The 288,358-nt window shown below is 46.4% G+C and overlaps 2 protein-coding genes across 8 annotated transcripts; one reads left to right on the plus strand and one right to left on the minus strand.

Moving 5' to 3' along the window:
- The first annotated feature begins 21,160 nt into the window (after positions 1 to 21,160).
- On the plus strand, positions 21,161 to 36,601 carry LDLRAD2 (low density lipoprotein receptor class A domain containing 2). Its single transcript, XM_040415754.1, has 5 exons — positions 21,161 to 21,373; positions 21,407 to 21,661; positions 21,793 to 21,946; positions 22,979 to 23,134; positions 36,351 to 36,601. The coding sequence occupies exons 1-5, from the start codon at positions 21,161 to 21,163 to the stop codon at positions 36,599 to 36,601; spliced, it is 1,029 nt and encodes a 342-aa protein (XP_040271688.1).
- Positions 36,602 to 36,935: 334 nt separating this feature from the next.
- HSPG2 (heparan sulfate proteoglycan 2) lies at positions 36,936 to 163,289 on the minus strand. 7 transcript variants are annotated; one of them, XM_040423680.1, is made up of 93 exons: positions 163,112 to 163,289; positions 119,786 to 119,921; positions 114,347 to 114,439; positions 112,483 to 112,557; positions 107,669 to 107,778; positions 107,484 to 107,542; positions 101,046 to 101,206; positions 100,733 to 100,771; positions 99,803 to 99,928; positions 99,550 to 99,669; positions 98,877 to 99,149; positions 94,776 to 94,895; positions 94,543 to 94,674; positions 94,121 to 94,265; positions 93,896 to 94,044; positions 93,635 to 93,781; positions 93,352 to 93,509; positions 92,645 to 92,824; positions 91,786 to 91,982; positions 91,498 to 91,645; positions 90,864 to 90,991; positions 90,694 to 90,780; positions 90,220 to 90,278; positions 89,912 to 89,979; positions 89,668 to 89,808; positions 89,386 to 89,568; positions 89,001 to 89,180; positions 88,685 to 88,803; positions 88,491 to 88,602; positions 87,034 to 87,147; positions 86,834 to 86,955; positions 86,663 to 86,749; positions 86,508 to 86,557; positions 86,337 to 86,431; positions 86,117 to 86,257; positions 85,789 to 85,980; positions 81,600 to 81,692; positions 81,298 to 81,378; positions 80,980 to 81,210; positions 80,730 to 80,843; positions 79,676 to 79,803; positions 79,068 to 79,154; positions 78,749 to 78,807; positions 78,501 to 78,668; positions 77,896 to 78,006; positions 76,948 to 77,048; positions 76,600 to 76,780; positions 72,697 to 72,756; positions 71,783 to 71,905; positions 71,546 to 71,698; positions 70,816 to 70,958; positions 69,981 to 70,116; positions 69,572 to 69,723; positions 68,793 to 68,922; positions 67,879 to 68,030; positions 67,626 to 67,758; positions 67,337 to 67,488; positions 66,990 to 67,128; positions 66,765 to 66,913; positions 65,819 to 65,948; positions 65,578 to 65,732; positions 65,262 to 65,391; positions 63,838 to 63,992; positions 62,829 to 62,967; positions 62,598 to 62,741; positions 62,380 to 62,514; positions 58,654 to 58,835; positions 58,340 to 58,535; positions 58,072 to 58,251; positions 57,118 to 57,378; positions 56,673 to 56,835; positions 56,236 to 56,333; positions 55,708 to 55,974; positions 55,504 to 55,616; positions 55,179 to 55,326; positions 54,880 to 54,990; positions 53,833 to 53,917; positions 53,432 to 53,576; positions 53,121 to 53,220; positions 52,928 to 53,037; positions 52,068 to 52,176; positions 51,874 to 51,972; positions 51,515 to 51,736; positions 50,500 to 50,744; positions 50,215 to 50,386; positions 49,726 to 49,848; positions 45,833 to 45,886; positions 45,241 to 45,316; positions 45,072 to 45,150; positions 42,085 to 42,155; positions 41,902 to 41,985; positions 41,087 to 41,190; positions 36,936 to 39,117 (listed from the first exon to the last, which is right to left on the minus strand). In XM_040423680.1, the coding sequence occupies exons 1-93, from the start codon at positions 163,172 to 163,174 to the stop codon at positions 38,945 to 38,947; spliced, it is 12,243 nt and encodes a 4,080-aa protein (XP_040279614.1). In that variant the 5' UTR covers positions 163,175 to 163,289; the 3' UTR covers positions 36,936 to 38,944. The 7 variants fall into 7 exon arrangements, with proteins under 7 accessions (XP_040279614.1, XP_040279607.1, XP_040279649.1 ...); XM_040423673.1 differs by having other exon boundaries at positions 70,816 to 70,961; XM_040423715.1 differs by lacking the exon at positions 112,483 to 112,557 and having other exon boundaries at positions 70,816 to 70,961.
- Between the last annotated feature and the right edge of the window lie 125,069 nt (positions 163,290 to 288,358).

Consider the following 288,358-nt stretch of genomic DNA (forward strand, 5'->3'; position numbering starts at 1 on the left):
ACAAAAAACAAATATATACCCATTTCAATTATTTATTTTTACCAGTGAAACCAATATAACATCTCAACATTCACAAATATACATTTCTGACATTCAAAAACAAAACAAAAACAAATCAGTGACCAATATAGCCACCTTTCTTTGCAAGGACACTCAAAAGCCTGCCATCCATGGATTCTGTCAGTATTTTGATCTGTTCACCATCAACATTGCGTGCAGCAGCAACCACAGCCTCCCAGACACTGTTCAGAGAGGTGTACTGTTTTCCGTCCTTGTAAATCTCACATTTGATGATGGACCACAGGTTCTCAATGGGGTTCAGATCAGGTGAACAAGGAGGCCATGTCATTAGATTTTCTTCTTTTATACCCTTTCTTGCCAGCCACGCTGTGGAGTACTTGGACGCATGTGATGGAGCATTGTCCTGCATGAAAACCATGTTTTTCTTGAAGGATGCAGACTTCTTCCTGTACCACTGCTTGAAGAAGGTGTCTTCCAGAAACTGGCAGTAGGACTGGGAGTTGAGCTTGACTCCATCCTCAACCCGAAAAGGCCCCACAAGCTCATCTTTGATGATACCAGCCCAAACCAGTACTCCACCTCCACCTTGCTGACGTCTGAGTCGGACTGGAGCTCTCTGCCCTTTACCAATCCAGCCACGGGCCTATCCATATGGCCCATCAAGACTCACTCTCATTTCATCAGTCCATAAAACCTTAGAAAAATCAGTCTTGACGTTTCAGCTTGTGTGTCTTGTTCAGTGGTGGTCGTCTTTCAGCCTTTCTTACCTTTGCCATGTCTCTGAGTATTGCACACCTTGTGCTTTTGGGCACTCCAGTGATGTTGCAGCTCTGAAATATGGCCAAACTGGTGGCAAGTGGCATCTTGGCAGCTGCACGCTTGACTTTTCTCAGTTCATGGGCAGTTATTTTGCGCCTTGGTTTTTCCACACGCTTCTTGCGACCCTGTTGACTATTTTGAATGAAACGCTTGATTGTTCGATGATCACGCTTCAGAAGCTTTGCAATTTTAAGAGTGCTGCATCCCTCTGCAAGATATCTCACTATTTTAGACTTTTCTGAGCCTGTCAAGTCCTTCTTTTGACCCATTTTGCCAAAGGAAAGGAAGTTGCCTAATAATTATGCACACCTAATATAGGGTGTTGATGTTATTAGACCACACCCCTTCTCATTACAGAGATGCACATCACCTAATATGCTTAATTGGTAGTAGGCTTTCGAGCCTATACAGCTTGGAGTAAGACAACATGCATCAAGAGGATGATGTGGTCAAAATACTCATTTGCCTAATAATTCTGCACGCAGTGTATAAGTCGACTTGTGAACAGCATGAGTTTTCATTGTCAAGCTGTAATTGATGCTCAAGGCCAAGTGCTAAGTTATTGAGACATTGGAATTTTTTTGTGGGGGTATACCCACCACTACTTTTGTTTCAATAACTTGAGATGAGGAAATCACCATTGCTGCTTCTACTTTAACACCCTACTTTTGTCATATAATATCACTGTAGTGTGAACTTTTTAAGTTTTTTTGTGAGTAGTGTATATCCAAAGGACAGATACCTTCAGAAACTCTGAGGTCCTGTTTCTTCAGCATCAAGGACCCAATAAGGGTCAGAGAGCCAATAGCTCGGTGAATCAAGCGATCTATTATGAAGTGGTACCGGTTTCATCAGTCACTCGACTGCCATGACCTGGGATAAATTGGGGCACATACCACTGCAACAAATCTGCAATGCTGCCGCATGGTCAACGTCGTTCCTCTTGATGAGGAATTACGGTTGGACATTCTCACGACATAGGCCTCTATTTACCATAGTGGTTCCATTGAGAAGTGCTACCTAGTCAACTGCAATGTTCTGGGCTGAACTGGGGGACATATCACTGAAACAAATTTGAAACGCGGTTGCAAGGTTAACATCTTCACCCCTGATGAATATTACAGGCTCGACATTCTCACTGTATAGGCCTCAACATTTACCATATAATATTCATATGTAGTCTTCTGTCCCACCCACTCGCTTTGTAGGTCCGAATTGTGACTGTGTTGCCGTTGGATGCCCTGGCAATTGAAAATGTATTGACCTGAAATTTTCATTTCCTGTTATCTGTAGGCAGCACAACTTTCCCTTCCTTTAATAAATTCAATATTGCTTAATAAAAATATACTGGCTCCTTCCTCCTGCTCACCTTTATAGGGGCCATTGGTGCTTGGTTAATTAATTGATTGATCATTACTGCTTCGTGACCTGTCATTGTCTTGTTGTACATATGGGGCTTTAACCCATTTGTGGCTGTGCTGCTTACAGACTACAGAAAAATAAAATTTCAAATAAATACATTTTTGTTATTCCTGTACATAAGAGCAGTATTATAGTAGTTATATTCTTGTACATAGGAGGCAGTATTATTGTAGTTATATTCTTGTACATAGGAGCAGTATTATGTTAGATATATTCTTGTATATAGGAGAAGTATTATAGTAGTTATATTCTTGAAAATAGGAACAGTATTATAGTAGTTATATTCTTAACCAAATCTCTTTTTATTGAGAAAGCATACAGGGAGTGCAGAATTATTAGGCAAATGAGTATTTTGACCACATCATCCTCTTTATGCATGTTGTCTTACTCCAAGCTGTATAGGCTCGAAAGCCTACTACCAATTAAGCATATTAGGTGATGTGCATCTCTGTAATGAGAAGGGGTGTGGTCTAATGACATCAACACCCTATATTAGGTGTGCATAATTATTAGGCAACTTCCTTTCCTTTGGCAAAATGGGTCAAAAGAAGGACTTGACAGGCTCAGAAAAGTCTAAAATAGTGAGATATCTTGCAGAGGGATGCAGCACTCTTAAAATTGCAAAGCTTTTGAAGCGTGATCATCGAACAATCAAGCGTTTCATTCAAAATAGTCAACAGGGTCGCAAGAAGCGTGTGGAAAAACCAAGGCGCAAAATAACTGCCCATGAACTGAGAAAAGTCAAGCGTGCAGCTGCCAAGATGCCACTTGCCACCAGTTTGGCCATATTTCAGAGCTGCAACATCACTGGAGTGCCCAAAAGCACAAGGTGTGCAATACTCAGAGACATGGCCAAGGTAAGAAAGGCTGAAAGACGACCACCACTGAACAAGACACACAAGCTGAAACGTCAAGACTGGGCCAAGAAATATCTCAAGACTGATTTTTCTAAGGTTTTATGGACTGATGAAATGAGAGTGAGTCTTGATGGGCCAGATGGATGGGCCCGTGGCTGGATTGGTAAAGGGCAGAGAGCTCCAGTCCGACTCAGAGGCCAGCAAGGTGGAGGTGGAGTACTGGTTTGGGCTGGTATCATCAAAGATGAGCTTGTGGGGCCTTTTCGGGTTGAGGATGGAGTCAAGCTCAACTCCCAGTCCTACTGCCAGTTTCTGGAAGACACCTTCTTCAAGCAGTGGTACAGGAAGAAGTCTGCATCCTTCAAGAAAAACATGATTTTCATGCAGGACAATGCTCCATCACACGCTTCCAAGTACTCCACAGCGTGGCTGGCAAGAAAGGGTATAAAAGAAGAAAATCTAATGACATGGCCTCCTTGTTCACCTGATCTGAACCCCATTGAGAACCTGTGGTCCATCATCAAATGTGAGATTTACAAGGAGGGAAAACAGTACACCTCTCTGAACAGTGTCTGGGAGGCTGTGGTTGCTGCTGCACGCAATGTTGATGGTGAACAGATCAAAACACTGACAGAATCCATGGATGGCAGGCTTTTGAGTGTCCTTGCAAAGAAAGGTGGCTATATTGGTCACTGATTTGTTTTTGTTTTGTTTTTGAATGTCAGAAATGTATATTTGTGAATGTTGAGATGTTATATTGGTTTCACTGGTAAAAATAAATAATTGAAATGGGTATATATTTGTTTTTTGTTAAGTTGCCTAATAATTATGCACAGTAATAGTCACCTGCACACACAGATATCCCCCTAAAATAGCTAAAACTAAAAACAAACTAAAAACTACTTCCAAAAATATTCAGCTTTGATATTATTGAGTTTTTTGGGTTCATTGAGAACATGGTTGTTGTTCAATAATAAAATTAATCCTCAAAAATACAACTTGCCTAATAATTCTGCACTCCCTGTATAGTCAAATAGTGCAATGATATGACAAGCGCCATACGCAGATGGCATCTGACAAGTATAGTCAAATACATCAGTATTCAAAACTTATGAGGAGGGGGAACACACAAAAACAAACGAGACTAACAAACAGGGAGGAAGAAATTCCATATGAGAAGAAGGGAGGATGGGAGGGGGGGGGTGTAGGTACAATAATTGAGGTGTCGTTTATTATGTGATGAGGTCACTCAGTTCGCCGGGTGGCGATAAGCTTTCCAGGAACTCCAAATGTCCAGGAAACGAGGGCGAGTGTGAGATTCCCAGTGAGCCAGTTCTTCAAAACGGCATATCTGGTCGACTTTCTCTTGCCACATCAGAAGCGTAGGCACAGAGTTGTTCTTCCACAACACAGGGATCAGCAGGCGGGCCGCAGTAAGAAGTAATGTTGGTAAGTTGTTCTTAGATGGGGTTAGGGACATGTTGGGGCACCAGAGCAGGACTAATTGTGCGTCTAGTCTTATAGGAGAGCCGCAAATTTGGCCGATTAGGCTCTCAATCTGTTTCCAGAAGGGACAGATTAGACTGCAGGACCACCATATGTGAGATAGGGATCCCTTCTCTGTTCCACACGACCAGCACTGATCGGGTATCTCGTGGTTAAGATTGTGTAGGAATTCAGGCGTTTTGTACCAACGAGTCAGCAACTTAAAGGAATTTTCCTGAATTTTGATACAGCGACTGAATCCATGAGAATTGGAGAGAATGAATGCTTTTTCAGGTTCTGAGAGGTGGTACGAGAGTTCCTACTCCCAGGCGGGTATAAAGGATAGTACTGGAGGTGTGGAAGAAAGTAACTCCTTGTAAAGAGTTGACAGGAGCTTCTTCGGGGGGATCGGCATATCTAGTTTCTTTTCCAGCCAGGTGGGTTCTTCAGTGCAGATAGGAGGAAGTTTCAAAATCGCAATATCTTTGCGAAAGGCTGCAAGAGCCAGGAAGGATTGCTTTTGAACCTCAGGTAAGGCCTGAATTGCGTCCCATGCCAAGTCCCCAACCGTGGATATAATCTCCTGTAGGGTGTGGTTAGACCATCTATACCAAACCCCTGAGGGGGCAGAGGTTTCGGGGTGTACTAAGTTTTGTAGGAGGTGTAGAGGGAGGTAGGGGCTAGGGAATCTGAGATCTTTAGATTTGTAGAGTTTAGCCCATTCTACTAGAATGCCTTTCCAAATAGGAGAGACAAAGGAGTGTGAGGGCGTGCAGCTACGAACCCTACATAGGATGAGATTGTCCTTATATGTAATGAGGTCACGCTCCAAAGCTGTGCATAGGTTCGGGGGGCTTCGGGAAAGGAGGGAGAAACACCTATTCAGGTGCGTAGCTGTATAATACAGGTGGACATCGGGAAGGCCGAAGCCTCCAAACCTCTTTTCCCTCGTCAGTGTGGAGTAGGCTATCCTAGATGGTTTGTTCGTCCAGAGGAAAAGGGAGAATCTCCGCCACAGCTCCGTGAAGTATGAGCGTGGGAGCCATATGGGTAGTGTCTGCAGCAGGTATAGGAGTTTGGGGACAATGAAGGTCTTGAGGTAGTTCTTCCTGCCTATCCAAGAGATGAAGGGCAGTTTAACCGACTGTAGGTGGGAATTAATAGAATTAAGTATAGGGGTGTAGTTAAGGCTGAAAAGGTCATTCAGATTTGCAGAAATATGAATTCCCAGAAATGTGATGTCCCGGGTGGCCCAAGCAAAGGGGGTGGAGCGTTTAAGCGATGCAACAAGAGCGGGTTTACAGGTGACATTCAAGGCAAGGGATTTGCTATAGTTGATCTTGAAATTGGATACCCAGCCGAATTCTTCAAATATAGAGTGTAGCCGGGGGAAGGATTTGTCAGGGTTGGTGGTCATGATCAGGAGGTCGTCCGCAAATGCAGCCGTGAGGTGCGTGTGGGAAGCTCTCCGAAGGCCTTCAATATCGGGAATAGTAGTTATATTCTTGTACATAGGGGCAATATTATAGTAGGTATATTGTACATAGGAGGCAGTATTATAGTAGTTAGAATCTTGTACATAGGAAGCAGTATCATAGTAGTTATATTCTTGTACATGGGAAGCAGTATTATAGTAGTTATATTCTTGTACATAGGGGCAGTATTATAGTAGTTATATTCTTGTACATAGGAGCAGTATTATAGCAGTTATATTCTTGTACATAGGAGGCAGTATTATAGTAGTTAGAATCTTGTACATAGGAGCAGTATTATAGTAGTTGCATTCTTGTACATGGGATGCAGTATTATAGTAGTTATATTCTTGTACATAGGAGCAGTATTATAGTAGTTATATTCATGTACATAGGAGCAGTATTATAGTAGTCATATTCTTGTACATAGGGGCAACATTATAGTAGTTATATTCTTGTACATAGGGGCAGTATTATAGTAGTTATATTCTTGTACATAGGAGGCAGTAATATAGTAGTTAGAATCTTGTACATAGGAGCAGTATCATAGTAGTTATGTTCTTATACACAGGGGCAGTATTATAGTAGTTATATTCTTGTACATGGGAAGCAGTATTATAGTAGTTATATTCTTGTACATAGGGGCAATATTATAGTAGTTATATTCTTGTACATAATAGGGGCAATATTATAGTAGTTATATTCTTGTACATAGAAGCAGTAGTATAGTAGTTATATTCTTGTACATAGGAGGCAGTATTATAGTAGTTATATTCTTGTACATAGGAGGCAGTATTATAGTAGTTATATTCTTGTACATAGGAGCAGTATTATAGTAGTTATATTCTTGTACATAGGAGCAGTATTATAGTAGTTATATTTTTGTACATAGGAGCAGTATTATAGGAGTTATATTTTTGTACACAGCAGTATTATAGTAGTTATATTCTTGTACATAGGAGGCAGTATTATAGTAGTTATATTCTTGTACATAGGAGGCAGTATCATAGTAGTTATATTCTTGTACAGAGGAGGCAGTATTATAGTAGTTATATTCTTGTACATAGGAGGCAGTATCATAGTAGTTATATTCTTGTACAGAGGAGGCAGTATTATAGTAGTTATATTCTTGTACATAGGAGCAGTATTATAGTAGTTATATTCCTGTACATAGGAGCAGTATTATAGTAGTTATATTTTTGTACACAGGAGGCAGTATTATAGTAGTTATATTCTTGTACATAGGAAGCAGTATTATAGTAGTTATATTCTTGTACATAGGAGGTAGTATTATAGTAGTTATATTCTTGTACATAGGAGGCAGTATTATAGTAGTTATATTCTTGTACATAGGAGGCAGTATTATAGTAGTTATATTCTTGTACATAGGAGCAGTATTATAGTAGTTATATTTTTGTACATAGGAGCAATATTATAGGAGTTATATTTTTGTACACAGCAGTATTATAATAGTTATATTCTTGTATATGGGAGGCAGTATTATAGTAGTTATATTCTTGTATATAGAAGGCAGTGTGTAAGGTTTTAACTAATAAAGTGCTATTAATACATTGCCAGGAAGGGATTGTTCATAACCACGTTGTGCAATAAATGATAAAACACGAGCGGATGAATAGGGCAGGCCGTTGACCATCACAGCCCTCTCACCCCCTTCTCCATCAAACTATCATAGTCGTCATGGATACGAAAAGACACAAATCCAAAGAACAAAGAGGCTGAGACTTCAGGACAAAAGCGACTGTGAGGGGGCAATTGTAGCAAAAGGAGGAAAGAACTTCACTCAAGTAACTGTCTGGGACTGCGAGAGAGCCTCGCAGCTATTACACGCCAAGTGCAGGTCCGGACCGGTATGACAGGATGAGGACGCACCAGCTGCTGCCGCCATTATTTTTACTGATGATTATACCCCCAGTCTACCTCCTAGAAACAGGTAACCAGGAGCTCTCTCCACCATGTCACCTTCTATAGCCCTATTATTTGTGACCCTATATAAACAGTATGGCAGGGGGATGTTTAGTAACTCGGAGGCTTAGCTTGTTAAGGGTTCTGGCCTATGTGGTTTATTTAAAATTTTATACGGTCCTCACGCGTTTCATAGGCTGCACTAGAATACATATGGGATCCTCTACAGATGCCGTCAGTAACAGCATTGTTGTAAACGGTTGCTTGTGAACTTTGGTGTCTGCACAACAATCACAGCAGAGGTGGACAGAATTGTGCAGGAATCGACCGGTAAAATAAGAGCTTTATATGACATTTGTGACGTTGTCCTTTGGATGCTGAACTATGAAAGCATTGCTTTTAGCGGAGAATGCCACACAAACAGCTTTTATATGTGTATGACACCTTAGGGCCCATAAGTGTAGAAGTGTTACAGGATCGTGAGCATGATGCAGATGTGTAATGAAGGATTATCAGGGCCCTCAGTTCACTTATATTATTCACAGCATGACCTGTTTGTCAGAGGTTAAATACACAGCGGCATCCAGCGCGTGAACACTGCGTAGATGAACCACAGTGTGCGGTGGTTTAGTGTACAAGAACCTACTGACAGGTTCCGTTCGCGCAGTGGAATTACAATCTGTGCCCCATGCATTTGAATGGGGTTCTGCCATCCCATCCACAGTGAAAATAAATGACATGAAATGTGAGGATTGACCCCGTTGACAACAATAGGGCTAATCCTCATGTGGATCCGCTACATTTCTGAGGGTCTCTGAGGGGTCCCCGCACAAGACAATATGTCAGACAGAGGGAGAGTGAACTACTTGGTATAGCGACACAGATTTACAACTAAGGGCGAATTCACATCACCGTTTATTTTTCCGTTCTTCTGATCTGTCGTGCACGCACAATTTTTTTTTTCCCATCTAAAATAACGGATCTCAGACGAAAATGCATATGCATAAAGACTCACTCACACATCCGTGCTTAAATCTGTGAGAAGGTTGTCCGTGATAGATCTGTATGCGGTCCGTGTGTCATCCGTGTTTCACGGACGCTGCACAGCTGAAAAATAATTATTTTCAAAGCATCTCTGCCTGATAATCCGAGAAACGCGGATGGCATCTGTGTTGCATCCGTGGTTTTCACGTACCCCCTAGACTATAAGGGGCGTGATAGATCCGTAAACAAAATAGAGCATGCATCCGTGATAAAAAACACGGACTCACGGACGGCGGTAAAAAACTTCATGTGTGAATACAAACATTAAAATGAATGGGTACGTGTGCTGTCCGTGGAGAACATGTACAGCACACGTACACTGGTGTGTGAATCAGACTGAGCATAAAAGATGCTTAAAATACGGAATCCGTTTCTCTTCATTTTTCTGTTCTTCTGTGACGCGAACTCGCCATTAGTTTATTTTTACCTGCACTGATCCATTGTAACAAACTGCTGTGTTCAGCTCACAGAGAATTATTTAAGGTAAGCAAGAATACTGAAAATAGAGATGCTGAAAATGTCGAACAATCGAAGCACTAAGTCTATGGGTCCCTTTTCCCACTTGTGTTCCTATCTGGTTCCTGATGGGTTGCGATGGTCAGTACAGCGTAACGCTGCTTTTTTCTATCCACCGACAAATATGAAGCCATGACGCGTAGCCCACGGAACTGCAGAACGCCTGATACAAGCCTGATTTACAGCACTCTTTAGCCGTATTGTTGTCAGGATCCATGCTATCTGGACCAAGCACACTTCTCCCTCATTTACCTCATAAAGCCACTCGTCAAGCCTTTTGGTTCCTTGATGGCTTATATGGCGGTGCCTGCGGCTGACAGATAAAGTTTTATATGTGGGAGGAGAGGTCAGATAAACAGTATTTACTCGGAGGCCGCCTCCTCGTATTTGCCTTCAATGATTTATACCTCTTGGATCCATCAGTCCTGTTTGTCTCAAGTGTTTGATTTGCCGTCCCGGACACACTCGCACGCGCCATTTGCATAAATTGTCCTCCTTCGGACTGGGGAAAAATGGCTGGTTGAGAACTGTAAGGGCTGTTTCACACGAGCGGGAATCGCGCTCCGTGTGTGAGTGTGATCCTCCGCTCTGGACTTGCAGGAGCGCACGGCGTTATCATGATTTATAATGCTATGTGTCCCTGCGTGGCCTTTTTTTTCCACAGAATCATAGTGACATAAAGCTGTCGGTATGATTCTGTAGAAATAAGGTCAAGCAGAGACGCATAGCATTATAAATCATGATAATGCCGTGCGCTCCTGCAAGTCCAGAGCAGAGGATCACACTCACACACAGAGCGCGATTCCGGCAATGGACTCGCTCGTGTGAAAGAGGCCTAAAGGTTCTGCACACGGGAGCGGTTGGTTGTGCAGAAGATCCGCGGATTTCTGGGAGTTTCCACACCCAAACTGCATTAAAACCCGCAAGTTTTTGGTGCGTATTAGATGCGGTTTTGCGGCAAATCTCACCCTTCATTTTAAAAAATGGTTAAACACAAAGATAATTGACATGCTGCGGATTTGGAAATCCGTAAATTTCCGCCCAGAAAAAAAAATCTACAAAGGGTACATGAGATTTGTTTATTCGCATACACATTGCTGGTTCTGTACTACACTGCGATTTTTCCACATCCTAGTACCCTAGTATTTGTAAGTCAAAACCAGCAGTGAAACCTACAGGCCCCTTTCACACGGGCGAGATTTCCGCGCGGGTGCAATGCGTGAGGGGAACGCATTGCACCCACACTGAATCCGGACCCATTCATTTCTATGGGGCTGCGCAGATGAGCGGTGATTTTCACGCATCACTTGTGCGTTGTGTGAAAATCCCAGCATGTTCCTCTTAGGCTCCATTCACACATTCGCAATTCCATTCCGCATTTTGCGGAACGGAATTGCAAACCGATACATTTCTATGGGGCTGCACGACGTGCGGCCCGATCCGGAATTCCGATCCTGAAAAAAATAGAACATGTCCTATTCTTGTCCGCAATAGCGGACAAGAGTAGGCATATTCTCTTAGTGCCGGCAATGTGCGGTCCGCAAAATGCAGAACGCACATTGCCGCTGTCCGTGTTTTGCGGATCCGTGGATCTGCAAAACACACACGGGTGTGTGAATGGACCCTTAGTGCGTTTTCCACACAACACAGGCCCCATAGAAGTGAATGGGGCTGCGTGAAAATTGCAAGCATCCGCAAGCAAGTGTGGATGCGGTGCGATTTTCACACACGGTTGCTAGGAGACGATCGGGATGGAGACCCGATCATTATTATTTTTCCTTATAACATGGTTATAAGGGAAAATAATAGCATTCTGAATACAGAATGCATAGTAAAACAGCGCTGGAGGGGTTAAAAAAAAATAAAAAATAATTTAACTCTCCTTAAGGCCTCATGCACACGACAGTATTTTTTTGCGGTCCGCAAAAAGCTGTTCCGTGATCCGTTTCCATTTTTGTTTCCGTGTGTCTTTCCGTTTTTTTTGCGGACCGTATACGGAACCATTAATTTCAATGGGTCCGCAAAAAAACCTGAAGTTTCCGTTTCCGTATTTCCGTTCCGCAAAAAAATAGAACATGTCCTATTATTGTCCGCATTACGGACAAGGATAGGACTGTTCTATTAGGGGCCAGCTGTTCCGTTCCACAAAATGCGGAATGCACAGGGATGTCTTCCGTGGTTTTTTGCGGATCCGTTTTTTGCAGACTGCAAAATACCTACGGTCGTGTGCATGAGGCCAAAAACTGATGCAAAAATACTTACCGCATGAAAGAGGCCTAAGGGCTCATGCGTTCAGTATACTGGCCGTTTTTTTTGTTCAGTATGCGGTACATATACTGAACCATTCTCCGTGTGCATTCCGTTTCAGTATTTCCGTACCGTGAAAAGATAGAACATGTCCTATTCTTGTCCGCAAATCACGGTGCTTGGCTCCATTCAAGTCAATGGGTCAGCAAAAAAAACGGAACACATACGGAAATGCATCCGCATGTCTTCCGTATCTGTTCCCTTTTTGCGGAACCATCTATTGAAAATGTTATGCCCAGCCCAATTTTTTCTATGTAATTACTGTATACTGTATATGGCCTACGGAACAACGGATTCGTAAAAAACGGGCCACAAAACACTGAAGAAGCCATACGGTCGTGTGCACGAGCCCTAAGAATAAATATTCATGGGGCGGAATTTCCACCACCGAGTCTTTTTCATACAGATTTGCTCTATGAATTGCAAAGGGTGAAATCCGCTGCAAATCTGTATTAAATATCCGTTCAAATTTAACTTAAAAATGCTGCAGATTTAAAATGTATGATTATTTTTTTTTTCTTTTACAGCGTGTGGGTATTTCCTGACGCCTCTAAAAAGCCTCCCATTTATTTCAACTTGCTTTTTTTTCATCTTGTAGCAGAATCGATTCAAGCTGGAAAAAAAAAAAACGCGCCAAAAATTGTTCCAAAACTGTGCAGATAATCAGCATCGATTCTGCTCTGATTTTTTTCAGTGTTTCCTGTCATGTGAACTGGACTTTATAGAGGACCTGTCACTACTTGTGACACATCTGCTGTAGTATATAACCAGTAATTGTGTTCCACATGACCTGAGAATTCTTGAGCATCTAATCTTAGAACTCTATGCTGTGCTGTTCCTGTATTATTCCTACTAGAAGTTTATGAACAAATTGCCAAATGGGTCTTACTAGTTGGGGGGGGGGGGGGGGGGGTTCCTGCACAGTACAATCAGTGCTGCCAGTGGAGGACACACCCTAAACCAGTAAGAGCAAGTGGGCCATTCTATTAAGGGAATGGCACAACATAGAGTTAGGGCTCATGAACACGAACGTATTTTCTTTCTGTGTCCGTTCAGGTTTTTTTGTGGACCTTATGCGGTCCGCAAAAACAACGGAAATGACTCAGTTTGCATTCCGTTTCCGTATGTAAAAAAAAACAAAAACGTCCAGCTCCTTATCCTAAAAAACCAATGCTTTATTCTTTCACATATTCAATTAAAAACCATGTGTACAAACGGAGAAACTGTAGCACAATGTGACGCGTTTTGGGCTGCTTGCGTATGGGCCCTTCATCCAGATTGTCTGGATGAGGGGCCCATAAGCAAGTGGCCCGAAACGCGTCACATTGTGCTACAGTTTCTCCGTTTGTACACATGGTTTTTAATTGAATATGTGAAAGAATAAAGCATTGGTTTTTAAGGCCTCATGCACACGACCGTATTTTGTTTCCGTGTCCGTTCCGTTTTTTTTGCGGATAGGATGCGGACCCATTCATTTCAATAGGTCCGCAAAAAACGCGGACAGCACACCGTGTGCTGTCTGCATCAGTATGTCCGTTCCGTTGCTCCGCAAAAAAAATAGTGCATGTCCTATTTTTTTCTAGTTTGCGGACAAGGATAGGCATTATTACAATGGATCCACAAAAAAAACAGATCCGCAAAAAAAACGGTTGCCATACGGAACGTCATCCTTTTTTTTGCGGATCCGCAATTTGCGGACCGCAAACAACATACGGTCGTGTGCATGTAGCCTAAGGATAAGGAGCTGGACTTTTTTTGTTACTATTCCTGGATTGCTCACCTGGCTGCGTCTAGACCAGTACAGTCCGTGACACCTTTAAAAAACTGGAGGTGAGTGCTGCAGTAAATGAATTTTTTTTTTTTTGCGTTTCCGTATGTCGGCTTGGCCGTTCCCCCAAAAAGTAGTGCATGTCCTTTTATTGTCCGCAAATCACGGTCTGTGGCTCCATTAAAATCAATGGGTCCACAAAAAAATACGGAATGCATACAGAACACATCCGTATTTTGCGGATCCATGCCCATTTTCCAGTTTCCGTTTGCATCCGCAAAAAAACGGATTGCATACGGAAACCATACGGATATGTTTTGTTGCATAATGGAACGGATGCGGCCACAAAACAGAAAAAAAACACCTCAGATACGGAACAACGGATCCGTTAAAAACTGACCGCAAAACTACAACGGTCGTGTGCATGAGCCCTTATGTGAACACAATCTCTGGAACTGTTATTACATGGGGAATGTAAGTAGCTACTGAAACAGACATGTCCGGAGACAGCTATTTTATACCCCTTAGGCTACTTTCACACTGCCGTTTCTGGTTTCCATTTGTGAGATCCGTTCAGGTCTCTTACACGCGGTCCAAAACGGATCAGTTTTGCCCTAATGCATTCTGAATTGTTAAGGATCCGCTCAGAATGCATCAGTTTGGCTCCGTATCGCCTCCATTCCACTCTGGAGGCAGACACCAAAACACTGCTTGCAGCGTTTTGGTGTCCGCCTGACGATACGGAGGCAAACGGATCCGTCCTGACACACAATGTAAGTCAATGGGGACGGATCCGTTTTTTCACTATGCAAAACGCAATGCAAAAAGATAGAACATGTCCTATTATTGCCCGCAAATCACGTTCCGTGGCTCCATTCAAGTCAATGGGTCCTCAAAAAAAACGGAACACATACGGAATGTACTCCGTATGTCTTCCGTATCCGTTCCGTTTTTGCGAAACCATCTATTGGAAACTGCCCGCAAAACACTGAAAAAGCCATACGGTTGTGTGCAGGAGCCCTAAGGCTAAGGGCTCTTTCACACTTGCGTTATTGTCTTCCGGCATAGAGTTCCGTCGTCGGGACTCTATGCCGGAAGAATACTGATCAGGATTATCCTAATGCATTCTGAATGGAGAGTAATCCGTTCAGGATGCATCAGGATGTCTTCAGTTCCGGTACGGAACGTTTTTTGGCCGGAGAAAATACCGCAGCATGCTGCGCTTTTTGCTCCGGCCAAAAATCCTGAAGACTTGCCGCAAGGCCGGATCCGGGATCAATGCCCATTGAAAGGCATTGATCCGGATCCGGCCTTAAGCTAAACGTCGTTTCGGCGCATTGCCGGACCCGACGTTTAGCTTTTTCAGAGTGGTTACCATGGCTGCCGGGACGCTAAAGTCCTGACAGCCATGGTAAGTGTAGCGGGGAGCAGGGGAGCAGCATACTTACCGTCCGTGCGGCTCCCCGGGCGCTCCAGAGTGACGTCAGGGCGCCCCAAGCGCATGGATCACGTGATCACATGGATCACGTCATCCATGCGCATGGGGCGCTCTGACGTCATTCTGGAGCGCCCGGGGAGCCGCACGGACTGTAAGTATACCGCTCCCCCGCTCCCCGCTCCTACTATGGCAACCAGGACTTTAATAGCGTCCTGGGTGCCATAGTAACACTGAACGCATTTGGAAGACGGTTCCGTCTTCAAATGCTTTCAGTACACTTGCGTTGTTACGGATCCGGCAGGCACCTCCGGCAACGGAAGTGCATGCCGGATCCCAACAACGCAAGTGTGAAAGAGGCCTAAGTTCACACGAACGCGTGTGATCCGTGGCCGTATTGCGGCCCGCAAATCGCGGGCCGCAATACACGGCCACAGTTCCGTGTGAATTCCGCATCACGGATGCGGACCCATTCACTTTAATGGGTCCGCAAATCCGGAATCGCAGAACGGCCGCACTGGACGGGACTCCTCGGAAGCACTACGAGTGCCTCCGTGGGGTTACGTCCCGTACTTCCGTTCCGCAAAAAGATAGAACAAGTCCTATCTTTTAGCGGAACGGCCGGATCGCGGACCCATTAAAGTGAATGGGTCCGCGATCCGATGCGGCAGACCTACGGCCAGCGATCGTGCATTGCGGCCCGCTATTTGCGGGCTGCAGCACAGGCACGGGTCACACACGTTCGTGTGAACTCGGCCTAAGGCTGTTGTTTTTTTGGTATTGAGATCCAGCAGAGGATCTCAGTACCGGAAAAAAACCTTTCCATTTAGCCCTCATGCATTCTGAATGGACAGAGATCCATTCCGGATACATCAGGACGTCTTCCATCCCAGCATGCAGTTTTGTGGCCGGTCATACAAATGAAAAAAAAAAATGATCTCAATGCATAAGTCAATGGTGACGGATCAGTTTTTTTTTTTTAGGAGCCTAAAAAAACGGATCCGTCACCTATTGACTTTCAATGTATTTAGTGACAAATCCGTTTTTTTTCCTTTTTGATTTCACACAACCGCATCCTAACGGAACAGATGCATCCTGATGTGCAAAATCAAAACGGATCCGTTTAATTCTGGTATTGAGATCATCTGCCAGATCTCAATACCGGAATTAACAACGCAAGTGTGAAAGTAGCCTAAGGCCTCATGCAGACGACCGTTGTTTTGGTCCGCATCCGAGCCGCAGTTTTGGCGCCTCGGATGCGGACCCATTCATTTCAATGGGGCCGCAAAAGATGCGGACAGCACTCCGTGTGCTGTCCGCATCCGTTGCTCCGTTCCGTGGCCCTATTGTCCTATTAGGCAGGACATATTAAAGGCTGCTATATTAAAGGCTGTCTGTGCGGAACGGGCACGGAAGCCATCCGTGTTTTGCGGATTGGTAGCTTCCCATCTAGATCAGATGCTGTAAACTGCTGATTCTGCCCTTGCAGTGTCTGGTAAGCAGCTTTCATCTTGGCTGCACTGCCCGGTGATAAATAGGACCGATCTCTAGCTTAGTTGATATGTGCTATCCTTGAGCGTTATATCATGGGGTGCAGTCTTATTATTATATACTTTAGTCTGAGCAGTGGCATTTTCAGGAATGGGATACCTCCCCCTTTAAATATGACTCTTGCCCCCCTGCTGCGAGATGCCGGTGTAGTGTTGTTCCGCTGCCACCTACTATTTTAGCGTCTATTTTTGCCATATCCGTCCCAATAAGTTTTTTCTCCTTTCACGTGTCTAGCTCATCGTTTCCATTGTGCAAGTCAGAGGTTACATCTCATTATTGTCAGCCTCAGGCCATTCTTCTCCCCAGAAAACAAGCCGGTTCTCACAGAGACGGGGGAGATTCCTGGGGCTGCAGCTGCCGGGAGACAGAGGCAATAAAAGCCTGGGGGCTGTAAATCTTCATTCACAGCAGCCGAGTCCAAGAAAGATGGCTTCCTGCGGGGGCCACCTGCATTAAAGATCATACCTGCCATTGGTTAGAGTTAGTACATCAGGGAGCGAGTGGCACAGATTGTGCCAACATTATCCAAAAGGGCACATGTGGCACCATTCACTTCAATGGGTCCACAAAAAACGGAAATTAACCCGTGTGCATTCCGTTTCCGTATGTCCGTTCCGCAGAAGAATAGAACATGTCCTATTATTGTCTGCATTACAGAGAAGGATAGGACTGTTCTATTAGGGGCCAGCTGTTCCGTTCCGCAAAATACGGAATGCACACGGACGTCATCTGTGTTTTTTGCAGATCTGTAACTACTATGAAAGGAGGGGAAGCAGCTGCTGGGGGGCCCGAGAGGAGGACAAATGGATTTATTTTTAGGGCCCAGGTGGAGGTGAGTATGGTATAGCACTGGTACTACTCACCTCTCCCTGGTGTTCTTCTCCGGGTGCCTGAGCTGGCAACACACAGCTTCCGGGCGGTGGGACGTATTGTGCGTAGGGGCGCACTATGACCTGATGCTGTGCTGCGTCAGGACACAGTGTAGTAGCGTGTGCCTAGGCACAGCGCTGCACGAAGAGTGGAGGAGAAGAGAGGGGCCTGGTCAAAAATGTGCTAGTTATGCCACTGGGCTGGCAAATAGGACTCATCCCAGGAGCTCCCTGAAGCACTTTCAAATATATAGAACAATACTTAGCCTCCTAATTGAGCCAAGGAGAGCAAATCTGACAAAACATGTCTTATGCACGTGTTATGCAAATCTTTCTGCGCGGAACTTCATATGTAAAGTCCACAGCGTAAAACAGTACCAGCAAAGTGAATAAGATTTGACAAATCTGTTCTGTGTGGAAACTGACCTGCCTTGTGGATTCTAAAAACCATAGCATGTCAATTATTGGTGCATTTCTGCACCTTATACATGTATATTTATCGTTTTTATAGAGGTTGTTAAAATACACAGAAAATCTAAAATAAAAATGCACAAAAACCACACCCAAAAAGCGATAAGTAATGCAAATTTTTTTGTACAATTTTTAATATGATTTTGATGTGAATTTCAGGTAGAGTTTCTGTATACAAATCTGTGCCATACCCTGAGACAGAAACCCAATAGTATGAATGGGAGCCTGAAGCCGAGGGCTGTGGAGTCCAGGAGCCATACACCAGCATTACCTTCACAGGCTATTTCCATGCACCAACCCTCTTCTCTTGGCTGATCAACCCTCACAAGAATGCTGTTCTTCACTGCCTGAGATGCTGCCTGGTCTCTTTCCTTGGATGCCCATCAAAGCTGTTACAGCTACATCCGGGTCATCACTCAGGGAAGAGCCAAGGGCAGGGTGTAGGGCCAGTCCCTTCCTGGTTACTATCTCAAGGAAAAAGAAATTAACCCGTAGGATACCAGCACCATACATGTACGGCACTGGGAACAGGGTCACAAATCCCAGCGCCGTACAGCTATGGTGCTCTGATCGGGCGGGCGCAGGAGCTGCGCCCTCCCGATCAGCTGCAGGGGTCCAGCAGTCACTGATAGCCGGACCCCTGCTGTATGTGTCAGCATGGGGGACCCGATGGCTTGGCTGGTCATACACTTACAGCCAATGCATTACAATACAGAAGTAAAGGGGATCAGACCCCCAAAAGTTGAAGTCCCAGAGTGGGACAAAAAATAAAGTTAAAAAAGAAGTCATAAAAATAAAGTTTTACAACAAAAAATTAAAAGTTTCAAGTAAAAAAATAAATAAAGCATCCTTTTCCCAAAATAAAGTTAAAAAAATTGTAAAAAAAAAGAGAAAAGTATACATATTAGGTATCGCCGCGTCTGTATATTCCGGCTCTATAAAAATATCACATGATCCACCCCGTCAGGTGAACGCTGTAAAAAAATTAAATAAATAAAAACAGTGCCAAAACATCCATTTTCTGGTCACCTTCACTCACAAAAAGTGTAATACCAAGCGATCAAAAAGATGTATTTAGCCCAAAATGGTACCAATCAAACTGTCATCTCATCTCGCAAAAAATGAGACCCTACCTATGACAATCGCCCCAAAAAAAATATGGCTCTCAGAAATTGGCAACACAAAAACAAGATTTTATTCTGTTCAAAAATACTTTCACTGTGTAAAACTAAAAAACATATTCAGGAGAAAATGGGTAACAAATTATGGGGTGCTTTTTCTCCTGTTACCCCTTGTGAAAATGAAAAATTTGGGGCTAAAGCAACATTTTATTGGAAGAAATGAAACTTTTAATTTTCACAGCCAATTGTTTCCAAATTCCGTAAAATGCTTAGGGGGTCAAAGTGCTCAGTACCCCCTTAATATATTCTTTAAGGGGTGTAGTTTCCAAAATGGGGTCATTTTTTCAGGGTTTCCACTGTAGGGGTACGTCAGGGTTACTTCAAATACAAAATGGCGCCTAAAAACCATTCTGGCAAAATCTACCTCCAAAATCCATATGGTGCTCCTTTCCTTCTGACCACTACAAGAAAATTTAGACTAACATAATCATGGTCACAGGTGCATATCCATCAAGCAAGCATATAGAGAACTAATAAAAGCATGGCTGCACAACATTTCACATGCAAACTATAGAACTGAGAAATGGGGGTCATTCAAAATTAATGTGGTATTATACCTACTAGAAATGAAAAACTAGAAGCTCTTTGCGCACATTTTTTGATCAAACGTGTGTCGGGCCCATCTACTAGGTGTCTCTGAGCAGAGTACAAATGTACCGTAGCTGGTTCCTACATCACTCTGAATATTGTAGGCTTAGGGGCAGTTCTGTTAGTGTTAGGAACCCATCTGTGGAAGCCACCTTGACGCCTGGTAGATGGGCCCGACACACGTTTGATCAAAAATGTGCGCAAAGAGCTTCTATTTTTTTTATTTCTAGTAGGTATAATACCACATTAAGTTTAAATGAACCCCATTTCTCAGTTCTATTGTTTGCATGTGAATTGTTGTGCAGCCATGCTTTTATTAGTTCCTTCTGACCACTGCCACGTTCCCATAGGGCAGTTTACCGCCACATCTGGGGTATTTCTGTAAACTGCAGAATCAGAGTAATATATATTGAGGTTTATTTTGCTGTTAACCCTTGCAGTGTTGCATAAAAAAAATTATTAACATAAAAACTCTACCAAAAAAGTGAAGAGGGCATCACTACCATGTGGAGGCACTAAGGGACTCTAATTACCGTATTATTTGTTTTATAAGACACCTAGGTTTTAGAGAAGGAAAATATTCATCAGACCCCCAAACTTTATCATACCTCAAATCAGACTACCAATCTTTGTTAGACCTCAGATCAGACCCCCAATCTTCATCAGACTTCAGCTCAGACCCCCAATCTGTATCGTACCCCCAAACTTTATCAGACCTCAGATCAGATCCCCAATCCTCATCATACCTCAGATCAGACCCTCAATCCTCATCAGACCTCAGATCAGACATAAAATAACTAAATGAACTTACCTCTCCTGTTTCGGCCCCTTCACTATGCAGATCTAGCGGCTCTTCCTGCACTCACCACTCCCTGGTCATCTGCCGACCCCCTTTGCGCAGCATCAGATCGTAGAAGCTGTATGCAATCAGGACACAGTGCAGCGTGGCGTCTGGAAGAAGACCAGGGGGCGGTGAGTACAGCCAGCATTAGCAGCACTACACTCACCTGTCTCTGCGCCTCCTATATACTAATGAGTGCTTCCATAATGAAAGCGCTCTTCAGTATTTGCTTTACAAGACGCACTGCAATTTCCCCCCACTTTTGGGGGGAAAAAGTTCATCCTTTAAAGCAAAAATTAAGGTACTGTGGTGGGGGGACTAAGGGGGGCATAACCACTGTGTGGGGCACAAAGGGGACTGGGCCGGATTGGGCGGAGTCATAGGCGTGGCTTAGTGCAAAAAAAAAATTGCCACGACGTGTGCGGCTAATAGTGTCCTACTTTGGCCTTTTCCCCAGATTGTATGGGCACATTCTCTATTTGTGGGCTCAGGGCGACTCCACAAACTCCAGGTCCACCAGGTCTCTATATTGTTTATAACTGTAAATCTTGACTAACTGTGCGGTATTCCTCGTTGTCTCTGCAGTCAGTATGGTGGACTTCTGTGGCCAGACCATCAGGGGCGACGGCATGATCATCAATTCACACAGTGACTCCAGAAAGTATTACTTTGTGTCTATGGACACCGACTGCCGTTTAACCATGCAAGCTGCAGCCCTGAAGGACAAGGTCCAGTTCCAGTTCCGCTTCTTCTTGGTTTACAGCCTTTTGCGTATGTCCAATATTCAGACGCCTCTACCAGGAGTAGATGGTGGTGCACATGCTTCATCCTCTCAGGAAACCACAAGATCCCCAGGAACCCACAGTGATCCCTGCAACGCTGGCTCATATGTCCAGTTCTATGATGGAAAAGACCTTTATTCAGAACCGCTGGGCTTACCACTTTGTGGTAAAACGATCCCAAGACCTGTCCTGTCCACAGGAAACTATCTAACCCTGCGCCTGGTCACCCGAGGACAGCAGCCCCGAGTTGACTTTGTTGGAGATTTCACCTCTTTTCGAATAGGTAAATGTAGTTTCTATCAGAGTATTGTGGCTGATGACGGTTTTATATTCTACATGATTTATTGTACCTCACTTACTTACATGGTTGCCTTTCAACACCAAGCATATGTTGGTCTTTCACATTTCCAGGCTTCAACACATCAGAGTGCAGGTCGGAGCCATACTTCTCTTGCCACAATGGAAAATGTATCCCATCCAGCCTGGTATGTGACGAGCAGAACATTGATAACTGTGGAGATGGCAGTGATCAGGCCACTGGTCCTCCAGCCAACTGTGTCAGCGTCTCTATGGACAGAAGAGGGGGCGACCAGGGTAAGGAATAAGAATCTCTATTGTATGACTTCAAGGGGGTTGTACCACTATGCCAGTTGACATATTGCTGGGATATTCACTTACTCTTAGATGGGGGTCTGCTCTGGAATTCTGTCTATCCTGAGAAAGAAGGGTTGGAGGTCCTTTTAGCTGTTCTCCTACACAAGGATACTTCACGCCAACCCTTCAAATTTCACTTGAATGGGACCATGTTCTTATTCCCAGCAGGGAGTCTCTTGTGCAGGAAAAAGACTTTGGTTCCAGGCCCCACTTATCATAATGTTATGGCATAAGCTAGCAATATATGGGAATACCACTTTAAAGGGCATCTGTCAGCAGATTTGTACCCATGAAACCGGCTGATCTGTTGCATGTGCACTTGGCAGCTGAAGGCATCTGTGTTGGTCCCATGTTCATATGTGCCCGCATTGCTGAGAAAGATGATGTTTTAATATATGCAAATGAGCTTCTAGGAGCAACCGGGGCGTTGCCGTTACACTTAGAGGCTCTGCTCTCTCTGCACCTGCCATGCCCTCTGCACTTTGAGTGATAGGACCAGGCAGTGGAAACATCATCATCATCATCTGTCAATCAAAGTGACAGTTGCAGAGAGAGCAGACCCTCTAGGTGTAAAGGCAACGCCCCCGTTGCTCCTAGAGGCTCATTTGCATATAATAAAACATCATTTTTGCGGGCACATATGAACATGGGACCAACACAGATGTCTTTAGATGCCAAGCGCACATGTAACAGGTCAGCCAGTGTCATAGGTACAAAACTGCTGACAGATGCCCTTTACTGCACCTAAATTATCATCTGCCATTAATGGGTGTCTCTGTGTGACCTTCAAAAAGCGGGGGCCATGGCTGACCAGTGAAGCGCTGTCATGCTGTGTTGCCGATTTTACTTTTTTGGGGAATCGGTAGGAGTCCCCATAACAGATCTGCACCATTATTTCCTGAAACATATACTGTATGTAGCAGAGCAGAACTGGGATAGGCACATTTTATAGGATGTGATCATGTCTGGCAGGCATCACTGGAGCCCAGAGTCCTGCTGAAGATATAAGCCCCAGCACATCTACTGTACCAGATCTACTACCGCCAACGGTAAATCTCACCTGTGGAAATGAAGGAAACCAGAAGGTGCTTGTTCCAGACATTGTCCAACCTCACGGATCAAACACAGGTACCTCACATTTACTGATCATCATATTCTGTGCTGCACGTGTGGGGATTCACTCCTAAAGTGACCCTCTTATTATTATCAGCAGATCCCAATGACAATTGTATCTATAAGTGAACACTTGACAGTCCCCAACCTCTGCAGTCAGAAAGAACAAGGATCATCTTAACATGTCTGACCTTTTTCCGACACGGGCAGATCTACTATTTAGACAATCCGACTTTAGAGTAGACAGTCTAAAGATGCGCCACATATATTAAAGTCACAAGGCTGGATGGTAAGTATGGGACATCTTTAGACACTTTTGTCGTGTAATGCCCATGTTCTCCATAGACAGCACACGTACCCATCGATTTAAATATGTGTATTGACAGATACGTGATTTGCCACTGTCCGGGGCTACACCACGGAAGATGCCCTTTATTTGTCCATATTTTACTAATCCATCGCTCCTATTATGGTCATTGGGTCAGTGAAAAAACACAGACACAACACAGATGGCATCTGTTTTACAGATCGCTGCTAGGAGATGCTCTTGAAATTAATTTTCATATGAGCAGGGTCCGTGGACTATGGATGATACACAGAGGGTAAAAAGCAGACATACGGTCTAAACACGGATGAACCACTGACCATCTTGTGAATTAGGCCTAACTTTACATCTCCTGTTCGTTGGCTTACTTTGAGGAAAAATGTTGGTGTTAGGCCTCATGCACACGGCCGTTGTTTTGGTCCGCATCCGAGCCGCAGTTTTGGCGGCTCAGATGCGGACCCATTCACTTCAATGGGGCCGCAAAAGATGCGGACAGCACTCCGTGTGCTGTCCGCATACGTTGCTCCGTTCCGTGGTCCGCAAAAAAAATATAACCTGTCCTATTCTCGTCCGCGCTTTGCCGACAAGAATAGGCAGTTATATTAAAGGCTGTCCGTGCCGTTCCGCAAATTGCGGAACGCACACAGATGCCATCCGTGTTTTGCGGATCCGCGATTTGCGGACCGCAAAAAAAACACACAACGGTCGTGTGCATGTAGCCTTAGGCTGGAGTCACACAGCCAGAGTAGGGGGAAATATAAGGACAGGGGTGCACATTTACTAATCGACTTGCAACACTTTCAGACGTAAAAAGTGTCTCAAGTCCCTTTTTCTTGGCGCATCTGTGGCAGCCTGTGCACCTGGAGTCAAAACTACGCCAGCCCCTGGCCGGTGTTGTTTTTAGCTTACATTTGCGCCTGTTTCCAGGTGTAAATGTAAGTGAATTTGATGGGGCTGGGACCCTAACACCGTCAAATTTACTTACACTTACTCCTGGAAACAGGGGCTGGCGTTGTTTTTACTCCAGGCGCACAGACTAGCACACGCCTCGTCATAAATTAGACATACCTAAGGGCAACGCATAGAGGGAAAATAAGACTAGCGTAAAAAGCCAGTTTTCGTAAATGTGCCCCAGGATGTATACTTCTTCTTCCTGCTGGATTCCACTTCTGGCTTTTGCTAAAAAAAATGTACAAAAACCTGTGTGTGACACCACTGTAATTGTGGCGCTCATGGGTGCATCTTAAGCCACACCTCTTTTCCTCTAAGTCACACCCCTTCGCTGAGAAAGGTGCAAACAAATTCTAAAACAAAACAATGTTGCACTCAGCATTCACAGTTGCATTTAAAATCCGGTAGCCTGATCCTCAGCTCACCGACTATCCAGCATTGTGTGTACGACTGTACCACCAGATCCCTATTGACCTGTAATGGGATCTGACGAAAATCTGTCCGCTTAACGGCATATATGCTGGGAATCTGCTGAAACGAAAAACCGTTGCATGCATAACATGACATGGGGTGTATATTTTAAATCTGCAGCATGTCAATTTACTTTGTGGATTTCTGCTGTGAATTTCAACCCTTGCAATGCAGAGAGTGAAATCTGCGCAAGCGAGAAGCATTTCTGCAAGGGTTTCCACAACAAAACCTGCATCATTTGGTATTGACTTTGCTGCTAACAAATCTGCAGGGGACCCATCATGTGTGGCCATACTTAGGGATGAGAGAAGCATTCTTCGAATCCAACTTTGCTCCAAACGTTGTTTTTATGCTGTAAGGAGATCCCTCTCCATACTGCATTAAAATTTATGGGCTCCGGCAAGGCGAAGTGAGCCATGACCGAAGTCTCGCGGAATTTGATTAAACTTGAAAAACACTTTAAAACAGGTATCCAAAGTTGGCTTCGGTACCGATTGGTAGCTCGGTACTGAAGCTGACTTCGGAACCAAGTTTTAAAATGGTTTTAAACTTGAAAAAATCAAATCCTGAAGTTATTCACTGAAGTTTCGCAAGACTTCGGTGATGATGAGTTTGCCTCACCGGAGCCCATACATTTTAATGCTGTACGGAGATGGATCTGCATATAGCATTAAAACGAAGTTTGGAGCGAAGTAACTTCGGATCTTGAATCCGAAGCTCACTTCGCTCATCCCTAGCCATACCCTAAGTTTACCTTATATTCTAACCAGCAGCACTGGTATGGGGTAATTCTGCCCCTGTGTACCAGCAGGACAGATTAATCACTAATAGAGACCCATGAGCCTATAAGAGGACATCTAGCCCTTCATACCTTGTGTTTGCTTTTCATATTTGTCGTTTCAAGCTCCTCAGTCCCTAAGATGGTAAAAACATCCTAAGGCTCCATACACACTTCCGTGGTGTGTTGCGGACCCGCAAATTGCGGATCCGCAACACACCCGCCCCGGCACCCTTATAGAAATGCCTATTCTTGTCCGCAAGCTGCGGACAAGAATAGGACATGTTCTATCTTTTGCGGAGCTGCGGACCTGAAGATCGGGGCCGTGCTCCGCAAATGCGGATGCTGACAGCACACTGTGTGCTGTCCGCATCCATTCCGTCCCCATAGAAAATGAATGGGTCCGCACCCGTTCCGCAAAATTGCGGAACGGATGCGGACCCATTTGCGGACGTGTGAATGGAGCCTAAAGTTGAATGTTCCTTGATTCAGCCCCTCTGGGTCCTGAGGACCGATAATGGCTCTCAACTATCTTGAGAATCGCATCTGGAGTATACAGTCTGTGAGCTTTTACAGTTCCTTGAGGGCTTTCTGTCCTCAAAACTCAAACAATTTAAATAAAGCTATATAATATGTTGTATCTCGCTCGGCCTGCAGTTCCAGAGGGAAGTAGTTCGTGTGAGGCCGGAAAAACGGTAATTAAACTTACCAGTAATTGTATTTCCTGGAAGTCTCCACAACAGCACCCTTGAACTTAGCTCCACCCTATCAGGGACAGGAAAAACACGTAGAGAGATTAAATTGCTCCTCCCTACCTATCTCCTCAGTGATTTACCAAGAACTCTTTCGGAGAAAAATTTTTTTTTGGGGGGGAAATATTGATTTCATATTCAAATTTAGAAATCTATATACTTCCCCTTCCCCTGATTCCTTTTTTATTTTTTTAATTTTTTGGGGCCTGGGGGGGAAGGGGGGGGGGGAGGGAGGAAACATGGGGTGCCGTCGTGGAAACTTCCAGGAAATACAATTACCGGTAAGTGTAATTACCGTTTCCCATAGTTGTCTCCATGACGGCACCCTTGAGATATAACAGAGATGAACTGATTAGGGGAGGACCGATGCCTGGAGGACTTTACGTCCATATGCCAGATGTTTTGGGGAAAAAACAACTACCCTATAATGACGAGTGAAAGTGTGAACAGATTTACAGGTATCAGCCTTAGGCCTCATGCACACGACCGTTTTTTTTTACGGTCTGCAAAAACGGGATCCGTAGGTCCGTGATCCGTGACCGTTTTTTCGTCCGTGGGTCTTCCTTGATTTTTGGAGGATCCACGGACATGAAAAAACAGTCGTTTTGGTGTCCGCCTGGCAGTGCGGAGCCAAACGGATCCGTCCTGAATTACAATGCAAGTCAATGGGGACGGATCCGTTTGACGTTGACACAATATGGTGCAATTTCAAACGGATCCGTCCCCCATTGACTTTCAATGTAAAGTCAGGAGTTAATATACCATAGGATCAGAGTTTTCTCCAATCCGATGGTATATTTTAACTTGAAGCGTCCCCATCACCATGGGAACGCCTCTATGTTAGAATATACTGTCGGATATGAGTTACATCGTGAAACTCATATCCGACAGTATATTCTAACACAGAGGCGTTCCCATAGTTATGGGGACGCTTCTAGTTAGAATATACTACAAACTGTGTACATGACTGCCCCCTGCTGCCTGGCAGCACCCAATCTTTTACAGGGGGCTGTGATCAGCACAATTAACCCTTCAGGTGCCGCACCTGAAGGGGTTAATTGTGCGTATCATAGCCCCCTGTAAGAGTTCAGGGGCTGCCAGGCAGCAGGGGGCAGACCCCCCTCCCTCCCCAGTTTGAATATCATTGGTGGCCAGTGTGCGGCCTCCCCCCCCCGGCCCCCCCTCTATTGTAATTTCATTGGTGGCCAGTGTGCGGCCTCCCCTCTCCCCCCCCCCCGATCATTGGTGGCAGCGGAGATTCCGATCGGAGTCCCAGTTTAATCGCTCTGGGGCTCCGATCGGTAACCATGGCAACCAGGACGCTACTGCAGGCCTGGTTGCCATGGTTACTTAGCAATATTACAATATTAGAAGCATCATACTTACCTGCTGGCTGCTGCGATGTCTGTGTCCGGCCGGGAGCTCCTCCTACTGGTAAGTGACAGATCAATGCGCCGCACAGACCTGTCACTTACCAGTAGGAGGAGCTCCCGGCCGGACACAGACATCGCAGCAGCCAGCAGGTAAGTATGCTTCTAATATTGTAATATTGCTAAGTAACCATGGCAACCAGGCCTGCAGCAGCGTCCTGGTTGCCATGGTTACCGATCGGTGCCCCAGAGCGATTAAACTGGGACTCCGATCGGAATCTCCGCTGCCACCAATGATCGGGGAGGGGGGGGAGGGGGGGAGAGGGGAGGCCGCACACTGGCCACCAATGAAATTACAATAGAGGGGGGGCCGACGGAGGGGGGGGAGGGGAGGCCGCACACTGGCCACCAATGATATTAATACAATAGAGGGGGGGCCGGGGGGGGGGGGGGAGGCCGCACACTGGCCACCAATGATATTCAAACTGGGGAGGGGGGTCTGCCCCCTGCTGCCTGGCAACCCCTGATCTCTTATAGGGGGCTATGATATGCACAATTAACCCCTTCAGGTGCAGCACCTGAGGGGTTAATTGTGCGGATCACAGCCCCCTGTAAGAGATCGGGTGCTGCCAGGCAGCAGGGGGCAGTCATGTACACAGTTCTCAGTATATTCTAACTAGAAGCGTCCCCATCACTATGGGAACGCCTCTGTGTTAGAATATACTGTTGGATTTGAGTTTTCACGAAGTGAAAACTCATCTCTGAAAAAGCTTTTATGCAGACGGATCTTCGGATCCGTCTGTATAAAAAGTAACCTACGGCCACGGATCATGGACGCGGATGCCAATCTTGTGTGCATCCGTGTTCTTTCACGGACCCATTGACTTGAATGGGTCCGTGAACCGTTGTCCGTCAAAAAAATAGGACAGGTCGTATTTTTTTGACGGACAGGAAACACGGATCACGGATGCGGCTGCAAAACGGTGCATTTTCCGATTTTTCCACGGACCCAGTGAAAGTCAATGGGTCCGCGAAAAAAAAAGGAAAACGGCACAACGGCCACGGATGCACACAACGGTCGTGTGCATGAGGCCTTACAGATGCTTTCTAAAGAAGCTGAGGCCATTTGAGCCTAGGAGGCAGACATGCTTCGGTTCGAATGAGCTTTAATGCCAATAGGAGAAGGTTTACGCGAAACTCTGTAAGCCTCAGCAATAGTTTGCCTAATCCATCTAGATATGGAACTTGCTGTTGCCCTTTTACCTTTATTAGGACTTGAAAATTGAAGGAAAAGATTCTTATCTTTCCTCCAGGATTCAGTTCTTTGGAGATAAAGATCTTCTGTAAAAATTGTCTTCTTTTCCATTACTGGGTTTATCACAAGAAGAGGGAATAATTATGTCCTGGGGCCTATGGAAAGAGGACACTACTTTTGGTAACAAGGTGGGGTCTAATTTGAAAACAAGCCTGTCTTCAAAAGATTAAAAATATGGGAAAAGAGTGGAAAGTGCCTGTAACTCGGATACCCTTCTGGCAGAAGTAATGGCCACCAAAAATATAGTTTTCAGAGTTAAAAATCTTAACGAAATTTCATTAATGGGCTCAAAAGGATGGGGGGGGGGGGGCATTAAAGCCTTCAGGACTAAATTTAGATTCCATGGAGGTACAAGGTTGCGGATGATAGGACGTAATCATTCAGCGGCTAAAAGGAATCTAGAAATGAATCTGTCTTCAGATAATTTGTAATAATATGTAACACCCGATCTTTATTATTTTCTCTTACAACATGGTTATAAGGGAAAATAATAGCATTCTGAATACATAATGATGACGTCACTACGTTCATCACATGGTCCGTCACATGATCCATCACCATGGTGATGGATCATGTGACGGACCATGTGATGAGCGTAGTGACATCATCAAAGGTCCTATTCCTCACAGAACAAGACAGAAGAGATGCCGGCTGCGCGAACAAGTGGATTAAGGTGAGTTAAATTTTATTTATTTTTTTTAACCCCTCCAGCCCTATTGTACTATGCATTCTGTATTCAGAATGCTATTATTTTCCCTTATAACCATGTTATAAGGGAAAATAATACAATCTACACAACCTTGAACCCAAACCTGAACTTCTATGAAGAAGTTCGTGTCTGGGTACCACATTCAGTTTTTTATCACACGTGTGCAAAACGCATTGCACCCGGGCGATAAAAACTGAACTGCAATTGCGTACCTACCCGCGCGGGTTTGCCGCAACGCATCCGGACCTTATCCGGACACGCTCGTGTGAAAGAGGCCTAAGAGTACTGGGTTTAAGTCCAAGATCTCCAGTCCTTTGTGAAGAAAAGAAAAATCTATATTTTTGTCTGTGCACCAAGAAGAAAATTTCCCCCAAACCTTATTGTAGCTGTTCTTAGTAGTAGTTTTCCTGCTCTGTAGTAAAGTGTCTACCACTCTAGATGAAAACCCTTATTTTCTAGGCTGACCCATTCAACATCCAGGCTCTTAGATCTCAATTTTTTAGTCTTGGGTGCGGAACTGGACCTTGCATCACCAGATTGGGAATATGTGAAAGCTGGAGAGGAGGAAGAGCACTAATTTCCTCTCTTCTTGGCCAAAATAAAGCAACCAGGATAATTTTGACCTTCTCTCTCTTTATTTTGTGAAGTCCTTTGGGCAGAATGTTTATCGGAGATTAGGCATAACAGAGATCTAGAGTCCATTTGATGGAGAACGCATCCACATAAGTCGGGATGTCCTCTGGATGGAGGGAGCAGAACCTCCTTAGCTTTCTGTTGTTCCTCCATGCGAATCCATGGTTGGGTATCCCCAGGTTCTTACGATTAATTTGAATGCTTGGTTTGTAATAGTCCATTCCCCTACAATAATCCGATTTCTGCTTAGAAAATCCGCCCAAACATTTTCTTGACCCCTGAGATTAACGCCTGTAAAGTTCTTACCCCCTTACGTCCTGTTTCTACTTACCTACGGCCCGCCGGAAGACCATACAGCCCGTAACCGGAAGTTCCCACAACCAAAATGGCGCCAGACGCCATCCAACACCTTCCAGCACCATTGGTCCCAATCGGCGGGGAGCAAGTATTGGGGCCTTACACCACGTGTATCGGCCCCAACAGCAGTTGTTTTCCGGCCAGAAAGGTAGGGAGCTACAGGCTTTGCCTTTCTGAACTACTGCCCCCATAAATAGATAAAGCTTCCAAAAGCAGACGATTTCTGCCTGCTTTTCTCTACATGTCTTCTCCCAAACAGGGACAGAAAAAACACTGAGGAGTAAGGTAGGAAGGGGCAATCTAATCAATTTTTCCTAGGGTGGTGCTAAGCTCAAGGATGCTGTCATGGAAACGACTAGGGATAACATGGCATGCTGTATATGAACAAGAAGGGTAGCACCAGATCAGAACCTTTTCTCAAGAAGTGGGAAGGATCATGACATGGACAGAACTGAACCCAAACCATCTGTGGGCTGTACTTACTGAGGTTTCCTTAACATTGTTGTTGACCGACTCAAGGTCTAGCAGTCCCAGGAGAAAGGTCTCTGAATCCAGAGATCTTCAAGCAGATCCTCAGGATGAGGGAAGTGCCAGAGATTGATCTCATACTGACCAGGTTTAATGCCAACATGGAAACAGGAGGACAATCTCTTGGCAACAGACACTCTGTCCATTCCTTTGAGGTTCAGGCCGGCCTACTTTTGCCCTCCAGCTATTATACCATTTTGCGGTCGTGGTTTTTCCCAAGTCATTCAGATGAGTTGAGGGTGTTACTGAGACTTCCCCTAGTGCACATCACGTGTCTGCGGCACTCAACTCAATTGAGCTTGAAGGTTGACCAACCTCTGTTACTATCTAGAGGCCTCCCTGATGCAGTCATAAAGACCAGTCATGCTCTAGGTTTTAATCCACCAGAAGGTGATGCTTCATAGGTCAGGGGTGTAATTGGAGACATCTCCAGTGCAGATTCTGTCTAGAGTACTCAACTTTGCCAAGACCTGTGGAGATTCAACCAGATAGGCCTCTAGATTGTCATAGAGGCTATCTGACATAGTTATAAAGACTCACAATCAATTCACCAAAAAGGCTTACACAAGGGTCAAGCGAACAATGATGGCCAGTTCGCCCGCGAACACATGCGGGCTGCCATCTTGAATCACAAGTCCGGTGATGCACAGGTAAGTCCTTACCTGTGCCTGCACCACGAGCCGGTCTGAAACAAATGCGGTCACCGGGAGCAGGCAGTTCCGAGAATAGCCACCGGGGGCCTTTATCGGGCTGTTCTCGGAACTACCTGCTCCCGGTGACCGCATTTGTTTCAGACCGGCTCGCGGCGCAGGTAAGGACTTACCTGTGCATCGCCGGACTTGTGATTCAAGATGGCGGCCCGCATGTGTTCGCGGGCGAACACGCCATCACTGTTCGCTTGACCCTTGTGTAAGCCTTTTTGGTGAATTGATTGTGAGTCTTTATAACTATGTCAGATATGGGCGAACACGGCGAACTGGCCATCACTACAAGCGAACCTGTTCAGCCTGGTATTCTACTTGGAGAGTTGATAGTATCAAACCACAGAATTTCAACTTCTTAGACTTCCTGCAGAAAGGATTTGGGAAAGCCCTGAGTGTATCAATCTTTAGGGTACGGCTACACAGTGATGTGTTATGCGACAGGAAAGTCGCATTACTTTTCTTGTAATTATAGTCAATGGTGTTGCAATGCTACATGCTGTGAATGCAAAATCCATACTTGTTGCACATATTTTTATGTAGCCTGAAACTTGTTGCAGTATAGCCGTACTGAAAAGGTCTACATTTTGGCCATGTCTTTCCTTTGGGTAGATCTTGGTCACAAAAGCCCTTGGTGAAGTTGTTCCTGAAAAGTTTGCTATAATGTGGGCATCCATACTAAGATTTCTGTAAAAATCGGGCTTATCCTTAGTCCTAAAAGTCCTCTACTCTTGAAGCTCTGGATGAGGTCCCACATAAATATCTAGCCTTAAGAGTAGGGATCGACCAATTATCGGAAGTACCGATATTATCGGCCGATATTCAGGATTTTGTACATTATCGGTATCGGTATCTAACCTTGCCGATATACCGATAATGCGTATAAAGCAAATACTAGTGAGCGCTTACATTATGGAAGCGCGCACTAGTATGCATCGGGTGCCGGGAGCGGGGAAGAAGCGATACTCACTCTACCTGGTCGTCTTTGATGGGGCCCGCGCTGCACTGTCCTGACCCCTTACAGCGTCAGGACGTAGTGCGCGCACTTGACACTGCACGCTGTCAGGTGACAGTGCAGCGCGGGCCGGAGAAAACAGGGGAGCAAGATGCCGGACCCGGAGATGAAGATAAGCCGCGGCGCAGGAGAGGTGAGGAGTTTTTTTATTTTATTCATCTGAGGTCTGATAGGGGTTAATAAAGGTCTGATCTGAGGTCTGATAGGGGTTAATAAAGGTCTGATCTGAGGTCTGAGAGGGATTAATAAAGGGCTGATCTGAGGTCGGATAGGGGTTAATAAAGTCAGTGAGGAGGGGGGGATGGTGGGGAAATTGGCATTTGGCACTAGTACAGTGGCAAGAAAAAGTATGTGAACCCTTTGGAATGATATGGATTTCTGCACAAATTGGTCATAAAATATGATCTGATCTTCATCTAAGTCACAACAATAGACAATCACAGTCTGCTTAAACTAATAACACACAAAGAATTAAATGTTACCATGTTTTTATTGAACACACCATGTAAACATTCACAGTGCGGGTGTAAAAAATATGTGAACCCTTGGATTTAATAACTGGTTGAACCTCCTTTGGCAGCAATAACTTCAACCAAACGTTTCCTGTAGTTGCAGATCAGACGTGCACAACGATCAGGAGTATTACAGAACTATTTCAGTTCAGCAATATTCTTGGGATGTCTGGTGTGAATCGCTTTCTTGAGGTCATGCCACAGCATCTCAATCAGGTTGTGGTCAGGACTCTGACTGGGCCACTCCAGAAGGCGTATTTTCTTCTGTTTAAGCCATTCTGTTGTTGATTTACTTCTATGCTTTGGGTCGTTGTCCTGTTGCAACACCCATCTTCTATTGAGCTTCAGCTGGTAGACAGATGGCCTTAAGTTCTCCTGCAAAATGTCTTGATAAACTTGGGAATTCATTTTTCCTTCGATGATAGCAATCCGTCCAGGCCCTGACGCAGCAAAGCAGCCCCAAACCATGATGCCCCCACCACCATACTTCACAGTTGGGATGAGGTTTTGATGTTGGTGTGCTGTGCCTCTTTTTCTCCACACATAGTGTTGTGTGTTTCTTCCAAACAACTCAACTTTGGTTTCATCTGTCCACAGAATATTTTGCCAGTACTGCTGTGGAACATCCAGGTACTCTTGTGCAAACTGTAAACGTGCATCAATGTTTTTTTTGGACAGCAGTTGCTTCCTCTGTGGTATTCTCCCATGAAATCCATTCTTGTTTAGTGTTTTACGTATCGTAGATTCGCTAACAGGGATGTTATAGCATATGCCAGAGACTTTTGTAAGTCTTTAGCTGACACTCTAGGATTCTACTTCACCTCATTGAGCAGTCTGTGTTGTGCTCTTGCAGTCATCTTTACAGGACGGCCACTCCTAGGGAGAGTAGCGGCAGTGCTGAACTTTCTCCATTTATAGACAATTTGTCTTACCATGGACTGATGAACAGCAAGGCTTTTGGAGATACTTTTATAACCCTTTCCATCTTCATGCAAGTCAACAATTCTTAATCGTAGGTCTTCTGAGAGCTCTTTTGTGCAAGGTATCATTCACATCAGGCAATGCTTCTTGTGAAAAGCAAACCCAGAACTGGTGTGTGTTTTTTATAGGGCAGGGCAGCTGTAACCAACACCTCCAATCTCATCTCATTGATTGGACTCCAGTTGGCTGACACCTCACTCCAATTAGCTCTTGGAGATGTCATTAGTCTAGGGGTTCACATACTTTTTCCACCTGCACTGTGAATGTTTACATGGTGTGTTCAATAAAAACATGGTAACATTTAATTCTTTGTGTGTTATTAGTTTAAGCAGACTGTGATTGTCTATTGTTGTGACTTAGATGAAGAACAGATCACATTTTATGACCAATTTGTGCAGAAATCCATATCATTCCAAAAGGTTCACATACTTTTTCTTGCAACTGTATATTATAAATGTAAATTATAAATTGACTACCAACTAAGGACTTTATTAATTTATAATTTACATTTATAATATACTAGTGCCAAATGCAAATTTTCACCACCTCAGTGACTGCCAACTAATATAATATATATGATGAGATAAAATAAATATCGGTATAAATTATCAGCTATCGGCCTGAAAGTTCACAGATTATCGGTATCGGCTCTAAAAAAATCAATATCGGTCAATCGCTACTTAAAAGGTTATTTACTCCTGGCCATTACCTCTGCCATGAGACGAGTAGAGATCCTAGCTTTGTAATCAGTGGATCTGTACATCAAATTCTTCTCTGACAGAGTCTTTCTGATGTTATTTCCAAACGTTACTCCAAAGAGGTTGTTCTTTTGTAAACTGTAATCCGGTAAATTCCTTCCAGTGTGTCCTGAGCTTTCCTTTGATGTGGAATGTAATCTCCACTCCCTAGTTCTGCCCACATGTTGAAGATCTATTTAGCCTGGAGTAAGAGATCAGGAGAACTTAATTTCTGGGAGAAACAAAGGCTTAAGTGCCACCATACCTACCCTGGGTAATTATGGCAGCCATTAGACTAGCTTACTTGTTCAGAACTCTGTCCACCTAAAATGTGTTAAAGACCCTCTGCTTGAGCATTGTCCACCTCTTGGGTTGATCCTACTGGATCAGACTTCATTTGCAGCTTCGAGTTTGAACCGTATGTTGAATTTCCAGTTCTCAGAGGCGATGGCTCTTGGGCGGACGATTGAGTTCCTCCACGTATGCTTGCTAAATCCCTATTATTGTGCCAGAATTAGAACACAAGGGAAGCAATGATTTCTAAGGTTAATCTGTTTTCCCTTAGTATTAACAGCATCAGCAGTTTCCTGCCCTAAGTAGGTTACCTCTTTATAATAAAGACAACGTATGAGAGGCTAGTTGTCCTTATATAGGCCCAAGGTCTCTATTTAACTAGTGATTACTTAAATATCCAATCTATCCTACTACTACTACACAAGGTCAGAAATACCCCATAATTATGCTGCTGTTAGGGCTAAGGGAAAACAGATTAAGGTTAGAATTCAACGCTTACAGCCACTCAGGACGGATACTCTGTAGTCTTGCTGCAGTGGATATGTGTGTGGCAGATACACAACGTTTCACACTAGCAGTGGATGAAATATAAACAAATCTTATCCACAAGATGGGTAAAAAAATCTGTAGTGTGAATTGACCTGAAAAATTTGCAGCATGTACTGTATATTTGTAGATACAATGCAAGGGCAAATTCGCTTTCGGAAATTCTGCCTGTATGGATGTACCCTACACTGACCGAATTCTTCATGCAAACCTGTCTGGCTGCTAATGTGAATGGTGCGGTGTTTCTGTCTTTCAGAGCGGAGATCCTATGCCTCCTTCCTCTACCTGTATGTTATCCTGGGCTTTGTGGTCAGTGTTGCTCTATTATTCTGGTGTTGCTGGTCACCGGGCTGGTTCATCTGGAGAGTTGGCGCCTGCAGATTCATTCCCTGCTGCAACTCCTTCTGCGCATCCTGTCACCTCTGCACCCGCAGCTGTGTCTTAAAGGACAAAATTCGACCCAGTAAAGTGACCCCTCAGGAAACATCTCATACTGTGCCAGTGTGATCCTCATCTATGTATCTAGGGACATGGCTGCTAAGGGTTGGGGTGGTGTTGTCATAAAGCCCTTGATGGGGGTTCCCCGAGCCGAGTCACATGGACGGTGGCATCATTCTGACGTTGTGGGTACAGTTCTACCTCAACAATCACTAGTAAGTGCGGGCACACCAAACGTCTGTGTACTGGATGCTCTCACCCGGCCGTGTCAAGTATTTATTAGCTCCCTGTACAATATATGAGTGACAATTTTTATGCTTAAAAAAAAAAATTATGCAAAACTTTACATTTGTTCCATTTATTTTTAAGATGCTGTCGAGCTCAGTGACAAGAGGACACTGTCCATGTTCCAAAATCTGGTTTATTAGTTAGTTGGGAAACCCAAGGCACTGGTGGTGACAGGAGGACATGACAGGTTCTGCCCCCTGAGCTGTAGTTCTTATATTTACAGATGTGTAGACCCCCCCGATAGCACCAGCGTTGCGGCACCGATGGAGGATTCCTTGTTGTACAGGTCATGGCACATTTTGAGTTTTTCTGGATTTCTCCTCAGTGGCTTGCTCGTCTGTGGTACAGCTTGTTCTGCTGCTGGGGACTAAAGCTTTTGTTCTTTCGTTTAATAGTGGTGCTAAGAAGAAGACGTCTGCCTCCCTGTGAAATAAGCTAATCCCCTTAAAGGGGCTAGTACAGGAAGGTGTGCTTCCTATGGGGCGTGATGTATGAGCACCGTGCGGTTTACATACTTGGTGCTAATCATGCTTCCAGATTAAGGGACTGCTAGTGCGCTGACGCGAGGAGTGTACACATCCAAGTTATTCCTGAATAGGCTGCGACTTAAAGGGGTTGTCTGACTTCAGCAAATGCCAATTATCCTGTAGAGAAAGTTAATACAAGGCACTTCCTAATGTACTGTGATTGATTCATTTTTCCATCTCATTATACGCTGCTCGTTTCCAGCTCTGCAGCGCACATACAAGGTGGCCAGGACGAGAGCTGCTGCGCATGTGTGCCTACGTGTTCTCCAACGGTTCCGGCCACCAGAGAGGCCGGCGCTTTTTTCATATAGTGTGCAAGCACGACCACCACTCCTGGATTGCAGGGTGGTCGTAACCCCTGGAAACGAGCAGTGTATAATGTGGATGGAAAATTGAATGAAGCCAGCAAAGGAGCCAATATGGACAATCACAATACATTAGTAAGTGCCTCGTATTAACTTTCTGACATTTGCTGAAGTGAGACAACCCCTTTAATACTGATCTGTAGTATTATAACAATCTGCCCCCCACCGGCTGCAGAGCGTCTCTCAGTGCATATTATAATTTACACAAACTCCAGTAGTTTCTATTTCCTTTGGTCTTGTACACCAGAATCCTAAAACTCATCCATTCAGTGAGCAGGGCCCCCGCTTAACACTGTACATAACACAAAGCTTCCACAGCTCGTACAGGACTGGTGCCTGCCACGTCCTGCAGGGCATAACTACTAAAAAAAAAACGCTCCAGGAGCAAGGTGTTATAGGCGGGGAGGTGCATACAGGTCACAGATCGGTGGGTGTGACTGCAAATGATGGGGACAGTGGTCCTGGGAACGTCGAGTGCTGCTCGTAACTGATGACATGGCCTATAGTCTACATCTAGGGAAGAGAGAAAACCCCAGGAAAAAGCAGACAGCAGAGAGGAATGATGAGGATTTAACAGGAAAACGTGGACCTGAGCATCCTGCACCTAAAAGACTAATGACATAAATAATCTGTAACAAGCACAGAGGAGACCCTACAGGGACACAGGAGATGATCCACAGCCCCTCCTTACTAAAATAAATACATTGATCGACTGAAGGGACATTAGTCCGACTGGGACGCAAAAGCCGCCTGTGGACGCTGAATGGGAAGCCTCCGGGCAGCGCTCGCTCTGTGATTTACAGCTCCTGTGACTTGGAAATATACGCAGAACATGTCCGACAACACTGAGCCCCCGCAGTCAGGGTTTGTGCAGGACGTGGTGTCAGAGAGGTGACGTCACACATCAGGTTTTGTTAGTTGTTTTTTTTTTTTTGTTAGGGATTCTTTTTAAAAAACATACATCTGGTTCAATACATACAAATTTCCTTCATCCAGCAGTAAAACACATGGAAATCTGAAGACATTAAAAAAATAATTAAAAAGAAGAGATTCTGTGTAGGTAATACAGAAATGCGCAATCCAAATACTTTCGTTAGCACCACCTCTTGGTTTTTGGTAGCAGCAGAAGCACCTTGAATATTTAGACTCCATTTTGACACTGTCTTTTCTTAGTTTTTTTTCAATAGTCTCTTGCTTGCCCCAGTTTTGGCTGTTGGGAAGCTTGCCCCCACCTAGGAGGGGCACTCTCTGGTGTTGTGCGTCATCTCCGAGTGGTGCTTCAGGTCAATGGGCTGGTGAAGCTGGTGAGATGGTCGGGCATTTAGAAGTACCAAGTTTTTAATGCATCCAGTAATACCAGTGGAGAATTTTCCTCCCGTCATCAGCTTCACATTGGGGACTCCACCTGGAATAAGCACATGTCAAGACATTTGCTGACCTACCACGCAAGTAAGAAACTTTGCATAATATGCCATTGCCACCTCTCTCCCAGGTACAAGAAGCCCTGTAGTCAGCAGGGTGCTCAGTGCTGGTATTAGTTACCGATCAGTGCTGATTTATCACATACACATTTCACATGTAATTTTCTGACAAGGCTCAATAACATTAGTGGGGTCCATCAGCTGGAACCTCCCAGGTATCATCAGAACAAGAAGCCCCCACTGTACTTGTGAGGGCCATGCCCCTTTGGGTTTCATCTTGGAGAGCTCATAGCTAATGAGGACCCTCCCTATGCTTTATCAAAAAAGTCTAGGTAGGAACATGGCAGTCCTATTGCTTCTATGACCAGCCTGTCAGAATTAGATCAGAGATAAGACTACCTAGATAAAACCAGGAAGGGCCATGTGCTAGCAAGGGTTGGGGTCGTCTTGTTGCAATGGATAGAGGTTCCAGATAACAGACCCTCACTGGATGTATACTGCAAAGGGGGTTTCCACCATAGTAACTTAAAGTGGTTGTCTCATCTCAGACAATGGGGGGCATATTGCTAGGATATGCCCCCATTGTCTTATAGGTGCGGGTCCTATTGCTGGGACCCACACCTATATCGGAAACGAAGCCCCGCAACTAGAGGACTCCGGTCCGGCCACCACCAAACGCTCTCCCCATAGAAGTGAATGGGAGCGCACCGCGCATGACCGGCCAACGCTCCCATTCACTTCTATGGGGCCACAGCAAATAGCCGAGTGCACCCTCCACCACTTTCGGGGCTCAGTTCTCGATGTGCCCCATTGTCTGAGATGAGACAACCCCTTTAAAGTAATTGCCAGGATGTATTAAGGTCCCTTTACACTGTCCGAACATCGGGGAGATCACTGCTAACAAGTGTTTGTAGGACACTCGTCCATCGGATCCTTCACACGTTCACCTAAATCATTGCTTGCTGGCAGCAGTCTGTGATGTCTAAACAGCCTCTGCTTCCAGCAAACAATGATTCTGTATGGGGATGAGCGATGGTATTAGTGATCGCTCCTTTCCATACTCTGGAGGAGATCGCTGCATGTGAATGCGTCAGTCTCCTTCACTGACGAGCTGGCGACTGTCAGGAAGAAACGCTTTCTTCGCGACAATCATCTGCTCAGTTGAGCCGTGTAAACAGGCCCTTACAGGTTATTGATTGGTGGAGTCCGGACCCCTGGGAGTCACACAGTCCTAGACTGAAGAGGCCAGGGTAACTAAAGCACAGGAGCCTCTTTACATTTTTATTTTGTCTGCACAGTACCAGATCCAGTGCTGCGCAGCGCTGTACTGTGTGCCAATCCCACTGAAGCACAGCTTGAAACAAAAAAAAGTTCCAGAGAAGTCGGGATCCCCTCTTTTCCTCTCTGATCAATAAGTTACAATATATGCTAGCTCCGTCCAACAATCTAAAGGGTATGGGGAGCTACCAACTCTGCTTCAACAAATGATGTTTGGGGAGAGAAGGATTGGGCACACTGAGACAGGGGCTTTGCTCTCTCCCCCCGAGCGTGTATGTGCATGGATAAGTCGGGCAAAATAGCTGTCGGCCAACAAGTGTCCATCTAAGATGGTAAAACTGCCCTTTGTTACGGATTCAGAAGTGGAAACCTCAAATAAGTGTGAATAAAACACTCAACAGCGACCGATCAGATGACATGACATCTGTAAAGTGATTAGTTGTTATTAGGGACACCACCCCATGTGCACCACTTATTTTCAGGATCTGTTCACACGTCGTTGGTCAAATTACATTTATTTTGCTGTAAAGCTACAATAATAAGTGTGATATGACAGGAGCTGAGGCTATACAACATCTTGTTGCTGAGAGTTTTCAAACATTTGCTTTGGGTGAAAAAAATGCTGAAATATCAATGACAGTGGTATGTCATGTGCAGAGATCTCTGCTAACTTACCCAGATAGACCTTGCCCTTTGTGTCCACCATTATATTTTTGCCAGGGGAACTTCCAGAGATTACTTCTTCTCCATCAATATAAACTGAGCCGGACTTCCCCTCCCTGACAAGAAAAGGGCGTTAATAGAGAACCATCTTAAGCAGTTTCTTTTTTTCTTTCTGATTTTGGAATATCTAAAGACTGGCTGTTTTTGACAGCGTCTTTGCTTCTCCCTGCATCTGCAAGTTCAAGTTCACACCTGGCACATTTGTGGGACTTTGTAAAAGCTACCTTTAAAATGCCAAAAGTGATCCTTAAAGCCTGTATTACACAGGCGGATTGAGCATGCGATTGTTAGGAAGGAAGCGTTCCCTCCCGGCAATCGCCTGCTAGCTAGCGGAGGAGACTGCTGATATTACATGCAGTCATTTCCTCCGCAGCATGGGGAGAAGCGAGCACTATGCCATCGCTCATCCCCATGCTGTCCAGATTATACAGCACAGTTTGCCGCCAGCAGATCGTGATTAGACAGCACGATCTGCCGCCGCCAAACGATGATTTTTAAGCGTGCTTAAAAATCACAATTGCCCGATGAATGAGAATTTGCTAGTTTATCGGGCAATCGGCAGCAGTATTACAATGCAAGATGATCACTAACGAGTGTTCATACAAAAGCTCGTTAGCAATCATCTGCCTAAAAAATCGGCAGGTGTCATACAGCCTTAAGGCACTATGGACATGACTTCCAGTTTTTGGGGACACTGAGGTGGTCCACCAGACAAGGTACATGGAGCATTAATAGTCATGGGACTGAGCAGGAATGCAGCCTCTCACCGGACGGCAGTGATCTTGTGCCATTCCCCGTCATTAATGGGATCCTCAGTCATGATGTTGGCCTCGCCGCTGCCCAGCTGGTAACTGCCAAACACGGAAACAGGGAAGGTTGGGGAGACGTAAGACACAGAAGGTACAGACGGTTCAGGCTATGATACTCTCTGAAGCATCAGCTTCACTCACCTGAAGAGGAGGTGTCCGTCCCGCAACCCCAGGCTGATAAAATCCCTCTCTCTGCCTTGTTCCTTCTCCTCCTGCCAAAGAAAAAGTCAAACTAGTAATGACCTGCAGATCACCTGGTCACACAGGACAAGGATGTTACCAGTTTGAGGGCTTTGTGTTGTATTAATGAGCTGTAGCTGCTAGAATTATGCATCAGTATGTATGTCTGCCACATAGCAGGAGAACGCACTAAACATAAAGCTCGACTTGTGAGTGACATCCAGACATTCATTATTTGTTAGTAAGTCTTTGAATACCTGGTTAATATCATGCAGATCATGCCCGGCCAAGAAGCCTTCCTAATAGGACATGGAAATGGAAGCTTTAATGATGGGAACATGTAAGCAACTTAAATGAGGCCTCTGTAAACCCATATATAGCACTGAGGGATCAGTACAGACCTGTGTACAGATGTGTGGTCTATATACGAGTAGATGTACACCTGAGGGATCGGTACAGACCTGTGTACAGATGTGTGGTCTATATACGAGTAGATGTACACCTGAGGGATCGGTACAGACCTGTGTACAGATGTGTGGTCTATATACAAGTAGTGTACACCTGAGGGTGCAGTACAGACCTGTGTACAGATGTGCGGTCTATATATGAGCAGTGTGTACCTGATAAGTACAGACCTGAGTACAGATGTGTGGTCTATATAAGAGTAGTGTACACCTGAGGGATCAGTACAGACCTGTGTACAGAAATTAGGTCTATATACGAGTAGTGTACACCTGAGGGATCGGTACAGACCTGTGTACCGATGTGCGGTCTATATATGAGCAGTGTATACCTGATCAGTACAGACCTGTGTACAGAAATGAGGTCTATATATGAGTAGTGTATACCTGAGGGATCGGTACAGACCTGTGTACAGATGTGTGGTCTATATACGAGTAGATGTACACCTGAGGGATCGGTACAGACCTGTGTACAGATGTGTGGTCTATATACAAGTAGATGTACACCTGAGGGATCGGTACAGACCTGTGTACAGATGTGTGGTCTATATACAAGTAGTGTACACCTAAGGGTTCAGTACAGACCTTGTGCGGTCTATATATGAGCAGTGTATACCTGATCAGTACAGACCTGTGTACAGATGTGAGGTATATATATATATATATATAAAAGCAGTGTACACCTAAAGGATCAGTACAGACCTGTGTACAGATGTGAGGTCTATATATAAGTGTACACCTGAGGGATCAGTACAGACCTGTGTACAGATAAGAGGTATATATATGAACAGTGTATACCTGATCAGTACAGACCTGTGTACAGATATGTGAGGTGTGTGTGAATATATATATATATATATATTAAAAAAAAAAGCAGTGTACACCTAAAGGATCAGTACAGACCTGTGTACAGATGTGAGGTCTATATATAAGCAGTGTACACCTGAGGGATCAGTACAGACCTGTGTACAGATATGAGGTCTATATATGAGCAGTGTATACCTGATCAGTACAGACCTGTGTACAGATGTAAGGTATATATATATGAGCAGTGTATACCTGATCATTACAGACCTGTGTACAGATGTAAGGTATATATATGAGCAGTGTGTACCTGATCAGTACAGACCTGTGTACAGATGTGAGGTATATATATGAGCAGTGTATACCTGATCAGTACAGACCTGAGTACAGATGTGAGGTCTATATATGAGCAGTGTATTCCTGATCAGTACAGACCTGTGTACAGATGTAAGGTCTATATATGAGCAGTGTATACCTGATCAGTACAGACCTGTGTACAGATGTAAGGTCTATATATGAGCAGTGTGTACCTGATCAGTACAGACCTGTGTACAGATATGAGGTATATATATGAGCAGTGTGTACCTGATCAGTACAGACCTGAGTACAGATGTAAGGTCTATATATGAGCAGTGTATACCTGATCAGTACAGACCTGTGTACAGATGTAAGGTATATATATGAGCAGTGTGTACCTGATCAGTACAGACCTGTGTACAGATGTAAGGTCTATATATGAGCAGTGTATACCTGATCAGTACAGACCTGTGTACAGATATGAGGTCTATATATGAGCAGTGTATACCTGATCAGTACAGACCTGTGTACAGATGTAAGGTCTATATATGAGCAGTGTATACCTGATCAGTACAGACCTGTGTACAGATATGAGGTATATATATGAGCAGTGTGTACCTGATCAGTACAGACCTGTGTACAGATGTAAGGTCTATATATGAGCAGTGTATACCTGATCAGTACAGACCTGTGTACAGATATGAGGTCTATATATGAGCAGTGTATACCTGATCAGTACAGACCTGTGTACAGATATGAGGTATATATATGAGCAGTGTATACCTGATCAGTACAGACCTGTGTACAGATGTAAGGTCTATATATGAGCAGTGTATACCTGATCAGTACAGACCTGAGTACAGATGTAAGGTCTATATATGAGCAGTGTATACCTGATCAGTACAGACCTGTGTACAGATATGAGGTATATATATGAGCAGTGTATACCTGATCAGTACAGACCTGTGTACAGATGTAAGGTCTATATATGAGCAGTGTATACCTGATCGGTACAGACCTTTGTACAGATGTGAGCTCTATATATAAGCAGTGTATGATTCTGCACTAGTATACAGCATGTGATCAGTATAGATCTGTCATTGTACTGCATGTCAGTATAATCACAATATCAATGCTGCACTCGTTATGTGGAACAATCTGATCGGGCGCAGTGTGGTTTGGAATTGTTTTCAGTGCTGTCAAAATAACGGGGAATAATATGTGGCACAGGTCATTGATGCCCCCGTACACAGCGTCACATATCATTTCCAGTGACATCATGTAATTTTGAGACTCTGAAAGAAGAAGTATGAACGACCAATCCTGTATGCACGCTGAGCAGGAAGAAACGGGCTCTGGCCTCAGACATGAAGCTAATAGACGTACCATTCCCTGCCACAGAATCACACCATCGGTAGACGTGGTCCTCAGCTCCAGCTCAATGGTTTCTGGAGAGTCTGGTCGGCTGGAAGAAACATAAGAGCATGAGGTATGTAAGAGTCGTCATCCACTGTCCAATCCATTATTTCAGGGTGAAACGTCTGTACCCTCTTACCTCCTAGGAAACATCTGCCTCGGAAGAACAATGTAAGAGTCACCAGAGAAGGAGGATCCAAAAACTCCCGGAGCATCTGTAAAATAAGCAGAAACCAAAAAATCTCATTGCCTGAAATGGTGGACGGAAATCTTTCTGAACCAATCAGGGGAGTCCACATGACAAGGATTAGAGCCATTCAACGTGGAGAAGGGATGGAAAACCCCAAAATAAAGAATAGCGATAGGAAAATTGTAAAACGACAGTTTGGATCCTATAAAGAATGTGATTTGGGGCATTAAACATTGCAGCACACAGATCATATGACTGCAAACACTCAAGATTTGGATTTTATCAAATTTAAGAGAGTTACTGTGTAGAATCTCTGAAAGACATCACAAACATCGCAGTAACCAGCCAGATCACTGTGTGAATAATGATGGTCACATCAGGTGGAACTTATGGTCCTCAAATAACCATCTGCTACATGAAGCTGCTACATGAAGCTGCTACATGAAGCTGCTGCCAGTGGTAACTAATATCCCAAATCACATTAAATAAGGTGTTGGAAATAGAGGAATAATTAGAATAAAATAAATTGGGGATACAATACCATTCCCCCCACTCCCTTCGTGCACGACGTCATCCAGATTTGTTGATGCTGCTCCTGTACAAGTGCAAATAAGCTCATTAACAAGGTAACACATAATAAGCCAAGCTTGTAACTACAAAGCAAGCTGAGGACACCTGTAGCTGGCCAGCTAAGACCTGTCCTAGGTTGCTAACATAGCTTATATGTTTATACGGCTAGACCTGCCAATAACCTTAATACAGTTCCTATGTTTGTGTGTTAAAGACAAAAGCAGAGTTATTTACAGTGACTTCGTGTTTTGGATGTCATATAACTGTTATATATTATGTTCACAGAAGCAGAAAAGATAATATGCCTTTAAGATTCATTATATAATGTAAGGTAAGCTCAATGACACAGCAGAAACAACAGAAAGCAACTGTTGTTGCTGGGCAGGAGTCTAGACCAATCACAGGCAGCCTCACACACAGCCTGTGTGGGAAATTCCCCTAGCAGGAGCTGCTAGAATCATTACACCAGAGGAGAGGAGTTAAACAGACATTCACTCCATTCACTGTGTTATGGAAGCAGAGAGGCCAAAATAGGTATTTAGAACAGTTATATAATGTTCCTACTGTTAATATACAGGGAGTGCAGAATTATTAGGCAAATGAGTATTTTGACCACATCATCCTCTTTATGCATGTTGTCTTAATCCAAGCTGTATAGGCTCGAAAGCCTACTACCAATTAAGCATATTAGGTGATGTGCATCTCTGTAATGAGAAGGGGTGTGGTCTAATGACATCAACACCCTATATTAGGTGTGCATAATTATTAGGCAACTTCCTTTCCTTTGGCAAAATGGGTCAAAAGAAGGACTTGACAGGCTCAGAAAAGTCAAAAATAGTGAGATATCTTGCAGAGGGATGCAGCACTCTTAAAATTGCAAAGCTTCTGAAGCGTGATCATCGAACAAGCGTTTCATTCAAAATAGTCAACAGGGTCGCAAGAAGCGTGTGGAAAAACCAAGGCGCAAAATAACTGCCCATGAACTGAGAAAAGTCAAGCGTGCAGCTGCCAAGATGCCACTTGCCACCAGTTTGGCCATATTTCAGAGCTGCAACATCACTGGAGTGCCCAAAAGCACAAGGTGTGCAATACTCAGAGACATGGCCAAGGTAAGAAAGGCTGAAAGACGACCACCACTGAACAAGACACACAAGCTGAAACGTCAAGACTGGGCCAAGAAATATCTCAAGACCTGATTTTTCTAAGGTTTTATGGACTGATGAAATGAGAGTGAGTCTTGATGGGCCAGATGGATGGGCCCGTGGCTGGATTGGTAAAGGGCAGAGAGCTCCAGTCCGACTCAGACGCCAGCAAGGTGGAGGTGGAGTACTGGTTTGGGCTGGTATCATCAAAGATGCCAGTTTCTGGAAGGGTATAAAAGAAGAAAATCTAATGACATGGCCTCCTTGTTCACCTGATCTGAACCCCATTGAGAACCTGTGGTCCATCATCAAATGTGAGATTTACAAGGAGGGAAAACAGTACACCTCTCTGAACAGTGTCTGGGAGGCTGTGGTTGCTGCTGCACGCAATGTTGATGGTGAACAGATCAAAACACTGACAGAATCCATGGATGGCAGGCTTTTGAGTGTCCTTGCAAAGAAAGGTGGCTATATTGGTCACTGATTTGTTTTTGTTTTGTTTTTGAATGTCAGAAATGTATATTTGTGAATGTTGAGATGTTATATTGGTTTCACTGGTAAAAATAAATAATTGAAATGGGTATATATTTGTTTTTTGTTAAGTTGCCTAATAATTATGCACAGTAATAGTCACCTGCACACACAGATATCCCCCTAAAATAGCTAAAACTAAAAACAAACTAAAAACTACTTCCAAAAATATTCAGCTTTGATATTAATGAGTTTTTTGGGTTCATTGAGAACATGGTTGTTGTTCAATAATAAAATGAATCCTCAAAAATACAACTTGCCTAATAATTCTGCACTCCCTGTAGTGATTAGAGCTGTATACTGAACTGGTTATATGTATGTTTACTTACAGTTCCACCATACAAACAAACTACTGAGCCATACAATCATACAATCCAAACAAATTGCATACAAATGCGAACTGCTCATATCAGATCATAGGCAACTGCATACTGCAAATTGCGACCAAATTCAGCAAGTAGAACTATTAGTTAGACCTCAGATATACCTCTCAAAGAGATCATAAAGTGCTTAAATAACTTAAAGTGAGAGTACAGATACTGGAGAGAGAGAAATATATCCACCATTTTATGTTGAATTACAAGATTGAACAGTTGAACCACCATCTTAGGCATACCGCCATTTTATGAATCTTTATGCAACACATGTTTAGGACTATCTGCGGCAATGTTATATGAAGAAAAGTTGAAGTTAATAAAGAAGTTATTTCATGCATTTGATGTGCTCTTTAAACCTACTGTTTGCATAGAACGGCGCTAGAGGAATTACACAGTAATAGACAGTCTGGTTAGACTAAAAAGTCAAAGATATCAAAATTCTTCTAATGCCACAGCGCAAAAGGCACTTCATGATGGATAAGAAACTGTGTGTACAGGAAATGCAGACACTATAACAGGCAAGGTACTATGTGTAGAGGACATGAGGAAACCATGACTGATGAGCAACTGTGTGTAAAGATGGATGAAGACACCATGATAGGTGAAGAAGTGTGTGTAGAGGGGACAAGAACACCATGACGTGTGAGGAACTGTGTGTAGAGGTGGATGAAGGCAGTGGTGGGCAAGGATCTGTGTGTAAAGGGAACAAAGACTGTAACTGAGTGTAGGGGCATGAGGACACCATGACTGGTGAGAAACTGTGTTAAAGGGATGAGGACACTATGACCCGTGAGAAACTGTGTGTAAAAGGGATGAGGACACCATGATAGGTGAAGAAGTGTGTGTAGAGGGGACAAGAACACCATGACGTGTGAGGAACTGTGTGTAGACGTGGATAAAGGCAGTGGTGGGCAAGGATCTGTGTGTAAAGGGAACAAAGACTGTAACTGAGTGTAGGGGCATGAGGACACCATGACTGGTGAGAAACTGTGTAAAAGGGATGAGGACACCATGACTGGTGAGGAACTATGTGTTGATGGATGAGAACACCAAGACTGATAAGGAAGAAGATGTGGACACTATGATGGGTGAGAAACGTGATGTAAAAAGGGATGAGGACACTATTATGAGTGAAGAACTCTGTATAGATGGGATGAGGACACCATTACAGTAGAGGAACTGTCTGCAGAGGGGATGAGGACAGCTAACAAATTAGGAAATGTGTGCACAAGGGATTAGGACACCAGGACAGGTGAAGAACTGTGTCTACAGGGGGTGAGGACACAAGAACTCTGTGTACAGGGGATGACACAAATATGGACAAGGAACTGTGTGTTGAGGGGAAGAGGACAATATGACAGAAGAGGGACTGCGTTGAGGAATCAGGACTCCATAGCTGATGAACATCAGTGTGTAGTTGGGATGTGGACACCGTGACTGATGAGGAACTTTGTGCTGAGGGGATGGGGACACCATGACAGGTACAGGTGATTGAGGACACCATGAAGTGTGTTGCGGTCATGGAAACACATGCAAGAAGCACAAAGTATTATCTACCATAGTTAATATGGATTCCTCACGTAGCCCTGCTGTGTGCATCGTCTCTTCTATAATTTATATTGGTACAATTTGCTACCATGTAAGATCTCGCGTTACTGGGCAGCATTATTTGCTGGCACCATGTGGGTAGTGGAAATCTTTCGGACTGAACTGCTGAATTTCTGGACCACAAGACGCTGTGACTAGCCCTCTCGGTGGTGTCACAATTGTGCACGGGTTTCAGTATTTCTCAGGTGACTGATGGATGGCCTCACCTTGCTCACAATACAATCCTGAGAAGCCTTCTGGGCAGTGACATCTGTTCTCCTTGCAGGTACCGCCATTGAGGCAGGGATTGTGGATTAGACAGTGATCCTCGTGTATTTCACAGCGGTCACCTGTAAAATGGAGATGTTGAATAACAGGCTGGATCTGATCGTCCTAGCCATACAGGGGGCACTGTCACTAACAGCTCCCAGTCCTGTGCATCACACTGAACTGGCGGGAGGCAGCACTGCGCAGCATATGATAAAATAACTGGGTGGAGAGGTGATGTCTGTGCAGGACGTGACCAATGGTGTGGTATCAGTACGACACATTATAATATCTAACCAGTGGAGGGTAATAACAGTAAATACAATTTAATGTCTCTCCCCCGAACAGTCCCTGGACTCTAATATGGTCAATGAACATCCTTCAGCAGAAGCACTGGGCGCCTCTGTAAGTTGTGTTCCCCTCCTCTGTAAACCCCCGCATTTTCTCACCTTTAAACCCATCTCGGCAGAGACACTGGTACTCGTACTCTCCAGCTGGCATGCAGCGGCCTCCGTGCATACAGGGCATGCGGTCGCAGGGAGATCTGTCATAGCACTGACTGATACTGTGGCTTTCTACAAAACTGTAGGAAATATCCACTTTCTTGTTATTGATGGAAACCTGTAAAACAAAAAAACATGCTAGAATCCAGAGCTGGGGCCATAAGACATCTCCACGTGTCCCATTACAGAACATCCCTCCCTCGATTATTACAGTGGTCACAATGAACTCACTTCTCCGATGCAGCCTTGATATGGCTGGGTGACGTTGACGGCAGAGGGGAGCTTCATTGAACTGTCCACACCCCCAAGGTACATCAGGGTCTTCAAGTTTAGGCCGAGGCTTTTACCGGGGGAGGACCTCTTAACAGGCGGAGCCCTGTCAACCTGCAGTGTCCCGTCCTTATGGTCTCTCTCTGCAGATGCTTTGTGCCAGTGTCCCAGGGTGACAGGATCAGCGCTTCGTAATATTGCCAGCCCTACAGGAGGAGACTGAAGTCACTTCCAGCTGCCTTTGTAAGGCCCCTTGCAGACGAGCGTGAGCGGATTAGGTCCGGATGCGTTCAGTGAAAAATGCGCGATTTCGCATGCAAGTTCATTCAGTTTTGCCTGCGATCGCATTCAGTTGCTCAGTTTTTATTGCGCGGGTGCAATGCGATTAAGGCGTAAACTGAAGGTATACAAACAACATCTCTTAGCAACCATCCGTGAAAAACGCATCGCATCCACACTTGGCTTGCGGATGCGATGTGATTTTCACGCAGACCCATTCACTTCTATGGGGCCAGCGTTTGCGTGAAAAACGCAGCATATAGAACATGCTGCGATTTGCAAGCAACGCACAGGTGATGCGTGAAAACCAACGCTCATGTACACAGCCCCCATTGAAATGAATGGGTCCGGAATTCAGAGCGTTGCATTGCACCCGGACGGAATACTCGCTCATGTGAAAGGGGCCTAAGCCAATCCTCATAGTAAGAAACTATAGGAAGCTTCAGATTAACACTTTATGTTCTGAGAGGATTCTCATGCTTCTATTCCTGCTAAGTGGATATACATGTATCCTACAAGCTGCAGATAAGATGATAAGCACCTGCTAACTGAAAGCTCAGTGATTACAGGGAGGATACAAGCAGGTGAAGTTATAATCTAATAATCATTAAGACATTCAATATCCTTCAATATCAGATTTGCTTGTGTACACTATCAACGTCATATAAGAAAGAAGCCTCCCTGGAGATATCCTTACCTGATCCCAGTTCATAGCGGAATTCAAGATGTCCTCCAGCCATGGTGAGTGATACAAAGTCTTCCACTGGAGCTTCCTTTCCCCCACTGAAGAATATTATTCCGTCTGGAGACAGGGGTTTGAATTCAAGGTCCACCCGCAGATCATTGTGGATGTTAGTAAGAGATGGGTAGGAGATGTAAGAGGTTTCTCCATTAAACGAGGGAGTGTTCACCATGACACCTGCAGGAGAGAGTGGACTATAATGTAACAGGCTGGATCATGGAGGGAACGTTGGTTGTTTTGACTTGCGAGATTAATTAATATATCCAGTAATTGTGATGATTTCATGGTTGTGTCACTGATTCACTGCTCCATACCATCCATGCATTTGTCTCCAGATTTGCCCAGGTGGCATCGACAGGTGTATCCTGTCCCATCCTCATGACTGATGCAGGTTGCTTCATCTCCACAGGCACCTGAGGAAAAGAAATGAATGAAAGTGATAAGAACACAGCGGGATGCATGTCACCCCTCTTCTTAGGTTCTATTTTCCAGGGCCTCCCTTCAATACCTGGGTGACAGTGAAGGGCTTGGGAATGTTCACAGTTACTGCCAGCAAAACCGGGTGGACAATCGCAGACGTAACTGCTGCTTTCTGAATCCCGACATATTCCTCTGTTCTGAAAGTGACAAAAACATCTCCAGGTTGGACAGAGCTGCACGTTTTAAAGGCAAAATGAGATTTATTGCAGAAATGTCTGGGTCTGTCCTTTTTATCTGAATGGGGATTGCAGGAAAGAAAATGCTTGCTGCAGAAACAGCCCCATGAAGACGAACGGAACCGATTTTCAGTCGTAGAAATTTCTGCAACAAATGTGTTCCGTGTGAATTCTTCTTAAAGCGAACCTGTCATGTGGATATTTGATTATAATCTAACTAATTATATACAATCATTAACTACTAAAAAGTGCCTTAGATGTATTCACTTACTGGTGTGACAGATGGGTACCTCATAATATACACACAAAGATGCCGCATGCTAATGAGCTGATTTGAGTCCAGCGTGATGTCATTGAGTCCAGCGTTTTTTTAATTCAGAGCTATAACCACTCCCCTGCCCACCTGCTGCTGATTCATATGGAAAATAACTGTCAATCAGCAGCCGGTAGGCGGGGAGAGTCAGGAGCTCATGAATATTCAGGACTCATCATTATCAGCTGGAGCTTTTCAATACAAGATGTTGGCAGATTGACTGGGTCAATTAAAGAAAGTGACCCAGCATTTTGCTAAGAGAATCAGTCACTTATTTATGTTGCCCTTAGTTAGGACTCCATAAAACTGGTGACAGGTTCCCTTTAACTGCTGTCTGAATACACAGCTTATAGTAATAATAATCTATGTAGCAGAGTCTCATCCAACAGTAAGGTTTACCCTGCAAGGTCGGTCTCTACAAGTTGGGCAGTTCGAGATGCCATTTGCTCTTAGATCCAAGTCCTTGAAAATGACCTCCTCGTCCTGGATGATCAGTTGACGGACACAGCCTTGGAGAGGAAATGAGAATAGGTACTGTGAGGTGTCAGGTCTGAAGGAGAAAAAAGCAGGGAGCAAAAAACTTTTTACTCACCTACAAACCCTCTGCTCAGATCAGTCTTGGACACAGCATCAAAGTTTGGATAACCTCCGAGATACAGCTCTTCATTGAGGTCCAGACCTTGGAATTTACCCTATATGCGGGAAGAAAATGTGAAGCGTCTGGGCTTTGTACACAGCTGGGTTATATTTGTGTGTATGAGGTGAGAGGATTATGGGCATTAGATCAGAAGACATTTCCAGACTTAGTGTTTGCGACTAGAAGATGTCTACATAGTGACATTGAGAAAGGAAGTCTGAGTAAGGTTATGCATGAAGCATTCAGAATCCACATAGAGAACATACCTGTGAGGTGCCATTTACAGGTGTCTGGTTATCCACGACCAGTGACCCTTGGTTCAGATTCCTATGCAGTGTCACAGTATGGAACTCAGACAGACTAATAGGCATTGGATAACGGATTGTGGCCATCCCGGAACCTGCGTCAAATCTGCAATAACACGTTAGATGCGTCACTGGGTATGAAGCTTCACAGATGGTAAAATAGTCAATAGTGTAAAACCCAGAAAACTAATTTCAGAAATCCAACACTGAAGCAGCAATGCATCATATTCCTGCTGAGGTTGAACCTAAGTATAGCCTTAATATATAAACGTATCGAATGTAAAGAACCTAACCCCCTGGAAATAATTCTAGACAGCCAAGGGAGAGCCTGAAGATGATGGAAACTAAACTGCACACTTTACCTGAATTCTGGTCGTCCTCCTACAAGGCCAAAGGACATGAAATCAGCTCCTTTGGTTTTCTTCTGTCCGCTGTAGATCAGCATTCCTATAAAAATCCAAGCAAAGTTCTTATGAAGATCTGCACATCATAAAAATTGCCCAGGACGCTCAGTAAAAAGAGACACAAAAAGTCACAGCATTAAAAGAGCTCCAGAATTATGGATCATTGGCCATCAATATCAGTATCACACCATTATTATCAGTATCAGCCCATCAATATCAGATCAGTGGGGTCCGACTCTCGGCATCCCCGCAAGTCAGCTGTTTGAAGGGTCTATAGCGCTCATGAATGGGACAAAGCTTCAATACACTGCATTGCCAAATGTCTCTACAAGGTTGTGAAACACAATCTTACTGGGGCACTTAGTATCGCTAGATCATGCACTGACGACGGGCGGCAGAGCACCAGGCCGAAGATTATTCTACATGGACTCATGACATGCTTCATCATTAACACTGCAAATATTGTGGAGTCAGGCTCTAGATAGTTTCTGAACTCAGACATGCAAGGCAGGAGAACTTACCAGAGTACAGAATAAGAGCTGGAGAGAAGAGAAGAGGAGGGAAAGTCAGAAGACAAAGGAGAGAAGCAATCACAAGGGGTCAGAGGGAGAGATCAAGCACCTAATATCATGAACCAGGAAAGGAATCTTCACAGTAAGAGCAGAAACGATGAAGACAAGTGCACGCTGCCTGAATAATAATAAGGATCATCAAGGACTTGAGCGGCACAGCGACACGGAAAATGTGCGAATCATGGAAGTAAAGATTACAAAAGGAGAAGTAACACTGAACTACCATAGGTGACACCTTCCCACTTGCATCTCTACCAGTAATTGCTTTAAGTTCTTTTCTAGAACATGTAGAGGGAAACCTCCGTTATTCCAGATTGTGCCCGTAATATCCCAGAACAAAAGGCCCTAAAGCATCTTCTCCTTTCCTCCACTAAGTTTTCTCTTTCCCTTTGGACAGCTCAGTCCACACAATCACAATGTCTGACTCTCTTACCATCAGCATCGTCTGGTCGGAAGGTAATCTTTATTTCAAATTTCTTGTGGGCATCTTTCATGCTTGGCAGGGCGAGGTGGGAGTGCCCGGTGAAGTAAGGCACCACTCTCTCTGGAAATATATCAAGAAAAGCAAACGACATGAAAACTGGAAGACCGACGACAACTCGACAGAACAAGCCAAGCTACTGGATAATGTTATTTTTTATGAGGTCCTTCATCTTCAGGACCCACAGTCCATAGAATGAAACTGGAGATGACTGTTAATTGTGAGGAGTCTTTGATTCAGAGTCATCTCACCTCGAACCTTTAGCATGGAGAAAGCAGTGACTCTGCCCTGGCGATTGGCTGCAGTGCACACATAGGTCCCAGCATCTTCAGGCTTCACAGATTGTATTGTCAGAACGTTGTTATCAATTCGGGCATCACTGGGGAGGTCTCCTTCGAGCTGGTGACAATGTAAGATATAGTCATACTGAGCCATGGGAGCACAACTTGCAGATCACATCATATATCCTATACATTTATGTACAGGAGGAGGCTGAGGAGTCACACTGACTGGAGAACATGTACACCCTCTATACACGTGATGAGGCATTTAGTAGATGGTTACAGACACAATTACCTTTGTCCATGTGATATCAGGCACTGGAAATCCAGATGCCAGACATGGGAATGCAGCTGTCGATCCAGTGGTGATCTCCTTCATGTCTGGTTGGGCAGCGATCTGCGGCACGGCTATAGGGGAGGGGGGGGGGGCAATGATTTATTTTAGAAATCACAGGAGGGGTAGGAACAAAGAATCCATTAAACAAGTCATTCTACTTACACTGCACATGGAGAATGACATGAGACTGCACCTCTCCCACATCATTGGTGACTGTACAGCGGTACTGCCCGGCATCTGACTGCTTCACCTGCTCAAGCCTCAGTGTACCACCATTTATAATGACATCATTCGGTAACCGACTTCCCACCTTGCTCCAAGTGACTTTGGCACGAGGATCTCCAATGGCCAGACATTCAAACTCCACAGAGTTCCCTGCCAGGACGGTCTGCACCGAGGTGCGGATGTTGATCCTGACTTTCGGCAACACTGAGAAAAGGAAGAAATATTCTTATGTATTGGATGCCGACACAGCACATTTCACACAAAGGCTACTTTCACATTAGCATGGTCCGGCAGACTGTTCCATGTGTCCCGTTGGAAGTCCGCTCCGGCCCCAGCACAGCAAACATGCCGAGAGGCGGCCGGACAAAAACTGCAGCATGCTAATGTAAAGTGGCCTAACAGACCCAATATCTTCTTCTATAGTGGTTACTGGAGACTTGGCTCTCTGTTTCATGGGATACCAACCTTGCACAACTAACTTTACACTGTCTTGGACTTGACCGAATCTGCTGACTGCTCTGCACGTATAGACACCTTCATTACCACGCTCCAGGTTGGAAATCCTGTTGTAAACACAAGGCGTTTGGTTCCAGGTCATGCACATCTCCATAACCAAAATTCCCAAAAAGCAATGGGACGCTGTAGGTCACCTATATCAAACTGGCTGGTCCATGGAGTTTAATTTATCAACTTGATGAAAAGTTAGTACCAAACTACTAACTGCAGGACCGATGGCGGCTCCATGAGAACAGTCATGGGCTCTGATATCAGCACCGTGGAGATGCCGTGATTCCTGCCTAGTCACACTCCATGGGAAGTTACAATTAGTTTTCAATGCTCATGACTAGAGATACATGAAGGACGCTTTACCATCACACAAATGAGAGCAGACCCCTTCTGACCTGAGCACTGTCCCGTCCACTTTGTGATTGGATGGAAGCTCTCCTCCCTCTTTAATCCACTGGATTCTTGCCCTCGGATCTCCGAGAACAGCGCAGGTGAACTCGGCTGTGTCACCTACTGCCTTTGTGTCTATCTGAGGTGAGACCCGAACAGAAAACGGAGCTGGGGATAAACAAATGAACGATAAGCAACTGAACACGAGGTCCATACAGATCCATCTGTGCACAGGAAAATGTGAACTAGACACCAGCATCCCCCAATTCATGGGTGGTCTGGAAGGCCAGAGAAATACCAGGAGGTTTTACAACATGTTGGAAAGTATCCTCATATAATAAAAGCACCAGTACTATAATCATCCTCGACCGCTCGCCCCATCATCAACTCTACATAATGACAGTGAAAGTGACAGATGACAGAATAGTCTAATATACACAGACCACTCACCTAAAACACTGATCTGGGTTAAGGCCACACTTTCTCCAACTTTGTTACTGACCACGCAACGGTAGGTACCGGCGACTGTAACGGATGCCTGATTGATCTCTAAGACGCCGTCACGCACAGCAGCTGAGCTTGGGAGGGAGCCATTAACTTTAGTCCACTGGAATTTGAGCGGCGGAGTACCGTGGGCCAAGCACTGCAACTGAATGGGTTCTCCGACACTAACAGACAGTTCGTCAGGGAGGGTGGTGGCGTATGGCGGATCTAGGATTAAACAGAAGCATCTAATTTATAGAAAGGTTGTGTAACGAAGCTTCATCGCAATGTGTAGACTGACACCAGGAGAGCACAGCTGGCTGGATATAGAATGGCTACAGAGGACATAGCAATGGCTGCACATTACAGCTGCTGCATCTGACGGTCTGAGATGTCCACATCTGAGCTACCAGGTTCTTATGGCTTATGGCTCTATATTCTTATGTTCTTATGGCTCTATGTTGTGCCATTCCTTTATTATTTCTACTAGAAGTTGTGAAGGAATTGCTAGCAGTCTGCAGTAAGGGTACAGGGGGGCGGTAACCAGTTGGGGGGGGTGTACCTGCACAGTCTGAAAATGGTGACACTGATTGGATAGAGTGAGTCTGTGCAGGTACACCCCCCCCCAACCGGTTACCTCCCCTCTGTACCCTTACTGCAGACTGCTAGCAATTCATTCATATCTTCTAGTAGTAATAATAAAGGAACGGCACAACATACAGACATAAGAATAGATGCTCCAGAATTGTTATTACATGGGGAATGCATAGGGCTAATAAAACAGACATGTCAGGAGCGCTGAAAGGTCCTCTTTAAGTCCATCTGAGCTCTCGTGAATGAGCAATGTGCTGCAGATACATCATTCAGTACAATACATTTACAGGGAATCTGCCGAGGACACGGTTGCAGATTGTTTCTTACTTTCCACATCCAGGGTAATGTACACCTCAGAGTGACCATCGACGTTGGAAGCGTTGCAGATGTACTGTCCTGAGTCCTGCTGGGCTACTCTCGGGATGACCAGACTACTGTTCACTATCTGGTGCTGCCATGGTAATGGAGCTCGAAGCTTGGACCACTTGATGGTTGGAGTTGGGTTTCCTGTATAACAGGAAAGGATTTAGTTCATATTTGTAGAAATAGAGAAGAGTCTTTGTGAAGAAAAATTATGGAATCAGGACAATGTCACCTGTAGCAGAACATCTCAACGTGGCCGTCTCTCCAGCCAAAACCACTTGCACGGACTGCTCTGCTATGGCTGTGGGAGTACTCGGCCTCAAGACTCTGTCTTCAACAAGCACGTCCACATGGACTTGGGTAGAACCGGCCGGGTTGTGGCCAACACAGGTGTAAGACCCGGAATCATCTGGCTTGGCTGATGGAATCTACAATAGAAAATCATGAGGAATCAGAATGAACATGTGAAGTAATGTGTAGCACTCACTGACTTATTTGACAACACCAATATCTTGTACTGATTGCGAGACGTCTAATAGCACTGACCTGTAGCACTGCGTGACTGTCCAGGGGAGCATGGTTATGCTGCCGGATAGCCTGTCTTGATCCAGTGCGTCGCCAGCTGACTACAGGCCGAGGGTCTCCCATTCCTGAACACTCCAGGTAAATGGTTTCTCCCACACTGAACTTAACTGGTCCTTGAGGAATCACAGACACTGTGGGACGTCCTACAAAACGATCATGTACACACGTCAATGTAGCGGGACCTCTTTATGTGATCAGTCTAGTCTTGTGATCACTATAGGTGCCCATACACCTTCAATAGCTGCAATTCCACCCAGCTCCCTGTATGCTTGGTCCAGCCGGGCATGAATGTGTTTCCAATGGCAAGCGAAGCGGACCCTATGGCTACTAGACACCTATGGCTTATCTACTGCCAGAATAAAAGGATTGGGTGTTCAAATTCAGCTGGCCTGATCCTCCTTTTCCCTGATATCTTCTGTCAAAGGAGAGTCTGGAGGCCCACGTTAGATAGTCAATGAGTCTGGCCATCGATAATCTAATGTGTATGGAGGCCTAAAAGGGGTTTTCTAAGTGTTTTATACTGATGACCTATCATGAGGATAGGTCATCAGTATCTGATCGGTGGGGGTCCGAACTCCCGGCATCCCCGTTGATCAGCTGTTCGAAGAAGCTGTTGTGCTTCAGTGAGCACTGTGGTCTCTTCCTAGGCCAGTGATGTCATGGTCATTGGTCAAGTGAATGGGGCTGAGCTGCAATACCAAGCATAGCTGCTATTCATGCTTAGTATGATGCGAGTATGCTTCGGCTTCTTCAAAGAGCTGATTGGCAAAGATTCTGGGAGTCGGGCCCTCACCGATCACATAATGAGGATAGAAGTAATCAAAAAAACAGGGGCACATCAAGATTAAAATGAGAGTGCCGGCACACGGTATGAAACATACAATATGATCCAAAAAAGAAAACCGAGATAAGAGCCGCACATCTAAAAAATATAAAATGTATTCAGGACAACAGACACAACAAAAATGGCCTAAAATCATTGTATACAATAAATCATAGCTATGTGGACCAAATGCGTGCCACACGCCACCACGGCTCACCACAAAACCATGAACATTCTCCCACATGAATAAGTAAAATTAAATTTAAAGTGCATGAAATCCATCAACATGAATGATACGAATAAAATACTTATCATTGAGGTAGCATAGTGGGAGTATGCGTGGTGGTGAGGGAAAGAAAAGCCCAAAGCGTATCGACAGGTTCTGCTGGCTTCCTCAGGGGTGCCGGTTTCTGTATCACATATGAGCTCATATATATATATATATATATATATATATATATATATATATATATACATAGTAATGAGGTAATGCTAATCGTCACCTGAGGTATGAACGTACATGTGGTATATTGGAAATCGCCACCCCCCACACTCGGGGGGGGGGGGGGGAGGAGAGAAGGTGCTGGTCTTCAATATGGATTCAGCGCAGAGGCAGATACACGCCAAGGCAGACGGCGGGCGGAAATACAGTCTGCGCATGCGTGCAGCCGAACCAGCGTGTGCAGCGTTCCAAAAGGCGGAAGCGGCAGGTCACGCTGGATCAGGAAGCGCACGCTGCGTACCATAGACCGGAAGCCACGTAACGTAATGAAGGCGCGGCCTGCACGCATAAAGAACCATGTGGGCGAGAGGACAAAACAAGAGAGGAAACAAACTAAAGAAAAATAGGACATATATGTTAGCATAAATAGATATCATATAGCAGGGCAAGTGAAGACGTCAACCCATATATAAGTGCATAATCAATTGTGCTCGTGAAATATAAAAAATAATAATAATAATAATATATATAAAAAGAAAAATTAAAGATGAAGAGTGCATACAATCCACCTAATATATAATGTATAACACAGTGACCATAATTAGTGTATATTAATGACCATGATTAATATATATATATATATATATATATATATATAAAGAAAAAAATCCCTTATATTAACCCTTCACTTTAGATTCACTATCAATTGTGTCCATTATTTAATATTACTCGTATTAACTAATCTATACAGTATTTAATAAGTTACATGATTTATACTTTTTATTTATTTCTTGTGTTGAATTGAATGCATTCCCTTAATTTTATATTTATTATTTTTGATTATTTTGTATATATATATTTTTTTATTGATTTTTTTATATATTTTTTATTTAAAAAAAATATATTTTTTTTAATATATTTTTTTATATATTTCACGAGCACAATTGATTATGCACTTATATATGGGTTCATGTCTTCACTTGCCCTGCTATATGATATCTATTTATGCTAACATACAGTACAGACCAAAAGTTTGGACACACCTTCTCATTCAAAGAGTTTTCTTTATTTTCATGACTATGAAGGCATCAAAACTATGAATTAACACATGTGGAATTATATACATAACAAACAAGTGTGAAACAACTGAAAATATGTCATATTCTAGGTTCTTCAAAGTAGCCACCTTTTGCTTTGATTACTGCTTTGCACACTCTTGGCATTCTCTTGATGAGCTTCAAGAGGTAGTCCCCTGAAATGGTCTTCCAACAGTCTTGAAGGAGTTCCCAGAGATGCTTAGCACTTGTTGGCCCTTTTGCCTTCACTCTGCGGTCCAGCTCACCCCAAACCATCTCGATTGGGTTCAGGTCCGGTGACTGTGGAGGCCAGGTCATCTGGCGCAGCACCCCATCACTCTCCTTCATGGTCAAATAGCCCTTACTTTCAAAGTTTTCCCAATTTTTCGGCTGACTGACTGACCTTTATTTCTTAAAGTAATGATGGCCACTAGTTTTTCTTTACTTAGCTGCTTTTTTCTTGCCATAATACAAATTCTAACAGTCTATTCAGTAGGACTATCAGCTGTGTATCCACCTGACTTCTCCTCAACGCAACTGATGGTCCCAACCCCATTTATAAGGCAAGAAATGCCACTTATTAAACCTGACAGGGCACACCTGTGAAGTGAAAACCATTTCAGGGGACTACCTCTTGAAGCTCATCAAGAGAATGCCAAGAGTGTGCAAAGCAGTAATCAAAGCAAAAGGTGGCTACTTTGAAGAACCTAGAATATGACATATTTTCAGTTGTTTCACACTTGTTTGTTATGTATATAATTCCACATGTGTTAATTCATAGTTTTGATGCCTTCATAGTCATGAAAATAAAGAAAACTCTTTGAATGAGAAGGTGTGTCCAAACTTTTGGTCTGTACTGTATATGTCCTATTTTTCTTTCGTTTGTTTCCTCTCTTGTTTTGTCCTCTCTCCCACATGGTTCTTTATGCGTGCATGCAGCGCCTCCATTACGTTACGCGGCTTCCGGTCTATGGTACGCAGCGTGCGCTTCCTGATCCAGCGTGACCTGCCGCTTCTGCCTTTTGGAACGCAGCACACGCTGGTTCGGCTGCACGCATGCATAAATTTTATATTTTTTAGATGTGCGGCTTTTATCTCAGTATTCTTTTTCTTTTTTGGATTACATAATGAGGATAGGTCATTAGTATAAAACTCTCTGAAAACCCCTTTAATGCACCAGTTATTGGTCAGGATGATCTGCAGGGCTGGAATCAATTTCATTTATTTTGAAAATTCTGATGAGAAGAGTCTTCAGATAAAGAGATCATTGGTTCCCGAGATTATTGTTTCCTTGCGATTTTTTATGACAACCTTAGACCCACTAGCTCCACCATGGAGTCACTCACCTTCCACCACCAGGTTTACAGCGCTGTCCACTGCCCCAAAGGCATTGGAAGCCATGCAGCGGTATGAACCTTGGTTCTTGTGATGAGCCCCCACTATGGTAATAATGGAGCCATTGGAGCTGACGTGGACGTTATCTGCAAAGACAAATACAATGAGAAGATGACCCCGATATCAACACTCAGAGAAACCACAGGACCTCACTATGTGACTGGATTACCTTGTAGGGGCTGATTTTGCCCAATTTTCCACATTACACGTATTGGCTGAGCTCCTCTGTGAACATAGCATTTAAAAGTGGCATTTTCCCCCTGGCGAATGGTGGCACTTGATGGACTGATGGAGATGACTGGGCTTTCCGAACCTATTGATAATAAACATGTAGTGAAGTGAAACTTCTATAGAACAAGGGCCCATGTGGCTTCCGGGCAGCAGAAAGATGGTGACTTACGGTAGGTTTTCTGGACTCCGGAGCTGATATTGATGAGGATGGAGGCTTTTAATATTCCAGATGGAGAACTGTAATGGCAGACGTACTCCCCAGAGTCGGCACTAGTTGCCTGGGAAATGCGGAGACGAGAGCCTGAAATCTACGAGACAAAATCATAAGATCAGACTGAACCAAGGATAGAAGCTGAAATACTCTTCCCCTATCAATTGTTTGGCAATTTAACATCATCAATAGGTGGTACCTGCTGTTCTGTTACATAGGACTGCAAGTAACAGCTTCTACATTGTCTGTACTCAGAGTTATCACTGTGTTATCTATGGTGTTACATAGGACTGCAGGTAACATATACTACATTATCGAGTTATCACTGTCATCTGTGGTGTTACATGGGACTGCAAGTGAAATATACTACATTATCTGTACTCGGATAGTTATCATTGTGTTATCTGTGGTGTTACATAGGACTGCAGGTGACATCTACTACAATATCTGTACTGCGGGAGTTATCACTGTGTTATCTGTGGTGTTACATAGGACTGCAGGTGAAATCTACTACATTATCTGTACTGTGGGAGTTATCACTGTGTTATCTGTGGTGTTACATAGGACTGTAGGTGACATCTACTACATTATCTGTAATCTGGGAGTTCTCACTGTTATCTGTGGTGTTACATAGGACTGCAGGTGACATCTACTGCATTATTTGCACTCAGCTCTATCACTGTTATCTGTGGTGTTGCATAGGACTGCAGGTACCATCTACTAAGTTATATGTACTCAGAGTTATCACTGTGTTATCTATAGTGTTACATAGGACTGCAGGTACCATCTACTACCTCATCTATACTCAGAGAGTTCACAGTGCACAAAAGGGTTAAAATGACAAAATCAGCTCTGCTACGTCTGTTGCTGATTTCTTGTGATAGAGCCCAGAGAGCAGGGTGATTTTGTATCACATAGGATATTTCCAGCGGTTGCCGGGTGTAGCATAAATCAGATGTCTTTCTACCTGGTGATGTGCATAGAAATTTGACCCCGGACGCAACCAGGTAACTGCGGCATCTGGATTTCCAACGACCACACAGTTCAGATCCACAGTCTGACCCTCGACTACTGGACCCGGAGTCTTCTCAATGAGGATCGGTGTGGGGAAGCTTGCAGGCACTTAGGGGTAGAGACAATGAGAGATGGAAGATCGTTTTTTTTAAAGATGCATTATACACATCAAAATATAGCAGCAGACCCAAAATCTTGTGTGCCTGGTCAGGAACACTTTGCCAGCCCCACGATCAGAGGTAAGGATGGGTGTCAAGTAGGGTCGCCACTAGAGATGAGCGAACTTCTGTTTTAAGTTCGGCGTCTAAAGTTCGGCTTCCGGTTAGCGGAGGATCTCGATATGGATTCCGAATTCCGTTGTGGTCCGTGGTAGCGGAATCAATAATGGTCATTATTGATTCCACTACCACGGACCACAACGGAATTCGGAATCCATATCGGGATCCTCCGCTAACCGGAAGCCGAACTTTAGACGCCGAACTTAAAACAGAAGTTCGCTCATCTCTAGTCGCCACCTTTCCCAACAAAAAATACTGGCTAAGTTTATACATGTTAAATGGGGGTGTGGCTTAACACAGGCCGTTATTTGATCATATTTTAGGCTTTGCAACTTTTTTATATATTTTTTTATTTTTATAAAATCTAACTTTTCACTGTTGGGATACCCCTGTGTATTTAAGTTTTATTTAGCCTCTAATTTTTAAATGTTTCTGCCCCGTTTCGAACTCCTCATCATCTACGTTAGAGGCAAAAACCTTAACCACTGAGCTATAGAGCTCAATGCTAATAAGTATGAGATATAGTCTGGCTAAAAACCTCAGTAGCAGTTTCCCATGTATTATGTATTATTTTATATATATTTTTTTGTAATTGCATAATTTTTTAAAATAATTACTAATTTATTTTGTGCCATAGAATTTTTTTTGCAATTACTAAAAAATATATAAAATTATATTTCTGCGCTCTGCTCCTTCCACATCCTCAGTCAGTCACTTAGAAGCAGCCTGAGGAACCATTGAAGTTGTCTGACGAAATTACTGCCAATTATTATTGCGGGTAAAAAACAATACTGGTATCGTCAATCTACGCAAAATACTAGCCTGGCAGGTGGAATACCAGGGAGGTGGCAACCCTAGTCTCAAGACGCTTGTAACTGAGCAGAGTGGCTGTGGAGCGTGTACGCGACTACTCTAATTACAAAGCAACCTCAGAAGTCATGAAATGGCAAGATCATTCCTCTCTGAAATGCCAGGCAAGGACACAGAAGACCCCATGGTTGCCGGACACAGAAGGACCTGCGTTACAGTGTGTCAGTGAACTTATGTCCGGCTGTTTGTGAGCATTGTGAACGGACGGGTCATATAATTAGATGTATACCTTGTGATGAGCGCTGTACGATAACAGTAATGATGGCTTCCTGGATACCCGAGGCCGTATTCACACGGCAGATGTACTCGCCAGAATCAGCCGCAGTGGCTTTAAAAATTCGCATTCGAGGTCCTGCAACCTGACAAAAATCAGAGTATTAGAGAGTAAAGAGTGTCCAATACCCAGCAGTAGATTGAGCCCCTGTGTGTAAGATGTAGTGAAGGAGAAGATGTAGATGGCGGTGACTTGTGCTGTGATCCCCCATTCAATAATCATAGTGGACTTTATAATATACATGTGAATAGAGTACCAGCGCCCCCTGTACCTGGTGATTAGAACTTAGCGGACGTCCATGAGACCGATGCCAGGTCACTGACTGGTCAGAGAGTCCTTCTATCAAGCAGCTCAGTTCCAGAATCTGTCCTTCTTCTACAGTCTTTGATGAGGGTTCAATCCTAATGGCACCCGAGACCCCGGTATCTGAAACAGGATATCAGGTGATGCTGACCCCTCATGGTTTAAGAAAAATAACGTCATCTTGTATATATACGTCTCCATATACTTACTGTGCCTGGAGCCTTCGATAGAGACGCTGATAGAGGCCACCTGGATCCCAGAGCTGCCGCTCACTTGACAGATGTATTCACCAGAGTCCTGAGGGGAGGCTTTAAGGATGCGCAGCCGAGAGCCTGAAACCTACGTAAGAGCGGAAGAAAGTCTCGTTATTCTCTGATGGACCATGGATGCCCAGCAGGGACGTTATTAAAGGGGTTTCCATCCAAAAATCTCTTAGGCCGCATTCACATGACTGTGTAAGGGCCATGTCTGTCTTGCAGACTCCAAACTGCAGATCTGCAAAACTCGGACACTGGCCATGTGCACCCCACATCGTGGTGCAGACCCATTGACTTCAATAGGTCCAAGATCCTCCACGGAAGGGTTTCCATCTGTTTTCATGTGCTTCCAGGTCCGTGCCTCCGCTCCGCAAAAGATAGGACATGTCCTATCTTTGGCTGCATTGTGCAGATCGTGGACCCATTGAAGTCAGTGGGTCCGCACCGCGATGTGGGATGCACACGGCCGTTGCTCGTGTTATGCAGATCCGCAGTTTGCGGTCCACAAAACGGACACGGCCATCAAAAGGTCGTGTATATGCCGCCTTATTGATAGAAAGGTCATTGATTAACTGATTGTCGGGTTCAGCTAGAACCTTCTGAAACCGTCTGTCATGAGCAAAACATGGGAGATGGGGGAGATGATGTTTATTTTGAACGGGAAATAGCCCCCAACCATTGCAACCAATAGACTGTCCATGTAATGTAAGGATGTGCTGGCTACTCCAGGGTAAGTTGTTATTTGTAATGGCTCTATTTTCCGGCTAATAGAGGGGGTGATGAATGCTGCCCCCTATAGACACCGCTGTGATAGATCATCTGAATAATAGTCTGGACGGAACAACCCCCTTAATAGGAACAGTGTAGTAGTGATGATGACAGAATAGTCCACAGATACCTGGTGATTTTCGGACAGTGGCTGCCCCTGTCTGTACCATGACACTTCCTGATGTGTCTGTCCTTCCACGACACAGTTCAGGACAACAGTCTGTCCCTCTGACACAGCACTGGATGGAGACTCGACGAGGATGGTTGGTGTGATGCCGGCTAATAAGACATCGGGACATCAGATAATAATGAAAAGTATAAAATGATTCAACTGAAATTGACTTATCCAACTCACTGTGAACTGGGCCAATGACACGACTAATAGTGACCGTGATGGTTGCCTGACGAGTGACTGTTCCGGAGGTGACGCGGCAGATGTACTCGCCGGAGTCCGCCACAGATGCCTGGAGGATGCGCAGGCGAGAGCCCAGCACCTAAGCACAAGCCAGCAGTTAATGACTCCACTATAATCATCTCATCGTGACAATGATCCACAATTAAACTAATGAAGATTGACCCCGAGCTCCCCCAATATCGGTCATCAATGGCCGATAATAGTGACCAGTCTAATGGTTCTCTCTGGTGGGGTAAGAAGCTCTCTAGCAATGGTCTGATGAGGGAAAAGATCCATAAGCTGCTCACCTGGTGATTGGGGGAGAGGGGCTGACCCTTTCTGGTCCAGGTGACCACAGCATTTTGTGACTCGGAGACCACACAGTTCAATTCGAGAGTTTGACCTTCAGCCACAGTGTTTGAGGAGGGTTCAATCCTCAGAGCCGGGAACGAGCCTGATGCTGGAAGAACCAATAGAAGCAGAGAAGACACAGATCGAACTGCAGTTATTTACATGTCTACTCTAAAAGGAGATTAACAAAATACTGAAAAGGGTCTCCACTAAACCCAGGACAGGATAACAGAGGTTCATACTCACAGTCACTAGAAATGCGAGTTACAGTGATGAAGGTTGATGCCTGCTGTGTGACTCCACCATGGGTGACACGACAAATGTACTCTCCAGAGTCAGCAGCGGAGGCTTGGAGGATCCTCAGACGTGATCCAGACACCTAGAATGAGATATATTGATATGAATGAAGAGGAGGGGGGCTCCGTTCATAGCACTGACTGGTACGACTTGATAAGCACTTGGAATTCCATATGGAACCAATGATCTGCTCTGCGGTTACCTGGTGGTTTGGCGAGAGAGGAATTCCCGGCCTGTACCAAGTGACCTCTACCCCAGGATAACCAGTCACTTGGCAGTCCAGCTCCAAAGTCTGCCCCTCAACCAATGAGCCTGAGGAAGACTCAATCCTAAGCACGGGAATGTTTTCAGAAGCTGGGAAAGAAGACAAATTGCCGACAATTGTCCTTATGGAAGTCACAGACCAAGAGGAAAGGGCGAAGCGGAAAATAGAGGGCACAGATGCCAAGAATGAAGAGGGCAGAAAAGTGACCCAAGGACAAGAATTAAAGGTGTAAGAAGAATAATGACCATAGAAGACCAAAGCCACAATGAAGAAGAGTAAGGAATAAATAAAACGAGGGGCACTATCTCAATGGAGGACTTATAGGAATGAGCTGTCTTTGTGTGTGATGTCGCCCCTTTGTTCCCTGTAACAAGACCCTGAGAGTGTAATTTTCCCCCATGACGAAGCATTTCTGGAACTTCGGGTTTGTTTTTGGGTCCAGCCCCAGAAGAAACTCGACCGCCTCTGAAGACCAGTCTAATCAGAGACTTCATTCTCCATCTTCAAGGAAGTAACAGAGCCTCAAGAGCAACAATATGGACAAGTGAGATCAGGAGCAATGTACGACGTTGAGGAAAATGGACTAAACGAAGGAATAAGAAGAGGGTGGGAAGCCTCAGGAGCCCGGCCCATCCTGTCCACCTTGTGTTTTGAATCTTTTGCTATGTGCAACGCTCATTATGGGTGAGAGACATGATAGAGGAAGTGATCTGCCGAGTCCGGGATTTAAATACTTAATTCAGTAAAGAGGACAGAGAAAGATGCAGCGTCCCGAAAGAAGATGAAGATTAGAGCACAGCGGGATGACATGAATAACCAGATGTGGCTGGCAAGTCCTGCGCACAACTTACGGATGGGGACACGGTTGATTGTGATAATGATTGAGGCTTGTTGTGTTCCACCTCCGTTAGTGACACGGCAGATATATTCCCCAGAGTCGGCTGATGAGGCTTGTAGTATGCGCAACCGGGAGCCATAGACCTAGAGAGGAACAGGGACCCTCATCGTAAACCTACATTATCAGGAGATGGGTCTACAGGGCTTACCTGAGTGAGGGGGAGCTTTATCTTCTTCGCCACGTTGGGTATCTATTTCTTGGCAAATAAATATATATAAAGGGGAAACAAGAACCTCAGATGCAGCCATGTAGCTGAGCCCTGACCCCTCAGTCCATCATGGACAGATAACAGCAGAAAGCAGATTACAGCGCAGCTTCCAGAGCAGGAGGAAGAACGTCAGGAGCAGTAACAGCCCTGCTACATGGACTGTGTGGTCCTATATACACACGACATACACCGTAGAGCTATATCATTTGGGGTCATTATTAATTTCCAGACTCCAGTATATGAATATAGTGACAACAACTGGACCAGGAATAATACAGCTACATATAGCAAGCCCTGGACTCTAATAGTAGTGGCATCATTGTCATATTAATGGGGGGTTTTTTGCCAGGAGTCGGACCCCCGCCAATCTCATATTGATGACCTATCCTGACGATAGGTCATCAATATGATAATCCCGGGAAACCCTTTTAATGACCTTGTGTTAAGTTGTGTTCACATCACATTCTGTCAATGCCGGACACAAATGTGAAAGGAGCCTTGTTGGGGTGACCTGAGTGATTTACCTGGTGGTTGGGTGACAGGGGGTGGCCAGGCCTATGCCACGTGACTGCAGCCTGCGGATAGGAAGCGACTACACAGTTCAGTTCCACGGTTTGTCCCTCCAGCACGTTATCAGATGACGGCTCAATCCTCACAAGTGGAGCAGCAGAAGAAGCTGAATGAGAGAGGATGGAAGAAGAACATTGCAGATGTCGTAGATGATAACACCCGGATTACAACCAGGCCAGCACCATGATAATACCCAGGTGCAATGTACTGTAGAGCTGAGCACATAGATCAGAAAGATGGGGGCAACATGCAAGCCTCCAAACCCAGCAGTACATGCACCTGTGTCTCTGGATTTTCTAGGCTCTGAGATTCAGACGCCCTTGATTCATCCGGTGTTTGTGTTGCTGTTGTAGGTGGACTCACCTTTTACCACAATCACTTCTATCTGACGCTGAGAGGAGCCTGCAGAGTTGGTGCCAACGCACAAATACGTTCCGGCGTCTGCTACAGTTATTGATGGAATCAGGAGGGTGGCGATGTCTGTCCTCTCTGTATGAGCCTGGAAAATACACAGGAACCCAAGTTGAGCACCATAGTAGTCCTCACAGACTCTGCGTATAGGTGATTTATAAGAATTGTGCAGCGTCCAGGAGGAAATGGGCAATGGTTTGGACAGGACGTTCTGCAGTGCAGCACCTTACCAATGGAGTTAGGGTAGTGGTAGAAGGGGACAGGTAAAGGTAGATTGGGTGAGATGTTAGGTAGAGGAGAAGAAAACAGGTCTGTGCAGTGTCAGACAATACGTGAGGGGTAGTTTTACATCATGGTCATGTTCTAACTCCTGCTAGAGCCACTGGTCACTACATTATCTGTCACCATGGGCAGCCTATGATGTATTAAACCATCGCTCATCATTTTACCATTGTATGGAAGGTCTGAGGCATTGGCCAGGGTAGTATCTAGGTCAATGGCTTCTGCGGGTTATAGCAGATACCTGCAGCTCCTGAATCCGCCTCTGGATAGCTTCCAGGCTGCTGCTTCGAAAATGAAGGAAACCAAGAGAGGTGAGGGCCTGAGCAGATGGACGGGCCGAGAGAGAGAGAGAGAGACAGGAGGAATAGAAAGTGAGAGGGAAAATAACCATAGGGAGCAGTGGTGAGCATGCACGAAACACCGCTGATTGCGTAAGGCTGCACGACCTGTGACGGTAAGGACCTCTAAGTATCTGCAGCACCGCATGCACGGCTCATCCTCTCACCTGAGGGGGTAGGATACCATCTTGCTTCCTCCAGGAGATTGTTGGAGTGGGGCTGCCTAGCGCTCTACAGTACAGCCGGGCGGTGTCCCCTTCTCTGACCTCTGTCCGCTCTGGGCTCACCTGGACGTCTGGCAAATTTCCACCTGCTAGCAAAGGAGACGTCATTTAAATTCCCATAAAATATTAAGTAATAGCCCCCTCCCCTTTTCTTAGAGGCCTGGCAATCCTAAAACCATACTATACATCTGCTGTCTGTGGACACTGAGGACCATGGGAGGTTTTCACGGGTCCATAAAGCCCTTGGGCGGGACTGAGAAAGCCAAGTTAAGGCGGGTTTACACGGGCGCCGAGCTAAAGCCGATTGTCAGGAAGGAAGCGTTCCTTCCCGACAGTCGGCTGCTTGTTCAGTGAAGGAGGCTGCTGCATTTACAGGCAGCGATCTCCTCCACAGTATGAGAACAAGGGATGGCTATTGCCATGGCTCATCCTCATACAGCTGCATTGTTTCTTGGCAGCAGATTGCAGTTTAGACTGCACGATCTTCTGCCCAGAAAAGATCATTTAGGTGCCTGCTCTAACGACAGTTTCACCTAATGAACGAGCGTTTGGGTGATCGGCTGCACGTTTAGCAGGGTAGATTGTCGAGGTTGAGCTTTTGCAGGAACGCTAGTTCCCAATAATCTGTCAGAATATCGGGACGTGTAAATCCAGGATCAGCTCTTATACGTACTGTAAACCCGTAGATCAGCCCTGGCGATGTGTTGGCCAAAACTGTTGTGCACGCGGCAAGTGTATTGCCCGGCATCTGAGATCTGGGCGGATGAGAAGCGCAGGACACCTCCGTGGACACTGGCTCTGGATGAGATGCCTCCATTCTGGCCGCCTACAGTGGGGAGCAGGAAACACCATGAAGTCCCCGTCACCTGCATTTACTCTTCTCCTTCATTAACCCATTTCAGTCACTCACCCGTCCACTCCACGATCGGCGTTGGGTTTCCAGTCGCTGTGCAGCGAAATTCTGCCGGCTGACCCTGCTGGACACTCAGCTGCCTGGGCTCAATCACAGCCACAGGGGGCGTCCCTGCTCCAGCTACAAGGTGGTGAGAACATATTACACTGATCACATCACAAAACGCAAGAGGTCTGTGGGATGTCAGGCCCGGAAGAGACCTTGTCTATACACAGGACCGGCAGTCACCGCAACGTCCACGTCCAAACTGTAGACGTAGCAGCCTACACTGCAATGGACATTGGGTCACATATGCTCTAGTGTAGCTGCAGATAACATCTCATGTAACTGTACAACCCCTGCTTTACTCATCTGTACGTCGAGTCTCCAGTCACATCCAGAGCTGCATTCACAAATCTGCTGGCTGCCAGAAGGACTCAGAGGAGTAGCTGAGGTATTATGATACAGTATCGGTCAGGGTAGGGGAATGTTACACAGAACCAGCATGAACTAACTGCAGCTCTGGATGTAATTGGAGTAGAAGACATGATAACTCAGAATGGGTACAAGTAAAGCAGAAAGACTTAGACTTCTGTGTAGCTTATATCTGGGTGTAATCTGTAAGGCAGCTATAAGGTGAAGGAGGCAGCTCCTTGTATGACGTGTTACATACATGTAAACCTGCTGCAGTCCAGCTGTCCCTATGTGGCCATGGATGGATAAGCCAAGGTGATGTATGGTAAGAAAGAAGCACAGGGATTAGCATGAGAGGGGCAGCACACGCCATCAGTATGGACTCCGCGTCTGCTATATGGAGATGGAACGGATGCAAACATGGAGGGGGGGGAGATGGGATGGTGGAACAAGCAGTTCAGGTTTGGCATGCTGCAGCCATGATGCTCAACGGACAAGACCACTCCATGCCAACTTACATGGTCTGTGTCCTTCAATGGTTTCAAAGGGTCCATAGAACATCTGGGTGTGGGAGGCCTCTGCGGATGAGGTAGAAGGAGCTTTAGTGGGAGGAAGAGTCTGCAGAGATGGATCGGTCAGCACGCATCTCATCAGAGAAAAACACGACCAAGGAGCGAAGGGGGGGGGGGGACACACGCTTTATTGAGGCCTGAACTCCACGGATGGAGCACAGTACAGTACAACATCAATTATACATCATATAGGAGAGGCAGGCAACAAAGTCACAGGACCCCATCCCTGCATCTGACCGCTGCGCTTATATTAGGACGCTGTAGAATCAGTGAGCCGCAGCAGTGTCTACGACCCCCCAGCGCAGAGTATACCACCCCCCGAGCAACGTACACAACCCTCCTAGAGCAAAGTACACCCCCCATCTCAGAGTATACCACCCCCAGCGCAAAGTACACCACCACCCCATCTCAGAGTATACCACCCCCAGCGCAAAGTACACCACAACCCCATCTCAGAGTATACCACCCCCAGCGCAAAGTACACCACCACCCCATCTCAGAGTATACCACCCCCAGCGCAAAGTACACCACCACCCCATCTCAGAGTATTCCACCCCCAGCGCAAAGTACACCACAACCCCATCTCAGAGTATACCACCCCCAGCGCAAAGTACACCACCACCCCATCTCAGAGTATTCCACCCCCAGCGCAAAGTACACCACCACCCCATCTCAGAGCATACCACCCCCAGCGCAAAGTACACCACCACCCCATCTCAGAGTATACAACCCCCAGCGCAGAGTATGCCACCCCCTCAGAGCAAAGTATACCACCACCCCATCTGAGTATACAACCCCCTCAGAGAAAAGTATACCACCCTCCCAGCGCAGAGTATGCCACCATCCAGCACAGAGTATACCATTAAATGGAGAGTATAAAACTCCTATCAGTACAGAGTATATTATCCCCACTGTACAGAGTTTATCACAACCCAGTTCAGAGTATATCTACTCCCAGTTCCGAGTATGCCACCATCTAGCGTAGAGTATACTACCCCCAGTTCAGAGTATATCACCCTCTCAGCGCACTGTACACCACCCCCCTGCACAGAGTACACCACCATCCCAATGCAGAGTATACCACTCCCACCAGTGTAAAGTATACAACCCCCAAGTGCATAGTATACCACCCCCAATGCAGAGTGTATCACAGTCCAGCACAGACTATACCTACTCCCAGTGCAGAGTATGCCACCATCTAGCGTAGAGTATACTACCCCCAGTTCAGAGTATATCACCCTCTCAGCGCACTGTACACCACCCCCCTGCACAGAGTACACCACCATCCCAATGCAGAGTATACCACTCCCACCAGTGTAAAGTATACAACCCCCAAGTGCATAGTATACCACCCCCAATGCAGAGTGTATCACAGTCCAGCACAGACTATACCTACTCCCAGTGCAGAGTATGCCACCATCAAGTGTAGAGAGTACCAACCTCCATTGCAGAGAGTACTGACGCCTAAGTGAAGAATATACTTCCTCCCGGCACAGAGTATGCCACCATCCAGTGTAGCATATACTACCCCGGTTCACAGTGTACCAACCCCTAGTGCAGAGTATCCGACTCTGAGTATAGAGTATCTCACCCCCAAAGCCAGAAATAGTATACCACCCCTGTGACAGCGCAGCTACAAATAACATGCAATCACCCTCCACCCCCATGGCTGCACCACCTACCTGAATACAGTATACCACCCAGCAGCACCCGCACATAGTATACCAGCCCCGGTGCCCATACACAGTTTACCACACACACTGTTAATTTGCTCTTTAATTCAAATTTTCAATGAAAACATTAAAACATCTATCATTATATTATTTGCAGTAGGTAAAGCGACCCCTCCGCAGAACAGTCTGCAATCAGCGTCACAGGAGCTGCGGGTATGAGGTAGGCAGCGGTTTCACATCATGAGGTCAGTTTAGAGGTAGGTACGTTCACAGTCTCTTATATACAGGCAGCCACTTGTTGTGTCCCGCAGTCTCTGATGGAGAGATCCAGGCATCTACAGACACCGACGACTTCATGTGGAGCAGAATCATTACCCCCAAAACCCCTCCATCCATCTAAAAAAAAAAAGCACCAGGGCCCCGGACAGCCGTCCCATCATCCTGACATTCCAGTCTTCACCGACTTTCACCCGAGCCGGTCTGTATCCTACAGGAGCAGCATGGCTCCACTCATTCCACAGTCTAAAGTCATAGTGTTGTCCACGCTCCACCCTTCCCCTAGACTACTCCTCTAATCACCGACACACTGAACATCACCATTATAAGTCAGAGGAGCAGCTCTCTAACATCTGACTCCAACACACCACCAGGAGCGACCAGATCATTACCAAAGTGGAGCACCAGCAATATGACACCACACTGAGAAGGTACAACACGTATCCCACCACCGAGTCAGGAAAAACGAGGTCACATGCTGTAAAGAGTTAAACAAACAGGACGGGAAGATGGTGCCTGGGCCGGAGGTAGCTTATCACCTCTATCTAGTCCTCGCAATGTGGAAGACATAGGCCGGACACACACGAGCGAGTTCAATGCGTGTCGGTGAGAGGTTTCGTTCTGACCTCTGCTCCTCTGACAGGATCACACAGCATTGTACTAATTTATAATGCTGTGTGAGTCTGAGAGTCCTGGAATCTATTGAATTACACTGACATAATGCTGCCAGTGTAATTCAGTGGATTCCAGGTCTTACAGAGAATTATTATAGGAGGAGATGTCAGAACGGGACCTCACACTGACACACGTTGCGAGTTTCTCACATTGAACTTGTTCGTGTGTGTCTGTCCATAAAGTGCTGTTTATATCACCCAAGGACAAGTAATGGAGAAGAGTCTGATGACTGGGCAGATGATGGGCATGGATCAGCAGAGACCCCGCAGAAGACATCCACTCATCAGGTCAGAACTCTGGGTGTATGGAGCCTTGTGTTGTACATGTCCTACCCATTTCTAGTTTTTAGGTATAACCTCCATAAACTACAGCAACCCTGTAGATGCCTCACTTATCTTGTGTCACAAGGTCTTCTACTCCAATCACATCCATTTAGGAATCAAGCAGATGTCAGTGCAGATCGGGGTGTGACTGGAGTACAAGACGTGCCAAGCAAAGTATCTGCACAGTTACTGAACATTTTACAGAGGTCATACCTGGACGTGAAGTGAAGAATGACGCTGACAAGGTGTCGGTATTATTCCTCTAAGAGGCCAGAGGCGTAGGGCGAAGGGCAACGGACGATCAGTGTGTAGCTACCGCTTATTATCATTGGTCAGGATGCCTGGTGGCTGCTGTCAGTCCCTGTATAGTGAAGTGAATGCTGGAGACCTGTTACTAGCGTTCAGGAGCAAAACTTTTAAATTTCCGGTTCACATTTTTGAAAAACAATCAGCATTTTATTTAAAAAAAAAGAAAAATAAATGTTATTATAGGGTGGGGGAGGGGGCAGAAGAAGCTCAACACATACAAGATAAAGCAATAAAGGGGGTGGGGAAAGGTTACCGCGGGGGAGGGAGGTCTGCACTAGCGGTGATTTGATTTGCCTTCTCTAATCATGTGACACGGGCCCAGGCAGCATAAGCGTCCAATCACGTTAGTGAACAGTCCCGAGGTTTGATTGAGGAGACAGAGGGAGAGGAGGATTACTTCATTCCCGCATGCATGAGAAGTCCGGATAGGAGACGCCATCAAGGCCAGTGCACAAAAGCCTAGAAGCCAAGTGAAGCTGTCGGGACCAGCACAGGACGACTGGCCGCTTACCGGGTGTGCAAGCAGAGAGGGCGGGGGAACCTTAGCACCATGCAATGGATGGAGGGATTTTAATGGTGACTCTTTCACCAACCTTGAACAAAAAGCGTTGCATTGCCCTCGTCCATGTCAAACATATTGGATCCAGTGCAGATGTAAATGCCAGCGTCTTCGGGCTGCACGTTACGGATGGTCAGGATGCCATTGAAGTCCATCGCTCTCTCGGGCAGATTCCCACTGTTCTGACGGGTCCACACCAAGGTGTAAGCTGGGGACTGAGGGAGGAAAACAAGCTACATATAAAGAGAAGGGTAAAGCAGACCACACATCTCACCACGTGGTCACCTGTGGTCTTTATACACCGCTGTGCATGGGGATCTGAAATACACCAGACATACAATAAGTGGTGGGTTGTCGTTCCCATCCCAAAGCTTCTACTCACCGTGCTCTTTGCTGTGCATATGAAGGTGACGTCTACGCCTTGCCGGACCCTCTGGACCCTCTGCTCTTCCACAGTCACTGTAATGGGCCTAATGGGAGAGGCTGAGAGATAAACCAAGACGATGTTATTCCAGAAGTGACACTTACCTCTCAATGCCGAGAGCACCCAACGTCATGGGCAGCAATGAGAGTGCCATGTAATGAGGTGACAAGCTACCAGCTCTGACAATCGGGACCGACTGCTAGAGAGGAGGGCACCCACTGTCCGTCAGCCAGGTGTAATGGCACCCCACCCGCCAATGAGATGTAAAATTAATGTAGGGCTCAGCTATCATGTAGTCCATGACATGAGGCAGTGTACAGGTGAAATGGAGCTAATAAACCATGTCGGCTGTATGCACATTTTGGATAAATTATACAGGAAATAGAAAAAATAAAAATCAGGGAATGGGGACAAGGGTACAAACCTCAGCGCTGCTCAGTGTGAAGGGTTCCAATAAATGGCAGCATGAACCAAACAATGGGAATGTTACATACAGAAAACACTGGATTACAACTCATTGCATATCCGAGATTACAGCTCTGCGCTGGACTACCGCTCGGACCCCCACCAATGACGAGAATGAACCCCTGTATCTACCGTGGAGCCTACATAGCGGCCGGTCGGGCATGTGCGCGATCGCTCCATTCATTTCTATGTCCGTTCCGCAGACGGCCAAGAGCTGCACTCTGGAACTCCCATAGAAATGAATGGCGCAGCCGAGCGCATTTCCAACCAGCCACTTTGTACATTTCGGGGGCTCCACGGGGTATGGGGCTACCATTTTGATGATCGTGGGGATCTTAGTGATAGGACCCACACGTATCTAATAGTTTTTCCTTATCTTGTGGATACTGGAATACCCCTTTAATAGCAATACAAGATGACCCGAGGTTTCTGGACTCTCACCATGGATGATGATCTCTGCTCTACTGGTGTTCGTGTACTGGTAATTGCGGCAAGTGCAGATGTAGACTCCAGAATCTGATGGCTGCAGGCTAGGGAAGTGCAGGACCTCACCTGAGAGAGAACAGGAGAGGTGATGACCGTGATGAAGGGCTCAGACATGAACAAATATCTGCCATGGAACATGGATGGGTATAGAGTGTGGGAGGAAGAGGTCTGATCTCACTCACCTCTGACACCTGAGGTAAACTAAAATTCTGAAACAAGTTCTGACCATTTCTGGTAAAATTACTGTCCATCTCTGAATGGATCATGTAAGCACACAGACGGACCGTGCAAGAGCTGATATCAGGACACATCATACAAAGAAGACTCTGCCCAGGCTCATATCAGGACATATCACATGAGGAGACTGCCCGAGATGATATCAGATCATATCACATGAGGAGGCTCTGCCCAGGCTCATATCAGGACATATCACATGAGGAGACTGCCCAAGCTGATATTATCTCATATTACACAAGGAGACTTGGCCCAAGCTAATACCAGGACATACCACAACTGATATCAGAACATATCACACGTCTTCATTCCTGGCTTGATCTTACCTCTTTCCCTTAGCTGGGTGTTTCCAGGAAGCGGTCGCCCATCTTCTCGTGACCAGAAGTAGTAGTAAGGAGGGTCACCACTTCCTTGGCACCTGAGACTTATCTCGCTACCTGGAGTAACCGTTTTCTTCTCAGGATAAATCCTGACAAAGAAGTTGAATTGTCTGTCTGAAATCGAAGGGAGATCGATATTACCCCCGGGACAGAAATACAGCAATGAGACTGGGGGAGGAAAGTAAAGTTCTTACCCTCTGGGACACATTTCTGTCCACGGACGCTGGGGTTACCAGTATATCCTGGAGCACACCTGTCACAGAATACCAGAAGGTGAGCCTACACTGTGGGCACTGCTATTACGGATATATGCCCGAGTACAGGGGAGAGCAATCTCAACTATGCAGAAAGGGAGGACGACCATATTATGGGACAGACAGAAGCAGGAGGAGATCCTGCCTCAGGCCCTCTATACAAATGATACAAGGACTGGGCTGATTTACAATTATATGTGAGGAAGGGGCCACGGGACATCCATGGACACATATAAGCCTTCTTCCACTCAGGACTGACCTCTCGCAGTACTGCCCTGTGTACCCTATGGGGCAGGCTGTGCATCTGTAGCCACCAGCACCATCTGTCTCACAGGTCTTCGAAAACCTGCAATGAAAATGAAACAAATAGGATATTATACTACCGCTACAATGATGAGGAGGATATAATACTACAGCTATGAGGAGGAGGATATAATACTACAGCTAAGAGGAGGATATAATACTACAGCTATGATGAGGAGGATATAATACTACAGCTAAGAGGAGGATATAATACTACAGCTATGATGATGAGGATATAATACTACAGCTAAGAGGAGAATATAATACTACAGCTATGACGATGAAGAAGATATAATACTACAGCTCTGATGAGGTTACAGCTATGATGAGTATATAATACTACGGCTACAATGATGATGATTTATTACTACAGCCACAATGAGTATATAATACTACAGCTACAATGACATAATACTACAGGTACAATGAGGATATAATACTACAGGTACAATGAGGATATAATACTACAGCTACGATGATGATGAGGATATAATACTACCGCTATGATGAGGAGGACATAATACTACAAGTGTAATGAGGAGGATATAGTGCAGTTGTACTTACTGGTTCTCTGGGTCACTTAATGGGCATGCACAAGGCTGGCAGTCCTCTGGGGTACCCGCTGTGGCATCACCATAGAAGCCAGGTGCACATTTGTCGCAGAACTCGCCGGCAGTGTTGTGCAAACAGTTCTAGGGCAAGGAAATTTTGCATTAGATGAAATTCACAAAAAATACAACATCCCAGGATATATGAGGGACACAAAGCAGCAAATCAAACTTGTGCTAGTCTACTCTTGAGGCTATTACCCCTGTACATACAATATATTGTATTAGAGCCAGTGGATCTCATACTAGAGGGTCACCCATTTGTATCCTTTTCTAATAGCCAAAGCAGAGTGGCACTATAAAGAAGCGGCACCCACTCTGGAGGACTTGACGTGGCCATGCAATGCTACATTTCCTCTGCGGTGTGCAGCACCAGAGATGGGATTTCAGTAGATGGACCCTGGGGCCCATCATGTATTAATGGGCATCTGTCAGCGGGTTTGTACCTATGACACTGGCTGACCTGTTACATGTGCGCTTGGCCGCTAAAGGCATCTGTGTTGGTCCCGTGTTCATATGTGCCCGCATTGCTGAGAAAGATGAACTTTTAATATATGCAAATAAGCTTCGAGGAGCAACGGGGGCGTTGCCGTTACACCTGGAGGCTCAGCTCTCTCTACAACTGTTGCACCCCCTGCACTTTGACACGGCCAGGCAGTGGAAACTTCATCACACTTGGCCCCTATCAATTAAAGTCCAGAGGGTGTGGCAGTTGCAGAGAGAGAGCTGAGCCTCTAGGTGTAACGGCAACGCCCCCGTTGCTCCTCGAAGCTTATTTGCATATATTAAAAGTTCATTTTTCTCAGCAATGCAGGCACATATGAACATGGGACCAACACAGATGCCTTCAGATGCCAAGTGCACATGCAACAGGTCAGCCAGTGTCATAGGTACAAATTTGCTGACAGATGCCCTTTAAACTGTAGATATCAGGAGGGAAATAAAATATACAGTATACCTATAATACAGCCACTGTAAAGTCCCCTGGGGTCACAGCTGAGAATGCTTACCGAACAGACACCAGTCTCTGGGTGACAAGTCTCCGAGTGCCCGTTACAATCACAGGGCTCGCAGTGTCCAAGGTATAGGCCTCCTCCAGTGCGGGTGTAGCCGGGGGCACAGTCCTATGATAGAAGACATACTTGATGACACAAGATCAGGGTGGATCAACACACAAAGAGCAAACACAGCCCATTCCCCTTGTGACGCATCCCTTGAAAGGAGATCAGATTCAGGTGGCTTTATCTCTTACGGCCTTACCTGGCAGGACAATCCTCTGTAGCCAGGGGGGCAGCGGCACTCCTCTACCTCCAGGGCCTGAGGAAGGCTGGTGTATGAGGGCCCAGCGGTCTCCATGCTCACACCAGTAATGCTAGCAGATATCATGTCAGTGGAGTAAGATGCTCGTATGAGAATCTCGTTTAGATCTGCCAGCGCCATCATCAGGTGCTCCCGCGTGGCCTGCTGCCCATCTGGGCGCTTCCATTGACTCTGTGGGAAGGAGAGGTTACGTAAATATTAAACCAAACGGTGATCACGGCACGGTGCATAGAAAGGGATTTCCAAGCACAATCTCACCTCTCTAAATGCAATCTCAAAGGTTTTGGTCTCACGCGGGCGCAGTTCTGTCTGGTAGGCCACCAAGGTGATGTCATTGCCCTGGAAATGAATACAGGTATGACCGGTTGGGTACTAACAACGCAATCATGGCATCGGTCGGCTACTGCCATCCGAATAAATAGACCCTCATCATAAGATCAGGGTCAGCTGCCTCCATGACAGCACAATGACTGGGGGACAGGTAGGGCGGCTTCTGTCATTCTCCATCATGCCAGCAGTCCTGAGGCGGTAACAAGGAAAAGCTAATGCTCGGCTTTTACCGTGATCTGAACATCAGCATCGGGCAGCGGAGATCCCCGGATTCCAGACGTGTAGGCCAGCGTGTAGCGGAGCGTTCCACCATAAGACATCACCTGGAACAGGAATATGAGGACTAATCAGAAATTCTGCAAGTTTCTTTCATCGAAAAGGCTAAAACAATACCCTGCGACTGTGATCCAGATGTATCGCTGGGGGAGAACACCAGGAGGGTAATGAGAGGAACGGCCATAGGAAACAAGTATGGTGTCTGATCTCCCAGCGGAGGGATAAGGGGCAGTCGGTGTCTTTACCTTATCCCCAAGGAAAACCTTAGGTAAGGACCAGTAGAAAACCCCTTCGGGGAACAGAGAGAAGCCCTTGTAGACCAGAGAGTACTAGGAAGAGAACAGATCATTCATGATTGCAACGTCAGACCAACCAACATGTCCCATGTACACACAGGACCTGCACCCCTAACTGCACGCCTCATGCATCAAGCACAGCACACGGCGTGGCCTTGTACCTTTTCAGCTCCTCTTAATCCCGGCGTCTGAGAGATTAGGACATTAGTAGAGTCCTGACGAGCTGACCGCGCAGATGCTCCGGCCTTGAGGTATGGAAATGGAGGGTTACGAAACTGAAGTATACGGCGTACTAATAGACAACCACCACAAGCACACAGAGAAGTCCGGCCATGGGCATACAGGAGGAGGTCGTACCTCATGTGTAGCTCTTTGGGGCGAGTGGCCCGGGGCAGCAGATAGAGGAAACGTGTGAGCTCTTGCCCGAGACTGTGCGTTATCTTGGGTATGATGGCGGCGCAAAGGAGGCGATGGTGGACCTGCAGGTGCCACTACAGAAGATGGCGGGAGAACTGAGTCGCCCTCTGAGACATTTGTTTTGTCTCGTGATGGACCAGAGGAAAAGTTGGAGATAAGCGCCCAGACCTCACGGTCCATTTCTTCCTGCTTTTTATCCATCTACAGACAAATTCCCAAGTGCAGCAGACAAAGGAAAGAGAAGGAAGTAAATGCAAAGGAACGACAGGAGAAAGCCGGAGACAAAACAAAAACGAGAGTGCGAGATGTAGAGAGATAAGCGGTGCCTCACATACAACAGTATCAAGGGGGATGTAATAAGCTCATAGACAAATGCAAGGGTTAATGCATGGAAACACAAGAGCCTAAACTGTTCTATAGTCAATACAATGAGGAACCGGCTCCATTAGCGTCAAAGCTCTGTATGTACAGAAGACGTGTACGACCGCCCTGCGTCACTCACCATCCATGCCAGATAAAGGGGTGGTTATGGTGGAGCAGTAGAATATAAAGCACAGAAAAAAAACATTAAATTTGCATCAAATGTTCACTGTGTGAACAAGACTAAGGACAATACAGAAGGGGAGGGCTGGAGCGGATGGCAGGTTTCATTTTGTAAACTGCACTGGACTACAGAACGGGCATGTTGGCATGCACTGTAAGTAACGGCGGTGCCATGTAACCCAGCTACCTGGGCTTGTCGTCGGAATCGATGTTGAGGGTCATGGTTTTCTTCCAGGTCTCCGGAAGCAATTTTTCGGCGCATTTCCTCTTCTGTCAGCGATGATTCATTCTGCTGGATGTACAGGTTTGTTATCTATATCAATCCGAAGTCCATGAACTGTCGACCACGACCAGTACAGGATCCAACCCATTCAAGCACTCGGCATGCTCAGCAGGGGCGACGATCAGGAAAGGATCGGGTATGCTGACATGGGATAATTAGAGGATCAGGGGTACTGGAGAAGGAACACTGAAGGGTGGGTATGCTGGGGCAGGAATGTTAGAGGATGCAATATGCTGGGGCAGGATTATTACAGGATCCAGTATGCTGGGGCAGGATTATTAGAGGATGTGATATGCTGGGGCAGGATTATTAGAGGATGCAATATGCTGGGGCAGGATTATTACAGGATCCAGTATGCTGAGGCAGGATTATTAGAGGATCCAGTATTTTGGGGCAAGATTATTACAGGATCCAGTATTTTGGGGCAGGATTATTAGAGGAGCCGGTATGCTGGGGCAGGCGCATTCGAGAACTGGTATGCTGGAGCAGGATTATTAGAGGATCAGGTATGCTGGGACAGGATTATTAGAGGATCAGGTATGCTGGGGCAGGATAATTGGAGGACAGGTATGCTGGGACAGGATTATTAGAGGATGAGGTATGCTGGGACAGGATTATTAGAGGATGAGGTATGCTGGGGCAGGATTATTAGAGGATGAGGTATGCTGGGGCAGGATAATTGGAGCATCTGGTATGCTGGGGCAGGAGCACTGGAGGATGGGTATGCTGGGGGTGGAATTATTAGAGGATCAGGTATGCTGGGGTGGGATCAGAAAGGATCAAATATGCTCGGCTGATGGACCACACGGAAATAGGATATGGCATGCTGGACTGATAAAACAGCGTCAAAGAAGCCATAATCACTTGGAAGTTAAAGGGGTTGTCCAGGATTAGAAAAACACAGCTGCTTATTACAAGAACAGCACCACGCCTGTCTATGGGTTGCGTCTGGTCTTGTAGCTCAGTTCCATGGAAGTGAATTGGACTGAGCTGTAATACCACACCCAACCCGTGAACAGGTGGGGTGCTATTTTTCGAAGAAAGCAGCCATTTTGTTTCTAATCCTGGAGAAACTTTTAAGCTTTGAGGGCCATCAGAGAAAAACCACAGCACAGCAACAAAATAGCCAAAGGCAAAAAGGCCACTCCACCTCTTATTAACAGCAATGGTCCCAATGCAATTCACATTCTATACAAGGAGAGACATTGAAGGAAACGTGTGGCTGGAGAATATATACATGTATAATACCCACACAATGTTCTCCATGCTAGGGATTTCCACTGTGTTACAACCACGAGCCAATAAAGCAGCACACGTTCATGCAGCAGCATGCACTGTCTAATACCTTGTGGGCCCGTCGCATGCGAGCAAAGAGCATCTCCTGCTGAGCATACAAAAGAAACAGAGATAAGATCAGCCTCCGACAGAATCATCCAGAACGAGATGCCATACAGGATAAGTAGGCGACGGCTGGGGGGGAGGGGGGTGTTCATCAAGATATAGGCCTAGCCATGTCCAGAATGCAATATCATTGAACCTCTGTAACTGGGCATCCCCCCTCATTGGCAGGGTGTCGTCAGGTCCACACAGTCTGCTATTGGGCAGACTAGATGGGCCAAATGGTTCTTATCTGCCGACACATTCTATGTTTCTATGTTTCTCACATCAGTGCCCACGTTATAGGTTACAAATTGTTTGCAACTGATCAGAAACCGATTACGAAACGATTCTGGAGTCGTTTCCAGAGCTTAGACGCATAAGGATCAATGTTTTATTAAGGTCACATACACGGCCAGGGAGGAAAGTAGTCCAGACCACCAGACCCTGACTGTAGACAGCAGGTCGCTGTAGTCATATTCCAAGGGTCACCTCCACTGAAAGGGGTTCTCCGCATTTTTTGCTAGAATGCTCCTTCAGAGATAAGCTGATTACAGATGATCCTGCTGGTTGAAAATAGGTTTCCTAAGCCCGACAAGCCCTTTAAAAGGGTTTGGACGACTTCAACAAATATTCCCAATAGATCTTGGTCTATTTTGGTGTGACATACTATAACTTACACCTGCCGCTTGATTGACCACTGCGTCCATAGGGAACAAGATGTCAGCAGTGACATGTTTAACCCATGTCCCCACTTTCTGTGCTGTCCCTGGACAGATCCTCTTCTGTGCATGTGCTGAACAGTAGATGAATATGTTCAGCACACGTGCAGAAGAGGATCTGACCAGGGACGGCACAGAAAGTGGTGGGGTGGATGAAGGAGATCTTCTGTCATATAGGCACAGAAATGGATTCGGGGGCCTTCTACTGCATAGTGGGGTTAAATTATGGTGTGAACTACAAATATATCTAGAACCTAAAAACACAATAGGACCTAGAGGGAAACATGTCTAGAAAGTGGCCAAGCCCTTTAAGATTTAAGGCATTTCTCTGTATTTTATGCTGAAAATAGAAATGGAATAGATATTCAGTGCACCGCATCTGCTTGCCTTGGGGCCAGGTCTTCTGCAGGAGGTTCACTTTCCTGCGCTCTAGATGGAAGTGCAGAGTCTAGAGGAAAAGCTCCAGAGCGCTGCTCCCTCCACGGTCAGAATCGTAGGTCATTACCTTATCCCCCTGGTAGCTCTCTGGAAGCTGCCAGTAAAAGGACTCCTGCCCCAGCTGGTCAAACTGTCGATAGGAGAGCTGCGGCCCATGAGTGGACATCTCCACAATGAATCCAGTGGTGATACGGACACTGCGTTGACGGTTGACTAGGGCAAAGTTCTGGAAGTTTCCAGGCAGGAACGGGCTAGTGACCTAGAATTGCGAGAAGAGAGATATAGATGGGGGTCACTAAGGGCTCAGTGATACAGTCCACAATCAATGTTATATAGGAGATCATACAACAACACCAATCATCCAGAGCAAGTGTCCAGATCATCCAAAGACTCACCAGTTCACGATGGTAGCTGGAGCTGGAACATTGCTGGGTGACTCCCATACAGAAGCATGGCAAACAGCCTTCTGGATTGTCTGCACTGAGGTAGAAGTGATTTGGGCGGCAGGTACTGCATGTAAGACCCTCCACATGGGGCTGAAGAAAGCAAGAGACAATCAGGTCCATGATTACCGATATACAATACATAAGACCTCAAATAAAGAACGGCACCTACTTTACATGGACACTGGCGCCGGGAGTCACAGGTGTTACTAGTGCTGCCCCTCAGATCACAATGACAGCCTGTACTAGGGCCAGGACCAGAAGTCGCTGAAAGAACAACATATATAACTATAGGACCCGTGACTACTATGTTCTCAAGCAGAGCAGCAGTGACAGAACATACATGTGCAGGGCTGTCCTCGGACTGGGTCTCCTCTGTAACCAGGTGCACATCTGAAACAACACAGCATTTCATTGCCATCATATGGAGGCAGAAGTCAGAAACACACAAGCATGTAATAAGATCCCCATAAGAGGAGGCCAAAGAAAAAGCATCACCTCTCACACTGACGCCCAATGTATCCAACAGGACAGGAGTCACACGTGGCCTGACCGTCCGTGTCCAGGAAGCATGTGCCAAAATATCTAAAAGGGAAAGCAAAGCTCATGTAAGAGGCAGGTGGGCACAAACCTCATCCACTACAGACTAAAGTGCAACCATTAACATACTGGCTGGATGTGCCTCGGCATGGGCAAGGCTGGCAGTCTCCTGGACTTCCACGTCTCGGGTCTCCATAGAAGCCAGGCTTACAACGCTCACATTTGGCTCCCTCTGTATTGTGTTGGCAGTTCTGCAAAGAATCAATTTAGAGTTGAGCTTTGTGTTGCTCAATGGAGACAACCAGGGCCAGCATCTAACAAGCACTCACCAGGCATTCTCCCGTCTCTCCATCACACTCTGTGGAGTGGCCACCACATTGACAGCGCTCACAGGTACCCAGGTAAAGACCACTGGTGGAGCGGGTATAACCAATGTCACAGTCCTGCATGGGAATAACACAGATTATTATTATTATTTATTATTATTAAAGCGCCATTCATTCCATAGCGCTGTAAACATACATAATACAGACAATTGCACTAAGCATAAACAAGACGAGTTACAGACTGGTACTGAAGGAGAGAGGGCCCTGCCCCTGAGGGCTTACAATCTACATGGTATGGGAGAAGGACACAGTAGGTGCGGGTGAAGCTGGTCGTGGCGGTATAGAGGCAGCAGGGTCACTGGTTGTAGGCTTGTCTGAAGAGGTGGGTTTTCAGGTTTCTTTTGAAGGATTCCACTGTCGGTGAAAGTCTGATATGTTGGGGTAGCGAGTTCCAGAGTTTGGGGGATGCACGGGAGAAATCTTGGAGGCGATTGCGGGAAGAGGTGATAAGAGGAGAGAAGGAGGTCTTGTGAGGATCGGAGAGTGCGTGTGGGGATGTATCAGGAAAGTAGCTCAGAGATGTAGGGAGGGGACAGGTTGTGGACGGCCTTGTATGTATTTGTTAGTACTTTGAAGTGAATTTGCTGGCCAATGGGGAGCCAGTGAAGGGATTGGCAGAGGGGAGAGGCAGAGGAGTAACAGGGTGAGAGGTGGATTAGTCGGGCAGCAGAGTTGAGGATAGATTGGAGGGGTGCGAGAGTGCTAGATGGAAGGCCACAGAGGAGAGTGTTGCAGTAGTCTAGGCGGGAGATGATGAGGGCATGTACAAGCATTTTTGCAGATTCAAAGTTAAGGAAAGCGCAGATGCGGGAGATGTTTTTGAGTTGGAGGCGGCAGGTGGTGGAAAGGGCTTGGATGTGCGGTCGGAAGGAAAGGGCAGAATCCAAGGTCACTCCAAGGCAGCGGACTTGGTTGACCGGGGATAGTGTGCAACCATTGATCGTGATAGATAGGTCTGTTGGGGGGGTTGAGCAGGATGGGGGAAAGATTATGAATTCTGTTTTATCCATGTTAAGTTTTAGAAAGCGAAAGGCGAAGAAGGATCTGGAAGATAGACATTGTGGGATTCTGGATAATAAGGTGGTGATGTCTGGACCAGAGAGGTAGATTTGCGTCGTCAGCATAAAAGTGATACTGAAAGCCATGGGACTCTATGAGCTGTCCCAGGCCAAAAGTGTAGATAGAGAAGAGCAGGGGTCCTAGGACAGAGCCTTGCGGGACACCAACAGAGAGGGAATGAGACGAGGAGGTGGTGAGGGAGTGGGAGACACAAAATGTCCGTTCTGGGAGGTATGAAGTGATCCAGGAGAGGGCCAGGTCATTACTGATACATCAGCATCAGCATCATGCAGGTGTCATTACTGGAGGCCGAAAATATATGATGTATTAACTCCACGTACCTGGCAGGATGGTCCCGTGTAGCCGACTGGGCAAGCACACTGCTCCACCTCTACCGCTTGCTGCAGTCCTGTGGAGTGAGGCACCGCAATGTCCATGTGGATGTTAGAAATTCTGAAAGTAAAAGCACCACAAGTGTCAGAGAGCTGCATGTACCAACACTGGGTGTCTATGATCCTGGGTCAGTCGTCATTACCTGCTTTCAATCATCCTCTCAGCATAGGATGCCCGGATCATCAGAACATCAATATCCGCAAGGGCCATCAGCAGGTGTTCACGGGTGGCATCCTGACCATCGGTCCGCCGCCATAAACTCTGTCAAAGATAACTGCAGTGTCAACAGGGATCTTTAACAAGAGTTATTGCTGGTAAAGGCGATGCAAGCACTTACTAAGCATATGGGGGCAGTTACTTTCCTACTAGTCCTATAGATCTATGAGATTACTCCCTGTACTACAATGTTTTGAAAGATTACGAAGCATTCAGTGTGTGCACATGGTGGTACATCTCACCTCACGGAACGGAACGGTGATTGTAATCGGGAAGCCGGGAGCTGTCTGAATGTTTGCATAATGCTCCAGAAAGATTCCGTTGCCCTGCAAAACGACGTACGTCTGTGCGTCCAGAGTCTGGGCCCCCAAAGAGGCTTCATATGTGATGGTGTAACGCAGTTCTCCGCCGTAAGATGTCACCTGCAACAGATCATTTCCAAAAATTACAATTAAACATGGAAATTTAATGTCGTACCTTTCCTAGCGAGTCACCACAATGAATTATCTACAAGTGAAAACAACCTCCTGTGGTGCTTCGGCTCTGTAGTCAGGGGCTGGTGATAGCCCTACGAGACCTTTGCATTGGTGCATTAAAGTCTCATTTAGAGAACGGGCTCACACGTACCTTGTCTCCCTTGAATCGCTCTGGCAGCACCCAGAAATATACATCTTGGGGGACGTTGTTAAAAGCGCTAAATGTCAGCTCTGAAGGACCCGTGATGCTTATGCCCTCACTGAACGTTCGGGTACTGGCTGCATTGGAGATGGAAAACGGCATTCTCTCGTGACTGTCATAGGTGGAACGGACCTACAAGGATCGAGAAGTCAGGACAAGGCCACACAACAGGTCGCAGGTGAAGAACGGGGTCACCAGGAGCTCTACACCATGCATTAGGATCTCACAGACCTGATCTCGGTTCCAGTAAGAGCTTGAACACTCCCGGGTGACTCCCATGCAGAAACATTTCAAGCAGCCATTTGGGTTTTTCTCATTGAGGTAGAAAGTTCCACTTTTACATTCATTGCACAGCCTTCCTGAGACATGCGGCTGGAAGAAAGAAAGGTGACGAGTGCTGCTGATGAAGGGGAAAATATCCAAGACACAACAAGACATCAGTATTATAAAGAGACCTTGGTGTTCGGCCGCTTACCTTGCACACACAAGCATTAGGAGATGACACGGCGCTGCCCCTCTCATCACAGATCCCCGTGTTGTCAGCTAGAACATACAAGAAAGTTCTGTGCTTGAAAGAGAAATACAAAATCCCCCAATCTACACACAGATGACATCATATATGATCAAAATTAATTTCCTCCAGATGATTTCTCTACAGGGAAAGAAATGAGGGAGAATGCTGGACTCCCATCATCCCCAGGCACAGCAACGTCCTGTGCTCAGAAGAATAGCATATTCATCATACTTCAATTCAAGCCCAGAGAATGATGACCATGTACTAACCAGTCTTCCCACACTGTCCTCCAGGCTTCATAGGATCTCCTTCATATCCCAACGCACATCTAGGAGGAGACATAGGCTACAATCAATGGGATGCCAGTATGCAATAGCAGATGAGATATTACTTGTGATCCACCCATGCTACACGCCACTACTGGCATATGGGTCTATATAAACCCCTGGACCGTACTACTAATCACTGAACACCAGATTAGACAGGCATTAAAGCTGACCATCCAGAGTAATATCCCTTGACTCCTCCAATAATTGTTGGGAGGGAGAGAAGAATACTCTGATGAAACAGGTACACCTCCAGCATATCTGATCATGGCTTACCCAGATGAGAGACATGGGGGGAAAGCCAGGCTGAGGTCACAGATAGGGGGATTACTAGAAAGATCTGTCAGCACAAACCTCACGTCTATTCCCATTTTCAGCCCTTGCCCCACAAGTCCAAATGTCCCTGGATAATGTTACCTTTCGCACCGCCGTCCGGAATAACCCTCCAGACAGTTATCACAGGTGGGCTGTCCATCAGTGTCCAAAAAGCAGGTGTCCGAATACCTGAAGAGACAACTCGTGTTAACCTGCCGCACGGCTCCATGCACTGGCTGCACCACTACCACTCCATATAATGAGCCACTGACCTGCGACGGGGGTCCATAAGTGGGCAGGGACATGGCCGACAGGCATCTGCAGTACCTCTGGTGGGGTCTCCGAAAAAGCCTGACTTACATTTATTGCACTGTGGACCCTCAGTGTTGTGTTGGCAATTCTTAAAGACAAGAAGGGATGGGATAAAGCATCAACTACTATGAAGAAGCACTTCTCTAAGTCTACAAGGTATCAGAAGGAGTGACAGGGGAATCCAGTAGAAAAACAGTAAAAAGCTCCATTCACTCGTCCGTAAATGGGTCCGCATCCGTTCAGCAATTTTGCGGAACGGGTGAGGACCCATTCATTCTTTATGGGGACGGAATGGATGCGGACAGCACACAGTGTGCTGTCCGCATCCGCATTTGCGGAGCGCGGCCCAGATCTTACGGTCCGCAGGTCCGCAAAAGATAGAACATGTCCTATTCTTGTCCGCAGCTGCGGACAAGAATAGACATTTCTATAGGGGGTGCCGGCCGGGTGTGTTGCGGATCCGCAATTTGCGGTTCCGCAACACACCACGGACGTGTGAATGGACCCAAAACCTACCCTATAATACCAGACCCTGCATCCAGCAGGCTATAGAACAGGGTCATCGATAAAATCACACGTTATCTGCCCACTTACTATGCAGTAGCCGCTCTCAGAGTCACAGGAGCTGGCATGGCCGTTACAATTACATCCAGAGCAAGTACCCAGGAAAGGTCCACCGGGGATGCGTTCAAACTGTGGGGAGCAAGTCTCACAGGAGAGGCCGGAATAGCCAGTGGGGCATCTGAAATGAACAAATGAGCAACCAAGAATCAACCACCGGTTAAGGTTATATACTAGTCAACGACAGAGTGATGGTCTCTCTGCAGATCGCATTGCAGGTCCCACAATACTTGCTTCACCCACAGAGCTCCGAACACTGACCTGCACTCCTCAACGCCCATGGCCACCCCCAGCTGCGTGTACTCCACAGAGGTTGTGTCCATGACAATGTCTGCCAGCCCCACGCTGGCCATTTTGTTGTCATAAACTGTCTGAATCATTATGGCTTCCAGATTCTGAAGAGTCATCAAGAGGTCCTCACGGGTGACTGCTGCTCCAGACTCATGCTGCCAGTGTTCCTGCAGACGGGAGAAGACAAGCAATGTATTGAAAGTCACTGTAAAACTTCTAGGCTCCACATTACCTGAAGTGGTAATAGGACACCCTAGATTATAAAAAAACAAAAGCTTCTTTCATTCAGAAATGGCGCCACGCCTGTCCACTGGTAGTGTGTGGTTTTGCAGCTAAGCTCCATTCATGCCAATGAAGCAGAGCTGCAATACATGCTCCGTGGACAGGTGTGGCACTGTTTATGGAAGAAAGCAGCCATGTTTTAGTAATCTTGGACAACCCCATTCATCTCCTGCAGATGTGTCCCAGGCTTCAGCCAGACTGATTACTACTGCAACTCAAGTAAGAAAAGAAGCTAGCTACTTCCATTCTCACTTCAGTCACCATTGTCACTTGACTTCTAACTTTTTTAATCCAGTAACTTCACAGACTAGAACTGTGGGTTAAGGTGGTGCTCTTCCTGACATATCCATAATGGACAAGAAGGAGGACTAGGTGACAGAAAAAGCCAATATGGCTGGCAACAGTTACTATCAGACAGCTACTTGCCTGTCCAAGACACTGAAGGCAGGAAGAGTCTGGATCACAAAGAGGTGGGAGGCTGCACCCAGTGACAGTACAGGAGGTGTCCGGAGTGTGGTCAGGTGTATATTTGTGTCTTGAAACTCACCTCTGTGAATTGGACTTCCCGCTGGTTCACAGTGGTTGGCTGGGTAGATGACTGGACTCGATAGATAAGTTTCTGCCCATTTCCGATTATAACTACATCAGGCTTCCTCACAGGCTCTGACAGGCCACGTGTCAGGCCATAACGAACTTTATAACGGAGGGAGCCTCCATACGAGTCCACCTGGAATGAGATGTAAGATCATAAGACACCAGACCAAAGTCACTAACAGCGTGCAAGAAGACAACAGCCCAAAGTCACCAACAGCGTGCAAGAAGACAACAGCCCAAAGTCACTAACAGCGTGCAAGAAGACAACAGCCCAAAGTCACTAACAGCATGCAAGAAGACAACAGCCCAATGTCACTAACAGCGTGCAAGAAGACAACAGCCCAAAGTCACTAACAGCGTGCAAGAAGACAACAGCCCAAAGTCACTAACAGCGTGCAAGAAGACAACAGCCCAAAGTCACTAACAGCGTGTAAGAAGACAACAGCCCAAAGTCACTAACAGCGTGCAAGAAGACAACAGCCCAAAGTCACTAACAGCGTGCAAGAAGACAACAGCCCAAAGTCACTAACAGCGTGCAAGAAGACAACAGCCCAAAGTCACTAACAGCGTGCAAGAAGACAACAGCCCAAAGTCACCAACAGCGTGCAAGAAGACAACAGCCCAAAGCCACCGACAGCGTGCAAGAAGCCCAGTGTTTACCTTATTCCCCAAAAACTGTGATGGCAGCGTCCAGAAGGATTCCTGACTCAGAAACCTCCGAGACAGGTCGACCAGTTGGAACTCTTCTACACTAGTGTCAATCTGGAGTTGATTTGAGGATAACGGAGGAAATCCCTGGTGAGAGGATACGTTCACTCCTAAAATGATAAATAGGTGGCATCAAATTCTAAACTAAAGGTGCATCAGGCATATGGACGACTGACATTTCACTAGAATCAGCTCAATGCAAAAAATTTCCAGGGTGGAAAACATTGGGACCCACCTTTAAAGTCATCTATAACATCAAATCGCAGTCTGATCTGGTTTCTGTAACGACCGGTTTGATGGCAAACCTTGGCAACACCAAAGCAAAAGCAGGGAATGCACCGGGAGTTGCCGTGCACGTGAAAGAATCCTTCAGAGCATGGACCTGTGAAAAAACAGCCCAAATACTAATGGTTTCATCCTGAGCAGAGCTGTTATTTCTGATGGTGGTGACATCTTTCATCCAGCTCCGACTTCTTGTACCATTCTCATACATTACCTTCAGACTTTAAGGAGAGGACACCATCAGGAATTCCAAACACCATTCCCTTAGCATTAATGGCTTCACACGTGTAAGCGCCTTGATCCGCTTCCTTTACATCTCGAATGATGAGTGTGCCATGTCCGTTCTCGCTGGTCATCGACACTCTGAGGAAACCATTCACAGATTATCATCCCCCTCACTATGTATTGGTAACTGGTAATATACTAACAGGGGTCATACCTGCTGCTAGTGGGGATGTGGCCCCAGTTCAATCTCCAGGTTATAATGGGCGTCGGGATTCCAATTGCCACACAAGTAAAGCGTATTGTCTCTCCCCGGGAAGCCATGATGCTCTCCTCAGGAGGTGTAATCACTTGAGGAGGACCTGAGAACAAGGAGATCATGTTAATCTCAAGTAATTTCAATGAAGAACCCTGATCACTAATGACCAGAGAATACAGACATGAAAATATAAAGAAATGATGATTACAAATAGTCACAGAACAGAAGTTTAACCCTGGAAGCTTCCAGGCTGTACATACATAACATTGAAAGTCCGCAGGGCATACTCCTAAGAGACCAGGAGGCTACTGGATAATAAGGAACTTTTTAGGAGATGCAAAACAATCTAAAAAGGGATGAAGAACAAGACTGTAACTTACTGCAGCCAATCTCATCTGAGCGGTCGGGGCAGTCGGCTTCCTCGTCACACTGGTAACTGGCCGGGATACAGGTCCGGGACTGTATACAGACAAACTGATCTGGGGCGCACATGTCACTTGGGCCTTTGGTGGCTGCACAAGATGTATAGGACAGTACATATCATCAGTACACATACATAGTCGGTACATTCCCGATGTCCAGTACGCTCACACAACTCCATAGGTGTACTCACGGCAGTTTATTTCATCAGAACCATCTCCACAGTCGTTATCGCCATCACACCGCCACAGTTTCAAGGCGCAGCGACCATTCCTGCACTTGAATTCATTGGGTTCACAGGGAGAGGGAGTTCCTGGGTAGAAGATGGTTAAGAAAAGTTAAGATGCTTCTCCTTCCTTATGGAATGGTTTCCATACAGTCAGATGACACTGTGTAGTATTAGGGTGCAGCCTCATACTGCACCCTCTGATCAGGAATGGCCTCCATACAATCAGATTGCACTGTGTGTAGTATTATCCCTCATGCTGCACCCCCTGATCAGGAATGGTCTCCATACAGTCAGATGACACTGTGTATAGTATTATAGTGTAGTATTATCCCTCATGCTGCACTCCCTGATCAAGAATGGTCTCCATACAGTCAGATGACACTGTGTATAGTATTAGGGTGTAGTATTATCCCTCATGCTGCACCCCCTGATCAAGAATGGTCTCCATATAGTTAGATGACACTGTGTATAGTATTAGGGTGTAGTATTATCCCTCATGCTGCACCCCTTGATCAGGAATGGTCTCCATACAGTCAGATGACACTGTGTATAGTATTAGGGTGTAGTATTATCCCTCATACTGCACCCTGTGATCAGGAATGGTCTCCATACAGTCAGATGACACTGTGTATAGTATTATAGTGTAGTATTATCCCTCATGCTGCACCCCCTGATCAAGAATGGTCTCCATATAGTTAGATGACACTGTGTATAGTATTATAGTGTAGTATTATCCCTCATGCTGCACTCCCTGATCAAGAATGGTCTCCATACAGGGAGTGCAGAATTTTTAGGCAAGTTGTATTTTTGAGGATTAATTTTATTATTGAACAACAACCATGTTCTCAATGAACCCAAAAAACTCATTAATATCAAAGCTGAATATTTTTGGAAGTAGTTTTTAGTTTGTTTTTAGTTTTAGCTATTTTAGGGGGATATCTGTGTGTGCAGGTGACTATTACTGTGCATAATTATTAGGCAACTTAACAAAAAACAAATATATACCCATTTCAATTATTTATTTTTACCAGTGAAACCAATATAACATCTCAACATTCACAAATATACATTTCTGACATTCAAAAACAAAACAAAAACAAATCAGTGACCAATATAGCCACCTTTCTTTGCAAGGACACTCAAAAGCCTGCCATCCATGGATTCTGTCAGTGTTTTGATCTGTTCACCATCAACATTGCGTGCAGCAGCAACCACAGCCTCCCAGACACTGTTCAGAGAGGTGTACTGTTTTCCCTCCTTGTAAATCTCACATTTGATGATGGACCACAGGTTCTCAATGGGGTTCAGATCAGGTGAACAAGGAGGCCATGTCATTAGATTTTCTTCTTTTATACCCTTTCTTGCCAGCCACGCTGTGGAGTACTTGGACCTCTTGTGATGGAGCATTGTCCTGCATGAAAATCATGTTTTTCTTGAAGGATGCAGACTTTTTCCTGTACCACTGCTTGAAGAAGGTGTCTTCCAGAAACTGGCAGTAGGACTGGGAGTTGAGCTTGACTCCATCCTCAACCCGAAAAGGCCCCACAAGCTCATCTTTGATGATACCAGCCCAAACCAGTACTCCACCTCCACCTTGCTGGCGTCTGAGTCGGACTGGAGCTCTCTGCCCTTTACCAATCCAGCCACGGGCCCATCCATCTGGCCCATCAAGACTCACTCTCATTTCATCAGTCCATAAAACCTTAGAAAAATCAGTCTTGAGATATTTCTTGGCCCAGTCTTGACGTTTCAGCTTGTGTGTCTTGTTCAGTGGTGGTCGTCTTTCAGCCTTTCTTACCTTGGCCATGTCTCTGAGTATTGCACACCTTGTGCTTTTGGGCACTCCAGTGATGTTGCAGCTCTGAAATATGGCCAAACTGGTGGCAAGTGGCATCTTGGCAGCTGCACGCTTGACTTTTCTCAGTTCATGGGCAGTTATTTAGCGCCTTGGTTTTTCCACACGCTTCTTGCGACCCTGTTGACTATTTTGAATGAAACGCTTGATTGTTCGATGATCACGCTTCAGAAGCTTTGCAATTTTAAGAGTGCTGCATCCCTCTGCAAGATATCTCACTATTTTTGACTTTTCTGAGCCTGTCAAGTCCTTCTTTTGACCCATTTTGCCAAAGGAAAGGAAGTTGCCTAATAATTATGCACACCTGATATAGGGTGTTGATGTCATTAGACCACACCCCTTCTCATTACAGAGATGCACATCACCTAATATGCTTAATTGGTAGTAGGCTTTCGAGCCTATACAGCTTGGAGTAAGACAACATGCATAAAGAGGATGATGTGGTCAAAATACTCATTTGCCTAATAATTCTGCACTCCCTGTATAGTTAGATGACACTGTGTATAGTATTAGGGTGTAGTATTATCCCTCATGCTGCACCCCTTGATCAGGAATGGTCTCTATACAGTCAGATGACACTGTGTATAGTATTAGGGTGTAGTATTATCCCTCATGCTGCACCCCCTGATCAAGAATGGTCTCCATACAGTCAGATGACACTGTGTATAGTATTAGGGTGTAGTATTATCCCTCATGCTGCACCCCCTGATCAAGAATGGTCTCCATACAGCCAGATGACACGGTGTGTAGTATTAGGGTGTAGTATTATCCCTCCTGCTGCACCCCTTGATCAGGAATGGTCTCCATACAGTCAGATGACACTGTGTGCAGTATTAGGGTGTAGTATTATCCCTCCTGCTGCACCCCTTGATCAGGAATGGTCTCCATACAGTCAGATGACACTGTGTGCAGTATTAGGGTGTAGTATTATCCCTCCTGCTGCACCCCTTGATCAGGAATGGCCTCCATACAGTCAGATGACACTGTGTGCAGTATTAGGGTGTAGTATTATCCCTCCTGCTGCACCCCTTGATCAGGAATGGTCTCCATACAGTCAGATGACACTGTGTGCAGTATTAGGGTGTAGTATTATCCCTCCTGCTGCACCCCTTGATCAGGAATGGCCTCCATACAGTCAGATGACACTGTGTATAGTATTAGGGTGTAGTGTTATCCCTCATACCGCACCCCCTGATCAGGAATGGTCTCCATACAGTCAGATGACACTGTGTATAGTATTAGGGTGTAGTATTATCCCTCATACCGCACCCCCTGATCAGGAATGGTCTCCATACGGTCAGATGACACTGTGTGCAGTATTAGGGTGTAGTCTTATCCCTCATGCTGCACCCCTTGATCAGGAATGGTCTCCATACAGTCAGATGACACTGTGTATAGTATTAGGGTGTAGTATTATCCCTCATACCGCACCCCCTGATCAGGAATGGTCTCCATACAGTCAGATGACACTGTGTATAGTATTAGGGTGTAGTATTATCCCTCATACCGCACCCCCTGATCAGGAATGGTCTCCATACGGTCAGATGACACTGTGTGCAGTATTAGGGTGTAGTCTTATCCCTCATGCTGCACCCCTTGATCAGGAATGGTCTCCATACAGTCAGATGACACTGTGTGCAGTATTAGGGTGTAGTATTATCCCTCATGCTGCACCCCTTGATCAGGAATGGCCTCCATACAGTCAGATGACACTGTGTATAGTATTAGGGTGTAGTGTTATCCCTCATGCTGCACCCCTTGATCAGGAATGGCCTCCATACAGTCAGATGACACTGTGTGCAGTATTAGGGTGTAGTCTTATCCCTCATGCTGCACCCCTTGATCAGGAATGGTCTCCATACAGTCAGATGACACTGTGTATAGTATTAGGGTGTAGTATTATCCCTCATACCGCACCCCCTGATCAGGAATGGTCTCCATACGGTCAGATGACACTGTGTGCAGTATTAGGGTGTAGTATTATCCCTCCTGCTGCACCCCTTGATCAGGAATGGTCTCCATACAGTCAGATGACACTGTGTATAGTATTAGGGTGTAGTGTTATCCATCATACCGCACCCCTTGATCAGGAATGGCCTCCATACAGTCAGATGACACTGTGTGTAGAATTAGGGTGTAGTATTATCCCTCATGCTGCACCCCTTGATGAGTCTGATGAAACTCATGAGACATAAAATCCACAAACTCACCGCAGTTGAGCTCATCGCTGCCGTCCCTACAGTCCCGTTCTCCATCACAAAGATAGTCCCTGGGGATACACTGTCCATTCGGGCATCGAGCCTCTTCTCTCTTACAAGGGCGGACGGCATCTAATGGTGGCTTGGGAGTAAGGCGCGTCAATGGTGTGGTCACAACAAGAGGGGGTCTTGTATAAATGGGGGGAGGAGGGGTGGTAATAGGTCTTCTAGTAATCACAGGTCTTGTGGTGAAAGGAGGACTGGTGACGATTTGTTGTGGGACATCTGTGCAAGAAAATGTCAAATATCAGACATTGGATATAAAGCGAGAGGGAGACAGGGTTTTGTAAGGAGTCCATGAACCCACAGTGTGTAAACATGGGGGCAAAACACCAAAACTGTACAAGGTGAGATGAGAACATAAAGAATTCAAGGCGTTTCCTCACCTCAGAAACAGTATATAATTACTGGGATGTATCTGACCTCTGAGAGCCCCACCGATTACTAGAACTCCTTGGGTCCCAACCGAAAGCTGATCTCACTCTACAGTATGTGACCCTTTATTTTCCAGTATTACTGATGTGCACAGCCACATAGATCACTGGTAAAGCACCAGTAGTCTGGCACTAATAACAATTCAAGATGGAATTCTCCTTGAAGTTCGGTTGCCTCTAAATTCTCTTACCGCACAACCCCTCATCAGATGAATCCAGGCAATCCGGGCGGCCATCACAATAATATTCTCTGGGAATACACTCTCCACTGCTGCAGGCAAACTCCGTATCTCCACATGTCTCGGGTTCAGCTGAAAGAATACGTTTCATGAATGACTTCCAGATCCCACACACACCACTCCCCTAACACCCAGTACTAGACCTAGGACCATGGCTTTATTTATCTGCCCCAAGTGGTCACGCTCATCCACCAGCTTTACTCACGACATCTCTCTTCATCGGACATGTCCCGACAGTCGTGACGCCGATCACACCGAAATTCCAAGGGGACGCATTCGCCATTATTGCAGGTGAACTCGTCAGCAGAACAGGAACGTATTAAAGGTGGAACTACGGAGACATGAACAAAACTCAAGGATGCATGAGCCGTCAAAGAACACAGGGGGTAGCCCTCAACATCTCTGTGGGAGGAAATAACCACTGAGGCCTTGTCAGTTCCGTACAGACTGGATATGAAAACAGCCGGCAAGTATATAACCCATTTATGTTACCAAGCGATATTATTCAGTGATGATGAATGACACATGCTCATATCTGTTATCTCCATTTTTACAATCCTAAGGAATCCTTTTAAATCACGGACAGAAGGAGAGGATTTCACTAAAAACAAGAATGTTCCCATTCAATGACGACAAGCAGAGATCTTGAACATGGGGAGGAATCAACACACAAAATCTGGGACCAGCCCCATAAAGTGTACCTCTACTTCTGATATCACACTGGACATGACAGCGGGCATGGAGAGACAATCTCGTTTGCAGGGCAGTAAAGTCGACGTGGCAGTAGTACGACACCCAGATAAAATCGTACACGGGTCCAATTTTGATTAATTGGACCCATATATCCAATACTCCAAGGCCATCATTTGCCAAGGCAACTGTGCCGACCAGAGTGCAAAAGCATCTCTTCACATCCAACGTCAGATCCGTGGAAGATCATAAGTGGAAGCACACTTTAAATTATGTGGTTAAGGTCCACACTAGGAGAAGGTTATATCACACATTAGCTCAAGCACTCAAGAATCTTAAGAAGGGAGAGTGTCATGGAAGGAGGAAGATGCAGGGAAGGCTACAGGCAGGTCTCTGGTCATATCAGCGCTGTGCACCCAGTCACAGCACAATGCAAGCATCTTACCTGGTGTCTCCATCCCAATGGGAGATGGAGGGGTTTGTGCTAGAAAGAAAGAATAGTTCAGGCTTTGTAGACGGATAGCAAGAAGAGAGACGAATGTTATAAAAGTAAGAGAAGGTAACAACAAGGCCACCACCGGCCTTCAATACAAAGATCTATAAGTGAATCAGACTGCAGCCATGGATCATTCACTCCACTGATACACTGAAGCACCCGCACACAGCTGACAGCGTAGACAGCATCTCCAACATGATGTGACTATGAATAAAAATATATAAACCCTACTAAATTTGCCCCACAGATAAAGGATACTTACCAGCACCGAGACGCCGGAACTGGAAGCCCTCGACAGAGGTGACATAATTGGCAATAGAGCCACTGGCTATAACGGAGTACAAGATCTGGCGGATCTGAGCGTCGTTAGTGTTACCTTCCGATCCTACATCCAATTCCACAAACACAAAGTTATCAATGACCCTGCAGAGACAGGAGAGAAAGAACCATGAGGAGAAGATACATGATCATACAGGAGATGTGAGGAGTATACACAATATAATACAGGAGATGTGAGGAGTATACACGGTATAATACAGGAGATGTGAGGAGTCTACAGGATATAATATAGGAGATGTGAGGAGTATACAGGATATAATACAGGAGATGTGAGGAGTATACACAATATAATACAGGAGATGTGAGGAGTATACACAATATAATACAGGAGATGTGAGGAGTATACACGATATAATACAGGAGATGTGAGGAGTATACACAATATAATACAGGAGATGTGAGGAGTCTACAGGATATAATACAGGAGATGTGAGGAGTATACAGGATATAATACAGGAGATGTGAGGAGTATACAGGATATAATACAGGAGATGTGAGGAGTATACACGGTATAATACAGGAGATGTGAGGAGTATACAGGAGATGTGAGGAGTATACACAATATAATACAGGAGATGTAAGGAGTATACACGATATAATACAGGAGATGTGAGGAGTCTACAGGATATAATACGGGAGATGTGAGGAGAAGATACATGATCATACAGGAGATGTGTGGAGTCTACACAATATAATACAGGAGATGTGAGGAGTATACACGGTATAATACAGGAGATGTGAGGAGTCTACAGGATATAATACAGGAGATGTGAGGAGTATACACGGTATAATACAGGAGATGAGAGGAGTATACACGATATAATACAGGAGATGTGAGGAGTATACACGATATAATACAGGAGATGTGAGGAGTATACACGGTATAATACAGGAGATGTGAGGAGTATACAGGAGATGTGAGGAGTATACACAATATAATACAGGAGATGTGAGGAGTATACACGATATAATACAGGAGATGTGAGGAGTATACACGATATAATACAGGAGATGTGAGGAGTATACACGGTATAATACAGGAGATGTGAGGAGTATACAGGAGATGTGAGGAGTATACACAATATAATACAGGAGATGTGAGGAGTATATACGATATAATACAGGAGATGTGAGGAGTATACAGGATATAATACAGGAGATGTGAGATGTATATAGAATATAATACAGAAGATGTGAGGAGTATATAAGATATAATACAGGAGATGTGTGGCGTCTACACAATATAATACAGGAGATGTGAGGAGTATACAGGATATAATACAGGAGATGTGTGGAGTATATACGATATAATATAGGAGATGTGAGGAGTATATACGATATAATACAGGAGATGTGAGGAGTATACAGGGTATAATACAGGAGATGTGAGGAGTATACACAATATAATACAGGAGATGTGAGGAGTATACACAATATAATACAGGGGATGTGAGGAGTATACAGGATATAATACAGGAGATGTGAGGAGTATACACAATATAATACAGGGGATGTGAGGAGTATACAGGATATAATACAGGAGATGTGAGGAGTATATAGGATATAATACAGGAGATGTGAGGAGTATACACGGTATAATACAGGAGATGTGAGGAGTATACACAATATAATACAGGAGATGTGAGGAGTATACAGGATATAATACAGGAGATGTGAGGAGTCTACACGATATAATACAGGAGATGTGAGGAGTATACAGGGTATAATACAGGAGATGTGAGGAGTATACACAATATAATACAGGAGATGTGAGGAGTATACACAATATAATACAGGGGATGTGAGGAGTATACAGGATATAATACAGGAGATGTGAGGAGTATACACGGTATAATACAGGAGATGTGAGGAGTATACACAATATAATACAGGAGATGTGAGGAGTATACACGGTATAATACAGGAGATGTGAGGAGTATACACAATATAATACAGGAGATGTGAGGAGTATACAGGATATAATACAGGAGATGTGAGGAGTATACACAATATAATACAGGAGATGTGAGGAGTATACAGGAGATGTGAGGAGTATACACAATATAATACAGGAGATGTGAGGAGTATATACGATATAATACAGGAGATGTGAGGAGTATACAGGATATAATACAGGAGATGTGAGATGTATATAGAATATAATACAAAAGATGTGAGGAGTATACACGGTATAATATAGGAGATGTGAGGAGTATATACGATATAATACAGGAGATGTGAGGAGTATAAAGGGTATAATACAGGAGATGTGAGGAGTATACACAATATAATACAGGAGATGTGAGGAGTATACACAATATAATACAGGGGATGTGAGGAGTATACAGGATATAATACAGGAGATGTGAGGAGTATACACGGTATAATACAAGGGATGTGAGGAGTATACACAATATAATACAGGGGATGTGAGGAGTATACAGGATATAATACAGGAGATGTGAGGAGTATACACGGTATAATACAGGAGATGAGAGGAGTATACACGGTATAATACAAGGGAAGTGAGGAGTATACACAATATAATACAGGAGATGTGAGATGTATATAGAATATAATACAGGAGATGTGAGGAGTATACAGGATATAATACAGGAGATGTGAGGAGTATACAGGATATAATACAGGAGATGTGAGGAGTATACACAATATAATACAGGAGATGTGAGGAGTATACACGGTATAATACAGGAGATGTGAGGAGTATACACAATATAATACAGGAGATGTGAGGAGTATACACGATATAATACAGGAGATGTGAGGAGTATACACAATATAATACAGGAGATGTGTGGAGTATATACGATATAATATAGGAGATGTGAGGAGTATATACGATATAATACAGGAGATGTGAGGAGTATACACAATATAATACAGGAGATGTGTGGAGTATATACGATATAATATAGGAGATGTGAGGAGTATATACGATATAATACAGGAGATGTGAGGAGTATACAGGGTATAATACAGGAGATGTGAGGAGTATACACAATATAATACAGGAGATGTGAGGAGTATACACAATATAATACAGGGGATGTGAGGAGTATACAGGATATAATACAGGAGATGTGAGGAGTATACACAATATAATACAGGAGATGTGAGGAGTGCACAAGGTATAATACAGGAGATGTGAGGAGTATACAGGATATAATACAGGAGATGTGAGGAGTATACAGGATATAATACAGGAGATGTGAGGAGTATACACGATATAATACAGGAGATGTGAGGAGTATACACAATATAATACAGGGGATGTGAGGAGTATACACAATATAATACAGGAGATGTGAGGAGTATACAGGATATAATACAGGAGATGTGAGATGTATATAGAATATAATACAGGAGATGTGAGGAGTATACACGGTATAATACAGGAGATGTGAGGAGTCTACACAATATAATACAGGAGATGTGAGGAGTATACACGGTATAATATAGGAGATGTGAGGAGTATACAGGATATAATACAGAAGAAGTGAGGAGCATACACGGTATAATACAGGGGATGTGAGGAGTATACACGGTTTAATACAGGAGATGTGAGGAGTATACACGGTATAATACAGGGGATGTGAGGAGTATACAGGATATAATACAGGAGATGTGAGATGTATATAGAATATAATACAGAAGATGTGAGGAGTATACAGGATATAATACAGGAGATGTGAGAAGTATACAGGATATAATACAGGAGATGTGAGATGTATATAGAATATAATACAGAAGATGTGAGGAGTATACAGGATATAATACAGGAGATGTGAGGAGTATACAGGATATAATACAGGAGATGTGAGGAGTATATAGGATATAATACAGGAGATGTGAGGAGTATACACGGTATAATACAGGAGATGTGAGGAGTATACAGGATATAATACAGGAGATGTGAGGAGTATACAGGATATAATACAGGAGATGTGAGGAGTATACACGATATAATACAGGGGATGTGAGGAGTATACACAATATAATACAGGAGATGTGAGGAGTATACAGGATATAATACAGGAGATGTGAGATGTATATACAATATAATACAGGAGATGTGAGGAGTATACACGGTATAATACAGGAGATGTGAGGAGTATACAGGATATAATACAGGGAATGTGAGGAGTATACAGGATATAATACAGGAGATGTGAGGAGTATGCAGGATATAATACAAGAGATGTGAGGAGTATACAGGATATAATACAGGAGATGTGAGGAGTATACACAATATAATACAGGGAATGTGAGGAGTATACAGGATATAATACAGGAGATGTGAGGAGTATACACGATATAATACAGGAGATGTGAGGAGTATACAGGATATAATACAGGAGATGTGAGGAGTATACACGGTATAATACAGGAGATGTGAGGAGTATACACAATATAATACAGGAGATGTGAGGAGTATACACGGTATAATACAGGGGATGTGAGGAGTATACACAATATAATACAGGGAATGTGAGGAGTATACACGGTATAATACAGGAGATGTGAGGAGTATACAGGATATAATACAGGAGATGTGAGGAGTATACAGGATATAATACAGGAGATGTGAGGAGTATACACAATATAATACAGGAGATGTGAGGAGTATACATGATATAATACAGGAGATGTGAGGAGTATACACAATATAATACAGGGGATGTGAGGAGTATACACAATATAATACAGGGGATGTGAGGAGTATACACGGTATAATACAGGAGATGTGAGGAGTATACATGATATAATACAGGAGATGTGAGGAGTATACAGGATATAATACAGGAGATGTGAGGAGTATACAGGATACAATACAGGAGATGTGAGGAGTATACACAATATAATACAGGGAATGTGAGGAGTATACAGGATATAATACAGGAGATGTGAGGAGTATACACGATATAATACAGGAGATGTGAGGAGTATACAGGATATAATACAGGAGATGTGAGGAGTATACACGGTATAATACAGGAGATGTGAGGAGTATACACAATATAATACAGGAGATGTGAGGAGTATACACGGTATAATACAAGGGATGTGAGGAGTATACACAATATAATACAGGGAATGTGAGGAGTATACACGGTATAATACAGGAGATGTGAGGAGTATACAGGATATAATACAGGAGATGTGAGGAGTATACAGGATATAATACAGGAGATGTGAGGAGAATACAGGATATAATACAGGAGATGCGAGGAGTATACACGGTATAATACAGGAGATGTGAGGAGTATACACAGTATAATACAGGAGATGTGAGGAGTATACAGGATATAATACAGGAGATGCGAGGAGTATACACGGTATAATACAGGAGATGTGAGGAGTATACAGGATATAATACAGGAGATGTGAGGAGTATACACGATATAATACAGGAGATGTGAGGAGTATACAGGATATAATACAGGAGATGTGAGGAGAATACAGGATATAATACAGGAGATGCGAGGAGTATACACGGTATAATACAGGAGATGTGAGGAGTATACACAGTATAATACAGGAGATGTGAGGAGTATACAGGATATAATACAGGAGATGTGAGGAGTATACAGGATATAATACAGGAGATGTGAGGAGTATACACGATATAATACAGGAGATGTGAGGAGTATACAGGATATAATACAGGAGATGTGAGGAGAATACAGGATATAATACAGGAGATGCGAGGAGTATACACGGTATAATACAGGAGATGTGAGGAGTATACAGGATATAATACAGGAGATGTGAGGAGTATACACGATATAATACAGGAGATGTGAGGAGTATACACAATATAATACAGGAGATGTGAGGAGTATACACGGTATAATACAGGAGATGTGAGGAGTATACACAATATAATACAGGAGATGTGAGGAGTATACATGATATAATACAGGAGATGTGAGGAGTATACAGGATACAATACAGGAGATGTGAGGAGTATACACAATATAATACAGGAGATGTGAGGAGTATACACAATATAATACAGGGAATGTGAGGAGTATACAGGATATAATACAGGAGATGTGAGGAGTATACAGGATATAATACAGAAGATGTGAGGAGTATACAGGATATAATACAGAAGATGTGAGGAGTATACACAATATAATACAGGAGATGTGAGGAGTATACACAATATAATACAGGAGATGTGAGGAGTATACACGGTATAATACAGGATATATGGTGTGTCAGATGAATGATGGGTGAGGTACATGTAGATGAGAATATGTGATATACATCATAGTAGAGGCACACTGTATATATTTGTCTATAGGTATATGCAGTACGCTTATTCTTCACTCACTTGACATATACAACGTTAACCATTTGCTCTCCAGGGATTTTGTAATATTCAGACTCGAGCTGGAAGAAGAGGGACAGATGATGGGCCATTATTATCGCATAGCTATATGACATATCTGTATCTACAGAGCAGCTCAGGGGGCGGCTGGGAGTGACGCTGGATAATTACAAGCAGGGCCATCTCACCGTGTCCACAATGGCTTCCGACAAATCCCGGAACTGATCCGAAGAGACGTTGTCCAGGTCCAGAGTGTACTCTATAGATGTGGTAAAGTTCACCAGAGCTCTGTAATAAACTGCAAGAAAAAAAAGACGTGAGTGAAGGGATGAATGAGCCTCAGCGGGCACGGGGCTGCAGCACGAGGTGCACACAGGACATCTGCCTTCCACAGCATTTTACGGTACCAGCAAACTGGATGGGACTTTACAAAACGGACCCACTATGCAGAGTATTAAACCCACTGCAGTACATTGCAATGCAGAGAGTGTAATGCACGCAAATCCATGACAGATCTGCAGTGGAATTTCTGCTGCAGCAAAATCCACACTGGAAATTCCGCGGGAGAATTGCTGCAAAATCCGCCAAAGAAGATCCATGTGACTGTACCATAAGACAAGCTGACAGTACGATATATATTTATGCAGGTAGGCAGAATGAAAACTCAAAAGCAGACTAAATAGTAATATTAATAATATAATGGAGACGATGAGCGTTAAAACATGGCCACCAGAGGGCGCTGGTACTGCAGACATGCTTAGGGCAAGACTTCTAAAAAGCTGCAATTTACTGAAAAAAGGAGATTTCAGGGACAAAGGCTAATTATGTTAAACTCAAACCACACAGATCACTTCCAGGCTCCAGAAGCATCTACCCTCCTACCCATGGTAGTCATAGAGCCACACAGGTCTCAGAGCTCCTTGTGACAGATCATAGGGCCACAAGGTCTATAGAGATCCCTGCGACGGCTCATAGGGCCACACAATCTATAGAGCTCCATGTGATGGCTCATAGGGCCACACGGTCTATAGAGATCCATGCAACGGCTCATAGGGCCACACAATCTATAGAGCTCCATGTGACGGCTCATAGGGCCACACGGTCTATAGAGCTCCATGTGACAGATCATAGGGCAACAAGGTCTATAGAGCTCCATGTGACGGATCATAGGGCCACGCGGTCTATAGAGATCCATGCGACGGCTCATAGGGCCACACAATCTATAGAGCTCCATGTGATGGCTCATAGGGCCACACAGGTCTCAGAGCTCCATGTGACGGCTCATAGGGCCACACGGTCTATAGAGATCCATGCAACGGCTCATAGGGCCACACAGTCTATAGAGCTCCATGTGACAGATGGTAGGGACACAAGGTCTATAGAGCTCCATGTGACGGATCATAGGGCCACACGGTCTATAGAGCTCCATGCAGCGGCTCATAGGGCCACACAGTCTAGAGAGCTCCACGTGACGGCTCATAGGGCCACACAGTCTACGGAGCTCCATGTGACGGCTCATAGGGCCATACAGTCTAGAGAGCTCCACGTGACGGTTTATAGGGCCACACAGTCTATAGAGCTCCATGCGATGGCTCATAGGGCCACACGGTCTATAGAGCTCCATGTGACGGCTCATAGGGCCACACGGTCTATAGAACTCCATGTGACGGCTCATAGGGCCACACAGTCTGTATAGCTCCATGTGACGGATCGTAGGGCCACAGGGGCCTCCCTAATACTGATTTGCTCTGCAGGATATTATTACATGTGCTTATCAGCCATGTGTAGAAATCTGCTCAGGCCCTGGCGACTCGCAGTGCAGGAGCCCTTTCAGGGGACGTCAGTTGGGTCCCGGGCCTATATCAACACTTCCACCTTCGATGGGTCACCTCTTTGGATCAAAAATGTGATGTGGCTCGTTATCTCTAGAGATGCCGCCGTTATGACCGACAGATGACGGCAGCTGCTCGTACATGGAGAGACATCAGGAGATTCCTCCGACGCACTTCCCACACAGAACATCTGTATTCCCATTCCTATCTGGACACCGGGCCGCAGCTCCATGTGATACCCTAAGCTTCCCACTAAATGAGATGTAGCAGAAGAGACTGGGGAGAAGAAGGAATGTGGCAGCCGCCCACAGAAAACCACCGATAGGCCCGCAAATGACTGGGAAACGCAGAACGGCCGGCGGGCGGCTGCACGAGGAGGTGGGGGGGGGAGGGATGATGGATGAACGCAGCTGTCAGAAAACATCCATCCATTGGGAATGAATGATAGACGTGTACCAGGAGGGACCATGCACAGCTGGAGGCAGCTGGACAAGCCCACCATGTCCTAAGAGCCTAATCCCCCACAGACAGGAGATGCCATATCTGTAGGGGCAAGGAGGTCTTCTTTCTATAGGGGTTCAATAGGACTCGTCATATCTATAAAGGTCTGGCAAGAAGGGTCTTACCGAATCTATAGAGGGTGAGGAACGAGGGTCTTCTATAATTTAGATCCTACAGAGATGGAAGGCCTTATATGTATAGGCGGTGACTTGTCATATCTATAACTGGCTCATCTATAGAGGGTCAAGATGGAAGCTCATATCTATGGAGGTAGATGAGGACAGTGTCTTATCTACAGGGGTTGGAGGGAAGGTCTCATGATCAGTTATAGGAGGGTCAGGTTGCGGTAGAGGTATATGCGCTAGATCACGTGCCAGATATAAGGCCATTTGTTATAAGGTGATTTTAGGCACCTCGATGTTCCTGACCGGTGACAGATATCCGATGGAGGAACCAGGTCTCCTCGATCCTCCTTGTATCCTGGTATAAAATGCTCAAGGGTTTGGCTGGTTCTAAAGAATCAGATCAGGAGTGCTGTAGTAGTAGTGTTTGGGGAGGACTGTGTTTTGGGACCTGCCGACCCTCACTAGATGGCCTCCGTCATGCACTGCACCAACAGCTGGAGAAGAAGGGGTGCAGCGTGCCCCCAGTATGATGAGGAGTAGGCCCGGAGAATGCACAATGCCTCCATGTGTCTGATCAGGAAGAGCAGAGGAAAAACACACAGCGCTGTGTGCAGGGAGCGTGACATGCAACGCAGCCCAGATACCTGCCCCGTGGCACGTCTGTCCATTGTACACTCCAGGCACTGAAGGGGTTATTATACAGAAAGGGGGATGGAGAGTGCACAAAGGCTCATACAGCCCCCCAATATACAGTGAGGAACAGACGTATTTGAACACCCTGCGATTTTGTTCTCCCACTTAGAAATCATGGAGGGGTCTGAAATTCACATTGTAGGTGCATTCCCACTCTGAGAGACAGAATTAAATATATATATATATATTCAGGAAATCACATTGTATGATTTTTAAAGAATGTATTTGTCTTGCACTGCTGAACATAAGTATTTGAACACCTGAGAAAAAACAAGAATTCTGTCTCTCAAAGACCTGTTACTGTGCCTTTAAAAAGTCCACCTCTACTCCACTCATTAATCTAATTCAGTAGCACCTGTCTGAGCTCTTTAAAGACACCTGTCCACCCCACAGTCAGTCAGACGCCAACTACTACCATGGGCAAGACCAAAGAGCTGTCAAAAGACACCAGAGACAAAATTTTGGACCTCCACAAGGCTGGAAAGGGCTACAGGGCAATTGCCAAGCAGCTTGGTGAAAATAGATCAACTGTTGGAGCAATTGTTAGAAAATTAAAGAGGCTAAAGACGACTGTCAGTCTCCCTCGGACTGGGGCTCCATGCAAGATCTCACCTCGTGGGGTATCACTGATGATAAGAAAGGTGAGGAATCAGCCCAGAACTACAAGGGAGGAGCTGGTCAATGACATGAAGAGAGCTGGGACCACAGTTTCAGAGGTCACTGTCGGTAGAACACTACGCCATCATGGTTTCAAATCATGCACTGAACCTTCCCCTGCTCAAGTCATCACATGTCCAGGCCCATCTGAAGTTTGTCAATGACCATCTGGATGATCCAGAGGAGGAATGGGAGAAAGTAATGTGGTCAGATGAGACCAAAGTAGAACTTTTTGGTCTCAACTTCACTCGTCGTGTTTGGAGGAAAAAGAAGGATGAGTTGCATCCCAAGAACACCATCCCTACTGTGAAGCATGGGGGTGGTAACATCATGCTTTGGGGGTGCTTTTCTGCGAAAGGGGACAGGACGACTGCACTGTATTAAGGAGAGGATTAATGGGGCCATTTATTGTGAGATTTTGAGCAACAACCTTCTTCCCTCAGTCAGAGCATTGAAGATAAGTCGTGGCTGGGTCTTCCAACATGACAACGACCCGAAGCACACAGCCAGGAAAACTAAGGAGTGGCTCAGTAAGAAGCATATCAAGGTTCTGGAGTGGCCTAGCCCGTCTTCAGACCTAAATCCAATAGAACATCTTTGGAGGGAGCTGAAACTCCGTGTTTCTTAGCAACAGCCCCGAAACCTGACAGATCTAGAGGAGATCTGTGTGGAGGAGTGGGCCAAAATCCCTGTAGCAGTGTGTGCAAACCTGGTCAAGAACTACAGGAAACGTTTGACCTCTGGAATTGCAAACAAAAGCTTCTGTACCAAATATTAAGACTGATTTTCTCAGGTGTTCAAAAACTTATGTTCAGCAGTGCAAGACAAATACATTCTTTAAAAACCATACAATGTGATTTCCTGATTTTTTTAAAATTTAAATTCTGTCTCTCGGAGTGGGAATGCACATACAATGTGAATGTCAGACCCCTCCATGATTTCTAAGTGGGAGAACTTGCAAAATCGCAGGGTGTTCAAATACTTCTGTTCCTCACTGTACGTCCTCCTAAATACACCAATAAACATATCTGTTCTTCTCAATATACATCCGCCCCCCCCCCCTCCCCCAACATGCAGCCTGCTGAATCTATCTACAATTTTCAGTCCCCTGCTGTAATTTGGGCCTCACAGCACACAATTAGTGGCGTCAGCTCGTGCACAGGGCAGGGGCCACACACCTCCAGCAGCACTTACTTAGGAAGGGTTCTTGGTCCAGTTCAGAGACACTCATACCTGCCAGCTGTGGAGCTAACGGGGTTACCGCAGGCCCTGAGCAATGGTGGACGGGGGAATGAGGGGAGTATGGGGGATGGAAGTGAGGGGGAAAAAAGGAAGAAAACAGTTCATGTAAATGCAGAAATAATTCACTACTAGTCCTAGAAAAGAAACCATAGAGAAGATGACCACCACCCACAGACCCTCCCAAGACCCCATCGGCAGCAGTGTTCCTGCTAACAGTGACAGGGTTTATTAAATATCACGGATTCATCTTATTTATTGACTTTATCCTGAGCTCCCTGGTTCATGAATAGAATGGCCGACCTTCACATACTGCAGCACTCTCCTACGCGCTCTGGACCTATAGCTGTGTTCATACTAAGCCCCCTGATTCATGAATAGAATGCCAGATCTTTACACACTGCAGTCCTCTCCTACATGATCTGGACCTATAGCCGTGTTCATCCTGAGTTCTCTGGTTCATGAACAGAATACCAGACCTTCACATAATGCAGCAGTCTCCTACATGGTCTGGACCTATAGTTGTGTTCATCCTGAGTTCCCTGATTCATGAACAGAATGGCAGACCTTCACACTCTGCAGCTCTCTCCTATCTGGTCAGGACCCATAACTGTGTTCCTCCAGCCAGCACAAGGCTGCCTGCCCTTCGATCTCACACAGCAGGATAGGACGCCCCCAGCAGCGCCTCCATGTGGCTTCCATTATCCTTCATCATCCCACACACATCATCTGTCATTGCTCCAAAGACACAGAGATAACTCCCACCATCCCCAACCCATAGGCTGCACGTCGCTCTACCTGTCACCGTTATTAGGGGGGCACTGTGTTTGTCAGTGTTATTAGGGGGCGCGCTGTGGTGGTCACTGTTACTAGGGGGACATTGTGGCTGTCACTATTTTTGGGGGGCAGCACTGTATATGTGGGTGTTGTTAGGGGACGCTGTGGTTGTCACCATTACTATGACGACTCTGCCACTGTCACTGTTGTTAAAGGGGGTGCTGTGGCTGTCAGTGTTATTGGGGGGCCGCTGTGGCAGTTAGCATTATTAGGAGGGGTCCTGTGACTGTCACAGTTGTTAGGGGGCACTGTGGCCGTTATTAGGGGTGCACCAGAGCTGCTGCCGGGGACAGTGTAACTCCTGCTGTTATTATAGGTGGGCGCTGCGTCTGTCCTGATTACGGGGGCACCGTAGCTGCCTCTCTGTCACTATTATGGGGACAGCGATTCTGCATCTATTTTCAGGCTTTTGCCATTTTGTCTTCACCTGGTGCCTCTAAAGGCCCCTTCATCTGCAGGTACGTGTGTGGCTGACGATGTGGACGCACACAGTGAAGAACAGCCTCAGGTCTAATAGGGATATGTTCACTACTGCTCGGTGTCGGCCTCCCTTCATCCAGCGTCCCTAGTAACCGTCCCACCATGGAAAACCGGCCTCGTTTCTTGGCTCCAGTTTGCAGCCAGTATAACATGTGAGGTGGGAGCGTTCCCCGCTCTGCTGGACGGCGGCCCAGTTCAGTTTTCATGGACATGGGTCCATCTATTAATATCACGGTGATAATGAAATGTGCCTGTCCTTCCTGTTTATTTAACACTTCATACCAGGACAGCAGCCAACCTGGTACACCCTGCGCCAACCATGGCACCAAGTGCGTAACACAAGACCCTGGAACGGCACAGGTAAACCACAGTGAAGGGCAGGAGTAAAGGGGCGCTCATTAAGCTGAGGGTCTCTAGCTGACTACTCAGAGGGGGGGGGCGTCTGCGCCGCGTGACGCACAGGTCGCGCTCATCGTCGCTCCTGTCTATTTGCCATCCTTACCTGTGACGAACGAGGCGATTGTTGAGGTGGGTACGGTTGTGAAGCCTTCTGCCGTTGGGAGCCCGCTGCCAATCTCACTACTGCCGGGGTCATCTGAAAAGAGGTGGAAACCATTAGTCTAATGCCCAGAACTGGGGCTTATAACACGGGGTGCCACACACAGGACATGGGGGTGGTCTACTAATGGGGGTCTTTCAATCTAAGGGCATGCCAAAGGAACTCCAGATTTCCGTACCAAGACCTTTGCCGTACCAAGACAAGGCGGATAAGCTGGTGGTCTTGGTGTTCCTAGGACATCAGTAAGATATAAGAAACCTAGAAGGGCCTGACTTCCAGCAGTTATATGTGCGAGGACACAGGTCACACCAGGGGAAAGTCATAAAACAATAGTAATAAGTGAGCAAAGTCTAAATCACACACAACAGAATACCGCAACCACGGAGCCGGCAGTAGAGACGTAAAGCAACGCTGAGGACATGTCCTCTGCTTTCAGCCATGTATATCACAGGTTAAAGAAATACAGAAAGGCCACGGTATAAATGGTATCATTCCCCTGCTGGTCCGAAGTGGTACTGCAACCCTGGGTGAGTTTTGTCAATGACCGCACCAATTCTGGGTTGAAGAAAAGTAAAAAAAAAGCAAAACTCTGAGACTGACCTTCGGATATCTGCCGCCGATTTGCAGTTTGCACTGCCGCCGATCTGCGTGGAGGAGTTTTCTGTCTTCGGAGGCCTTTCGGGTAGACTCCCCTTCTGCCCGAGTGCCTGGACCTGTGGAGTGAAGTGCACTCACCTGCTCCCTGAAACTGCTCCCCCAACGCCGCTGCAGCACTCCGTTCCCCGGGAGTCAACATCTGGTTTGATGGCCGCTGCAGTCAATCACTGGTCACAGATCACGTCAAAGGGTCTCATGATGCCAGGGGGAGGCCAGTGGCTGACCATCAAAATGGATGTTGACAGGTGGGGAGTGATGGCCAACCGCTGGCTGCAGCGGCGGCATGTCCCCATTGCGTCATGTCAAAGGTTCTCATGACACAAGGGGGGCATGTCACCGCTGCGGCCAGTGGTTGGCCATCAGACTGGATGTTGACACGCGGGTCGCGGTGCACTACAGAGGCGGAGGGGGAGCAAAAGAGCCGGGCAGCAGGTGAGTATGCTTTCCTGTACAGGTCCAGAAACATGAGAGGGGTCTGCCCAAAAGGATCCTGAAGATGGAAAATTCAATAGGGAATCCATATGCAGGAACCACGGCAAGAATCGATACGGGCATCCTGTTTCTCTCCGAGATTTGGATTTCAAACCTGAACGTGTATAAATTACAGAGCAAATTCTCATTGAAACCAATGAAACACTTGTGTTACGCCTTTGATTTTCTGCTCCGTGGATTTTGGCACAGAAAATGTAATGAACTTCTTATAAAAAAAAAACAGTCTGAACATGCCCGATATGTTCACACCTTGGATTGAAATCACACGTGAACCTCTGCATCAGAAATCCGTGGTTGTACTCTCAGATCTCGAACATGGATTCGCTGCGGGCGTGCACTAGTGCTTGGCGTTTCTATCCATTGTACAGGAGGAAATCCGCCCAAAGCTAAAACGTGTGAACATACCATTACACCGACACCAAGAATATGTTACACACAACAACATGAAGGGTTAATGCTTAACAAGTGTTTCCCATAAAAGACGGCAGGTGAGAGGTTTATCTGCCCTACTACAGCTTTCCTGGAGATGTCTGACATTCCTTCATCTCTCCACATTCCTGGGGGTGAAAGTACAGAACAGGTACAAGAGCCTCCGATAGTCTGCGCTCAGCTGCTCCGCCTGAGATAAAAACCACAAGAAAAATCTCCTGTACAATGCCGACTCCTGGCACACCGCCCATATAGTGCAGCCTGAGGACACAGCAAATGTAGTCTTCTGCTACCCACAGAGCTAATCTACAACCAGATCCCATGTATCACCTCCCCTGTACAACCAAGCAGATCCCATGTATCACCTCCCCTGTACAACCAAGCAGATCCCATGTATCACCTCCCCTGTACAACCAAGCAGATCCCATGTATCACCTCCCCTGTACAACCAAGCAGATCCCATGTATCACCTCCCCTGTACAACCAAGCAGATCCCATGTATCACCTCCCCTGTACAACCAAGCAGATCCCATGTATCACCTCCTTTGTACAACCAACCAGATCCCATGTATCACCTCCCCTGTACAACCAAGCAGATCCCATGTATCACCTCCTTTGTACAACCAACCAGATCCCATGTATCACCTCCCCTGTACAACCAACCAGATCCCATGTATCACCTCCCCTGTACAACCAACCAGATCCCATGTATCACCTCCCCTGTACAACCAACCAGAACACATGTATAAGTCTTCCAGAACACATGGGAGCTCATGTTTATACAGTGAATATACACTCTGTACCGTTATTATAATTATTATTATTATTATTATTATTTTTGTGATGACACAGTATACAATACTATGTTTTAGTGTTTACTTTATTCTTTTATATGTCCTCTTAACATCCTTTTAACATATTTTGAATTTTTTTTTCTTTGGATGTCATATGATTATATTATATATGATTATTATTATTTCTTGTTCTCTCTTTGATACCCCTGAAGAAGGAGGGTTGTGAGACTTCCGAAACGCGTTTGGCCAGCTTTTACTGTAATAAACCATATTGATCAGAAGCCCTGGTGTCCCATGTATCACCACCCTGTACAACCAACCAGATCCCATGTATCACCACCCCGTACAACCAACCAGATCCCATGTATCACCACCCCGTACAACCAACCAGATCCCATGTATCACCTCCCCTGTACAACCAACCAGATCTCATGTATCACCACCCTGTACAACCAACCAGATCCCATGTATCACCACCCCGTACAACCAACCAGATCCCATGTATCACCACCCCATACAACCAACCAGATCCCATGTATCACCTCCCCTGTACAACCAACCAGATCCCATGTATCACCACCCCGTACAACCAACCAGATCCCATGTATCACCTCCCCTGTACAACCAACCAGATCTCATGTATCACCTCCCCTGTACAACCAACCAGATCCCATGTATCAGCACCCCTGTATACTCCTACCAGATCCCATGTATCACCACCCTGTACAACCAATCAGATCCCATGTATCACCTCCCCTGTACATCCAACCAGATCCCATGTATCACCTCCCCTGTACAACCAACCAGATCTCATGTATCACCTCCCCGTACAACCAACCAGATCTCATGTATCACCTCCCCTGTACAACCAACCGGATCCCATGTATCAGCACCCCTGTATACTCCTACCAGATCCCATGTATCACCTCCCCTGTACAACCAAGCAGATCCCATGTATCACCTCCCCTGTACAACCAAGCAGATCCCATGTATCACCTCCCCTGTACAACCAACCAGATCTCATGCATCACCTCCCCTATACAACCAACCAGATCCCATGTATCACCTCCCCTGTACAATCAACCAGATCCCATGTATCACCTCCCCTGTACAACCAACCAGATGCCATGTATCAGCACCCCTGTATACTCCTACCAGATCCCATGTATCACCATCATTATACACTGTACTAGTTCCTGTGTATCATCTCCATGTACAGTTTTCCAGATCCCATGTATCACCTCCCCATACACTCTGCCAGATCCCATGTATCATCAGTATTATACACTGCACCATATCCCATGTATTAGTAGATCTTTTGCACCATTCTTTTGTTAAATCTGCCAGATCCTACACATCAACTCACTGTGAAATATACTATTCTATCCAATGTATTAGAGACTATGTCCTATTCCCTCCCGTGTCCATTATTCCAGATCCCATGTTTTATTCCCCTGTACATGCCCCTGCTCCATGTATTATCCCCACTGTACATGCTTCTAGATCCAGTGTATTACTGCCCTGCACATGCTTTCAGATCCAATTTCTATTTCTGTCCCTAGGAAGAATTTCCATATATATCATCCAGACAGTGTAGGGACGGTGTAGGATTAGTCACAGACTTCTTTCCTGCATTTCTACATGTTATTTCCATGCTCCCTGCGGCTGCAGAGAGTGTCGCTGGTGTATTGGGATATGGAATAATATCGCAGCACAAACAAAGGAAGCGTCCAGGATGTCCTGTGAGGTCACCGGCGCGGTAAGCACCGACCTGCACCTACTGATAATGAAGAATGCTACCATGAGAGTCCACATTGCACGTTTTCCCGTCTGATCTTACATCGCAGTGATCGTTCCCCCACTCGGCTTTATAAAATGGGGCGTCTACATCACCCTAATGGCCACAGATGTCAAGAGCCAGAAGCTAAGAGGCACCTATCTCTGCTCCCCTGGAGGAAGGGTGCTGCTCTACTTTTGGATGTTATATTACAGCGAGTGCCATAAACCCCTCAGATTTGTACTTTTCGAATTCCACGACTTCTCCAATTCTCTGTTATCCACGGTGAATAGTTTATATTTCTCTGGACTTGTATCTCCTCTTATTACTATATGTTGTGTTATTCACCAATGATAATGGACTATTACAGGGTCCTTGAGACGTATTGTGAACATGTCATGCTTTGAGATCTCTTGGTCAATAAAAGGAATAACATTTTAAAAAAAGTTTGTATAGTTGGTACCTATTAAGCCTAATTAAGGGTGGCAGGTGAGGGTATGGCTGTAGATGGGGACAGTCAGGCGAGGGTACGGCTGTAGATGGGGACAGTCAGGCAAGGGTATGGCTGTAGATGAGGACGGTCAGGCGAAGGTACGGCTATAGATGGGGACAGTCAGGCGAGGGTACGGCTGTAGATGGGGACAGTCAGGCGAGGGTACGGCTGTAGATGGGGACAGTCAGGCGAGGGTACGGCTGTAGATGGGGACAGTCAGGCGAGGGTACGGCTGTAGATGGGGACAGTCAGGCGAGGGTACGGCTGTAGATGGGGACAGTCAGGTTTGGGCCTGGCTGTAGCTAGGGACAGTCAGGTTTGTGTACGGCTGTAGATGGAGACAGTCAGGTTTGGGCACAGCCAGGAGTGGACACAGCTGTACATAGGGACAATCAGGTGCGGGCAATGCTGTAGATAGGGACAGTCAGGTGTGGGCACGGCTGTATATGGGGACAGTCAGGTTTGGGCATGTCTGTAGATGGGGACAGTCAGGTGTAGGCATGGCTGTAGATGGGGACAGTCAGGTTTGGGCACAGCCGTAGATGAGGACAGTCAGGAGTGGGCACAGCTGTACATGGGGACAATCAGGTGTTGGGACGCCTGTAGATGGGAACAGTCAGGTTTGGGCACGGCCGTAGATGGGGACAGTCAGGTTTGGGCACAGCTGTAGATGGGGACAGTCAGGTTTGGGCACAGCTGTAGACGGGGTCATATACTGTATGTATTCTATAAGTCCTTACCTCCAGAAGCTTCATCTGCCATAAAGTCTTCATCATCTCCCACGTCTCCATAACCCCATCGCTGTGGTCCGGAACGTGTCTCAACATCATTCTCTGGGAAATAAACCTCATCCAAAACTCTGGAACAGTGAGCAACCTGTAAGATACCGAGCACAAGATCAGCGACAATCATCTCACAGCCTAATGAGTGCAGTCTATAGGACGGTGGTCATATGTGAAGGAGTGCAGTCTATAGGACACCGGTCATATGTGGAGGAGTGCAGTCTATGGGACACTGGTCTTATGTGGAGGAGTGCAGTCTATGGGACGGTGGTCATATGTGGAGGAGTGCAGTCTATGGGACACTGGTCATATGTGAAGGAGTGCAGTCTATGGAACACTGGTCTTATGTGGAGGAGTGCAGTCTATAGGACGGTGGTCATATGTGGAGGAGTGCAGTCTATGGGACACTGGTCTTATGTGGAGGAGTGCAGTCTATGGGACGGTGGTCATATGTGGAGGAGTGCAGTCTATGGGACACTGGTCATATGTGAAGGAGTGCAGTCTATGGAACACTGGTCTTATGTGGAGGAGTGCAGTCTATAGGACGGTGGTCATATGTGGAGGAGTGCAGTCTATGGGACAGTGGTCATATGTGGAGGAGTGCAGTCTATGGGACACTGGTCATATGTGAAGGAGTGCAGTCTATAGGACGGTGGTCATATGTGGAGGAGTGCAGTCTATGGGACACTGGTCATATGTAGAGGAGTGCAGTCTATGGAACACTGGTCTTATGTGGAGGAGTGCAGTCTACAGGACACCGGTCATATGTAGAGGAGTGCAGTCTATAGGACGGGTGGTCATATGTGGAGGAGTGCAGTCTATGGAACACTGGTCTTATGTGGAGGAGTGCAGTCTACAGGACATTGGTCATATGTGGAGGAGTGCAGTCTATAGGACGGGTGGTCATATGTGGAGGAGTGCAGTCTATGGAACACTAGTCTTATGTGGAGGAGTGCAGTCTATGGCACGGTGGTCATATGTGGATGACTGCAGTCTATAGGACGCCGGTCATATGTGGAGGAGTGCAGTCTATAGGATGGTGATCATATGTGGATAAGGGCAGTCTATAGGACACCGGTCTATTTGGAGGACTGCAGGACAAATGTCAAGTGGTTCACATTTGACTGCTGACCCCTCATTTTCCTCCAGACCTCAGGGCACTGATCCAAGAGACAGCCTCATACGTAGCCTACGACCCAATCTCCGGGTGATAAGCTCATCGCAGAAGCATGACATGGGTGGGCAGACGGGCAGCAGGAGGTCATTTTAACCCTCTTTTCATGCACCAAACATGAAACTGCGAAATTATAAATATGAGTGAGGACAATGCCGACCGCTTTCATTTCCAAGCCCATCATTTTACATTAAAGTGAGGTTCTAAGCGACACATGAAGCCCACCGCCCTGTCCTGACTATCCCCCTCCTCAGCTCATCAGACCGCATGAAGAGTGGAATGTGTTGTAACAGCATTTTCCTGTGCAAATACGCCGGGGCTTATGATCACAGGGCGATCAAGTCAGGAACAAAGGGATTTAACTCCAACATAAAAGGTGTTTAATCAGCTCAGGCTGAGCTGAATGAGAGATGGAGCCCTGGAAGAGCCATGGGGAAACGAGGAGTGGCGTTCCGTGCAGTCACTAAATACCACCGTACATACTGGTATACGAGTCTAGAGCATGCGGCTGGCACTGCACCAGTGACACACATGCTATAGATAAGGGAACGCAAGGATCACGAGAAACATAAAACAGCTGTCTGTCAGTGAATGGATCACTTAGTTTTGCAGTTTCTTTGAAGACTACATCTGAGGACTTCAAATCCAACCAAAAATTACCCACACAGTAGGAAGATTTCCCTCTGCTCTGGACAAACAATGTATAACTCCCATCATCTATGACCCCAGGATCTTAAAATCTAATCACCTTATCTCAACTTCCAGGGAAAAGGAAGGAAGGGGGGGGGGATGAGATTTACTCATCAAAATGTGTCAGCGTTCTCGCCCCTTTAGACACTTTTCTCACCTCACTGGAAACTTTTGTAAAGCGTCTGGAAAATAAAGTGGATTGAAAAAATGCTGCAGATTTATTAAAGGGGTTGTCCGGCTTTGGAGGCCTTTCTGCCAGACACTCCCCCACCTCACTGGATTGGCAGAATTAGGCATATTTACTGGCTCCCCGACACTCCACGCTGCCATAGAAGAGCTACTCGTGAACTGCCGGTTTGACGGAGGTCAGGTGTGCTGCTGCAGACAATGATTGGCTGCAGCTGTGATGTGCCCTCCATGCATCTCACGTGATCCAGTGATGTGATGCATGAGGAACACGTGACCTCCATCAAACCAAAGGTTTACAAGCGGGGACCATAGTGCGTTAATGGCAGTGGGAGAACCGGAAGGAGCTGGAACTTAGTGGCAGAGCGTAGTTAAGTAGGCTTCCTTCTGCAGGTCTAGTGAGTTGGGAAAGGTGGTCTGGCAGGAAGGCCCCCAAAGATGGACAACACAGTAAATGGTATGTGACAGTTCTTTACTGAAAAATAATGGTTTAAGTCAGCCCTGAGCTGGTGCAAGGAAGAAACAATTAACTTCTAGTAAGACGCACCCAAACCTATCATAGAGCGTAAACCACCTTGATAAACGTGGTGGATCTTCTGACTGTCTTCTCTAAGTTTATGCCTTCTAAATTTTAGACAGGATTAGTAAATCCGTCCCAGCACCTTACAGACATCTTCATCACTCGCCGTCCCCAGTGGAGTCACATTCTAAGTTCCCTATCAGTATGTTATTAGAGTGTGGGAGGAAACTGGAATACCCAGAGGAAACCCACGCAAACACGGGGAGAACATACAAACTCCATGCAGATGTTATCCATGATCGGATTTGAACCCAGGACCCATTAATAGTCAATGAGCCACCATGTTCCCTACCCCAAGCTGAGCACACCCTTACCTCTAATCAATGTTATATGTGGCATGGAAGGGACCTGGAGAAAGTCATGAGAGCCCAGGAAACATTCAGACTCCAAGCCAAATCAAACCCAGGACCAGGTCCACCAAGGCCAACTGCATTATACAGGTGGAAACCAGTAGTCAGACGCTTGAGGATCTTGCTCACTGGTTTTTGAGGTTATGTGCATTGGCTAATATTTACTAATGTCGGCGGACCTAGAAATGGTCATAAAAGGCACCAAAATCTGGAGCAATTTTGTAAGTGTGTGTGGCCTAATATGCACCATTTTGCACCAAAATTATGGCTTAAAATTCTTTCTCAAAGTAAGCCAACGAATAGTTGGTACAGAGTCAGACAAAAGTGTCTATCTCTGCACTAGATAAATCATCCAGCCTGAGGCCCTGTGATTAATCTGATTCAGGTGCGTTTAAAGGGGTTGTCCCACAAAAAATATTCTGCAGTTTTCAAACCAGTACCTGGATCTGAATACTTTTGTAATTGCATGTAATTAAACATTTAGTATAGCAACTGAGTTATTCAATAAAATCTGACTGTATATTATTTTTTTTTATTTCTCTGTCTACCTCGCTGAGGTGGATGACCATGCTCAGTTTCATCCTTCAACTACCTCCTGAACTGTGATAGTGAAGAGGGCTGCAGCAGAAAAGACACACCCCATGAGCTGCAGCAAAAAGGACACACCCTTGAGCTGCCAGCAAGAGGAACTCAACTGGTCAAAATGTGCAGCTGACCAATGACAACATTTTGTAACAGGAAAATCAGGACACGTGTCATGTACTTACCTGTCCACGCTCCCACGGCGAGACCTCTTGAGGTGGGGAGACAAGAGAAGACCTCTGCTGGTGTGAAGTGATGGAGACACCTCTCCTGGTGGGAAATGATAAATAGACCTCTCCCAGTCAGGAGATCCCTCATAATAGGGATATTTGGGGAAACTTTCCCCAATTGGGAGACCTCTCCCAATGAGGGGGGGGGGGGGGGAGACCTCTCCCGATAAGGGGGGGAAATAGGGAGACCTCTCCCGATGAGGTGGGGAAACGGCGAGACCTCTTTCGATGAGGTGGGGAAACCTCTCTCGATAAGGGGGGGAAATGGAGAGACATCTCCCAATGAGGGCGGGGGGGGGGAATGGGGAGATCTCTCTAGATGAGGGGAATTGCGGAGACCTCTTCTCATGAGGAGTAATAGGAAGTAATGAGAGACCACGTCTGATGGGGAACAAGGGCAAGATCTCTCTTGACAAAGAGAGATAGGGTCCTCTCCGATGACAAGAAATGAGTAGGCCTCTTCTGTAGGGGAGACCTCTTCTAGGGTAGATTGAGATAACATTGTTGGTCTCCCTGGTCACAGATCTTTGGACTTCTATAGTAAATCTAGGATGAGGCTCTTCTGTGACAACCAGATATTGGGCATTTATACAGTGAACTCTAGTCCTCACAAAGCAGTGAAGAGGTTAAACATGTTACGGAGGAGTTGGCCGGAGCTGCGCCAGTTCTCATCCGTCCAGCTGGCATCCCCTGGGTTTTGGATGTTATTTGGTTTGTAGTAAGAAGGATCTGATCCACATGTAGAAAACAATCATTGAGGTGGCGCTGGGCCAGGGCGACCATTCTCCTCTATTTATACAAAAAATAATGACACTGTGTACAAACAGGACGTCGTGTCCTTGGAAGTCCCTCAGCAAGATGAGAACTGCAGGTGTCGCTCACCAAAATCAGACCGAGACTGATAAAGGGACGCTACACCCGCAGTCAATTTACTGTTCCCAGTTATCGGCATTTTCAGACTTGGGAGCGGCTGACTGTAGGACAACTGAATACAATTGATCGTTTCCGAGGCCTCGTTCTTAGAAAGCAGGCACCAGGGCCAACCCGCCAGTCTTTGGCGTAATCACCTTCAGATCAACCAGGATTAGGCATTTTATTCAAAAGTGAATGATCGGACTGGAACTGGCAGAGACCAGAAAATAGGATTAAGTGGCAACTGTGGAGTCTGAAGGGAACCGTGCAAAATGAGAGCTGCAAGGTCAGAGATCTCGATCAGATGGTGCAGTGTGATAGGGGCATGGATCCTCACGGCCCAAAAATGCAAAAATAACCTATACTAATTTAAAGGTCCGCATAAACTCTCTGCACTCCTATTACTGGGCCAGTTATATTCATCACGGGGACTCTTTGACAACATGTCTGCATGGATCAGGTTTCCTGATGCACATCCACCGATCACAAAAAATCGAGCACTGGGGTGGGCTTCCGAGACTGCTGAGAATGGGGATTTCCATTCATGAGATACTAAGCATCAATGCAATCCGTGTAGAGGAGCCGAGTCCACATAACGGTACCCGTCCACCACTCACGGGGGGGGGGACTCTTCTGCGTCACTCCATGACATATGCAATATCCACTGGATTGGTCAGACTACAGGGACTCGAACAATCCTGAAAAATTAGAAGTCGCCTCTACTATAGAATGCCTCCCTACGAACATGAACAGAAAAAAAAAAGAAAGCACATGGATGTCTCCGTGTGTCTTTTCCGCAAATTATAGAACATGTCCTATTGTTGGCCATATTGTGGAGAAGACCTAATTTCTAGTAATGGGAGTGAGATTGCACATGGAAGATGTCTGTATGTTTCAGATCTGTGCTTTGCAGGCCGCATTATGTGCCGACACGGTCGTGTGCATAAGGCCTTATTGATGACCTATCCTTAGCCTGTATCGGGGATCCACAGGGGATGTGAAAGTATACTGTGGATGGATCTGGAGGCAGAAGGAACTACACAATGGATGGAGTCTTCCATCTAATGGATAGTTTGCTAAGCCAGCGGCAGCCCGAAACAGCGACGCACATGGCACTGCCACCAATCTGATATTGACCTATCATGAGGATAGGTCATCAGTATCTAAGCACCAGAAAACCCCTTTAAAGCTCTTCATCAGAACATCTTGTTCATTAATGAGGTCTCCAATTTTCCATGGCTTTTCGTCCTAAAGTGAATCGAGCAATATATATCAGTCACTGGTTCGTCTCCTGTGGGGGGGTCTGCCAGTCGGCTTGGTATGTAATCTTCTATACCAGTGAGGCGCTGTTGACATCTCCATCAAAATTTCTATTTTTCTGTTCCGAAATTGGAAAAGAAAAATAAAAATAATGGTGTACCAGATCCATAATATGACGGACACCAGTGGTGCCTGATGGACTATGCTGGGGTCTGTCGGGGTTCCATTACGGTTTCTGTAATTTTAGAGAAGAGTGCTGTGCTACTTCTTTTCCAGTAAATACGACAGGAGTTCATGACGAAAGTGTGAATGGAGTCCAACAGATGCTGAGTGACAACCCCTACTGGCCGACCATCAGACACTCAGCATCTAATGATGGAATAAATATAAGTCCAGCCTGGTATAGACACTGAAGAGGAGCCCTGCAGAGCACACACCGGTATTGGTGGGGCACTACAAGAGAGTGTGCTATGTATGCAGGAAAGTAGGTTTGGGGTGCAGAGGTCAGGTGCCGAGGGCACCCGTGATCGATTTGTCTGAACCAGCCATCACCATGGATAGACAGATTCCAAACAGCCTATGAACCGGTGTCTGACGTCATATGGCAGCAGCTCTGTGTGTGATTAGTGATATCTTCTCCATGGCTCTAGAACATGGAGACATCAGGAGAGAGCGGAGCAATGCAGCCTCATGAGTGCAGATAAAGTACAGACCCCCTGTCATAGGCTCTTATGCAACGTGTAACCCATGAGAGCACAGAGTAAACCATGAGCTGGGGGATCCACAGAGACCATCAGAACATCACTATCTTCTGCTGGTTACAATCCAGGGACAGGACATTTGATCCAATTTATTTCACAATTACATTAATGCCAGAAAAGACCCCAGCACAGCTGCAGCCTCCCCCTCTATGTCCATGGGAATGTATCTGGGGTTCAGGAAACAGCTGTCAGCTGCGGCAATAAAACAAACATACAGATCTCTGCCCGGTACAAAGACACCAGGGACGCCCCCACATAGATGCAATCTATAATGGAGTGTACCCCGTATCACAAACAACAGACATAATCTACCCATACACCTAAATACCCGCGTAAACCTACAGAGCAATGTAAGCACTTGCCAACGATCATTCTCCAGCAAACTACAAAACAAACCTCACACCTGATCTAAAAAAATAGATGCTTCATACAACACTTAGAGAAGTCCTAACGCTTTATCCAGAAATGTACTGTAGAACCTCCATGACACCTAGAAAACTCCTTACACCTTATCCAGAGATGTAGAACCTCCATGGCACCTACAGAAGTCCTCACACCTTATGCAGATCATCCACGACACCCAGAGGAATCCTAACACCTCTTCCATAGACACTGATCTGCCATGGCACCCCACCTACAGAGCTCCTCACACCTTATCCAGAGATGTAGATCCTCCATGACACCTAGAGAAATCCTAACACCTCATCTAGAGATACAGATCTTTCATGACACCTACAGAAGTCCTCACACTTCACCCAGAGATAAAGGTCTTCCATTACTTTCCCTTAGAAATGTTCCCATACTTTCCCAGAGATCATGATCCTACATGACACCTAGAGATGGACTAACACCTCATCCAGAAAGATAGATACTCCATGACACCTAGATATGTCCTTACACTTCATCCAGAGACCACGATCCTTCATGACACCAAGGGAAATCCCCATACCTCACTCAATAATGTAGAGTCCCCATGACACCTAAAAAAGTCCTCAAACTGTACCTTATCCGGAGACATAGATTCACCATGACACCTTAAAGAACATTCGCTATGATACCTACACTTCACCCAGGGACCATGATACTCCATGACACCTAGAGAGGTCCTCACATCTCACAGAGACACCATGATCCTCCGGGACACATGAAGAGGTCCTTACACTTCACCAAGAGGTCATGATACTCCATGACACCTAGAGAGGTCCTCACCATAGGCGTCCGCATGGGGGGGCAAGTGCCCCCCCCCCTGGAAATCGGGGCACAGGGAGATGAACGCTTCCATTGTGGAAGCGTTCATCTCCATAGTCATCTGTATCGCCGTCCTCAGGACAGCGATACAGATGACTGTGCTGAGGCAGGGGAGGGAGAGGCGTGTCCCTTTCCCTTCCTCTGATAGGCTGCAGACACTAGGCCGGCAGCCTATCAGAGGCCGGCGCAGGCGGCGCGATGACGTCATCACGCCGCCTGAGCCGTACAGCGCGGGACACAGGCCGGAAGAGGCCTGCATCGCATCGCTGCCAAGGAGGTAAGTATAAGTGTTTATTTTTTTTTTGTGTACAATACTGGTGGCTACTGGCACATAATGGGGGTCTCTGGCTACTGGCACATAATGGGGGTCTCTGGCTACTGGCACATAATGGGGGTCTCTGGCTACTGGCACATAATGGGGGTCTCTGGCTACTGGCACATAATGGGGGTCTCTGGCTACTGGCACATAATGGGGGGGCTGTCATTACTGGCACATAATGGGGGGGCTGTCATTACTGGCACATAATGGGGGGGCTGTCATTACTGGCACATAATGGGGGGCTGTCATTACTGGCACATAATGGGGGGCTGTCATTACCGGCACATAATGGGGGGCTGTCACTACTGGCACATAATGGGGGGCTGTCATTACTGGCACATAATGGGGGGCTGTCATTACTGGCACATAATGGGGGGCTGTCATTACTGGCACATAATGGGGGCTGTCATTACTGGCACATGATGGGGGGCTGTTATTACTGGCACATGATGGGGGGCTGTTATTACTGGCACATGATGGGGGCTGTTATTACTGGCACATGATGGGGGGCTGTTATTACTGGCACATTATTGGGGGCACTATAGGGGAATCTACTGAGGCCACAAAGAAGGGGTGTTTTATATGGGGGGCTCTGTACTGAATTTTTTACTGGGACACATTATGGTGGGTACTATGAGGAAGGGGGGAGAGGAGTACTATTGGGTCATCTACAGGGGGCACTAAGAAGGGGTATTTTATACTTGCAAATTATGGGGGACACTGAGGGCATCTACTGGGGCATTTTATACTGGTACATTATGGGGGGCACTAGGAGGAAGGAGGGAGAGGAGCACTATGGAGGCATTTACTGGGGGCACTACATAGGGGTATTTTATACTGGCACATTATGGGGGCACTATGGGGACATTAGCTCAACTGGGGGCATTACAAGGGGGTATTTTTTGCACTGTCACATTATAAGGAGAATTACTACTGGGGGGGCATTATTGCTCCCCCATGGTATGACCCCCTAGTAGCAGCACCAGCCTCTCTCTGCTCTGCTATCCCTCTGCCCCTTCTCCAAATCCTTATTATGAAATCTTTCTCATTAGGATAAAACACAACATCAGCTCCGCCGAGCCCCCGGCCAAAGTGTGGAAGTGGCGTCCGAGATCCCCAAGGGCCAAGCCAAGTAATTGTAAGTTTTCATATGAAATATGTTTATGTTATACACATATAGCCTACACTGTGCCACACAATATACAGTATACCTCTACACTGTGCCACACAATATACAGTATACCTCTACACTGTGCCCCACAATATACAGTATACCTCTACACTGTGCCCCACAATATACAGTATACCTCTACACTGTGCCACACAATATACAGTATACCTCTATACTGTGCCACACAATATACAGTATACCGCTACACTGTGCCACACAATATACAGTATACCTCTACACTGTGCCCCACAGTATACCTCTACACTGTGCCTCACAATATACAGTATACCTCTACACTGTGTAGTCTGTTCTATAAGCACTATTGTTTTGTGGCGGCAGACAGAAAATAATCTGGAAGTGCCCCTCCCGAGACCAGGCTCTGGATCCACCACTGCACAGCTCATGCGTTATTATACTTTGTGATAATGAATATACCCCTCCCCTTCATTACATTCTCAGAAACAAGCAGAGCATGGATGTCAATAAAATTATGCCCCCCCCCTACCCCCGGAAAAATTTCTGCGGACGCCCAACGGTCCTCACATCTCACCAAGACACCATGATCCTCCACGACACGTGAAGAGGCCCTCACACTTCATCCAGAGCCCACGATCACCTATGACACCTAGAGGAGTCCTCATAACTTACACAGAAATATAGATTCTCTATGACACCTAGAAAACTCCACATCGAACCTCAAAATTAACTGAACTATTGTGTTGTTATCACGATGACCAGAAAAATCAACAAAAATCTATTTTCATTTAACTTTGTCATTTTGAACCTTGAAGTATCTTTGAAAGTTGCCAACGATAATGCACTTTGAGCGACATATTAAGCCCACCGCCAATTCTGGACCTGGGCTGATTCACAGAGGCCTTCACAATGTGGCTGCATGTTCTCCACTCCACGTCTGCAGCCACAGCACAGAATACACATCGGTTACCAAGAGTTAATGACTTTGGGAAACTTTGGGAGACAGAACAAGACAACTTTGTTGTAATCAGCACAAGGCTTCGTGTTACACGGTTATCACCGCCCCCATAAACACTATTTACTGAGCGCAACGCCTCCTTGCCTCTGGCTGCAAACCCTGCCAAGCACCGAGGAGTTAAAGGGCTGCCGCACCCTAGCAGTAAAAGAATCAGATACTGCGCTGGGTTAAAATAAATGTAACTGAAGTGAGGGCATCCAAAAATACAGGAGCTGCAAATAGCCCCACAGGACGCCTAATATGGAGTAATGGCCGTCGCTGCGCAGTGACATCACTCTTTGTTTAGTCTCGGATCCATCAGTCAGCCGTGAAGGGACAGTAGGACAGGGGCGACAGCATGGCCGAGACCAGCAAACATGGCTGCATACAGATCAGGAAAATGGAATTAAAGGGAGTCCGTCACCATCAAAATCAGTTTCAAAGTAAGCGTACCGCCATGTAGGGTATTTGGCAGCTGAAGGCATCTGTGTTGGTCCCATGTTCATATGTGCCTGCATTGCTGAGAAAAATTATGTTTTAATATATGCAAATGAGCCTCTATGTGCAACGGGGGCGTTACCGTTACACCTAGAGGCTCTGCTCTCTCTGCAACTGCCACGCCCTCTGCATTGTGATTGGCAGGACCAGACATGATAACGTTTTCACTGTCTGGTCCTATCATTGAAAGTAGAGCGGATGCTGCAGTTGCAGTGAGAGCAGAGCCTCTAAGTGTAATGGCAACGCCCCCGTTGCTCCTAGAGTCTCATTTGCATATAGTAAAACATCATTTTTCTCAGTAATGCGGGCACATAGGAACATGGGAGCAACACAGATGTCTTCAGCTGCCAAGCGCACATGTAACAGGTCAGCCAGTGTCATAGGTACAAAGCTGCTGACAGATGCCCTTTAAAATCTGGTCATGTAATCCTGAGAAATTCGTTTTTGAATTTTTTATGCAAATAAGATTTTCAGTGCACCATGGGCAGAGCTACTCTATCGGCTCTTAAAGGGGTATTCCCATCTTAGACAATATGATATGCCCCCATTGTCTGATAGGTGCGGGGGGTCCCACCGCTGGGACCCGCACCTATATCGAGAACGGAGCGGGGAGCGCTGTGGCTGGAGGACCCCAGATTTCCCGGGGTTCGTCCACCACCAAGCGCTATTCCCCGCCTCTCCCATAGAAGTGAATGGGAGTGTGCCGCTCATGCGCGGCCCATGCTCCCATTCATTTCTATGGGGCAGATGGCAAAAGCCGAGCCAGCGCTCGGCTATTTTCGGTGGAGGGTGTGCGCAGTACGCTCTCCTTCACTTTCGGGGTTCCGTTCTCGATATAGGTGCGGGTCCCAGTGGTGGGACCTGCACCTATAAGACAATGGGGGCATATCCTAGCGATATTTTCGGCGGAGGGCGTGCGCAGTGCGCTCTCCTTCACTTTCGGGGTTCCGCTCTCGATATAGGTGTGGGTCCCAGCGGTGGGACCTGCACCTATAAGACAATGGGGGCATATCCTAGCGATATGCCCCCATTGTCTGAGATGAGAAAACCCCTTTAGGTCTCAGGGACTGTCAAACAAACAAGTGGGGTAGACAATGGGCAGCGTTATGGAGGATCAGTGGTGCACCAAACAGAGCAGCCCCCCCCCCAGGGTGCACCGACAACCTTATTTGCATCAAAATAAAAATTAAAGCATATCTCGGAATCGGAGGAATGGATTTTCATAAGGAAGATAGGGTTATGTTTCCGGATACCTACCCTACATGATGGTATGTTTACTTTGAGTTTTCTGGGAAAGCTAAGTGACAACCATCGTGGCGGTCACTACAGCTGTCCCAGGGTTGACACTCAGCTTTCAGCGTCTGCCAAATATATGCGGAATTCGCCAATATAGTAGTACTAGGCAGATTTACCATTCAGGAGACTTGAAAAGCTGGGTGACAGCCCGTGTGGCCACTATAAAGGCAGGCACCCAGCTTTCCGATAGGATCCTGATTTTTAGCAGTAGAAGACGACCTCTCAGGACTTGGAGCTTTCTGGGGAGACGTCCAGTAAGAACCGCGGTACCTGTGCTCTTGATCACCCAGGGGTTAATAAGGGCGGCATTTTTTCGCCATGATTTTATCATGGCAGCGGCTCTCACCATCTGCCGCGAGGTCCCCCACACGTTCTGCATTTTTGCAGGATGATTCAGTTAAACTTCCCATGGAAAGACAAACCTCACCTTTGCAGATGCGGAGTTTATGAATGGGCAGACGGATAGACGTGCAAACCTGCGGTACGTGGGATTAGTGAAAAGTCAGGGGTCTGATAGGGAGAAGGGAAAAAGTCAAAAATACTCAGCAGACCACAATTCCTTAAATACTCTGCAGCGCACCAAAACCTCCACGCAGCTGTAACCTGGAAAGGAATGCTCTGCAGATGGAGCAGAACGCGTTCTCTGCACCCAGTGCCCACCCTGCAGCGCACCATGTTCCTGGATGCCTCTTCATGACCCCAGTTGGAAATATCAGTCTGATCAATGTCATCATTATGCAATAAGGGAACGCATTCTATTTAGAGGGAAAGTCTGGAAAAAATTACATTCCTCCTCCCCGACCCCATTCATGTCCAGTGATGTAATGGCAGGAACTCACTCCAGCAGATACAGAAGCCCTCATGCCACAGAGTAGGAACAATCGCCTGTCCAAATCCAGGCGTGTCCTCCATCATTGTTACTGGTTCTAAGCGAAGAATATTTTTTGCGTTTTTTTTTTTGGCCCTCTCCGTGATAAGTGCATACCCTCCTCCACGTGCATTCACCCTGAACCCGATGTGCGCCCGGATCTGCTCTGCTCTAGATGAGCCCGATAAGAGATGAAAGACCAAGAGTCACCCACGTGAGACCGAGCATGCGGAGCTGGCATCCTCCGCACATCCAAGACATAACACATGGAAGGAGGATGAACGGCTCCATGGCAGGGAATCAACCACGGCACCGTACGTCTCCACAGACTCCACCGACGCGACTTCCCCGTCTGTCATCACACCAATGCTGTGCACAGCGCCAGCTGATCACACCATAAAGCCTGTCATTTACAGCGTCGTGTTCAGACCTGAGCAGCAATACGGTGAAGCCTGGATCACGGAAAATCCATGTCACTTCTAGTCCGTCACCTCAGTTGTGCTAAAGTACGACATGGTCTCGGTACAGAAGCAGGAGTTATCCACCATTCCATCATCTAACGGGCACGTGAGCAAGGCCACCCATCTCTAATACTTGGGGCAGCTCTCACCAATTACAACCAGATCCACAATCTAACGTGTATATGGACCCAGACACATGGGGATTGCTTGACCGCCAGCTGTGCCATGGGGATGGGCATCTTACGGTGACTGTTGGGTTCAATTCTTAATGATTTTTTCAGATGGAAATTTGCCAAATAAATGTAAGGGACAAGATGTTGTTCTTCGGCTATTGCTTGTTCAGCATGGGCTGCTGGTTGATGAGAGGGGGATGTCAACGTCAGCCAAAATATTTCAGGGCACTTGTATACTTATGTGAACCCTGCTGGAATTAATTGGGTTTCAATGGCTAATAATTTGTGGTTAAGGATGAGCGCGCAAGAAATGGTCGACTAATAGGTAGCCTGCTTTAGATTCAGATTTACTGCAGGGCTTATGTACAATGCAGTCATTATGTTGTGGGGTGAAACTGACATACACTGCAGTCAGAGGCGAGAAGAATATGATCAGTGCTTGTGAATCATGGTGTGTACGCAGCCCAGGTTCACTGGTGTCAACACTCCACCCTGTGCCATGGGTTGGAGCAAACCGTGCACCCTGGTCCATGAATTGGAGGCAACATTGCACCCTGATCCATGGGATGGTGAAAATGGTGCACCCCGTTCTATGGGATGGTGAAAATGGTGCACCCCGTTCCATGACTTGGAGACAATGGTGCACCCAGTTCCATGGCTTGGAGACAACGGTGCACCCCGTTCCATGGCTTGGAGACAAGGGTGCATCCCGTTCCATGGCTTGGAGACAAGGGTGCACCCCGTTCCATGGCTTGAAGACAAGGGTGCACCCCGTTCCATGGCTTGGAGACAAGGGTGCACCCCGTTCCATGGCTTGGAGACAAGGGTGCACCCCGTTCCATGGCTTGGAGACAAGGGTGCACCCCGTTCCATGGCTTGGAGACAAGGGTGCACCCCGTTCCATGGCTTGGAGACAAGGGTGCACCCCGTTCCATGGCTTGGAGACAACGGTGCATCCCGTTCCATGGCTTGGAGACAACGGTGCACCCCGTTCCATTGGTTGGAGACAATGGTGCACCCCAGTCCATGTCACAGATGCCTGAAGTCATTCCTATCATTACATACTGGGCAAACCTAAGAACCTTGTCTGCAGGAGCAGGAAGGATACCGGACAAGGTGCCCACCCTAATCCATTTCCTACCTCCTCTGATGGAAACCGAGAGTCTTTCTAAGGTCAGCCCTGCAGTGTAGACTTCGCCTTGGGGAATTCTTAAGGAAACTTCACAATTACTTCTATTTTTACCTCCTGTCTGAGGTGCCTTTATTCCAGGAGCCAGTAACCCTTCTCTGGCCAAGACTCATCCTGCTTCAGCTAGCATTTCCCTTCCGTTACGTCCCCTCCTATAATCATGTGAATTGCTGTGTATATCGGAGAAGCTTTAATAAAAAATAAAAGTTCTAATCTGTGCTTGGCGCTGGTACTACCAGCACCCAAGAATATAGCAAACTATAAAAATATCACTGTAAACTGTAGATGTTCATTGTCTTAATGGTTAAGCCCAAGCACAGTCATCACCTGAAGGTTGATCGATGGTCAGACGAGGACAAGCAAAAAACAGTATTGGCCATAAGCCTCAGCAACATATGACTGGACACCTCAGCCCGGTAGAGCAGACTTTAATATCTATGGGCGCCTTTCAGTGTATGTGAAGGTCTCGGTGACCTCCCCCACCACCACCTATGGCAATGTACAGAACCAGCATTGTTCCTCACACCTTCACAGTCCCTGCGTCCTCCTCGTATAATGACATGCTTAATCCTCCTCATACATTAAAGCTTTTCTTTACACTAGAAATAAGTATCGCCTGTGGCAATTGAACAATGTCTAGAAGTGATCTCAGCACTTTACAGATGTCTTAGAAAGCGTGCCGCCTAAACCTGAAATACACGGGCTGGCTGGCAACCGTACAACAGCGTACAACAATACAGGGTTGTACCTCACACAACGGCGACAGACGTTACACGAGAGGCTGCGCTTTTCTGGACAATATTTGGGTGAGATTTGGAGACGTGGGGCAGACACAGCGATGTCAAGTCTGGATTAGAATTTCTCATATCCATATGCGCGGTTTGGGCGTTCTTGATCAATGGGCGATGACATACCGGGTTTATTCAGATGGAAAACAGGTCAACCGCACAAACCATAGAGGCACCATGAAAGTTATCAGCCAGTAAGGACAAAAAGTCCCTGTCTGGTGACCTAGTAGACTTAACCAGTCATTACAGCTACCAACCAAAGGGAGCGCGACACTGAACAATACCAGGGATCCCCAAAGCCAGTGAGCGTGAGTGACTTTCTGGATTTGGCGACCACCCATAGTTTGATGGAAGTTCTTAACGTGGTCATACGCATTTGATAGAAGTTGGCTGATGGTTAAATAAACAACAATTTCATAAATTTGGGAGCATTTTTTTTGTAAGAAAGTTCATTCATGGAGAAAAATGTAAAACTCAGCCGACCTCTTTCCAGATGATGACGGTCTCTCATGAGTCATCTAAAGCGATCGTTCGTTGTCAAAGGGCATCTGTCAGCAGTTTTGTACCTGGCTGACCTGTTACATGTTCACTTGGCAGCTGAAGGCATCTGTGTCGGTCCCATGTTAATATGTGCCCACATCGCTGAGAAAAAGGAAGTTTTAATATATGCAAATGAGCCTCTAGGAGCAACGGGGGCGTTGCCATTACACCTAGAGGCTCTGCTCTCTCTGCAACTGCCATGCCCTCTGCACTTTCATTGACAGGTCCAGATAGTGTAAATGTGATCATCCCTGGCCCTGCCAAAGAGCCGGGGGCGGTAATTGCAGAGAGAGCAGAGTCTCTAGGTGTAACGGTAACGCCCCTGATGCTCCTAGAGGCTCATTTGCATTTATTAAAACATTGTTTTTCTCAGCAATTCGGGCACATATGAACATGGGACCAACACAGATGCCTTCAGCTGCCAAGTGCACATGCAACAGGTCAGGCAGGTACAAATCTGCTGACAGATGGACATTCTTTATGGTTAAAATCATCTATTTTTATTAAGTTTAGTCTAATGTGCATGGGCACCTTTATCGTCGCTTGTGGAGTGACCCGAGATCTACTACGTCTCTGTGCAGGAGCTCCCAATTTCTTTGTTCTTTGCACTTGAAGAATTGCCCTTTTTAGGGAAACCACTCTTGAGATGACTCTAAATGTCCTGCTCCTACCGAACAGCATCTCCTCTCCATTCTTACATTGCTGCTGTATGAGTAAGTGTGAAATCCTCTCGTCAGCAATGACTGCTTCTGTGTCTAGAGAGAAAAACCACAGGGCAGACAATCCACGGCAGGTATTACAAGGGAACTGCACGTACATAATGAGGCCATGCAAGCCTCAAGCCGGAGCTGGAACAGAGGCCGCTCTGTGGTCCTCTGACGGTAAGAAAAAATAGCTCAGCTTCCCTGGTGTAAGGAAACACGCTGGAGAAAGAAGAAGAACTGGGACATATGGGTCAACAGAGGCCATAGTGACGGGCGAGCAACATGACCTCTCCGCAGAGTGTCCCCTATTAGGACAGGGACGGGTAATCACCTCTTCTCATAATGAGCAGCTGATATGTTTGCAATTTACAAAGCACTTCTAAGAATGGAGCTTGAAAGGAAGGAGGACTCTACAGGCCTCTGCCAGAACCCTAACAAGGGGGGCGGCAGAGAAACTGCATGTACCCCAATCTACACGTGGCATCTCCTGTATGTATTCTACACAGCAGGTTCAAAGACACTACAAATTATATCCCCAATAGCCTGTGGTATGGAAGCTTTGGAGAAGAATTCCACCCTCCAGCATAGCAAGGGTTGCACCAAAGGCACGGTCAGAGATGGAGTATATAGTCCACCTCATAAATCTGACCTGACACCATCCTGCATCAACATGGCTCTCAGGTTCTAGTAGTTATAACCCAATGTAGTTTTGGGGTGGTGGATCTGGATCATTAGCCGAACGTGCATGATTAGATAAGGCCGCGTTCACATCTGCTCCAAGCTGATACGACTGCAGCACAAATGCCGGCTGTTGGATGAACCAAAAACTGTTGCAAACAATGGTTTTTGTCCAGCCAAAACTCAGCATTTATGCAGGATCACCACTAGACCTCATTACAGTCAACTGGGATCTGGTGGGGTACTGCCATGCTGGAACAGCTTGCCGGATCTGCTGTCGTGGATGTGAATACGGCCTAAGAGAAGAGATGAGTCAATTGCGGATAAAGGAAAGATAAGTAGTGGATATTTATGGGACACAGGGGTTATATATCCTGTACAGTGATGGGGAACACAGGGTATATACTGAATCCTATATACACTATACATACAGTCTACCTGCTGCGAACTGCTCCATTTTCTGAGCACAAGGCTTCTCATTTCTGGTCACTATCCATAGGATTTTATGGAGGAGTAGTATTTGGGTACAACTGGTATTTCACGTGGTTCAGTATCTGCCATGCTTGTTCATGTCACAAAAAGGGGCTGATGGTCTGCGGAAAATGGTCTAAACAGCCTTTCATTACTTTGAGGCAGGAATCCCTATCAAAGTGTGGAGGGCTTCACGTATGGCCTTTTGACCACACCAAAGTCACGTCTATGTCTAAAAATGCCTGGAGCAAAGTTTAACACCTGGCTCACATAAGCAAGTCTCGCATTCTGCTGGATTATGATGTTGACACCAGACTCTTCTCCACTGAACCAAACTACAACAAAAGTATAGCTCTACGGCTAATTGTAAGGACACCCAACAGCCAAGACCTGCAGAGGTTACCCAGAAAATAAGAGATCAAGGGACGACAGCAACCCACAAACTGCAAAACTCATCAGCTACAACCAGATGAGTAAAGTAGTAGTCTTGTCCTCCATGCAAACTGATAGCTCAGCACAAAGAGGGTACAACAAACACCCCTCACCCCCATCCCTCCTAGAAAGGATAACAGGGACAAAAGGCTGGAAGAAACCATGTTCCAGTGACATCAAACCTCAGCCACGAATCGGATAATATTACTAGTGCCCCAACTATAGCCAGAGACCATAAGAGATCACCACTGACCCCAAAACCAGTCAGTAGCTATGTCACCAATGACCAGGAAACCAGAGCATGACTATAAGATCCCACCAATGAGCCAAACTTCAGATAATGACTATAAGTTGCCACCTGAGAGCTAACATGGTCATAAATCACTATAAGATGCCAACGATCCCTATTAGATGCCACCTGACACCAGACAGTCCCTCTGAGATGCCACCTAAAACTAGATGTTCTCTATCAGATGCCAACCACACCAGAGGGTTACTATAAGATGCCACCACACACCAGACGGTCTACATAAGGTGCCACCCGACGGTCACTATAAGATGCCAACTGACACCAAACGATCCCTATTAGATGCCACCTGACACCAGACAGTCCCTCTGAGATCCCACCTGACACTAGATGTTCTCTATCAGATGCCAACCACACCAGACAGTTACTATAAGATGCCACCCGACACCAGACAGTCACTATAACATGCCACCTGACACCAGACGGTCCCTATCAGATGTCACCTGACACCAGACGGTTACTATAACATGCCACCTGACACCAGACGGTCACTATAAGATGCAAACTGACACCAGTTGGTCCCTCTAAGTTGCCACCCAACACCAGACGGTCACGATAAGATACTATTTGACTCCAGATGGTCCCTATAGGATGCCAAATGATCCCAGGTGGTCCTATAAGATGCCCCCTGATTCCAGACAGTCCCTATAAGATGACACCTGTACCAGCCACTCTAGTAATGAGATGGTGATACAATGCACAATATAGAAGACTATATACAGTGCCCAATGGCTCTTTCCCACGTGTTCAGTCAGACCATGAAGTGGGGCCCTCCCTTTTCGGACAGCTCATAACCCATGCAAACAATCTCCCTTCCTCCCTCGGTAGGGGTGGAACAGATTAACCCTCAGAAGCCCTGCTGAATGGCCATTGTTATACTCAAAATACTTCTATTTAGAAAGCAGACGTTTCCTTTGCAGAGGCTGCGGCTTAGTCACCTCTCGGGGCCCCAGCAGTGGTAGATGATTAAACTCCGCTCTAATGCTGTAAATGTACAGGGTGCACACACACAGGGATGGACATTGTGTGGGTAAATAGGTGGGGCGGCCCAGTCTGAGATGGGCAGGGTGAGCTCAGGCTAATTCACCTATTCCTCTGGTAGTCCCAGGTGAAATCTGACATGTACAATCCCTTATATTAAAAGTGATCAGAATAAGAATGTCATCAAAGAGGTTGGCCGGATTTAGAAAAAAAAATGGCTGCTTTTTTCCAAAAAAGTGTCCATGGGTTGTGTCTGGTGAACCAGCTCAACACCACCAAAGTGAATGGGGCCATGCAGCAATATCACACACAACATGCGGACAGGTGTGGCACTGTTTTACTAATCCTGTATGAACAACAGCCTTAAAGGGGTTGTTCATCCCTGGGGAACTTTTCTACTGACTCGTAGTGGTAATCATACTTACCTGATCCCCGCCTTTGGTTTCTCACTCCATTGCTGCCTCGCCACCTTTGCAGGTACCTGGTCTTCCCGTGTCAACATCCAATGACCTGCTGCAAGGGTGACTTGTCATCCATACTACACGTGACCCAGTGACATGAGGCATTGGCGACACGTGACCACTGAGGCCAGTCATTAGCTTCAGTGATCACATGACCCATGTCAAACCAGATTCTGATGCGGAAGACCTAGCACCCGCAAAGCCGACACGGCAGCAAAGGAACCTAAACCAGCTGTGGAGATCTGGTAATTATAATTATCACCGCTGGTCTGGCTCTGCAGGAGCTTCTGTAGAAAAGTCCCCAGAGGTGAACCCCTTTAGAAACAGCGAGAACACCGTGAGAATGCAAAGTCTGGGTAGTTCATATGCCAGTTCATACATGTCCCATATGAACCTCATGTTTTTTTTGGCATATGTTCCATATGGAATGAATACTGTTGGGAGAACAATAGTGAATATTTGCCATGTACCGAGGACCACATCCTAAGATTCACTTCTTGGAATTACACCACCAATCATTTCTCAGAGACTTCCAATTTCCCATTGCAAAAAAAATATAAAAAAAATCCTTGACTTGGGAACATTGGAAATATCTTGTTCTCAGCTGCAGATTTTAATTTCCTCTTGGCAGGTGGATGCCCAGCGGTGAGATGCCCGGGTGCGGGAATTCTCCTCTCAAGCGTCAGCCTAGGACTATACCCCTTACACAGCTCCTGTAATATGTTCAAAAGGTGCTGGCACAGAGCCGGAGGCTCCGACAGAGCGAAACGAATGACAGATTCAGGTTTACCAGAAACACTGCATAGTTGTAGAACGTCCTCTGATCTAGATAATGCAGGGCAGTCCCACGTGCGGCACTCGAGGAGACTCCAACTGCGACATTCAGATTCTGAGACAGACGTGGAAAATGTAAAAAGTGTCTGACATGAAAGAATAAAAATACCAAATAACGGACCCATGACGCAGCCCTTTATCTTACAGCTCGGAAAATTCATATGGCACTACTGTAGGAATGAATGGAGTTGTAACACATGTGCCCTTCCTGCCATCTTCTGATGTCTCTACGAGGATCACTTTGACCTTCTTTATGTAGTCCATGTTATACCACCGCCCAACCCGAATAATCCTGCGACCTGGTGACATCTTGCCGTAGTCTTTTGTCCCAACAATCCTTAAACAGGCCGATGCATCGGATGACCCCTGCAAGGAAGGAGGCATAGATGACCTCCACCAGCACCTATAGACCAAACGCAACAATGCCCATGGACAGCTTCAACAGATGAACAGGACTATGTAGGCAAAGAGCCAGTGTCAGATCTGTGCCAAGTGCTGATCAGGCAGAATCACCACCAGACACCAAACACTTTGGACTGGCAGAGGGCCCACTGACCACAGTCACAACAAACCCAAATCTTTCTTTTCATAATCGTAAAATGAGTGACAGTGAGAAAGGCGAGGAATGGTCGGGGCTAAAACATGTGCCACCTCCCGCTCCCCCATTCTCGCCTCTAAAAAGACGAGTCGTGTGAGATCACCAATTAACACTTCATCCTCTTCTTATTCCAATCTATGCTCCATCAGATCTACAAGGTTTCGCTCATCTTAACAGCTCATCTGCACATATATGATAGGATATATCATAAATGTCCGAAAGATGTGGCTTCTACCTCTGAGCCCCTTACCTATCTCAAGTATGGGGCTTCAACGTGAGTGGTGAACAAGCCACGCATGAGCAGCTTTCTCCATTCACTGCTACGGGTCTTCCGACTATAGCCAAGTGCTATTTTTGAAAGTCCCATAGCAGTGAATGGAGGGGTGGCCGCGCATGTGCAGGCTCCTCTCCATTCAATGCTTTGGGACTTCTGAACATAGCCAAGCGCACTCACTTGGACGTCAGGCATGAGCAGTGAGCTCTTTATTCATATCAGAGCCCCATTCATGAGAAAGGTGCAATTCCCAGAGATGGGACCCGCATCTATTGGACATCTATGGCATATCCTAGCAATATGCCATAATTATTCAGAAGGGACGACCCCTTTAAGACAAGGGTGCCCTGAAACTCGTTCTTGTTCCGAGCGGTAAAAACAGATACAGTTTTAAAATGGATGTCACAAAGATGGCGGCTGCTGCCCTTTTTTTCTGGTAGATCCATTCACTTGAATGAGTGAGTCTTGTGGGGAAATCAGTCCTGAACGATGTATGCAGTGATCTTCTCTGTACTGACCAGTGGTCCGTACGGAAACCACAAATGTGTATTGGCCCTTTGACTATATGGGGTCAGTTTGTTCGATATTCGTATAGCACCCAGAAATGAACACTGCCCGTTCGAAGGAGCTCAGCAGAAAAAGTGAAGAAAGTGCAGGTGAAAATCAACAGTGAAGCCACAGGTGGAGATTTCAGAAGAACCATGCAAAAGGATGCACAGAATAACCTTGTGTCGGCCATAAGATCTATAGGGCTCCCCAAAATCTTGATTTTTATCAATGAGACTCTTCATGGTATTAACAAACAAGTCAAGAAACAACACAAAGGCCACACCATCCTTCTCCCCTACTAGGGATTATAAAGGATGTGAAGGGTAGTCCATAGACCATCCTTAGAGATAGACTCCATTTTGCTCTTTGCTATGAGGTCCAGTATTCAATGAATGCCCTTGTGTATCTGCCTTCTGGAAGTATATATTTTGCTGTCTACATTTTTTTTGAAGGCCTATTGAAATGAATGGATCCGCATCCAATAGGGAAAAAATGCGGATCGGATGGGGACGAAAAATACAGTTGTGTGAATGGGGCCTTAGTTTTAAAGTGGGGGGTGAGGATGTTTCATGAGAAAACTATGACCACAAGCTAGAACAGAGCACAACATGTGGACCTCAGCCGTGATGGAGAATGGTTGTATTATCTTTGCAGAGGCCACGTTCTTCCCTCTTACTTCAGTTGACAGTGACGTGTGAAGGGATCTTGGAAATTATGCACGTAAGTCTCACACCATGGCCTGGAATCTGGAGCCTTTACATGAAAGTAATTAACCCATCAGGAGTAATTACCACGGCCATGTTGATTGTTGGTGAAGGGCTCTTAATGCGGGTCAAGTGGTCCTGGGCAGTAGGTTTAGTGCAGGACCTTTATCTCCAATCTGACATCTTCACAGAGTATGGAGCAAGATGACTCAGTGGTGTGGGACATCTGTTAGAGGTGGATAAGACTGGTGCCAAGTTTCTAAGCCAAAGGCAACCTGAGGGTGCTGCGTATGTTCACAATTGCTTCATTAGGTAGAAGTTCTATGGCAGGATGAAAATCTCAACTATAAATAATGACCAGCAGTTAATTCCTGTGGTCAGTAACTACACCAATGGAGGACGGATGTTAACCGAATAGGAGCATCCCAACCGTGAAGGACAGGCTGCCAATGTACAAAATGCTAATTGAGGGTTCATCAAGCAAGGAAGATGGCCGAGAACTTATTGGCAGGGTCTTATTAAAAAGAACCTTGTTCTACAGCGTGAGGAGTTGTCTCCTCCAGAAGCCTTGTCTCAGTGCTGGGGACATACAGTGGTATCTTCACTCCATGCTCTGGCCCACAGGTCACAATGTATATACAGCCGAGCTGTCTGTGCTTTTCTACCTCTTACTGTGACTGGGACCAAGCAGCTGGTTTCCTCTCGATAGTGCAGTATCCGGTGGGAGAGGGTTCATATTTCCATGTCCTCTCCGTGCCGCCTGGTAACCTTCTCCATCACATCCCCTCTTGTGTCCGCAGCTGAGGGGGCCCAGCAAACATCTCCTAATCAGCTGTGTACACTGGCCGCGGCCCAAAGAGATTGATCAAATTGTGAAAGCGAAAAAAACAAATAGTCGAGGCCGTCAGAAATCTCAGTTTGTCTACGAATACTCTTAAAGGGTTTCTGTCACCCCGCAAAACAAATTTTTTTTTTTTTGGATAGTTAGATTCCTCATAGTGCGATATAGCAGAATATAATGCTCTTACTTACTTTCATGCGGCCGATTTTTTATAAAACGAACTTTTATAATATGTAAATGAGGGCTCTACCAGCAAGTAGGGCGTCTACTTGCTGGTAGCCGCAGCAGAAATCCGCCCCCTCGCCGTGTTGATTGACAGGGCCAGCCGGGATCTCCTCCTCCGGCCGGCCCTGTCAGTAATTCAAAAATCGAGCGCCTCGCGTCATTCGGCGCAGGCGCTCTGAGATGAGGAGGCTCGTATCCTCAGCACTCCCTCAGTGCGCCTGCGCCGATGACATCACCGAAAGAGAAGACGTCATCGGCGCAGGCGCACTGAGGGAGTGCTGAGGATACGAGCCTCCTCATCTCAGAGCGCCTGCGCCGAATGACGCGAGGCGCGCGATTTTTGAATTACTGACAGGGCCGGCCGGAGGAGGAGATCACGGCTGGCCCTGTCAATCAACACGGCGAGGGGGCGGATTTCTGCAGCAGCTACCAGCAAGTAGACGCCCTACTTGCTGGTAGAGCCCTCATTTACATATTATAAAAGTTCGTTTTATAAAGAATCGGCCGCATGAAAGTAAGTAAGAGCATTATATTCTGCTATATCGCAAAAAAAAAAATGAGTTTTGCAGGGTGACAGAAACCCTTTAACAGGCAAATGAGAGGTGATAACCTGAAACTGAGGATTTACTCCAAACTAAAGTCTCTGATTTGTTCATCCCAAATATACACAAAAAGCCGTATGCCCCAAATCAAGTTATTTCTGCGGGAAATCCTCCCTCATGTGAACAATGAAAGAGTCCTCTTGGACTGCTAGTTCATGCACAGGGTATTATAGTGGTACTCCACTGTAATAAGCTGACGGTAGGTGGTCTTGCTGTTGGCATCTCTTTTATCAGCGGGTTGAAGTGGGGGAGACACCTGGATTATGCAACACTGCTGCAACGTGCAATTATAAGAACAAGAGCCTCCTTGTTTAATCCTTGTAAAGTAGAGTAATGGGCTCTAATATTACAGACAATAATGACTCATTGAGCAGGAGAGGGGGTCAGGACAGAAATTTACAGTTAACAAAAAAGCCATTACACCAGAGAACCTCCTATGATCAACGCTGCAGGGTACTGCTTCCACCAGAGATGCCCAGCGCTATGCCCCACAAGTGACAGACTGAGCAGAGCCAGCTGGACTCATCCTCTAAATAGCTGTTACTGTAAATAACGGGTGGCAGTAATCTCGCGGCTCCTCTTACAAATACTTTTAGCACATTACACTTCCCAGTAACCTGAGCCAGGTGGAAATATTGGGTTTCTCGGTGAGAGAGTCCAAAGAACATCTCCCAGAAAGTCATGTTGGAAAACAAAAAAGAACATTGCGATGTTCATACTAAAAAAGAAGATGATGACGTCTATGACAGTTGCAGGAATGAAGGCTAGCCCCATTCAACTGAGGGAACTTACCCCATTAGTAGAAACCTACAATGAACGCATGGCCTGTCAGAGACTTGGCAGAACATAAAACGTTCTGGTAAAACCACATTTTCACCAAGCTGACAATTATCAAGAAAGTAGTGTTCCTTCCCGACAATTGTCTGCTCGTCAGTAGAGGTGAAGAGATCTCCTCCACTGTATGAGGACGAGCGATGGCTTCTGCATCATTCATTGCTTCTGGGCAGCAGGTCGTTCTTTACACATCATGACCTGCTACCCAGAAACGCTGACTGACGTGTCTGCATGAAAGATGAATTCACCCGATGAACTAGCGTTTGGCTTGATCATTGGATGATCTGCGTAACCTTTAAGTAGACCGAATGACCATTTGTACAAACGTTTGTTCCCAATAGTTTTGGATAAAATCTAGATCCACCAAGAAGGGAATTTCCTTGGCTTCTTTGAGGGACACTTCAAGTCGTTTACTTTCATGGCGAAGAAACTCAAATCATATTCACAGATGATGATAATCTCGTCTTCCGTTCTTCCATGTATACAGGCAGAATTTCTCTTGAAACATGAACATTATTTGGCCAACTGTGTGGCAATGTCATTTCGTGCGTGACATTAGGGACTGGATGAGTGACAGCAATGGGACCTGACAACCTCTTCCCGTCATGGCAATGATAGGCTCCTCCAGTTGACTGTCCAGGGGGAGATTGGCAAAGTAATTGTACGCAATCTTGGAAAAGTTGATTGTTGCCCACACCGTAGTTACTGGACAACTTCTTGGTAATCTAGTAGGTCAAGAATAACCCATGGTGGTGTCTACTTCTACTTTCGAGTCTCATGGAGAACGATTGATTTCCGAGGATTTTTCATGATTAATGCTAAACGAGAAAGACCTCACAAATCATTTACCTGGCACTGAGCAAACACTCAGGTTCGTTGCAGGAGGAGACTTTACAAGGAAGGCGCTCCACACAAGCCCATTCATGACATGGAAAGTGTGTGCATGTTGGCCCCAGGGTCACCCGGCATTCACAGGGGGTACAGTACAGGATGAGGCATGCAGCATTCCTCATCCCCCTCCCCAATGATAAGGTCTCATCCAGGAATCTGTAAAGGTGAAGGGAGGATGGAACCTGAGCGATAGAGGAAGAGAAGCCAGGAAATGCAAGATGGGACGTGTAGCGGGTCCTCTAATCTCGGCTGTCATAGTAATTAGCTGTACCATTACTTAATGCATTGTTCACAACATTGAGCTAATAACAGGACCCAGCAGCAGCTGCAGCATATTCCACCCTCGAAAGGACTCCCATGCATAACTGAAACAGGACGGATACGTTTTTCAGCCCATAGACTTCTATTATGATGGAATTAATAACGGAATGTTTATAAAGGCATTCCATTATGCATTCCGTCATAGAATTGCGTTATGGTCTGCTTTTACCACCAAACGAAGCGTGAACAAATTTCTGTTTCAGTGTTTCTTTATTGGTATTTTGTCAAAACTGAAATACAACATGTCCTGCGCTAATAAGCGCAGGTAAAGAGAAATAAGAAATAAAAAATAAAGGTTTTGTATGTTTTACATTTGAAAAGGAAGTAGTGATCTGGACATAGGTTAAATGACTATGATCATCAGTGAGCTATCCTACAATCAGTTTTACACAAATGTAAAATAACATATCCATATACAGAATTGTATAAACTTGCGTCTCCTGAATAAAATAAGGAGAGCAATAAAAAAAGAAAATATTAAGAAATTAGAACTAAAAAAACTTCACTCATCTCTAATGGGCAGCTTAACACTGGTATAGATCCATACACATTAGGGCCCTTATTTATGGGGAAGTTGGTATAAGTCGTCTTTATAAAATGTAATGTAATGCTATGTATTTCCCTGTTGCTGTAAAATGTGCATGTACAGGCCTGCTAGGGGTGTCATTCCAGCTCTTAGTCACTAGAGGGAGCTAGGGAGCCCTAGTCTATATAAGGCCCAGTCAGGGAAGGGAAAGGCAGTCTAAGGTTGATAGTCTAGTCTAACCAGAGATTAGACAATGTCAGAGTCAAGTCCAGGCCTGAAGCCTGCAGACTAGGAGAGGGTAATGCAGTCCCTGTAACCGGGTTCCAGATCCAAGGAGAAGGTTCCCCTCCTGAATTCATATACGCAGAAGCAGGAGTTCTGAAGTTTCTAGAGCCTGAGGAAACTGAGAGAGAGACAGAGGCAAGTCAAGAAAAGCAAGAGGTACTCAAGACAACAGAGGAGGTACTTGATAGAGATAAAACCAAGGATATACGCCAGAGCTAGGGCATTGGACCTTGGAGAAGAGTTTCTATGTTCCAGGATCAGTCAGGAATAGAGTGCAAGCTGCCTGTACTGCAAGTCCTGTGTTTAACACTCTAAAGTCACCTTGCTATATATATATATATATTGCCTGCATCAACTGTATTGAAAATCAACTGTCTTCAAAGGAACTGCGCTTCCGTCAATGTCCCTAAATGATGACTACTAAAGTTTGAATTCTGTTTTAACATCACGTGGTTCCTCAGTTATTCCTGCTATCAGCAAACGGCGTGCCACCGTTTAATTGGCACTGGCGTCACAAACATTTCTCATCATCACCTGCCCTTGCAGAGAGTCAGCCGTCTCAGGTTAGTGTCTATTGCACTACAACACCCAGGAACATTTCTAAACCTAACTTGAGTACGCTGCACCTCTCTTTTGGCGTCACGAACAGGATACACACGCTTTCTAGTGCAAGAAGCGTGAACTTTGTGCCTTATACAGTTGCCCTGTGACCAAAGTGACAAATTGCCTGTTTTATTAAAGTGGACTTTGTGGACTGAAAAACATACCCAAAGTGTGCCTAAAACCTCCAAAAAGCGCTGTACAGTGTTGCGCTATCAAGAGGAAGAAAATCGCCACACCGGAGTGTGGTTTTGTGGACTTTTCATCATCCTGCTTGCTGTCAGTGAATAGACAGCGTTTCTACTAAAGATGGCCGCTGAGCTTGCCGAATTTGCTGCTGCGTCATCTTCATCCCGAAAATGCGGGAAAAGTTGGCGCCTTTTTGATGAAAAAGCGGGAAAAGGTTCAAGGTCAGGCGCCACTGCTTATCTGGACATTTGCATGTCTGCCAGCATGGACTCCGCCTTCCCCATACTGGAATACCTGGGGGGCGGCCTCCCAGTGCAATGGGAGGATCTGGCTGATCTTATTGGCGCCACTGTGTCGCTCTCCAGAGAAGGATCGAGCATGTTGGAAAGTAAGCACTGCTTTGCTGCCACGTCCGCGCCTGAAATACCGAAAATGAATAATGTTGGTGTAGAGCCTGAGGACGCTCCACCGGCCTACTCTCCGGGACCGGAGAAACCCGCCTGCCCGCCACGGGAGAAAGAACCAGAGCCCTGCTATGGCTCTTGGAGAGACTTCTTTCAGCCCTCTTTCAAGTGGTCCTCCTTAATGGCAGAGATCCGGGAGGCCGCTATAAAGCGGAATACAAAGACTAAAATATATTATGAGGAACTGACCAAGACTATCCATGAACGACACATCAACACCCAACCCCGCCTGGAAAGGAGAAAGGGGTTGGTGGTGTCCTTTGACAAAACCCGTGGCTACGGGTTCATACAAGACTACCTAACTGGCAGAGACTTATACGTCAACAGGAGATATGTTAAGAGAGACTACCTCCCTTCGTATCAGCATAGCCTCCGCGAGGGAGAGGAGGTGGAGTTCACCCCTGCCGAGAGCCTGAGAGGCCCATATGCGACTGCTGTGACCCGTCCCAAGCGAGAACCTGAGGACTGGGAGGCAGAAGAAGACTACTCTGGCTGCGAGCGGGAACGTGAACGCTCTCCAGAACAGGCCCACCACGCCTTCCAGGAGCGGGGGTCCTTCATTGGGCCTAATGTCTTCTGGCAGCCAACCGTGTTGGAAAAATGGGTGAGCCCCTATCCTTCCCCCGAGCTGCCTCGACGGGAGAAGACAATCCAGGACTTAGAAAATTTAAAAGGACTCAGCGTTACCCTGGAAAATATCCGTAAAGGTCGGAGACCAGATGCGCCACCGGAGCCTGCAGCGGCCGCGTCCGACGCATCGTGTACTGTACCTGCGCTGGCGGCGCCAGCAGAGGACAGCGATTCCGACACGGAAAGCATCGGTGACCAGATTGTCCGGCTGGAGGAAAAGTTGCGGGAGCTGCGCAAGATTGCCACCGCCAGGATCCAGATGCCGCCTAAAGGAGACGAGGTAAGGGTGCCTGTCACCACCCGTAAACCACCGTCTGCTAACACTGCTCCGTCCAGGCCCCAAAGAAGACCCACTATTCCTGGGAATTGCTGCACAGAGCCCACCGGACCGCTTGCGGCGGCGGTACCCAATGCAGCACAACCCACAATCATTATGCCGGGACCGGTACGGTCCACAAGAGTGTTTACCCCTAGGCCTATGGGGCCAATACCTATCAGGGGCCCCTTCACCTTGCAGCTGCCCCCTGACACCGTGATGTGGGCACATCCTCCTGTAGAGGACTACTACAGGCCATATTTGCCAGCAGAGCCAGGTGATTATGACATGCCACTGTGAATCAGCCTGCTAGGCCTTTGATTTATTTTGCTAAAGAATGATGTTGAAAGCTTAACCCTTCCAGGACAGGAGTCCTATCTTTCCTGGTCGTTTGTTGCTGCTGCCAGTTTATCCACGGCTCAGTGGTAGGTGTTAACCACTGAAATATCAAAGTCAACGAAGCCAAGTTTGTTTCCAGGACCTCCTGCCTGCTTTTGCTATCCCACGCCAAGTTGTGCCTGTTCCTTTGTTGCACCTTTTACCCTTAACCCCCTTTTCAGGTTGATCAGGGGTATTACAGCACTTGTTTTATATTGTGCAACTTGATACTAAGGAACTGTGCCCGGAGATAGACTCAAAAGAACCTGAGCCTCTGAGATTCTTACTCTTTTTTAAAGGAAATGTGCCCAGAGATGGACTACACCGCATGAGAGCCTCTGTGATTTATAGGAAAGTAACCTGGGTACGGACTCCTATTTGTTCTTTGAGCCTCCAAGAACTTTTATACTGTTTTACCGTTTCTTGCTGTTCTATGAAGGACAATTTGCACATATGGACTATCCTGGTATTAATGTCACGCTGTGCCAGGTCAGCGCCCCAGTTCCATTCACTATCCTGAGAGAAGAGAACGACGCCCCTTGTCACCACCCTTCACCTTTGCCAATTGGACCTGATATGAATGTAAATGCAGATGAATTACATATATGTATGCCTGCATGTGTCTTTTTCTGTTTCAGGTAGAAATTCCAGTTGGGCGGGCCCTGATGGAGTACGAGGTCGTACTCAGCTTAAAGCAGTGGGGTATGTAGTGTACGGGGACTGTAATGCCCGTCACTACGGAAGGGTCACTTGTGTGCTGTCGTCCCCCTTATTTATGGGGAAGTTGGTATAAGTCGTCTTTATAAAATGTAATGTAATGCTATGTATTTCCCTGTTGCTGTAAAATGTGCATGTACAGGCCTGCTAGGGGTGTCATTCCAGCTCTTAGTCACTAGAGGGAGCTAGGGAGCCCTAGTCTATATAAGGCCCAGTCAGGGAAGGGAAAGGCAGTCTAAGGTTGATAGTCTAGTCTAACCAGAGATTAGACAATGTCAGAGTCAAGTCCAGGCCTGAAGCCTGCAGACTAGGAGAGGGTAATGCAGTCCCTGTAACCGGGTTCCAGATCCAAGGAGAAGGTTCCCCTCCTGAATTCATATACGCAGAAGCAGGAGTTCTGAAGTTTCTAGAGCCTGAGGAAACTTAGAGAGAGACAGAGGCAAGTCAAGAAAAGCAAGAGGTACTCAAGACAACAGAGGAGGTACTTGATAGAGATAAAACCAAGGATATACGCCAGAGCTAGGGCATTGGACCTTGGAGAAGAGTTTCTATGTTCCAGGATCAGTCAGGAATAGAGTGCAAGCTGCCTGTACTGCAAGTCCTGTGTTTAACACTCTAAAGTCACCTTGCTATATATATATATATAAGGTTCAAGGTCAGGCGCCACTGCTTATCTGGACATTTGCATGTCTGCCAGCATGGACTCCGCCTTCCCCATACTGGAATACCTGGGGGGCGGCCTCCCAGTGCAATGGGAGGATCTGGCTGATCTTATTGGCGCCACCGTGTCGCTCTCCAGAGAAGGATCGAGCATGTTGGAAAGTGAGCACTGCTTTGCTGCCACGTCCGCGCCTGAAATACCGAAAATGAATAATGTTGGTGTAGAGCCTGAGGACGCTCCACCGGCCTACTCTCCGGGACCGGAGAAACCCGCCTGCCCGCCACGGGAGAAAGAACCAGAGCCCTGCTATGGCTCTTGGAGAGACTTCTTTCAGCCCTCTTTCAAGTGGTCCTCCTTAATGGCAGAGATCCGGGAGGCCGCTATAAAGCGGAATACAAAGACTAAAATATATTATGAGGAACTGACCAAGACTATCCATGAACGACACCCAACACCCAACCCCGCCAGTCAGGGAAGGGAAAGGCAGTCTAAGGTTGATAGTCTAGTCTAACCAGAGATTAGACAATGTCAGAGTCAAGTCCAGGCCTGAAGCCTGCAGACTAGGAGAGGGTAATGCAGTCCCTGTAACCGGGTTCCAGATCCAAGGAGAAGGTTCCCCTCCTGAATTCATATACGCAGAAGCAGGAGTTCTGAAGTTTCTAGAGCCTGAGGAAACTGAGAGAGAGACAGAGGCAAGTCAAGAAAAGCAAGAGGTACTCAAGACAACAGAGGAGGTACTTGATAGAGATAAAACCAAGGATATACGCCAGAGCTAGGGCATTGGACCTTGGAGAAGAGTTTCTATGTTCCAGGATCAGTCAGGAATAGAGTGCAAGCTGCCTGTACTGCAAGTCCTGTGTTTAACACTCTAAAGTCACCTTGCTATATATATATATATTGCCTGCATCAACTGTATTGAAAATCAACTGCCTTCAAAGGAACTGCGCTTCCGTCAATGTCCCTAAATGATGACTACTAAAGTTTGAATTCTGTTTTAACATCACGTGGTTCCTCAGTTATTCCTGCTATCAGCAAACGGCGTGCCACCGTTTAATTGGCACTGGCGTCACGAACATTTCTCATCATCACCTGCCCTTGCAGAGAGTCAGCCGTCTCAGGTTAGTGTCTATTGCACTACAACACCCAGGAACATTTCTAAACCTAACTTGAGTACGCTGCATTCATACTGCGTCCAGTGTCAGACTGAAGTTTCTTGGGCCCGCCAGAGCAAATAATTCTGAGGTCCCACCCTCTGTGCACCCAGGACCGTAAGGGCCCTGTTTTATTAGGGGTCCATTATTGTGAGAGCTTGGGTCCACCGGATGAGCCTCTGGTACACTGTGTCTGTTGCCTGAGGAATTTTGGCGAAGACACCAACGGTGAAATTTTACCAGTGGCCATGTGGATTCTGCTTCCCGTTCATTTCAAAGTGGCGGTTTAACACACAAATGGACATGCCCCTTCCTGGTGCAGCCGCTGCGTTAAACCGCCACTCCGAAATGAACGGGAGGCAGAAACCACGCAGCAGCACCAAGAAGGGGCATATCCATTCTCGGCGAGTCCTTGGCTTTAAACCACCACTCCATGATCTTCAGGGCTGCCTCCCATTGTAATGAACGGGGGGCAGATACCATGCGTCCGTGCCAAAATTCCGCTGGCAGAAAACGTTGATGTGAACAGGCCCTTAGGCTATTAACAGATGAACTGAAGTTCAGTCTAATCTAATGTTTATGGGTGGATTGAAGGATCGGCATGTTGAATTTCCTCGCTTGATCGTGAGAGGAATGACATCAGCTTTTCCGCCTCTCCCCATTGAAAACACATACACGTTCAGTAGGGAGAAACAGGAGAAACAGAGCTTGCCCCCAGCGACTGAAGGTGTATGGGCATCGTAAACGAGCAGACCACCGCTTCGGTTGGTTCCCGGCGTAAATGGGTAATAACAGTGAAAAGGATGGAAAGCTCTGCAGGAAACCTTGTCATCACACCCACAGGACCCCACTTGTCTGCACACGCAGGGGAAGAAGCAGAGAAATGCCACCCACATGACATATTACAGCGCAAGAATTCACCTGTACAATGCAGTCATCGCTCATACACAACACCTCAATGATTGTCAGCTCAGAAGACAAGAACCAAACCAGTGCCAACAATTGGACTGCTACAAGGCAGCTGATCTCATGATGACTTACAGATCAACACTGTAGGGGCTTTATAAGGGTGCGACCACGCGGTCGGGCAGCGGGCCCTAACTAAACTAATGAGGACGTACTGTATTGCGCGCGCTAGGTGGTCATTTACAATGTGGTCCTCATTAGTATAATTAGGGCCATGTACAGTTGCGCGGTACCTGACCACACCATGGTCATACCCTAAGGGTACTTTCACACTAGCGTTAAAGTTTTCTGGTATTGAGTTCCGTCATAGGGGCTCAATACCGGAAAAAAAATAAACGCTTTAGTTTTGTCCCCATTGATTGTCAATGGTGACAAAACATAACTGAACATTCCGTTCCGTTTAGTTGCGTTCGCAGACCGGAGAGCAAACCGCAACATGTTGTCTTTTGCTTTCCGTCCTGGGAAAAACAGAAAAAGGTCATGAGCCCCAATGCAAGTCAATGGGGACAGATGCGTTTTCTCTGCCACAATAGAAAACGGATCCGTCCTCCATTGACTTTCAATGGAGTTCAAAACGGATCAGTTTTGGCTATGTTCAAGAAATGTTATAGATAATACAACCGGATCCGTTCATAACGGATGCAGATGGTTGTATTATCAGTAACTGAAGCATTTTTGCTGGACCCTGCCGGATCCAGCAAAAACGCTAGTGTGAAAGTACCCTAAGAGGTCTAGCTGAAATCAGTCACATATAGATGGAAATGTCTCTGGAGGTCCTCACCACTCAAGATATCATGGGGGGCAGGACTTCATGTCACTCATCCTATCGAAGAACACTAAGCCAGCCTGAAATGGCTGATAACAGAGACCATTAGGTTGTATCAGAGCACAAGACGAGCTGTAGGCTCACAAGATGTAGACACATGAGGAGACACCAGCAGGCACTTCCACCACACACCTCTGAAAAGCCCCTGGAGCCGTGTATCCGGCTACTATAGACCTGAATACATAAGGAGTTCACAATGGAAACTGCTTACCACTGAACGGAAGGAGCCCACGTCAGATTCATAACCTTTCCACAACCCGGCATCAACTGTCAATACCTCCATGGGCGCAGCGGGTGGGCTTAAGTGGAGGCATGTTGGACTGGCACAAGGTATGTTTGCTTAGCTGATAACCGCTAAAACCACACACAATGAGTCAGAGAGCCCTTATCTGACACCGCAGGGCCCAAAAAATGATCAACCGGCTCCGTAAGCTCAACGTCTGTCATCCAGATCACAAGAGTCTTCTGAGAGTGTTTGAGATTCTTAGGGGAACCCGTCATCTTGGAAATGTAATGCAATCTATGGCCAGCACGTTACAGCACAAGAGGAGCTGAGTAGATTAATATATTGTTTCATGGGAAAAGATCCAGTATAACTAGAGTTTTATTCCTTTACACCACTGCTCCTTCTGGACTTCGGAGTCCGATGGGTGGTCCTAAACGGTCAATAGACATGTAAGTGTCTATTGTAGGAGGCAACATCAACTCAACCGGTTATACAGTTGTAAGCATGGCCATGTGGGATACCTGTGGAAATCTATTTCACTTGACCCTCCTCATACACATGCACACTCGGCTCATGCATGTATTCTGAGACTCATCTGGCGGTGGCACATCTCCCCGAGAACAAAAAGGATGGATGGTGATAACATACAACTCGCTGATTAGTCTCTCCCCCCGACATCTGGAGAGTCGAGAGCCCTCCCATACACGTTTGATCTTCCGCCAGTCCCACTGAAATTGGCAGAAGTACATCTGATGTGTACGGCCTCTTTGCAGCTTACCGAGCACAGCGCCATCCACTGGATAGTGGCCATTCGGTATTGCAGCCTAGTTCCATTCACTTCAAAAGGGACGGAATTGCGCCTAGGCCACGTGACCTCGCGGGCCTAGGAAGAGGCCATAGCCTCCTCACACCCACCAGATCTGATATTGATTACCTATATCAGAATCTCTGAAAACCCCTTAAATTTATGCAAAAAGCCCTTTAATCTGAGGGATAACCCATTTAAGTGTTTATGCTCTGTGCTGTCTTATTCTTCATATATATTTTGACGTGCTCGGTTCCACACTTTTCTACATCCTTTTAGATGTGTGGGGTGCCCAGCCTTGTAGCTGCACAGAAAGACCATTCTCACTGATATCTACGGTACGTCATCAAGACTGAGAAGTCCCCGGCAGCTTCTATATTAACCAGCACTGCCGTTAGGTGAAAAGTTAGTGCCAGCAGCTCCTGGATTAGTCATCTGTCACAGACTCCAAGAAAACTCGGGCAGAGGATGCACGTGTCCTTCTCTGCTCCAGGTCTTGAGTCATCATCTTTAACTATGTGACTTTAACTAATTCCACCACAAATAAACCAAGACATTTGCCAAGATACGAAGCCAAGAATGGACTTTTCCTGCGTTCGAAGACAGTGTTTAAACAAAGTTCCTTCCTAATGTCTAGGTCCAGACGGTTTCTCCTGGCCCATCTACCTTTCAGAGTACTGCTTTAACCCTATAGATGGGCCTGGTGATAGGCTGAGATATTACAGAGCTGCCCCGCGACATTCTTATGGAATCCGTTAAGCTAAACATTGAAGGGAATTCTGAGAAACGGGCAGTGAAAGTTTAGTATGTGAGGACAAGCTGGGGCTGGTGAGCGCAGGAGGAGTGGAACACGGTGCAGCCACAGCTCATCCTAAGGTGTGAAACCTATATCCAAGATAAGGAGAGGTCAACAAGGAGTCAATTTACGAGGGACACTGCTCTTTCCCACAATCATCAGGTCTCCACGGCCTGGAGGAGAACAATCACTATGAGAAGGACAACATTGATCCAAGGTAATAACATTAAGGCACGACCAGAAGGCGAGACTTTTCATTCCTTCAAGAAGTCGTTCCTATATAATAAGGAGGACGATCCCATTAGCGCCATGGATCATCTTCCCAATATGAGATGTTTCCATGACCGAACCATGATACAAGCAGGACATCACACACGGATGCAACCACCATGTGTGGCTCCAGACTGGACAAGCTCCAGAACGTCATTGTTCTAGGGAAGACACAGCGACACGTTGAATATCTGTGGCCCTGTAGTTCAGAGTTGCAAGGGCCCCACATATGAAGGTGATCAAACGGTGGGGCAGCTTTCTAGCGCTATGATTGCTCCCCAACTTCACCCTTGATTGATGAGGTGCTTCAATGACAGTCACATTGACCTTGTCCTTGACTCCAGGACACATTTAGGACAGATTAATCTGTTTCCTAGATTCCCCCCACCTTCCGCCTGCGCACCCGACTCCTTTGTGCTATGATTTAGTGGATCAGGACGTCGCTTCAAGTGCCAGTAATAGAGCTCAGACCTCAAAGACAAAGCAAGGAAGCTGAGCTAATCTGGAGGAAAGGCCTTCTGTTTTGTGCATCCAAAATCCACAGCACAACGGGAAGGAAAAAGGAGTCAATGCTGCAAGACACCCCCTCTCAACCCCCAAATAATCTGCTGTGTTCAGGAGTTCTCCACATTCCTTACCATGGTAGCTGGGGAACTTCTGCAGATGTGGCACCTGCTACCTTATCATTCACCCTACACAGTGATACCCACCCCCTCGTCATCTTCATGTTGACAGATTAGAGGCCCCCATAAACTTTAGTGTATTGTTGGCTGAACCTAATGAACATCTAAATGTGTATGGAGAGCCCCTGATTCTCCCTCCGACAGATGATGCCAGGAGGTAGGAGGACTGGGCAAAGTAAACTTTTTTGCATGATCCATTTGTTCCCCTGGGAAAAAAGCCACCACCCGGAGGGTCCAGCAGCAGCTTTGTCCTCTCTCCCTACTGCTGGGCCAAACCAAATGTGTATGGGGGAGTGGGGAGATAGCAGTCGACATCTGTTGAAGATCTATGGGCACCTTGAAGACTGCCATAGACATTCAATAGATGTTGGCCAAATGATTGTACAACCAACAGTTAGCTTTCCTAACTCCACCATAAAGATCCACGTCCTGGTCAGCCGAATGGTAAGATGGGAGCAAGCCACTGGTAATGGCATATCTCCTTGGAGAACTTCGCCTGATCCTTCTCTCCTCTGACATCATCTGTTGGGGGAGAGTCAAGATCTCCCCACATACATTAGACCAGGGGTGCACAACCTGCGGCCCGGGGGCCACATGCGGCCCTTGATACCATTCTGTGTCTTCCGCCCTGACCATCTGGTAACAGACATGTATGTCTATGTTTTGTGACTGCTCAAATGTATTTTTCATGAATTCTTCCATTAGATGGGAGTCCTGATACTGTAACTAGATATTAATGTTATATACTGTATGTTCAATATTATTTCAGTTGTTGATACCTCTTTACATTTTATTTTTTGCCCTTGACGTTGCTTCAGTCTGACAATGTGGCCCCCAACCAGAAAACGTTGTGCACACCTGCATTAGACTGACGGGTTCAGCCGACGATACACTACTGTGTATGGCGGTGTACTCATTATACATTAATCAGCAGATACCAACAAATATGTAGTGTGTGTTCACACAGGGCAGTCATCAAACATGACCTGGCTGCAGTGTGGAAATACTTTGACCCCAAGCATTTTGTGAGAACAACCATGGATTAGACACGTCGAGGGCTGACCATAAGGAACAAGCGCTCATTCTCAATCATGACCGTCTGTCGGGTGATCCTATCAGAGGGGGCGTGCCGCTGACAAATGAAAACTCTATGGGGAGTGGGCGCAAACGATCGTAACACCGATCGCGCACACTCGAGGGAAGACACAAAATAGGACCTTGTGTGTGAGAGTACAATGGGCTCCACATTGACCCCCAGATTACACACCTGATGAATGGACGCAGCCTGCAGCACACCCTGCCGCAGTGTAGGAATGCTGAGTGCAACGATCTGCAGAGTAAACTTTACTCAATGGAGAAATGTGTCATTACTGCAGGAGGGGAGGGGGGGTGTTTGCCTGTAATCTCCCCCCTTTCATGTGCACGAACTCAATTTACTTGTTAAATAGAGATTTCACGCTCCTCTGATCTCACAGCTTCCACTATTTCCTGACACCTATGTAACCAGTACCTGCAGGGGGGCCCAGATAAAGCCCCCTCGGCACCATCTACACAACAGCTGAGCCGCTCAATGAGAAGTAGAAATGAGGTGGGGGTCATTTACAAAGACCAGAGTTTGACACCGGTCTTCGTTTCCCCCCGCTGCGCTGCCGCAGGATCCGGGTCATTTATGACAAGGTGTGCGTGTCGTCATCAATTAGGCGCACCTCCGGCAGTCCTTGCTCAAAGCGTAAAAGCTACTTCAGCCCTTGACCTTAAACTCCATTTTTAGGCGTGAATGTTAGTAAATTTGGCAATGCCCCAAGCACACCCATGCCACCCCCAAGTGTTAAATGCGGCGAACAAGCACCTGTGCAACAAAATATTGTCACACGGATGTTGTAAAAAAAAGTTGCAAAACGGGTCTTGCGACTATTTTTACACGATAAACTGAAGTAAACATAATAGGAAATGACCCCCAGTAGAGTACCAATGTCCGGTGACTCAGCAGCAATAGTACCAATGGGCGGCCGGTGACGCAGCAGCAATACTGCCAATTGCAGGTGGTGACGCATCAGTAACGGTAACAATGGCCGGTCTGTGATACAGCAGAATATAGTACCGATGGCCGGTAACACAGCAGCAATAGTACCGATAACCGGTGACACAACAGCAATAGTACCGATAACCGGTGACACAGCAGTAATAGTGAATGAGATTGGACAAATCTCATGAAAACTTTGCTTTGTTACTTAGGTGCGGAACTTGACCTGCCGCGTGGATTTTGAAATGTCAACCGTGATCTGCGGAAAATCTGCACAATAAACCGCACAAAAAAGGCAGTAAAACCGCAATAAATAGTGCGGATTCATGTGCGTTTTATGTACATTCATGTCGATTTTCTGCACATAAGGCCTCCTGCACACGAACGTGTGCGCCCCGTGGCCGAGCTGCAGGGCCGCAATGAACAAACGCCGACCGCGGGGCAGCCGCAGTGGATCGCGGACCCATTCACTTTAATGGGTCCGCGATCCGCCCGTTACACAAAAAGATAGGACATGTTCTATCTTTTTGCGGAATGGCAGTTCGGGATGAAACCCCACGGAAGCAATCTGTAGTGCTTCTGTAGGATTCCATTCCGCATCTCCGTATTTGCGGACCCATTGAAGTGAATGGGTCCGCATCCGTGATGCGGAATGCACACCGAACGGTGCCCGTGTATTGCAGGGAAATCTGTCCGGAAACGTATTTGCACGTATTCCGCAACATGTGCAGGCGGCCTTATACACCTTTTCAATTGCAAAGAATGAAACTGCATCTAATCTGCAGCTTTTCTGCCACAAAATCTGCAGCGTATGAACACACCCTTTAGCCCTATTCACACATCAGTGTTTGGTCAGTGATTTCCATCAGTGATTGTAAGACAAAATCAGGAGTAGAGGCTACACAGACATAAGATATTATGGAAAGATCTGCAGCTGTTCTGTGTTTAGAGCCGCACCTCGTTTTGGCTCAAAATCACTGATAGAAATCACTGACCAAACACTGACTGTGTGAATAAGGCCTCTGCTGCAGATTATGCTGAATATTTTCTGCTGCAAAAAATCTGCAGCTAATAAGTCATTTGTGAACCCAGCCTTAGGCCTCTTTCACATGGTCAGTATTTGGTCAGTATTTGATCAGTATTTGTAAGCCAAAACTAGTAGTAGAACCTACAGAGAAAAGGTATTATAGAAATATTTGTGCCTCTTCTGTGTTTTGGACCCGCTCCTAGTTTTGGCGTATAAATACTGATGCAAAAATACTAACCAAATACTGGTCCTTGTATTTTAGAACCTCTAGACCCAGGCCAGAGACATTCCTACAGGACAGGACTGGAGGAGACGTTTTGACTAACCAAGGCCAAGGAGGACCTTCATATAGGACAGGGACAACCCTAAAATAATGGGCTGGAGAAGACATTCCTACTAACCGAAGATCAAGGTAGATGTCCCTCTAGACCCAGGCCAGAGAGGTTACCACAAGACAGAACTGGAGCAGATGTTTTTACTAACCAAGGAGGACATCCATACAAGACAGGTTTGGAGATATTCCTACAGGACAGGACTGGAGCAGATGTGTTGACTAATCAAGGCCAAGGAGAATGTCCATACAGGACAAGTTTGGAGACGTTCCTACAGGACAATGACGACCCTAAAGTAATGGGATGGAGGAGATGTTCCTGCTAACCAAAAGTCAAGGTAGACATCCCTTTCCACCCAGGCCAGAGACGTTCCTACAGGACAGGACTGAAGTGGATGTTATGACTAAACCAAGGCAAAGGTAGACATCCATACAGGACAGGTTTCAAAATGTTCCTACAGAACAGGGACCACCCTAAAGGATTGGGCTAGAGGAGAGATTTCTACTAACCAAAGTCAAGGTAGACGTCCCTCTAAACCTAGGCCAGAGACGATCTTACAGCACAGAACTGGAGGTGACGTTTCTACCAACCAAAGCCCAGGGAGATGTATCTCTAGGCCCAGCAGGGAGACATTTTTACAGGAGAACCCTACAGGCATTTCTACTTTCCATCAGTAAGCTGCATAAGGCCTCTTGCACACGAACGTTTTTTTTTTCCGTTTCCGTTCCGTTTTTTTGCGTTCCGTATACGGAACCATTCATTTCAATGGATCCACCAAAAAAACGGAAGGTACTCCGTTTATGCCTTCTGTTTCCGTATTTCCATTTAAAGATAGAACATGTCCTATTATTGTCCGTATAACGGACAAGGATAGTACTGTTCTATCAGGGGCCAGCTGTTCCGTTCCGCAAAAAACGGAATGCACACAGACGTCATCCGTATTTTTTGCGGGTCGCAAAATACTGAAAAAGCCACACGGTCGTGTGCAAGAGAGTCAACATCACCAGATGACACAAGCTGGCAGGCTCTTCTGAGTGAAGGCTCCACCACTATGTCTCTCCATTCCAAGGACCATGTGAGGTATCCACACCCACCGTGGAGGCCTGAGCGTCATCACTGATGACACGCACTACATACCTCAGCATAACCTGAGCTGGGTTGCAGTAGTTGCAGTAGACACCTTACTTCTGTGTCCGGGGTAAATGATGTCCTCAGTGAAATAGTAAGAGGTCCTGCTGATGCATTCACACCGATTGTAATAACCGATTAATAATGATGGGGGGGGGGGGGGGGGGGGGCATTGTAAGTCTTTTAATTGGGAAGACGCCAGGTCCCTAACCCCACGCGACCTGCTGTGGATCCCCCGCAGGGCAGTGGAGAAGGAGGAGACGGAGCAGAAGACAAGAAGGCACCAGAGCCATGAATAACCTGCAGCATGAGACACCCGCTCCCCGAGCCACTATTTATACTGCACAGGAATCCGGCACACAAAACGTCCTGTCCATCACATGAGCGCCCAAAATCCACTGCCCCCACCCCAAAGCATGGTAATCCAGTAACCATGTAATCTGCACTAGAAAAGATAGTAACCAGGTAATCATATTGTCTACACCCCCTTACTGACCCGCAGCGAGCTACACGGTGCAGCATATAACGTACACCCCCCCCCCCATACAGAACATTATACGTGATATCTGCCTCCAGACACTGCCCTCATCAGCTGGAAGGGGGCAGTGAGATCCCGGCGGGGCAGTCTGAGGTGACTGTTTACTGAGGGGGGAGGGCAACGTCAAGCGGCAGAATTGCGGGGGGGGGGGGGGGGTGGGGGGGTGTTAAGGGCGCTGTCAGGGTCTCTTTTCGGGGAAGGGTGCTGCTGCCTTAGTCTTGTGAAAAAGCAATGTCAGGGGGAGCATTGTCAGAGTCTCTTAGAGGGCACTGCCGGGGTGTCGGGGGTCTCGGGGACCATGGCGGGGGTCTAGAGGACCAGTGCCGAGGGTCTCGGGGACCAGTGTCGGGGGTCTCGGGGACCAGTGCCCGGGTCCCGGGGTGCAGTACAGGGATCCTGGGTTTCAGGGTGCAGTACAGGGGCCCCGGGTGCAGTGCCTGGGTTTCGGGTGCAGTGCCTGTATCGGGGTGCAGTACAGGGGTCTCAGGGTGCAGTGCAGTGTCGGTATCAGGGTGCAGTACAGGGGTCTCGTGGTGCAGTACAAGGGTCTTGGGGTGCAGTGCAGTAGTCTCGGGTCGCAGTACAGGGGTCTCGGGGTGCAGTGCCTGAGTTTCAGGGTGCAGTGCAGGGGTCTCGGGCTGCAGGGTCTCGGGGCGCAGCGTCAGGACCCCCTGTGTCAGTCGGAGGGCTCCCATGGCTCCTCGTTCCCAGTGAATGAGGGACCGCAGTCTTTCCCTCTCACCCACAGTCTGTCCCATTCCCGCCCTTCTACCGGGACTCTGGTCACTCACCTGTATGAGGAGAAGGAGCGCCAGCGCCCGCCGTCCCGGGCTCCACACACCCCAGTGTCCCATCTCGGGCTCCTGCTAGATCCACAGTCCGAGAAAAGCCCTCACATCCAGGGAGCAGCAGACAGAGCAGAGCGGTGTCACTTCCTCCCTGCGCCCTGCACACTGACTGACTAATCCCGGCCAGGAATGTCAGGAGAGGCGGAGGAAGAGAGAGGGAGCAGCCTACTAACTAGTCCTTTAACCGGCTCCTGATCCCAGCCAGGAAAGTCAGGATAGAGGAGGAGACAGGGAGCAGCCTACTAACTAGTCCTCTAACCGGCTCCAGACTGACCGATCCCAGCCAGGAATGTCAGGATAGAGGAGAAAACAGGGAGCAGCTTGCTAACTAGTCCTCTAACCGGACGAGGCTGAAGTTGGTTTCTTATTCACATCATTTGTATTTTATTTATTTTTTTAAAGGATTTTGCGGACACCTTATCAACAGTAATAGAAAAAGTTTCAGTAAGCTGTCCTTAACGTAAATCGGTTGAAAGCGGCATTAAAATACAAAAGATGGGCATCAAAGTGGGCACAAAAAAAGTGTAATTTAAGGAATTAAATAAAATTTGGGCCAGTGATCTCGCACTGCCAACATACAGAGGGTGATGCCCTGCATCAGATACAGTGGAGTGGAGGTTCTGGGCATCAAAACTGGCATCAAAGTCGGCAGACAGACACTTTTCCCTTTTTTGAATAAGTGATGTTTTTTAGGGGTTAAATGAATTCGGGCCAGTGATATATCGCACTGCCATCATACAGAGGGTGATGCCCCGCATTACGAATAATGGAATTCAGCCTGGCCCGGATAGGTTCTGGGCGTGAAAACTGGCATTAAATTGGGCAGACGGGCACTTTTTTTGAATAAGTGATGTTTTTAAGGGGTTAAATGAATTCGGGACAGTGACCCCGACTGCCAACATACAGAGGGTGATAACCCGCATCAGATGCAGTGGAGTTCAGCCTGGCCCAAACAGGTTCTAGGCATCAAAACTGGCATCAAAGTGGGCAGACAGACACTTTTCACTTTTTTGAATAAGTAACTGATGTTTTTAAGGGGTTAAATGAATTTGGGAAACTGACCTTGCACTGCCAACATACAGAGGTTGATGCCCCGCAAAGGATACAGTGGAGTTCAGCCTGGGCCGAACAGGTTCTGGGCATGAAAACTGGCATCAAAATGGGCAGACAACTGCCCAAATAAGTGAAGTGTGCAGTGATTCTAAGAGCGATGCCTGTCATCTGCATGTCATACTAACTAGTATTGAGACAGGGAGCAGCCTACTAACTAGTCCTCTAACCGGCTCCGGACTGACTGATCCCAGATGGGAATGTCAGGATAGAGAGGGAGACAGAGCAGCCTACTAACTAGTCGACAGACCATTTCCTGACTGACTGATCCCAGCCAGGGATGTCAGGATAGAGGAGGAGACAGGGAGCGGCCTACTAACTAGTCCTCTAACCGGCTCCTGATTGACTGTGATTCCAGCCGAGAATATCAGGATAGAGGAGGATACAGGGAGTAGCCTACTAACTAGTCCTCTAACCGACTCCTGAATGACTGATCCCAGCCAGGAATGTCAGGATAGAGGAGGAAGGGAGCAGCCTACTAACTAGTCCTCTAACCGTCTTCTAACTGACTGATCCTAGCCGGGAATGTCAGGATAGAGGAGAAAACAGAGAGCAGCCTACTAACTAGTCTTCTAACCGTCTCCTAACTGACTGATCCCAGCCGGGAATGTCAGGATAGAGGAGAAAACAGAGAGCAGCCTACTAACTAGTCCTCTAACTGGGTCCCTGCTGACTGATCCTAGACGGGAATGTCAGGATAGAGAAGGAGACAGGGAACAGTCTACTAACTAGTTCTCTAACCAGCTCCTGACTGACTGTGATCCCAGACAGGATTGTCAGGATAGAGAAGGAGACAGGGAGCAGCCTACTAACTAGTCCTCTAACCGGATCCCGAATGACTGTAATCCCAGCCGGGAATGTCAAGATAGAGGAGACAGGGAGCAGCCTACTAACTAGTTCTCTATCCAGCTCCAGACTGACCTCTGACCTGAATCCTCTTTATCTGGGATCTTATGATGTTTAAGTCATTTCTTCTCACAGGCTGTGAGGGTAAATAATCTAGTTGCTGGTGTATTGGGCAGGTGCCGCATTATCAGATTTTATGGATTACCAAATTTATATACTTCATTGTCCCTTCCTCTCCTGACTGGTGACATGTCTCACATGGACGCACCTTACTGTGTTTTTAGGGGGTGCATTTCTCAAAGTCTCTACCACTGTGGACCACAAACCACGAGAGCCACAGACGGTGCAGGGCGGCTCACCCCTGACGGGTCACAGGGTCCTCTCCGTGAAGACGACCGTTCTCATACATCTCACAGAATGGAGCGTCTGTGGCTGGAGAGAAGATTACAGGCTCCATGCCTCGCACTCTGCAGGAGCGGTAATTAGACGGCTGCGCCCAGCCCTGGTTGTCAAGCCCAGGGGACCCCAACTGAGCTGGAGAAGAAGATGAAGAGACGTCTGTGCACCCCCTGTGACAGCGCATATCTTGTGGTGTATGTCCAACCTGGACTCCAGAATAACGGACCTGCCTACATCCTGGAGGGCTGCATGGCTGTCATGGTGGCCACATTGGCCAACAGAACGTCACATCTTCACGACTCTCGCACATGCTCTGTTTGACCGAACATGCATGTGATTTCAAGAGGGAATGGGGACTATGCTACTGCTCTGGAGGAGGCTTATGTCCCCTGAGAGCAAACCATCCTTCTTTCCTCTGAGTTGGGAGACCCCTTTACGTATATGAAGTCTTCACGCTTGGTCGCCTTTTCGCTTATGTGTATGGCGACCTGTAAAGTTCTTAAAGGGGTTCTCCAGGTCAGTGGCGTACACACAATCCATGGGGCCCCGGTGCGAAACTGATCCATTTGACCCCCCCCCCAACCTGCCTCCACCCCCCCCCCCCCTCCACTACCTCCCCTACCCGTGGTGTAACTATAGTGTTATGGGCCACAGTGCAAACATTTTTACAAAGAAGCGGCAGATTTTCTTACTAAGGGCTCTTTCCGTGTGGCTAATCCGCTGCGTGACTGAGAGCCAAGCCCCATTCCGGACAGCAGAGACACAGAGCAGTAACATGATTGACTGTGATCTTTTTACTACAAAATCACGGTGACAACTTTATGTCTCTGTGATTTTGTAGTAAAAAGATCACAGAGAGGCAAAGAGTATTATCAGTCATGTTAATGCTCCGTGTCTCTGCTGTCCGGAACAGGGCCTGGCTCTCTTTCACGCAGCGGATTACCAGCACGGGATCCGCTCATGTTGAAGAGCCCTAAGCCCAATGCATGGCTACACTCACCCAGTCCTAATAAAATCTGGTCCCACCTCATCCAGGTTGTCACTGGCGTCGGCGTGATGTCCGCTGGATCTAGAACAAGGTCCCTGTGGTGAGAAAAAAAGAATAATCACATAAGGAAGGGATGGTGACTGCCCCTGTGAAATCACCAGCAGGGGGCGCTGTGCTGGCCTGTAAGACTGAGCCATCCCAATGTATAGCAGGGTAATCTGGGACATTTCCCCTAAGTGCAACCACGCAGTACTAATGCCCACCAGATATGTGCCTCCCTCACAGTAGTAATGCCAGATTATGTGTCCCCTCACAGTAGTAATGCCCAGTTATGTGCCCCTCACAGTAGTAATGCCAAATATGTGCCCCCTCACAGTAGTAATGCCCAGATTGTGTCTCCTTACAGTAGTAATGCCAGATTATGTGTCCCCTCACAGTAGTAATGCCAGATTATGTGTCCCCTTACCGTAGTAATGCCAGATTATGTGCCCCCTCACAGTAGTAATACCAGATTATGTGTCCCCTCACAGTAGTAATACCAGATGATGTGTCCCCTCACAGTAGTAATGCCAGATTATGTGCCCCTCACAGTTGTTATGGCAGATTATGTGCTCCTTCACAGTATTTATGCCCAGTTATGTGCCCCCTCAAAGTAGATATGCCCAAATATGTGCCCCCTTAGAGTGGTTATGCCAGATTATGTGTCCACTCACAGTAGTTATGGCAGATTATGTGCCCCTTCACAGTATTTATGCCCAGTTATGTGCCCCCTCAAAGTAGATATGCCCAGATATGTGCCCCCTCAGAGTGGTTATGCCAGATTATGTGCCCCTCACATTAGATATGCCCACATATGTGCCCCTCACAGTTGTTATGCCAGATTACGTGCTCCCTCACAGTAGTTATGCCTTCATATGTGCCCCCTCATAGTTATGCCTTTATATGTGCCCCCCTCACAGTAGTAATGCCAGATTAGGTGCCCCCTCAAATTAGTTATAGCAGATTAGGTGCCCCTCAGTAGAGATGCCCACTTTTGTGCCCCCTCACCTCACTCTAGTTGTGCCCATCAAACACCTCCCCCCCCCCCCCCCCTGCCCCCAGTCTGCAGCGTTAGAAAAAAAAAAAACATACTTACCTTCTTCCCTGATGACAGGAGGCAGATTCCTGGGCTTTCAGCTCTCCTCCCACAGCCAGCAGCGCAATGTGGGGCCAGCAGGGGGAGCTCCTGAGCTCTGAAGATCAGTGAAGCAGGGAGCAGAGAGGTTTCACTATGGAAACAGAAGTGAAGTGAGTGCGCTCCCCCCCCATATTATAATTATACATGTAATGGAGGCATGGAGCGCTCTGATGGGGCCCGAAATTGCCACTGTACTTCATGCTGGGCCCCATCAGAGCGCTCCATTACATGTGAGTACAGCGGGGCCCCTGCCAGGGGCCGGGGGGGGGGGGGGTCCAGAGGCAGCCGGGCCCCCTGGAGTGCCGGGCCCGGTCACAACAGCGACCCCTGTATGTACGCCAGTGCTCCAGGCCTAGAAAATGATGGATGCTTTCTTCCAAAAAGAGCACCACAGCTGCAATACCAGACACAACCTGCGGACGGGCGCTAGGATATGCCATCAATGTCAAACAGGTGCAGGTCCCACCTCTTATCTCCAGAAGGGGCAACCAAAGTGAACAGAGAGCAGCCGCGCTTGTGCAGTCACCCTCCGTTCACCTATGGAAGTTCCAAAATTAGCTTGGTTATTGCCGGAAGTCCCATAGTGGCAAATGGAGAGGTGGCCGCGCTTGCGCGCTCAGCTATTTTCAGGACTACCAGAGAGGTGAACGGAGAGCACAAAGCACATGCGCAGTATGCTGTTCTTCACTTCAGAGGGCCCGTTCTGGAGATTGAAGCAGGTCCTGCACCTATGTGACGTTACTAACATATCACCAATATGCCAGATGAGCCAACCCCTTTAACAGTCCGAAAGAAGATGCGATTTCAGGACTGATCAGTGATCATCACTGCGGGCATTTTGGGAACAGGCTCATGTCTCTGGGCAGCCTGAAGCATGTGACGAGGAGACAGGGTGGCATGCAGGGTATGTGGCGGGGCCTCTTTTTTTGGATGAGGGTTTATGAGCGGCCCTCCGGCAGCTGTCTGCTGTGTGACATACCCAGACGATGCGCTTTGTTATCTCTGCAGGTTCTCCGTGATTTCATCGTTACGAGGATGTCTCAGCTGGAGAGCAGGGTTATTCCTGCACTCCAGGGGTGTCCACATGTCCCCCGCCCTGGTTTAACAGCTGAGTCACATAAAGTGCATATGTTCCCCCCCTCCGTACCCGGGACCGGACACCTGCTGTTTTCATTGCATTGAGAGCTAATTGCATTATAGCAGTCAAGGTGACACTCATCCATGAGCAAGCATCCGACCACGGAGAAAGGGCGCCACCTGGAGGCTGCAGGATCTGCTGCTCCCCCTTGGAATCTCTCCGCCCCGTTTTCTCTGACACCAAAACCTCATTCACACATCAGTGAATCACAGATGTGTGCTGTCCGTGTTCTCTACACGGATTTCTATAGCACACGGACTGTTAAACAAAACATGCAATGCAACAGCTCACTGCAAAGCAAATAAAGTACAAAATTGCATCATAATTGCAAATGCTGAACTAATAAGTTAGAGATGCTTGTACAAAACGATTTTCCAAGCATCTCTAACTTATTAGTATAGCATTTGCAATTATGATGCAATTTTGTACTTTATTTGCTTTGCAGTGAGCTGTTGCATTGCTTGTTTTGTTTAACAGTCTTGTTCTCAGCCATAGCAACGTGCCCCTGCGCTTTGGGATGTGCTGACTGACCCCCTTTTTATATAGCACACGGATCCATTGAGCATAATGTGATTATTCACACATGCTTGTTTTTACACCGAATGTGGGACATGTAGCGCTTTGGTTCGCGGCGTGGACCAAAAACGCCCAGTGAAGTCCATGGGTATGTGAAAATGTCTGGGATGGCATCCGACCATTGGTAGGAGAGTCTCCTGATCAGAGCAAATCGGATATTCGTTGCACAGGGAAATATTCACGGGTTGGAGGTCTGATGCCTCATCATATAACCAGCATAAAGCTGCCTGAAGAAACACCGCTAACAGAGAGGCTCCGGAAACCCCGCTGCAGCCTAGTAATGCACTTGGGAAACAAATGACATAAATGAAGGGCAAAAACACCAGACAAGGACAGGGCTGCATCTGCCACGAGGCGACAGGAGAATCTTGCCTCAGACGGCAGCCGATCTGCCTTCGAGGGGGGTAGCAGTTTCCAATCAGCCTCAGAGGCCGCAGGACACTAGGCCTGAAACCTAAGGCAGTAGAATGACATCATCGTGGCCTCCTGCGCCGGGTCTTATGCAGCGCAATCACATAACAGTGAACAACTGCACCAAACCACTGTTAATGCGCTGCTAATACACTGCTTATATGCTGCTAATTCACTGCTAATATGCTTCTAATACACTGCTTATATGCTGCTAATACACTACTGATATGTTACTCATACACTACTAATACGCCTGTAATACAGTGGTAATACACTGCTGATATGCTGCTTATATGATGCTTATACGCTGCTAATATGCTTCTAACACCCTGGAAATACACTGCTGATATACTGCTTATGCTCTGCTAATATGTTGTTTATACGCTACTAACACAGTGCTAATATGCTGTTAATACACTGGTAATACGCTGCTAATACAGTGCTAATATGCCAATGCATTGCTAATATGCTTCTAATACACTGCTAATACAATGGTAATATACTACTAATACATTGCTGATGTGATATGCTGCTAATACACTGTAAACATGCAGCTAATACAATGCTAATATTCTGCGAATACGCTTCTAATATGCTGTTAACATAGGGCTAATACAATGCTAATAAGCCGCTAATACACTACTAATATACTGCTGATATGCTAATATGCTGCTAATACACTACTAGTACACTAATACAATACTAATATACTGCTAATACACTTAATACTCTGCTAATACACTGTTGATATGCTGCTAACACACTGCCAAAACACTGCTAATGAGATATACACTGCTTATATGCTGCTTAATACACTGCTGATACATTGCTTATACACTTCTTTAAAAGACAAAACATGCAATGCGACAACTCACTGCAATATAGAGTACAAAATTGCATAATAATTACAAGTGCTACACTACACTACTTGCATGTTTTGTCTTTTAATGTTGTTCCCTGCCATAGCAATGTGCTCCTGCGGTTTGGTGTTTGCTGACTGACCCCCTTTTTTGTCTTTCTTTGCAGTTTGTACTGGAGGTGTGGCTGCCTCCTCAGTCATGCACTCCTGACCACCCTGTCTGCCCTATAGGCTGATTTTAATTAGTGTGAGTATATAGTCAGGCCTGCTCCCCCTCACTCACTGAAGCCATTTGGCACCAGGAGTGAGATAGTTTGTGGACTCTTCAGGAAAAAACGGAACGGAAACGGAAGACATACGGATGCATTTCCGTATGTGTTCCGTTTTTTTTGCGGATCCATTGACTTGAATGGAGCCACGGACCGTGATTTGCGGGCAATAATAGGACATGTTCTATGTTAAAACGAAACGGAAATACGGAAACGGAATGCATACGGAGTACATTCCGTTTTTTTGGCGGAACCATTGAAATGAATGGTTCCATATACGGACCGTATACGGAACGCAAACAATGGCCAGTAAACGGGGAAAAAAAAGGCAGTGTGCAGGAGGCCTTAGGCCTATTGCACACGACCGTATGGCTTTTCCAGTGTTTTGCGGTCCATTTTTCATGGATCCGTTGTTCCGTTTTGTGTTTCCGTTTCTGTTCCGTTTTTCCGTTCCGTTTTTCCGTATGGCATATACAGTATACAGTAATTACTTAGATAAACTTGGGCTGGGCATAACATTTTCAATAGATGGTTCAGCAAAAAACGGAACGGAAACGGAAGACATACGGATGCATTTCCGTATGTGTTCCTTTTTTTGCGGACCGATTGACTTAAATGGAGTCACGGAACGTGATTTGCGGGCAATAATAGGACATGTTCTATGTTAGAACGGAAACGGAATGCATACGGAGTACATTCCATTTTTTTTGCGGAACCATTGAAATGAATGGTTCCGTATACGGACCGTATACGGACCGTATACGGAACGCAAAAAACGGCCAGTAAACGGGAAAAAAAAACGGCCGTGTGCAGGAGGCCTTAGTGTTAGGAACCCGTCTAACAGAGATCGCCTTGACGTGCGGCAGATGGGCTCAAATAATTTTGTACAAAACGATTTGCCAAGCATCTCTAACTTATAGTGTAGCACTTGTAATTATTATGCAATTTTGTACTCTATATTGCAGTGAGTTGTCGCATTGCAAGTTTTGTCTTTTAATGTTGTTCCCTGCCATAGCAATGTGCTTCTGCGGTTTGGTATGTGCTGACTGACCCCCTTTTTTGTCTTACTTCTAATGTACTGGCAATACGCTGCTAATACACTTCTAATACACTGCTAAAATGCTGGTAATACACTGCTAAAATACTGCTAATGTACTACTAATACACTGCTGATATGCTGCTAATACACTACTAATACGCTGCTTATACAATGCTAATACGCTTCTAATATGCTGCTAATATACTACTAATACACTGCTAATATGCTGCTAATACATTGCTGATATGCTGTTAATGCACTACTAATACACTGCTGATATACTGCTGATACACTGCTGATACACTGCTGATACACTGCTGATATACTGCTAATACACTACTAATACACTACTGATACACTGCTGATACACTACTAATACACTCCTGATACACTACTAATTCACTGCGAATACACTACTAATACACTGCTGATATGCTGCTAATACACTGCTAATACACTGCTGATATACTGCTAATACACTACAAATACACTGCTCATACACTACTAATAAAGTACTGATATGCTGCTAATGCACTGCTGATATGCTGCTGATACACTACTAATACACTGCTGATATACTGCTAATGCACTGCTAATACACTGCTGATATGCTGCTAATACACTACTAATACACTGCTAAAATGCTGGTAATACACTACTAAAATACTGCTGCTAATGTACTAATAATCCACTGCTGATATGCTGCTAATACACTACTAATACGCTGCTTATACGATGCTAATACGCTTCTAATATGCTGCCAATACACTGCTAATATATTACTAATACACTGCTAATATGCTGCTACTACATTGCTGATATGCTGTTAATGCACTACTAATACAGTGCTAATACACTAATAATACACTGCTGATACACTACTAATACACTGCTGATATGCTGCTAATACACTACTGATATGCTGCTGATATACTGCTAATACACTACTAATACACTGCTGATATGCTACTCATACACTGCTCATACACTGCTGATACACTACTAATGCACTGCTGATACACTACTAATGCACTGCTGATACACTACTAATGCACTGCTGATACACTACTAATGCACTGCTAATACACTACTAATACACTACTGATATGCTACTAATACATCCATGACATTATAAACCGCCATAACCGTCTTAAGCATGGATCCAGTTTCAACCTTGATTGACCTCATGCAAGGTCTTTCGCTGGAGGTAGCAGATCTCCGTAAAACTGTGTCTCAGTTTCAGGTGACCGGTTCTGCTGGCGTTCATGGAGTTTTTCCCGAGCCTAAGATCTCGCTTCCGGATACGTTCTCCGCGGGTAGTGAGAATTTTGTTCGCTTTAGAGAGGCTTGCAAACTCCATTTTCGCCTACTTCCCCATTCCTCTGGTGATGAGGAGCAGAGGGTGGGGATCATCATCTCGCTGCTCAGGGATAACGCTCAGTCTTGGGCCTCTTCGCTGCCGGTGGGGGCACGGCCCCTCTGATCGGTGGATGAAGTTTTTGTAGCCCTGGGGCAGATATATGATGACCCGGATCATATTGCTCTGGCTGAATCTAAACTGCGTTTTTTATGCCAGGGTAAAGAGTCCGCAGAGATATATTGCTCTGAATTTCGGAGATGGGCAGCTGATACTGGTTGGAACGATGCTGCACCCCGAAGTCAATTTTGCCATGGTCTTTTGGAAAGATTGAAAGATGCATTCGCTTTTCATGGGAGACCAGCATCCTTAGAGTCAGCCATGTCTCTAGCTATTCGTATTGACAGGCGTCTTAGAGAGAGAGAGAGGAGACTACTCTTTCCTGTCATATTCAGCCCAAGGACAGTGGGGCTGTCTCATTCAGTGCGCAGGGGTCTCAGTCTGTCTCAATCCCCTCTGAGGAGGAGGCCATGCAGCTGGGTTTGCTTGCCTCTGATAGTAGAGGATTCAGCTCTCAGAGGAGGGTTTGTTTCTGCTGTGGGGGTATAAATCATTTAGCTAATGTTTGCCCCTCTAGGAGATTCATGAAGTTTTCTGAGGGTAATCAAAACAAAACAAAAAAAAACCTCTAAAAACTTTCTATTTGCTACTATTGGCAAGGTTCATGCGGAAATTTAAGGTTTGCCGTTTGCTTGTAGTTCCCGTTTTCTCCTACCTGCCAGGGTGGCGCTAGACAGCAAGAACATGGTTTGTGAGATTTTTGTAGATAGTGAAGCAGCTGTCAATCTTATTGATAATCAATTTGCAACAACGCATGGTTTCCTGGTATGCACTTTGGAAAAGGATATACCTGTTGTTGCTATCGATTCCGCTCCACTTTCCCAAAGATCGTTAAAGGGCTTAGTTCCCAATATCCGTTTGACTGTGGGTGACGCTCATGTTGAGGATATGTCATGTTTCGTCTTAAACCGATTACCTACTCCTCTAGTGTTGGGGCTACCCTGGCTCACTAAACATAATCCCACCATTGATTGGCAAGTAAGGCAAATAAAAGGTTGGAGTGAGTTTTGCAGAGAGAATTGCCTTACGGCATCTCTTTCAGAGGTTTCTACCAAGACTGTGCCATCTTTTCTCTCAGAATTTTCGGATGTGTTTTCCGAGAGTGGTGTCCAGGAGTTGCCCCCTCACCGGGAGTACGACTGCCCTATTAATCTCATCCCAGGCGCCACGCTCCTAAATCACGACTATACAATCTATGCGTACTTATATCTCTGAGAGCCTGAGAAAGGGACACATCCGACCCTCGAAGTCACCTGTTGCCGCTGTTTTTTTTTGTTAAGAAAAAAGATGGTTCTTTAAGACCATGTCTGGATTTCAGGGAGCTGAACTGTATCACAATTCGTGATCCTTATCCGCTTCCTCTGATCCCGGACCTGTTTAACCAGATTGTTGGGGCTAAAGTTTTTTCTAAGTTGGATTTAAGAGGGGCATACAACCTAGTCAGGGTCAGGGAAGGGGACGAATGGAAGACGGCCTTCAATACCCCTGAGGGTCATTTCGAAAATTTGGTTATGCCCTTTGGTTTGATGAATGCTCCGGCCGTCTTCCAACATTTTGTGAACAGCATTTTTTATCATTTAATGGGGAAATTTGTACTGGTGTATCTAGATGACATTTAGATTTTTTTCTCCTGATTTCAAGACTCATCGGGACCACCTATGTCAGGTCCTGCTGATTCTGCGGGAGAATAAATTGTACGCTAAATTGGAAAAATGTGTGTTTGTGGTTCCGGGGATTCAATTTCTTGGTTTTCTTCTTTTTCGGATGGACCCTGAGAAGGTCGGCACTGTGCTTGATTGGGAGCTTCCTGAGAATCAGAAGGCGCTGATGCGGTTTTTGGGTTTTGCCAATTATTACAGAAAGTTCATTTTGAATTATTCCTCTGTTGCTAAGCCACTCACTGATATGACTAAAAAGGGGGTGGATTTTTCCTCGTGGTCGGTAGATGCGCTTAAAGCCTTTTCTAGTATTAAAGAGAGTTTTGCTTCTGCTCCCATTTTGGTACAACCTGATGTCTCTCTGCCTTTCATTGTTGAGGTGGACGCTTCTGAGGTGGGTGTGGGTGCGGTCTTGTCTCAGGGTCCCTCTCCTGCCAAATGGCGACAGTGTGCCCTTTTCTCAAGGAAACTATCATCTGCAGAGAGAAATTACGATGTGGGAGATAGGAAGTTGTTGGCCATCAAATTAGCTTTTGAGGAATGGCGTCATTGGTTAGAGGGAGCCAGACACCCTATTACCGTGTTTACCGACCATAAGAATCTGGCCTACTTGGAATTGGCCAAGCGTCTGAACCCGAGACAGGCCAGATGGTCTTTGTTCTTTTCTAGGTTTAATTTTGTGGTTACGTTCCGCCCTGGGGTTAAAAATGTGAAGGCGGATGCCCTGTCACGTTGTTTTCCGGGAGGGGGGAACTTTGAAGACCTGGGTCCCATTTTGGCTGAAGGGGTGGTCGTCTCTGCTCTTTATCCTGATTTGGAGGCAGAGGTTCAGGCAGCCCAGGCAGAGGCTTCTGATCTTTGTCCTCCTGGGAGGTTGTTTGTGCCTCTCGCTTTACAACACAAGGTTTTTAAGAAGCACCACGATACTGTCCTTGCTGGGCACCCGGGGAGTAGAGCCACAGTGGATCTCATTGCTCTGAGATTCTGGTGGCCGGCTCTTCGTAAGACGGTTGAGGGTTTTGTGGCAGCCTGAGAGACATTCGCTCGTGCCAAGGTCCCTCATTCACGGCCATCGGGTTCTCTCCTCCCATTACCCATTCCTTCCCGTCCTTGGACGCATCTGTCCATGGACTTCATTACGGACCTGCCTCATTCCTTGGGGAAGACTGTGATTCTGGTGGTAGTGGACCGTTTTAGCAAAATGGCGCATTTCATTCCCTTTCCTGGGTTACCCAATGCTAAGACGCTGGCGCAAGCGTTTGTTGATCATATTGTTAAATTGCATGGCATTCTTTCAGACATCGTTTCTGATAGGGGCACGCAATTTGTTTCCAGATTCTGGAAGGCCTTCTGTTCTCGCTTGGGGGTTCGGTTGTCGTTCTCTTCTGCTTTTCCCCCGCAGTCGAATGGTCAGACCGAACGCGTCAATCAGAATCTGGAGACATATCTGCGCTGTTTTGTGGCAGAGAATCAGGAGGATTGGTATTCTTTTTTGTCCCTTGCTGAGTTTGCTTTAAATAACCGTCGCCAGGAGTCCTCTGATAAGTCACCATTTTTTGGTGCATATGGGTTTCATCCGCAGTTTGGGACATTATCTGGAGAGGGGTCTTCTGGTTTACCTGATGAGGAGAGATTTTCCTCGTCTTTGTCATTTATTTGGCAAAAGATTCAGGGTAATCTGAAGAGGATGAGTGAAAGATATAAGCGTGTGGCGGATAAGAGACGTGTGCCTGGTCTGGACCTGAATGTGGGTGATCTGGTGTGGTTGTCTACAAAGAATATCAAACTGAAGGTTCCCTCCTGGAAGTTGGGTTCTAAGTTTATTGGGCCTTACAAGATCTTGTCCGTCATCAATCCCGTTGCCTTCCGTCTTGATCTTCCTCACACTTGGAAGATCCATAATTTTTTTTACAAGTCCCTATTAAAACCTTATGTCCAACCCACTGTACCCACCTCTTTGTCTCCTCCTCCGATTATTGTTGATGGTAATCTTGAATTTCAGGTCTCTAGGATTGTGGATTCTCGCATTATCCGCGGTTCTCTTCAGTACCTCGTTCATTGGGAGGGTTATGGTCCTGAGGAGAGGATGTGGGTCCCAGTGGCGAACATTAAGGCCACTCGTCTCATCAGGGCTTTCCATAGATCTCATCCCGAGAAGGTGGGCTCTGAGTGTCCGGAGTCCACCCGTAGAGGGAGGGGTACTGTCACCGCCAGTTCTGTGAGAAGCGTGGGCAGACGTTCTTCTCTACTTCTTGTATGATGTTCTTTGTTTTGGTTTCACTTTCTCATCTCCTTTCCTTCTGCCAGGTGTCACTTATTTAGACATAATCGTCTTCCTTTATATTCCCTCCCATACTGCCTCACTTTGCGGTTTATACTACTTCCTGGATAAAGTGTTCACTGCTGGAGGCTGCGTCTGCTGTTTGCTCAGATAAGTCCTTTACTTTATTGTGTTTGCTTGATGGCTTGATTCTAGGTGACCCTGACTCCCTCCGTATTAAGTGCAGGGAGCCGGTGGTCGTGTCCCCTCACTATTATAGGGTTTTCAGGTGTCACACAGGCTTAGGTACGTGGGCATGCAATCGTCTACCATCGAGACCCTTGTATGTGCATAGCAGTCAGGGAGAGCTCTTAGGGTTTTATAGGGATCACCTATAAGCTCCTTAGTTTGGGATCAAGCCAGTCGGCTCATTTATTTATTAGTTCCAGCTATCTGCAAATCTCATCCATGACAATACACTACTAATACACTGCTGATATGCTGCTAATACACTACTGATATGCTGCTGATACACTACTAATACACTGCTGATACACTACTAATACACTGCTGATATGCTGCTAATACACTGCTAATACACTACTGATATGCTGCTAATACACTACTGATATGCTGCTGATACACTACTAATACACTGCTGATATGCTGTTGATACACTGCTAATACACTACTAATACACTGCTAATACACTACTGATATGCTGCTAATACACTACTGATATGCTGCTGATACACTACTAATATGCTGCTAATACACTACTAATATGCTGCTAATACACTACTAATATGCTGCTGATACACTACTAATACACTACTGATATGCTGCTAATACACTACTAATACACTACTAATATGCTCCTAATACACTACTAATATACTACTGATATGCTGCTAATACACTACTGATATGCTGCTAATACACTACTAATACACTGCTGATATGCTGCGAATACACTGCTAATACACTACTGATACACTGCTGATATGCTGCTGATACACTACTAATACACTACTGATTTCATTGTTTTTCTATTTGTAGTATATATACAAATAGACAGCACTCCAAATAGTAGATATGTAAATTAGTGTATTAATTCAGCCGGACATGGTGGTACACAACAATACAACGTTTCCGGCTAAAGGAAAGCCCTTCATCAGGCTAGGTTGGGACCAGGGTCAGGGAAAGCCAGCGCTGGCCCTGGTCACAACCTGGCTTGATGAAGGGCTTTCCTTTAGCCCGAAACGTTGTATTGTTGTGTACCACCATGTCCGGCTGAATTAATACACTAATTTACATATCTACTATTTGGAGTGCTGTCTATTTGTATATATACTACAAGTGTGGATCCTGAGGTGGAGTCAGGAACAGAACCGTGACGAGCACCCTAAAATAAGACAGACTATTGTTGAGTGCTGTGACCATTTGGGATTATACTATTGTTTTTCTATTTGAAATATATGCCATTGTTCACATGCATTCATATTTTTACTCCCCTAATTTGAAATACACTTCAAGAAGTTGCATGCCACTTGCTTAAAGCGTGTTTTACACTGTGTATCCCATTGCAGTTTATGAGAAAGCCCTAAAATACATCTGATCACATAAAATACGCATCAAGTACAAAAATGAGATGACAGACAAGAACAAGCCTAAAAAAAAAACTTTTCAGAGGTTGATTGTGTTTCCAATCAGTCTCTGTTTTTTTAGCTTGAGTATTTTGCAGTGTGAACATAGCCTTAAAGGGGTGTTCTCCCCTGGACATTTATAGCATGTTTGTCCATTAGGTGTTGGTTCCACCTCTGGGACCCGCTTCTATGTCATAAACAGAGCCCTGTGCGTGTGTGGCATCCTCTCCATTCATGCAGTGGCCTGGTTTGGGGTGGCTACGCTGGGTCCCCCAGACACCGTTGAGGTGTCACCACATGTTGCTGCTCTCCGGAATGGTTGGTAAGGAGTAGTGCATCCCAATGGGAAATAAGTCCAGAGTGTCAGGATCTGCAGTAACCAGTGTGCCTCTTTACTGGAGAAAGTCAGGTGCAAAACAATATAGGCGAGGTGTAGGGATGGCTTCTCCAGTCTCCTCCCTGGCAGAAGATACTGTGCTGAGGAAAGGCCTGAGCTAGCTCTCTCTCAGAAGGCTGGTACCCTGGTCAAAGGCCCACGGCCTGTATCTCAGTAGTCCGGGTGGCTCCTTGGTCACAGGGCTGGTGACCCATGGTCTGTGGCTCAGTGTCCCCATCTCAGCGTCTTCTTCTGGTCATTCATGCAGACTGACATGAGTCTCCCCTCCAAGCACTTGTCCCTTAACTGCAGAACACTAGGGGCTCTAACTGCTCTCCTTATATACATTTACTAGCTAGACTGAAACCTTCTAGTGGGAGGGGTGGATTGGAGAAGCTCAGCACAAACAGATACAATGTTACACTTTCTGTTTCTCATAGACTTACATTAGAGCTTCAATAATACTCAATGGCAATGACACAGCAGTTTTTCTAGACAAAAACAAGTTTCCAGACATGACAACAGAGCTAAGGGTACTTTCACACTAGCGTTTTTCTTTTCTGGCGCTGAGTTCCGTCCTAGGGGCTCAAATCCGGAAAAGAACTGATCAGTTTTATCCTAATGCATTCTGAATGGAGAGCAATCCGTTCAGGATGCATCAGGATGTCTTCAGTTCAGTCTTTTTAGAAAACCGTAGCATGTTTTATTTTTACCTCCGGCCAAAAATCCGGAACACTTTGACTGAACGCCGGATCCGTCATTTTTCCCATTGACTTGCATTAATGCCGGATCCGGCGCTGTGTGTTCTGTCAAACCGGATCCGGTTAGCATGTTAAACCTGAAAAATGTGAAAAAAAGTTAAAGTCCATGAATGGGGGATCTGTTAAGACGGATCCGGCATTTCAATGCATTTTTTTGACTGATCAGGCATTTTTAGGACTGATCATGATCCTGATCAGTCTTACTAATGCCATCAGTTTGCATACGTTTTGCAGGATCCGGCAGGCAGTTCCGGCGACGGAACTGCTTGCCGGATCTCTCTGCCGCAAGTGTGAAAGTAGCCTAAACCAGACATTCAAAAGGTCAGTCTGTCTGGTTTTGGTGGTAAACAATGTATGGCTTTTTCCCTCCAAAACACGCTCTTCTATAAACCCTATGACAGCTGTGAAACATTACCAGCTTCTTATTCAAAGTCCCAAAAGTCTCTCAGTATTCATTAACCCTTTCCACAGAGCCTTGCAAATACAGTGCAAATGAACAGAATATATATCACAACCTACATATAAAATGCAGTTAAACAGTATAAGTCAATGCAAGTTAACTCTTTCAAGTGAAATAAAGTAAGAAGAAACTTTGTATAGGGGAAACAGGGACAAATGTCCAAACGTCAAAGTACCCCTGCTCTAGGGCACTATATTCACTGATGTTGGACTTCCAAAAATAACGACTCATAACAAGGAATGTAGAGGACACTTCACATATGCGGCCACCACTGCATTCACAGCTGTGGGACTCTCAAAAATAGCCAACTTGACGCTTTTCTACTTTCTAAAGTCCCTTAGCAGCAGTGGCGTAACTACCGGGGAAGCAGGGGAAGCGGCTGCTTCGGGGCCCGGGCTGACAAGGGGCCCGGCGCCCGACAGCGTGTCAGTCAAGTTTAATCTTTTTTATTTATATGCAAATTACCTTCCTAACGTGCCGAAGAGGTTGTCCCTCCGGCTGTTTGTGCCCAGCCGCGCCCATTATCGCCAAGCCCACCACCGCCCCGTTGTTAATTATTCACTGCTGTCCTCGTCTTTTTTTTTTTTTAAGTGCGCCGTATTCTCGCGCATGCGCTGATGTTACTCCGTCCGGGCCCATGCGGTGTCCTGGCAGCAGCCTCAAGTAGTGTAATCACGCATGCGCCAGCTTTCTCCGCTTTCTGGCGCATGCGCGATTACATTACTTGAGGCTGCTGCCAGGACACCGCGCGGGGCCGCACGTGAGTAACATCGGCGCATGCGCGAGACTACGGCACACTTAGAAAAAAAAAAAGTCGAGGACAGCAGTGAATAGTTAATAGCGGGACGGCGCTGGGCTTGGCGATAATGGACGCAGCTGGGCACAAACAGCCGGAGGGACAGCCCTTTGGGCACGTTAGGAGGGTAATCTGCATATAAATAAAAATGATTTTTATCAAAAATAAAAAGGACAGGTGGGGGTAAAAATTGTATATAAAAAATTGGGCGGGGGGCTGGGGGGGCCCCATACAAAAATTTGCTGTGGGGCCCAGGCACTTCTAGTTACGCCCCTGCTTAGCAGTGAATACAGGGGCCCTGTTATTGAGGTAGGAGCGTGTCCCAGAGGTAGGTGGTAACACCCATGCCATTAGATTATTGTAAAGTTTCTGTTGGAATATCATCTACTTTTTTTAGATTGTGTCCTAGTTCTGACAGATATCATGTTTTAAACTCCAGTCGCATCCAGAGCTGCATAAAGGACTGGATGGAAAACTTTTCTGTTCTGAAAACGGATGATTTTCCATCCAGGTTGAATTAGTTTTGTCTCTGATTTTGTTCCATTTGTTCATTTTTCCCCCTCTGCATGTCATCAGTATAACCACCCAGCATTCCTAGAAACCAAGGGTGTGCACAGATCTCATAGGACTCTATAGTATGGGCCCCACTGCCCCACCAAGTTTACCAGTACACATGTGACAATCACTTCCAGGCAATGCAAAGGAAGGAGGAATTAACTTTTTTTTTTACTTTTTGTTTTTTTTACAGAATAAATTTTAATTAAAAATGTTTTTAATAAAAAATGACTTCTATGTGTAATGGGTACTTCATTCTGAACACCATATGTCTCAATGGATTTACCCCAGACAACTGCCATAAATACAGTGATAAACAGTGGCTTCCCTTCTATTACAAAGCTAGCTGTCTACAGTCACCACTAGGGGGAGCTCAGTGCATAGGAATTTATACAGCGATCATTTACTGGAATGGAAGCTGAAATAATCTCTTGGCATTAACAGTGGCGTAACTTGTGTTATGGGCCCCAGTGCAAACTTTGGATCGGGTTCCCCCCCCCCCCTCCCATTTTTACAAAGAGGCGGCAGATTTTCTTTACACTAAGGGCTCTTTCACACGAGCCGATGCCGTGCAGGTAAGGCTACTGTTCACACTCGCGATTGGTGCGTATCCGTCATGGATCTGCACAAACGTTTCCGTTCATATAATACAACCACATGCATCCGTTCAGAACGGATCCGTTTGTATTATCTAACATTGCCAAAACAGATCCGTCTTGAACTCCATTGAAAGTCAATGGGGGACGGATCCATTTTCTATTGTGTCAGTAAAAACAGATCCGTCCCCATTGACTTACATTGTGTGTCAGGATCAGTTTGCCTCCGCATCATCAGGCGGACACCAAAACGCTGCAAGCAGCATTTTGGTGTCCACCTCCAGAGCGGAATGCAGACGGAACGGAGGCAAACGGATGCATTCTGAGCGGATCCTTTTCCATTCAGAATGTATTAGGGCAAAACTGATCCGTTTGGACCGCTTGTGAGAGCCCTGAAACGGATCTCACAAATGGAAACCAAAACGCCAGTGTGAAGGTAGCCTAATCCGCTGCGTGAAAGAGAGCCAAGCCCCGCTCCGGACAGCAGAGACACGGAGCAGTAACATGATTGATAATGCTCTTTGCCTCTCTGTGACCTTTTTACTACAAAATCACAGTGAGATAAAGTTGTCACTGTGATTTTGTAGCAAAAAGTTCACAGAGAGGCACGGAGCATTATCAATCATGTTACTGCTCCGTGTCTCTGCTGTCCGGAACGGGGCTTGGCTCTTTTTCACGCAGCAGATTACCCGCACAGGATCCGCTCGTCTTAAAGAGCCCTAAGCCCAATGCATGGCTACACTTACTCAGTCCTAATAAAATCTGGTCCTTCTTCATTTAGGGTGTCACTGGCGTCGGCGTGATGTCCGCTGGATCCAGAACAAGGTCCCTGTGGTCATAGAGAAAAAAGAATAATCACATAAGGAAGGGATGGTGACTGCCCCTGTAAAATCACTAGCAGGGTATAGCATGGTAATCTAGGACATTTCCCCTAAGTGCTAGCACACAGTACTAATGCCAACATTGTGGCACCTCACAGTACTAATGCCCACGTTGTGGCCCCTCACAGTAATATGGCCCACCTTATGGTCCCTTCAAAATAGTTATGTCCTCCTTGTGGCCCCTCACAGTAGTTATGCCCAACTTTGTTCCTGTCACAGTAGTTATGCCCACTTTTGTGCCCCCTCACAGTAGTTATGCCAGATATGTGCCCCCTCACAGTAGTTATGTCCAGATATGTGCCCCCTCACAGTAGTTATGCCAGATATGTGCCCCCTAACAGCAGTAATGCCAGACATATGTCCCCTCACAGTAGTTATACCAGATATGTGCCCCCTTTACAGTAGTTATGCCAGATATGTGCCCCCTCACAGCAGATATGCCAGACATATGTCCCCGCCCTCACAGTAGTCATGGGCGTAGGAAGCGGGGGGGACGGATCCCCCCCAGGAAATAATGCGGGGGGGGACAGGTATGGTCAAATCCCCCCCAGCGGTAGCGGGGCAATGTGTGCGGCGGCGGGGCAGGCACTGAGATGAGCGCTTCCATTGTGGAAGCGAAGCGCTCATCTCCATAGTGATCTGTTTGTATCGCCGTCCTCAGGACAGCGATACAAACAGAAGGCTGCGGAGGAGCAGGGCAGGGAGGTGTGTCCCTTTCCTGTTCCTCTGATAGGCTGCCGGCACTACTGAGTCGGGACACAGTGACAGGCCGGAAGAGGCCTGCATCGCATTACTCCAAAGAGGTAAGTATAAGTGTTAATTATTTTTTTTTTTAAATATATACAATACTTAGTTTTACTGGCACTTGATTGGGGGGGGCTATTACTGGCACTTGATTGGGGGGGCTATTACTGGCACTTGATTCGGGGGCTATTACTGGCACTTGATTGGGGGGGCTATTACTGGCACTTGATTGGGGGGCTATTACTGGCACTTGATTGGGGGGGGCTATTACTGGCACATGATTGGGGGGCTATTACTGGCACATGATTGGGGGGGCTATTACTGGCACATGATTGGGGGGGCTATTACTGGCACATGATTGGGGGGCTGCTATTACTGGCACATGATTGGGGGGCTGCTATTACTGGCACATGATTGGGGGGGCTGCTATTACTGGCACATGATTGGGGGGGCTGTTATTACTGGCACATGATTGGGGGGCTGTTACTACTGGCACATGATTGGGGGGGCTGTTATTACTGGCACATGATTGGGGGGGCTGTTATTACTGGCACATGATTGGGGGGGCTGTTATTACTGGCACATGATTGGGGGGGCTGTTATTACTGGCACATGATTGGGGGGGCTGTTATTACTGGCACATGATTGGGGGGGCTGTTTTTACTGGCACATGATTGGGGGGCTGTTTTTACTGGCACATGATTGGGGGGGCTGTTATTACTGGCACATGATTGGGGGGGCTGTTATTACTGGCTGATGAGAGGCACTGGGGGGCTGATGAGAGGCACTGGGGCTCTTATCTGAGGTCTGATTGGGGGTCATTCATATTGGGGTCTGAGCTGAGGTGTGATCTGATGTCTTATTAACATTGGGGATCTTATTGGGGCTGTTAGCTGAGGTCTGATTAACATTGGGGGTCTGATTGGTGGTCTGACCTGAGGTTTAATAAAAAATTTTTTTTTCTTATTGTGCCCACTTCCAGCCTGGAGCCCAGCTGCCCAGAGCACTGATCCGGAGCAGCTTGGAGAAAAAGGCCTCACAGTCTCACACACTCCTTCTGCCCGGCCAAGCCAGCCAGCACCACTGAGGCCAAGCCAGCCAGCACCCCTGAGTCTTCAGAACTGTAAGTGTGTGTGGGGGGGGGGGGGGGGGTTCACACACACACACACACACACACTTAAAATTTAACGATATAAACAACTCGCAGTTTATTGAATAAGAATAAACCTGGCGAGCAAAAATGCTGTCCCCCCAGATTTTATGGGGTTCCTACACCCATGACAGTAGTTATACCAGATATGTGCCTCCTCACAGTAGTTATGCCGACATATGTGCCCCCTCACAGTAGTTATTCCAGATAAGGCCGCCCCCTCAGTAAAGATGCCCACTTTTGTGCCCCCTCACTCTTGTTGTTGCCCCCCTTTTGCCTTCAGTCTGCAGCTTTATGGGGGGGAAAAGGAGATTTTTTGTGAAACTCACCTGTAAAATCTTTTTCTCGTCTTTTCCATTGGGGGACACAGGCCATGGGTATAGCTTAGAGGTATTAGTAGGATGGACACTATGCAAATACAAAAGAGCTCCTCCTCCTCGGGCTATACCCCCCGACTCCACCAGGAGAAACTCAGGCGTTGCAAAAGCAGTAGGAGAAGGAGACAAGAAAAAATAATGGAAGCCATCGGACCAAAGCCCATGAGGTCCAACCACAAACAGAAACTGAACTGAAAACCCCTCCTGCAACAGGCAGAATGGGTGGGAGCTGTGTCCCCCAATGGAAAAGACGAGAAAAAGATTTTACAGGTGAGTTTCACAAAAAATCTCCTTTTCTCGTACTTTTTTCCATTGGGGGACACAGACCATGGGACGTCCTAAAGCAGTCCATGGGGTGGGAAAAAATATCAGCACCGCCAGGAGGAACGTCCAACGGTCAAACAGGAACCACAGCCTGCAAAACCCTGCGGCCAAAGACAGCATCAGCCGAAGCCAGTGAATGCAACTGATAAAACTTCGTAAAGGTATGTAAGGATGACCAGGTGGCCGCCTTACACAGCTGAGATGCAGAGGCACGATTGCGCCTTGCCCTGGAGGCCCCCACCGCCCTAGTGGAGTGAGCGTTAATCCGAGCCGGGGGAACCCTACCACGAGCGCGATAAGCCGCGGAAATAGCCGAGCGGATCCATCGCGCCACAGTGACCTTGGAGGCCGCCAGACCCTTACGAGGTCCCTCGGGAATCACAAAGAGGGAATCTGAACGGCGGATGGAAGCGGTAGCCGTGAGATACACCTTCAGGGCCCGTACGACATCCAGGGAATGTAGAGCGCGTTCCTTGGGGTTTGCCGGAGAAGGGCAAAAGGAGGGCAGGACAAGATCCTCGTTAAGGTGGAAGGGAGAGACCACCTTGGGCAAAAAGGAGGGAACCTGACGGAGCACAACCTTATCCTGGTGAAAAACCAGAAAAGGCTTCTGGCAGGAAAAAGCGGCCAGCTCTGACACCCGTCTAATGGAAGTTATGGCCACAAGGAAGACCACCTTCCAGGTAAGAAAAGTCAGGGAGACCTCTCTCAGAGGCTCGAAGGGGGCCGTCGCAGAGCGCACAGGACCAAATTGAGATCCCAAGGAGGTAAAGGGGGAACAGAATGTGCCACCCCCTGAAGAAAAGTCTTCATAAGACCCATAAGAGCAAGGGACTTCTGAAAAAAGACGGCCAGCGCCGAAACCTGACCTTTCAGGGAACTCAGCGACAGTCTCATCTCAAGCCCGGACTGAAGAAAAGACAGCACCATCGGGATGGAAAAGCGAAGGGGAGGGAACCCCGAGCTCTCACAAAAAGTATAGTATATCCGGGAGGAAGCCGGCTTCCTCGCTCTGATCATGGTTCCAATCACTGAATCCGAGAACCCCCTCTTCTTCAGGATGGCGGTTTCAACAGCCACGCCGTTAAACCAAGAGACCGTAAATTCTGGTGGAAGAGCGGGCCCTGAGACAGTAGATCTTCTCTGTCGGGAAGAGGCCATGGGGCGTCCGCCAGCATCCGAGCCACGTCTGAGAACCACGCGCGGCGGGGCCACTCTAGGGCGATGAGAACAGTCGGAATCCCTTCCGCCTCGATCTTGCGTAGAACCTTCGGTAGTAGAGGAAGCGGAGGGAAGACATAGAGGAGACTGAAGTCCTGCCACGGAGACACCAGCACGTCCACCCCGTACGCCTTCGGATCCCGGGCGCGAGCCAGGAACACCGGGAGCTTGTTGTTGAGCCTGGACGCCATCAAGTCCACATCCGGACGGCCCCATCTGTGGCAGATTTCTTCGAATACATCTGGATGCAGAGACCACTCGCCTGGATCCACTTTGTTGCAGCTTAGAAAGTCCGCTGTCCAGTTGTCCACTCCTGGAATGTAAACTGCTGACAACACCAGAACGTGCGACTGCGCCCATGTCAGAATTCTCGTCACCTCCTGCATCACCATCCGGCTGCAGGTCCCGCCCTGATGGTTGATGTAGGCCACGGCCGTGGCATTGTCCGATTGAATCCTCACCGGGAGGCCCGCAAGGAGAGGAGTCCAATGGGAGAGAAAGTGGAAAATCGCCCTCAGTTCCAGAATGTTGATCGGAAGGCGATACTCTGCCGCCGACCAAGTCCCTTGAACCGTGCGAGACTGGAGAACGCCGCCCCAACCCAGGAGGCTGGCATCGGTGGTGACGATCGTCCAGGAGAACGGGAGAAAGGATCTCCCCGACCTCAGGTTCATCGGGGACAGCCACCAAGGGAGAGCTGCCCGAACTCGCTGAGACAAGCGGATGCGATCGTCCAGACCCCGAGAGGTCTTGTCCCAGAGGGAAAGGATCTCCTGTTGTAACAAGCGAGTGTGAAACTGGGCATACGGAACGGCCTCGAAAGAGGCCACCAAAAGACCCAGGACCCGCATGCATTCCCATATGGAGAGGAATTGGGAGCGCAGCAGATGCGACACTGCCCCCTGGATCTGGGAGGACTTGGAGAATGGCAGGAACACTCTGGCGGACGAGGTGTCCAAAATCATCCCCAGGAAGGCGGACGAGGTGTCCAAAATCATCCCCAGGAAGGAGAGCTTCTGGGATGGGAGGAGAGAGGACTTTGGGAAATTGACTATCCAGCCGAACTGTTCCAGAGTCAGAACAGTGATCGGACGCTGTCCTCGGCCTGTGGAAGCGAGGGGGCCTTTATCAGGATATCGTCCAGATAGGGCAGCAAAGTAATGCCCCTGGTACGAATAAGCGCCATGATCGGTGCCAGGATCTTGGTAAAGACCCGAGGGGCGGTTGCTAACCCGAAAGGAAGGGCGACAAACTGATAGTGTCGACCACCAATGGCGAAGCGCAGGAATCGTTGGTGAGATTCTGCAATCGGAACATGCAGATAAGCGTCCTGGATGTCCACGGACGCGAGGAACTCCTCTGGAAGAAGAGAAACAATAACGGAGCGGAGGGATTCCATTCAAAACCTCCGCACCCTTAGAGACTTGTTGAGTAGTTTTAGGTCCAGGATCGGACGCACCGACCCCTCCTTCTTTGGGACCATGAAGAGGTTTGAATAGAAACCTGTGCCCTGTTCCTCTGGTCCAGAAGGGAGGAAACTGCCATTAAGAGGTCCGAGGCTCTGGTCGGATCCCCCGGAACGCGAGAAGGGAAAAAACATTCTGGCGGTCTGGATGCGAACTCTATCTTGTAACCAAGAGCCCATGCGTCCTGAACATGAGCCCTCCAAACCTGCTGATAAGAGAGCAGGCGGCCCCCCACCACGATGCGCCTCTTCATGCGGAAGCTTGCTTGGGAGCCGCAGGGCGGGTCGACTGTGCCCTCGGGCGCCAGGAAGGCTGGGGCTTGAAGGAGGGCTGTAGGAAGCAGGAGATGCCCTGTTAGAAGAGAAGCGGCGAAAGGACTGGTACCGAGAACCGGAAGTCCTAGGCCGAAAGGGACCCTTAGACCTGGGCTGGGGAAGATGAGTGCTCTTACCCCCAGTAGCGGCAGAGATGAACTCATCCAGTTGAGCCCCAAAAAGTCTGGAACCCTCAAAGGGGAGGTTAGCAAGGGAACCCTTGGAGGAAGCATCGGCGTCCCATACCTTCAACCAGACCTCCCTGCACTGAATGACTGAGAGGGATGAAATGTGGGCAAAGAGGGAACCAATGTCCATGGAAGCCTCGCAGAGGAACATGGAAGCCTGAGACATCTGGAGGACCAAGTCCAGTGTGTCAGCAGAAGCATCTCGTTCCGCGAGGTCCTGGTAATGGCGCTGCTACCACACCGAGAGAGCTCTGGCCACCCATGCTGAGGCAAAAGCAGGTCGCAGGGACGTGCCCGTCAGTGATAAAATAGATTTTGCCAGAGAATCTAGGCGCCTGTCCACAGCGTCCTGCAGAGAGGAGCCGTCCAGGGCCGGGAGGGCCGTGTTTTTGGCTAATCTGGCCACCGGGGGATCCACCTTAGGGGGGGAAGACCATTTCTCCACGCTGTCCGCCGGAAAAGGATAGAGAGTATCCATGCGTTTGGTGGCAGAAAACCTTTGATAGACCGCGGAAAATTCCTCATGGACCGGAAAGGCAGCAGCCTCCGGTTTTTTGGAAGGAAAAAGGGCGAACTCCCTCCTAGTGGAAGGAGGAGAATCCCCTTGTAGGTTAAAGGTGTCCCTGACAGCCGCTACTAAGTCAGCCACCATAGTGGAGAGCTTAGGCGGAAGGTCCCGCTCCGTGACCTCTTCCGAGCCGGACAATTCCCCTTCAGACCTGCGCTCCCTTGGGGGGGGGGGAGTCGTCCGAACATGCCTCTAGGCGAGGGGGTGAAGCGGAGTCATCCGAGGAGGGATGCTGCCGCTAACGCTGCCTCTTAGTAGTCAGGCGTCCTCTGCGGGAACCATCGTGAAGAGACAGAGTGGTTGGCGCCGCAGGATTGGAAACTGCCATATGTTCCATAAAGGACATGGCTGCCTTGGCGAATAGGGCCAAATCAGCGGCCGCACTGGACATGGCGAATGCCCAAGCGGGAGCCGCGGACTCCACAATGACCGGAGGGGGGCTGGTCTGGGCAAGAGAAGGGGGAGAAGGGTGATTCTGTCCAGGGGCAGGGCAGGAGACACAAGTACCAGAGACCAAAAGTGGAAGCAGACACTCCATACAGGACCCTATTAGGGTCTGAGAAGAGGGCTTAGGCATGATGGCCCCACACAAAAAGGAGTTGAAAAAATCCTACCACTCAGTTAACAGCACTCAGAGAAGAGCGGGGGAGCAGCCACACGGCGTGAGAGCTTCTTAGCAGATGCAGGAAAGGAGCCGGAGCGCAGAGCTAGGCTCCGCCCCCAGGCCGCATCATAGGAGTGCGAAAAGAACGCACGCTCCGCTCTCATGTTTAAAGAAAATAAAAAATGGCCCCCGGTGCCGCTCGGCGTAGCGGGGGAATAACGAAAGGCATGGCACCCCCAGCAGAGGGGTTGGAGGGCCCAGAGAGAGCGGTGACCAGAGGGAGGCTGTGCGCTGCTCAGGACTCTAGAGAAAAACGACATGCCACAAGAGGATAGCCGGAAGGAGCAGGAGCGTCCAGAGTGGAGACGCCTGCCCTAATAAGTGCCTCCATAACCCTTGCGCCCCAGACAGACAACAATTACACCCAGTTCCCCATTCACCCAGGAGGCCCATAGGTCTTTAGTGCAGTAGGAGGGAGGAGGGGGGGGGGGACACACAGAGGATGCAGCTTTATACTTATCTGCTCCTGCAGTTTTCTCCCTCTGTCCTGTACCAGCAGGGCTCACCTCTTCAGACATCTGACTCACCTGCCTGAGTTCAGTGCTCTGGATGGAGGGCAGCAGTAGGTGACCCAAGGGCTGGTGGGATGCCGGAGCTAACAGGTCGAGCCCGGATCCACTTGTCTTCTTGGGGGGAAATGGAGGCAGCCAGGCAGCATCCACAGACAGCGGCGGGCACTCCATGGGGGACCAGGAAGGCGCCATGCCGACCTGTGTCCCCATCTGGAAGAAAAATAACAAAAGGGGGAAGAAAAAACTAAGTGTCATCTTTCTTCACCAGACACTAAGCAAAGACTGAGTTCCTCCTGGTGGAGTCGGGGGGTATAGCCCGAGGAGGAGGAGGAGCTCTTTTGTATTTGCATAGTGTCCCTCCTACTAATACCTTTAAGCTATACCCATGGTCTGTGTCCCCCAATGGAAAAAAGTACGAGAAAAACCACACATACTTACCCTCTTTCCTGATGACGCGCTCCCACACTCTCATCGCGCTGCTGGCTGTCCTGGAGTCCGATTCCTGGGCGTTCAGTGCTCCTCCCACAGCCAGCAGTGCGATGTGCGGCCAGCAGGGGGAGCGCCGGAGCTCAGAAGAAAAGTGAAACAGGGAGTGGAGAGGTCTCCCTGCTTCACTCTGAAAACGAACAGCTCGGCAGTGACAAGAACTTGCCTTTGCGCTCCTGCGCCCCCTCATGTTTGAAGAGCGCTCTGAAGAGGCCCGGCATTCTCACTGTACTTCATGCCGGGCCCCGTCAGAGCGCTCCCATTACATGTGAGTACAGCATGCCCCCTCCCCCCTGGGCATTAAGCTTACCCTTGTGGCGGCTGCAAGAAAATGCAGCAATTTCTTGTCAGGAGAATGAGCACAACCTCCTCCCCCCTAGGCCCTGTAGCAGTTGCATGGTCTGCCTCCATTTAAGGTATGCCACGGCAAGCAAACATCTGTCTGATCCATGTTACCATTGACCTGAATGGGTGAGACTAGCATAAAATCGGACAAAAGTAGTGCATGCTACAACTTTCTATGCAGTGACTGAAGTCGGAAATGTGAATTATTCCAGTGACTTTAATGGGTTAGTGCTCAGTATGTCTACTGAAGTGAACACGGTTCATCTGAATGAACCCTAAGGGTGTGTTCACATTTGACGATGTGTTGTAAGGGTATTTTAAAATTAAGTATTGATTGGTTCTTCCCCTTTAATTACCTTCTATATTACTTATGTAGTGAGTTAGGGATAGTTAGGTAACATATACAAAGCCATTGTTCTGTGTCAGATGACCACCAGACCACATACCAAAGTGGTTAACTCATAAGAAATGTGTACTCCACACTGGACAACCTTAGGAGGAGAGGCTGAGTGGTATAAACCTTTGTGCACAAAGATAAAGGGCTGAGCTACTACATTATCCAGGTAGGCTGTGGTAGGTCACTATCTCTCTCTCATATCACCATGGGGGCATCGGCCATGTGCTATGACATGGCGACGGGCGTTCCCCCATTGTATTGTGTATACCAGGTGATTATTTATTCTGCATGTGATTTGTCTGTTTTCCTTATATTTAATCACACTTAGTAAATGTTCTTATCACTTAGCCTGTTTAAGCCTATTTATTCTCAAATCGTCAAATTCACTTTAAAACAGGCGGAAAACCTGTATTGCAGTACTAACAAAGTGGATGAGATGTTAGCAAATCTCTTCAGCACACTGCAGAAAAAAATCTCCCCAAAAAACTGACCTCCGGTGCGAATTGTGGAACTGTGGAACAATGGGAAAATGCATCGTGGACAGTGCGTCCCATGTGGCCATACCCTAATGCTGATTCGTTGTTAGCTGCGGGACTTTATATCTCATGATTTGAACTGCCTGAGCAGAGTATTGTGTCCTGTGGTGCATTGTGGAAAGTCGAGTAGCTCAAAGTAAACCTTCCACAAGGCAATGCTCCACATTCCCAACTAAGCCTGATGTGCTTAGAGTCACGCGGCATTCGAGCAGTGGCCATGTTGTCAAGTACCGCACAGCCAACTAGGCCTCAGCCGACCTTTATTTAACAAAGACCACACTGTACAGCTGGTCTCCATTGTTAATGGCCGTACAGTATTGAAGGGGTTATCTGAGATGCGCCGTGATCCTGTGCGGCCGCCACTTCCGGGATCACATGCCGCACATTGGGCACGTGAACCCAGCCTGGGGTTAGAACCCGCAACGCATGTGTGAGTCTGGATTTCACGCAAGCGCTTTGGTGAGAGAATCAGACTCACGCTTCTGCTGCAGGTTTTAATCCCAGGCTAGGATCACGTGCCCAATGTACGTGATCTCGGAAGTAGCGGCCGCATCTGGGGTAACACCTTTTAACAATGCATTTTAACTATACAGGTCTTTATTAGTTAAATAAGTGTCAGCAGCTGTGGCCTAATTGGCCGCCCTGTACTCGACCACAGCACGGTCATGCCCCACGATCGCGCAGTAAGGCCGTACCCTAAGACAAAATATAACAGCAGAATTGTGATTGCAGCTCTGGATGTGACTGGTGTATATACTTACTAAACCTGCACTGTAGTCTGTAGACATGAGCCTTCTCTCTGCTATATGACAAACATGACTTTTTGGGGGATTAGAAAACTAATTTGAAAAGGGTCGTACACGCCAAGATATGAATGCCTTGACCTGGATGATGGCAAGTTCTAGGACCACCGCCTTTCTCCTACTGACTTCCATCATCAGAACCGATCGTTTTCCGTACCATAGACAGAACGATTATCACTAGCGGGTGGGAAATTCTTCATATCTCTAACCATGACCTTTAGGTCTGTCCTCTGTAGTCGCTGATCCTTCCTCTGCCCACGCTAACATTAACAAGGCCTGTTCAAAAGGGCGAACATTACATCTTGTGGCTTTTAGAGACAGAGCTTGTTAAGAGCTCATTTGCATCCCTTATTCCCAGAATTCCAGAGGAGCGTCGCCAAAACTATAAGGCTCCTCGTGATTAGGCACTCTCCATAAGAAGCTATAGTATTCCCCCAAACATTAACAACAGTGACACCTGCTGGTCACACAGGAGAGCAGGAGGCTTCTTCTCCACATGCCAGGACAGTGAACCACCAGCCCTCCAGATGTTGTCTCCCCTGACACTGCCTTCAGGTGAGGGTTGAAGCAGTTCCACGCCCCCCGCTTCTCTGTCTAGTAATGTCAGTGAGGACAGGGAATTCCAGGAATTTCTCTCGACACTGTGTCACTTGTAATAAGAGAGCTGAGGGGGTGACATGAATGAAATTCTTATTAACTCTGCCGTGGCTGGAATTCCCTGCTCCGGGCCCTGTCAGCTGAGAACTTACATGATAAAGTAAGATTGAGACTGATAAGACGCTGCAGGTGTCGTCTCATATAAACTGTGGGGGTGCTGACAATTACAGAAGACAGAAGCGGCCACCCCATGAATAACAGCACTCGTGGAAGATCCAAGCACTAAGAGCGGCTTTTTGTAGCGGTCTTAGTTTCTCCCTTGCGCTGCCATAAGATTCATCTAATTTATGAATTAGGCGCATCTATGGTGGTCCTTGCGCCTGGCAAAAATACTACTCCAGCCCCTGGGAGGTATAGTTTTTCGCAACATTTCCATGGGTAAATGTTAAAAAATTTGCCTGGGCCGGGACACTCCCCCACTCTGCCCCCGTCCTGCCCAGCGTGAAACCGCCCCACGTTACTAAATATCGTCACACTGACGGTTAAAATAATAATTTACGACTATTTTTGTTACCTAAAATAGTTGCAAGCCCCTAACAAATGACTCTCTGTATGTTTTTTTATGTTGTTCATCAGTTGTTGTTTTTTTCTGCAGGTGGTTCAGTGTCAGGCTTATGACAGATCCAGGGTCCTCACTCAGGACCCTGGATATTAAAGAAAAATGTTCACATTATCGACAGAAAACAGAGATCTTCAAAATGTTGAGGAATAGAAACCAGAGGCGTTGCTAGGGTCTGAAAACATCCGGGGCACAAGCCCACTGTGTTGAAATTGGACATTAAAGGCACGCTTAAAGGGGTGTTCTGGTTTACGCAAATGAAGTGCAAAACTGCAGACTGCAGTCATTATATAATACAACATTCGGTAACTTTCCAATATCTGTTATGTTTCATTTCCTCACCACTGCAGAAATCTTTGCTTGGGCTCTTTAATATTGATGAGAGTGGACCCTGGGCAACCCCACAGATCATCCCCCCAACCCCCTTGTACTTGTTCCGCTGATCCGCTACTTGCGGGCTGTGCGGGCATGAGTTCAGTCACTTCGGTGCGCAATCCCGTCCTGCGGCGCTTGATCCCGCGAGACCCTGTGAGCCCGCGCAGCCCACAAGTAGCAGAACAAGTACAAGGGGGGTGGGGGGATGATCTGTGGTGGGTTGCCCAGGTCCAATCAAATTTGCAACGTGAATGCACTGAGATGTTGTAGAAAATTGTGCCAAAATTTGGCAGATCTACAGCACCTGGCTGGTCAAAGGTTCATGGCTTAAAGGGTTTGTCCAACTGCAAAACCAATTTTAGTTCAGACAAAAGAAACTCACTTTTGCTCCGGTACCAGATCCTTCCGTTCCCCAATGGACTGAAAGTGTGAGTTCCAGTCCGTGGTCACGTGCAACAGTTCAGTCATTTACAGGCCTCAGTGGCGACGTGTCCCCAAGTGACACATGACCACAGAGGTTCCCACCTGGGGACACATTACCGCTGAAGCCAGAGAATGGCTGCAGTTTTGCACGTGACCACGGACATAATGTCACACTTCTAGTGTGTTATCTTTTTACCCTGTTGTGATGGTCACTCCATCGCAACAGTTATTGAGTAAACTGTTACGTGACTTCAACATGCCAAAAAAAAGGGGTTATCCAGGAATTTGATATCCTCAGGATAGGTCCTCAATATTAGATTGGCGGCCAATGAGCTGTTTGAAGAGGCTGCTGCGCTCACCAGCGCTGCGGTCTCTTCACAGCTTACCAAGAACAGCGCCACACATTGTATAGTGGCTGTGCTTGGTATTGCAGCTCAGCATCATTCACTTGAATGGGACTGATCTGCGCCTAGGCCAAGTGACCAATTTACAGTGACATCACTGGTCTAGAAAGAGGTCTAAGTGCTCACGGACCACTGTGGCCTCTTCTAACAGCTGGTTGGCAAACCCTCACCGATCTGATATTCATGACCTCTCCTGAGGGTAGGAGAGTCGGAGGTGAGTGTTTTTTTGTCAATTTCCACACCACCTTAAGGCACAGAGTATCTGAGCACTGCAGTGGAGATAGGTAACCTGGAGTAGGGGTAGCCAAACTGCACTTAGCTTCTGCACCCTGAAGTAACTAGAGACCTGTGGAGAAACCAGGCCAGTACCACAAAAAACATCCAGCCACAATATGAGAAAAAATACCACGGCAACTACTGAAAGTGCAATATGTGCACAGTGAGTTGTGATAATAGACATACAGCAACCTAAATGTGACTGTGCAGAATTAGCATTAGTATGTCATGAGGAAAGAGATACTGCAACATGAAGAAATGCCAATGCAGTGTGTGGAGTGTGCCATGGGGAGATTTACAATGGCCTGTAAAGCCATTGGCATTGCTGCCAAGACACAGACTGAGTGCCGTTAGACAGGAGTTGGGTGCAACACAAGCCAGGGATTGGCACCTGAGAAGTGCTAGAGCGGGTGTACGTCTCACCCACGTTGCTAAGCTGGGTGAGATAGCAGGATAGTTGGGTTTTCTCTAGCACATTTAGTGATGAAGTAATTTTTAGAAGAATTTTTTGGATTGAATGGCAGGTAGGTTGGTAGTAGGACCTGCCATTCCCACCCCACTGCAGTACAGGTTTCTCCTAGTCCAAAGTAGCCCATCTGATGCAGCCTGGGCTTATCAGTTGAGCAAATCACTGCTGTTTGCCTCAGCCAGTGCCTGAGCCTGGGAGAGACAGCAATTACTGCAGAGGCATGTTCACACTCGGCATATTTTGTTGCAGAAAATTCTGAGACTGAAAATCAGTTCCATTCATTTGAATGGGGTTGTTTTGGCGGCAAACACATAGATTTCTGCAAGCCCCATTCAGATGAATGGAACTGATTTTCAGTCACAGAATTTTCTGCAACAAAATCTGCAGTGTGAAAAGGCGCCCTAGAGGTCTGAACCAGTAATTACTGCCTGATGTGAACCAAACCTTAGATTAGGCAAACTAACTGCATAGCTAGTGCCTAGAGATGGAGCTGTTTGTTCTGTTGCTCAATGTCCTCCGTGTTGTGTCTGGTTTTCACGGACCCATAGACTATAATGTGCATGAGGGATCCTTAATCATGGACAAAATAAGGCATGTTTCCGTGGTGTCACTGCAGACCCATGGCCCAGGGAAGGCCACTGATGTGTGAATACACACATTAAAGTCAAAGGATGCGTGAGTGGTCCATAGAGACCACAGACAGTGCACATCTGTGATTAACAGACGTGTGAAAGAGGCTGTGTCCTCATTGAGAGACACTGAAACCACCAGGCTTGTTGCCTCTGATAAGACTATTGTCACCACCAAGCTTGTTGCCTCTCATAAGACTATTGTCACCACCAAGCTTGTTGCCTCTCATAAGACTATTGTCACCACCAGGCTTGTTGCCTCTCATAAGACTATTGTCACCACCAGGCTTGTTGCCTCTCATAAGACTATTGTCACCACCAGGCTTGTTGCCTCTCATAAGACTATTGTCACCACCAAGCTTGTTGCCTCTCATAAGACTATTGTCACCACCAGGCTTGTTGCCTCTCATAAGACTATTGTCACCACCAGGCTTGTTGCCTCTCATAAGACTATTGTCACCACCAAGCTTGTTGCCTCTCATAAGACTATTGTTACCACCAAGCTTGTTGCCTCTCATAAGACTATTGTCACCACCAAGCTTGTTGCCTCTCATAAGACTATTGTCACCACCAAGCTTGTTGCCTCTCATAAGACTATTGTCACCACCAGGCTTGTTGCCTCTCATAAGACTATTGTCACCACCAGGCTTGTTGCCTCTCATAAGACTATTGTCACCACCAGGCTTGTTGCCTCTCATAAGACTATTGTCACCACCAGGCTTGTTGCCTCTCATAAGACTATTGTCACCACCAAGCTTGTTGCCTCTCATAAGACTATTGTCACCACCAAGCTTGTTGCCTCTCATAAGACTATTGTCACCACCAAGCTTGTTGCCTCTCATAAGACTATTGTCACCACCAAGCTTGTTGCCTCTCATAAGACTATTGTCACCACCAAGCTTGTTGCCCCACCTGAGACCAGTAAAACAGCCTTATGTCCTACCTGTGTTCAGCTGTTTCCTTCCGCCTTCCTAGAATAGACAGTATAGCACAACCCTAAGGGACAAAAAGGTTCTTTCTGTAACTGCATTTATACGGTTTCTCTCACGCTTCGGTGTGGGAGGGAAACACCACACCGAGCATAGGAGGGAAGGGCGGAACAGGGAATCAGGCCTGAGAACTAGGGAAGGAGAATGGACACCTCCAAGTGAAAACCCTAACCAAAATCCTGACTAACTACCAGTATGAACAGACCCCAAAGGTAGTGGAGTTCATACACATAAATACCTAGAGTCCTATCAAGCCCTATAGGACCCTGGTACTAATGGCAGGGACGAGACTACCTGTTCTTCCAAAAGTAAGGACGAACAGGAGTCTCCTACAGGCCTAATACAAACAATAGAGAAATGCAACACACAGAACCCAAACAAAATACAAAAGGGAAAAGAAAAGACTTAACTTCAAAGGAGCAATGGAAGCACCAGGAACTCAGCCGAGATCCAACCACAATCTATCCAACGGTCCAAACAGAAGCTATAAACCGCACAGCATTGTGGGAGAAGCAACTGTAAACAGAGAAGGTTAAATGACCTTAATAGCCACACTTGGGGAAAGAAGGTGTCAAGCACCAGAAACAACACAGAAGTCATTTGATCCAAACAGAAAACATGTCAGATCAAACCACTTGTTGCCAGTCTCACCGATCTCCTGCCATCTGTCGCGGGAACGTCCGTGATAGTTTCCAATTATGAGTGGAAGGCATGAAGAAGTGTGTGCGAAATGGCTGTTGCCTTGCTGTAACCTGTTTTCCGACTTTGTTGCATGGATTGAATCAAAGTGCATTGATGAGACTGTTGGTGAGTGTCACGCTTCTTCTTGCCTGAGCCCTACAAATGGTCATAAACCCCTGGAAAAGCATCATTTATATAAATCTGACGTATCCATGGGGCTCTTTTCACCCTTTTTTAACCCGTTTTCATACTTTGGAGGTATACGATGGGAAGATTTCCTCCATGCCAAATCTGCATCTAAATCTTTGTGTAAGACGTGGCATACTGCAACAGATTTGTCTGTGCCAAAAAAATTACACCACATGTCTATCCACCCGTAAGGCACCTACAGTACATATTCAGATAAGCTATACTTAGATGGCTGCTTCTGATCTTGTCCCTGAAGTTTCCCTACTGAAGTGTCTGAATCCTGTGCTACCCTAAGAGACTAGGATCTGCATAGTCTTCTACAGTTGCTCAAGGTTCTCAAACGTTTCGCCTCTTCTACAGATGCTCGGTTGGTTGGTCTCCAGTGAATGGCATCAGAGACACCAGCTTTATGTGGGCACTGAAACAATTCTTCCTTGTGAGGCCTTAATGCTGGAGTGCCACCATCTGAAGGGTGGATTAGTGGTCTGTTTGATGAAGGATAGAAGCCTCTTCAAAGGCTGGAAGTGTTTGTCCTGAGGAGGAATGGCACTTTTGAAGCACAGCAGACAGCGCCAGAATCTGGGGGAACACACCGAGTAATCAGCAAGTCCCATCTCAAGGAGAACAAGAAGGAGCGAGAACCTGATGAAAGCATTTCCTGCAATAGGAAAGAAAGGCGATGATATCAGGACTGAACTGAGCACTTTCTATAGAGAACATGAGTGGGAGATGTCTGAGGGGATGGGGAGGCTTTAATCCAGGAATCTGGGACAGATAATTCTATGTAATTTCAGTTTAATCAATTGACAGGGAAGTGCAGGTCTATGTTCTCTCCATGTGCAGTGCAGGTCTATGTATGTTCTCATCATTTACAGTGCAGGTCTATGTTCTCTCCATGTGCAGTGCAGGTCTATGTATGTTCTCATCATTTACAGTGCAGGTCTATGTTCTCACCACGTGCAGGTCTATGTTCTCCCTACATGCAGTGCCAGTTTATGTTCTCACCACATGCAGTGCTGTTCTATGTTCTATCCACGTGCAATGCAGGTCTATGTTTTCACCATGTGCAGTGCAGGTCTATGTTCTCTCCATGTGCAGTGCCAGTCTATGTTCTCACCACGTGCAGTGCCAGTCAATGTTCTCACCACGTGCAGTGCTGGTCTAAGTTCTTACCACGTGCAGTGCTGGTCTAAGTTCTCACCACGTGCAGTGCTGGTCTAAGTTCTCACCACGTGCAGTGCTGGTCTAAGTTCTCACCACGTGCAGTGCTGGTCTCAGTTCAGGGGAGTAGCTATAGGGGAAGCAGGGGAAGCGGCTGCTTTGGGGCCCTGACCCAGAAGGGGACCTATCCAGGAGGAGGAGGACTAAAGAATTTGTTCAGGGCCCCCTCAACAGTATTACACAATGAAATTATATACAGTGACAGTATAGACAATGTATAAAACGGATTGAAAAGCTGCCGGGCCTGGTCTGAGAGAGCGATCTTTATTAGCCACAGGAATGGGGGTGACATGAAAGGAAGGGGTTGCGAAAAAATTACTGGAGGAGGGGGGCCCCATTCAAAAATTTGCTGTGGGGCCCAGTCATTTCTAGCTACGCCACTGTCTAAGTTCTCTCCATGTGCAGTGCTAGTCTATGTTCTCTCCATGTGCAGTGCCAGTCTATGGTCTCTCCATGTGCAGTGACGGTCTATGGTCTCTCCATGTGCAGTGCCGGTCTATGGTCTCTCCATGTGCAGTGCCAGTCTATGTTCTCTCCATGTGCAGTGCCAGTCTATGTTCTCTCCATGTGCAGTGCCGGTCTATGTTCTCTCCATGTGCAGTGCCGGTCTATGTTCTCTCCATGTGCAGTGATGGTCTATGTTCTCCCCATGTGCAGTGCATGTCTATGGTCTCTCCATGTGCAGTGCCAGTCTATGTTCTCTCCATGTGCAGTGCTAGTCTATGTTCTCTCCATGTGCAGTGCCAGTCTATGGTCTCTCCATGTGCAGTGACGGTCTATGGTCTCTCCATGTGCAGTGCCGGTCTATGGTCTCTCCATGTGCAGTGCCAGTCTATGTTCTCTCCATGTGCAGTGCCAGTCTATGTTCTCTCCATGTGCAATGCCGGTCTATGTTCTCTCCATGTGCAGTGCTGGTCTATGTTCTCTCCATGTGCAGTGCTGGTCTATGTTCTCTCCATGTGCAGTGCTGGTCTATGTTCTCTCCATGTGCAGTGCTGGTCTATGTTCTCTCCATGTGCAGTGCTGGTCTATGTTCTCTCCATGTGCAGTGCCAGTCTATGTTCTCTCCATGTGCAGTGCTAGTCTATGTTCTCTCCATGTGCAGTGCCAGTCTATGGTCTCTCCATGTGCAGTGACGGTCCATGGTCTCTCCATGTGCAGTGCCGGTCTATGGTCTCTCCATGTGCAGTGCCAGTCTATGTTCTCTCCATGTGCAGTGCCGGTCTATGTTCTCTCCATGTGCAATGCCGGTCTATGTTCTCTCCATGTGCAGTGCTGGTCTATGTTCTCTCCATGTGCAGTGCTGGTCTATGTTCTCTCCATGTGCAGTGCTGGTCTATGTTCTCTCCATGTGCAGTGCCGGTCTATGTTCTCTCCATGTGCAGTGCCGGTCTATGTTCTCTCCATGTGCAGTGCCAGTCTATGTTCTCTCCATGTGCAGTGCCGGTCTATGTTCTCTCCATGTGCAGTGCCGGTCTATGTTCTCTCCATGTGCAGTGCCGGTCTATGTTCTCTCCATGTGCAGTGCTGGTCTATGTTCTCTCCATGTGCAGTGCTGGTCTATGTTCTCCCCATGTGCAGTGCAGGTCTATGTTCTCTCCATGTGCAGTGCCGGTCTATGTTCTCTCCATGTGCAGTGCCAGTCTATGTTCTCTCCATGTGCAGTGTCAGTCTATGTTCTCTCCATGTGCAGTGCTGGTCTATATTCTTCCCATATGCAGCGCAGGTCTATGTTCGCTTCACGCAGCGTGTCAGTCTGTGTTCTCTCCATGCGCAGGTCTATGTTCCCTCTGTCCACCACTTGGTGGATCTCCAGGATGTTTCCTCGCTATTTGATAATTCAGAATTTTGCTGAGTACTGATTGTATAAACAATACAAGCACCAGCGCATCCTGGTCTCAAGATGTTGGAGTTTGAAAACATGGAAGCTTTACTCTCTATAAGCCTCTAGACATAGAATATACTGTATCTTGCCTCGGACAGGACATTGGTGACATTCCAGGGGCTGTTCTCATAACCTCTACTCTATTGTCCTCCTCTGAGGGTCAAGACAAAAGGGGAAATTACAGAGCAGTGAGCTCAGGGCTGGAAGTGGTGATGTAACCCTTATATCTAATATATATGTCACCAACAGTGAGATGTAATCTGAAGCCACATCACTTCATATTACATCTATCACTGCTGACAACCAGCCTCTATATCATGTGTGAGAGGTAGTCACGGCCCCGCCCCCTTATGTATGGGTGGCCAGATATATGGAGATATATATTGATCTGCAGGTATATATAGTTATATATGGACATCTGGGCATACAGAGTAATAAATGAATGGCCAGGTATATGCAGTTATTTATATAAGGACACGTATATGGAATTATATATGATCAAATGGATACATAGCATTATATATATGGACAGCTGGGTTATATGAGTGTCCAGGTATACAGTATGAGGATCTATATGGATGGCCGGGTATATTGGCTTATATATGGGGTATATATGGACGGCTAAGTATATGGAGTTATATACAGATGTCCAGGTATATGAGGTTATATATGGACTTCCAAGTATATAAGGTAATATATGAATGGCTGGGTATATAGCATTATATATGGGGTTATGTATTGGTGACTGGGTATATCGTATTATACACTGCTCAAAAAAATAAAGGGAACACAAAAATAACACATCCTAGATCTGAATTAATTAAATATTCTTCTGAAATACTTTGTTCTTTACATAGTTGAATGTGCTGACAACAAAATCACACAAAAAAAAAAAATGGAAATCACATTTTCAACCCATGGAGGTCTGGATTTGGAGTCGCCCTCAAAATTAAAGTGGAAAAACACACTACAGGCTGATCCAACTTTGATGTAATGTCCTTAAAACAAGTCAAAATGAGGCTCAGTAGTGTGTGTGGCCTCCAGGTGCCTGTATGACCTCCCTACAACGCCTGTGCATGCTCCTGATGAGGTGGCGGACGGTCTCCTGAGGGATCTCCTCCCAGACCTGGACTAAAGCATCTGCCAACTCCTGGACAGTCTGTGGTGCAACGTGACGTTGGTGGATAGAGCGAGACATGATGTCCCAGATGTGCTCAATTGGATTCAGGTCTGGGGAACGGGCGGGCCAGTCCATAGCATCAATGCCTTTGTCTTGCCTGAACTGCTGACACACTCCAGCCACATGAGGTCTAGCATTGTCTTGCATTAGGAGGAACCCAGGGCCAAACGCACCAGCATATGGTCTCACAAGGGGTCTGAGGATCTCATCTCCGTACCTAATGGCAGTCAGGCTACCTCTGGCGAGCACATGGAGGGCTGTGCGGCCCTCCAAAGAAATGCCACCCCACACCATTACTGACCCAATGCCAAACCGGTCATGCTGGAGGATGTTGCAGGCAGCAGAACGTTCTCCACGGCGTCTCAAGAATCTGTCACATCTGTCACATGTGCTCAGTATGAACCTGCTTTCATCTGTGAAGAGCACAGGGCGCCAGTGGCGAATTTGCCAATCTTGGTGTTCTCTGGAAAATGCCAAACGTCCTGCACGGTGTTGGGCTGTAAGCACAACCCCCACCTGTGGACGTCGGCCCTCATATCACCCTCATGGAGTCTGTTTCTGACTGTTTGAGCAGACACATACACATTTGTGGCCTGCTGGAGGTCATTTTGCAGGGCACTGGCAGTGCTCCTCCTGTTCCTCCTTGCACAAAGGCGGAGGTAGCGGTCCTGCTGCTGGGTTGTTGCCCTCCTACGGCCTCCTCCACGTCTCCCGATGTACTGGCCTGTCTCCTGGTAGCGCCTCTATGCTCTGGACACTACGCTGACAGACACAGCAAACCTTCTTGCCACAGCTCGCATTGATGTGCCATCCTGGATAAGCTGCACTACCTGAGCCACTTGTGTGGGTTGTAGACTCCATCTCATGCTACCACTAGAGTGAAAGCACCGCCAGCATTCAAAAGTGACCAAAACATCAGCCAGGAAGCATAGGAACTGAGAAGTGGTCTGTGATCACCACCATCAGAACCACTCCTTTATTGGGGGTGTCTTGATAATTGCCTATAATTTCCACCTGTTGTCTATCCCATTTGCACAACAGCATGTGAAATTGATTGTCACTCAGTGTTGCTTCCTAAGTGGACAGTTTGATTTCACAGAAGTGTGATTGACTTAGAGTTACATTGTGTTGTTTAAGTGTTCCCTTTATTTTTTTGAGCAGTGTATATGGGGTTATATATGGACATCCAGGTATATGTGTAGTGCCCTGGAGCAGGGGTACTGTGAAGTCTGGACATTTGTGAACATGTTTACCCTATGCAAAGTTATAAACTCCTCACTTTATTTCATTTGCTCTCAGTGATAACATAATAAATTTACCCTGTCATCATATCTACATATTTTCAGTGATTCGTCCTTACTTTACTTCACTTGAAAGGGTTAACTTGCACTGCTTAATACCGTGTAACTGCATTTTATATGTATGTATGTTGTGATATATATCTTGTTCATTTGCATTGTATTTGCGAGGCTCTGTGGAAAGGGTTAATGAACACTGAGAGACTTTTGGGACTTTGAATAAGAAGCTGGTAATTTTCCACTTCTGCCATAGGGTTTAAAGAAGAGCATGTTTTGGAGGTAAAAAGCCAGACTTGTTTACTTGTTGTCTGGTTTTAGCTATGTTGTAATGTCTGGAAAAACTGCTGTCTCATTGCCATTGAGTATCATTGAAGCTCTAATGTATGGCAGACGTTGTAACAATGTATCTGTTTGTGCTGAGCTTCTCCACTTCACCCCTCCCACTAGAAGGTTCTAGTCTAGCTAGTAAATGTATATAAGGAGAGCAGTCAGAGCCCCTAGTGTTCTGCAGTTAGGGACCAGTGCTCGGAGGGGGAGACTCTGCCAGACTACTGAGTGACCAGAAGAAGACGCTGAGATGGGGAGGTTGAGCCACAGACCATGGGTCACCAGCCCTGTGACCAAGGAGCCACCCGGACTACTGAGCTACAGACCGTGGGCTTTTGACCAGGTTACCAGCCTTCTGAGAGAGAGGGACAGCTAGCTCAGGCCTTTCCTCAGCATCAAACCCTTCTTCTGCCAGGGAGGAGACTGGAGAAGCTATCCCTACACCTCGCCTGTATTGTTTTGCACCTGAATTCCTCCAGTAAAGAAGCACACTGGTTACTGCAGACCCTGACTCTGTGGACTTATTTCCCATTGGCATGCACTATTCCTTACCACCCCTTCCGGAGAGCAGCAACACGTGGTGACACCTTAATGGTGTCCGCGGACCCAGCGTAGTGCTGGGGCCACCCCAAACCCGGCTACTGCATATGAGGTTATATATATGTATGGCTGGGTATACTGCATTATATATGAGGTTATACAGTTAATGGACTTCCAGGTATATGAGATTATATATGGACTTCCCCGTATATGAGGTTATATTTGGACTTCCCCGTATATGAGGTTATATATGGACTTCCAGGTATATGAGGTTATATATGGACTTCCAGGTATATGAGGTTATATATGGACTTCCAGGTATATGAGGTTATATATGGACTTCCCCGTATATGAGGTCATATATGGACTTCCAGGTATATGAGGTTATATATGGACTTCCATGTATATGAGGTCATATATGGACTTCCAGGTATATGAGGTTATATATGGACTTCCCCGTATATGAGGTTATATATGGACTTCCCCGTATATGAGTATATATGGACTTCCCCGTATATGAGGTTATATATGGACTTCCCCGTATATGAGGTTATATATGGACTTCCATGTATATGAGGTTATATATGGACTTCCAGGTATATGAGGTTATATATGGACTTCCCCGTATATGAGGTTATATATGGACTTCCAGGTATATGAGGTTATATATGGACTTCCAGGTATATGAGGTTATATATGGACTTCCCCGTATATGAGGTCATATATGGACTTCCAGGTATATGAGGTTATATATGGACTTCCCCGTATATGAGGTTATATATGGACTTCCCCGTATATGAGGTTATATATGGACTTCCCCGTATATGAGGTTATATATGGACTTCCAGGTATATGAGGTTATATATGGACTTCCAGGTATATGAGGTTATAGGGAAAATTCTTACCGGGATTTTACTTTCCTTGAGTCCGAAGGCAGCACAGAATGGGTTAACCTCGTCGTCATCTTTTCCAGGACCGCCTACCTAGAACATATTAATTGACAATTAATCAATCAATTTACTCCCCTATAAGGTCTACTCTCCCATAATGCATCCTTGTGTTTTAAAAAATAGACTCCGACAAATAGTGGATGCCAAAAAAGAATTTATTAGGGAGGGTATACTTGTGCTGCCTTCGGACTCAAGGAAAGTAAAATCCCGGTAAGAATTTTCCCTTTCCCATCTCGTCCTCCGGCAGCACAGAATGGGATTTTTATAGATCTCAAAGGGGGGGATTTTCAGAAAGAGCTGCCGACAATACGCCAGTGCCAAAGGCTGAGCTCCTAGCGTTGATGTCCAGACGGTAGTGTTTCACGAAGGTGAGAGATGAAGACCAAGATGCTGCATTGCAAATTTCTTCTATCGGAACTTGTGCCATCTCTGCCCAGGAAGTGGCTGTGGCTCTGGTCGAGTGAGCTCTGACAGGAAATGGAGGAGGTATGGCCTCAAGTGAATACGCTTCCAGGATAGTGGACTTTATCCATCTTGCGAGGGTATCTTTGGAAGGTGAGAGTCCTTTCCTTGGACCAGAGAAAAGAACGAATAGGTTTTCACTGCCTCTGAATTCTCCTGTTCTTTGGAGATAAATTTCTAATGCTCTTTTCACATCCAAGGTATGGCAGAGATTCTGTTCTTCATTGAGAGGCTCAGGACAAAATACTGGAAGGAACGCTTCTCTATTTTTGTTTACTGAAGACGGAACCTTGGGCATGAAGAATGGCATGGTGCGAAGCAATATTCCATCCGGAAGGAAACGTAAATATGGAAACTTGGATGATAAGGCTTGGAGTTCCCCCAGCCTTTTTGCAGAAGTGATGGCGGTGAGAAAAAGTGCTTTGTAAGAGAGCCACTTGAGGTCAGCTTCTTCCAATGGTTCAAATGGAGAGAGGGTCAGTCTTTTCAGAACCAAGGAAAGATCCCAGACTGGAAACGGGTTCCTATGCGTAGGATTAAGTCTTCTGACCGCCTTAAAAAATCTGAAAACTAACGGATGATGGAGGTATTTATTCTCAGTCATGGAATTAATAGCGGTCATGTGTGATCTTAGGGTATTGGGCTTCAGGCCTTTCTGGAATCCGTCTTGGAGAAACTGAAGGATGGAGGAAACATTAATGTTTTCATGGCCAGTGTCCGACATCCAGGACATAAACCTTCTCCAGACTTTACCATATTTTCTATTCGTAGAATCTTTTCTGGAAGAAAGCAGCGTATTAACAACTGATTGTGAGAGGCCTTTTCCCTCTAATCTACTTCTTTCAGCCTCCAAGCAGTAAGGTGTAGATGGTCCAGACTTTGGTGATGCAGCCCATTCTGAATCAGAAGATCCGGACGTAGGGGAAGTCTCCAGAAGTTGCCTTTGGACAGCTGGAATAGGAGCGGGAACCACGACCTCCTCGGCCAAAAAGGAGCTATTATTATGGCTTGAGGTTTCTCCTCTACTATTTTCCTCAGGACTCTCGGGATAAGGGGGACTGGAGGGAAGATGTAGACCGACAGATGTTTCAATTTCATAGAAAATGCGTCTACTACGGTGGGGTTGTCGTGACTGTTTAGAGAGCAGAACCTGTCCAGCTTCTTGTTTCTTGCTGATGCTATCAGATCCCAGGTCGGTGTCCCCCATCTGGCTATGATCTGGTGAAAGACGATTGGGTTGAGCTCCCAGTCGGCTTGATTGATCGTCTTCCTGCTCAGATGGTCCGCTCGCATATTGTAGCAAGCTCTGATATGCGTTGCTTTTAATTCCAGCAGGTGTAATTCTGCCCACTTGAATATTTCCTTGCAGAGTTCCAGAAGACGAAAGCTTCTTGTCCCACCCTGTTTGTTTAGATAAAATACGGTCGATAGGTTGTCCGACCGAATCAGCACAGGCTTCCCAGATATATAGGTTTTGAACCGGTAGAGGGCTAACAGGACTGCTTTCATCTCTTTGTAGTTTGAGGACTCTTTCCTCTCCTTGGAAGACCAGAGGCCCTGCACCCATTTGTCTTGGAGGTGAGCCCCCCATCCTTGACCAGAAGCATCCGTGGTGATAATCACTGGGGTAAGAAACTGAAAATGTTTTCCCATAGTCAGATGACTCGTGCGTAACCACCATCTGAGGCTCTGGATAGTAGAGGGTCTCATCCTCATTCTTGCGTCCAATTTGAACCTGTTCTGACGCCAGGCATGTAGCATATCCTGTTGCAGATCTCTGCTGTGAATATTCGCCCAAGGAACAGCATCTGAGACTGATGTAAGATGTCCGAGTGTCTTCATCACTCTGCGGACCGATGGGAATTGAAGAGACATCAATATTCTTATTTCTTTCTTCAGCGTCCCTATTTTCCCAGGGGGGAGATAGAGCTTCATGGTCTTTGTATCTATTGTGAAGCCCAAGAAGGTCTTGGAGGTAGCTGGAACGATATCCGACTTCTCCCAGTTCACTAGGAATCCCACTGACTGTAGGAGTTCTATAGTTTTCTTTAAATGGAAACGTAGTAGGGCTTCCGACTTGGCCGCAATTAGCCAGTCGTCCAGGTAGGGGAAGATCTGGATCCCTTGGAGGCGAAGTGCTACTGCAATTACAACAGCTATCTTCGTAAAGACTCTTGGGGCTGAACACAGTCCAAATGGCAGGTCTTTGAACTGGTAGTGGAGTGTCACCCCATTTCTCCTGATGGCCACTCTTAAGAATTTTCTTGACTCTTGACTTATTGGGACATGGAGGTATGCGTCCTTTAGGTCTAACGACGCCATAAACACCTTCCTCCTGAGAACAGCCGTGATGGATCTTATCGTCTCCATTTTGAAGTGGATTTTCTTCATATAACGGTTCAGGTAGCGGAGGTCTATAATCAACCGACTTTTGCCATCTCTTTTTGGAATACAGAAGATCCTGGAATATACTCCCGAATTTTTCTGAGAATTTGGGACTTTCTCCAGAACTCCTTTGCCTAGGAACTCTTTTAGCAGTAGAAAGACTTGTGGATTCTCTCCCTTGCTGAGTACAAATCTGTTTCTTGGCAAGTAATCGAGTTCTAGTCGGTAACCTCTTCTTATAATCCCTAGAACCCAGATGTCTGACGTGATGTGACACCAGCTTTCGTAGAAGAGAGATAACCGACCTCCTACTTTCTGTCTTCTGGCGTCAAAACTCGGATTTTGGGGGTCTGTTGTCCTCTCCTTTCCTCTTAGACTTCTCCGAGGAGGCCCAGGCTCTTCGATCAGATCTCCCCCGTCCAGGACGTCCTCTGAATTTTGATCTTCCTGAATCTTGTCCCCTATAGGGTCGAAAAAATCTGGTTTTGTCCCTGCGTCTGGGTTGCGGAAAGTTCAAAGCTTTATCTTCCTTGTTAGCTTCCAGCAATTTATCTAACTGCGATCCAAACAGCTTCCCAGGTTCAAAGGGAAGGGCGCATAGGTTGTTTTTCGAAGAGGAGTCACCGGACCAAATCTTCAGCCAGAGAGATCTACGGATCGAGTTGGCCAATGCCATGTTCTTGGCACACAATCGTATCGTATCAACCGGGAAGTCACAGAGAAATTCCGCTGCTGATTTAAGTGTAGGCAATTGCTTGAGGAGTTCTTCTCTTGGTACTCCATCCTCAATGTCCCTGCCCAGATGGCTGAGCCACACTCTAAGTGCTCGAGCAACAGGAACGGTCGCCATTGCAGCCTTTTTAAGAGAGGCTAGATAGGTATGTTGTCTTTTAAGGAGACCATCCGCCTTTTTCTCCATGGGGTCCTTCAACAGGGCTGAATCGTCAGAGGGAAAAAAAGATCTTTTTGCTAATCTAGCTACAGCCGGGTCCACTTTAGCCGGGGTTCCCCAGGAGGATGATTCTGCTGGATCTGTTTTGTATACGCTTCTGAACCTGGACCTTAGGTTTATTCTTCCTACCGGACGCTCCCATTCTTTAGACATCACGGCATCCAGGACTTGGTGTCCAGGGAACACTGACGCCTTCTTTTTAGGAAAATAAAAAAGATCCTCTTCATTATGTTTGCTGCCTTTTTCCTTATTAGCTTCCATAATATTCTTGACCTCTTTGATCAGCTGATTTGTATCTGCTTTGTCAAATAAAAAATTATCTTCGATAACGGGAGAATCCGAAAAGGATGAAACTTCTCCTTCAGAGCGCGACGATTTCTCAGACGAGGATGGGGAACGCGGTCTCCTTTTAGTACCCTTCTTCTTTGCCTTGGATTTTTTCAGGAAGGCTTTAAAGAGGGAAACCATCTTGCTCGTTTCGTCGTCCGAAGAATCATCAGGGTGAGAACATTGCTCACATATATTAGTGGCGTGATTATCCGGTAGGGGTTGAAGACAGGAAATGCAGAGGGGAGCGCTAGACCTCCGTTTTTTCCTTGGCGGAGAGGGTTCCTGGGTATCCCGATGGCACCTTATGCAGAGATCCTGAGGGAAGTCATCTGGGAGTGGCTGCTCACATGACTGGCACATCCTGTGCCTGCTTTTGCGGGAACTTTTTTCTCCTCTGTGGGACGCGCTGGACATCTAAATGGAGAAGCAGAGCATTAAAACATAAAATATGCTGCAGATTTCAGAAACACCCAGGTTCCCATATTATTAGAAGGTTTGCCTGACAATAGGACAGGCCTATACCTTTAAAACGCTAGAGCTCGGCTGCCAGGCACAACAAGCACCGAAGCTCAGCAACACCGCTCTTTTAAATTCAAATTTTGCGCCAGATCGGGGGAGAGGCCGCTTCAGATGACGTCAGACGCACTGCGCCTGCGTCTGCGTTCCACCAACCCGGAAGTATCGGCATCGGAGCTTCCCACAGCAGGTACTTGCGGCTCTTCCTGATAGTTCACTCCCCGATCCGAAGGGCGCTTAGCGGGTCAGACATGGAGCCAGGACACACATGGCTATCCCCATTCTGAGGCCTCTGCACCTTGTCACAAGGTATAACGGCCGGACGATATAGTAACATAGTAACATAGTAACATAGTACATAAGGCCGAAAAAAGACATTTGTCCATCCAGTTCGGCCTGTCATCCTACAAGTTGATCCAGAGGAAGGCAAAAAAAAACCCTGTGAGGTAGAAGCCAATTTTCCTCACTTTAGGGGAATAAAAAATTCCTTCCCGACTCCAATCAGGCAATCAGAATAACTCACTGGATCAACGACCCCTCTCTAGTAGCTATAGCCTGTAATATTATTATGCTCCAGAAATACATCCAGGCCCCTCTTGAATTCCTTTATTGTACTCACCATCACCACCTCCTCAGGCAGAGAGTTCCATAGTCTCACTGCTCTTACCGTAAAGAACCCTTTTCTATGTTTGTGTACAAACCTTCTTTCCTCCAAACGCAGAGGATGTCCCCTCGTCACAGTCACAGTCCTGGGGATAAATAGATGATGGGATAGATCTCTGTACTGCCCCCTGATATATTTATACATAGTAATTAGATCTCCCCTCAGTCGTCTTTTTTCTAACGTGAATAACCCTAATTTTGATAATCTTTCAGGGTACTCTAGTTGCCCCATTCCAGTTATTACTTTAGTTGCCCTCCTCTGGACCCTCTCCAGCTCTGCTATGTCTGCCTTGTTTACAGGAGCCCAGAACTGTACACAGTACTCCATGTGTGGTCTGACCAGTGATTTGTAAAGTAGTAGGAATATGTTCTCATCACGGGCATCTATGCCCCTTCTGATGCAACCCATTATCTTATTGGCCTTGGCAGCCGCTGCCTGACACTGTTTTTTGCAGCTTAGTTTGCTGTTTATTAAAATTCCTAGATCCTTTTCCATGTCAGTGTTACTGAGTGTTTTACCATTCAGTATGTACGGGTGACTTGCATTATTCCTTCCCATGTGCATAACTTTACATTTCTCAGTGTTAAACCTCATCTGCCACTTATCTGCCCAAGCCTCCAATCTATCCAGATCCCTCTGTAGTAGTATACTGTCCTCTTCAGTGTTAATTACTTTACACAGTTTAGTGTCATCTGCGAAAATTGATATTTTACTGTGCAAGCCTTCTACAAGATCATTAATAAATATATTGAAGAGAATAGGGCCCAATACTGACCCCCTGAGGTACTCCACTAGTGACAGTGACCCAATCTGAGTATGTACCGTTAATAACCACCCTCTGTTTTCTATCATTGAGCCAGTTACTTACCCACTTACAGACGTTTTCTCCCAGTCCGAGCATTCTCATTTTATATACTAACCTTTTATGTGGTACAGTGTCAAATGCTTTGGAGAAGTCCAGATACACGACATCCATTGATTCGCCGCTGTCAAGTCTAGAACTTACCTCCTCATAGAAACTGATTAAATTAGTTTGACATGACCGATCCCTCACGAAGCCATGCTGATATGGCGTTATTTGCTTATTTCCCATAAGATGCTCTAAGATAGCATCTCTCAGAAAACCTTCAAACAGTTTACCCACAACAGATGTTAAACTTACCGGCCTATAGTTTCCAGGCTCTGTTTTTGGACCCTTTTTGAATATTGGCACCACATTTGCCATGCGCCAATCCTGTGGGACATTCCCTGTCAGTACAGAGTCCGCAAATATCAGAAATAAGGGTCTGGCTATGACATTACTTAATTCCCTTAGGATACGGGGGTGTATGCCATCCGGTCCTGGCGATTTGTCTATTTTGATTTTTTTAAGTCGCTGTTGTACTTCTTCCTGGGTCAGACAGGACACTTTTAATGGCGAATTTATTTCAGCATTCAGCATTTCATCTGACAGTTTACTTTCCTCAGTGAATACATTGGAGAAAAAAATATTTAACAGCTTTGCTTTCTCCTCGTCGCTCTCTGCGACTCCCCCCTCATTACTCTTTAAAGGGCCGACACCTTCAGATTTATACTTTTTAACATTTATATAATTGAAGAACATTTTAGGGTTAGTTTTACTCTGTTTGGCAATTAATCTCTCGGTCTCTAGTTTGGCCGCTTTTATTTGTTTTTTACATGTTCTGTTTTTTTCCTTATAGTTTTTCAGTGCTTCCGTGCTACCCTCCTGTTTTAGGGTTTTATATGCTTTCTTTTTGTAATTTATTGCTTTCTTTACAGTTCTGTTTATCCACATTGGTTTCTTTTTGTTCCTTAACCTTTTATTCCCATACGGTATGTACCTCTCACAATGAGATTTTAGGATGTTTTTAAAGATATCCCATTTTTTGGCTGTATTTTTATTTTTTTTATTTTTTTTATTTTTATTTTTATTATGAGGACAAAAAAAAAACCACAAGGATGCATTATGGGAGAGGAGACCTTATAGGGGAGTAAATTGATTGATTAATTGTCAATTAATATGTTCTAGGTGGGCGGTCCTGGAAAAGATGACGACAAGGTTAACCCATTCTGTGCTGCCGGAGGACGAGATGGGAAATATGGACTTCCCCGTATATGAGGTTATATATGGATGGCTGAGTATATTGCATTATATATGAGGTTATAGATGGACGTCCGGGTATTTGTGGACATCCCTGTATATAGGTTGTATATACGTGGTAATACTGTGTATGGCGTTAATGCAGAATACATTATTTCTGGTAAAATGCATAATGAGATCAACATAGAACAATTCCTCCTTTTGGAGCAGCGTCTCCCCCTCCCCCAGTGACGGGCTGCTGAGCTACATGTGTGGGTCGGGGTGCTGGCATTTCGCTGGGGGCTCATTCTGTCTTCCTCCCATCAATGGCTGGGCTTTGTTCTGGACGGCGATGGGAAGCGATGTGTACGGTTACTGTGCTGTGGGCGAGGCTGGCAGGAATCACGCTGGAGGCTGCCAACTCACAGTCCTCAACTATTTCCTAAATGTACATTAATGGGGAACACACGTTAACCCTTCCTGACCAGTGACCCACACTGGAGCTGAGGGGTAGCTTTGAATAAGGCCTCCTTATTAGGGTAGTTTCACGCTAGCGTTTTTGTTTTCCGATATTGAGTTCCGTCACAGGGGCTCAATACCGTTCGGTATGCATCAGGATGTCTTCAGTTCAATCTCTCTTACGTTTTTTGGCCGGAGAAAATACCGCAGCATGCCAAAAATCCTGAACACTTGCCGGAATACTGGATCCGGCATTAATTTCCATTGAAATGCATTAATGCCGGATCCGGCCCTAAGTGTTCTGGCAAAACGGATCCGGTTTTGCGGTCTGGGCATGCGCAGACTTTTAAAAATGAGAAGAAAATAAATACCGGATCCGTTTTTCCGGATGACAATCGGAAAGACGGATCCGGTATTGCAATGCATTTGTCAGACGGATCCGGATCCGTCTGACAAATGCATCCGTTTGCGTCCGGATTCCTGGATCTGGAAGGCAGTCCCGGCGACGGAACTGCCTGCCGAAATCCTCTGCCGCAAGTGTGAAAGTACCCTAAAAGGGTTAATTACTGCAGTGGGAAGACTGGATTTCCCCATCTTATAGGTATGATAGAAGGCGGACCCAGAACCCTTCCCGAAAGATGCCATATACCCCAATCATGGATTCATCCTATAATTTATCATCTCGGTCTCCTCCCACAATTCCCGGCTCTTCATCACGGCCCAATCTTGGAGGTTACCTGTATGTATGCTCATCCTGAGCTTCCTGGTTCATGTATTCCAGAACTGCAGAGAAGACTGATGCAATGACCTGCGCTCACCTATGCTGGGTAAATAAATATCACTGATTCTTCCAAAGAGACATGGAGTGCTACGGTTTTCCTTAAAGGGTTTATCCCATAATTAATGTTAAAAATGAAATATAGCACATGACAATCTCATTCTAACAAAGCTAGAAGCAGCCCTGTACCTCACATGGATCCAGAGATCTCCACATTCATTATCCCAATTGCTCTAGTGGCTCAGGGTGTGTGTCCTTTCTGCTGCAGCTCAGAGGAGGGTGTCGTTTCTGCTGCAGCTCAGAGGGGGAGTGTCCTTTCTGATGGAGCTCAGAGGGGGAGTGTACTTTCTGCTGCAGCTCAGAGGGGGAGTGTCCTTTCTGCTGCAGCTCAGATGGGGAGTGTCCTTTCTGCTGCAGCTCAGAGGGGGGAGTGTCCTTTCTGCTGAAGCTCAGAGGAGGGTGTCCTTTCTGCTGCAGCTCAGAACGGGAGTGTCCTTTCTGCTGCAGCTCAGGGGGGGAGTGTCCTTTCTGATGCAGCTCAGAGGGGGAGTGTCCTTTCTGATGCAGCTTAGAGGGGAAGTGTCATTTTTGCTGCAGCTCTCTCTATCATACCTCAGGAAGCAGTTGAAGGATGGAACTGGGCATTTATGTATAAATTTCACCCATATAGTGCTCATTTTGATAAAATCATCAAGGAAAACTGGCACATTTTACACAAAGCATATCCCCGGGTGGAGGAGTTCAAAACTCCACCCCTGATTTGTAATAAAAAAAGAACCCCAACCTCCGTGACAAATTGGTTTGTGCAGATTTGGGTAGTCTAAGAATAGATCCCAGATAGAGAACTATACAACCACAGAAGTGTGGGACACGTCCACGCCGTCACTGCACACAGTGTTCACATGTGATTAAGGGGCCACAATTTTATCACCCGTATACTGGCAAACCCTATAAGATCAAGGGTTACTATACCTGTGACACAAACAATGTCATCTATTTAAGGGTACTTTCACACTAGCGTTTTTGTTTTCCGGTATTGAGTTCCGTCCTAGGCGCTCAATACTGGAAAAATACTGATCAGTTTTATCCTAATGCATTCTGAATGGAGAGCAATCCGTTCAGTATGCATCAGTTCAGTCTCTTACGTTTTTTGGACGGAGAAAATACCGCAGCATGCTGCAGTTTTCTCTCCGGCCAGAAATACTGAACACTTGCCGGATCCGGCATTGATTTACATTGAAGTGTATTAGTGCTGGATCCGGCATTAAAGTGTTCCGGCATGCGCAGACCTTTAAAAATGCAAAAAAAAAAATACCGGATCCGTTTTTCTGGATGACACCGGAGAAACGAATCCGGTATTTCAATGCATTTGTCAGACGGATCCTTCTGACAAATGCCATCAGTTTGCGTCCGGATTTCCGGATCAGGCAGGCAGTTCCGGCGACGGAAATGCCTGCCGGAATCCTCTGCCGCAAGTGTGAAAGTAGCCTAAGTAAATTCCCATGCGGCCTCCTGTACGTGAGGGACACCATACAGACCATTAAAGAAAGTATTTCTAAAGTCCACGATTCGGATGAAAAATCTAATGCTACGACTGTCACAAATACAAATACTGGTTTGAGATATTAGTTAATTGAGCAAATCAGGATACCAAGGAGGGGAGGCGATATTAAAAAGCTCTTACTTAAAGGGGTTGTCCCACCAAAAATATTCAACAGTTTTCAAACCAGCACCTAGATCTGAATACTTTTGTAATTGCATGTAATTCAAAATTGAGTTAATCAATCAAATGAATTTTTAAAATACATTTTTCTTATTTTTTTGACCTGCTCACTGAGATGGCCGCACATGCTCAGTTTCATCCTTTAATTGCATCCTGAGCTGTGATAGGGGGAGCTGAGACACGCCTCCTGAGCTGTGATAGGGAGAGCTGAGACACGCCTCCTGAGCTGCAGCAGAAAAGACACTCCCCTTGAGCTGCCAGCTTGATATAAATCTAGCAGACTAGTAGAGCAATGAATGGGAAGATCTCTGGACCCATGTGAGGTACAGGGCTGGTTCTAGCTTTGTTAGAAAGAGGTTGTCATGTACTGTATGATGTCAGATTTTTTACATTAGTCATGGGAGAACCCCTTTAAGTGATCAGAGATGTCTCTCCTATTGATATTTGTTTTGTTCATTTATGTTACAGACTTCGTCTTCCCCACATTAATCCTCTGTGCCAGATATATAAGTAGCTTCATTGTATCCTTTGACCAAGATTTGTTTACTTTCATTAAGGGCTCATGCACAAAAACGTATTTTTTTTTCCATTTCCGTTCCGTTTCTTTACAAGTCCGTATGCGGAACCATTCACTTCAATGGGTGTTGGGAAAAAAACGTGTGCATTCCGTGTCCGCCAAAAAAATAGAACATGTCCTATTCTTGTCCGTTTTGGGGACAAGGATAGGTGTTGTTACAATGGATCCGCAAAAAAAGCGGATGCAACACAGAGGTCACACGGATGTCATCCGTTTTTTTTTGTGGACTGCAAAATACATACGGGTGTGTGCATGAGCCCTTACTTTCATTTATCTGCTTACTCGTAATGTGATACTCACGCCCGTTCTGGACATCTGACGTCACTCAAGCTGATTCGTCATGATGTGTATAAAATGTCCGTCTTTACATCATTGTGTTATCAGTTGAAAAAGGTTAGGACGGGCCGAAACGCGTCCTGTACTCTTGACTACGAAATAAAAATCTACTAAGCAGCTGTTAGGAATTATTTTCTTCATATACTGGACTTATCCGGCCTACGGATTGAGTGCTGGGCAGTTTCTATACAGACTGCCTCAGCGAGGTGGACAGAGAAACAAGGGGTAAAAACAAACACAAGGTGGCGCTATACAGATATATTTTATGGAATAACTTTCTAATTGCAGTGTTCAGATCCAGGTGCTGGTTTGAAAACCGCTGAACATTTTTCACTGGACAACCCCTTTAAGTGCTGTATGAACTGACAAAAACGGACACTTTCCATCAATGCTGTAATGGTGGCCAGTAGTGGTTGTCACTCAGCATCTGTAACTCTTGTAGGAAACCTAGAGAGTAAAATAAGAGGGCTGCCATGTCTGATCCCGATCAGCAGATGCTCCTGGTTATTATCCAGTCCTCTCACAGGGAATACGGGAAGATGCGGTTATCTGGACATGTTCCTGTTGTCCTCCAAAGTGGTTCCTGTAAGCTAGTTCCTATATCTCTCGTAATAACACCCAGCTGGCGCCACCGTCCTGCTGCTGGGTGATAACATGAAAAACTGTATCAATACAGCCGCCAGCTGTGGAGGCAGCAGCACCACCTCCTTCATTCACCGGGCACAGTCCATCTGTAAAAGCCATACTCCAAAGATTAAATTCATTCTTTAGAGGTGACATCACATGCTTGGGGTGCCGTAATGGCCAGTTGTCACCTGTCATAGCAGTGACATCATGACCAGTTGTGGCAGATGATGACATCATGACCAGTCCAATCAGTAACATCATGTCCGGTTGTTACCAGTCCCAGCGTTGACATCAGGATGTTCAATTCTTATCAGTCCTTGAGGTGACATGATGTCCACGGACTTTATATCCAATTGCTATGAGTCCTAGCACCAGCATCGTTTCCATTTGTTACCAGTCCTAATGGTTGCTGTCATCATGGCCAGTTCTATCAGTCCTAGAGATAACATCATGACCAGTGGGACAAGTACTAGAGGTAACAACCTGTCCGGTTGTGACCAGCCCTGGTGGGTGACATCATGCCTAGTTGTTATCAGTCCTAGAGATGACATCTTCTTCAGTTGTTATCAGTCCTAGAGATGACATCTTCTTCAGTTGTTATCAGTCCTAGTGGTGACATCATGCCTCGTTATCAGTTTGAGTAATGACATCAAGTTCAGTTGTTACTGGTCCTGGCGGTGACATGGCCATTTGTGACAAGCCTGGAGATGACATCTTGTTCAGATGTTACCAGATCTAATGCTGACATTATGACCATTTGAGTTGAGACCAGACCTAGTGATGATATAAAGTCTGGTTGTGTCCAGTCCTAGTGACATCATCATCATGTTCAGTTATTATCAGTCCTAGCGGTGACATCATGTCCAGTTCTGAATAATCACAATATAATTTCCAGTTGTGACCAATCCTAATGGGGGCATTATTTACAGTTGTAACCTATCCTAGAGGAGACATCATGGTTCACTGTGACCAGTATTAAAGGCTATGGATCTATTTGGGGACATTTTTTGTATTATTATTGCATTGGGATTATTTGGGGATAAGTATTTTTCCAAGTCGGCTTTATTAAAAAATGTTCAATAGGTTTTACTGGTTCTGCAGACTGTTCTTTCTGCTTCTCACTGAAAGCCATAAGAGAATTGCTCTGAGGCCTTGATCTGTAGCCCTATTTCTGGTGCCCTGACAGCTCATAAATAGAGATGTCGCGAACATAAAATTTTCCGTTCGCGAACAGAGAAGGCGAATTTCCGCAAATGTTCGCGAACGGGCGAACCGCCAAAGACTTCAATAGGCAGGCGAATTTTAAAACCCACAGGGACTCTTTCTGGCCACAATAGTGATGGAAAATTTGTTTCAAGGGGACTAACACCTGGACTGTGGCATGCCGGAGGGGGATCCATGGCAAAACTCCCATGGAAAATTACATAGTTGACGCAGAGTCTGGTTTTAATCCATAAAGGGCATAAATCACCTAACATTCCTAAATTGTTTGGAATAACGTGCTTTAAAACATCAGGTATGATGTTGTATCGATCAGGTAGTGTAAGGGTTATGCCCGCTTCACAGTGACAGACCAAACTCTCTGTTTAACGCACCACAAACAACCGCAAACAGTCCATTTGCACAAGGTTGGATACCAAGCTAGCCATGTCCCGTTCCTTGTCCTCACTGATGTCATTGAAGGTCTCTTCCTCCACCCAGCTACGTACAACACCAAGGGTCCCCGAAAGGTGACAACAAGCCCCCTGGGACGCCTGCTGTGGTTGGTCTTCCACCTCCTCCAAGCCACCTTCCTCCTCTGACTCTTCTTCAGACTCCTCTCTCTGCGTTGCCTCTCTTTGCGTTATTATAAGGTGTGTTAAGTAGTACTATTCCTATCAGTTTAATCCCTGTTACGTCCCCTATCAGGGGACGTGTATATGGAATAGATTTTAGGAACCGGGAGATGGAAAAAGATGCTTGGTCGGTCCTCCTACGTCCAATTTGGGGCACTGCGCGTGCAATCTACTGTGCCCCCAGATAGGAGTAGTGTGTTAAGTAGTACTGCAATGAGCAGGACCGTGGTACGGTTACGCGGACGCCAAATTATGCAGTGGGTCCGGATATGGATATAATAGTCTATTGTTTTTGTTCGTGATGCCAATTGCAGCGTGCGCAGGGTACAGTCTCAGGGCCCTTTAAGGTGTTGCAACTCACGTACCAGGTGAGGAATGCTAGAGTGGTGTAATGTCTCTGTGTAGTAGTAGGTATAGTGTCAACGGTGTCTCCTACCTGGGTACGGCTGGACTCCTAGATCCTGGCTCACTTGCAATAAATAAGTGTTGCTAGTAGGAGTAATTGAGGAACTTGGTAGCAATGAATGAGATCCAGACTTGAAATATAATTCAACTTGTCTTTACTAGTTGCAGCTTTAATCAATACGAGATACAGCAATAGTCTTGGGTCCCAGCAGGTATTGGCAATGTATGGCAGGGATCAATATCTCTTCTGCTCCTATCATGTGCCTGGAGAATATGGCAGGAATCTGTCTTCTGCTCTGTCTATCTTCTGCTGTGTTGGGGACTGACTAGTGGAGGAGGAATTTAGCTTCTCCTGGTCTCTGGATGTTACTCACAGTTAGCTCACAGGGAATGGTTCGCCCTGAAGATCTGGAGGTGCTGCTTGCTGGTCAACCAGCTGAGGCTGAAGGCTCAGGCTGGGAATGGTGATCTTTGGTCTCAGCTGAGACAATATTCTGGGTTGGGAATCCCTAGAACTGAGAGCTCCTACCAGCACAGCCTTCCCCTAGCCGGGGTGGCTGGCACACACTAACTGTAACTTACTTTCCTCCCCATGAGGCAGGATGTGGGAACATTCCACACCTCATCAAAGAGGGGGGAGCTAGACTGGAATGTACTATTCCAGTCTAGATATGCTAAACTGAACTAAGACCTTGCTAAACATTGCTGCCACCTGCTGGTGTACATGAAAATTACAGCAAATATATGTAACAGGCTTAGAAAATGCACATTTGTGAGGAATATTATGTAAAATTACACAGGATGACAATGCAGATACCCTTAACAGGTTGTAGCGGGGTAAAAGAGTTTAGTAACATAACTCTGGGATGTTACATTCCCCTTTACTTTGAGTTAAGCCACCCTCGGCTTATGCTTAGGAGGGAGAGAAAGAACCAGCTCTGGGGTACCCAATCAAGTACAAAGTGCTGCATGAATTACATATAAAGACATACATAGACAAACATGAAATGGCTTTCCCGAGGTTCCTGCCCGCTAGAGTAAGGTGTCCAACACACAGTTTCCTTCTCTTGGTATAACCAGTGAAGCAAATACTGCACAAAGCAAACATTACTGACTGACTTTGAAATGTTCTGGCCCTAAAACACCAAAGAAAGCATGGGGGTGTCTTTACTCTGTAGTCCCGCCATTATGTAATTGAATGCCCGCAAATGAAAGGGTGGCTTTATCCTGTATTCCCTTTCCTGCACCAAAGCCTGAGAAATTTGGCTTAAAGCACGATCACTATGGTGACTATGGGGTAGCTAAATTATGTGGCTCTAAGGTTTGAGGCGCCATACCTTAGGCAAAGGCTCAGAAGGGGAGGTATTTATCGTCTCCATGCTCTTCTGGCAATGTCACAGGAGGAGGGTATTATAATCCCATGGATCTCCTGGAAATAAGACACCTCAGGATGGGAGCAATCCTGAACATGAAACAAGTGGGAAGGAGCGGTCTATGACTTCTAACGATTCCCGAAGCAGCAGGGTTACCCATGTAGTTACTGGACCTGCCGGGACTTACTACTTGGTCCTACCCTGGGTACCTAGGATATATAACACCGGGTGTAGGCCATTAGAATTAAGCGTACGCATAAAGGCAGTCCGTGTAAAGGAAGGAGAGAATATGAGCTGTCAAATAAGGCATACAAGAGTAAGTTGCTACATTTTTTGTTAAGTGCAATGGTAAGTGCAATTGTCACAAATAGTGCATAAATTCACATTGCGGCACCTAGGAGAGAATACACACAATGGGCATGTTATCTTAAACGTTACATAACTTGTAAACTGGTAATTAGTGCAATAATATTACATTGTATGAAAATCACAAAGAGCTCAGGTATCGTTTGAGTCTTTTCTTTGGGTGCAAGCTTTTAACGTTGCAATAAAACAGTGCAAATTTATTAATGCAATAGAACGCTCAAATAAAGCTTGAGTCCTTCTTGTTGAAGTAGAATCCTCTGGAAACAAGTAAAAGTCAATTGTAATCCACAGGGATAAAAGAGTTAATTGTAATCCAAACAAGGTAGTGGGTAATTGCTATAGTGGGTAGTTTTCCTCACAGGAAAGTCTGAAAATCTTCCTCCTGGATCCCATGTTTGAGGATGCAAAGGTTCTTCTTTAAGCTGTCTGGTGCTCTCGGCAGCTGTAATGGTGCACCACTGCCCTCTTGTGGTGTCTTTTAGAATTGGCTGAGCAGTAAGCCTGGTGAATGCAGCTGTGACATGCTGCAAGCCGGGATCCCTAGCCGGTGCAGAGGTGGACAAAACATCCGGCTGAAGGGGCTCTGGTAGGCAAACTGAGGGTGCCTGTAGCAGCTTCCAGGGCAGAATGTAGGGTTGCACTCTGGGATTGAAAGTCAGGACGGAGTTATTTATTTGCCCCACCTGTAGAGTTGGAGCCACAGTGATTTCTGGGCTCACTATGGGGACCTCAGGATTGAGGCGTCCTGGTCTGGAGGTGTTGATTCTGTGCGGCAGAGTGGAAGTTCCGACCGCCTACGCCGCACCAGTATGTGTGCATGGCGGAGCAGGCTTGGGCCTATCAGGGGTATCGGGACCCACAGGAAGCGGTGCAGGGGCAGCTTCGGACCGGGCCTGGGCCTCAGGGAGCGTGTCTGCTCCTACCTGATGTCGCGGCCGGGCCCGATGCCTCCTGGTGATGCGCGGGGACCTCCGTGGTAGGTGACGTCATCGCGGCTGTCTCGGAAGCTGTAGATGCCATCGTCGATGCAGGTATGTTCGGGGCCTGGGCAGCTTGGCTGGCGGTGGTATCCGCAGGAGCAGGCTTGACGCTGGCGACCATATTGGGGGACGTCTTGTCCATCGCGGAGGGATCCACAGCCTCCGGGGTCCGGACTGGAGATAGGACGTCTTCATCCGCGGGAGCGGATTCAGGAACGGCGGCCATCTTTGTTTGAGCAGCGGCGGCCGTCTCGCCACCAGTTGAGGAACTCACAGCCTCCAGGGACACTCCAAAAGCGCTGGGGCCAGCTCTCTTCACAAGCTGGGAGACCCGGATTTCTGGTGTGTCAGCCTCATACACTGGTTCTTCTGGTATCGCCATCTGGTCCCACTTTGGCTTTGGGGGCTGCGCCATCTTCCTTGGCTCCTCTGTCACAATCAGTGCAGGAAATGCAGGAAGTGAGGGTGGAGCCCAGAGGGAGGAGTCTGCACTCCCTTGGCTCGCATTGCAAAGTTCTTGGTGGGCAGGCTTGAGAGTTCCCGCTTCTAGGGGGGCGTAGTTATAATTTTCGCGCTCTTGAAAGCCATGAAGACACTGCGCCATGAGGGAATAAATGGCTGATTAACCCTTGCAGTGCTGATGCGCACAATGCAGCGTTTTCTGCTCCCGCAATGAAAGTAATAAAGTCCATTTTCAGAGTTTTTGCACAATCTGTAGATCTTGCAGTACTTGGAAACATGCAATTTGATCCGGTTAAGCACACAATTGGATCCGGTTCTGTTGGCACACAGCTCGATCCTGTTGGCACACAGCTGGATCCTGTTTGTGACGCCAAAAATGCAATGAGCAGGACCGTGGTACGGTTACGTGGACGCCAAATTATGCAGTGGGTCCGGATATGGATATAATAGTCTATTGTTTTTGTTCGTGATGCCAGGGTACAGTCTCAGGGCTCTTTAAGGTGTTGCAACTCACGTACCAGGTTAGGAATGCCAGAGTGGTGTAATGTCTCTGTGTAGTAGTAGGTATAGTGTCAACGGTGTCTCCTACCTTGGTACGGCTGGACTCCTGGATCCTGGCTCACTTGCAATAAATGAGTGTTGCTAGTAGGAGTAATTGAGGAACTTGGTAGCAATGAATGAGATCCAGACTTGAAATATAATTCAACTTGTCTTTACTGGTTGCAGCTTTAATCCATACGAGATACAGCAATAGTCTTGGGTCCCAGTAGGTATTGGCAATGTATGGCAGGGATCAATATCTCTTCTGCTCCTAACATGTCCCTGGAGAATATGGCAGGAATCTGTCTTCTGCTCTGTCTATCTTCTGCTGTTTATGGGACTGACTAGCTGAGGAGGAATTTGGCTTCTCCTGGTCTCTGGATGTTACTCACAGTTAGCTCACAGGGAATGGTTCGTCCTGAAGATCTGGAGGTGCTGCTTGCTGGTCAATGGGAATGGTGATCTTTGGTCTCAGCCGAGACAATATTCTGGGTTGGGATCCCTAGAACTGGGAGCTTCTACCAGCACAGCCTTCCCCTAGCCGGGGTGGCTGGCACACAATAACTGTAACTTACTTTCCTCCCCATGAGGCAGGATGTGGGAACATTCCACACCTCCTCAATGAGGGGGGAGCTAGACTGGAATGTACTATTCCAGTCTAGATATGCTAAACTGAACTAAGTCTCTGCTAAACACATTGCTGCCACCTGCTGGTGTACATGAAAATCACAGCAAATATATGTAACAGGCTTAGAAAATGCACATTTGTGAGGAATATTATGTAAAATTACACAGGATGACAATGCAGATACCCTTAACAGGTTGTAGCGGGGTAAAAGAGTTTAGTAACATAACTCTGATATTCCTATCAGTTTAATCCCTGTTACGTCCCCTATCAGGGGACGTGTATGGAATAGATTTTAGGAACCGGGAGATGGAAAAAGATGCTTGGTCGGTCCTCCTACTTCCAATTTGGGGCACTGCTCGTGCAATCTAATGTGCCACCAGATAGGAGTGGTGTGTTAAGTAGTACTATTCTTACTATTCTTATCAGTGTAGTGATGACTGTGCTTGTGCACACGTTTGGGAGATTGCAGGCGATGGGGGTTTTACAAAGCCTATGGTCGTGCTGAGGTAGTTCAGTGACAGTTAAGTGACCCAGAAAACAATGATTCTGCAGTGTGGGCCCATTGTTGGCCTAGTAGGCTTTAATGATCACCTTAGATGATCACAACGAAAATTACTGTTTTTCTATGCAAAATTATCCAGCCGATCGCTTTTGGTCTGTTCACAAGAAGCAACGACCTTATCATCTGGGGTGTGCCAACATTGCCATTGCCAACACACTCATAGAGGTGGCCGCTTCATTGTGATACGCAAGCCCCTTCACCACAACAAGGTAACGATCACGAAGGGGAATTGACACATGTATGTGCCTTTTTTTTGTTTGGTTTTTGAAGCCACAGTGCAGCACCAGAGGCCAGAAAAATTAGGCATGTACACATGCCTGAAAAATAATGTCATTGTTGCAGCCGCTGTTGTAGCAGCGGCAGAAAAATTGATGCTTCCCAGGCAGAAAGTGCCCTAAAACATTGCGGCTTGAACCCTAGTTGGTGGCGGTCATCCGGCAAGTCACGCAAGTCATCCGGCATTCAGAGATAAAATACAGCAGCGTGTGGACCATTTTTAGCCCAAGGCAGCTCATCTCATCAGGCCTTTTTTAGTCGAATGTATCGCCCACTGTCAGTCCCTTCGGGATCCATGCCTCATTCATCTTAATAAAGGTGAGGTAATCTAGACTTTTTTGACCTAGGCGACTTCTCTTCTCAGTGACAATACCTCCTGCTGCGCTGAAGGTCCTTTCTGACAGGAGACTTGAAGCGGGGCAGGCCAGAAGTTCTATCGCAAATTGGGATAGCTCAGGCCACAGGTCAAGCCTGCACACCCAGTAATCAAGGGGTTCATCGCTCCTCAGAGTGTCGATATCTGCAGTTAAGGCGAGGTAGTCTGCTACCTGTCGGTCGAGTCGTTCTCTGAGGGTGGACCCCGAAGGGCTGTGGCGATGCGTAGGACTTAAAAAGCTCTGCATGTCCTCCATCAACAACACGTCTGTAAAGCGTCCTGTCCTTGCCGCCGTGGTCGTGGGAGGAGGAGGATTACTTTCACCTCTTCCCCTGTTAGATTCCCGTTGTGCTGTGACATCACCCTTATACGCTGTGTAAAGCATACTTTTTAATTTATTTTGGAACTGCTGCATCCTTTCCGACTTCCGGTAATTCGGTAACATTTCAGGCACTTTCTGCTTATACCGGGGGTCTAGTAGCGTGGCCACCCAGTACAGGTCATTCTCTTTCAGCTTTTTTATACGAGGGTCCCTCAACAGGCACGACAGCATGAAAGACCCCATTTGCACAAGGTTGGATGCCGAGCTACTCATGTCCCGTTCCTCGTCCTCAGTGATCTCACTGAAAGTCTGTTCTTCCCCCCAGCCACGTACAACACCACGGGTACCAGATAGGTGACAACGAGCACCCTGGGATGCCTGATGTGGTTGGTCTTCCTCCTCCTCCTCAAAGCCACATTCCTCCTCTGACTCCTCTTCCTCACACTCCTCTTCCAGCATTGCCGCAGGTCCAGCAAGCGATGCTGATAAGGTTGTTTCTGGTGGTGATGGTGACCACAACTCTTCCTCTTCACACTCATCTACGCCTGATCCAGCACTCTTCGCAGGGCACGCTCCAGGAAGAAAACCAAATGGGATGATGTCGCTGATGGTGCCTTCGGTGCGACTGACTAGGTTTGTCACCTCCTCAAAAGGACGCATGAGCCTACAGGCATTGCGCATGAGCGTCCAGTAACGCGGCAAAAAAATTCCCAGCTCCGCAGAGGCTGTCCTAGCACCCCGGTCATACAAATACTCGTTGACGGCTTTTTCTTGTTGGAGCAGGCGGTCGAACATTAGGAGTGTTGAATTCCAACGTGTCGGGCTGTTGCAAATCAAGCGCCTCACTGGCATGTTGTTTCGCCGCTGGATATCTGAAAAGTGCGCCATGGCCGTGTAGGAACGCCTGAAATGGCCACACACCTTCCTGGCCTGCTTGAGGACGTCCTGTAAGCCTGGGTACTTATGCACAAAGCGTTGTACGATCAGATTCAACACATGTGCCATGCACGGCACATGTGTCAACTTGCCCAAATTCAATGCCGCCAACAAATTGCTTCCATTGTCACACACCACTTTGCCGATCTCCAGTTGGTGAGGAGTCAGCCACTGATCCACCTGTGCGTTCAGGGCGGACAGGAGTGCTGGTCCGGTGTGACTCTCTGCTTTCAGGCAAGTCAACCCCAAGACGGCGTGACACTGTCGTGTCCGGGATGTGGAATAGCCCCTGGGGAGCTGGGGGGGGTGCCGTTGATGTGGAGCAAGACGCAGCAGCAGAAGAGGACTCAGCCGAGGAGGTTATCGAAGAGGATGGAGTAGGAGGAGTAGAGGTATACCTGCCCTGACCGTGCTTTGCAGACCAGGTATCAGTGGTCAGATGGACCCTTGCCCCAACACTGTGTGCCAGACATGCCATTACTTCCTTTTGCACAATCGAGTACAGGTTGGGGATTGCCTTTTGTGCAAAGAAATTTCGGCCGGGTACCTTCCACTGCGGTGTCCCAATAGCTACAAATTTTTTGAAGGCCTCAGACTCCACAAGCTTATATGGTAAAAGCTGGCTGGCTAAGAGTTCAGACAAGCCAGCTGTCAGACGCCGGGCAAGGGGGTGACTTTGTGACATTGGATTCTTACGCTCAAACATGTCCTTGACAGGAACTGCTCAAGGCGAGAGACGGAGTGGCGGATGGTTGAGAGGGGGCAAGGAGGACAGCAGTGGTTGACGTGGCTGAAGATGCTGGACCAGGAGGAGGATGGCGGCTTTGAGTTTGTGTGCTGCTTGTACTCATCATGTGTTGATCCCATAGGCGTTTGTGATGTGCGATCATGTGCCTTCGCAAAGCAGTTGTACCTAGGTGGGTGTTGGACTTCCCACGACTCAGTTTCTTTTGGCACAGGTTGCAAATGGCATCGCTGTTGTCAGAGGCAGACACACAAAAAAAATGCCACACTGCTGAGCTCTGCAATGACGGCATTCTGGTGGTGGCAACAGCATGCGTTGATTGGCGTGCTGTCTGGCTGACCCCGGGTGCTGATGCATGCTGTCTGACTGTGCCACTAGCTCCTTGCGACGACCTCCCCCTGCTTCCAACTCGTCTCCTCCTCCTCTCTGTCTCCCCATCTGAACTATCCCCCTGTTCTTCTTCTCTTCGAGCGGGCACCCACGTGACATCCACGGACACATCGTCATCATCAACCGCTTCACTTGTATCTGACAACTCAGCAAAGGAAGCAGCAGCGGGTACAACATCATCATCATCATCCCACTGTACGTCCATGTGTGTAATGCTGCCTGACTGAGACATATCCCTGTTATCTACATTTTCTGGCAATAATGGTTGCGCATCACTCATTTCTTCCAACTGATGTGTAAATAACTCCTCTGACAGATCAAGTGAAGCAGCTGTGGTGCTAGTGTTGGTGGTTGCGGCAGGCGGGCGAGTGGTAACTTGAGAGGTGCCCGAAGCTGAGCTGGAGGAGGATGGTGCGTCAAGGTTTCGAGCGGAAGCTGTAGAAGATTGGGTGTCCTGTGTTAGCCAGTCAACTATGTCCTCAGAACTTTTCGAGTTCAGGGTACGTGGCCTCTGAACACTGGGCATTATTCTAGGGCCAAAGGGAATCACAGCACCACGACCACGACGGCCCCTGCGGGGTGGCCTGCCTCTGCCTGTCATTTTTTTTAGATTAGTTAAGTTGTACTATGCGTGCAAGGTACTGTGCCACCTGATATGAGTTGCGCTGGTGACACTATGCACTGCACTGGGCCTTAAACACACAAACACGTGTGTGCAACTGACTGCTATTTATTCACAGTCAAAATTGTTGTTTTTCTTTAAATGTAATCTACTGTGACACCAGATATGAGTTGCGCTGGTGACACTATGCACTTGCAGGGCCTTAAACACACAAACACGTGCAGGCAACTGACTGCTATTTATTCACAGTCAAAATTGTTGTTTTTCTTTAAATGTAATCTACTGTGACACCAGATATGAGTGGTGGCACTGGGCAAGTGGGCACAGGATACGCCGTGAGCCTGACACACACGCTGGCAGGAAACTGCAATTAGATTACACAGGGGGGAAAAAAAGCAGAATGATGTTCTAGCCCTAAAAAGGGCTTTTTGGGGTGCTGTCCTTACAGCAGAGATCAGATGAGTCTTTCAGGACTGTAGTGGACACTGAACAATGCCCTAGCTATCGATTTCCCTATTAAATCAGCAGCAGCTACACTGTCCCTCCTCTCACTAAGAATGCAGCTTCCGAATGAATCTAAAATGGATGCTGTCCAGGAGGTGGGAGGGTCTGGGAGGGAGGGTCTGCTGCTGATTGGCTGGAATGTGTCTGCTGACTGTGAGGTACAGGGTCAAAGTTTACACAATGATGACGAAGAGGGGGCGGACCGAACATCGCATATGTTCGCCCGCCGCGGCGAACGCGAACAAGCTATGTTCGCCGGCGAATAGTTCGGGACATCTCTACTCATAAACACTCATTTGAGATGAGCTTTTATCAGTTTGATCATAATTTAGTTTAAACTAGTGCTTATGAGATAAAGGCTATAGCCTGAGCCATCAGAGAAGCTCAGAAGACAAAGAACACTCTGCATAGTTGATGAAACCTAAAGGGTGTAGAGGAAAACTGTTGAAAATATTTAATAAAGACTAATTGTAAAAATGCTATTTACCACAAAATAATCATAATGCAATAATAAAATAATGTCTTCAAAGGTGTCTATAGCCTTTGGAGACATTATATCCAGTTGTTGTCAGCCTTGGTGGTGACATCATGTCCAGTTATGACCTGTCCTGGTGGTTATCAGTCCTAGAGAAGACATCATGTCCAGCTGTGACCTGTCCTAGTGGTTATCAGTCCTAGAGATGACATCATGTCCAGCTGTGACCTGTCCTAGTGGTTATCAGTCCTAGAGATGACATCATGTCCATCTGTGACATGTCCTAGTGGTTATCAGTCCTAGAGATTACATCATGTTCATCTGTGACATGTCCTAGTGGTTATCAGTCCAAGAGATGATATCATGTCCATCTGTGACCTGTCCTAGTGGTTATCAGTCCTAGAGAAGACATCATGTCCAGCTGTGACCTGTCCTAGTGGTTATCAGTCCTAGAGATGACATCATGTCCAGCTGTGACCTGTCCTAGTGGTTATCAGTCCTATAGATGAAATCATGTCCATCTGTGACCTGTCCTAGTGGTTATCAGTCCTAGAGATGACATCATGTCCATCTGTGACCTGTCCTAGTGGCTATCAGTCCTAGAGATGACATGTCCAGTTCTGACCTGTCCTAGAAGTGGTGGGCTCTGAACATTTTGCCACCTCTTGCAATTGTCCTGGCTCATGTCACACCTTTGGAATTTCTTGCTCCATCCAAACATAATAATAAAAGTAATAGTTCAGAGAAAGCAGCTTCCTGACATTAATCAGGAGCGTGTTCCCCTTCATTAGTATGATAACATGTTCTCCCACTCAGGTCTTCATATAATGGGACTGAGCTCAGATGTACAACTGTATAACGTACACTGCTCTTTTATACCCTCCTGTATACCGTACACTGCCCAGTTATATCCATCTGTATACCCGTACACTGCTGTAATATCCTCCTGTATATTGTATACTGCTCTGTTATATCCTCCTGTATACAATATACTGCTCTGTTATATCCTCCTGTATACAATATACTGCTCTGTTATATCCTTGTATCTGTATACCTTATGAAAAGAGTTCCTGGCACCGCCCGTGCATCCACTTTGGATTCATGTGAGCGCAGCTACTACCTCTTTTTCCTACTCCTGTATACCTTATACTGCTCTATTATATCCTCCTGTATACCCGTACACTGCTGTTATATGCTCCAGTATACCTTATACACTCACTTAAAGAATTATTAGGAACACCTGTTCTATTTCTCATTAATGCAATTATCTAGTCAACCAATCACATGGCAGTTGCTTCAATGCATTTAGGGGGGTGCTCCTGGTCAAGACAATCTCCTGAACTCCAAACTGAATGTCAGAATGGGAAAGAAAGGTGATTTAAGCAATTTTGAGCGTGGCATGGTTGTTGGTGCCAGACGGGCCGGTCTGAGTATTTCACAATCTGCTCAGTTACTGGGATTTTCACGCACAACCATTTCTAGGGTTTTCAAAGAATGGTGTGAAAAGGGAAAAACATCCAGTATGCGGCAGTCCTGTGGGCGAAAATGCCTTGTGGATGCTAGAGGTCAGAGGAGAATGGGCCGACTGATTCAAGCTGATAGAAGAGCAATGTTGACTGAAATAACCACTCGTTACCACCGAGGTATGCAGCAAAGCATTTGTGAAGCCACAACACGCACAACCTTGAGGCGGATGGGCTACAACAGCAGAAGACCCCACCGGGTACCACTCATCTCCACTACAAATAGGAAAAAGAGGCTACAATTTGCACGAGCTCACCAAAATTGGACTGTTGAAGACTGGAAAAATGTTGCCTGGTCTGATGAGTCTCGATTTCTGTTGAGACATTCAAATGGTAGAGTCCGAATTTGGCGTAAACAGAATGAGAACATGTATCCATCCTCTGATGGCTACTTCCAGCAGGATAATGCACCATGTCACAAAGCTCGAATCATTTCAAATTGGTTTCTTGAACATGAGAATGTGTTCACTGTACTAAAATGGCCCCACAGTCACCAGATCTCAACCCAATAGAGCATCTTTGGGATGTGGTGGAACGGGAGCTTCGTGCCCTGGATGTGCATCCCTCAAATCTCCATCAACTGCAAGATGCTATCCTATCAATATGGGCCAACATTTCTAAAGAATGCTATCAGCACCTTGTTGAATCAATGCCACGTAGAATTAAGGCAGTTCTGAAGGCAAAAGGGGGTCCAACACCGTATTAGTATGGTGTTCCTAATAATTCTTTAGGTGAGTGTAATGCTCTGTTGTATTCTCCTGTATACTGTATACTACTGTTATATCCTCCTGTATACCATATACTGCTCTGTTATATCCACCTATATACCATACACTGTTTTGCTATATTCTCCCGTATACCGCACACTGCTCTTTTATATCCTCCTGTATACTGTACACTGCTTTGTTATATCCTTCTGTATACTGCTCTTTTATAGTCTCATGTATACTGTACACTGCTCTGCTATATCCTTCTCTATACCCTACACTTCTATTCTGTATCCTTCTATATACCGTACACTTCTGTGCTCTATCCTCCTGTATACTGTATACCTCTCTGCTGTATCTTCCTGTATACCGTACACTTCTCTGCTGTATCTTCCTGTATACCGTACACTTCTCTGCTGTATCTTCCTTTATACTGTACACTTCTCTGCTGTATCCTCATGTATACCGTACACTTCTCTGCTGTATCTTCCTTTATACGGTACACTTCTCTGCTGTATCCTCCTGTATACCATACACTTCTCTGCTATATCGTCCTGTATACTGTACACTTCTCTGCTGTATCTTCCTGTATACCGTACACTTCTCTGCTGTATCCTCCTGTATATCGTACACTTCTCTGCTGTATCCTCCTGTATACCGTACACTTCTCTGCTGTATCCTCCTGTATACTGTACACTTCTCTGCTATATCGTCTTGTATACCATACATTTCTCTGCTGTATCCTCCTGTATACCGTACACTGCTCTGCTGTATCCTCCTGTATACCGTACACTGCTCTGCTGTATCCTCCTGTATACCGTACACTGCTCTGCTGTATCCTCCTGTATACTGTACACTGCTCTGATTGTTTTCATGTAATCAGCCACATGACGACTTTGGGTGTAACGAGTATCAGGAGATTCAAGATTTAATAAGCAGCAAAATAAGTGAATGATTCTGTGCTGGGACGTATGAAATGATAAATCACTGAAAAAAGGTGCACCACAATAATACGCGACTGACCATACTGGCTAGATCCTCACGCTGATGTTAAAAGCTGAGACTTTAGCAAATATATTCCAGTCAGGAACATATCGGAGCCCTGCGCACCCCGTCAAGGTATCTCAGTGTGGCGTGGGTCCTACCGCTAAGCTACCTACCATGTGTATGTATTTTTGCTGGGGATTGCCGTTAGCAACGGATCACTTGCGGAGGAATTGCTCCCCCGATTATAAACACGCTACAGTGTTTGGGGTTTAGCATTTCCTCCCATTTAGGCCACTTTATTCAGTGATTTTTCTTTACATGTATTGAATGTGCTAATACTTGTCATTGGTAACAATCTGGTGCACCTGGTAGCCTGTGTGACATGGCCTGTTATAGGTGGGGCTCGCAGCCTCCTCCTCCTCCCTCCCATTGTATAAGTGATGTTACTATGGAGGTATGTAGGAGTTTGGCTGTGAGTCGGTCCTTAGCACCTATCAGACTGTGTTCACACACAATAGGTAGTTTAGCCGTAGGACCCACGCCACACTGAGATACCTTGACGGGGTGCACAGGTCTCCAATATGTTCCTGACTGGAATATATTGGCTAAAGTCTCAGCTTTTAACATCAGCCTGAGGGTCTAGCCCAGTGATGGGCAAACTACGGCCCGGCAGACCTTTTTATCTGGCCCACAGAGCTGTCCGGAGGCAGCAGGAGTAAAGATGAACGCTTCCATTGTGGAAGCGCTCATCTCCATATTCATCTGTATCGCCGTCCTCAGGACAGCGATACAGATAAATGGTGCAAAGGAGCAGGGGAGGCATCATCGCGCCGCCTGAGCCGTACAGAGCGGGACACAGGCCGGAAGAGGCCTGCATCGCATCACTGACAGCAGCATAAGGTAAGTATATGTGTTTATTGTTTTTATTATTTATAGTATACTGTGGCAAGAAGGGGGGTGGGGGCCCGATATACTGGCACAATATGGATTGGTACTATGGAGAAGAGGGGAAGCACTATGGGGGCCACTATGGACAAGAGGGAAAGCACTATGGGGGCCCTATATACTGCCAAAATATGGGGGGGGGGCACTATGGAGAAGAAGGGGAAGCACTATGGGGGCCCTATATACTGGCGCAATATGGAGAAGAGGGGAAGCACTATGGGGGCCTTATATGCTGGCACATTATGGGGGGCTCGATGGAGAAGAGGGGAAGCACTATGGGGGCCCTATGTACTGGCACATTATGAGGGGCACTATGGAGAAGAGGGGAAGCACTATGGGGGCCCTATGTACTGGCACAGTATCTATTCTGAGAATTGCAACAACAAAGCTAACTCCAGACTTTGATGCCTTAGCAAAAAAGGGAGACCAACAACACTGTTCCCACTAAAATTGAAGGTGAGTTATACATACTATGTTATGAAAGAAACACATCGCATAAAAATTTTGTACAATAACTCTTTTTATGCTTTTCTACCTTGAATTAAACGAAACCTTTAATGTTACGAAATTTTAATTTAATTTATATTAATCCACACAAACGCCCCATCCATCTACTCTTGGTCCGGCCCCCGGGTCCAATATATGAACCCATTGTGGCCCACGAGTCAAAAAGTTTGCCCGCCTCTGGTCTAGCCAGTATGGTCAGTCGCATATTGTTGTGTGTGCACCTTTTTTCAATCATTTATGTATTCTTATATTTTCATCCACACATTATTTCATCTTGCATAGGATGTTTTTGTGGTGCATGTGGTCCGCTGCCGGCATCCTCCATTGTATGCATTTTTGCTGGGGATTGCCGTTAGCAACGGATCATTTGGGGAGGAATTGCTCCCCCGATTATAAACACGCTACAGCGTTTGAAGGAGTTGAAGGAGTTAACTTAATGTTTACTGTAAAACTTTATCTTGATCTTTATGGGGGAGCTCTGTTAATACTGAGGCGCCATGCATGAGGCGTGCCAGTAACCTTCCCTGGGCAGTGTGTAACAGATTTATCAGCAGGGTACATGTCATGTTGATGAATCTGGCTTAGACTAAAAACCCAGGTCGGACCTTTTCCAACAATTTTCTAAGTAGAAAAGTAGGATGTTTCTAAATAAACAAGTAGGCTCTGAACTACACTGAAGCCTCGCCCGCCCTGCCACTGACAAAAATCTGGCGCTCAGTCTGAACACAGCTGGTATAAATATATTCATAGTTCTCTTTCATATGATGTTTAATCCCATATCCCTTCATGGAGTTCATGATAAAAACTGTTTGCCTGCAGTCACCACTAGGGGGAGCTCAGTGCATAGGAAATTAAACAGCTACCATTGAACTCAATGGTCACCTATTGGCGACTGGTAGAAAGCGCTCTAGCTCTACATCGGTAAGCAGTAGGAGTTCAATACTGGTCTCCTCTTATTCCGGCCACTGGCCGCACACAGGTCAAGGAGGAGAAATTAAATGTCAAAGAATTCTGACGCATTCCATCTAAGGGGGCGGGGCAGTCAGTGAAGGAGGTCACATTACTGGAAGACGCAACGTCACGCTGCGTCATTGTATCTCTCGGATAATCAGTGTCATGGGGACTGCAGGTCTGACCGGGGACCAAACTTAAAAAAAACTTATTATTAGTAAGTGACTGGTTTTATGGGAACATGATCATTTTATAGAGTTTTATATAACTGCACAACCCCTTTAAGATATGCTGTGGTTCGGGGATGTTTACATTCTTTCGTATCGTATTTGCAGTACTCCAGAACAGGGTACTTGCAAAATTGTTTACTGTTATCTAAATGTTAGTTAATGTTCTGATGTGTATTACCATTATACTTTTGTATGGATAAGTCAGAGTTAACAATCCTGACTACCCTGTAGGAGACTAGTAGTTAGACCTAGGTCCGCCTCCAGTTTAGTAGGAATCTAATGTTATAGCTGAAGAAGAGAGAGGAGCTACATGTGCTCACTCCTTGGAAGGCTAGGCCTGAGTCCCAGAGAATTACTATCTCTGAGATATTTACATCCAGAAATCCATCTCCACTCTACATCACTCAGGGACGGACTGGGAACTAAAAGTGGCCCTGGAAAATACTAAAAGTGGCCCCATTGTTGTAGGTGGGTTCAAATTGACAGAAGGTGGGGTGACCAATAAAGGTTGAAAGGGTCAGTAATATCATAATGCAGAACAGAATACTATCCCAAAGAACCAAATACCCCAGCACAAAATACATCCCCAAAGGCTGTCCCTCTGTGGTGGCCATCAATAGCTGCCACGTTTGTCCTCCTTCTCCTGCAAATGTCTCTAATATGGAGCAACATACTTGATGTCCTTTTTCTTCACTCTCGATCTTCTAGTGTCCTTTTTGTGGGTGGGCTCGAGTTAAGGTTGTAAAATCTGCACCGTCCCAAGGATCTAGGTGGTCTATCCTTCCCCAACTAGGTCTACTATTAGGGCTCGTTCAGACGACGGTATCTGTTTTGTAGTCCGCAAATTGCTGATTCGCAATACACGGATACCGGCCATGTGCGTTCTGCACTTTGCGGAATTTAATGACCAGCCCTATGATAGAAATGCCTATTCTTTTCTTTAACTGCGGTCATGAATAGTACATGTGCTATCTTTTTTGCGGGGCCACAGAACAGAAGTACGGATGCGGACAGCACATGGTGTGCTGTCCGCATCTTTTTATGGCTCTATTGAAAGGAATAGGTCCACCTCCATTACGCAAAGCCCCCAATGTCTGATATGTGCGGGTCCCACCTCTTGGACCCACACCTATCCTTAGAACAGAGTCCGCAATGTGCCAGAGGGCGTACCGCACGTGCGTAGCCGAGCGGCAAGCTTGGCTATTTTCAGTATTAATCGGAAGCGCACCATGCAAGCGCGGACTCCATTCCATTCACTTCTATGGGGTAGACAGAAATAATCGGGCGCGCCACTTGGCTATTTTTGGCACTCCCATAGGAATGAATCGAGGGTGGCTGCGCATATACGGTACCCCCTCCATTACCCATCGATGGGTGGTGGACACGCTCCCCACTATTAACCAAGGGAAGTCTCTTGTTAAAGGCGTTCTCAAGGATTTACATATTGAAGACCTATCCTTTGAATAGTTGAAGCAAAAGACCGGCACTCCAGAGTTGGTGATGCGGTGAGTTTATTGGTCACACATTACATCCGTGTGACCAATAAACTCACCGCATCAGCAACTCTGGAGTGCCGGTCTGTTGCTTAAATTTGATTAGGGTAACCGACCCTCTGACTGAGCACCCACCTTACACAGTGCCGACCGATTTACAAGACACTATACTTTGGATAGGTCATGAATAGGAGATTGGCGGGGTCCGACTCCCAGCTCCCCCACCCATCAGCTGTTTTAGGAGGCTTACCAAGCACAGCGCCTTTCATTGTATAGTGACTGTCCTTGGTATTGCAGCTCAGCCCTGTTCACTTCAATGAGACTGAGCTGTGTCTAAGACATTTGACCGATAAACATGATGTCCCTGGCCTAGGTGTAAGCCGTGTATCAGGGTGGGCTCCCCAGGATACAGCGAAGTCACGAACAAGGAAAACAACTCCACCACCAGCTTTTGCCAAAACAGAATTTTACTTAAACGTGGTAATGAACATAACCACAAATGCTGGGAACATACAATAAATTTACATACACCGAGCCCGAAGGCTGAGACCCTTGTGCTGCACAGCGCGGTGCTCTCAGATGGATGCAGAAGGAAAGCATGGTAATTTACCTACTGGCAGGCACAACTAAACTGCCACACCTTACCCATTATTACCCTAAAAAAACAAGAATAACTGTATGGGTATGTGGTACGGGCTAGCCTGTGGTGTAGCACAACAGCTTACAATCTTACAAAGCTCTTCAGAATTCCCCCTCCCATAACTAGTGTTGTAGCACGTGCCTGAGTTTTCCTTCTGAGCAAAAAGCCAGTCTGGCTTCAGTTTGTGGGGAAATTTATCAGCATTCCGGTGTGAAATGTCCCTTTAAATTATGGAGTTCTTGCAATGACAATAGCAACACTTGTGGCCTGACACAAACAGAGACCCTACCTAACTAACTACAGGCCTGGTCTCAGTCTCTAGGCGCCAATACTGTAATGAGGTGCGTGAACGATCTTACCGACCCGGGTATGCTCTGCCTCCGCTGGTGACTCTGAACAGAACAAATGCCTCTCCAACAAGCATGCGGTCCGCAGTGTATGTCGCTTTGCACCTCAGCGTTCCTGAAAGCAATCCTTGTTCCTCTGTACAGGATCAGGGTCTTAGGCACAATGCTGTCGGATCCTCTGCTGACACAGTTCCTCAGTCTCAGATCCCTCTAAATGGCTGCTCCCTTTCTCTTCCTCTCCAGGCTCTGTGTAACTCCACCTCTCATGAATATGGAAATATAAGCAGTCTGCAGCTGTGTTTAGGAAACAGCGGCATCTTGTGGCCAAACAGCAGAATGTTAGTCCAGATCATTTAATTTAATCTACACAGTGTTCAGACAAGGAGAGCTGTTTCCCCATGTCACATGCCACCCCACTAGAAGTTGTCATCCTCAACAACCCTCCCCATAGAAACTCATCCTGGGCATAGCGCTGCGGGGGCAGCCCAGCATTGGGCCTGGTTGACCTTCGCAGAGTGATAGGCTCAGAAGCACTGGGGACATCATGCACATCTAATGGGGGAGGTGCTGCTGACTGCTCAACACTTTCCCTGGGTGGCAAACTTGCAACGGCCGGAGCCTCTGTGGGTACCAGGGCAAGGACAACCCACCATTCCTCTTCCTCCTCCTCTAAGGGGATTTCCTCTGTACTCTGAGCAGGAGGAGGCATCTCCTCCATGCACACAGGCTCGTCAAAATTACAATGCCTCAACATGTTACGGTGCAAGTCACTATTGGCTCTACCTCATAGACCGAGATGGCAGGGTCTAACCTCCTCTTCACTGTGTATGGGACTGCCTCCCACCGCCCATCCAACTTCCCAGACGGCCGTTTGGCTTTGACCATCACTCGATCACCCTGGGCATACCCATCCCTCTGCACTGGTCTTGGGTTAGGGTGTACCACTTGTCCCAGACGCTCCCCCACAACCTTGTTGATCGTTCTCAGCCAACGGCGGTGCTCTTGCACCCATGCGGTGGTACTTCTCAGTGGTGGCTCCATCGGATCAGGCATGTGGAGGTCTCGAATCTCCTATCTGGCTCTCCCGAACATGAGCATATGTCGGGAGTATCCAGTGGTACTGTGTACCCTGTTGTTATAGGCCCACATCAGTTTAGGTAGGTACTCGGGCCACCGAGCCTTTTGGCTGTCCTCCAGAGTCCACAGCATTTGGAGCAAGGTGCGGTTGGACAGCTCGCATGCCCCGTTTCCCTGGGGGTGAGACGCGGTGGTGTGGGATTGTTCGATCCCATACAGCTGGTACAGCTCATTCATTAGAGTACCCTGAAAACATTTCCCCTGGTCCGAATGTATCCTCCGTGGACACCCGAATAAGTGTTTGCAGACCGCTTCAGTTGCCGACTTTGCCGTCTCTGGTGTGTACAGCCACCGCATGCTTTGTGAAATGATCTGTCATCACTAGACAGTACGAGTGTCCCAAGGTAGAGTACCCAATCTGTACATAATCGATCATAAGAAGCTCTAGGGGCGCTGAAGTCCCGATGGCCTGGACAGAAGCCCGCTGTTCAGTACTCTTACTGAGCCCCCAGGGTCGACACTTAAGACATGTCTCTTAAGACATGTCTCGGCCATCCAGATCTGGATAGTATACCAGCCGTTGGAGCCACTTGAACGTTTTGTCGCTCCCAAAATGGGCGCCCCTCTCATGGGCTTCCCGGGCAGCCTCCGGTCCCAATGACATGGGGATAACAATCTGTTGCCGGTACTGCAGCTCTGACTGTAAGTATATGGTCTGACAAAGGAGGCCCTGGGTAACAGTCAGCTTATCCCACTGCCTCAACAACAAGGAGTTTCAGTGTCCTCTATCTCCTCATTGGCACTCTGAGTCAACAACCCTACAGGGACTCGGGAGAGTGCATCGGTGTTGCCATTCTCCCTACCTGACCGGAACTTGATGCGGCATTGGTACTTAGAAAGGCGAGCCAACCACCTCTGCTAAAGAGCACCTTGCTTGGCATTCTCCAGATGTGCTAATGGGTTGTTGTCCGTCATCACGGTCACCTCTGCACCTGTCAGGTACTCCGTGAACCTTTCGGTCATGGCCCACACCAGTGCCAGTAGTTCCAATTTAAAGGAGCTATAGTTGTCAGGGTTGCGCTCTGACTCCCTCAGAGACCGGCTGCCATAGGCAATGACTCTCTCACGTCCATCCTGGACTTGGGATAACATGGCCCCCAGACTATGTAGACTTCCATCAGTGTACAGCAGGAATGGGGTGTCGAACCGTGCATAAGCCAGAATCGGGGCACTGGTCAGCGCCTCCTTCAATACTTCAAAGGCCTCTTGTTTCTGGGGTCCCCACTCTATGGGACGATTCTTTGGGCCCCCCCGCAATGCCCCTTGATAACTCATTTAACGGGCCCACCAAATGAGCAAATTTGGGTATAAACCTCCTATAGTAGCCGGCCAGTCCCACGAATGCCCATACCTCTCGTAGTGTACGTGTCTGGGGCCACTTCTGGATGGCTTCCACCTTGCTGGCGGCCAGCTTTACCCCCTCCTGGGTTACCAAATGTCCTAAATACTCTATCTGGTGTTTAAACAGTTGGCACTTCTTGGGCTTGATCTTGAGCCCATGGTCTCGCAGCCATTCTAGGACCTATCGCAGCTTCTGGAGGTGATTCTGAAAGGAGGCCCCAAACACTACTACACTGCGTGCAGAATTATTAGGCAAATGAGTATTTTGACCACATCATCCTCTTTATGCATGTTGTCTTACTCCAAGCTGTATAGGCTCGAAAGCCTACTACCAATTAAGCATATTAGGTGATGTGCATCTCTGTAATGAGAAGGGGTGTGGTCTAATGACATCAACACCCTATATCAGGTGTGCATAATTATTAGGCAACTTCCTTTCCTTTGGCAAAATGGGTCAAAAGAAGGACTTGACAGGCTCAGAAAAGTCAAAAATAGTGAGATATCTTGCAGAGGGATGCAGCACTCTTAAAATTGCAAAGCTTCTGAAGCGTGATCATCGAACAATTAAGCGTTTCATTCAAAATAGTCAACAGGGTCGCAAGAAGCGTGTGGAAAAACCAAGGCGCAAAATAACTGCCCATGAACTGAGAAAAGTCAAGCGTGCAGCTGCCAAGATGCCACTTGCCACCAGTTTGGCCATATTTCAGAGCTGCAACATCACTGGAGTGCCCAAAAGCACAAGGTGTGCAATACTCAGAGACATGGCCAAGGTAAGAAAGGCTGAAAGACGACCACCACTGAACAAGACACACAAGCTGAAACGTCAAGACTGGGCCAAGAAATATCTCAAGACTGATTTTTCTAAGGTTTTATGGACTGATGAAATGAGAGTGAGTCTTGATGGGCCAGATGGATGGGGCCGTGGCTGGATTGGTAAAGGGCAGAGAGCTCCAGTCCGACTCAGACGCCAGCAAGGTGGAGGAGGAGTACTGGTTTGGGCTGGTATCATCAAAGATAAGCTTGTGGGGCCTTTTCGGGTTGAGGATGGAGTCAAGCTCAACTCCCAGTCCTACTGCCAGTTTCTGGAAGACACCTTCTTCAAGCAGTGGTACAGGAAGAAGTCTGCATCCTTCAAGAAAAACATGATTTTCATGCAGGACAATGCTCCATCACACGCGTCCAAGTACTCCACAGCGTGGCTGGCAAGAAAGGGTATAAAAGAAGAAAATCTAATGACATGGCCTCCTTGTTCACCTGATCTGAACCCCATTGAGAACCTGTGGTCCATCATCAAATGTGAGATTTACAAGGAGGGAAAACAGTACACCTCTCTGAACAGTGTCTGGGAGGCTGTGGTTGCTGCTGCACGCAATGTTGATGGTGAACAGATCAAAACACTGACAGAATCCATGGATGGCAGGCTTTTGAGTGTCCTTGCAAAGAAAGGTGGCTATATTGGTCACTGATATGTTTTTGTTTTGTTTTTGAATGTCAGAAATGTATATTTGTGAATGTTGAGATGTTATATTGGTTTCACTGGTAAAAATAAATAATTGAAATGGGTATATATTTGTTTTTTGTTAAGTTGCCTAATAATTATGTACAGTAATAGTCACCTGCACACACAGATATCCCCCTAAAATAGCTAAAACTAAAAACAAACTAAAAACTACTTCCAAAAATATTCAGCTTTGATATTAATGAGTTTTTTGGGTTCATTGAGAACATGGTTGTTGTTCAATAATAAAATTAATCCTCAAAAATACAACTTGCCTAATAATTCTGCACTCCCTGTATGTCGTCCAGGTATATCAATACCGACTCAAATTTGAGATCCCCCAGACAGTGCTCCATCAACCGCTGGAATGTTCCCGTGGCATTGGACAGGCCAAATTGCATCCGGTTGAACTCGTAGAGACCCATAGTTAGGATTAAGGCCATCCACCCCCATCCGGGCCATGATCACTCGACCGTTCCACTCCGCTGTCGGGGTCTCCCTTTGATGGACCTTTATAGCATAGGTCCAGGCTGATCTATCTGGTTGTAGCATGAAGCTCCTTCGTTGAGGGATATCCCCTTCGGAATAAACATTTACAAGAATAGGTGCACTGCTGTGGTGGATGCAATCAACCAAATCTGACTAAACCCTCACACTGATGTTAAAATGAGACTTTAGCCAGTATATCCTTATATTAAGGACATACCGGAGCACGCCCACCCCGTCAAGGTATCTCAAGTGGCACGGGACCTAACGCTAACCTACCTGTGTCGTATGGGCAATACCAGGGGCCAGTGGTCGAATTATGAGAGCGTAACGTCCGACTCACAGCAAACAGCTCCCAGTTGCCTCCAGTGTGAAACCACACATACAATGGGAGGGGGGAGGAGGCTTTGAGTCCCGCGCAAGGCTGACTAATATGAGGCAAGCCTCAAAGGTGCACCTAAATGTTGCCTATGGATGGAAATCAAGGCACATTGAAATTTGGAGTTTAAACATCTCCAGGCATACATATACAAACTACATGACAAAATAACGTGGTCTTAAGAGGCAGGAAATGCTCAACCCTATATGCAGTTGTTCATTTATATCCGGGGGAGCAAATCCTACACATGTGGTCCGTTGCTAATGGAGATCCCCAGCAAAAAATGCTTGCAATGGAGGATGCCCGCAGCGGACCACAAGTGCCACAAGAACATCCTACACCAGATAGCAAAATGTGTGACTGTAATTGACTATATGAAATACACATTTACAAGAATAGGTGCACTGCTGTGGTAGATGCAATCAACCAAATGTGACTAAACCCTCACACTGATGTTAAAATAAGACTTTAGCCAGTATATCCTTATATTAAGGACATACCGGAGCCCGCGCATCCTGTCAAGGTATCTCAAGTAGGATATCCCCTTCAGACACAAACTTTGGCCAGCAAGTTATTCCCAGGAACAGTTAACTCGCAGTCTTCAACATCGAGGCAGCGTACAGGCACACATCCATCCTTCACAATAGCGAGGGCCCGGGCTACCAGTGGACAAGTCTGCATTTCCTCTTGGTAAGCGGGCTGGATCAGGACCTCCAGTCCATTCAGTTGTCGTCCAGCCCCCGCCGGCAGCATCAATATTTGTTCTTGTCGAGGTGAGATCTTCACCAGGGTCCTCCACGGCATCTTCACGTATCCAATGGGCCGACCGGACATGTTGCTCTTTTGCAGACTACAGCTCTTCACCATCTACTGTAGAACCTTCTGGGTCGTGTGTGGTGGCCCGTTGCCAATACTTCGGCCCTTCTTTGGCATAGAGTTGATGGTCTAGGTCTCTCAGCACATTCATACCAAGCATCACGTCCATCCCTGTCCGGGACGAATAGTCCACCAGCACAACCCCCTTCTTGCCGACGTCTTGCCCAAACAGTCGGACCCACATCCAGACTATCCCTCGAACGTCTATCTCTCTTTTATTGACAGCTGTCAGCTACTGTCAGCCTGATGACGTTCCTGTCTTCCGGCTCCATCATATGTCCAAAGTGTCTTTCGAAGAACTAGGAAGAGGCCTAAGCACTTACTGAGTAACACAGCCTCTTTATACGACTGTTTGGTGGGGGTCCCATGTGTCAGACTCCCGCTGATCTCATATTGATGACCTATCCTGAGGATAGGTCATCAATATGTAAATCCTGGAGAAACCCTTTAATAATATCATCTCTCATGAACAGGTTGTATATCATAGATGCCCTGCTAAATTCATGGACACCATGGTCTGCATGAAGCCCATCTGTTTCCACTTTAGACACAGAAGACTCGCAATGAATGATCTAGATATTTTTAGATGTTCTCTCCTTCTTATACCCTGTACATTTGCCCAGTCCCCATTGGTTTGTGTGATCTGACTTGTATGCTTTAAACCTTTTCCCTATATGGTGTATCTCCTGCCTTCCTGATGTAGAGAGCCCGTATTATAATACTGTGGAATACTTTGAAACCTTCCTATCTAATGTATACCTATCTGTATATTCTCTGTTTCTTTACTGTGGTTTCTGAAAATTTGAAATAAACCAAATTCACAAGATATACTGTGGTTGCTACTATGGCGGCCATATTTGCAGCTTGCTCAGGAAAAGATAGAATGAAAGTTTGCTGTTTCGGTAACTTATAAAAATGTTAGGAGTACAGGGAGTGCAGAATTATTAGGCAAGTTGTATTTTTGAGGATTAATTTTATTATTGAACAACAACCATGTTCTCAATGAACACAAAAAACTAATTAATATCAAAGCTGAATATTTTTGGAAGTAGTTTTTAGTTTGTTTTTAGTTTTAGCTATTTTAGGGGGATATCTGTGTGTGCAGGTGACTATTACTGTGCATAATTATTAGGCAACTTAACAAAAAACTAATATATACCCATTTCAATTATTTATTTTTACCAGTGAAACCAATATAACATCTCAACATTCACAAATATACATTTCTGACATTCAAAAACAAAACAAAAACAAATCAGTGACCAATATAGCCACCTTTCTTTGCAAGGACACTCAAAAGCCTGCCATCCATGGATTCTGTCAGTGTTTTGATCTGTTCACCATCAACATTGCGTGCAGCAGCAACCACAGCCTCCCAGACACTGTTCAGAGAGGTGTACTGTTTTCCCTCCTTGTAAATCTCACATTTGATGATGGACCACAGGTTCTCAATGGGGTTCAGATCAGGTGAACAAGGAGGCCATGTCATTAGATTTTCTTCTTTTATACCCTTTCTTGCCAGCCACGCTGTGGAGTACTTGGACGCGTGTGATGGAGCATTGTCCTGCATGAAAATCATGTTTTTCTTGAAGGATGCAGACTTCTTCCTGTACCACTGCTTGAAGAAGGTGTCTTCCAGAAACTGGCAGTAGGACTGGGAGTTGAGCTTGTCTCCATCCTCAACCCGAAAAGGCCCCACAAGCTCATCTTTGATGATACCAGCCCAAACCAGTACTCCACCTCCACCTTGCTGGCGTCTGAGTCGGACTGGAGCTCTCTGCCCTTTACCAATCCAGCCACGGGCCCATCCATCTGGCCCATCAAGACTCACTCTCATTTCATCAGTCCATAAAACCTTGAGTCTTAAGTCTTGAGATATTTCTTGGCCCAGTCTTGACGTTTCAGCTTGTGTGTCTTGTTCAGTGGTGGTCGTCTTTCAGCCTTTCTTACCTTGACCATGTCTCTGAGTATTGCACACCTTGTGCTTTTGGCCACTCCAGTGATGTTGCAGCTCTGAAATATGGCCAAACTGGTGGCAAGTGGCATCTTGGCAGCTGCACGCTTGACTTTTCTCAGTTCATGGGCAGTTATTTTGCGCCTTGGTTTTTCCACACGCTTCTTGCGACCCTGTTGACTATTTTGAATGAAACGCTTGATTGTTCGATGATCACGCTTCAGAAGCTTTGCAATTTTAAGAGTGCTGCATCCCTCTGCAAGATATCTCACTATTTTTGACTTTTCTGAGCCTGTCAAGTCCTTCTTTTGACCCATTTTGCCAAAGGAAAGGAAGTTGCCTAATAATTCTGCACTCCCTGTATAGTAGCTATCTCTTTTAGGTTCACACCAGCTTGAGAGAGAGAGAGAGAGAGAGAGAGAGACCACAATGAAGCAATGATAGAACTGAATATTTTACTCAAGAACTTCTTCAGCAAGTGGTTCAGGACAGATATCTAATATGGCTTCTTTATGAACAGAAAACACGGGCAAACTGGTAGCTCAAACAGTTATTAACTGTGATAGTCTCTTTCTAGATTATTCCAATATTCTTTATCCACCACCAAGGCACGTCTAGTCATCAGCCAGTGCGCAATGTATATTTATTTATAGTCCCCTTATATGCCAAGTAACACTTAACTTTATGGTTTCCCTCTGGTTCTTCCTGGGCGGAGGATGTATCTCCTGCAGTGATGTTTCAGGTGTATAGCATCAAATTAGGCCCACGTGCGGCCTGCTTTGGATAAAGTCTCTGCACTTGTTGGAAGAGGCTTCTCTTCTTAAAGCAGATGATCAACTCATATTATCCTGATTTGTAGCCTTGCAGGACTTTATGCACCATATTCTCTGGGCTCTCTCCTCTCAGCCAGAACTTTCCTGTTTCTTCCAGGAAGTGACATCATCCAGAATCTTCCTACAATTAATGTCAAAAATAGATGCAAGGTCTTGCCCCTAGATGGCAGCAGAGCACCAGTAATGGCATTGAAACACACAAGTCAATATTTCTTTGAAGGGGCTTTGCCACTATCGCACTTGTACCCTTACAAAAACCTAGAACAGGGATGCTCAGCCTGCAGCCCTCCAGCTGTTGCAAGACTATAACTCCCTGATAGCTGTAGGCTATCCAGACATGCTGGGAGTTGCAGTTTTGCAACAGCTGGAGGGCCACATGGACCTAGAAGAAAACGATCCCAGCACTGTGGACATACATGTTCTATACATTGTGATGATTCTTCTATTGGTCTGGTCATGCTGGATCATGTGGAGCAGTGCTGCCCCCCGGTGGTCACTGGAGGATGAACTGATGGATGCATAGCTAAGGAGACCATATGCCGCTATAAACAGGGATCAGCAACCTCTGGAACTGCAGCTGTTCTGAAACTACAACTCCCAGAATCCCCTATTCACTTCTATGGGAGTTACAAGAATAGCCGAAAAAGTGTGCATGCTGGGAGTTGTAGTTTCACAGCAGCTGGAGTGCCGAAGGTTGCTGACCCCTGCTCTCCCCTATGACTCCCAGCTGTGAGCTCTATGCTGCACTTTCTTATATTCTATACTGGGGGTCGCAGTAGTCCCTGTGGCTCAGAACCTGTTTCTGCCAGTCCCTGCAGTCCTGACAGTCCTGTGGGTGTGCAGTGAATTTTGCAGCAGTTTCTCCGCAGCAACAAATCCATTCTCCGATAATTTACTTCTTCGAATTGGTTTTCTACATTGTCCATAAAGGAGACCTAAACCCAGAAAGTCTACATCTGTACTCTGCAGAGTCCCCGTGTAGAACTGGCATCTGGCCTCAATATGGTCACTGTATGGCATTGGTTATGCTGGTGGTTGTATAGTGGCAGTGTACAGGTGGACTGTCCTCCCTGACCACGTGATTAGGTGTTTCTGTGCTCCACTAATATTTTCCTTCTTGTGTTGATAGTGTGATTACATATTTAAAGGGGTGTTCCAATTATAACGTGTTTTCCCCCTTATCCATAGGATAGGGAATAACTTTTAGATTGGTGGGGGTCCTACTGGTCGGAAATGTGCGCTGCATTTCCATGGGCACACCGGAGATAATCGAGCACCGTACTCAGCTATCTCCTAAATTTCTATAGAAATGGATGAAGCGGCGGTGCGCTTTTCCGACCAGCTGCTCCATCCATTTCAGGGGGGCTGGGCAGAGCATGGGGCTCCCATTCTAGTGATCAATTGGGGGTCACTGCAGTAGGCCCCCCACCTATATGATTATAATACCCCTGCAAGTAAGTGGTAAGGGGAGTGATCGAGTAAAAGTTCACATTGCGCTATGTTTCTGTGATTGGTGGCAGTGGCTCTGATATTGGATGTGGGCTGGTGGGGTTTGTGTGCCAGGGCTTCTTTTCAGTCCAAGTCCGGGACTGCCAGTACTGCTATAGGAGTCCCTGGCTTTGGTCCCCACTCCCCTGAGATCTATCATCTACCTTACAGCCTTTTCAACTTGCTCATTCCACTCCACCCAATTTCATTTCACCCCATTTACCCATTGAGACAGAGCTCAGCAGTGCAGAGAAGTGGTGAAGGACCTGTAAGGACCTGAGTGATGTCACGATGTGAGTAGGGGCTCCTGTCCTCCCAACAAAATGGCCACTCTCACTGTGTAGACAAAAGTTATCTAGATTAAAGGGGTATTCCCATCACATACAATGGGGGCATATCGCTAGGATATGCCCCCATTGTCTGATAGGTGCGGGTCCCAACTCTGGGACCCACACCTACAAGGAGAACAGAGCGGGGAGAGTTGTGGATGGAGGACCCCGGGTTTTCCGGGGTCCGTCCACCACCAAGCGCTGCTCCCCCATACAAGTGAATAGGAGCGTACCACGCAGCCCCTGCTCCCCATCATTTCTATGGGGCAGACAGAAATAGCCGAGCCAGCGCAGTGCGCCCTCCGTTTATTTCCCCGCTTCGTTCTCGTTGTAGGAGCAGGTCCCAGAGGTGGGACCCACACCTATCTGACAATAGGGGCATATCCTAGCGATATGCCCCATTGTATGTGATGCGAAAACCCCTTCAAACCCAGCCCCTTCTCCTAAACTTCCTTCTCACTTGCACCAGCATGAGAGGTGGGAGAGGGAGGGGGAGATGACACGGCTGCAGCCTGAGAGAACAGTGCACTGCTTTTTCTATTGTATTTTTTATGGTCTGCAATTGTGATATCTAACAAAATAAGAGCCAATAACAAAGGGACATATGGACTTTATGTTACGTTTTGTTGGTTGTTCTTTGTTTTGTGTTTGGATTCTGGCTTTAGTTCTCCTTAATAATTTTTACAATCCAGATATTTCCACCAGGACTGGACCTCATGGAACATAGTAGAAGGGGATGGGCACAACTCCCACAATGCCCTGCTGTAGGCTGATACCTGTAGGCTGTTCAGGCATGCTGGGAGTAGTAGTTTTGCAACAGCTGGAGGGCCGCAGTTTGCGGATGACTGGTATAAGGTATTTTTCATTAAATAACAGGTCGGCACTACCTTACTGAAGAGTTGCGGTGCATGTGTCAGTGGATTGGCGTCCAGAGAAACAATGTAACAAGAAGACCGGCACTTCGCAGGATTTCAATCAGTGAATGGATTTATTGGTCACATATGTCTCTGAAGAAAGCACATTGGTGCTGAAACGCGTCACTATGACATATGTGACCAATAAATCCATTCACTGATTAAAATCTTGCGAAGTGCCGGTCTTTTGTTACATTGGTATAAGGTGTTGTCATGTTCTATACAATGTCTGATTTTCTTTTTTTACATCAACCATGGCAGAACCCCTTTAGAGATGGTCCTGGAGGTGAGGTGGCTGCAGCTACAGCAAAAGTAACTGAAGTGCCGGGTACAGAGGCAGCTGCATAGCTCCCAACCCGGATCCAGCGAGACAGTCCTGGATATCAGTGGCTGTCCCACAACAGCTGAGGTATGTCCCGCTCTCAGGTGTCTCTGCTTTTATAGGATGCAGAAACAGCTGATTGTAATGGTGAATCTGTCCACTCCCCGCCTCACCATACAGCTCAGCTGCCAGCGCTCCACTGCTGCAGCACCATGCCTGACACACCGCACTGCTGGTCTGTGTAGGAGGAGCCAGGAATCAGACCAGCAGCGCAATGTGTGACAGTACTGCTGGGGAGCGCCGGCATTTGAGCTGTGAGCATTGGAGGAACTAGGTGGACATTTTTTTTTTATGATGGGGCACATATCTGGGCATAACTACTATGAAGGGGCACATCTGGGCATGGCAACTGAAGTGGGCACTTCTGCGCATAACTATTGAAGGGGTCATATCTGGGCATTACTACTGTGAAGGGGGCACAATGTAGGCATTACTACTGTAAAGGGGGCACAATGTGGGCATTATTACTGTGAAGGGGGCACAGTGTGGGCAATACTACTGCGAAGGGGCCCAATGTGGGCAATACTACTGTGGAGGGGGCACAATATGGACATTACTACTGTGAAGGGGGCACAATGTGGGCATTACTATGGTGAAGGGGGCACAATATGGACATTACTATGGTGAAGGGGGCACAATATGGACATTACTATGTGAAGGGGGCACAATGTGGGCATTACTACTGTAAAAGGGGCACAATGTTGGCATTACTACTGTGAAGGGGGCACAATGTGGGCATTACTACTGTGAAGGGGCACAGTGTCAGCATTACTACTGTGAAGGGGGCACAATGTGGGCAATACTACTGTGGAGGGGGCACAATGTGGGCAATACTACTGTGGAGGGGGCACAATGTGGGCAATACTACTGTAAAAGGGGCACAATGTTGGCATTACTACTGTGAAGGGGGCACAATGTGGGCATTACTACTGTGAAGGGGCACAGTGTCAGCATTACTACTGTGAAGGGGGCACAATGTGGGCAATACTACTGTGGAGGGGGCACAATGTGGGCAATACTACTGTGGAGGGGGCACAATGTGGGCAATACTACTGTGGAGGGGGCACAATATGGACATTACTATGGTGAAGGGGGCACAATATGGACATTACTATGGTGAAGGGGGCACAATGTGGGCATTACTACTGTGAAGGGGGCACAATGTGGGCATTACTACTGTGAAGGGGCACAATGTGAGCATTACTACTGTGAAGGGGCACAGTGTGGGCATTACTACTGTGGAGGGGGCACAATGTGGGCAATACTACTGTGGAGGGGGCACAAGGTGGGCAATACTACTGTGGAGGGGGCACAATATGGACATTACTATGGTGAAGGGGGCACAATATGGACATTACTACGGTGAAGGGGGCACAATATGGACATTACTATGGTGAAGGGGGCACAATGTGGGCATTACTACTGCGTGCTGGCACAAAGGGGGAATAATTACTCTTTTGGGGGCATTAATGGGACTGGGTGTGTATATTTATGTTTTAGGTGGAGTTAGAGGCGTGGCCTAGCATGGAAAAAACCTGCTGCACATATTGTCCCTCTTTGTGTTTTTCAAGAGTTACCAGGCCAATGAGGAGCCGACGTCTCGGGGGGTCAAACACTTAGAACACTGGAGCAGTGGAAGGAGTAATGGAGCCAGACCACCAGGGGCCTAAAGGCATGACACCACTGGAGCAGGGAAGTCCTCTTTGGGACCACTTATTAACTGGCAATACATACTGTCCATGCTTCATGGACAGTGACAACGAGTGTCGGAGGACTGGAGACCGAAGCAGATGATGGTGTGCCTAAGGAAATGCTAAGCAGAGGGTCTTCCTAGAATTCAGCAGGGACCCCAAGGACCGAAGTGCCAGTCCAGTACCATGTAGCAAGGCAGCAGTTTTGTCACCAGAGGAAAGACGATGAACTGACAGGGGGGCATAAATGACATTGGGTGGTGTGGGCTAGAGCAGAGTGGGGCTTCAGCCTGAAAAGACCTAGTTCCCAGCGTGCAGTTGGAGATTGGCTCCGCTGTGGTCCTGCAACATTAGTGTCTGAAGGGAAGGAGGAATTTTTACAGGTGTGATAAAAGCATCCATGTAGGGTGTGGAGAGATCCCCCTTATACGTGGTGACTGCTGCCAAAGGTTATGGTGGCGCAATGTACCTCATGGACTGAGTCATCGTGTGTTCTCAGGTTTCAAGACGGCCAATTAAGCTTTCTTTTGCTGCAGTATGTTGTGTTTATATGTAGACTTACATGCATACTGCATACCTCCCGACTTTTTGCACTTTCAAAGAGGGACACTTATGGTTCATTGCGTGAAAGATCAATTTTTCCTTCATATCTATACACATTAATAGTTTTCTCTTGCGAAATAGCGCAAAAATAATCTGAATATAGAAATTTCTAAAATCCCAACTGCATTAAATAACAAAATAATTTAAAAGATGGGCTCTAATATACAGAGAGGAACCAGAGAAACACCTTCTGGTTCAATATTGTGGATATAATAATGCAAATCTATACCTCAGATCAAAAAGAGGGACATTTAAGGAGCAAAGAGGAACAGAGGGACTTGGGTCAAAAAGAGGGACTGTCCCTCCAAAAGAGGGACACTTGGGAGGTCTGATACTGTAGGGCTGTGTCTTTCTTTTTATCCCTGTGCACAAAAACTTTGGTGATGATTGTTTCACTGTGATGGGTGTGAAGGACCTGTGGTCACACAAGCAGGTCCTCAAGACACTGTGCTGCTTATTAGAAGAGGCGCTGATAGAAGTGGAGAGACAGCAGGTGGAAGTTTGCATTAAATTTATATGAAGTAGTGAGATTCACATGACAAAACAGTTGTGTAAATAAAAACTGAAAAAAGGCTGTATAAAGAAACACAACCAGATCTTCTCGTGGAGAGAGGCACTTACAGATTGGCTTATGCAGAAGGGCTCATGCACACGGCCTGTCCATGCATTGGGGACCGCAACATTCATGCGGATGCTGCAGACAGATTCAGAAACATTTGAAATTTCCCGGAGTGCCATTACCACTCCTTGGCACCTTGCTACCACTTCATATAGGCTAATATAAAGTGTCATCTAATGCAGTAGTGTATTTATCTTCACCGTACATATTTATTCATGTAAAACTGTTATGTTCATGTAATTGCCTGGTCTACCACTAGGTGGCAGAAACACTTGGCATTGCTAGTTCCAGGGAATGGACTGGATTGTCTATTCTCTCTCTCCCTCTAGAGGGAGAAGAAGGAGAGGAGGAGTTAGTTAAAGTAAGTCAGTTCCAGCCTACCCCTCCTGGGGAGAGGTTGTGTGAAGAGTCTTGTCTGACTTAACCCCTGCTAGGGGAACGCAGCAGGCCTGGTCCTGTCTAGACAGGCACTGTTAGTCCTACGCCAGCCTTATCACTGGAGGTTGTGCACATCCAAGCTAAAGGTACTCTAAGCCAGGACAAGAAGTTCCTAGGATTATCTACAGTAAGAAACTGACGACTGACATAGCTGAGAGAGCTACAGAGAGGATACAACAGGTAGGAACACCGTGACACGTGCATATAACATCTACAGAGATTGTAGGCCACCCTGCACCACTCTGGCAATCCTACCCCTGGGTACCAACATTGCCATCTACAAAGGGAGCCTTGTGCTTCCGCTGCTTAACCGCAGCTGGCGTCACGTTTACTTTTTCTATAAGAGGGGCATATTTAGTAGAAACCTCCCAAGGGGCAAGGGATACCCCAGGTGTGGCCTAATGGGACATTGCACATTCAACTTGAATGGGCCCAAGATCAGTCCGCAACGCAAAAAAGTAGTGCATGCACTACTTTTTGCAGTGCGGAGGCACGGACAGAAACCCTGTGGAAGCACTCCGTAGTGCTTCTGTGGAGTTCCATGCCTCCGTTCCACACTGGACCGTCCGGATTGCGGGCAACAGCCATGTGCATGATCCCTAAGAACTGTTTCTTACCAGTTGTATACCACTAGGCGGCACAGGGTTGATGTTGGTCTCCACACAACAACTGACTTCTAATTCCATTGCCTGCCGTTTGTTTTTCGCAAGATCAACAGTCCCTTGAGTCTTTCTCTAGGAAGCACTGCCTGTTCACACGTGATCAATACAACACGCCAGTGCCTCCACATCCCCACACCGGCTACTGGGGCAGCCACCATGTACGTCACAATAATGGCTTCTAGGGGTGATACTTCAGAGAGTTATATCAAATGGGTGTAACTGACTCACTACTGGGGACCCACTGCTCCCAACACCCCACATATAAATACAATAAAACACAGATATAAAGTTACAGAATATAACAAAACCGTCAGCTTATCCACCACCTTATAAATGCACCGGTGTAAGGATACTGCGCTACCCCCATTGGGTCGAGCTCAACTGTTATGAAAGGTAGCTGAGCCCACCCCGTAGGGTTTGCAATGTGAATTTTGACCATCAAGCGTACTGTGCCACTGTGGTATGAAGGAAACTCATTTGTTCTAACACCACGGTCTGCAATTGTTTCTTTAAAGGGGAACCCTCCAGCACTTTTTATAGTTTACTATTAGTGTAAATAGCTCTAAGTGTTAAAGAGCCAATAGCCCGGAGGTGGTGATAGGAAGAGCATTTAACATAGACATGTTAATATGTGACGTAAAGTAGTGATACGGGGACAGAAAGTTTTACTACAGACAGAAACACTACAGCCAGCCTCTCCACCACCTGCAATAGAATGTTGTTATCAGTCTCTCTCCAGCCCAGTAACAGGGAGATTGCTTTCATCAGCTGCGGTTCTGGATATAACCACTAGATGTCAGCAAATAACAGAAGGAAAAAATTCAAAAACTTGAATGAAGTCATTCTGGAAGACATGGCAATAGAATGGGAATTATCAGGGGTTTATTCTTAGTTCCCGACTCATGCAGCACTGCTGTGCTCAGCTATTCCGCAGGCCTAGGAAAGGGGAGAAGAGTGGAGGACAGGAGTGGTGGCAGCAATGGTGGTGGTAGTAGTTAATCATGGTAGCAGTCCTCACTCTGGGGCCGTGCAGTGATGGGAAGAGGGCACCTTTTCTTCCCTATGGGGCACACACTGGTTTTGGGGTTCCTGCCTGGAGTTAGGTGGGATGCCCTTGGTTAAGGTGCAAGGCAGTGTGAGGCGATGATGAGGCGGTTTAACAGTAAAACAGTTTTACTGGCAATCAGAGTTCCAATATAGCACTGACAGCAGTTGTCACAGTTCAGACTTTGCATGGACCAGCAGATCTTACAAGTATTGCAATTTCACAGTTTTTATGGCTGCAAAGGTAGTAACCAGGCCAATTTTTGTACACTGTACTTTGCTTTCTAGCTCTAGCATCCAGAAATAGAGGTGCAACACTTCACTTGCAGCTTTCTGCATCTTACTTTCTCTAATTTCAGTTAGGTACAAACAAACGACATTTTTCCACTGCGGGGTGTATCCACAGTCTGGCTCTAAAGCATGTCCAGGCTCCCAAAGCCTTTCATCTCCTGGACAGATTAGCTGTGGAGTCCTGGAGTCCATACTCCTCTTAGACAAATTATCTCTACAGCCTCTTTTGCACACACCTCCTCCTAACACTGGCATGCTCCGCAATGTCTCTTTTCTTTTTTTCTCCACTTAAAGGGTTGTCTGGGTTCAGAGCTGAACCCGGACATACCTCCATTTTCACCCAGGCAGCCCCCCTGACTTGAGCATCGGAGAAGTTAATGCTCTGATGCTCTCCTTTGCCCTGCACTAAATCGCACAGGGCATAGGCATTTTTTGGAGATCCGGTGACGTACCGGGCTCTCCATGGGGCTGCCAGGAAGCCCGGTGACGTTATCGGCACTAATGGGCGGGCTTTAGCGGTACCCTAGCCTGTAAAAGGGCTAGGGCTGCGCTAAAGCACGCCCATCAGAGCCGGTGACGTCACCGAACACACTGCCGGGTGGAAGCTTCCGCCCGGCAGTGTGTTTTTGTAAACAAAAGAGCCCTTGCCCTGCGCGATTTAGCGCAGGGCAAAGTAGAGCATCGGAGCATGAACTGCTCCGATGCTCAAGTCAGTGGGACTGCCGGGGTGAAATTATGGGTATGTCCGGGTTCAGCTCTGAACCCGGACAATCCCTTTAAACTGGGTTTAAAGCTTTCTTTCTAGATCGTTTGCTCCTGTCTGGTTCTTTCCCAGGGCTGTTCTTCTGGTCACTTCACTGCCTCTCTTTGTTCTCTCCTACTCTGCCCTATGGGGAGAGTGGAACAGCCCTAGCTAGCAACAGTTACTATGGCCTGTTAACTCCTTGTGCAAGTCACATACAGAAAGGCATAATACACCTTTAACCCTTTAAACCACTGCCGAAGCAAATATAGCTCACTTAATAGCAGAGGTGAAGAGACATAACCAGCCCCAAGTTCTCTGAGCTCATCTACAGTGCACTTTTATATGGGCACTGATATGGCTGGTAATATTATATGGAAACGGATGGTACTATTATATGGACACTAACATGACTGGTACTATTATATGGACAATTATATTATTAGTACTATCATAGGGACACTGATATCACTAATACTGTTATGATGAGTATTGCTATATGGATCCTAATATGGCTGGTGCCAGGGGCGTAACTACCATAGCGGCAGACCATGCGACTGCTATGGGGCCCAGGGCAAGAGGGGGCCCAGTCTTAGTTGGGATCATCCTCTCTTCTACTGGAGGTGAAAACTTGGTCAGGACTCTACCCTCTAAAGCAGTTCTTCTCAAATAGTGGGGCGCGCCAGGCTCCGTAAAGGAGGGCTCGTTCAGGGCCGGCCTTTGGGGTGTGCGAATTTCTTCTGTATAATGCCGGCAGGCAGGCCGGGCGGCCGGCGCGTCCCTCAGTGATGTCACGTGCCTGCGCCGCCTGCTTTATGAATGAAGCAGGTGGCGCAGAAAAGTGACATCACTGAGAGACGCGCCGGCCGCCCGGCCCGCCTGCCGGCATTATACAGAAGAAATTCGGATATACGGTACTATTAGGAGTGAGGGGGGCATGTTTAATAACTTTAAACGGCGGCGGCGGGCACACGGAATCTGTGGATGGCACAGTTAAGGGGTGGGGGTCTGTGGATGGCACTGTTATGGGCTGGGGGGCACTGTGGATGGCACTGTTATGGGGTGGGGGGTCTGTGGATGGCACATATATAACAGTGCCAGCCACAGATCCCCCTGTAACAGTGCCAGCCACAGATCCCCCCATAAGTGTCCGTCATCCACAGATCCCCCCATAAGTGTCCGTCATCCGCAGATCCTCCCCATAAGTGTCCGTCATCCACAGATCCCCCCATAAGTGTGTGTCCGATCCACATTTCTTTCTTTTTTTATTCTCTTATACGTTAATAAGGATACAGTATTATGCAGAGGTGTAATTTTATAGACAAATGATACTATTTACAGTCGCGCGGGGGGCGCGAAATGTTTTCTTCTTCCTAGGGGGGGGCATGACAGAAAATAATTGAGAAGCACTGCTCTAAAGGAACAACTTTTAGCAAATGAGGCAGTGGAAAAATGGCCAAAGGGTCAATGAAAGGGGTTTAGGCAGAAACCCTTCTATCCTGTGTGGGGGGCCTGGTGTGATCCTTACTATGGGGGCCTTACTTCTCTATGTACGCCACTGGCTGGTGCTATTATATGGGCACAGTAATATGACTGGTACTGTTATACAGACACTGATATGACTGGTACAGTTAACACTGGTACTATTATAGATACTAATATCACTGGCACTGTTTTACAGGCAGTAATATGGCTGATACTATTATACAGACACTGATATGGCTGATACTATTATATGGACACTGATATCACTGGTACTATCATGGATACTAATATGACTGGCACGGATAATTCTGGTCCTATTTTATGGACACTGATAAGACTGGTACTATTATATGAACATTGATATGATTGGTACGATTATATGGAAACATATATGACTGGTACTATTATACAGACACCGATATAACTGATACTATTATATGGACACTTATAACTGGTACTTTTATGTGTGCACTGATATGGGCACTGACATGGCTGGTTCTATTATACGGGAACTGATATAACTGGTACTATAATATGGATCATAATATGGCTGGCACTATCATACGGGCACTGATATAACTAGTAATATTATATGTAGCAATGAGACCTATACCCTGGTAAAAGTACTAGGTGCCAGTAGATTACTTGTCAGTCATCAATATCCAGGGGGAAAAAATCCAATTAATCTGAATGTTATTAATGTGTGTGTATGAGAGAAAGTGTGTCCGGAAAGATCTGGAGAAAGTCCTTGATGAAAGAACATCATTATCTGGTACTTTGAAGGAAACAAGAGTAGGGAATGAAATCCGCAGATGCCGATCATACACAAACATGAGACTTGCCGCTTGAGTCACCCAGGGGGTTGTCATATGAGAACCCAGGGAACCAAAAGCACCCAATCGTCTCTGCAAGAAGAGATGAAATGACGCAGATAGTCCAGAACCTGGTTAATACGCTCCACCTGCCCTCTGAAGTAAGGGTGGGATGCCGAGGTGAAGTCTACAGAGGGACCTCCAGACCCTGGATGTAAACTGAACTCCTCTGTCAGAGATGATGTGATGAGATAATCTGTGTAACTAAGAATGTGTTTCCGGAACAGACTGGCACAATGAAGCTGTAGGAGAACCCTTCAGAGGAACTACAGTAAGTGAGGTATCTTGGAGAAACGGTTTACAACCACCCAGATGACAGTACATCCAGAGGAAGGAGAAGATCCGCAGGCCTTTGCTTGGAAGATTTATTTTGTGTGCACATGCTACAAGAGACAACATCTTCTTGAACGTCTTGGGATAATGGAGGCCACCAATATTGGTGGGAAATTAATTCCAAAGGACTCCAGGATAACCAGACAGTTTTATGTCCACAATCAAGAATTTATCTCTTCTTGGCTGTAGGGACAAAAGTTTTCCCAGGGAGGAAGTCCTTAAAAAGTTTGGTCTATTTCATACATTCAAGGCATATCGCTAGGATATGCTCCCAATGTCTGATTGGTGTGGGTCCCACCTCTGGGACCCGCATCTATTTTTCTTTTTTCTTTTTTTAACTGTAAATTTTTATTAAGTTTTCAATGGTACAGAAAAGAAAGAAGGAGAACCATAAATGGATACAACATAGCTCGTACAGAGTCATTAAGCGAACCATCAAAATGGGAAAAAGCACAGAAAGTACAATAGTGCCCGACCTAGAGTTGTACCCAAAGATATAACACCTAAAACTCAAGACAAGGAGAGGCAAAACACGAAGGGAGAGGGAGGGATATGAGAAAATAGGAGCAGGATGGGCAGGGTAGGGAGAGAGACCCTTAGGGGGATGCGAAGTGTGTATCCCAAGGTAACCATATAGTTTGAAATTGTTCCACGGTGTTATTAAGGGATGCCATGAGACCGTCTATGGACCTGAATTCACGGACCCTGGCTAGGAGCATGGACTTGGTAGGGGGAGTGGTCAGCTTCCAGGATTTAGCGATCAAGGATTTGACTGCAGTACATAGTGAGAGGGACAGCTTGGAGGAGTGCTTGTTCAACCTCTGAGGTGGAAGGTTAAGTAAGTAGACCTTCGGCTTTAGCGGTCTAGCGGTATGGGAAGTCCAAAGAGGGAGTGAGCCACATCTCTCACCTCCACCCAAAATTGGGTGATATTGGGGCATGTCCAGAAAATATGGTACAAAGAACCCACGTCGTTCAAGCACCGCCAGCAGACAGACGGAATCGTGGGGTTTATTGAATGTAGGAATGCAGGGGTATGGTACCAGTGCATTAGCAGTTTATACTGCGTTTCCTTTTACGTGGTGCAGATAGATGACTGAGCCGCCCTATTCCATACAGTCTGCCCGGCTCCGCGAGAAAGAGGCGAGACCTGCATCTATTTCTAAAACGGAGTCCGCAAAGAGAAAAAGAGTGCGAACCACTGCTCCATTCACATATATAGGGCTGACACAGTCCCATAGAAATGAATGGAGGTCAACTGCGTATGCGCGTTCCGCTCTCCTTCTCTTTGCAGGCTCCGTTTTAGAGATGTGGGACCGGCACCTAACAGAGGGATATGCCCCCAGTTTATGAGATAGGCCAACCCCTTTAATCAGAATGGGAACAAGTGAGATAATCTAAGCAAGGTTAATAACATGTGGAGGCTCCGTGACTCGGTCTTTTGGATCAAAAGATCTAGAGAGCATCTGCCGTGATGTTTTTTATCTACTAGACGAAAGTGGAGTGCGAGTTGAAGTGGGCAAAGAAGAGAAATCATCTGGTTTAGTGAGGATTCAGATGATGAGCCCCAATACTCAAGACCTATGGTGCGGATCTTGAAATCTGCAGCATGTCAATTGTGCAGATTTCACCATTTGTAATGCAAATGGGATCTAAGGCAAATCTCAATGTCATAATCCTCAAGTAACACATGCAGATTTTGATTTCGATTTGATGAGGAAAGAAAGCAAAATCCACACACGGAAATTCACATGAACTATACTTCTGTGGGCATGTACCCTTAACCTGTTCACATACATGTATTTCATTATGAATAAAGGTTTGTATGAAGCGGGCTGCATGTCAGTTGCTGGCTGTATAATACAGCAGGCACCACCTGGCCGCAATGACCGGGATTGGTCATGATGCCGAATCTGGTCATTTAACCCCTCAGATGTAGCATTCAATAGTGATCGCAGCATCTGTGGGGTTAAGCAGAGGAAGGGACCTCCCTCTGCTTTTCAATCAGAGCCCCCTGCAGTGAAATTGCGGGGCTCCCATCAGTTACTATAAGAGTCATGGACCTTCTGAAGGTTTCCAGGCCTGTCATGGTTAACTGCCTGTAAAGCTGTGCATGAGGCACGGCTCAGCAGGCAAAGCGTCAAAATCTCATAGACCATAAAAGTAGTCTATCATGGTCTATTGGACAAGTGATCAGAAGATCGCAAGTTGTAGCCCCCTAAAGGAGCCAAAAGTTTTTGTACAAAAATTTAAATCACCTCACCTTTCAAATTAATATAGAAATAAACAATAAAAAATTGACATAACAGGTATTGATGCATCTGGAAATGTCTGAATTATTAAAATTTAAAAATATTGTTCCTGCCTGATGAACGCCATAACGGAAAAATAAATAAAAACATGATTCATCATTTTATGGTAATCTTAAACCCCTCTGAAACATTTTATAATAGTGATCAAAAAGTCATTTGTACCCCCAAAAAGGTACCTATAAAAAATACAGTTCTTCCCACAAAAAACAAGCCCTTATAAAGCTCTGTAGACAGAAATATAAAAAGTTACAGCAGTCAGAAAATAAAGAAATTATTTTATTTTTAAAAGGTTTTTATTTTTTTTAAATGTAGTAAAACAGAATCTAAACAAATTTGGTATTGCTGTAATTGTAATGACATGAATAAGGACGTCATGTTATTTTAGCGCAAGAGAAAGCTGTAATATCAAAACCCAAAAAACCTTAGCGGAATTATGGGGTTTTTTCAAAGGATTTTTTTTACCATTTTTCAATACAAAACACGGTAAATTAAATGTTGCCATTAAAAAATACAACTTGTCTAGCAAAAACTAAGCCATCAAATGGCTATTTGAATGGGAAATTTAAAAAGTTATAGCTCTTGAAAAGAAAAAGGACTTGGTCTTTAATGTTGTCTTTCTCTTATCCCCCTCACAAATGCGGGTCATGTTATATGCACTTCGGAGATCCCATTTGGTAAAGACTTTTGCCCTGTGGATCCTGTGAAAGAATTCAGATATCAAAGGCATGGTGTAATTGTTTTTGGTGGTGATTCTGTTGAGACCACAGCAGTCTATACAGGGTCGTAGAGAGACATCTTTTTTCTTGACAAAGCCAGGGAGATCATTCTAATCCAGAGTAGATGGTAAATCATGGCCTGCAAGCTTGTCTTTGTGTCAATCAACCTGACTTTCCCAGAAAGCTTCTACCACAGCCTCATTGTTCCAGGATAACTTAGAGGACAAGGTACGGAACTGGATGGTGTACTAACTCATAGCCAAGTCGCTCTGGTGGAGAGATAGCAAAGAGGATGCAGACTGAGGAACCAGGTTCCTCAAAAACCTTGCAGAAGGCTGTCAGAAATTCCTGTAAATTGGAGAATCTTCCTGTTGCTAGACAGGTGTGGCTGAAGCAAAAGCTTTGCAAGACAGAGGGGACACAATGAAGGCTATCTTTGCATGAACTGTAGGGAAATGATGGATCTACAGTTCAAAATTTATAGTGCACTGGTTCAGGAAGTCATGGCAAGAAATTGGCGTTTCCTTCAGAATGTGATAGCAGTGGCAGGTGCAATCCAGTATCATTGGAATGAGGGACAGATGGTGGCTGTGGTGCAGAAGCTGCAGCTTCAGGAGGCCTAATTGGAGCAGAGACAGTCAGAGTCCAGGTCTGGTAGTAGTTGCTCCTGGTGACTCCAATGAGTAGTCAGCTCCTTGAATAAATGCTGTAACCAGGGGCGTTGCTAGGTTAAAACATTTGAGGCCTGAGCCCTTGATGTTTTGTCCCAGGCCCCGAATGTCCTGCCCGCCAGCTAGATACAACTGTATTGCCGTCCTCAGGACCACAATACAATTGAATCTAATGCATTGGAAGAGCTGAAGGACCTGTGATGACATCACACGTCATTTGACCAGCAAAACAGGCAATGATGGGAGAAGGATCAGAGATGATGTCACCATCATGTGACCAGTGCAGGAGAGGATGGCAGTGAAGAGGAGAAGAAGCTGTGGTGAGGTCTGTACATGAGGAGAGGTAAGTGAAGGGAGAGGCAGAGCAATGCTGGGAGTTGTGGTTATTTAACTGGGACTGTATGTTAGGGCTGAAGGGAGGGATGTTATTTACATGGAACTGTGTGTTACAGGTGGCTGGTGAGGGGGTCATGTTATTTACATGGGACTGTATGTTGATGGTAGCTGTAGGAGGGAGTGATGTTATTTACATGGGACTGTATGTTGGAGGCGGCTGTGGGAGGGAGTGGTGTTATTTACATGGGACTGTATGTCGGAGGGGACTGGGGGAAGCAGTGATGTTATTTACATGGGACTGTATGTCGGAGGGGACTGGGGAAGGCAGTGATGTTATTTACATGGGACTGTATGCTGATGGCGGCTGTGGGAGGGAGTGATGTTATTTAAATGGGACTGTATGTTGGAGGCGGCTGTGGGAGGGAGTGATGTTATTTACTTGGGACTGTATGTCGGAGGGGACTGGGGGAGGCAGTGATGTTATTTACACGGGACTGTATGTTGATGGAGGCTGTGGGAGGGAGTGATGTTATTTACATGGGACTGAATGTCACAGGGGTCTGAGGGAGGGAGTGATGTTATTTAGATGGGATTGAATGTTGAGGGGGCGATGTTATTTACATTGGACTGTATGTTGAAGGTGGCTGGTGGGGGGGAATTATGTTATTTACATGGGACTGAATGTTGAGGGGGTGATGGTATTGCATGTTGGAGGTCGGCTGGGGAGGAGGTGATGTTATTTACATGGGACTGTATTTTGGAGGGTGCTGTAGATAGAGAGGGATGTTAGTTACATAGGACTGTATTTTGGAGGGGGCAGGAGAGATGGTGTGATTTTTTTTTTTCTAAACAAATTTTATTAAGGGAAAAGACATGTATAGTTCTTGACAATACAGTTATTGAGATCACAAAATCATGAAAGTTGCATTTCATATCAGTAAAAGACATTTCTTCATGAAACAGGTTGATGGTTTTGTATACTATTTACTGAGAAGTAAGTAATCCATGTATTTTGTTTCCCATAGAAACATAGAATGTGTCGGCAGATAAGAACCATTTGGCCCATCTAGTCTGCCCAATATACTGAGTACTATGGATAGCCCCTGGCCCTATCTTATATGAAGGATAGCCTTATGCCTATCCCATGCATGCTTAAACCCCTCCACTGTATTTCATTTTCCTCCTTCCATGTTTTCATTTTTTCCCCCTCATCCTTTTCCCTTCCCCAAACCCCCCTCCTTTCCTTGCCGCACCCCCCCCCCCCCAACATTATTACCCTAGGGAACATCCTGCTCGAAACCAAAAACTTGGCATATTCCATAAAACAAGACAGAATTAGCGAAAAATTGTGTTAGTCATACATTTTTTTCCTTTTGTACCGTTGCAGAATGATTATCACTGTGCTGAACGGCCTAACGTCCCTTTCAATTGTTCTTTTAAGTACCATTGTGTAAGAGTGAAAGGTTTCAATATGTTCTCTATTTCTGAATCAGATAAAAACTGCGTCAGAAAACCTCGCCATCTTTTCAGAAACTTTCCCCCTTTCCCCTCTTTACTTCTCTCCGCCTCCCTACCTTCCAAAGCCAATAAATCTTTTAGGCATAATAGAATGCTGTCTCTAGCGGGAATCGAGGGTTGTAACCAATGTTGCATTATGCTCCTTTTGGTTACCATGCATATTGCATGAAAAAGAGCTGGCAACCTTCATTCCGTGGGGACCCCATCCTTCGTCTCCTCCCAGTAATGGAATAGAAATACCATGGGATTTAGGCTACATGCACACGACCGTATGTGTTTTGCGGTCTGCAAAAAAAACGGATGACTTTAAATAAGTATCCCTCCATGTTTCATTTGATGGTGTGATGTTATTTACATGGGGTTGTATGGTGGAGGAAGGAATATAACTACAGGGGGAACTGCAAATCCCGGGGTCATTATAGGCGTTCTTATTACTACTGGGGGCTCTATAGGAGGGACTAATAGATCAGCCTTATTACTACTAAGAGCACTATGGGGGGCCTTATTACTTCTGAGGGGTCTGTAGAGAGCTTTATTACCACTGGGGGAAAAATAGGGGGCTTTTTTTCTACTAGGGGTTCTGTGAGGGCATTATTAATACTGGAGGACTCTTCTACTAATGGGGGCACTCTTGGGGAGCGTTATCACGGTTGGGGGCAATGTAGGGGGCAGTATTACTAATGGAGGCACTCTTGGGGAGCGTTATCACGGTTGGGGGCACTGTAGGGGGCAGTATTACTAATAGAGGCACTCTTGGGGAGCATTATCACGGTTGGGGGCACTGTAGGGGGCAGTATTACTAATGGGGACATTTTTGGGGAGCATTATCACTGTTGGGGCACTGTAGGGGGCAGTATTACTAATGGGGCATTCTAGATGGGAATTACTATTGGTGGGACTATGAGTAGCACTATTACTATGGTGGCACTGATATTTCTTCAGGATAGTATTTGGGGTATTGGGGAGCACAGCGAGCAGCAGGATATTGGTACTTTCACACTTGTGGCAGAGGATTCCGGCAGGCAGTTCCGGCACTAATACACTTCAATGTAAATTAATGCCGGATCCGGCAAGTGATCAGTATTTTTGGCCGGAGAGAAAACTGCAGCATGCTGTGGTATTTTCTCCGTCCACAAAACGTAAGAGGGACTGAACTGATGCATCCTGAACGGAATGCTCTCCATTCAAAATGCATTAGGATAAAACTGATCAGTTTTTTTCCGGTATTGAGCTCCTGTAACGGAACTCAATACCGGAAAACAAAAACGCAAGCGTGAAACACTGTGGGGACTCCAGGTTGGGGGATGATAATAGAAATGTGAGGAAGCTAAGATGTCCATGTGTCACACTCTGCAGAGACGAGGCGGCTGAGAGAAGTTATACGGACCAAATGGAGAAGATGATGACAGAGAAGATCTACATCAGAGGAGACGTCACCTGGAGGCCCTGGATGTGACAGGTATGTGCTGCTGTATAGTAAGTACAGCAGAATGTGGTGTGCGGGGGAAGGAGGGGGGCGACTTAGAGAACTGGGCCATATTTTTTGGGGGCTTGGGCTCTGGATCCTTTGAGACCCTACCAACGCCCCTGGCTGTAACCCCAACTGGGGAGAACCAGTGGGGTCCATGGCCTGAACACACTGTAATGCAGTGGTTGTGGACCCAATGTGTTGCTGAACGACCCAGATTTGACTTAGGGCTACCCCTAAGAGTATGAACTAAATTGCACCCTGGTGTGACACACCTCCTCCAAACTAAAGAGCTATCGTTTAGGTAAGATTACAATAACACTTAGAGTCCGATCACTACCACTATGGGTTTTAGCAAGTTTGAAAGTGTATTGTTAAAACAAGTACCAAAAGATCCGTCCAGAAAAAGGGATTCCATCCCTCCTTTGGTATATCCCTTGATTTTTCTGTAATTTACCTTCTTCATGTGTGCAGCATACGGGTAGGTTACCCGACACTGCTATATTATAATGTGTATCTCCCTTTAAGAAAGTTAGGCCTGTAGCAGACAATTCATATTTCAGCCAGCAGAGGGAGCCCCCAGTTCAGTATAAATAGGCCAGGGCCTAGCCTAGGGAGTCAGTTGGAAGTTTCTAGTTCAGAGTTAGTTCTGAGAGATTCAGGACTCAGTAACTAGTGCAGAAAGTGCATCACTGGTGTGGAGGATCATTCCCCCCCAGTTTTCCAGGTCAAGTATACCTGAGGTACTCTAAGTATCAGCCTGTCACTAACAAGTGGGACAGAGCCTGTCACCCGGAGAGAAGGGAACCTCTACAAAACCTTTGCTCAAGGGTTATCACTGTGATTTGGGTGTCTGGACCTTGAGAGTATTGCCTACAGCCAGGAACTAAAGCAGGAGAGAAAGTACGTGTACCCCTGCAGAGAGAATAGTTGCCTGAAGTGTATTGCTGCATTTAGAGTAAGAGGAAAGCCCTGATCCTAGGAGGCCTGTCTTGAAGATAGTCTTTTGCGACTGTGAGTAATAGCCTGACCCACTGCTGTGACTGTATTGTAACGTGTGGAATAATTCTGGAACTGTACTTACTGACTGTTCATCCATGTTCAAATTCGTTCAGTAAAGTTATCCTGTTATTCAAATATAAGGATTGCTCAATTATTCCACCTATCACTACACGGTGTGCCACCGTTCAATTGGCACTGGCGTCACGACATTCATCACCTGCCTGTTCCAGTGTTGACCCGATTGAAGACGACAGTGAGTCCCAGGTTAGTGGGTTGCCCTGCACTACAAAGCCCCGCATACCTAAAGCTACACTACTGACCCCCTGGGACACTGCATCGCTCTTTTTGGCGTCACGAACAGGATCGCATGCTTCTGGAGTGCAGAGAAGTGTGAACTGTGTGCTTTAACTATTCCACCACCGTATTGCAAGGACTGTACCCTTTATTTCCAAGTCGGTGGATTACAATTGTGCCTGGGAGGAATCGGAGGCGCTGTGCTGTGTTGCGCTACCCCCAGGGAGAGAAAATCGTGGTTGTGGATTACAATTTATTAACTTGTCAACACCCCTGCTTGCTGTCAGGGAATGGTGACCAAGATGGCCGCCGGCCGCCTGGAGTAAAGTTTCCCGCGCTGCTGAGGACCTTCGTGGGCGGATCCCTTCAAAGACACAGAGAATCCCGCCCCTCTTCATCATCGCACCGCCGCGGCCCTGCTTTTTCTACGTCAGCAACGTCACCGCGTACACAGGACGTCCGGAGTCTCGCGGGACTTGTCCTGCGCAACCCCGGCGATACCGGTAAGGACTTGTAACCGGAGGGAAGGGGATTGTTCCGGCCCCGTTAGTCGCCAGCGGCCGCATCTTATTAAACTAATATGTCAGAGCCGGGAGTTCCCGAGCAGCCGGCCCCAGGAGAACTTGCGGCTGCTAATCCTCCTATAGCCCCCAGCATGATGCCCTTTACTATGCCTTACTATTTCGGGGCCCCATGGTTTCCCCGCTATAAAGGAGAGACCCATACCTTAAGAGACTTTAAAGAAAAGTTGCTGGCATTATTCAAACTGTACCCCATAAATGCCGACCAGCAAATGGAAATCCTGCTAGCGCAACTGGAGGGAGCTGCCCGCAGAGAGGTATTATCCTGGCCTGCTGCTGAGCGGAGTACTCTAGAGCAAATATTCACCCGCCTCAGGGCCACTTTTGAAACAAGGACTGCCTCAGAGATAAAGATGCACTTCTTTGGCAAGAAGCAGAAGTCCGGTGAGTCCCTCCGTGACTATGCCCTATCACTTCAGGAGGCTTTGGGGGCTGTAATCCAGATAGATCCCAAGGAGGCTGATAATCAGGACCAGACCCTGAGGGAACAATTTATCACAGGGTTGTCTAGTGAGCAAATAAGGACTCAATTAAAAATGCTGTCAGCCCAGCACCCTAGCAGTACCTTTCTGGATTTTAAAGAGCTGGCCATAAGAATTCTGGGGTCAACAGTATCTACGGAGTTAAGCACCCCACCTGAGTCACCAACCTGCAGGCCAAAACCGCTTATCCCTAACCAGGTTGGGGCCGGCCAAGCTGTTCAAGCTTCAGCTACTGATACTATTGCCATGCTGACGGAACAGGTAAACCATCTCACTAAAAGTTTAGAGAGAGTGTGCAGAAAGATAGAAGAATGGGAAAAACCCCTAATGTCAGAAGAAGAGTTCCTGTCACCTCCTAAGCCATTCTCACCTCCATACCAAGAGACTCACCCCAGGGATCCTGGGAGGCGTAATAGAGATCGTTCCAAGGGCCGCAAACCGCCCGTGTGTAAATACTGTAAAAAGGTGGGACACACAGAATCCACATGCTGGCAGTTAAACGGGCTACCCTCGAGGCTGAGGACCACCCCTCGGGAGGTAGAACATTAGGTCCAAAAGATCCAAGTTGGATGCCCCGGTATGTAGGATCCCATCCTAAAATCAATGTAGAGATCAACGGGGTCCCCTTTGAAGCCCTACTAGATACTGGGTCCCAGGTCACTACCATTCAGCTGCCCACATTTGAAAAATTCTGGGACACCAACCAGTTAACCCAGCCGCCTGAATCCTGGGTGGAGATTATCGCCAGCAATGGCAAGCCAGTAAAGGTTCATGGATACTGGGAACCCACCCTGCAGGTGGGAGAAGTAACCTTACCGCAACAGGGGGTGATAGTAGTACAGGCCGGCGACAGAGGAGGACATCCTGTCATTCTAGGCACCAATGTCTTCAAGAACTGTTATTCTGAAATACTTGACGCACTGCATCAGACTTTGCCCACTGCTTCCTCTGCATCCAAGAGGGTGATTCAGAAGACTATTACCGTGTTAAGTGCTCAGCAGAGGTTTGCTAATGGGAAAGGAGAAATTTGTACTGCCAGGATCCGTGATAATAAGCCTGTGACTTTGCCTCCTAATTCTCAAACTCTTTTATGGTGTAGTGCTGTCCTGGGAGTCCAAGGCCAAGATTATCCAGCCCTGGTGGAACCAATCCAGATGGAGAATTACCCTTATGTGAGAGCTGCCAAGTGCCTGGTGAACGTCTCCCAAGGTAAAGTACCTGTCCGTCTGATTAACCTGAGTGATCAACCTGTTGCGCTTACTAAGCACTGCCCTGTTGCCCAGCTTTCCCAGGTGTCCTTCCAAGACATCATTCGTCTTCCAGTGACAGAAAAGCCGCCAGCTGCAGTCAGCGGACGTCCGCCGGTGACCTAGCCACAAGTGCCCTGGTGGGAAGAGCTCCATGTCGGGGACGAGACTACCCCCCAACATCAGCAAGAAGGGATCCTACAGCTTGTCAAAGAGCACCACCAGGCCTTCAGTAAGCATGCTACTGACTATGGAGAGGTTAGTGCCATACAACACACCATACCTACTGGCTCTCATCCTCCTATCAAGGAGAGATACAGACCCTTACCGCCGACTTCATATCAGACTGTAAAAGAAATGATCCAAGAGATGAAAGACTCTAATGTAATCCGGGACAGCCGTAGTCCGTGGGCTGCACCCCTGGTCCTTGTAAAGAAAAAGGATGGTGGTATCCGTTTCTGTGTGGATTATAGAAAAATTAACCAAATAACCCACAAAGATGCATACCCACTGCCCCGCATTGAGGAGTCATTAACTGCTCTAGGCTCCTCCGCTTATTTCTCCACATTGGACTTGACCAGTGGCTACTGGCAAGTACCCATGGCCCCCGAGGATAGGGAAAAGACTGCTTTCACCACTCCCATGGGCCTGTTTGAATTCAATTGTATGCCGTTCGGGCTATGTAATGCCCCAGGGACTTTCCAGAGACTAATGGAGCGGTGTTTGGGCCACAAAAACTTTGAAACAGTGCTGCTGTATCTAGATGATGTCATTGTATACTCAAAAACATATGAGGACCATCTGAAACATTTAGCAGTAGTATTTGAAATCCTTATCAAGTATGGCTTGAAAGTAAAGCCATCCAAGTGTCACTTGCTCAAACCTGCAGTAAAATACCTGGGGCATGTGGTAAGCGCAGAGGGCGTGCAGCCTGACCCTGATAAGCTAGCGGCTGTCCGTAATTGGCCGGTCCCCACTACCGTCAAAGAGGTGAGGAGTTTCCTTAGCTTTGCAGGCTACTATAGACGTTTTATCCCCCATTTTGCTCAAATAGCTGATCCTATCCAGGAACTCCTGAGGGGGCAACCCAAGAAAAGTCCTAGAACTCCTGTGCCCATTGAGTGGAATGAGGAAAGAGAGATAGCGTTCCAATTGTTAAAAAAGAAACTGACCGAGCCTCCTGTGTTAGGTTATCCAGACTACAGCAAACCCTTCCATCTTTATACCGATGCTAGCAAACGAGGCCTGGGAGCTGTGTTGGCTCAGATCCAAGAGGGAAAAGAGAGAGTGATAGCTTATGCAAGCCGCTCCCTGAAAGGGGCTGAGAAAAATGATCAGAATTATAGTTCCTTCAAACTAGAGTTCCTGGCATTAGTGTGGGCAGTGACGGAGAAATTCAAAGATTATCTAGCCGCCACCCCGTTCATTGCATTCACCGACAATAACCCTCTGGCGCATCTAAATACAGCTAAATTGGGGGCCTTGGAGCAGAGATGGGCCTCTCGCCTTGCCAACTATGATTTCTCTGTGAAATACCGTGCTGGACGTACTAATGACAATGCTGATGCTTTATCCAGGCTTCCCACAGAGACAGCTCCTGATGATGGGCGGGATGCTTGGGAAGATGTAGAAATGCCGGCCTTCTATAACAAGTTTGCCCAACAGGATCAGGCTCGAGCTACCAATGACAGAGCCTCAGCCCCTTCACCCTCCAGTAAGCCTGAGCCCAAAGAGGAAAGGTGGGTGAAATTACAGTCTGAAAGTAGAGTGCTGGGTGAGTTGATGGACTTCATTACTAGTGGCAGAGCCCCTGAGAGAATTAGACGTAAGAGTGCAGATCCAGAGCTCATCAAACTGTGGAGACAGCGCCATCAGCTCTTCATACAAAAGGGCCTATTGCTACAGAGAAGCCTAGACCCAGTATCCAACGAAAGAGTGCATCAGATTCTCATACCCCGACGAGATGCAGGTATGGTGTTGGAGATGTACCACAATCAATCCGGTCATTTTGGGGTCCAAAAGACTGAGGCTAATATCCGCCAGCGGTTTTATTGGGTGGGCATGAGAGAAGACATTGAGAGGTGGTGTCGGGAGTGTGTAGCCTGTGCCTTAAAACGAAGTGAGCACCACGACCAGAGGGCACCACTGCGACCCATTGTAAGTACCCGTCCTCTTGAACTTGTCGCCATTGACCATGTGAAGTTGGAGCCTAGTCGTTCAGGGTATGCTTATGCCATGACTATTATTGACCACTTCACTAAGTTTGTTGTAGCGGTGCCTGTGAGAGACCAGACTGCCAAGACTACAGCCGAACAGTTCTGGAAACACTTCCTCCTGCCCTACGGATGTCCAGAAAAGATCCTCACCGATCAAGGACCTGCTTTTGAGTCCCATCTGTTCCATGAACTGTGCCGCTTACACAACTGCAAGAAGATCCGGACAACGGCCTACCATCCTCAAGGTAACGGGCTGTGTGAAAAAATGAATCAGACCTTGATAGAGATGCTGAGGGCCGTGCCTCCTGAAACCAGAGGAGATTGGCCCAGCCTGTTGCCACAGCTCATGTACACGTACAACCATACCATCCATTGTTCCACTGGGTATACCCCTTTTTATTTGATGTTTGGGCGCCAAGGACGTTGCCTGCTGATCACTCCTTGGACATACACGTACCTGATTGCATCAACCCATTACCTAACACCGACTGGGTTGCTGAGCACCAAAGGCGATTGAATACGGCCAAAGCCATTGTTCAGGAACGTATGGGTTATGCTAGAGACCGACAGCAGAGAGACTATGATCAAGCAGCCCATGCAGAACCCTTGACAATAGGAGCTGTGGTGTGGTTGAAAAATAACCGCCGTACAAGTAAACTGGACCGTAAATGGGAGCAGATTCCTTATGTTGTCACTGCAATCCCAAATGCTGGGACCCACACTTATGAGATTACCCGAGAAGGCAGGGGATCCCAAATTGTGCACAGGAACCGGTTAAAGCTCTGCCTGACGCAAGAACCCAGTGCTGAGAGTTCTAGATCTGAATCACCTGTGTCAGAGCCATCAATACAGCCCGAGGATCCTATGCAGGCTGTCAGTAATCTAATGTATGACACTGATCCCATGCATTGGCTCCTGACACCATGGTTGAATTTGTTGGTGCCCGCTCCGGCACCTATTGTGCCTTCACCTCCAGAAGAGCCAGTTCAAAATGCCCCGGATCCAGTCCCCCTTATAGGGGATCTTGTTGTTCCTGTTGTTCCTGACCAGAGTCTCACTGGTGGAGACCCTCCTGTTGCTCCTCTCTCTTCTACCTCGATGCTAAGGGAGGAGGAGACCCCTGTGTTGAGAAGGTCCAACCGGATGAACAGGGGACTTCCGCCAGTCCGTTTAGGGGACTTTGATTATGCTGGTGGTGTCTCCTCCCGAGCAGTTGCTACTGGAAATAGCTTGCTTGACGTTTGTGCGCAAGAATGGACTCCTCCACGTGAGTCCTTGCCTGTTATACACCCGCAGGAAACCCCTGTGTAGTTCCCTTATTATACTGCAGCCAAGAAAAATGGACTGATGTTGAACTTTTATATTTGAAAAAGTGATATATCTTTGCATTCTCTAACATGTTTGTTGCACGTACAGAGACTTGAAAAAAAAAAATCTTATTCTTGACATGTGTTTCTATGGACTAACCTGGTTCACCTTAAGTCCGCTGTGCCAGGTCAGCGGCCGTGTCTAAGAAGCAAGAAGACGCCCCTTTCCCTTGCGTCGTCTGTTCATTAAGTTACAAATGTTATATCTTCTGTGTGAAATAAGTATTTACCATATTTATAATGTAATGCTTAATTTATGTAACATTTGAGGCCGGTTCAGGAAGGCATGTGTGTGAGTACGAGGCCTTACTCACGTTAAAGTCTGGGGGTGTGCAGCATACGGGTAGGTTACCCGACACTGCTATATTATAATGTGTATCTCCCTTTAAGAAAGTTAGGCCTGTAGCAGACAATTCATATTTCAGCCAGCAGAGGGAGCCCCCAGTTCAGTATAAATAGGCCAGGGCCTAGCCTAGGGAGTCAGTTGGAAGTTTCTAGTTCAGAGTTAGTTCTGAGAGATTCAGGACTCAGTAACTAGTGCAGAAAGTGCATCACTGGTGTGGAGGATCATTCCCCCCCAGTTTTCCAGGTCAAGTATACCTGAGGTACTCTAAGTATCAGCCTGTCACTAACAAGTGGGACAGAGCCTGTCACCAGGAGAGAAGAAACCTCTACAAAACCTTTGCTCAAGGGTTATCACTGTGATTTGGGTGTCTGGACCTTGAGAGTATTGCCTACATCCAGGAACTAAAGCAGGAGAGGAAGTACGTGTACCCCTGCAGAGAGAATAGTTGCCTGAAGTGTATTGCTGCATTTAGAGTAAGAGGAAAGCCCTGATCCTAGGAGGCCTGTCTTGAAGATAGTCTTTTGCGACTGTGAGTAATAGCCTGACCCACTGCTGTGACTGTATTGTAACGTGTGGAATAATTCTGGAACTGTACTTACTGACTGTTCATCCATGTTCAAATTCGTTCAGTAAAGTTATCCTGTTATTCAAATATAAGGACTCCTCCATTATTCCACCTATCACTACACGGTGTGCCACCGTTCAATTGGCACTGGCGTCACGACATTCATCACCTGCCTGTTCCAGTGTTGACCCGATTGAAGACGACAGTGAGTCCCAGGTTAGTGGGTTGCCCTGCACTACAAAGCCCAGCGTACCAGAAGCTACACTACTGACCCCCTGGGACACTGCATGTGTGCCTCTATGGGTTCATGAAAGTCTTCAATCCAGGTATCACATTCCTCACCAATAGTAGCACAAGTTCCACTCTCTATGGCTAGCATGTTGTCAAGAGCCATTCTATTTTGAAGAGCCACATTCCTTACATAGGCCAATTCTTCATTAAGGGCATGGTGGTCTCAGTGATTATCTCATCCATGATGCTAGCATGTTTATTCCGTTTTTTTCAATTTCCCAAAGTGTCCAGGTGGGAGTCCTCATCCAGTCTTTATCTGCCTTTGTTAATAATTCTCATTTGTATTCAGTTTGCCTGGGGCGTATTTTAAGAACATCAAAAATGTAGATAGTTGTTCGCTGTCCAATAGCTGGTACAACTCTTTTTATGGTTCCGTCGCTCCATATTCCCTTAGGGAAACATACCTGGGCCCTGTTACCACAACTGTAATCAGGCCTGAACTGACAATCTGCCCTATTATGCAGATTCCCGGTAGGCTGCTTCTGAGTGGGATGCACAGCCCACCACTGTTTTTCATTCACTGTTTAAAAAAATGCTGCCGCCGCAAGCGATCTCTGACGGCCTGCCCCAGCCCAGCATTCAGTCTGTGCATTCTCTGTGAAGCTGTACACTGGCTCCACATCCTTCTCATATAAGGACAGTGAGCTGGAGCAAGGGTACTTAGAAGTATGTGGACATTTTCCCTTATTGCTACTATGCAAAGCCGTCAACTTTATTGCACTTCAGCCTCGTCCCATTATAGTCAATAGGGCCTGGCGGTGCTTCAGCCATTTCCGGCTATGCCGGATATGATGTACTTTAACACTAGTCTGAAAGTAGCCTAACATCGAGAGACTTTGGGACTTTCTACCTATGCACTGAGAAGCTAGTAATTTTCCACAGTTGCTATAAGAGAATATGCAGAGCTAAGTTTTGGAGGGCAAAAAACAGACACAGTGATCCTTTGACTGTCTAGCTAAGCTCTGTATAGACTGTTGTGTACATCTGAAAACTGCCCATTGACTTGTATTGAGGCTCAATACAAATATATGGCAGACTGGAATTACAAAATTGTTTCTGTTCAGCTGTGCTTCTCCATTCCACCCCTCCCACTAGAAGGTTGTAGTTCAGTTAGAAACTGTATAAAAAGAGAGCAGTCAGATCCACTATTTATCTGCAGATAAGGACCAATGTTCAGTAGGAGAGACTCTGCCAGACCGCATGAGTGACCAGAAGAAGACACTGAGATGGGATATCCTGTCACAGACCCTGGGTCACCAGCCTATTGACCAGAGAGCTACCTGGACGCCTGCACCACAGACCCTGGGCCAGCAGCCTTTGGGCAGGGTACCAGTCTTCTAAGAGAGAGAGAGAGGGACAGTTAGGTCAGACCTTCTCTCAGCATGGAACCTTCTTCTACCAGAGGGGAGACTGGAGAAGAGAGCACAGTGCCTCGTCTGCATTGTTTTGCACTTGATTTCCTCCAGTAAAGAAACACACTGGTTTGCTGCAAATCTTGACTCTCTGGACTTTTTCTTATTGGGGTGCACCACGCCTTACCATCACCTCCGGAGAGCAGAAACACATGGTGACACTTCAATGGTGTCCGGGGGACCCAACGTGGTGTTGGTGCCATCCCAAACCTGCCCATTGCATAGGCGCCTTTCGGTTGCTATAACAGCCTTGGGGCCTCTGAAGGCTCTGATGCCTGTCATAGCAAATTTTCTATCAAGCGTGCAGGGTTTGATAAGAGCACACTGCAGCTGGGTTCACAAGTGACTGATTAGCTCCAGATTTGCTGTTGTGGAGCAGGAGAACGGAAAGGCTGAACATTGATGTGAACGAAGCCTTAAGAACTGTTATTTGTTTCACAAAACCGGCCTCATCATTTTATGCACTAACACCTATATTGCCACAGCATTGTATTGCACCGCATCTCAAGGGACTTGGGTCTTGCAGCCCAAAACTGACCAACATTAAGGGCATCCCAAACCACCACCAGGCAGGAGGCTCCTCAAAACCAGGGTGTGTCCTGAGGGAACAAGGGTGTGTCCTCTCATCACTGCATAGCCCAGGAAGCACCAGAGCGAGGACTGCCACTGTGAGTACTATTACTTCAATCAGTGCCACCACCACCACTCTTGTCCTCTTCCCCACTCCCTTCCTGGGCTCGCTGCTTTGGGACTTAAAGTAAGTGTGAAAAAAATATATGATAAAAAAAATGCAAACCTTCTGGGCCTGTGGCCTGAGCTGCCAACTTTTTGGCTTAGGCAGTCAAGTTAAAGTCAAAGCGCCACCTGTGTCTTGGCACAGCTGCGAGATGGCTTTATTGCACCGCCTGAAACCTGGTGCAGGCAGTAGTGATGATGTCATCACATCGCGATCCTGTCCACCATTCTACTCTATCAAAGGCCTCAGGGGTGGCCACTACATACAGAGCCCGGGACAAAACATCTGGGGCCCAAGTGCAGGGGGCTATAACCGATGCTAGGGGTCTCTTCTACAGGTGTTATTAGCGTTTTTGCCATGACGCCAGTTGCATTTTAGCAACGAGGGACAGGGTCCCCCTATGGAGAAGGTGATGGTGGAATCCAGGTGTAGAAATGCCAGAGTAGTATAGGGGTTGCCTATAGTGTCCCTTTGGGTTGCGGCTTTGCACTTGTCAGGGTGCTCCTATCTGGATATCCGAAACCCCAAGCGTGGTCGTCCGAAGCAGTGATAAAAGGGTTAACAGATGAGTGATTTGCAGATTAAATTGAGTCTAGACTGGTATTGAAGTATTTACTTATCGGCTAATGCTCGGATTTTGCCGAGCGTGTGCTTCAGATATACCCACAGATATCGATAATAATCAGTCATATTCAGTTTGGCTAATCCGTCAGCTTTTCCATGTGGATGTTAGCATGCTCATTCTTCTTGATGCTTTTTTTCCAGTGCACGTGGACAGGGGTACAAAAGCCCCATTCACTTGCATTGGAGTGCAGTGGAATGAGGGTGCACCCCGATTCCCTTGGGGCATAACCTGGTTTTGAGGTCTTCTGCCAGATGGTAATTCAGGGTGCCTTTTGTGTTGGTAGGTGTTATGGGCACATAGCAGGGTCCGAGATAAAGGTGGGGTGCAACCATGCAATACTGTGGCAATGCGGTTGTGGGTGCATGCAATGATGAAATCAATTTTGCAGCTTGGCAGTACGGTTCAAATATAGTAGTCACAGTTCTCTGCACGCATGGATGGCTGATCACAAAGTTTGCAGTTTTCACAGTTCTTAAAGTTTCACAGGCTGCAAAGGTGGATAACACATGTGGGTGCAACACTTCTCTTGCTGTTTCTCTTGCTCACTTTAATTCTGTACTCAATGTGGTGCTACAATTTCCAAGTGGGGGTGAAGTCCTTAGCTGATCCACATTCTGCCTCCAAAATAGCTCCAGGCTCTTGAAGCTTTACATCTAGTCGTGGAGTCCAAAAGTTGCACACACGTTACCTCCACAATCTCTTTTGCATGCACCTCCTCTCAAAACTGGAATGCTCCACAAATGTCTCTTTTTTCTCGTTCCCTCAGAGACTGGTTTAAAGACTTTCTATCACACTGGCTGGTTCTCTAATCCGGGGCTGTTCTTCAGCTTGATTCCTGTTCCAAGAGTGGAACGGCTCCACCTAGCAATGGTTACTAATGGCCTTTTAAAAGAGTTGTCTTATCTGATACATTGGTGGCATATCGCTAGGCTAGTGAAGGAGAACATACCACTAACCCTCCATTCATTTCTATGGGAGTTTTGAAAATAGTGAAGCAAACATGCTCGGCTATTTTCGGGAATCCCATAGAAATTAATGAAGGGCGGCCACATATTCATGGCTGCTCTCTGTGCAGTGGCCGGGTTTGGGGTGGCCCCAACGCTACGCTGGGTTCCCCAGACACCGTCGAGGTGTCACCACGTGTTGCTGCTCTCCGGAAGGGGTGGTAAGTCGTAGTGCACCCCAATGGGAAATAAGTCCTGAGAGTCAGGGTCTGCAGTTAACCATGATGCTCCTTTACTGGAAGAATTCAGATACAAAACAATACAGGCGAGGCATAGGGCTGATTTTGTTAGGGAAATATCCCTTCACCTATAATTGTTGGAATTAAAATTAAAAGGGATACGAGCGCTCGGGAAACTGTCACAAACATTGGATGCATGTGGATCAGATTTCTCTTTTATTCCTAAGACAAGCTCACAATAATATAGGCTTGAAACAGAAAAAAACCATCACATGACAAACATGACATTTGCGGTTACAAGATATAAATCATAAGACCATACAAGACCATACGTATGTTTCCATTCCTGTCTCCCCCCCCCCCCCCCCTTCCCCGCACTTCCTGAGGTTTCAGACTGAGGGGTGTGTGGGTACAATCAACACACATTTTTGACCTTGTTTTTAGCTTTCTCATTATCTGTCTATTTAACCCTGTAAGCTCCATTTAGGACCTGACCTAAATCTCCCATATACACTAGATGGAGGACAGGTTTATACAAAATAAATTCTCATCCCTCACAGCTTCTACAGTCTCCTCCCTGGAAGAAGAAGGGTTTGATGCTGAGGAAAGGCCTGAGCTAGCTGTCCCTCTCTCTTTCTTCAAAAGGCTGGTACCCTGGTCCAAGGCCCACGGTCTGTAGCTCAGTAGTCCAGGTGGCTCCTTGGTCACAGTGCTGATAACCCATAGTCTGTGGCTCAGCGTCTTCTTCTGGTCACTCATGCAGACTGGCAGGAGTCTTCTTCTCCAAGCACTGGTTCCTAACTGCAGAACACTAGGGGCTCTGACTTCTCTCCTTATATACCATTTCTAGCTAGACTGGAACCTTCTAGTGGGAGGGGTGGAGTGGAGAAGCTCAGCACAAACAGATACATTGTTACACTTTCTGTCTCTCATAGACTTACATTAGACCTTCAATAATACTCAATGGCAATGACATCAGTTTTTCCAGACAAAAGCAACAGAGCTTAAACCAGACATTCAAAAGGTCAGGCTGTCTGGGTTTGGTGGTAAACAAGTCTGGGTTTTTCCCAACAACATGCTCTTCGTTAACCTGTAGGATAACAGCGCCCTACATGTACGGCACTGGAAAGTGGGTCAGAAATCCCAGCGCCGTACAGCTACAGCGCTGTGTACACTTGGTCCCTGATTGAAAACGATCGGTGACCGGGGTACGATGGCTGCTCTGCACAGCAGGCGGCCATCTTTCCTATGGGCACAGGGAGGTTTTTCCGACCCCTGCAGCACCGATCGCTGCCATTGGCCGGTTTCTGCAGACCGGCAAGTAGCAGCTCCGGATGGTTTTTTAACCATTCATGGAGCTGCAGGGGGGTTGTACAGGGATGACAGGTGCTGAACTAGTCAGCACCTATCTCACCTGAGGTCAGGCAGGGGACACCAGTGTTTGGCGTCCCCTGCCAGCGCTGCGATTGGCTGGAACAATGCTCCAGCCGATAGCAGTGCTACAGCAGCAGAGGAAAGGGCTGAACCATTCTAGCTGCTGACTGCATGCAGAGAGGTTCGGTCCTTCTCTGTGCTGCTTGTTGGCTTGCTGGGACTTGACCACTGCGATTTGACCTTTTTCTGCTGAAAGAACCACCCTCCATCCCTGTCCCCCGCATTTTTTGGGGGTCTTTTTTTTTTTTTTTACAATTTTCCAGCTCTTCGCCGCTTTTTCTGTGTGCCAGCTGTGACTGCCAAGTGCTGTTCAGTGCATACGTGCCTGATCAGCACCTTGGGATTATTTTTTGCGATTTTACTTTATTTTTTTCACATTTGTGTTGATTTTTTTGCAAATATTTCCTTTTTTTTTTTCAAAAAGAAGAAATTGTAGTTAGGGCTTTATATAATATATATAGAGCTCTATATTTCTCTCTATATATAGATGTAAGTTAATTTTTAGCCAGTGTGCGTGCGTGCATGCTGCAGAAGAGCACCGATCAGTAGTGTGCTCATTTACATCTGCACATTTTATTTATTTATTTTTGTGTGTAAAAAGACCTGCAGTTAGTGGTAGTTTTATATATATATATATATATATATATATAGAGAGAGAAATAAATACACCGCAGCACATCCGTAAGGTGAAAAATGTGGGATCCTTTATTCACCCAAGCAGCGACGTTTCGGTCCGCTTGCTGGGACCATTTTCAAGCAATGCATCAAATACAATTGTGGGTGTTTATATAGTCATGTCACATTAACATACATAAGTGATACTTAAACAAAAAGTGAAAAATAAATACAAATCAATTCATATAGGTACATCCTGGACATTACATCAGAGAGACAGCACAGCCCAATGCATGTTTACATGTAACTCTAATATATGGAACCATCGGTACAACAAATATATGCTTATTACAATCAAGTGATGATTTACAGTGAATAATTGTCACCTGTGTGTGCAACATCATAGGAGGGCCGGGCATGGAATCAGGCGAGCTCAAATTGCAGGTAGATACAAAGTTCCGTGATGTGTCTCGTGGATACGGCGTCCCGGAAGTAGATGTGCGCATGTCCGTGACGTCACTGAAGAGGCGGTCACGTGTTCACAATAGTGTGTCACATGACTCTCGCGTCATAGACAACATAGATGAATGAAGCGCTTCAGCGAAAATACAAAGTAGTATGTGAAACCTAACGTAATATAGGATATAATGCAAAGGGTGCACAGCCAGGTGATGTGCTATCGTACGATGCACCATCATCTGGAATGTGCAAACGGGGGAGGGGGACAGCAACCGCTGTTGCCCTAACAACCCCTATATTAACCCTTAGTTGCCAGAATGCATCCAAAATTAGTTGGAGTTAATAAGGAAAAAAAGCATACAGAGGCGCATCAATATGTATACAGTAATAGATATAGTATAATTCGGGGTTAAGCCGCACGTATCCAGAGCATCTGACCTCCTGCTGAGCTAAGCCCTTCCATCCACAGGTCCTGTGTGTGAAAAAAATGTGAATTAAAAAATATATTATCCAAATATATTGGAATAAAAACATACCAAATTTCTCATCACTGGGGCCGGCAGGGACAAGAAAATATATGCAATCATATGAACAGCCATGGTTTATACTCCACATTTAAGCCACTCGGTTTAATAGTTTGTAATTTGAAGATCCACTCTGATTCACGTTTCTTGAGGATCTTGATATGGTTACCTCCTGTACGTGGCAATGGGACATGGTCTATGATCATGAACTTTAGATCACTTTCCCCATGGCCCATGTCCACGAAGTGGTATGAGACTGGCAAATCCTTCCGTTTTTTCCGTATTGAAAAACGGTGTTGGTTAAAGCGGGATTTGAAATCGCATGTAGTCTCCCCTACGTACAAAAGCTTACAAGGACACCATAAAACATATATAACGTAACTGGAGTCGCAAGTTAAATAAAACTTGAGAGAATATGAGACCCCAGTTTTCGGATGAGTGAAATCTCGTCCCTTCACCATGTACTTACAGTTTACACAGTGAAGGCACGGATAGCTGCCACACTTTTTAGGAGCGAGAAGTGACTGATGTGTACCCTTTTGTGTACCTATGTCATTTTTGACTAGTTTATCCTTAAGGTTACTAGCTCTCTTGTATGACAGTATAGGTCTGTTGCGAAATTCAGGAATATTCTTGTATTCAGTGCCTAAAATAGGCCAGTGTTTATTAATGATTCTACCTACTTGGGTACTGACTTCACAAAAGGTAGATACGAAGGGTATTTTTTGAGACTGGTCCCTCTTGGTGCCCTGGAATAAATCCCTTCTCTCTCTCTGGTTGATCCGGCTCAATTGTTGTCGTAAGACAGATGCTGGATAATGCCTCTGTTTGAAAGATTGTGTCATTTTTTCCAGAGTACTGTCAAGTGTAGATGTATCGCTGACTATCCTCTTAACTCTAGTAAACTGGCTATACGGCAATGACCGCACCATCGTCCGGGGATGAGCACTGTCATACCTCAGGACGGTGTTGCGGTCAGTGGGCTTCGTATAAACCTCAGTTTGCAGCTGTGTGCCAATGTGCTTAACGTTAACATCCAGAAAATGCAATTCACTGGACGAAAATTCCAAAGTGAACTGTATATCTGGAATCAGGCTGTTCAAGTACACATGAAACATATGTAGCTCGGCAGCCGTGCCCGTCCAAATGACAAAAATATCGTCTATGTATCGCCACCACCTCAGCACATGGCTGAAGTGGTGGGACACATAGACATATTGTTCCTCCAAATGAGAGACGACCATGTTGGCGTACGTGGGGGCCACATTCGTCCCCATGGCCGTCCCCCTAATTTGCATATAATAATCATCGCCGAAAAGGAAATAATTATTATATAAAATTAATTTTAGTAAAGCTAGAAAGAAGGTTTGGGCTTCAATAGAGTAATTAGAACCCGCCAGGGCCGATTCTACAACTGTTAAACCGATGTTATGCTGTATTGAGGTATACAGACTGACGATGTCGAAGGAGGCCAAAATGGCGTCCTCCGGCATCGTCACGTCTGCTAACCTTCTGAGAAAATCCGTGGTGTCTTTTATGTAAGACTTGGATAGAACCACATAATCCTGTAGAATTTTGTCTAAAAAGATGGATGCATTACTTAGAAGAGAACCACGACCGGAAACAATCGGTCTACCGGGTGGGCACTGCAAATTTTTATGGATCTTGGGCAATAAATAAAATAAGGGGGTAACCGGAAAATCTATCAGCAAAAACTCGTTAAGTTGTTCGTCAATCAAGCCCATTTGTGTATATGTATTGATCAATAGCTTTAATTCTCGCTGGATATCAAATCTGGGGTCTCTTTGGAGTTTAGTATATACTGCAGAGTCAGACAATTGACGGGCCGCTTCTGCCATATACATAGAGGTATCCATGACCACTACCGCACCACCCTTATCAGCTGATTTGATGGTGAGGGAGTGGTCATGGATTAACTGATTCAATGCCTGCATTTCTTGTCTAGTCATATTCGGATGTTGGATGCGATCACAGAGCCCTGATTGTTTAAGCTCCTGTATATCTCGCAGCACTGCATCCGAAAAGACATCAAAGGCTTTAGAGGATATTTGGGGAGAAAAGTCCTTTTTTAATCTTAACCCCCAATCAGCCAACCGTAATTCATGCATGGGTGTAACAACAGAACTTTGTGCATCCTTAAAATGAATTTTAAGTTTAATCAACCTGAAAAAATACAGTAAATCGGCCTCCAACTCGAACCAGTTGATGGCACTAGCAGGACAAAAACTTAAGCCCTTTTCCAACAGTTGTAATTGTACTGGTGTCAGAATATGTGAAGATATATTTACCACAGTCTGTTCAGTCAAGCATTGGTTTTTCGCAGGGATTTCTGGCTCCTGGTTTTTACGGTGTCGGTGTCTGTTCCGACCGCCCCTTCTTGTGGCTTTCTTGTGGTAGTCGTTGGAGGTCCTAAAAAAGTAGCAGCATTCCCGGTATTAAACTCATCCAGAAAAAGGATGAGTTTAATACCGGGAATGCTGCTACTTTTTTAGGACCTCCAACGACTACCACAAGAAAGCCACAAGAAGGGGCGGTCGGAACAGACACCGACACCGTAAAAACCAGGAGCCAGAAATCCCTGCGAAAAACCAATGCTTGACTGAACAGACTGTGGTAAATATATCTTCACATATTCTGACACCAGTACAATTACAACTGTTGGAAAAGGGCTTAAGTTTTTGTCCTGCTAGTGCCATCAACTGGTTCGAGTTGGAGGCCGATTTACTGTATTTTTTCAGGTTGATTAAACTTAAAATTCATTTTAAGGATGCACAAAGTTCTGTTGTTACACCCATGCATGAATTACGGTTGGCTGATTGGGGGTTAAGATTAAAAAAGGACTTTTCTCCCCAAATATCCTCTAAAGCCTTTGATGTCTTTTCGGATGCAGTGCTGCGAGATATACAGGAGCTTAAACAATCAGGGCTCTGTGATCGCATCCAACATCCGAATATGACTAGACAAGAAATGCAGGCATTGAATCAGTTAATCCATGACCACTCCCTCACCATCAAATCAGCTGATAAGGGTGGTGCGGTAGTGGTCATGGATACCTCTATGTATATGGCAGAAGCGGCCCGTCAATTGTCTGACTCTGCAGTATATACTAAACTCCAAAGAGACCCCAGATTTGATATCCAGCGAGAATTAAAGCTATTGATCAATACATATACACAAATGGGCTTGATTGACGAACAACTTAACGAGTTTTTGCTGATAGATTTTCCGGTTACCCCCTTATTTTATTTATTGCCCAAGATCCATAAAAATTTGCAGTGCCCACCCGGTAGACCGATTGTTTCCGGTCGTGGTTCTCTTCTAAGTAATGCATCCATCTTTTTAGACAAAATTCTACAGGATTATGTGGTTCTATCCAAGTCTTACATAAAAGACACCACGGATTTTCTCAGAAGGTTAGCAGACGTGACGATGCCGGAGGACGCCATTTTGGCCTCCTTCGACATCGTCAGTCTGTATACCTCAATACAGCATAACATCGGTTTAACAGTTGTAGAATCGGCCCTGGCGGGTTCTAATTACTCTATTGAAGCCCAAACCTTCTTTCTAGCTTTACTAAAATTAATTTTATATAATAATTATTTCCTTTTCGGCGATGATTATTATATGCAAATTAGGGGGACGGCCATGGGGACGAATGTGGCCCCCACGTACGCCAACATGGTCGTCTCTCATTTGGAGGAACAATATGTCTATGTGTCCCACCACTTCAGCCATGTGCTGAGGTGGTGGCGATACATAGACGATATTTTTGTCATTTGGACGGGCACGGCTGCCGAGCTACATATGTTTCATGTGTACTTGAACAGCCTGATTCCAGATATACAGTTCACTTTGGAATTTTCGTCCAGTGAATTGCATTTTCTGGATGTTAACGTTAAGCACATTGGCACACAGCTGCAAACTGAGGTTTATACGAAGCCCACTGACCGCAACACCGTCCTGAGGTATGACAGTGCTCATCCCCGGACGATGGTGCGGTCATTGCCGTATAGCCAGTTTACTAGAGTTAAGAGGATAGTCAGCGATACATCTACACTTGACAGTACTCTGGAAAAAATGACACAATCTTTCAAACAGAGGCATTATCCAGCATCTGTCTTACGACAACAATTGAGCCGGATCAACCAGAGAGAGAGAAGGGATTTATTCCAGGGCACCAAGAGGGACCAGTCTCAAAAAATACCCTTCGTATCTACCTTTTGTGAAGTCAGTACCCAAGTAGGTAGAATCATTAATAAACACTGGCCTATTTTAGGCACTGAATACAAGAATATTCCTGAATTTCGCAACAGACCTATACTGTCATACAAGAGAGCTAGTAACCTTAAGGATAAACTAGTCAAAAATGACATAGGTACACAAAAGGGTACACATCAGTCACTTCTCGCTCCTAAAAAGTGTGGCAGCTATCCGTGCCTTCACTGTGTAAACTGTAAGTACATGGTGAAGGGACGAGATTTCACTCATCCGAAAACTGGGGTCTCATATTCTCTCAAGTTTTATTTAACTTGCGACTCCAGTTACGTTATATATGTTTTATGGTGTCCTTGTAAGCTTTTGTACGTAGGGGAGACTACATGCGATTTCAAATCCCGCTTTAACCAACACCGTTTTTCAATACGGAAAAAACGGAAGGATTTGCCAGTCTCATACCACTTCGTGGACATGGGCCATGGGGAAAGTGATCTAAAGTTCATGATCATAGACCATGTCCCATTGCCACGTACAGGAGGTAACCGTATCAAGATCCTCAAGAAACGTGAATCAGAGTGGATCTTCAAATTACAAACTATTAAACCGAGTGGCTTAAATGTGGAGTATAAACCATGGCTGTTCATATGATTGCATATATTTTCTTGTCCCTGCCGGCCCCAGTGATGAGAAATTTGGTATGTTTTTATTCCAATATATTTGGATAATATATTTTTTAATTCACATTTTTTTCACACACAGGACCTGTGGATGGAAGGGCTTAGCTCAGCAGGAGGTCAGATGCTCTGGATACGTGCGGCTTAACCCCGAATTATACTATATCTATTACTGTATACATATTGATGCGCCTCTGTATGCTTTTTTTCCTTATTAACTCCAACTAATTTTGGATGCATTCTGGCAACTAAGGGTTAATATAGGGGTTGTTAGGGCAACAGCGGTTGCTGTCCCCCTCCCCCGTTTGCACATTCCAGATGATGGTGCATCGTACGATAGCACATCACCTGGCTGTGCACCCTTTGCATTATATCCTATATTACGTTAGGTTTCACATACTACTTTGTATTTTCGCTGAAGCGCTTCATTCATCTATGTTGTCTATGACGCGAGAGTCATGTGACACACTATTGTGAACACGTGACCGCCTCTTCAGTGACGTCACGGACATGCGCACATCTACTTCCGGGACGCCGTATCCACGAGACACATCACGGAACTTTGTATCTACCTGCAATTTGAGCTCGCCTGATTCCATGCCCGGCCCTCCTATGATGTTGCACACACAGGTGACAATTATTCACTGTAAATCATCACTTGATTGTAATAAGCATATATTTGTTGTACCGATGGTTCCATATATTAGAGTTACATGTAAACATGCATTGGGCTGTGCTGTCTCTCTGATGTAATGTCCAGGATGTACCTATATGAATTGATTTGTATTTATTTTTCACTTTTTGTTTAAGTATCACTTATGTATGTTAATGTGACATGACTATATAAACACCCACAATTGTATTTGATGCATTGCTTGAAAATGGTCCCAGCAAGCGGACCGAAACGTCGCTGCTTGGGTGAATAAAGGATCCCACATTTTTCACCTTACGGATGTGCTGCGGTGTATTTATTTCTCTGGCTGTTTGACACTATGGTCTAGTGTCGATACCGCTGGCACCCAACATTTTCTACTAGGAGTGCTGCCCTGAACTTTCATCTATATATATATATATATATATATATATAAAGGCCTGGGAAACGTTGGGCTGAAACGTTGCCTGGGAAATAATTTGGGTCATCACCTTTTCACCTGAAGTCGGAGTGCTGCCTCGTTTTTTTGATTTATTATACAGTGGAAGAGACGCCTGCCTTCCCTGAGGATTTGCACCCTATCTACGCTGTCTAACTGTGCTGCTCCTTTATCTGTGTTTGTGTATATAAATATATATATAGCAAACAAAATAAAGTAGCAGCACACCACTAAATGCACTAAGACTGAGTGAACAGGTGAATGTGTGAACAGGGTCAAATACATGACGCCAATACTTACTAATAAGCAGTGAAGAAGCTCTTAGCGCATATTATTGATCAAAAATATGTCGGGACCATCTACCAGACGACAAGGTAGCTTCTTATCAGGTGGGACCTACTCTAACACGGAGTGTCTAGCTCCATTGTTACTCTGATTAAAAGAACCAAGGGGTGGGGGATGGGCGGGGAGTGCTAAGTTCCAAAGAGGATGCCTGGTCTTCTATAATATACATATACTTCACTCAGTCTTTATTTAGTAGTGTACTGCTACTTTATTTTGTTTGCTGTATTATTGCCTGGTAGCTTGCACCTGCGATTTGTCTCTGGAGGCATGGGCGTAGGAAGCGGGGGGGACGGGGGGGACAGATCCCCCCCAGGAAATAATGCGGGGGGGGGACAGGTATTGTCAAATCCCCCCCAGCGGCAGCGGGGCAATGTGTGCGGCGGGGCAGGCACTGAGATGAGCGCTTCCATTGTGGAAGCGAAGCGCTCATCTCCATGTTGATCTGTTTCTGTTTGTATCGCCGTCCTCAGGACAGCGATACAAACAGAAGGCTGCGGAGGAGCAGGGCAGGGAGGTGTGTCCCTTTCCTGTTCCTCTGATAGGCTGCTGGCACTACTAGGCCGGCAGCCTATCAGAGGCCGGCGTAGGCGGCGCGATGACGTCATC

Source organism: Bufo bufo, chromosome 1 (genome assembly GCF_905171765.1).
Source record: "Bufo bufo chromosome 1, aBufBuf1.1, whole genome shotgun sequence".
NCBI lineage: Eukaryota > Metazoa > Chordata > Amphibia > Anura > Bufonidae > Bufo > Bufo bufo.

Coding starts and splice junctions, on each gene's coding strand:
- LDLRAD2 (XM_040415754.1), top strand. CDS start 21,161: ATGGTGGACTTCTGTGGCCAGACCATCAGGGGCGACGGCATGATCATC. Junction 21,947..22,978: donor CAGAAGAGGGGGCGACCAGG/GTAAGGAATAAG, acceptor CATGTCTGGCAG/GCATCACTGGAGCCCAGAGT. Junction 23,135..36,350: donor ACCTCACGGATCAAACACAG/GTACCTCACATT, acceptor TCTGTCTTTCAG/AGCGGAGATCCTATGCCTCC.
- HSPG2 (XM_040423673.1), bottom strand. CDS start 163,174: ATGGGACACTGGGGTGTGTGGAGCCCGGGACGGCGGGCGCTGGCGCTC. Junction 62,515..62,597: donor GCAAAATCAGCCCCTACAAG/GTAATCCAGTCA, acceptor TTGTCTTTGCAG/ATAACGTCCACGTCAGCTCC. Junction 42,156..45,071: donor TGATTCTGTGGCAGGGAATG/GTACGTCTATTA, acceptor TTTCTTTGGCAG/GAGGAGAAGGAACAAGGCAG.